Source organism: Apteryx mantelli, chromosome 6 (genome assembly GCF_036417845.1).
Source record: "Apteryx mantelli isolate bAptMan1 chromosome 6, bAptMan1.hap1, whole genome shotgun sequence".
Classification (NCBI taxonomy): Eukaryota; Metazoa; Chordata; class Aves; order Apterygiformes; family Apterygidae; genus Apteryx; species Apteryx mantelli.
In genome coordinates this window covers 18,499,913-18,788,270 of record NC_089983.1, presented here as the reverse complement: position 1 = coordinate 18,788,270, position 288,358 = coordinate 18,499,913, and the positions used below count along the sequence as shown (strand labels likewise).

Below are 288,358 nucleotides of genomic sequence, written 5' to 3'. Positions count from 1 at the left end.
GACATCAGTAAGTATGGCAGTTCCCTGCTGGCTGCTAGAAACAGCTTGGAGAGGAGGGGAGTGTGACAGGTCTCGGTTTTCCTGTAGTTTTTGCAGTACCATGTTTTGTTAAACATTAAAAAGAAGTTAACTGTGGAAAAAAATTCGACTTCCAGCAAATATTTGGGAAGATCCTTTGGAACCTTAACTCTGCCGTAGCCAATATGGCTCTTGATGTCCTACCGTTCCAATTAAGACTCTGACTGTATGACACGTAAGACCAAACTTAAACACTCTGCATGCTTTTTGGTAGCTACTCTGTTTCATTAAGAGTGGTAAACAAACTAGCAAAAAATTTTATTCTTAGATCTGTCATCTTCCTGATTCCTTATGTTTATAGGATTATAAAAGATCCTCTATTTTAAGAAAGATATGAAATGAGAAATCGTTTACATTTGTGACAGTTTTTGATGCCTGTGTATGTATGAGACTGCTTGTCTCTTTCTTTGAACAAATTAAACTAAAAGCCAATTTGTGGTAATGATTCAGCTGAAAAACATGTGCCACCTGGCAGAAGAGCCCATAATCCTGGAAGCATGCTTCTCTGAAAAGCAAGCCTGCAAGACTGATGTTGAGGGCTTGCATATCTTTTTTTCAGATCTAGTTTACTTCATGTCAGAAAGAAAGATTTCCCATGCCTAGAACAAAATTTGTTCTAGGGTCTGACAACCACTCTTTTATGTTCTTTCTTCTCCCCTTCTTCCCTCTTCCTGTATCATTATCTCCCTAAAGATACACAGTCCAAAACATGACATCGTCACAGAGGCGTAACCTTGGATGTCACTTTACTATATTGGGCAGCATGTGGTCAGCATGATTGTTTTGGAAGGCAAAGCACAGGCAAATAAATCATGGTGTGAGGAACATTTATGTAACTATTAGTAATCTGAAAATGTTAGTATAGATTTCCTTCTGTTTCTCCTGATTATGTACCCTTTTATCAAACTTTGAGGGGGGAGAAATCTGTTTTTTCTGAGTGTACCTTGCTTTGTCATCTCTTGGCAACTGAAGACTTTTTTTCTTTGCAAAGACAACTCCTTGGCCTCTCCTATTCACTGTACTGTTTTGAGGTTTCCCACAAGGTAGGCATTATCTCTTTTGTGCTGTGTTCATTTCCTTGGCTCTCATTTTTCTTCAGCCTGTGTAAAAGGGATGAGCTGTTTTTGTTTTGGTCTGTTATTTAGTGGCCCCATTTTAGGGGGTCAGGTTGTTCGATAGGTGCTTATCATCGGACCCAGCTCTAAGTTTGTTGCAACTTTGGCAAGCTTTAACTGCATGCCCTGAGCTATTTTGTGCTGGGCAGGACTAAAGCTGAATATTTTAGGAAAGTATCAGTATTTTAGGGAAGTATCATTTCTGAGGAAGAGGCAAGAGGAGAAAAACATATTATTTGAGAAACTGTGTTACTCTTACAGGGCAAGGCCTTTACATCTGGAGGAAAGACAGCTTCTGCTAGGGATGTGACTTGCTGAAAATCTGTTTAGTTTTGACCAACTGGTAAGTCCTAAGAGTGTGTGATTAGCAGAGCCTGGCTAATGCCCTGAAGGTAACAGTTCCATGTGCAGTGACTGTGATCCAGCCTGGGGCTGAGCGGGATCTTATCTTGTAGCTCTGGCACGTGGCCAGCCAGCTCCTGTCCGAGCACTAGCAAACAAAGCAGGGAGGTTGCCTGCTGCTCTTCGTGTCTCTGCTTCTGGTACCCAGGCACTTGGCTTGAAGAGCAAGCTTTGAATTTAGAACAGACAAGAGCCTCTCTCACCTCCCTCTAACCCCCAGTTGGCTTATTTAAACAGCTGGACAGTTGTTTAGAGCTTATTTTGGGGGAGGTTTTCTGGCAAAAATATTTTCAGGATCCCCCCTTCCACTCACAGCTTCCAGGGAAAACTGAAAACTTTTTTGAGGAGCAAGTGGATGTAAACCCTGTTTTGGCTGTTCCATCAAGCCTGTTTTATCAGGTTGTAATGGTAGCGGGTTAATTGGGAGCATAATGATGGCATCTTTGGACTTTTAGAGACTGTTATAATTCTGGCAGTGGTATGATCAGGCCCAGTTCATTTGTCAAGGTAGTGTTTTATGCATCCCAAATGTTTGGGTGGCAGGTAGGTGTGTGAGAGAGAGAGAGAGAGAGAGAGAAGCATCAGTGTAATCATTAAGATGTTCTGTATGGTTTTTCCCCAGAGTTATTCCAATGTCCTGCCTGCACACAAGAGCACGGAAGAGTAATGAGGCGAGTTTTTGTCAGTAGCTGTCAAATGTAGAAATAAATAACTTCAAGCAATATAACTTTACTCAATTTGTATCTGCTTGTACTGGCCATACCCTGTATTTACATGGTGCCATGGGAAACTATTTTTAAATGTTAAATTTTAAATTAACACACGGTCCTGCAGGCTAAATCTGTTACAAATGATAACATTTCCACTGTAGTTTGTTGTGTAGCACCTCAAGAAAAGCAACTGATTGGAGTGATTTATTTTCATTCCTAGGGAAAAAATAAATGCCATAGAGCCTGTGTGAGTTCTAGAGGAAAAGCAACCAAAGCACTGGGCACACAGTATCTGCAATCATGGAAACAACTGATAAAACATTTCTCATCTTATCGCTTCCTAAATAAGTTTTTGCTATATGATGCGGAAATGCAAGCGTCTCTAGGGTACTCTATCCTACGTGGAAACACTAGTGACAATCTTGGTACAATTTAAGAAGATGGTGTTCTTAGACATTGTGTAAGACTCAGTTAACCGATGAGATTGTTGGAAGGCGCAAAGGCACAGGAATGTGGGGGTTAGGGAGAAAGTGGGATTTGAAATGGGGAGTATGTGGAGTGCCTTACACCCACAGTGGGAAGGGAGATAGGTCCCTAGGCTGTGCTGCTGTGGGAGCACTCCAAGGGGCAGGATCCTCTGCATTTCGTTTCACCCTTATAAGCATGAAGTTAATTGTTACCATATGCACATCTGGGTATAAATATAGGTCATCCTTCCTGACCCTAAAAGCCACATACCAAGTCTTTAGATAGCCAGTAACCACAGGGTATGTACCAATACCTCAGAGCTGGGGGGGCCCTACCTGAGAGACTGGCAATGCCCATGGCTTATGATCATGGAGATCACACAGTTCTCCATGGTGTAGGGCTGAGCTGTGCATGCGTGTCTAGGTCCCAAGCTGATCTGGAGGAAGCAATCTTAATGGACCCTGTGACTCTTTCTCCATCCAGACTAAGATCTGGATCACTTTGTGACCACTCCAGTGGTCACTGTGGCATGAAGCCCCAAGAGTGGGGCCACACTTGAACTAACTATTCACCAGGCACATCTAGCTCATGAGTCTCAGACTGCACATTGCAATGAGCAAACTGGGCTTTGGGAGAGGAGTTAACCTCCATGAAGAGGACCAGTGTGATGTGTTTGTGATGTATGTTGATCATGAGAATTTACTGCAAATATTCACTTGTATTCTTGAAGAAGCAGGCTTATGTACAGGATTATTTCCAGGCTCCCATCTCTCTGATGTCTCTATTCCACCACAGAAAGCTGCAGTGTGTTGCCCTGTGGCCAGCTAGTCTTGTCCAAGGAAGCAAAGAGGTCTGGAGTAAGCAGGTGGTTCCTGGTAATCGAACACGTGACCCACTTGGTCTCTTTTTTTTTCCCTCAGTTCCATATCCTGCCTATCTACCTTATGTTTATTTTCTTTGATATTCCATTTTTTTGAGGGATCAAAGTAAAAATGGTGGTATAAAAAGGAAGCAGTGAGGCCTAATCTAAGTCTCTATCAAAATGATCCTTTAGTTTCTCTCCAATGTTTTTTATCCAGTTTGCGCCAATGGCCAGTAGGTGGCCTGTGTTAAGACACAGGCTGTTCAGTCATGAAGAATATATGGCAGTAGCAATCTAGAGAGGCTTCAGAACATGGTCTTTTACTGTTCCTTGAGTGGCTTCACATGTACTTTGCACAGCAGCACTGACAGAATTAGACTGTAGATACAGTCAGATCACTTTCCCATGCAACATATGTGAAGTTGGTTTGACATCAGCTGAGAAAGGCCCTGAGGGCCGATGAATAACTAGACATCATCAGTGACTAAGCCCTAGCTGAAAGGAGTGATCAGAATCACTTTGGAGCAGTACCACGCACCTCTGTGATTGAAAGCTGGAATCAACAGTATGAGCAGTGGGTGATGGATCCAACCTCAGGAGGAAAAAATACCTCGCTCCATGTGCATTCATTGCACACTGACAAGTGTGCTGGCAAAGCGTGTACTGGAAGTGGGTTCACGTATCTCTCTGCCTTTACTTTTTATTTTTTTAACCGTTTAAGCTGTACTTTTTTGGAGTGTGGTCAGTTTTCCTTAGCTGTATTTCTAATTCAAAAGTAACCATTGACATACCTGTGTAGTTATTAGCTCAAAAAATCAACATGGCCATTGCTAATTTTGCTGCTAAAGTATAGCTTCAGATGTTGATTTTTCCCTTCTTTGTTTCTCAGAATGAAAAGGGTTTTTTTGTGGCTTTTGCATTCCTCAACACTCAAAACCAAAACAGAGCAGAGGGGATCTGTCAGATATCTCCTGTATTTCATGGTACTGTGATGCCAGTGGTGTTCTAAGAACAGGCAGTTCTTTGGGAAGGAAAGCATCATCATATGCCTGTGCTGTCACAGAAGTAGGCTTCTCCTACACAATATTTCCAGAGCCTGATCCTTTGGATGTCTCTCTTCCTTCACAAAAGTCTGCAACTCGCTACTCTGTGGCAGATCAACCTTGTGCCAGGTGGGATCCCCTGAAAACAGAGAACTTTACAACAAGGAGGCACATGGTGATCTCACAAATGGCCTATGTGGCCTCGCTTTCTTCCTAGCATCCCTCTCAATAAGTTCCTGGTATTCCTAAGTGAAATGCATAATTACTTTGCAAATGTTATAGCCCCAATTTTGGAGATAGATTATTTGAGGGAGAGCTGCTGGGTCAGAATTACTCATGAAAAAAAAAAAGTTTAGACTTGCTTCTTATCTCTCTTTTCCCTGTCTTTTCCTACTAGAAAGATGGTCTTTACCCTTATAATGAAGGCAAGTTTCCCACCCGGCTCCCATTGTTTTCAGCTTAGATATTCTTTCATCATCTCCTTACTGGCAGACAGCCTCCAGCTAGGGAGAAACTGCTGAGTTTCTCCAGCCCCTATAAAATTCCTCTTCAGCTTTCAGAATATCAAACACATCTGATACATCAGTCTTGCAGGCTTGATTGCAAGGTGCTGATCTGGCATTTTGGCCTTAGGCATGGGAAGAGGTGCTGGATTACAAAATCTTCAATTATTCTGCTGCCAAAGCTTGTGGATTCTTACCACATTACTGTGACTACCAGATGTTACATGTCCTTCCTGTCAAGCGGTCAGGAGAGTGTGGCAAGCTGTTGCGAACACTTTTCAGGCAGTACATCAGCTCTTTTTAACCCTTCTTCCCCCTCTATTCTAGAAGAATCTAAGTTTAGGCACTCTTGCTTCATTTTCATAAGTCAAAAAAGGCAGCTCTGTCTAATTATGCTTAACACTTCTGTGTGCATAATTGCCAGTGCCCTAGCAGGAGCCAGGTGAGCTGTTTTGCTTCCTCATCTTTTTTGCTTAGGACTTCATTAATGACAGCTGATTGTCCTGTCATCATTTTGCTTGCATGCATAATTTGCAGTTTCTTTCACTGTGAATTGATAACCTTTTCCTGCTCCATTAGGGCTTTTTTTCATTAAACAGGGAGAGATCCTGATGGCTGGGCTAGACTTCCTGCAGTAGATCAGGGAATATGAACACCACATCCTTCAGGCTCTCTTGTTTCACTGCATTTCTGTATAGCTCTCCCACCCTTGCCCCGCATCTGGATGGTACCTTTTTCTGGGGAGGGAGAGGTGACTGAGCTCTGTGTGCAGGGAGGGACCCGTGCAAAGTCTCATAATCACAGGTTAGCTTCAAGCATGGCTAAACCCACTGCAGCAGACGAATGACAGTGCTCGGAGAGCCTGGTTTTGGACCCAGCTTAATAGCAGTTCACCTGGCTGCCAGCTTCCAGCTGAGATGGGTGCCCAGCTACGTAAATAGTCTTCCTCTATTTGTGTGGTTTTAGCAGAACCTTTCTGCTTTTCACTGGAAGATGTCAAAAGAGGAGTGCTGAGACAGTGGTACCAGTCCCTGCTGGGATGCAGGAGCTAAGGGTTGTCATGGAGGCCCTGTGCCTGCCAACTGAGCCATGTACTTGATTGTATCCCACTTTGAATAGTGCAGCAGTAACCAGGAGACTTACTGGGTGAAACGCTTGGTGGACAATGATTATATCTGCTCTAGTGTCTGCCTCCTCTGCAAGTCACATGGAAGCACTCCTTACCACAGGCCCAATTTCACTAGGACTATTTGTTGTAGCAATGAACCTCTTTTTTTCCTGTCAGATGTTTGGACCAGGTCATTTTACTTCCGTGCTTCCTAGCACTGGCTCTGTGTGGACACATTAGCATTTCCTGTCCTCTGCCAAATGCCTTGGAGGGAAGTTTCAGTTCCTCAGATCACTGGACACTCAGGAAGGTGTTCTGAGGAAGTATTGCTACATGCTTTCCCGGTCTCTAATAGATGGCTACTGTCAGAGTCAGGCAACAGAACTAGAAAGACCTTTGGTCTCACCCAGCATGACTATTCTTGCATTCCTGTTCTAAAAAATAGCTACTGGGTTTTGTCATGGTGTTACCTCCAGTTTTCCACAGCACTTTGCCCTGTGTGGGTACATGTCATTTGTCGTCTTTCTAATATGACTGCAGCCAGTGCTGTGATTCTCAGTAAATTTACAAGACCCTAAATGTTTCCTCTTGCTAAACGTTATGACTTATACCTTATGAAAATGCAGTCCCCAGCAGCTTTGCACCTGCCTGGGAAACTACCCCTTGCAGGCAACCCTTGCTACTCTTCTGGCTTTACTCTTCACAAAAACAAGCATTAAAGGTCAGAGCCTTTGACTGAAATCTGCAAGATTTTTTCTTCAGTGAAAGGATGTCTGCTCCCATTCTCCAGCCAGAGCCATTCTGCGCTGTTATCTTCGGTAACTCTATTTGTGCCTGCTCCTCCCTTGAGCCCAGCAACCTGCAGTCAGCACTGGTGGAACAGAGTGGCGGTGCAGAGGTCAGGCGTGGAGTCCTGCTTCCTACTGAGCATACCTCTACAGAGCCTGCAGCCTGGATGTCAGCTAAATTGCTTATCCAGGGGCTAGCGAGCAATCAGCTTTTCTCTAAATGGTTAGCAAAGAGCAACTTTCCACTTGAGGACATCTTAGCTGTTCTGGGATGGGATGAGGTAGGATTTATCCCCATGTGGCAACAGAAATGAAAACTAGCTGAGGTGAGGCAGTGATAAAAGCAAGTGAAGAGTTGGTGGAAGGAATAAGCAAGTGTCACTGAGAAAGGATTGTCATGGCCTTGTTCCATGCTATGTCTGAGCTGAATTAACAGTTCAGTAGTAATGAAAATGGGAGATCTCATTCCCCCTCTTTCTTTCCTGCATTCACTCCCTCCTCTTCTGGTTGCCTATTGCCCTGTTCTCTCTGGCCCTTGCCTGATATTAAGGTAAGTTGATTCAGATCTCTAACTGCACATGCCCTTCTTTTTCCAGGTGAGTTTTATGTTGTTTTAGTGTGGCGGACTGGCTCACTGCAGTCAGACAAGCTCCAAAGCCAGCACAAGGGGAGCAGCAGGAACTTGTGTCCATGAGCAAGGGGTGCGAGAGGAGAGTGGGATCTATGAGCTGTTAATTCAGCTTGAACTGTAATGTGGAACTGTGCCCTGAAAAATCATCAGTGAGGAAGGGAGAGGGATGGGAGGGCTGAGCAGCCCACTGCGTGGGCACAGTGGGAATCCATTTGGATGATTATAATTTATTGTAAGTCCTTAAGAGCCTAGTGCTGAGCAAGGGTCTCAACTCTTCCTTTGGGGAATCAAAGCTACTTAGTAGTTTGCAGGTTTGGGCCTTTATAAGATTTATTTTTGTACCAAACTCTTGTAGGAAGGGAGAGAAGGAGGGGAAATCTAGGACAGGTAGGGAGCTTTAACAAGTATCAACCTCTTGAACTGAAACAAGCTCATCTCTCTGTCTTTATCTCCTGTTCTAAATCTCTGTAACTTCTCCTGTGACCTCTCTGACAGATCCCCAGGAAGTAAGATAAACATTGGGTTTGGTTTGGTTTATTCTGCAGAACAACTACTTGCAAAATCAATATGTTTAGCTTTTTTTTTTTTTTCCCCTTCCCCCTTGCTGAAGCTTGAAGTAGGTCAAGCAGCAGACCAACATTTTGAAGGTACTGGTGAGTGGTGTATTTCAGAGTTAGTCTCTCTCTGGGGTTAATGTTCTTCTCCTGCCTAAAGTGCCCACAGCTTCCTTTTGATAGAAGAAGGAAGTGAATTGTTTGCAGCAGAGAAATGAAACCATTTAGATTTCCTTGAACAAAGACAGTAGGTTTTTCAGTAGAAAGTATATCTAGTACACCCTTCTACAATGCACCGCACCCATTGCACCTAGTTTTATTTTTTCATCTGTCTGCTGGCTTGTGCTTGGGAACCTCAGCCCTTGACTAAGACCCTTTTTTATTAATATTGTACGTTTCCTGCAGTAAGTCTGCGTAAGGCTGAGATGACCTTAATGCAAGTAAATGATAGAATCTGCATTGTATGAAGTTACCATTTTGGATCTCATATGGAGTTGTCAGGTCTATCTGAAGTCACAGGGAAGATAATTTGGTCACAGCAAGACAGCAATATTCATAGTACTTTGTACACATCAGGTCCACCCTTTCCTGTTCAATAAGATTGTCCCACTTAATTTCCCTTGGAAGATCGCAGCCCTAGTGATTGGTTTTACTTTTTGCAGCTCTTTCAGATCTTCTCTATTTATTTAATTTTTGGAATGTTGGCAAATCCCAGTATTTGCCTTTCAGCAACAAAGTCAGTGGACCAAAAATGCGCGCTACTCCTTTTGGGAAGCTTGTTGATCTTCACTAGATGGGGCTGTACTGGTGTTTGATGTGTTGGAGAAGCTTAAGCAGCACTTGTTCTCTGTCACGGCTATAACAAACTACTGTGATGGCTTTCACAGGCAGTCACTGCCTTGGAAAAACAGAGATCGTTCTTTTCTTGTGTGCTATGTGCCACAGTGAGTGTGAAATCAACTTCTAAGAATGCACACAATTGAGGCATGAGGGTGACTGTCCATAGATCATTTAGAAGTGCTCTTAATTGTTAGGGCAGGAGCAGCAGAAGAATTAGATATACACAGTGTTCTATTTCCAATATATATTGCAGTTTTACATACCAAACTGGCTTGCTTGTAAGACTTAGTTCTTGGAACTGAAATCCAGGAGAAACTGGGCAGCTGCCAGTGACATGCACAGGCTGAGAACTGCTGAAATGTTCCTCTCTGTTTCCTGTGAGTGGTCAAGTCAGATATCAGAAGTAATTTGTGGGCTTTCTTCAGCCAAGGTCATAGGAAAGAATTTTAAAGAAAAACAAACCATCAGCTTGTTTTGGAAAATGCAAATTAGAAACCTGCTTTATCACAGCATCTAAGTGGGAGCCATTCACAGACAAAAGCAAAGAAAGCCAGATATGGGAACTGACATTCCAGAGCTTTCACCCTTTACATGTGGCACTGCATCACTGGGGATTATCCACCAGTGTAGCTGCCCTGACAAGCCGAGCAGAGCCATTTCCTTGTCAGGCACCTCACTAGTTCTTTAGAAGAAATCAGAATAGCCCCACTCACATGCCACCCGTTGCGCTCACATATTTATTGTTTTCTTTCTTACAGTGTTTTCTGAATCCAGCTTTTTCTGTCCTTCCACCTTAAACTCTCTTCCACCATCTCTTGTCTTGGTTACTGGCCTCTAAAATCTCCTTCTAATCCAGACAATATGCAGCAGACAATATGAGCTTGCTTTAGTTTGACCGTGGCATTTCTCTTCTCTTTGAATTTCTGCACATCCAAGGTCAAGCTTCTTCCCTTCAATTTCAAGGTCTTTTATGAGTCTATTCATCTTTGGGTTTTGTTCCTATATGCTCTCCTGTGATCCAGCATGGCCCCTCTTTCTATTCTTCCACAGTGTCTATTCTTTTTGTTCTCTTTTTTTTTTCTTCATTGCACCTGCTGTAATACTTTGCCGTCTATCAGATACTTCTGTAGCAGTTTCTTACAACCACCACCATCCAGTAAGATCTGTGTTCTTTCTCAGAGAGGGCAGTTGATTCTATCTTTACCACTTTCAGGGATTTGGAGCCAGTCCAGCATTAAAGTAGAGGGGAGCCAGCATGGATTAAAAAAAAAAAAAAAAAAACTTGGATTTTTGCAAGCTGATCTAATTTATGTGGTTAAGTCTGAGTGGCTTGGAAAAAAACTTACTCTAACTAGTAGCTGAAAGTATTAGAAGCCTCATGGAGGGGCATCTTCAAAACTAGTTTGATTTATATTCAGGTCTGACATTTAGCCAGGCTGAATTGTATTTTTGATGCTTTGGGAATCCACTGATCAAATTCAGTGTCAAAGAGAATCTCATTTTTTAGCTCCATTGGGTCTGAGCCTGTTCCTGCCAGATCTTGCTCATGCCTCAGATTAGGGGTTTTCTAAAACCCTCACATCCTTGATCTGTACCACTTTGCAGAGCTGAGCAGTTTCACCCACTTGACTCAGAGTTGTCATTGCATAGAACCTATTATGGCAGGGTTGGGGATCTGTATTTTTATCTCAGAAAGAAAATAAGCAAGCTCATTATGGATCCAGAATGTTTGGTATGGTCAGAGTAATATTGCTTTCCTTTTATGGAATCTGTAGGAAGACTTTGTATAGTATAGGCAAGGAAAAGAGCTTTCACCCACTCTTACTGTTTATGATGGTTATTATGGCAGGCACAAGGAACAGGCAACCAAGAATGATGTCCCATTGCGATGCACAGTGTATGAACACAGAGCATTTCATTGTCCCAGCTTTACACTATGGTCTAATTACAGCCTGTCATAGTCAACAAACCATTTTTTTCCATAAGAAATAGAAGCCACTCATACTGTGTATTATACAGACTGAAAAGATGCTGTGAAAACTAGGGGGGAGAAAAGCCCATGACTTCTCACTGATGATGAATTTTCATTGGTATGTATAATTCATCTATTCAGTAGAGGGTGGTTATTCCCATAGTGACCTACATGATTTTAATAAAGGGTAGCTATGGACTGTCAACCTTCTTCAGGCTCATACTTAAAGAGTAGCAGATGTTAGACTATCATAAATAATATTCTATGAGCAGTTGAGAGGTGGGGTTTGTTTAGAAATGAGAGAAAACTTTTTTTAAAAAAAAGAAATGAATTCATTCTCATCATTTTTCCTACCTACATTATGTATATTCTAGAAACACAGTCCAACGCTTGTGCAGAACAGTGTGTCAGTGTATGAAGGGACAGTCACAAGGCACCAGATTACCATAGCTTGATGGGTTACCACCCATCAGCTGAGCCACGGAAACTGACTCTGCGTACCTTCTTAGTCCAGCCCAGCAGTGAAGTAAAGCCCTTTAGCTCAAATCACCTAACAGTTGTTAGAATTTGGATTTTAAATAATAAATATGCTTGCCCTGCACAGTCTCAGTGTCCTGACTGTGTATGATCTCCTGCTTCACTATTCTTTATTCTCAGCTCAGTAGTGATCACCAGAGTGCTCCGTGTCCTGGTTTTGCTGCACCTAACTGAGGACTCTTAAACTAACACTGATAACAAAGCCTAGGAAGATGTGAGGGGAAAAAAGGCATCATACTGTTTTATCCCTGAGTTTTACCATGGAAATTCCTATATGAAAGGTTTTGTTCCTGTCTATTGTTGCTAGTTCAATGTTTTTATTAAGATTTTGGGTTGTACTTAATAAGCTGGTATTCTGCAGGGGAACAGATGCTGTTTGTATGTGAGCCGAAAGTGTAAGGAAAAAGTCTGACAGCAAACACTTGATACTAGTGGAATGGCTGGGGATGGCGGAAAGGAAATGGGCAAATGTTAGCATGAAGAGTGTATATGTGCACAGGGTTGCTCTGAAATGCCAAGGTTTTATGTTCATTTGCAACTTGTTTATTACATAAATGAAGTCACTGTGAAGCACTAACACTTGAGCAAAATCAGCTTAGCAAAGCAGTTTCTCTGTAACAACAGCTTTCAGCAAAAGCAAAACAACAAAAAGCTCTGGAAACCCAGATCTCATGCTCATCTTTCCTGTAGCATCTACAGTGTCAGGGGACTTGCTTGTAACTTGGTGTACCAAAAAGATTTGTGCTAAAACTCCATTTCTCAGTCTACTTTATGTGAGGCCAGGCAGGTCAGATATCAACTTGCTCTTCCTGTGGGACTTCATCGAGAGCCCTCTGAAGTCAAGGGGGGGTCTTTGCATTACCATCAGCTTCACAGGCTTTGGAGCAGACTCTAAAGCTTGTATTCAGTCAGCTGAACTCCATCTAAGTTCTAAGCATAACATCTCATCAGTTTCTTATTTCCAAAGGCTGTGAAACAGCCTTATATGAAAGACAAGGCTCAGGGACTTGAGGCTGAATCTACTCCCCAAAGTGTGCAAGGCCAAAGAAACAGACAACCACTGCAGAAACAACAGTGGAGATTCAAGATGTAGCTGCCTCTGCCTAAGCATGTGTTAGACCCCTCTGGAAGGTGGGATCCTGTGATGTTTCTCACCTGATTCAGCACTAAGTAGCTTCAGCAGTGCTAGTGGGATGCCTTGGCCTCTCTGTGACAAATACTTGCAAAGTTTAAGTGCTCACTCCAGTGATTATATGCAAGAAAAGGCCATTGGGGTAGACAGCACTTCAGAAGGGAGTGTCCCACATGTCTGCCTGGAAGCTGGTACTGATAAGCCAAAAAGGAAACAATTTCAGAAATAAATAAATGAAAACCAGGGCTTTTGTGTTCCCTCACAGTGTGACAAGATGATAGCAAAGCTTCCAGAACGGACGTTCAAATTTTGTCTCTTCAGTTATCACCCACCAGTGAAAGACAGGGTGAGGTACCACTTAGATGATGATTGTTGGGTTGGGGTGGGCAAAACGTAGAAGGTGGTGTCAGACTAAATGAACAGCATTCTCCCTCTGCTTCTGAGGAAAGGCAGATGGGAGACTCATGTCCCCTATTTAATTCCTGCAAAACCTATGTAATGCCTTGGTTCTAGGTGAATGTTTCTCTCTTCTCCTTGTTGGGTAAATGGTGTTAGCTTTTTGTGTATGCTTAAACTGACTTTTAATTCATATCTCACTGAAAAGAGGAAGCTGAGGTATCACTTTTAAGCATCTGCTGCTACATTTTTAAAATTATTTTTTAAAGGCAGTAATTTTACACACAGATAAATCCTGCTGAGCAACATTAGGAGAAAGACAATATTTAATGAGAAAGCACAGCCTCTGCAGAAAACAAAGATAGTACAATTACAAATGAAATAAACAATGGTTGTTCTAGATCAGCATCTTTCCTGTTTATTCCTAGTGTCAGGTAAGAAGCACAGGCTGTAATCTGAAAATAACTGAGCAAACTGAAACTCATTGAGAACGTTATGTGAATTTGACCATGTAGTAAGAATGATTTCATCTTTTTTGGATGAGAAGTGTGAAATAGAAGCTGATGAGCATGCAGCTCTCACAACCATATTTTTCAGCATATATGTTGATGGTTTAAGTGCTAATTACTCTTCCACTGAAAAAAAGGAGGAGATTGCTCTGGATGGCCTTTAAAAGGAGTTGCTAGGAAGGTAGTAGTTATTGCTGTAAGTCACATATGATTCGCTTTAGTATAACTTGGAAAGAATGTTGGAGGACATTCTCCCCAAGAAAAGCTTGGAGATTAAAAAGAACCAAAATTAAGTTCTTGAAGAAGATCAAGAAGGTATGGAGGTAGACTTAGCAGTTAAGAAAACTGTCTTGAAAATGAGCTTAGGCAAGAGTATTCAGCCATTTCCAATTACTGCTTAAAGTCAATAGATGAGCCCTTGAAGGTGCTGACAAGTCTGAATAAGTACTTCACATTTCACACATGCAATAAGAGTGTATCTCATTTTTCTCAAACTATAATGAAGGTTTCTTTTTGGCCTCTGTGAAGGGACTTGTATTATTTTTATCACCTCTGAAATCCTGACACCTTTTGTCCGTAAATAATTAATGTTGCACTGATAGCTATAGCATTCCCTCTCCTGAATTAGGAAAATGCTGTAATATTGTTAATTAGACAACAAGACAGTTTAAAGGTTTTTATCCCAGTTTAAAGGTTTTCCTTGCAGCTTAGTCATTTTATCTGATTGTTTCCATTATCCAGGAGTATTGGTGTGGAGACCAAAATATGACCAGGAGGGAGTCAGAAATCAGTGATGATTTTCTCACTAACTTCAGCAGACTCTATTTTCACTCCAGACAGACTTTTAGTAAGAAATGTGTTATAAAGGAGGCCCTTAGCTGAGGTTAGTGAGGCTGCTCTTCTGTGTCCCTAACCACCCGAGAGGCTGACCCTGAAGCCCTGGCTTCGTGCTAGCCACCTCTGGTTAGTGCTCCAGGAAGCTCTACAGGTAGAAGAATTGCGCAGAGATAAAGCTGAACCAAATATACATATAAGCCACACCTCAACACAGCTGTACGCAAGCATACCGTAAGCTGACTGAGGAGAGCTGTGACCATGTGCTGCAGAGCCATCCCCAGCGCTATGAACAGAGCACTGGCTGCAGCCCTGCTCTTGGCCAGGTCTGTTACCACCCTCGGGCTACCAAAACAGTTAAAAGGTGCTTCCTGAAGTGAACTGATAGGGAAGTGACTAGTAGTGAATGGTGTAAAGTATCCATGTTGAATGTTGGGAGCTTGCCTTGGAGAGATTACTCACGCTAAGACTCCTTTCCAGGAATGGGGTATATGAATGATTTTCTCACTTTCTAACCCTGTGAGATTTATACTACTAGCAGGCATGTGGGAACAGAGTGCAGAAACTCAACTGCTTATCCCAGGAAGTGAGGCAGGCCCATGCTGAGACATACCTGAGGGATTTGAGGCTTTAAGGGCCTGATCCTGCTGTTTGATAGATGTCCAGCTCTGTGCTTGTTCTGAGCAACGCAAGGAGGGGAGCAATCCGCTCTAAACTCAGTCTGGCTGGCTGAAAACAGCCAGTCTGTTTTCCTTGGAGGGTTATGTTTTTGTTGCTGCATAAATGAACAATCCCAAACTATCTCATCTGAGGAGGAGGTCGGTGACTGGGATGGCTGGATAATCCTGGCTGAATTCCTGGCCCCTCTGAAGTCTGTCAGAATCTTACTTCTTACAGATTTTGGTGGAACCAAAATTTTATTTCATCTTTCAGCTTCTGCTTCTTTCAAGTCCCCTTGTTGCCTGCTTTCAATGTCCTAATGTCAAGGAGATTAAGACGTTTATTTCTCAGTGTATTTAGTCCTAGTTTAAAGGTTTTCCTTACTGCAACTATTTGGTCTGGTGAGTTTATTTACCTGGGTGTATTTACATCAGTGATGAGGCTCTTGTGTAAATGGTTATTGTGTTTTCTGTTGAATGTAAAATAAAAGAGCTATTGACCCAACAAACATGATGGGAAGAAAAAGAATTGTTCTTTAACTCAAAGAACTTCCTTTTCCCTTGTTCTCATTTCCCCTTTTTGTAGCTTACAGTTGCTGTATTATTTATTTTATTTACATTTGATAGTATATAATTTTAGCACAATTCGTATAAGAAGATTAATTCATCAATGGAAAAACTTTGGCATGCACTGAAGCCAGCGAAGGTCCTTTCCGTGCATCTATTTTGGTTCATTGTCTCTGTATGAAAACAGCTCATGACTGGCAATCCTTACTTTCCTCTCTAATATCAGGCTACCAGGAGAGGGCAGACACACCAAACCTGGCTCTGCACAGGCAGCTAGCTGTAACCCACTGCAAAATGAGCACCAGCATATATGATCCTCCCATTCACAAGCAGGTAAGAAATGTAAATCCACAAAATAGAAAAAGGCAGAGAAGCATAATATCAAATTATCTCACAGCATGTATAATGCCTGTTCACTGAAATTCCCAAAGTAGAAATTTAATGCAAATTTGCTGTGTTTCTGGAAGTGGACGTGAACCAACAACCAAGATCCAAATACCTGTCATTCATAGTGATTTTTAAAAAATGAATCCAATATCACAGCTTGAGCCTCTCTTTAATTGTTTCTAAGTGATATTTCTCTGTTCTGGAGCTGACTTACAAGAAAGCCTGTGCAGGCATCCAAAGAAGATTAATAAAGAAAGTCAGGTGGAGATTTTTTTTTTCTCTGACGGACTCTTGGAGCAATATGGCAAGATGAGTTGGAGCACTACATTGCAGGTGGCTGAGCAGCCAAGCAGACTGTGGGAGTCAGGTTCTGTAACTCGAGTGTCAGTTGATAAAATCAGTAATGGTTTCCTTTCTGCTGTTTCTTGCTGAGTTCCAGCCTGTCAGCCAGTTTGTTGCAGCAGAGCAGAGATCTGGTAAAGGACTTGTCCATCATCCTTGTCACTGCTACAATTAAGGATGGAAAGTGTGTGGTGTAGGAGGCTCGGTCAACCCAGCACACACTTTTAAGTCATTTTCCAGATTTTCTGTATTTGGACTTTTGGCATGCTCTTACTAGGCTTATTTTGCAGCCTACCTGAATGTGTTTTTGGAAGTGCAGATAAGCACTTGCCTGTTTGTGTCCCGGCACATGCTTACAGGAGCTTTGAACATGAAGCCCACAAATGTCAGACTAGAGCTGCTGCATGCTCCTTTTGTGTGCCTTTGAAGTGAACCTTCCTCTTTGTCTATATTCTCCTTATAGTCAAAGTTAGCAGAGATCTGTTGATTGCATTCTGGTATTTATGTTCTGGGAACAAGAGTTTCTGTCAAAACATATCAGTGAATCTCCTTCCAAGAAACTAGGACAGAGTATCCTACAAAAACTGTGTTTGCAGTTATTTTTGACATTCCATATTGCAGTGGTTTATAAGCATATACAACATGTTGCTACAGGATCTTCTACTTCACAAACACAGGATAGTTACTAACACAGCTTTTGTTCTTTCCCTTGCAATCCTAGGCATTAGATTCAAAATAAAGCTATAACTAACAGAGATATTAGGGTAAACTTGAGTAATGAGATAGGCCCCTCTACCTGCTGAAAGGCAAAGACAACCACCTGAATCACCTAGGAGCCTCTGAATACAGTGCCTGCTGTGTCTGTTTTCAGTAACACTTTATCGGTCCTTGCAGAACTTTTGGAAGGGTTGAAAGGATTTCGGAACAGAGCAGTATATCATTCCTTTTCTAGTAAGGTCTTCTAGTAAGGTCATGATGTCCACAGATGTGAAGCAGATAACTGTAGAAATAAAAGGTCACCTGTGGTTTAGGGAGACTATTCAACGTGGAGGCCTGCTTAACTCACTATTCTGTGGTGGTTTCTGGTTTACACTGGTATTTTGTAGGCAGGTAGGAATGAACTGTCTGAGTTCTGCTCCTGCCTAATGCGAGCTCACTGTAAAAGGGAAATGGTGCATTGGTATTAGTAGAGTACTTACCCCAAACTTAGTACTTCACAGCCCAATCTGCCACTTGTCTGGAGTTACTGTCTCCAGATTGGTGCCGTGTTATGTGACTATAGAGTGTCCAGTTGGCAATGCAGAGAAAATTCTCTTTTGTCTGTCTGCAAAAAACTGTACAGTCGTAATGTTAGAAGTAGAGACATATTCTAGGGTATTCACTTACTCCTCATCTCTCCCCTCCTGTGGGAATTTGAAGGCCTAAGATACAGTCCATAGCAAATTGTAAAGGACATCTGATACAGATTATTTGACCATAAGGCAGGGAGAAAAAAGGTTTTGAGAGGTCCCCAAAGCTGTGGGACCCTGGTTGTGGGCTATATTGAATTGTTTCACTGCCCTTTAGTTATACATCTGTCTTAATTCTGTGATGTGACCCTCTGTTAACACAAGTCCAAATCTAAATAAATAATCGAGTGTCCTGGTTAAATACTTAAATCTTAGAAAATAGATGTTTTGTGGGTTCTTAGGAGCAGCTTTGAAAATTTGGGATCTTGCAGAGCAAGAGAGTACCAGTAAAGTGCAAATCTACTTAATAAGAAAAGTTATTAATACTGTCATGGTTCCAGTGCATTGTGATAGAAAAAAATAATTAGCTTATAGCACAAACAAATGGAAGATCAGGAATGATTAAAATTATAATTAAAGCATGGGCATGACACTGGTATCACAGACATCTCTACAGATTATTTGAATAGTGCATTAAACAGTCATTTCTTGATAATAATTACTGTATTTACAGTAATACAAAGGGAATGCAAGGCAGTTAACAACAGACAGGCTTATGTCTTAAAATATATTTACAGCATTAAAATCCAGAAAGAACAGGTATGGTCTGTGCTGAAAAAAATGGTTAAAGCTACCGTTCAATTTTCAGATACTAGGCTTCAGTATAATAAGCGGCAAGGAAAATGGAAATGGGGAGGATGTTGAGGAAGCATTTTAAAAGGAGGATTTGCTATGGAGAGTTCAGAGCAGAATGGTTTTGATTACATTACTGTACTAGATAAAGTGAAGCTGGGGGGAATCATAATTATAAACTTCTATAATCCATGAGAAACAATTTAAAGATAAGGTGATAGAATATTATTAGCGATTTCTGGCAAAATTTTCCTATTTGTGGTCACTATTAGTTGCATTCTTTGGATCTAATTAAAAAAAAAAAGGCAAGAGCTCTTTTCTAGCACATCAAAGGAAAGTGAAAAAAATGAGATTTTTTTTCTCTCAAATGCTAAACTCCCTTACCAAGTGGATTTTTTTTTTTTTTTTGAGAAATAAAGGGACTTCAGAATTGGACTACAAATGTAGTAGTAGCCCTGAGAAACTTCAAGAAGTCCTAGAAAAGAATAAGGAGTGCCATCATGTGCCATGCCACACTCAGTGATACTGAGAGAAGATAATCAGGTGCTTTATTTTCATTTTCTCTTTTAAGGATAAATAGACAACACTCAAAGATATGGAAACCAAGAAGAGTTAAGCTGATCAAATAAAAATTCAGAATTAATTTGTGGAAATCCTTGCCACAAAATATCACTATGTCAAAGTGGTTGGAAGGATGCAGAAGAGATTTTAAAGTGAAGTTCTTACTCCTTGCAATTCAGCTGTATCAGCTTCACAGTGTGACTGCCTCTTCTAGAATAGGTTTAAGAATTTTCTATTTGGTATTTTTCTGGAATAAACTGTTACCTTTTCTTTTTTGTTTTATTCCAAGCACCTGTTACTGCTCACTTAGAATTTTGAGCTGTTAGTCTTCTCTGCGATGAAAGTTCCCATACTCCAGTTAATGATTTAAAAAAAAAGTAGAAATTAAATATGCAGATCTTTTCATTCACAGGTACAGATCCAACCGATAATGAGGCCGAGATAGTGACATTTCATTGTTTGTTTGGAAAAATCATGTCTCTGCTCTTCTAGTCTCCTCAGACTCTTCACAGTTTCTAATTTAAGCTCTTCTAAGGCTCCTCTGAGAGCCTCTGAAAACAGCTGAAAGCTTGAATTACAGAGCAGAAGTTTGAAATCAGCAGCCCAGTCTAAAAGTGCACGTGCCCTCTGAGGTTGATTCAGCCAGTGCTGGCAAGCGTGGAGCACGGCCAGGGCTGGTCCACCTCACTAGTCACAGGAATAAATTTAGTACAGTATTTACTGCGTGTCTCTCATTAGCAAGGAACACAGTGAATGAGCTGCTTTGTGCTGAGCCCTATCCAACAATAACACCAGCATGTCGTGATCTGCCATGTAGCAGCAACCTGAAGTGCCTTGTTGGTACCGCAGAAGCCTAAACTTCTTAATTTTTGGTGTAGCAAGCAGTGCTTTGGGAAGACAGCATGCTGGGAAAGGCTGTAGGGCCAGGTTTGAATCTTTGTTATACAAATATAATACTGATTGTGGTAGAATTACCCCAAGCGAGAACTGCAGGGACACACTAGAATCTGGAGAATTTTTTGGCCGTGTTTCCAGACACAACTCTTAAAAAACATAGCTTACAGGCCCTTTGCCTTCAAGGTATCTTGCACACAAAGTTATCAGAAAAATACTGGGCATACAGAGGACAAAGGCAAGGAACCTTACAGAAATTCCTTAAAAAGGCTTGTACTCCTGTAAATGTTTGGCTTGTGCCTTTAGAAGGCAGACCTTACCTGGAAAAAAAAACAACTTATCATGGAGTCCAGATGTTTTTAATACCATTGAAATCTTGTAGTCAAAAGTTTTAAAGACTAAAGCAACAGAAAAAATAGGTACAGTTCGTTACACAGAAAATGGGGAAAACTCAGCATGAAAGAGCTGCCAGAAGAGTGTTGCTCTCCTCTGTAGAATAGCAGTGAAAGAAAATACAGGCAGGAGGAATCTTCAATTAAGACAGTATAAGGAAGCAAATATTTGAGGAATGGGTAAATCAGCTAGATAAGGATAGAATAAATGTGATTCAAAGACCAATTTCTTGTTATAGTATGTTTCAAACATCAGAGCACAGGCTACATTTGATGATGGACTCTACAGTACAAAGTTGGAAAAGAGGCAGTAGCTTTCTTTAAAGCTCACTGAAAGATAAATAAATCACAAAGGTTATTGTATCATACTGTCAGTGCGGTTTTTAATAAGTAGGTACAATAATTTTAGGCGTGAACAAAGTATAAGAAATGTCTGCCCCCAAGGACTGTTATTTTCTCAACAAATGTGCTGGCAGTGAAAGTCAGAGACATAAATATAATAGGATGGGAAATGATGTGCTGGGGAAAAGGAATTTGTGATGCTGTTAAAACTGCCCAGTACAGAGAAGCAGATCCCAGTGGAAAAACTTCATGGGGAAAAAACCCCACGTTCTACATACAGCAATGAAAATGGGATATAAGGGTTAAAGCTGTGTCTCGGTATATTGGTACAAAACATTAGACTTGCACAGCATTAGAAATATGCTTATAACAGTCTCTGCAGTGCTGGGGCAGGGGCCCAGCTAAGCCCCACTTGCACTTACGCTTCACTGTCCCCACAGGGTACAGCTAAGTCCCACTTGCATACCTGAGGACCTGTTGAGAAAGCCTTCGCTTTTACTGGTGGGTATTTAATGCTCATCATGCCATTGAAACCAGTGCTGCGGCTGGGGTGAATAAAAGATCCACCATCTCATTTTCAAGCCAAGTGCGATGATTCAGAAGATGTTTTGCCCAAGTAAGGACTGCAGGATTAGAAGCATTAATATTTATAGAGTGGTAATCTTCCTCTCTCAAAGGTTAGAAAATGTCCCTATTAGAAATATGAGTACCAGTAGAGGGGTTTTTTTAGTGGATTACCAAAGGAAGAATAACATTTGTGTCTCTGTAAGGGAAAGTAAACATAGGGAAATGGAGAAATGTCTGAAGTAAAGAAGGATAAATGTGGAAGTTCAAAATTTCACACTTAGATTCAAAAGATTAGGTGTAAGTGGAAGAATAAATTAAATATACAACTTGAATTTTAAAGTATTCCTAGTGACTTAGGAACAGGCCAACAAAGTAAGTGCAGTCTAATTACAGACTGTAGAGGGCACTCCATGTATCTTACTCACAGGGTACACAGTAGTTTCCAATCTCAAAAGAAGTTTGCTCCTGACTTACCAATCAGAATCCTAAGTTCTCTTGCTTATTAGTGTTCTCCATTTCTGTAGGTATTTTAGTTAGTTTTTAATTTGTATTCTTTTATACCTGAGCTTTGCTTCTGGAAGGGGGAGATTTGTGGAGACTGGTCTTTTTTTTTTTTCTTAACACTTTGGGAGAGAGGTGCTAGATTCTGTAGAAGTCATGTGGTGTCAGGTGCATGTACGAGAAGGTACCACAACTGCAAATGAACAGGTTGGACACTGCCGTTATTTTTTATTTTAGGGCTAGTTTGTAGAACCACACATTGGCAGGCATTTAAGCATGTGAGCTTAATACTTAAAGTTTGAGTAAAAAAACTCCTCTGTCTATCCTTTAGACAAGAAAATAACTGTGGTTACTGTAGTAACCATGATCTCATCTGCCAGCAGACACTGACTTCTATCTACATAGTTAGTACTGCAGTTTTGCAATGTTGCACATGTATGATTGTAGAAAACAGGGCATGAGTGGCCTTTTCAAAGTCATCTAGGCTACCCCTCTGCCCCAGGGCATGACTGGATTTACCTTAACCAGGCAGGTGTTTGTCTAACTTGTTTTTAAAATCTCCAATGATGGAGAAGGGAATGTTTGTCTTAGTCACAGCTGTTGCCTGTTTTATAGCCTGAAGCCTAAAATGAATGGCATTTCTGTAGGATTTTTATATTCGCTGGTGTAATTGTAGCTTATGCCTCTAGTTCTTTAATAGAATGTGCTAATGACCAACCATTTGGATACTGATATTTGTCTTCTTCCTTTTAATGTTGTGGGTATCAGAATATAATAATGTAATACTTAGGAGGTAGTTAAAAGCAGAGATGGCCTCTGACTTTGCATGGCTGGAGAACACCTGGGCAGGCTCAAAATAAGCATTTTTCTAGCTAGTCTATTGGGATGTATTCTTTATTTGTAAAATTGACTCTCTCCCAAGTTTGAAAATTCTCTGAATTATAGCCAACATTACTGTGAATAACTACAGTGAATTATTGTAGATATCAAGCCTACAGATAAAAATACATATTGCTTTACATTTGCTGTTTCTTGGAAAATAAATCTATGCTTATGTTGACACCACCCTGTTGATACTGCCATGGTAGCTGTATGCAGTCATTGACAGTTCTTACTGGAGACATAGTTAAGACACTGTTGAAATCTATGAAGTGTCAAGCCCATAGTGACATTGTAATGCTGAAAGACAGTACTCAGCATAGCAATGCTGCTCACTTCCAGGAAAGCCAGTGCTTTTCTGATCAGCTCCAAGAACTGGAAGCCTAAGTCTCTGATGCTCATTTTGAACACAGCAATTTCCTGTTTAGCATTAGACTCTTGCCTTGGAATAAGAAGCTCAGGAAAAACTCCATATGCTGCATATAATTGTTGTCATCTGGGAAACGTTTTGGGATGATGAAACTTTATGAACTCATGCTCATAAACTCACTTCAGCTAATCTGTGGGAGCTCTTGTCTTCCTGTCTCTGCCTGACCATCTCACTTTAAGGTACAGGCCTGGACTCATTTTGATAACTCTATCGACAATGCCTATTTTTTGAGCTTTGACTAGTCCCTGAGGCTAGTCATTATGACTGGGGGTCATAGGTTATGACAGTTATATTATCTGACCCCTTCAAAGATACACAGATGAGTTAGTTGTTTATGATGATAGCTGTGTCCTCGCCTCTCACTAGCTCATGGCGATCAGTAATCCTGCATACACATGTCACTGTGTGTGGGGTTGTCATCTGCAAGCACTCAGAAAACTTTCTGTCACAGCCTCAGTGTCTGCAGTGATGACAGGAGGATATTTCTAGCCTGCTTGGATTAGTGCAGTCTGATCAAATATACTGTTTAACTATTGCTCTTTAGTTAATTGCTTGCCTCATTGTTCACCGGCAGCAGTCATACGCTTCTCTCATGAGCTACCTATTACTTGGGGAAATGCCAGTATATAGACTATACAGGATTTCATTTCAAGCCACTACAAAGGAAGATCCAGTCTGCGTTGCTGGGAAGTGAGAGACCTTTGTGGCTACTTTAACTGGGAAATTGTGTGGAGACCTGGTTCTTTGGAATTAACATCTTCATGCATTGCCTTATTTATTTTCATATTTTGCATGTCTTTAATTTGAAGGCATAGCAATGTGTGTAAATTAAAAATAATCCTCATAGTATATCTGAATCCATTAATACAACTGCAAACAAGATTTCCATCTGCTGTTACAGATACCCTTTCCTCTTGTGCTGTTACATGCCTCTGAAATTCCTCTCCTTCTCTAGGCTTGGATTCAAGTAAACAATTTTCCAGATTTTGCTGTCAAATTTCTTGCTTAGGGCTCAGTGGTCTGGAACTCCAAAATCTGGCCACACATTTTCTGAGATAGACACGTCACTTTTATTCTTTTGGTTCTGCTAGAAAGTATCAAACTGTTCTTGTTAGTGACACAGTTACTTCATTTTGGCTTTTAAAAATGCTGTCATCAGTAAATAATAATCTGAGCTAATACCAGGTTGTGAGAATATCTAGGTCTTGAAGGAGAAAGAAATGGTCATCTAAGTTACTGTTGACTAGAAGCTCTAACACGTTCATTAGATGAAGCAAGTCAGAGGCCACAACATCTGAAGAAGAAAGGAGGACTGTTGTTTTAACCAAGTTGACATCCTCAGCATGAGTGATTCACTCATTTTTTTGAAGAGGTTAGCTTTCTCTTACTGGCATGTTTTATTTTCTCCTAAGGCATTCCCAATTTCCAGACATAATAGCAAGCAAACTAGTAACAGCAGAAGAAATAACATTTCACCGAAAGCCATCCTGTCCTGCGGCTTATGTTGCTTTGTTTGTCAGTTTGTTCTTGTGTGTCCTCTTTTCACACCTCAGTCTTAATAGTCGCTCATTCTGACAGCCCCAAGGAACAGGTCTGATGCAGATGCCTCCCTATCACATCCTGCAGTGGGACAGATATAAGGATATTCTTTAGCTCCCTTGCAGGACTTTTATACCTCATACTTTGCTCCATTCTCTACTCCTCCATGAGCAGGCTATTTACAAAAGCTTTTGCAGCCTTTCTGCTTTTAATATATTAACAAAAAGTATTATTTGTCTTACTTTATTAACTTACAGCTCGTAAAGCTCTTTCTTGGTTTTGCTAATTTCCACTTCAGATTTTTCCCAGAGATGTTGTGTTCTGTTTGCTTTGTCTGGGCGTGTGTTTTCTTTTCCTGAATGACAGGTATAAAGTTCAAATCAATGCGTGAACCTTGCCATTTGACCCCAATGTTCGTCTCTCACCTGCTTCCTGTTCTTGTCCATCCACTCAATTCTCTTTTTTGTATAAAAATATGAACACCTTTAAGGCTTGTTATAATTTCTTATGCAGCCTCCCTGCTGAGTTTAAGGATTTTAATGGTTTCATGGACGCCACTAAGAACTTTCTTCCTAACCTCTAAAAACAGCTTCTTCTCAAGTCTTGCCTATTGGATTCCTTACTGAAATATGTGGTAAATTTTATCGTCAGAATCTGAGGTAATTCCTCCTTTAAGATATGGAAATTTAATCATGTCTTGGTGAGTGTAATTTGGTGGCTCAACACAGTTTCTTCATAAACCCATGTCTGCATGTCAAGCTGAAAGTTGGGTGAGAACTAGGTGTTGCAGGTGATGGTTGCCAGAACCCAGAGAGACAAGGGGCATGGCCAGGAGGTGTCAAAATGCAATTCACTCATGAAAGGGCAAATGGGGAAAACAGCTGAAATGGGCATATGTCCTGGGAGATGTCCAGACCTCTGTAACAGAGAAGAAGGGGTGGGTGTGGGGAGAGAACCAGGCAGCAAGGCACGAGTCAGGCGCCAAAGGCACAAATCAGCAACCTGGCCAAGAAGGTCAAGAACCAGGAAAGGGACACGAAGTCACAGGCGCAAAGCCCTTCAGCCCAGACCTGAGCAACTGCTCCCAGCAGACAGATCAGTGGCATAGCCCTGCTGTTACACCTTTGCCTTGCTGAGGTTCATCTCCTGAACCCGAAGGGGCCAGCTAGGGGAGCACAAAGCTTGGCCCACTGAAACCTCCCTCCCATGCTCTGTGAGCCCTTCAGGGGAAAAGGTTCCCATCCACAGAGCAAATTCCCTCAGTTTGGTCATGTGACAAGATCACCAAGCTTAATTTAATTTTTGACTAGTCAAGATTTGAATTATTTGATCAGTGCAAGTCTCCAGAGGCAAAAAGTCATTATTTCCTCTACCCACTGTATTTGACTTTGATAAAAACTGATTTGTTATCACTGAGGTAAATGCATCAGCTGACCAGAGTTTTTGGTTTGAGTGTTGTGTTTTTAAATGATAATAGGGCTATGTGAACACAGAACACCTTTTTGTTAAAGGTGCCTCCTACTTACTGAAGTGTTACATAGGAGTAAATTGTCCCTAGATAGTTTTAGCTGGGAATATTTTGGTAATACACAGTGCAACAGCTTATTAAAATGGAACAGGCAAACAAAAATAATAATGATGAAAAGGATTCTTGATTCAAAAAGATACTGTTTGCCTTACATCATTGACATTTGTGTCAATACCATATTGGTGGTAATCAAATTTCTCATTGTCTGCTGCAGTGTAACCAACTCCTCAGGTATAAAACTTCATTAATCATAGGGCTGTGCTCTCTGTGTCTGTGTTGTTAGGAAGATAAATTAGATGGCTCTTTAAAGATCTGCTGAAAAAGAGGAAGACATGCACTGACTGTAGATAGAAGAGAATAAGTAAAATCTACTCCTAGATCTTTTTCCTGAATGTTACCTCTGTGCTAAGCCAAAGAATGGTTCAGAGGTTGTAATTTTATTAGCTATTCTGCATCATTTTATATCATGGTTTTCATTTTAGAGCAGATTAAAGTGTATTTCTATGTTTAAGGCAACAAGGTGAGTTTCCATAACCCTGCAGCTTGTACAAGTTGTACAAGCTTGTACATTTTCACCAGCTTAAAATGGGAGTAAAAATACTAAATTTCATAGTTGTTTCTCAGTACTGATAGAAATTAGTGTGCAATCAGCAGACTCTGGAGACTTAGGTCTGTCACAGCTCTGCCACAGACCTCCTGCATGATGTTGGGCAAGTCACTTAATTTTGCTTCACCTCGTTTTCCCCTCTCTGAAATGGAGATAACAGTACCCCCTACATCCGAATGGCACCAGGGGGTAATACAGTGTTAATAATCCTGTGTTAATGTTTATGAGATAGATCAAAAGAATGAACTCGGGGCCAAGTTTTTTAGATATTCAGTTTTCTGATGATCAGCTAAATGCTGACAACTAGGAAGACATGCTGTAAGGTTGCGCTGCATACTGCATGCGCCACGTCAGGATGTTTTATGGCTCTGTACTCACCAGTCTGCCTTCGGTACCTGGCTTCGTCTGCAGACGTTGCTGTGTGTCCTTGGAAATGCCGCTCACCATGTGTGCAGTCAGCAGGCTTGTCTGTAAATAAACTTGCAGTTTAGCTGCAGTTTGGATTATATGCCTGAGGAATCTTTTCCAGGGTCCTTGCTTCCCAGTAATCCCCCTGCAATTTTCTAGAGCCTGTTCTTATTCCTAGAGCCTGTTCTTCTCATTTCAGTGACTCACTTCCACATAATTTGCCCTTTCTTCATCCCCAGATGTTGTGTGGGTTATCTGACGTGGCTGTACATCTGAGGAGGTGTTTTCAGGTACTATAGCACTTAAATGGGTGGGAGCTATGTGAGGGATTGGTTTTATGTAAAAAAATAATCATAATCACCTTCAGTTTCTTCAGTTGTAAAGTGATGACAGTATTTCTTACCTTCTGACATAAAGATCTGGGTTATAAAAATGCCAAGTGTTATTATTTCGCATAATATCATAGGGTACAGTTCTGTATGACAGTTTAGTAATCTTTGGTTGTCCATAGCAACTTGAAGGCACTGAAATATTGGCCTGCAAATATGTGTGGGTTTGAAATGCTGCTGCTACTGCAGTCTGCTAGGAAAAGGCTATCTGCTTTGTCTCTGCTGTTGACATTCCCTTCATTGCTCCTGACCACCCTTCAGAGATTACTGCTCTTCTTAGCACAGCAATTTTTACCGGACTGCTATCATCATCCTTAGAACGTGTGAGTTGTGTATGTATGGTGAGAGAGAAACTGGCACCACGGCAACATGCACAAGGAAGTCCTAACCAGAGTTAGGCCCCGTCTTGCAAAGAGGTCTCTCTCTGTCAGTGCCGTACGTCCACCACTGCAGAGCTTGTGACAGAGTTGGAGCCTTCCCTGAAGGCTGCTGCATTCACTGTTGTTGGGTGTGTTGTATAAAGTAGATTTTGTTCTATTTGAAAGCAGGAAAGAACACAAGAGAGACCAGGTCACACAAGCGTCTTTCAGCCTCACACATAGCATCAGCTATGGTGGCAGTTGTGACTAAAGTAATCATTCAGGGAGTTTATTAGTGTGCGTCTCCACACTATTTGAGAGGAAAGGGGGGAAGACAGCGTGCTTACATGACTATCCATTTCAGTGTCTGTGCAGCTGGGTACACACACAATAGATGCTTTAAAGGCAATTTGCAAAAGCTTTTAAAGTGCATGGCTTTCTGCTGTTTTCTCCTGGTTAACGTTGTATGATGAAGGGCTGCAAGACATTGGCAGAGCAGGTTTCAGGTGTATGAAGCCTGGCAAAGCCAATTTGTTTGTTTGCCTTGAGAAGGTGAGCGGCAGACCTGGTGAGTCAGTGTCAGATCTGTGCGTGTTTATCCCCACTCCTCAGCCACAACACTGTGAACACAACACTGTGTACTTGGGGCTGCGCTTTGGACTCCGGAGGTTGGAGAGGAGCCCTGGCATTCCCTGCTGCCGGCATTGTATTTCCTGGCAGAGTCCCATACTCAACATCTCTGTCCCAGGTGTTGGGGAAGGATTTCAGTTTCAGGGATTTGGGGACAAAGCATTATGGATGCAGCTGTGTTCCATGTTTTCAGGTGGGACACAGAATTTCTCCTGTTTCTCCCTCTCGGGCTGCAGTCTTGGCATTAGCCCTTTTCTCTGTGCCATGGCTAACAAGTGGAAGGCAGGGCAGGATCCCAGGCCGTAGCTGAGTCATTTGCCCAAAGTCACAGGTGTGTGATATGACTCAACATCCAAGGGGCTCCCCCTGTGCTGTGCATGTCTTAAAAATCAAATTAACACATCTGGTCACCCAAACCCATTACTGATCTTGTCAAACGTTGTGCCCCTCATGTGCCATATAATATGCATGTGCCAGGCAGATACTGTGTGCTCTGTCTTGGTGCAGGATGTGTTCAGGCACATGTTGTGACAGCCCTAAAACGGCCACAGATGTGGGTGATTCATTCACTACCTGTCACTCCCTCACTTCCTATTAGACCACTCTGCTGGGAGCCAGAGCCCAAACTGACTGTTGAGCTTTGCAAAGCCATTTTTTCAATGTTAGAGTATGAAAACATTTTTAGCAGCTTTTGTGCTTTTCGCAGCACCCAGTCCCTTAGTCTTGGGTGTCCTCCAAAACTGGAGAAACTTCAAAAGCCCCCAACACTAACCTTGGGGGAATGTAGGTGGGGCTGTGATCTCCAGGCAACATCAGCCTGGGAGTCTTTCAGCTCCAGTGACCAATTTGTGTTTTCAAGGCTTGACTTTGCAAAAAGAGAATTACGGACTGGCGGCTTCAGTCTTTTAATCCCTATTTGTACCAGTAATCCTTTTTCTGTGAGTAGACCCTATTCATGCAAATAGTGCTCTTGGCTTCAGTGGAGTGTCTCCAACCTGCCTGTATTTAATGTAAACTGAGATTACTTTTGGCATCTATGGAATCCTAAAAAACTAAAACAGCGGAGTGGGATCCAAGGCAACAGGCTTTATAGACCCAGAAGGTCACATTGGAGTTTACATTCACTGCTGGCGAGTAAAGGGGGTCACCAGCACAGGCACAGCAGATGAATTTGCCTATCTGACTGCAGAATAAACACTGTGTGTGGGGTAAATATTAAAGGAATTAATGTAGCAGGAGTGGAAAGGGAGGAAGGCTCCTTTGTCAAACGCAGAGTCAAAGGATGTCTGTTTATCTGATATCTCCCCATAGCAGACACTGCTTATTGGCAGGTTTTGGAAGTCGAGAGAAAGCTTTAAGCTGAAAGGCCAACACATACAGAAGACAAAGAAGTGCTCTTCTGGCTTTTTGAGTTTCGTGTAATTGTGACCATTGCTAATTTTCATAGAGTGATGGTTTAACAGTTGTGTGCCTGTAATTGCAGAGTCTGATTCACCTGGGAAATGGTTGTTGGCGCCTAACGAGCACTGAGGTGCGCATCCCGCGAGTGTGCTCGCAGCCAGGGCAACTGCAGGATGCAGCACAGCCGCGGGGCGAGAGCTGTCAGCCACGGCCGCGCGGGGGGAGCTCTGCTCCTTGCAGGAGAACTGCCCTCTGGATGTCCAGGCTGGTTTAATTATTGGTCTTGGAAACTGCCTTAGTGTTTAGTGGCTGTTCCTTCAAATGAGTAAGCAGGTTTAACCTGTTGGGGGCTGGCTTCAGTTGTGCGTCGTGCCACATAGCGCAGGTGTGTGTAGAAGGGGGGAGTCAGGCCCCAGGGGACCGCGATGCTGCGCACAAGCTGGCAACATGCATGCAAAATTACCAGGTTAGTCCTTCTTGATGATGGAGCCTGGGGAAGCTTCACTGGTAGTATTCTGACAATTTATGTCAGACTGCTTTTGGAGGTTTTGTTTTTACCCCACTTGCCCAGTCATTGCCTGTGCTCTTCCCTTTCACTGCTGGCAGGGCGAATACAGCCCAGGTGTCCCCATCCGAATGTTCGCAGCTTGCTGGCCTCCTCTGGGCAGTGCCGAACGGCCACAGCCTGCGATAGGAGAGTTGAAAACTACACATTTTGTCCCATGGAGAACTCCAATACTTTGACACTTATTTTCCTCAGAACAGGGACAAAGACACAGCAAAGATATAGCATAGTAATTTTCCTCTTTAAGAAAGGTTGTGACTTTGAAGTGCTGAAGCTGTGTTTCCCAGGTGAGCCTGTCAGAGAGGTGCCCCTGCCCGAGCAGTGGCAGTGCCCCGTGGGAACGGCGGTTTGGTGCCCTGTACTACTGGTTCTGCTCCATGGCCCAGACTTCAAGCAGGGCTACGTCTCCCGTGCTGCATCCCGGCCGCGGAAATCACAGGAGGCCCTGCGGCTGCTGAGCCTGAGAGAAGCCAATGCTTCTGTCATGGGATGAAAAGCCGAGTGAGGGAGCGTGGCCCAGGCAGGAGGATGGGGGCATGAAATAATTAAACTGTAATTCCTCTGAGGCACTCTGGCAACTCAGGTAGCTACACATAATGTCAAGCTGAACCAAAACCAAAACTGGTTTTATTCCATTTGACCAATGGAAGCAGTTCGATGAAACTCACACAGGCCTGAAATGGCTTTGTCACATCTTTTCTCATGCTTTTGGTGCAAATTAACATTTCACAATGTTAGGTCTCCAATTTAAAGAAAACAAGTGTTTCATACAAGCAGCCACTGACAGTTGCAGTTGTTTGACACACCTCTAGCAATGGGGTTCCTACCATGGTTACACCTGGTGCCAGTGGGATCAGGGGAGTGATGTTTGATAGAGAGCCCAGGGCTATTTATAAAGCCTTTAACTCGGTCTCTGATTTACACACCAGATTTCTCTGTGCAAAATCAACCCTATGAAATCAGAGGGCAGCTATCAAACTGATGTTCTGAGTGTCTTATACTTCTCCGTTCAGGTGTTTGGCAATCTGTTCCTGATAAGTACTCCCAAGAAAAGAATTTGCGTAAATACGATGACAGAACGGAGTGGTTTGTGTGACATAAGCTTGATGTGAGCTGTCTGCATCCTTCCCTGGTGCATCATTTGGCTGAAAAGAGACAACACTTACTGCTAATTACATGTCTCCCTGCTACCTGCTAATTAAGGAGAGCTGCAAAGTTGAGATTTGTGTTATGTGGGCAGTGACCATTAGATTCAGTTCAGAACAGACACAATATCCAGCTTAGCGCTCAGTGACTCAATGGGATGTTCACAAAACTTTGGCATAGTGAGGCCCTGCTATAGCCAGTGAAGAGAAAGAACTTCTTCCAGAAGGCGATTCAGTGGATAAATTCTGCTGCTGCTCTAAATCAGCTTCTGGATCAGCCTGCCCCATCCACTGACTGTATAGAAAGCAGTGGAGCAGACTAGCCTCACCAGGCTGAAGTTAGCTGTTGTGAACACCCACTTTTCTCACAGACTAGTTGTAAGAATAGAGGATATTGAATTTCAGGCTGGATCCTGCACTATACAAATTAATGTCAGAAACGCCCTGATTGCAGAGGTGGAAGATAAAGGTTTTATAAAGCGAGAGAACCCAGAATGGCCAATTCAACAGGGAAAGGAGAACAAGCTTTCCATGATATTTTCTTTTACCTTCTTCAGGATTTACTGAAACTCCTGTTCAGAAATACATCAGTATTTACAGGGATACATATATGTAAATGTGACAGTTCCAAACTCCTGGAAAGTGAACAAACTGTGATAAGAAAAACCATTCCTTCTTATCTGGCTGGAAGAGAAACCTTGTCATGTTGGCACAGATGCATTTTAGAAAAATAAACAGCAGAGAAGAGTCATGAGTTTGCGATTCTGCAGGCTGACATAAAAGCCATCACCAGAAGGAGTTCTCCCAGGCGGCAGGTTTAGGAGAACCCAGGGGGGAGTTGTTGGTGTGGATCCTGGCACTGTGAATTTAGTGGGGCTTCCTGTGGGTGAGCATCAGTGTGAGCGGCTGTGCAGAGAGAGGGCTGAAGAGAGGAGCACTGGGTGCAATTATCATGGAGCTGGGCTAAGAGCCAAGACTCCTGTGTGCTGGCCTCGCTGTGCCACAGTCCCACTGACTTTGGGGCCATCGTCTGCCTGTGCTTTCGCCCCATTGGGAAAGGTGGGGGTAGTGATACTTGCCTTCATAAAAACATGAAGGACCTTTGTGCAGGGTTGCTGTGAGGTATAAACAAAATCCATGATCCTAGTAACATGTTCTTTGTGTTGCTTGGTATTCCCTGTGCATTGCAGATGGGCAGGATGAGGAGCAGCAAAGAGATGAAAGAAAAAGCTTCTTGTGCACTGAAGAGAAAGCGCAGACTGAATTATGGTTTTCCAAGTCTTAGTTATGGTCACACTGTGCTCCGGGAGCAATGCAGAAGGGACAAATGGCCCTCACTTGGACTGAATTGCAAGGGAACCACAGATGAAAAGCACAGAGTAAGGAACATGTATTACTATTATTTCTCTTTGTTATGCTGGATTGACCATTATTTCATGTTGTTAGCTAGGCTGACATATTTCGTGAGGATTTTTCTTAAAATAGCATGAATGTGTTGAAAAGTTTCATTATAGTTCTAACACAGGTCCAGCTTTTAAAAACAGAAAGGCAACAACAAGCTTTTGAAAGTAACATCTAGTTAAAGCTTGGCATAAATGAATGTTTGCAGAATTCTTACTGAATCATGATATAAAAATGAGCTTGAATATGGAAAAGCTGAACAAATATACTCACAATGTGTGTATTATTTGTCTTCTTTTACTTGACATTTGATGATGCTCAGGATCTAACTTATTTGGGGGATTATTGAACCCTGTTACTGTGGCATTCCTATCTCTTAGTTCTGTATCACAGCAACTGAAGCTCAGCTCAGGAGAGACTGATGACTAAATGGATGTGTAGATAATGAGAGGCTTATGTGCCTCCTAATGATCCTACAGGAAGTAAACAAGCTGGACAAAATGGAAGACTTTCCATGGACACACATATGTGCCAATAAGTACTCAGGCACACTGTGTGTGCATGAGACCATGTGGGAGGGAGAGGTAGATTGACTTTACCCAGACCTGTAAAATGCTTTGAAGATATCACAATAAAATACTTGCATCAGGGAATGAAATACCATTCCTACTTATGACAGTGGTGAAATTATTTCATTAGTTTGATATTTACTTCCTTTGGAAAGAAATAGCAGACATTGCGGTACAATTGGGGAAATCTAGATTTTACTCCCAAGTCTAGCAAGTCCCAAACTGAGAAAGTACTCACTTTTCTTATTGCCTTAATTTCTCCTCATCTGTTAACCAAGTATGATATCCATTAACTTACAATCATTTCAGGAGGTCGGATTAATGTACCATTGATAACATACCTGAATTTTATCCAATGGGAGGTCCTACATAAGTATAAAATATTACTAGTTTCATCAGTATTGTGAGATAAGTAGGTTGTTTTCTATAGTTTTGTTTTAATATGTCTAATGATATTTCAACACTTTATGAAACATCCAGTCTAAACATGAAATGAGGAAGAAGATGTTCAAAAGAAAAACAATGCAAGGAGAGAACCTGTAATGTAACTTGCCCGAAAAGCTCCCTCTCTTTACCAGCAGTGCAGGAAAAATCAGAGAACCCAGCATGATGTGAAATACTGCTGTAGAAGGAGTAAGACAAAACATTGACAGTAAATGTGTATTGGCTTTAATCTCTCACCACTGAAGTCCAGGAGACAGAAGCAAGCCAATAGGTGAAAGACTTTGTTGACACAAAAGTCTTCATCAGAGGAAATCAACCAGCACAGCAAGAACTATATTCTAGGCTTGCAGTCACCTGCCCAGCAAAGGGTCTACCAGTTAACCGTCATCTGGAGTCTTCTACCAGTGTCCTCACAGAGACTTGGCTGCCACTTTTTTTCACTATTGTCATTGATATTACTTGGTCCTTAATTATTTAGTCATCTCAGGGATTCAAGAGGACCAATTTCCAAACTTGAAATAAGGCAATTAAGATTTTTCTTGCCATCAATTTCAGCCACTGGAGTAGATGGCTAGGGGGGTTATTCTGGCATGGCTGGGTGGCATTTTTAAGAACCAGCTCCCACTGGAATTCAAGATGCCAGACATAACCCTCAGATTGTATCAGGTGGAGGTCAATCTCTGCATATACTAAAGATGACTTATATAAAAATAAAACAATTGGACTGATGCTCTTTTATTTCTTTATGAATTACAAAAGAAGCTTAACATATTTGTAATACAAAATAATTTTCTTATACACTAAGATTTCAGTGTTCTCTCTGTACTGAAAGTCTAGCTTGACTGGACTTAATGAAATTATGGTGTGAATAGATAATAGAACTGAAAATTGAACAATCCAGAGGAATTTTTGTCCCCCTGCTTAATATAAAAAATTTTATTTATGTTTGTTTTTTAAACCAAATTCCAGTAATTAATGAACTCTTTGGAGAAAATGTATTTTATTAAGTCTTCTGCAATACCATGCTTTCAGTCAGGGTGGGAGAGCTTGCAGTAAACATGAGACTCTTAGAAATGCTTTAAATACAACCTCAACAAGAAGAAATGTACCTGGCAGCACTAGTATCTTTATGGTTAAAAAAGGCTTAAAAAAATAGCTCAACCATAAAATAATCAAAATTTTTAGCTCTCCTTTGTACATCAGAAGGTAACAGAAAGGAAACAGAATGGCTCATTAAGTGACATGAAGTATCTGCTATTTTAATACTGTTAAAGCTTTTTATTGGTCAAGGAGATCCAGCAGAATAGAAACAATGGTTATTTCATGGTAATAAAAGTTTTGCAATTGTGAAAATTCACCAAACTGACAAATCCCTTTAAATAAAAGCAGTGAAAGCATCTGATGCTGTAGGCAAACCTTCTCCACACCAGTGCCAGTGAGGAATCAAGCTCCTCTTTTGCTAAAGTGAAACTGTATTCACTGAAACATCTGATGTGGTTTTTAAATCAAGTCTGTATAAAATCCATTTTGAATATGTGGTACCTGCTCCACCTGCATTGCCTTTCCTGGAGGACTTCTAGGGATTGAAGCGAGAACTGAATCAGGCCTCTTAAGGTTAACTTAGTGGTAGGCGGAAAATGCCAGGAGGGCATGATCACCCTCCTAGTTTGCAGCGGATGACGTGAGGCTTGTAACCTGATATCCTGTTGCACAGCTTTCCTGACAGAGGAGTTTCTGTGCAATCAGAAGGAGCTGGAGTGCTCTTTTCCCTGGTTATGCAATGTCAGAGAAGCTCAGCTGTATTACCCTCCTGAGCGCGTGCCTCTAAAACAGGCATGAATTTAAAGCGCAACACCTATTTCCGAAGAGCTCACAGTGTGGATGGCTCTGTGCTGAGCAGCCCTGTAGGGATTATTCAGGAGCATGTGTTCCTGAATTGTCAGTCATCACTAACTCCAAGAGCAGGGAAGCCCTGGGAAGCTTTCACTCTACTCCGTTTATTTTTCCATTCCCTCCCACACCCTAACACAGCACAAAACAACAATGTAGAGTGCAGTAAAATGGCTCCTACAAACATGGTATCATTGTGAGTAAGAACTTGTATTTTCTGTTTTAAAATATCCCAAACTAGATTTGGTTTGTTTCAAACAGTACCTTCGCAGAGGTGCTAATCAGAAAGTACTGCTTACAGTAGCTGTTTGAGTTCACATATGCTGAGGGATTTCAGAAGGAACTGTTTCCTTAGTTATCCCATCTGGACAGAAATGTTGATTTTATAGGTGGTCCGAAATCAAAGTGGAAATGTTAAAGCTGTGATGCAAAACCTCTTTGTGTTGCCACTGGCCCATAAAGCATCAAACCTGCCAGTGCAGCACATTTCGAGAAAACGTTTTTCATATGCTGTCCCTGTTTGGCCCAGGTGGATGTTTTTTGGGTCTTTTCCTGCACCTGGTCTCCTAAACAGTACTGATAAAGCGCAGCTTATGGAAATCTGCAGCAACTATTATGTGCTCATTAGTGACTGACACAAAGCTTTGCACATCAGAATATACCTACAGGTGCCACAGGGAAAAAGGAAGAAGAGAAAGAAAAATGTGTTGTACACTGAGGTAAACAGCTTTATTCCCTCCCTCTGAAGGAGGCTGAATTAGTCATTTATGAAGCACTTTGCCATGATGAGATTTATTTAGTCCGCTTAGAGTTTGTTTTTTTGCTGTTAATGCAGGGTTAAACAGCTAAGACTGTATCTACATGCTCTGCTGCAGATATGAGCTTGCTCTGTGCCCCGAGCTATAAGCCACATCACCAGCAGCACTGTGGCTTTGTTTGCACAGCACGGAGGGTAGGGCTAATAGTCCCACAGGTACTCATCACAGCACCGCACCCCCCTTTTTCCACCAGGTATTACAGCCCCTTCTGACTTGTTAGCAAAGCTGCAGACACAGTCACTCCCTAACCTGAATGCAGTGATCACACGTGCAGTCGTGCTGGGAGGTCAGAAGGGAGGCGTGATGACTAGTTGGGGGCAGGGTAGGGGTCATGATGTCTTCATCCAGCTCTGTGGCAATGAGAACAAAGTGTGGTTCATCTGCCGAGGGAGCAGACTTGGGGGAAGATGACCTTTTTTTCTTCTTTAACACACCCTATTGTTTATATTAAGATTTGAGAAAGGTAGAAGTCCATGTTGTCAAGACCTCCAGCAAACTTTCAGCAAAAAGTGGACACTGCTACAGGAGAAAAGAAAAACAAGAAAAAAAAACAAATCCCCATTAAAAAAAAGAAAATGTAAAACAAATAAATGAAATCTTCAAAACCTCCTTCCTAGAGATGAAAACCCTATTTTTTCTTTTGTAGGTCAGCACTACATGATGCAAGACTAACACTGAACTTCCAGCGCATTTGCCTCTGTGAAGCCAGCTGGCAGACAGCGTGATGTGGTTTGTCTGCATACCTCCTCTGGGCACTGAAGAAGAGGTGAACAGTAAAAATCCTTCCTGGGATAGAAAGAGATAAGAGATCCTCCTGGTCTCAAGAGCCCGTGTGGCTGCCATGGGGGTGCCATGGGACAAATTCAGGGGTTAGCCTGCAGGAATTGCCCCTCACAGAGGCAGAACCTGCAGAAATAGAAGGCATTTGTGAAGCCTTTTGAAATGTTACCTCCCTTGGCTAAAACAGATAGAAAAGGGCTCACCTTGCTGATATTTTAAAGGTTTCTGAGCCACTTCAGACAGCTTTCTAGTGCTGACTGCCCTGTGCTGAGCCACACGTGTGCGAAACAAGTGACTCATCTCACTGCAGGGGAAATACAGAGGGTCTATGCAAACTTCTGTGCCCCACTTGAACTACCTTTTTCCTCTGATTTTCAGTATTTATCTCTTATGTTGGCCAATCAACCATGACAGCAGGGCTAATTTAAGGGATCACCCCACATTTTTGTTGGTATAAAGCTACTGCTGCTGGTATATCTGGTTTCTGCTATAAAAAGGAGTTACTGTCCTTAGGTGACAGTGATTCTAGTGTCCCTCTGAACACAGGTGGGTTATTCTGACATAGCTACAGTGTGAAAGTGCTAATCCCCCCAATTGCACTAGTTAAACCTTTTAAGTAAAGACCAGTCTGATGAAGAGCAAGGCTGTCAGGTCTGGTTTTTGCTCTAGGACTAACTGGAGACCTGAGAAGCAGCAATTGTGAGTGTTAGTGAGCTTTGAGCCACCAAAACTCTGAGACTTGTTGTGAACAGTCCTTTGGATCCCTAACTGAAAAGATGAGGAGGCACTGGCTCCTGTGCTCCTATCTGTAAGGGGCAAATTTAAACCCAAATTCCACTGCTCCAAGTGTAAAATCACAGCAGAGCAGGAAAGTTACCCTAGAATTTTCCCACATCAGGGATTTAATGTCAGTCATCCTGTTGATTTGTGTGGGATTATTTGAAAAAGGGAAGCAAAGAAGTTCTGTAAACGTCTTGCAGAACTGGGACTTCAGGTGAGAACATATGCTAAAATATGTGGAGACCAGGAAGAATAGGCTATGTTAGCACTCAGGCCATGCATGGGGCTCCTTCAGAAAGAATGCTGCAAATTCAGAATGTGTACTTTGCAAAAATACATTTTTTTCCTTTGGTACATTATACCGTCAACTTCAAGCAGTGCCCTGGTACTGAGTGTTGCAGTCAGCTCTCCTCCCTGCTTCAGACACCATGCAGGTACACTGTACTGAAGCAGGGGGGAGAGCGAACAGCCCATGTCTATCGTCCCGAGCTGAGAGCAGGACTAAAGGCATGATATTACCCCCTGCCCCCCAGCAGAGTGGGGATCCCCACTGCATCTGTCCCACTGACTTTTGGCTGAAGTTCCTTTCAAGCCTGTGTGGCTTCCCCTGGAGTTATTCTTATTTCTTTTGGGGAAATCCTGACCCAGGTGGCTGAAGGCGTTATGCTCCAGTGATGCTGAGGGCACCAAGCCACTGCTTTCCAGAATGCCAGACTGGGCTGCCAGCTTGTTAAATGGGCACGTTTCAGTGAGCAGAAGTGTCGACACTGTTAAAAAATAGCTGACTGACCTGTAGCTTTATTTAGGAGCTTGGCAGATGTATGGTACTGGCCTGGTAGGGCTTGGTTAAAGGTGGCATTTTGGGCTTCTGTGTATTTTTAATCTCTGTGTACAGTAAAATATTAAACATTAGCTCATGCTCTCATTGGCAGATTTCTTGCAGGAGGATCTACTCTGGAACTCCGACAGCACTAAATGAACACTGAGCAACTGAATGAAAAGGGGGAGTTTGGACTAATTCCTCTGCTGGCGTAACTCCATTAAAGCCAGAGAGTGAAATTCCAGCCCTGTTGAGATGTGTGGGATTTTTGACAGATTTGAGACTGCTGAGAACTCTTAACAATTCAACCCTGATTTTGCTTGGGAGTGAAACCTCTCTGTGGGTCTGAGCCTATAAACCCTTATATCTTGTGCACAAGAAAAATGTACTGCAGACAGCAAATGAGCTTGGAAATGGATTTAACTTCATCAGTGGAACCCTTGCTGTAGACATTTATTGCAGGCTAAATTTGGCTTGCGTGGTAAGACATTGGCACATGGACATTCAAATGCTTCAGTGATGGAAAGTTGGCTGCAGCCACACAGTTTATTAGAGATGTCGCCTGTTGCTCCTGTGAACTAGGAGCAAAGTAAGCAAAGTTTTGGTGCTATCTCTGTGTTACCCACTCGTGCAGTCAGTGCTCAGCAACATTTTTTTTTGAGACCAGGTTATTGCAGGGGCCATATATGCTGACAGTGCATCTCTCTCTTCTCTCTTCCCATGGCATACTGCTGTCACGGCTTCTGGGCTTCTGTTTTAGGCCTACCTGTTGTTACAGGGTATTGGGGAGTCTTCTTATTGGAGCTCTTGTGCCTGAAGATACATCTGCACTAATCCCATCGGTGCTCCTCCTGTTTGTGGAGGACTGACTACACCTCCAGCAAGGAGCTCAGAAAACTGGTGCTTCCATTCCCCAGAGATGCGACTTGACAGTCAGATGCTTCTAAGGATAAAAAAGAATCAGGAAAGAAGACACTAGAAAAAACAAAATAAATTAATAATAATTCTGGTTTCTTTATACGTTATAAAGAAGTAAGGGAGAAAAAAATGTTTGCAGGTCACCTTCAGAGGAAATAGGCATCATTCAATCGCTGCTGAATAATATCAAGGTCACTCTCAGGGAATGGCAATTGGAATGACAGTGAAAAAAAATATAAGCAAGATTTTAAATGTCTATTAAACAGAGCAAAATTGTTCATCAGAGGAGGGACAGATACTGTAAACACTGTCTTAAAATGATTCAGGAAGGAAAGTGGATCTCCTTGATAATAAAAGAGAAGTTGGCCAGTTCTGTTTTTCCAGCTCAGTCCGAGCCCCTTTATGGATACTGAGTGAGTTTGTGACCTTGCCTCCTTGTGCTCCATGCATCAAGCTTACTGGAACTCTGTGTCTCTTTTGCACTTGAGAAGAGAGAGAGGAAATATTTCCTTAACTTAGTAAAATAAATCCACCTCCTTCTGTGCTTAGTCGTGGTCACTGCACTCCCTATTGCAGCCTGGTGATTGTGCTGGGTGATTAGCACCAGGAGCCCTGGACATGGTGTGTGGCTGGGAAGCGATAACACTCACTGATATGCATGTAGCCTGGTGCCTATTTGCAAGTATGCTGACTCCAGCAGCCAAGTGGCTTGGTAGCCATGATCTGGCATCCTTTGCGCCTCCCTGGGCTGCTGCGTTAAACTGAAACTTGCCTTCCTGGACAGATGTTCACCTGAAACTATCCTGCTACTGGCATGTGACTGGAAGCATGTCCTTGCAGCAGTTCAGTCACTCTGCTCTTATGACTTCTTTTCTGTCCGAGGCTTGCTCTGAGGTGAGTATTCTTTTTTTAACTGTTTATCCTTCCAAAATGAGGGAGTCTCCTGGAAAATGAGATGTGCTGTATGAACCACCTTCCCATTTTTCTCCCCCTCTAATAAGTCAACACACAAGAGCTGGGAGTAGCTGCGGAGCTTTTCCATAAGGTTGCTCTCAGTTTGGGAGAGCAGCGTCTGTCCTCCCCCAGGCTTCCTAGTTAATAAGTCATCTTTTGTTCTGGTAATGCCAAATGATTCGGAACAGGGTCCTCTTGTGCATGGTGCTGAACACACAGGGTACAAGATGATCCTCTCCTAATGGGTCTACATAGATGGGACAGACAAAAGGCGGAGAGGAAGGCTGAAAAGCCCCATCTGTGTGGAATTTTTGCCATTTCTACTGATAAAAACATTTTCATTAACCTTTGCCCGAGATGCTCTCATTCCTGAAAAAAGTTTGGTTTGAACTCTTTCCCAAGCGACTAAATTAAAGCCATTCACGTACTGGCATACAACTGGTCACACTGAAGGTTTTAACTTTACCAGATTAAATTCATAGCAGGGCTTCTGAAAAAACAGCCAGGGACAGACTCGGAAGCAGTGCTGGAAACCCAGGGAGTTTGGAGTGAAAAGCCAGTCGGGGCAGAGGCCGCCGAGTGAGCCTGTCGCGCCCTCCATCCGCAGTGTCTGAGATTTGGGACAGAAGGGGACTAAGCTCTTGGGGCCTCAAGCAAACTTTCCTGCGGCTCCCCCGGCCCTCCTCCCCGGTTCCTGCTAGCAGCACCTCTTTCTCAGCACGGCTGCCTAAAGGTAAGGGCACCCAAGGCTGGTCGGAGCAGCGCTGCAGGGGGGCAGCGGCACGGCCGCCACCTCCGGGCTGCTGCTTCTGCGAGCGGACGGGAGCCCAGCCAACCTGCTCGGCTCTGGAGAGCAGCAGCGCGGCGCGCACCGGGGGAAAAGCGGGGCGGGGCCGAGCCGCGCCGGCGGCGGGCGGAAGGGGCGGGGCGGAAGGGGCGGCCCCGCCCGGCGGCCCGGGGCAGAGGACGGGGGCGCGCGGCGCAGCCAATGGGCGCGCGGCGGCGGCACGCGCCCGCCCGTTGCCCACTCGCGGGGCTCCGCGTTGGCCGGGCGGTGCCGCGCGGCCCCGCCCCGCCTCGCGGCCCCGCCCTCCCGCGCGGCTATAAAGCAGCGGCGCAGAGCACATGCTTGTTTCAGCGCTGCGCAGCGCGGAGCCGGCGGTGCCGGGCTGTGTCGAGCCATACCGGGCAGCCGCCCGTGGTGGTGGGGGGCGGCGGGGCTGGGTGTGCCGCGCCGTACCGTACCGTGCTGTGCCGTCCCGGGAGCCGCGCCCCCGCCCGTGTCCCCGGCCCCGCTCCCGCGTGAGGGCCGCCGGCGCCCCTCGCCCGGCCCAGCGCCGCTGCCGCCTCCCCGCGGGATGCGGGCTCGGCCCGCCCCGGCGCCCCCGCCCCCGGCCGCAGCATGAGCGTGGCCAGCGAAACGTGCCTCTTTATAAAAGACATAAAACCCGGACTGAAAAACTTAAATGTCGTCTTTATTGTGCTGGAGATCGGTAAGTGCGGCCCGCCCCTCCCCCCTCCCCGCGCCGCCCCGCGGGCGCGCGCGGGCGGGGGGAGCCGGCGGGGGGGGGCGGGGGGGCCGCGCCGGGCCTGGCCTGACCTGACCTGGCCTGGCCTGACCTGACCTGAGCGGGCTTCTCGCGCAGGGCGAGTCACCAAAACCAAGGACGGGCACGAGGTGCGCTCCTGCAAGGTGGCGGACAAGACGGGCAGCATCACCATCTCCGTGTGGGACGAGATCGGCGGCCTCATCCAGCCGGGGGACATCATCCGCCTCACCAAGGGGTGCGTACGGGGCCGGCGCTGCGGCCGCCGCCGCCGGGCCGCTCCGAGGGCGGCAGCTGCCGCGTCCGCGCGGCGCCTGGCTGACACGGCGGCGCCCGAGGCCGCTTGCCAGCCCACCCCGCGGCGTGCCTGGCACGAATATACACGCTAGCAGGGTTTGGGGGGTTTTGGTGGGGTTTTTTTTGGTAATGAGCTGGTATTTAAGAGGCTTATTCTGGCTTGAAAAAAAGCTCCCTGGGAAAACACTCGTTCTGGGGAGAAATGCAACAGTCATCTTGATCTGTAAGCCAAATGAGGAAATCGAGATCATGGTCTTATTTTTACAGGCAATTCTTTATTCTAGTAGTCAGCCCTTAAAGGAAGGAGAGAATGATTAATGTTTCTAACACAGAAAAGTTGCTTTTCATTGCAGTGCATTTAACAGAAATGACAAGAACCTTTCCAAATTCACTGTAGAAATTCACGCTAGTGCTACGCTGTAAAATACATTACTTTGGTTAGGTGAAATTAATTCATCTCAGGGAGTGCTGTTTTAGTTTTTAAAAAAACGTTACTCTGTTTCTTGGCTGTGAGGAAGACATAATGTTAGCTTAAAATACAGGGAATTTAAAAATCCTTTTCCATGTTGCTTAGATTGTCAGCAGCAAAGTGACAGTCACTTTTATTTGGGTTCTTTATACCAGTCAAGTTGCATTTAGAAATCCGTTATACCAGTATTTTGGTCTCCAGCACTCCAGGAGAGCCTGGAGCAGCAATGTATATAAAAGGTCCTTCTAATTTGTCTTTATCAAAAAGTAGGTAAAAGTTTATTCAATGGAGCTAAGAACTGAGCTATACTAGTTGTTCTTTGTTTTTTTGAGTTGAGTTTCTGGGTTTGGAATGAAATTGGATGACCACTGCCACCAAAACTACAGCTGCTTCCACCTATGCAAATGTAGTTTTTCACAGAATAGATTGACTCCTCAGCAGAGGTGGTTTTGGGGAATCCTGCCTGCCTGGAGAGCACGTGGAGCACTGGGGTGATGAAATGCATAGGATTAAACCAGAGCATTGGGCCAACACAAAGCGTTGCACACAGATGACGCTGAAACAAATTAAAAGTGATACTGTTCAGCAGTATTACTATACTCTGTTCTGAGACTGGTTTACTGTAGCTGCTGTGTTATTTCAGTACAGCAGCTGGGAGGGTCAGTGCATTCCTTAATGTGAAAAAGTGAGACTGTTTGGCTTGTATGAATCAGAGCTGTGAACTGGCATCAGTATTATTTGTGGATGGCTAAATCACCCTCATTTACACGAATTGCATACTTGCTCTAGGACTGTGTAATAAAATGGCAGAAACTAAATATATCCTAGTTTGGCTCTCATCTTAAAGAATGCGCTCGCACTGGCATACAAGGTTCTCTGAACACTAACTTATTTCTGTCCTAGTATTTTCTTTTTCAATTTTATACTTAAATAGGATTAAGCTGAGTGCATGACACTGCCATTGTATAGGTAAATTTCACCTACGTAGGCTAATCCTGACCCTTTTTCCTGTGCAGGATGCTCACTGTTGTAAATAACTAAAGCTTAGCTAGGCCCCACGTGCAGACCTGCCTTCTGCTGAATTTCAAGATCTGGATGTGTTCCTCTTCAGAAGCAGACACTGTTGTGTATTTGTGTGATTGGCCAATTCATTCATTTACAGAAAGTTGCTGCTGTTAATATTTCTAAATACAAGTTCTTGAGTTTAATGTTTTACAATCAGTACCCTTTTGGGGCAAAGGAACAGACATTTGTGTAAGTGGGGTAACTGTGCTGGATTTCTATGAGGTTCTCAATCCTGTGATTTACTGGGTCTCATCCCAGTAAATGTATCTTTGGTTTATTTCTTTTGCCTGCTGGTGGTAGTTTTGCTTTGCACTCTGCAACAAGACTGTCCAACTAGCTGGATATTAAAGTTAGGCATAGATGGGATCTTCTTTAAAGTAAAAGGTGGCAGTATTAAGTGAAGCGCATTGATGCTGCTTCTAGGTGGATAACTCCTGAGATGGTAAAGCCACTATAACTGTAGATACTGTAGTATATGTGCTGAAATGCAGAAAAGGTTGTCATTGTAATCCTGTTTAGCAGACCTGAGTCCTCCCTGGTGCCTGTCTGTTCTGGGCTCTATGTAAGGCAGGACCGTTCACAGTAGATAAGGAAAGGGGAGGAGGAATGCTGGTTATCTGCTTCCAGAGATAGACCTGGAGCATAAGGAAGTGGTGACTTGTCCAGATTATCTGTGACTTCTGGGAGTGCAATTGGTGGGCCTTCTTCCTTAGCTGGAAGACCAGCACCTCTTGTTCCTGTTAGCTTCCTTGTGCTGCACCTGGGTTTCTGATCTGCATTTTTTGTAACATTTTCTTCACATACGTTGTGCTCCTCATTGAAAGGAACAACTCTACTAGAGGTTTTGCCTAACTCAGATTCCAGTGCCTGAAGTCAAGTGCCACTATAAAAAAAAAAAAAGCAGAGCGCAGTCATGGACTGCCTCATAAGTGACTGTTTCCCCAGTTCAAAAATGATTTCATTACATTGCTGCATGTCACTTAGAACATGACCGTCAAATTTTGCTGAGGCCTTTTTTAAAAGAGAATCTAGTAAAGACCTATACTAAAAATTAAACACTTTCTCATATAGATAATGCTGCTGAATGTGTATATTCTCCAATGAGCAAGGGTAATTTTTCCTGGCTTCTTTCTAGCTCCTGCCAAAAGTGTAGAAGGCTGCAGAAATGAGTTGTCAGTGAGTGGTAACATGGATATTGCTCTTGACTGTTCCTGCAGAAGAAAGGCATTTTGCCAAAAGGGCTGTTCCAGCCAGGGAAAGAGTGTCAAATCTCAAAGTAATTGGCTGTTTTCCTGGAATTCCCAGATGAGTTAACATAGCTTCCAATACTTTTTGCTGGAAGTATAAAAAATGGGGATCTGTAAACTTCTAGTGCAGTAAAAAGTGTGTAGAACACACTTGGGATCTGTGAGTTTTTTTGTTTGACCATTCATACTGATATGGAATACTTTTTAATCCTTGAAGACAGCATGTTTCTTCAGTCTCTTGCAGCAGTAATATTTCTCGTTAACTAAGGAAGACTGCTTTGTCTGTCCTTTTTGGCCAGGTATGCATCTCTGTGGAAAGGATGCCTGACACTTTACACAGGACGAGGAGGCGAGCTGCATAAAATTGGGGAGTAAGTATTGCGTGATTGTACTTGTGGTATGTCCTATCCTCATCAGAGCATTGTGGTAAGTATAAGATATGATGGCTCTTCCTAAATAGAAGTTAGGGCACCAAAAATGTCTTGATTGGTCATGGATAGATACAGTACAGGCAACTGCATTGTACACACTTTGCGCTGGTAATGAGCTCCAGCCCACTTGGGAGGGACCTTTCTAAGTGTGTATATGGATAAATAGCCTCCATCATGACACAGACCTGGGTTTTTCCTAGAGGGGGGAAAGTGTATAAAATGACAAGGGCCTTAATCTGCATTGATGACTCAGTTTGAACAACTCCTTTATTTTGGTGGAAGCCCTGTGTGTATCATGCTTGAGAGGAACAGTGCAAAGAAGGAAGGTGGATGGAACCTGGATGAATGTTATCTAAACAGGAGCAAGCCTCTTAAAACCTTCTTTAAACTGTCCACAAAGTGAGGAGGTGACCCTTAGTAAGGAAGAGTTGGAACAAACCTTCAGTAATGCACTTCACAAGCAATAGGAAAACCAGAAAAGAACTTCCACTGTGACAATGTGGCAAAAACCATTGTAGTCGGGGGAGTAGGTCTGTGGGGTGGCCATCTCTTCTTGGATGGCTCAAAAATGCTTCATGCTCAGCTGGATTTTGAGAGTAATGCCTTGCAGATTTTCTTTGCTAAGTCATTGCCTCAGAAGTGTCATGCAGTGGGTTTACTCTCCAACAGGTTGGATTGAGGTGAGTCCTCATCTAGATCCTCCCTTACAGCAGGGAGTGGGAGCTGCATTTTTGCTTAATGAGTCCAGGCTGTTTCATGATACAAATCTTTCTTCCTCTCTGCCTTAATGTGGTTAGTCAGTGGGCTTGTTGTTTAAGAGTCCCCTTAAATGGAAAAGGATGCCTTGAATTTCATTCCCTGTTTTGGACTCCTCTGTGCTGTTATGTTAATGAGGCACTCTATAGCATGGGAGCGTATTTCAGTTTTCCCTAGGGATCTAATGCAGCCCCAGTCTGGGAGCAGGCTGGGTGACTCTGGGCCTCAGGTGACCTTGTGAGTTGGTGCTGGACAAGATTGTGCAGGTGAAAGAGGGGAAGGAGAGCCCTTCACTTCTCTATTCTTTCAGCCATTTTCCTTCCTAGGGTAAATGCCTGCTTGACTGAACCCTCACCAGGAAGAAGTGTCAGCTTCACCCCCAAGACTGAAGGGATCTAAAAGCTAACAAAGCCTTTTAATACCTATAGATAATCTCCAAAGAACTGGAATCTGGATTAGTGACTTCTTGGTAGTGGGATATTCCAGAATATATGCTCTTGAGCTGTGGAGTTAAGAAATCTTTTGTTAAAAATGACTTTAAAGCTTCCTCATAATCTTAATTTCTCCTCAGATTCTGCATGGTATACTCAGAAGTGCCAAACTTCAGTGAGCCCAACTCGGAACACCTGGGGCAGAACAAACTGGTATGTTAAACTTGTCTGAGGCATCTGGTATAGTGTTCTTTGGTCTGAATACTTAACACTAGTCTATGATAAGACATGTGACTCTCTTGGAAAAATAGACTTCAAGAGATTTGTAGATAAAAATGACAGTATTTAGAGTAGTAAATAAATTTCATGTCTAGCCACTATAGGAACACAGGAAAAATTCAGTCTCTTTCTGTAAAACTGCAAAGCTTCTCTCTGATCCATGTTTGTTTTTTTGTTTTTTTTTTTACATTTCCTCTGAAGGCACAGGGTGAACAGAATAATAGTTCTGCATCAAGTAATATGAGTTCTTGTACTTTCGGGCCACTGGGTAAGTTTTTTTCTTTTGTGGAAGTGAAAGGATGAGAAACACTTAATCCTTAATGGGAATAAAAAAAATCTGATCTTAAGGACTTCTCTACTCTAGAGCAAAACTCTACTATGCTCTAAAAGATTAACTGGGACCTGAAATTGCAAGCATATAACCATGATCGTTTCATGGTTAATGGTAATGGCTTCAGGATTTGTTCCCAGAAGAGGAAGAGGTCAGACTGTCCAAGGTGCCTGCCTCGTGTAAAGGGACTTTGCTAATCCTAAATTGTTTTGGTGCTTTGAAAAGTTCTTGCAGCGCTTGAAATTCTGCTTGTAGAGTGAGGTATCAGGCTTCACTTTATTTTTTAACCACCTGAAACCATGGCTTTAAAAGTGACTTACCTTTAGTCTTGCTAATTATCATGGCTTTCCTCCTGGGGTAACTCTCAAACAGAAGCAGTGGTAATTTAAATTCTAAAGTCTGACTTGACTTCATGGTTTTGTGACATGCTGTGTTTAAGCAATGAGACTTAAATAAGAAAATGGTTCAAAGACTTGAGTGGGTGTGAGAGGGAACCTTAGTTATGGCCTGCCTACATGATGCCCAGACTCAAAGCCTGCTGTTGTGTAGCTAAGCTCTGCTGGTGGATGACAGCAAGCTGATGTCTAACTTAGAGTTAAAAAGGTCCATGTCACTTTAATTCAATGACTGTCTGCTTCCTCTTTAGCAAAATGATTATCATTTCTCTTATTTTACTTCTCTTATGAGCCCCTTCTGTTCCTTTGAGAATAAGTGCTTCTGAGCAAAGAAGGGCAGTGCTTTGAGGCCAGTCTTTCCTTATGCCAGGGCGAGGCGAGCAGTCTTTCAGCCCAGTTGGTGGGTAGCCACCTCCTTGATGTCCTTGCATTGGGTGGTGGACAACCTTTTCCCTGAGAGTGTGCATGCCTTCTGAAACTTGCTTTTCTCTTCCTGCTTTTTGTGTAGTTCTTAAAGGCAATGATTTCCTCTTCTCTCTCCCTTCCCTCCCCTTGCTTCCTGTTGTCGTTTCTGCCTTTTCAGCTACCGGCATGACATCAGCAGTGATGCTTACAAGGCTTGAGCTCATGAGAGCTTAGTGCTAGCTGAGTCACTTTTGTGGCTGGACTTCACAAAAGACTGCTTTCTTTCTCTGCCTGTGTGTCTGGTAGTGAGGAAGGGCACAATGGGCAGCCTGCTTTCCTTGTGCTCATTCCTCTTTGATTACTGCTGCCCTGCTGTGTCTCTGGAACATCTTGGTGTGCAAGCCAGTGCATGTGTCTGAAAGTGCCAGTCTGGTTTCATTAGACTCCTGTCTCTTTCCTGCTCAAAGGATCAGCATGCAACTCCCTGTGGCCCTTTTTGCTTTAGTTGACAGTGGGGGAGATTATTTTTGGAGGGGAAAAAGGTAAGCTGTAATTTGGAGTCTTGAAAAGCCAGAGGGGCTTTTCCTCCTTGTTCTAATGAGCAGGGTTTGCTAGTTGCTGCATAGTCCGTGTGACCCCCATTGCCAAACTTGTATGGGGGAGCAGTGATTTCAGTCAATGGAACTTGTGATGACCTTTCTCCTGTCTTTTTAGGAAATGGTTTGCAAACTGGACCTGAATCAAGTGGATTCCCATTTGCGTATAATCATGGCCACTCTTATGCAGGTAGCGGGAGAGGCAATGGACGAGGACCTGTAAATCCAGCAACAGCTAATAGTGTTCAGCCTCCTCTCCCTACTGTCAGTAATGGGAGGGACCCACGCAGAGCCTTTAAAAGATGACTATGCCAAATGTGGTTCTACAGCTTGCTTAAACTCTACACTCTACTTGAACACTTATTGCACTTTTATTTATGGTTAACTGTGAACCAGTTTGTCCTTTATTATTGTTTTTTACCTTTTGGTCTACAGAGCAAACTTGATGTGACCTCTTGTTTTGTTTGCGGAGGCACAGTGATTCTTTCCCATAAGTTAAAGGGGCAGAGGGAGAAAGTGGATAAAAGAAAGGATAACAGTTTGAAGAGTCTCAATTAAAACTCAGCGCCCTTTGGTAAATGGAAGAAATTTGGTTACATGTATGTATTTTTCCTGTTTCTATTGGTCAGCCATATAGCCTTAAAAGGTCTGTAATGTCCTATGCGCACACATATGACTTCCATTAGAGTTAATGGAAGTTGATAGTTTTAGAAGGGAAGTGAAAGAGGGGCAAAGGTGTCCTTATGAATTAGGTGTCCTTGAAATGAAAATAGCTTGTAAAAGCAATAAGTATAAGGAAATGACCAGTGCCAGCACCTAGTGGTGTCTCTTGTATCAGTGAATGGGCAACTCAGATGAAAGCTGAAGTTATGGTGAGTGTCTTGAAGCTTGAATTCTGATTTCAGAAAGGTGTATGCTGTTTCTTGGACTAGAATACTTAAAGAAAATCTCTCCGTAATATACCATCTCATTGTCAAGGAAAGCCACATTGATTTTTTTTTTTTTTTTTTTTTGCTTTGGGTAGAGGCTTGGATATTCATTCTTGCTCTGCATGCAGTAATAGGAGGATTTAAATTAAAAGATGTTGGAGAATAAGCTGTTAGTAGCTAGTTCTGCTGTAAAAGCCCAAAATTACTTTACAGGACTTTGAATCTCCAGGAAGGAACGAGTTTCAAGAACTGTTTTCAAACACTGTTCTGAATCTTATTGAGACTGCCTACTTCTCCTTCCTTTATTCACTTTTCCAAATCAATTATGTATTAGAACAAGCTGTATGTGTTGATTGCAAAGGCACTGGCTGAGCACATGGCTGCACTTTCAATGCTGCTAAGCTTTCCTTCCTCTGTTTTATATGAATTATCCCTTAAAGAACTTACAAAACGCCATCTCCCCTGAGCAAAATAACTGCAGTTTTATTTTTGAGATTACAAATGCCTTGATTCTAGATAATAGAGTCCAGTGCCACACTTCAGATCAGGCTCAAAAACAGTTTGGAAGCTATGAGGAGACATACTGGGTTCATCTGTTTCTTAAAGCTGACCTCTCAAATAAAAGTTGCACTAAATCTTCTCAAAAACAAATCTAACTTTCTTTCTGTCAAGCCATAAAGATTTCATGGCAAAAGGCTACTTCTGAAATGCAAGTTTTTTTTGTGGTCATTCATGTTAATTGAATCTACTCTTAAGTTACTGATGTTTACAAGTTATTTTACATTTGGTATTTCTGTTTTTGATACTCTGGTATCATGATGATTTGTTGAAAATTGCCTTTAATTGGTGAAGATTCCTTGTTCAGTCTGAAATAGTGAGCTTTCTTTTAAAAGCAAGCAGCAGCAACAAGAACTTTCTGAAAGGAGGTTTGGAGAGGCCTGTGTGCCAAGACACCTGAAGGCTGTTTGCCTCTTATCTGGTGAAGTGCTACCCTGATACCTACTTTTAGCTGAAACTGGCAAAGTTTGTCTTGAACAAAAAATAGCATGAAGTGGAACACCTCATGAGGTCACCCACTGGCGCTGTTAAGGAAGAACAGTGCTAACTGGTAAACCATAAAACATGCAATGAGTTTTGGAGAAATGGTATAAGGAGGTGATGTGTAACTCAGGGACTTTAAACTGCCTACTTATTTAAAGGAAAAAAAAGTCATGTACAGAGTCTGGATGCAGGGAACAGTTTTTTGTAGTGTATATTAAGATTTTTGATGTGCTTGTGAGAAGACGACCAAGAGGACTTCTAAACCTGTAAAGTATAAATGATGTGTTCTAAAGGTAAATGAGGTATGGTATGAGAGCCCTGCTTTCCAATAGTAACTGTAAAGGTATTAAAAGAATGGTGCAAGTGATAGGATAGTGGGGACTTTGTGTTCATCAGGATTTATCAGTCATGGGTCTCAAATTCTGGTGATCTCAACTTCTCTACAACATAAATGAGGTTGAAGCAGTGGGGAACTCTGCTTCAGTGTGTATGGAGGCACCTGATTGCAGCTCTATGCATTTGAGCTTTATTAAACTTTAATAAACAGAAAACCTCTTCACAAATACAGAATATAAAGTGAAATGATTACTGCTGATAAACAGCACAAGATTTAAATGTTTGCTGCCAAGTGAATGATCTACAGTTGGGAGGAAAAAAGCAAGAAGGCTGGTCTTCATGTTTTCAAGGTTAGTAGTGTTTCTGCCTTCCTATTTCTTCTGTGAAACTGTTTCTGTTTATTAATAAATTTTTACTTCTTTGCAGGGGAAATCTGTGCCCTGAAAAGTCGCATGGACTTAAAGTAAATGTTATCATTGTAGCTTTTGAAGGCCCTCTGATCTTCCAGTGAATCTAAGACAAGAAATTTGTTTCCCTCAGAGCTATCACTGTCATGATAGTGAGGTCTCATCTTGCAAAGGCATCTGGGAGCCTGCCTTACGTCTCTTTGGAGCATACCACCTTGGTGACCAGAGTCTCTACAAAAGTTTCTTGGTCATTATGTAAACAAGCGGTTGCCATGCATTACTCTGACACTATAATCCAGTTCATGGGGACCCAGTGCTTAAGTCAGGGAATGTCTTTTACAGAATATCCTGAAAAGACATTTGTAAGGTAAGACTGTTAGTGTAGTCTTATTCTAGATAATGCAAGTTGGTAAGTGAAGAATTCTGGGAGGGGTTCACTTGTCCAGATACAAACTGCACAACTTTGAAATGCAAGTGAGCAGTCACAATACACTTGAGTCATCAGACCCAGCTCTCGTCACATCTTGGTTCTCCTTTTGCCCACCACAAGCACTAATATTGCAGACTTCAGCAATACGGCAGTGGAGTGAGTTTTGCTGTATGTCTACTGAAGTCCTTCATGTTTTACTTCTGCCCTTTCTCGGCATGAATCTTTCCCTGTGAATTCCAAAAGCAGATCTAAGTCTTGCTCTAAAATAGCAATCCTGTAGTTAAACACTGTCTTAACCTGGAATGTGTGCTAGGACCATGCATGTACACCTACAGTAAAAATGGGAAGGTACGGTAGGTAGCAAACATAAATGGTGGACCAAGGCTTGTGATTTATAATTACTGCTTTCATAACTCATTTAAGTAGCTTTGGTCTTAAAAATGTGGCTGTTGGCAGCCATGTGTACTCAAATGGTGTTATTCTGCAACACAAATTCCAGCAGGAGTATATGCATCTAGTGGGTTTTGTGCAAAGCTAAGGACTTTATGAAACATCTTTTCTACCTCAGTGCGGTCTCTGCATAGATGGCACCCTTAGCAGCATGTTGCAAAGATGTCAAATAGTCACACGCTGTTAAGGCATGCATTGCTCACAGACCAGAGGAATGTTCAGTAGAAAAATATTGTTCTGTGTACCTTATCAGTGTCCTTAAATTTTTGCATAGGGCCTTAATAGCTGTGTTTAGGTAATGACCTGGCCATGTTATGTTGCTCTCTGCAGCTAATGTCCAAAAACAAAGGATGATTATCCATTTTATAAGGCAGTTTTCATCAGCTTCTAAAGTGCCTTTTTAGACCTGAGAATTAGTAGAAGCAAAGAATTTTCATTTGTTTCTGGAAATGTTACCCTGGGCAGCTTAGTAGTTCACATATTACAAGTTGCCTGGTTGTTTCTGTGCTTCTCGGATGTCTGTAGGTTTGCCATTCCAGACATACTGCTTTTTTCTTACCCTTGAGCCAAGCAGTTCTCTGCAGTGCTGCGTGGAGTCTCTGGCAGTGTTTTAGAGGGGGCCTCAGTGTGGTGCAGTGCTTTTTCCCTGCAGGTCTTCCAAGTGGCTGGCTTTTGGAATTGACTTGAGGAGTTTCTTCCCTTAGTATAGCCCCAGTGTAGGTTACCTAGGTGATTAAAGGGCTTGGACTCCCTGTCCCCACTATGATGAGGCTCTGCTGATGATTGTGCTGGTGCTGGTTGTTTTGATGCTGTGCATAATCCAGATGCTCCCCCCGGCTGTCCTGTTTTGCAGGGTGAGCCTGGCCCTCTTTGCCGGGGAATGTAGGGATGCAACGAGACCCAGGCCAGCCTTGACAGGGTGCCCTGCTCGGAGTGGCCTGGAGCCTCCCTGCCCAGGGACAGGCTGTGTGCCCAGCACCAGCAATACCAGGCAGCTCCATAGGCCCTCTTAAATGGCAAGGGGGCAACAACTGGGCTGTGCTAAAGTAACTATGGCCTGGGGCATGCCCCCATCGTGTGGGGATGGGGAGAGGAGTGGCTAGGGCTGAGCAGGCAGCGCTTCTCCAGTAACCCCCCATCCTTCAGCATCTAACGAAACTGCAGAGACCACCTCCAGGAAGGGCCTGGATGTGATTGTAAAGATAGCATAAGAGTGCCTGCAGGACCAAGTGCTGGTGGAGCTACTGCTGACATTGAGATGAGTGAGGGGTTTTCAGCAAGGTCTGAAGACTATCTGAGTCATGCCAGGCTGGTGGTCCCTGCATGGCCCCTGCTGCTCAGAGCTGCTGCATTTGTTTGCCAGCGAGCAGAGGTGTGTGTCCCCCACCAGAACAGCAATCTCAGGTGTTGGGGAAGCAGGCAGGCCCTGTGTTTGTGTGCTCTGACATCCTGCCTCGGGGGGAGTTCACCTCTCTCAGTTATTTGAACAGTTCAGTTGCTACTGATAATTCTGAATGTAGTGTTTGCCCCATCTTGTGTGAGGGGAAGACAGCCGTTATTTGGGACTACAGAGCGGAGAGAGCCCAGACCCTCCAGGAGGAGTGTGCCTGGCTGATTCAGCAGTCTTTCTGGTGTGCTTTTGTTTGCTTCAGAAAATTAGGGAGATTAGAGCTAGTTGTAGGGGGGAAACTTCGAGGAAACTTTGCTTCATTTAAAAAAAGAGTTCCCTCTGGAAGACACATGCCAAACCAAGTCAGGGCAATTGCCTGAAAACTAGGGTTGACATTCGCAGCAAATCTCTTCAAAAATTCATTCAGAGGTGCACTTTCTGACCTTAATCATGTACTAGTTCCTTTATTCTCAGTCTCAGAGAATTTTAAATTGTTATAGCCCTTTGTGAATATTATGTTTTTAACCTATTCTAGGTTATACACCTAGAATTTAACCTATTCTAGGTGATAGACATTTGTGTGTGTGTATGTATATACAAGACATGGTGTCTTGTAATTGAGATGAAAAAAATTATTCCCAAATCAGCTGCCTACTAAATTGCTGAGAATGGAGTTCAAAGGGATTAGAAACTAGATTTGGAAATGACTAAGGGGACTATTTAAGGACTTCATTTAGCTATTTTCTTTAAGTTGCTGATCCTTTTTTCAAGGAGAAATTAACACAGTAATAAGGTCTTCACCTAAACCAAGCTGCCATCCCCCAGCTGATAAACACTGTCCTGATTTGTAAGCTTCCACAGGAGCAAGATTAGGGAAGGAGAAAAACATCAGGATTTATCAGAGCTGAGAAAATAATTTTTTTCTCTGCTGTAAATATAACTTCAGAGCTAAATGCTTCCTTCCTATATGAGTTTATGTGGAATGATATCCACTGTGTAGAATGGAAAATCCAAAGCAGTGCAGTCACTCTGGGGCTGACTAGCTACTATGTATTAGATCAGTTGGCAAATAAAGGACAAAACTGGCTTAAAGTATCATTAACTGAGACCTTCTGAAAACATGAGTGTAGCTGTATGCTGCCAAGTGTCACAGCAGGGCCTTATACCAAGCTGTCTTGAAGTTCATGGCCAGTGAGTGAAATAGTCTTATAAAAATACTATTTTGGCAATTTGGAACCACTTTGCAGTTGTAGTTCTAATCCCAGCTCTGCTTAGACCACGTGGTGATGGTGTCCAAGGGCACCCGCTGATTATAAGCATATTCTGGACTGGATCCTGGGCAGGCAGTAATGTCTTATCTGTAAAACCAGAATAGTACCTGAGGTGGCAGGGCACATCTATTGGAAGCTGAATTCAAAATTTATGAAGAACTTTAATGCTGTGTTGAAGTCACTGAAAGACTTGAACCCCCCCCCCCCCCCGCACACACACACAACCAGTGTGTATATTTTTCTTTCTAAATCAAGAGAAAATGTACAAATACATATTCTTAAGGTTAGGCATTTGGGTGTGCTATTTTCTCCAGAGGTGCTGAGCGCCACAGTTCTTGTTTGCCCACAGCTGCAGGTGTGCTGTGCTTTATCGGCCGGGCTGCCCTTGCTGAGCTGTGTAAACGCGGGGCTGGCAGTGCTCAGGCCTCCGGCTCCTGGCACGTTTGCTGCGGGCTGCGAGGTGGAGGAGCCCGCTGCATGCGTGGGGCTGGCGGGCAGGCTGCTGACGGCCACGGGGCCGCGGCCAAGAAGTGGCTGCTCTTGGCCGCTGCTGACGGCGCGGGGGCCGCGGGAGAGCTCGCTGCTCCCCAGGCCCTCCCAGCCTCCAGCAGGCATCACTTTGAGTTTGCGCTTCAGTGGTGCAGCTCCAGCTCTCGCAGTGCCGGTTTCTTGTACGGGGTCTGTGGACACCAGGGTGTCCCTGCAGTCGGTAGGACAAGGCTGTCCCTACCATGCAGCGCTGGTTCACGGTGCCTCTTGCTGCGTCGATGGAAAGCAGTGGCTTGGTACACAGCAACACCATCTGCTGGCTGGCTGCAGGGCATGGCGATGCCATCCGGCAGCCTAGAAACTAGTGCTACCAAGACCTTTAGGTGGCTTCATTTTCTAGTGTGTAATGAAAAGGCAAAAATTCTGCCAGGCAGAAAGCGCAACTATTAGAAATTAATCTATTTTGTCTAGTACTCGTGTTTCAGTCTGGTTCTTTTGCTGCGTTCAAACCAGGACAGGTGCAGGAGCCATCCTCTGAGGTGCATTCATGCTTGCTTGGAAAACAAAGGTAGCTGGAAAATGCTGCGGAAATACCTCTAGCCATAAGGATAGTAGAGCCTTGGAGTACCTTGGTGGTAGCTTGTGGAGTCCTCTTCGTGGGCAGTTTTTAAAAACAGTTGGACAAATATCTGTCAGGAATGGCTGGGGGGGGGGGAGTTGACTCTGTTGTGGGGCAACTATGGAGATTTATCCTGTTTCCCTCATTATTTTCTGATTTATGCATTAGCTTAATTTTGTACTTTCCTCCTTCCTTGGTTGATTAATACTAAATTTAATTTTCTGTAATCAACTTGAGCATGTATCTTGGAGAGATGAGGTTTAGTCTGATTGCAGTAAAAATCTAGCTATCCTGTTTTGCTTGAATAAAGCAAAACTATTTTTATCTCTAAATTATGCAATATTTTCATGGAGCTCTGCAGCCTACTTATTTAACCTTTGAATGGAGTGCTCTATTTTTTTCAGATCACCTAATGCAAACTTTGTAAATGGGTTTTTTAATTATGAGAAACCCAGCTGCATGTCATCAACCAATTATTAGCAAGGCAGAGAAGGATAACCAATACTGCTGTCAGACTTCAACTGAATATGAAAAATGTCAAGAACAGAAGTTGCCAAGAAAATAACTTTAAACACCAGGTGCTGGAGGAACAAATTAATGACTTATTTTTAGAAAAAGTGAACTGAGGCCTGATGCAGACATTTCTACATACAGCAACAGCACTTGGCTATGCAACAAGTCTGATAAAAGCAACAGAACCTTCTCTTTTAAAAAAAGAAAAAAGTGTGGGGGAGAAAAAGATGAGATTTTTTGTTGTTGTTTTTTTAAGTCCTAAGTAGGGAGAGAAGGAGAGCTTGAGCTACTCTGTGCCCTTTGTATGATTACAGTGAGCTGCTCTTGTTCTGTTGCTCATCAGATTTGTCTATGATGTGGTTTAGGATGACCTTAAAGTATGAAACACCTCTGTAAAAGCCACTCTTGAAAGCCCTTCCCCAGTACTTGCAGTCGAGTTCCATTTTGGCTGTGCTTTACTGATGACAGGGCCCATTGCTAGGGACAGTGAGTCTAAATGCTCTTGCTGAGCTTATTTTCCTCACTAGTGCGGGGAGTCAGAAGTAATTTCTAGAGGAAGCAGAACCCAAAACATAAATAAGTCAGTATCACAAAGCCAATAAAAAGGATGTGTCAACTTTGGAAAATTGCTGCAATAAACTTCCTGTAGCTTCTTTAGCAAAGTGGATTTGCAGAAGCCTGTGCAACTTCATCACGTTTTAGCTGAAAATTTAAGTTGCAAAAATCTGTCTTCCTAGTGTATGCAAATAGCTGGAAACTTCATTTGGAAAAAAAGAGGTGCATTGATAATGGTTACTTTATGGGAAGTCTAATGACCATGAAACAATTAGGAACCAGTAGTAAATCTGTAATTACCTTGTGTTTTTGTGGATGTACTTCAGCAGTCTGTTTTCACCAGGTGAATTTTGCATTTTTGTGGGTGGTATGAGAAAATAGATCCTTCTAGGGCCTCAAGTGTTTTGATGTCAGAAGGTGGTAAATTGCAATTGTTACCACAGGTTACTTTTTCAGTCCAGGTGTTGGAGTGGCCCCCTAGGAATTTAAATTAAGGGATTCGAATGGTGTGTGCAGCCTGTGATCAGAGGTAGTGGCCTCTCAGAGGATCCTGGCTGTCATTAGGGTGCTCTGTCAGTGAGGCATGGGAAGAGGTGTCCTGGGGACTGTATTTTTAGTATTGCAGGTGTTTCCTGTTCCTCCAGAAATAAGTGATTCACTTTGGCCCAGGATATGTGAACTTTTTTTCTCTTGTGGTTCTGCTGTTGTTTCAGGTAAACTTGAAAGATCTCTGCTGTGCAGTTCTGTCTTTTCTCTGACTGCTCCCTCTTTTATCTATCCTAACAAGGTTTTCGCTAAAAGCAATGGAGAGTGCTCACCTTCTGTCCTGCATAAGTTTCCTCAGCCTATTATTCATCTTCTGGTTTGATTATGTACACTGCTGCTTATGCCAATACTCAATTTCTTTAATATAATTCTGATTTGTCTCTAGCATGTTATTACTCATTTGATGTTTGACATGTCTATCTCTATTACTTTGGCTTGTTCCAGCTCATTTTTGTATAACCAAAGTAATTCACAGGCCTGCCCAGTTAGATCCCCGCCCCCCCCTTTTTTTTTTGTCCCAAGGTATGTATGACATTGCCTGCCCTCCAGTATAACAGCCAATCCTTCTGCAATCCCATTGATTGAATCCTTTGAGGCTGGAGAACGCATTTCATGCATCATTGTAACAAGTTGTTCACAGCTCCCTGTGCACTGGGCTTCAAATTCAGCCTTTCAAAAGACTTTGATAAAGAAAAAAGGATAATTTTTTTTCCTGACTGCTGCAAATGAAAAAGCTTTTCACTTGGGAGTAGTGGGTCATATTTATGGAAATGCAGAGAGCACTTGCAATATTTATAGTCACTACAGAAGCGATTGAATCTAACTTTTATTGATATGTGTTTACATGCCCACAAAAATCTTATTGCATAGTAGTTCAGAGAACTTTATTTAGATTTAGTATTTTGAAGTAATTTTTTAGTGCTTCTTTATTATCCATGGAGTGCAAGATTCAATATTTCAAGTAAGACTGTCACCAAACAGCCGGAGTTTTTTAAAAGATTTTTATTTTACATAAAGATAAATGTTGAAGACGCATTTTTCAGAGGCACCATCTGTTCCATGTTGACCTTAATTTTCTGGATGAGTGCTTTTCTTCAAACGTTTTAAGTCTTGTCTACATTTCATTTGGTTGGGAGTGTTTAGGTTAGTTTGTTGAACAGGAAATCAGATATTCAGAATGCAAACACACCATTACATTGCAAATTATTCCCTTTGTATAATTTAGCAAACTGCTTTGTAAATATTCTGCAGACTTCCTGGGGTATATCTGCTTCTCTGACATCTGGCAGCTCAGCCCTTTGTGGAATTGTATTTCTTTTGAATGTCAGTGTGATGACTTGCATTGTAAGATGGGGTATAAAACACCAAACTAGAACTATGGGTGTCTAGTCACAGCAACAGTGTATAATGTTTTAATCCCTTTTAACATTTGAGGGATAAAGATAGGGTACGGATTTGTTGGTTGTCTTCATGGCCTTAGAAGGATTTGCTGTTCAGGGTGTCTAAGCAATAATACTTGATTCTATTAAAGGGAGGTCACTAAAATAGTTGTATGTCTAGATATGCATCATTTCCACAGGGCAATATTATCAGCACCTCCCTTTCTTACTTTGATTTATTTTTGCTCTCATGTCTTCAGTTAAAATAGACCTATAGATGAATTTTGTCTTCCTTTGCTTCCAGCCTTGCTTTGCGGCTTGTCTGACAAGTTCCATTAAATGTTTTGTTATTGATGCAGGTTGCCAAAACTGAGCTCCTGAATCCTCGTGTTACCCTGCCTTTACCTGTGGAGACAGGTGCAATGTCCTCATCCAAGTTCTTCAGCTCTTTGCTAGCTTGTCCCGCGTATTTATGCCCTGCCTCAGACTTGATGATTTCCTTCTCCATTCTCTGAGATTTGTCCTTTTTTCTCAAGCCCCAAAGTTAAACTTTTCAGCTGGGTTGCACTCTTCTGCGTGAACTACTACAGACTCATCCTTTTCCTCAGCAGTCTCCTCCCTCTTTTCCCCAGTCTGTCTGAAACATGGCTGCTGAGCCATTTTCTTTTCCAGTTATGCTGAATGTATCCCTTTCTGTCTGAACTCTTGTGGCTCTACCAGTTCAGCTTTTACGCTGCCATCTTCAAGGGCTTCCCAGACTCTGCATGTCTCTCTGATACTTCTGTCTTGTATCAGCTTCATGGTCGTGGCCCCTTGCACAATCCTAAGCTCACCCACCTGTTTGTCAGTCTCACACAAGCTTCTCCGCACCATTTGTCAGACTCTTCCTGCCAGAAGACTGTGTCTAAGACCCATCACTGTGGTGTCTGCTGATGCTGTACCATCTGCTAGAAGATGATGTTTTTAAAGTAGTGTATTATGCAATATGATTGCATCACTCTCCCTGTATCTGAGGTATCTCATGAGTCATTTTAGACTGTTTGGGGCAGGGAGTATGTTCAGTACTGTCTTGTACAATTCAGACACAATGCGGTGTGTTGCAATGCAAAATAAAACTACATAGTAACTGAAGTTATGTATCATGTATTGGCTGTATTGATATATAGTCAATTTGCTATTATGGACCAGTATTAGTCCTATAATTTTAGTGAAAATACATTCTCTTTGCAGGGACAATTTGTTTGTGGCTTTGGATTGCAAGGGGAATTGTAATCCTACTGGTACATTTCTTTTCATAACATAGTAGATCCTTTCAGCCCTCTTGTGCTGTAATATTTTTAGCCTAATGCAGAAGTGATTTTCTGACTTTATTTCCAAATTCATATTATGAAAAAAACCTAATGATGTGTTAGAAAAAGTGATACTTTTTTTCTGATTCAAGAAAATCAGGGAGTGGTATGCTGTAAGAATTATACTGCTTTGAATAAAACCAACTGATTTCTTTTTTGATCTACTGTAAATGTGCCTAGTAAAGTCCCTTTCAGTGAAATGCCAAGATGTGGGGAAATACAGCTGAATAACAAAATACATGTTTAAATCAAGGTTACAATATTTCTTAATACCAGAGCATAGAATCTGTCTCACCTTGTAACTTACCTCCAGAGGGACCCTGTGAAGGTGATAACTGGCATTTGTGTTACCAGACTTGGGTTGGAAATATCTATAGCTACAAGCGTTTTTGAGGGCAGGGAATGGATAGTGTGGCTGGTGGAAGAGTAGCTTGCATTAGTAGTTGTTCACCTCTCAGAATATCATTTAGTACTCTGCTTTGGGGTATTTAGAGTGTTCCTCCAAGTCCTTGGTTATTCACATGATATATACCACCATGGTGGTCTCAGCTCCAGAAGCCCTAGACAGAGGTGGATGGGGTGAGCAAAGGTGGAGGAAGAGCCATAGTACAGACCTTGAGCAGTGAGTGTATATGCCTAAGGCCTAGCCTTTCGCTGAAACACATCTGTGCTGCGGCCTTTGTAGTGTCATCAGGCTGATCGCTTGTGTGCTTAAGGGAAGCTCAAGGCAGTCAGTGAAATCAGGCTCGTGATGTATGTGGGGTCTTGATGCCACGTGGGTCTAGAACATCTCCTCTATTTGCGGTCTCAGAAACCCCAGGGATTTTCACCACACTGTGTGCCCTTGTTTCAGTGTCATGTAAACCTGCCTGTCCTGTAATTGAAGCCTGCAGAGTATGCCGTGCCTCCTCGTAGCTGCCAGGGCCGTGGGAGAGCCAGCGCTAAGGACGGCCGGTCCCTAACCTTGGAGCCCAGGCCCCCAGAGCTGCAGGAGTGCGAGCCTGGAGCAGAGGAGGCAGCGGGTCTCTGCCTGCCCTTCCTCCTGGCTGTGCAAAGGGGAGCCCTGCTCTCTTCTGGGAAACAGGCAGGTGAGTCTCTGATTTTAACTCCAGGCTAGATCGAACTATTTTAAAATGGATTTTTCTTCTAATCAGTGCAATAAATAAATCTAGAGTGATCAATTTTTTCTCTTTGTGATCTCTAGCTTCTGTGTTTATATCTCTGTATGCAAGGACAGGAGTGATTAGTATTGGAGAAAACTAAGTCCGCTCTCCCCCAGCACAGAAACAAATGATTTTTCTGCTCTTATAAAAAGCATTGAGGAGTCTTGCAAATGGAAAATGAGAATGGTTTTGGTCATTTTAGTTTCAGTTTGAGGTGGTGGTTTATAAAATAAGTCAAATTATGCTTTTGTAAATGAGTGAGGAATAACTCTGCAGGAAGGAGAACTACAATATCAGAATTGTCCCTTGCACCTTTAGGACTGGCTCTTTCAAAAGGCACAGTGTTTGGCCTAACTGTTGGAAGGTCAGCTTTTAATTATTATTTTAAATAATCTCAGTTTAATTTTATTTTTTTTAATCTAGTCAGCGGTGACAGAAGCAACTATTAAAGAAACACATTAAGAGCCTGACTCTTCCGGAGAGCATGGAATCATTTCTGTCCTGACAGAGTTCAGCAGTCAGATAAGGGCTAAAGAAATATAGCTGTGGGCTCCCAGCAGCATTTATGACTTCAAAACTAGGATGTTCCTCTTCTCTCTGGCATAGCTCGAAATCTGGGACCTATCAAAAAGTTAGACTTCTGTGTTTCACCAACGTAAGTAAACATTTGGAGTTTGAACAGTGATTTAGCTAATAACGGAGAGCTTGCTGCCATCTTGCCCTTTGTCTGACTGTGTCTGGACAGTTTGCAGATGGGGATCTGTACCATTAGTATGCGGTGGAGGGGAGAGGATGGGCGCCGGGACGTGGAGTCAGCTGCCTGTGGTCAGCCATTTGGCAAAATCGGGGAAATAGAGAACATTTGCCTTGCACATTGCTGACAAAATGCTCCACTGAGTTTCAGCTACAGCTTGTCAAGTATTTTCACAATGTTACCATCCACCTCCTTTCCCCTTCTTGTGACTGTATAACATCCCTGTGGGAGAGAGCAAGTGCTTGCATTGTACTTAGCTGAATTAGTAGGCAGGGGGTTTGTTGATCTATCAAGTGCACTTGATATGGAAATCTTGGTCAAGAAAGTGAGCACACGTGTGAGGCATTGCAGAGTGTTAAGTACCCTGAGAGCATGAAACCTGCTTTAGCAGCTATGTACCCCTGCCCATTTTGCTATCTTGGATGTTCAGAGGCTGAACACCCAGTTCAAGGGTCCCGAACAAAACTTGAACAAGCCAAGACTGATCCAGAACTTGAAGTAAGAGAGCAATGGTGGGATAAGTGAATGAACAACAGCTACATCCTTTTCAAAATAGACCTAAAAACAGTAATCTTTTTTCACTTCAGCAGAAAAATGTTTAGTTTTACAAAATAAAGATATACTTTTCCATGCATATGCCTTTCCACAATTTTTTAAGAAAACACATAATTTTAGTAGCATCATTGCAGTGTGAGTGCATTAAAATAGCTTGGTGTACTTTCGTCATATTTCTGTGGTTAGTTCCAGTTACGGTTCATACAAATAATTCTTTTGAGATAAAATAACTAATGTCTATAGGACATAAAGAAGGTATTCTGCATAGACTACCCTTGCTTTGATATGGACATATCTGCACAGCAAGAATAAGTATATTGAAGATGACCAAAAGTATTCTGACCTGCTGGGTTGCAAGTCAAATGTGAAGTAATTCTAAAACTATTTGCAAGACTATAGCTTTATTTCTTGAACTGGAAAGGGAGGGTTACAAGCCAAATGCCTTATCCATGTGAATACCTGAACCACCATGACATGACACTAGCTATAACAAACATTATAAATCTATGGGGCCGTGGGAGGAATCTGCTTTCCACTGATGCATAGGATAGGTCACTAAAAATAACAAAAGCAACCCCATCCACCAAAACCTCCAAACCTGGCATTACCCTCCCAGGCATTTGTGTTCAGCTTTCCTGCATTGCTAGTGCTTTTCTTTTTGTATTGTGATGAAACCCAACACTGTGTTGCAGATTTGAGTTTTTTTAGGAAGACTGCTGTGCAGTCCGTCTTACATATGGAAGCTGATGTTGAAACATCTTGCACAAAAATAACAGGTCAAATGGGGAAGTGATATAGGTGTTGCTTTTGTCTGCCAGTGTGAAATAGGTGTTAAATAATGAGAGGTTTTCTGTATTGCCTGAGTTCTGTACGTATCACTAGGCGTAACCACAACATTATAGGTAAGGAAAATGAATTGTTAGGTAAGTGGGTATTTGAAGGTGATCAGTGAAAGTGCTCATTGGGAGGTTATTCAGGGTTGTAGAGAAAGGAAGCGCAAGCTAATTTTTTCTTTGTTTCTCCTGGTCTGCAGCAAGAAAGGAGCCTGACACCTCTATTGATCCAGCTGCAGCCCTGCCAGCTACTTTATGGCACCACTGATGAAAAAAATGATCCCTTTAACCATAATTTGCTATATAATGCTGATTGCCCAGGTCTCACCTGTATGCCATCAAAACTCCACTTTGGTAGAGAGGCCGTGCCTCCGCAAGGGCTGCGCAGCCCTCCTGCTGGGATGGTGCAGTGCACGTGCCAGGGCTCCGGGTCCCGGTTTAGGAGGTGGTGCTTGCGGGGATCCCCGATGTGGGCACTAGTGCTGTTGCTCCGAGGTGCCTACCCAAGATGGGCAGGGAGCTGGGGCAGCAGGGACGCCCCCTCTCCCTGGGCTGGTTCACTCTCACTTGCGTTATGGCCCAGCCTGATGCCTGAGCTCTCGTGCTTTCCCCCCTCTTGGCCTAGCCAGCTCTTTATCTGGAAACCTAGAGGCTCTGTTTGCTCCTTGTTTCCTCCTTTTGTGTATTTGTTTTCCCTAGACGTACAAGCACACATCGCAGTTTAGGCTGTTGGCTTTGTAAAAGTTCATTTGCATCTTCTGTTTTCTTTTTTTTTTTTCCTTCTGTAACTTGTACCCTTTGCCATCAGGTGGCATATTTCTCCTGAACTACACAGAGTGTTTCTATGGCATGTCCTTCAGTCATGAGTGTTTTTTTTTTAAACCTCTGTTAACAAAATATTTGACAAACTTTTAAAAATCTTTCTGTTGCTGAAACACTTTGAGCTAGATGAAGAGCAGGTGTTCATGTTGGTAAAATAGCAAGAACAGAGAGTAAAGAAAAAATTCGTATACTCAGGGCATTTACTTTTTTTTAATACAGATAGAGGTGGACAGATTTGTTTGCCTAGTAGCAGTAGTAGTAGAAAATGACCTTCGACTACTGTTTGTTAAAATCCAAACTTCAAAATAACTGCCTGATGTTTGGAAGAGAGTGGCCAAAGAAATAGCAAGGTTGGTTTCCTGTGCTTCTGAGAAGTGTTCTCAAATTCACTTCTCACAGGGAAGAATTAAAATTGATATTTTGTTTGAATGTATAGTTTTTATAAAGCACCCTCCACTGCAAGAAAATTGCCACAAACACACCATGCTCAAAAGCCAAATATAATTTTTCCTTATTAAAGTATGATGCTCATTCCATGTAGTCTCTGGATTATAACTAATTCATGTAGCTACATCTAATTATTGACTTAGCTACATGTGAGAAGGAGCTTATTTTTAGTGAGATTTCTAGATTGGTGGAAATGAATGGATTCTCCAAATGGTATGTCCTTTGGTCCAGAATTATTCCCTATGATTTGGCTATTGTAGTGATATATGTTTTTCTTTCTCAAATGTAACACAAGATATAACGTGTGGTAACTTGACTGCTAAGGAGCAAAGAATGCTGTTTAAGAGGAGGCTTGGAGCAGCTATTTGTTTTGCTGGGATTCCCAGTTATAAGAAACTTTCAGTGCAGACAATAGAGACATTGATGCTTGGATAGCAGTGATATGGCTGAGGGCAGCAATAAAGTCAGTGCTTGGAGATACCTAATAAATTTGGGCCCCTGAGGAGATGCACTGTGTCTCCTTTGTGTACTAAAAAAATCTAAAATAGTGTACAGATCCTGTGTACAGACCCCAAATGATACTGCTAATTCACTGCATAAGTGACTCTGATCTAGAGCAAGTTGGTGCTGCTGTGCTCTAAGTCACTTCCTTCCTTGCTTGAAGGTGTTAGATCTTAGGGTTATTTAACCAAATTTTGAAAGAGAAAAGGACACCCCATTTTGCTGGTCTCAGTGAAAGCAAAGAGCAATACTCTGTCACTATAACACTGGTGTTATAACTTGAGCCAAATTTAGTCCCAAATGTTATTTCTTGGTTCATTGAAATGCAGTTATATAGTTTCCCCACTTGATTATGGAAATAATAACCAGATGGCAAGTAAAGAATATTATGCTTTATATACCTTCTTGTTTTTCTTCCAAGATAAAACAAAGTGAAGATCTTTTGATTAGCAAATGCAATAAAATGTGACTGATTTATTTGAGAGTTGTTTTTTTGCCAAGCACATAGCTATAACAAAAGTACTGTTTGTTATGACATTGTACTGAGTCACTTGTTGATGCTATTTGAGGGAGAGAATTTAGCTAAAGAAACTGGAACAGGGTGTTCATCTTATTTCAGTACTTGTAATCCTGAGTCATCTCTGAGAGCTGATGAAATACAGTAACTCGCATTTTAGACAGCGCTTCTCTTAACATAATTTTAGGATGCTGTAATTTGATAGAGGGTGGAAAAATACGCAAAGCTGATTTTGCGCAGGGAGGTTTATTTCAGTTGTCACTCTCTGTTGAAGGACTCTTCTTAAACTTTGTACATCTGTGACGCTTTACTACATCTTTAAATGTCATGTAGTTAGGTTGAAACGAGAGTCTAAATGTGTGTAGCAGAGAACTATGCAGGCATCTGGACTCTGAAGACACTCAAGTATGTGGTTTCTGGCTATTTCCCACTTGCAGTCAGGCTGTGGAGACCATTTAGATTGCTTCTTGGTTGAGTACACTGGTTGCTTCATGGTTTGTTTACACTGCAGAAATAGGAAGGCCAGAGGCATTGGAGTGTGTATGTGAAGTACTGAAGCAAAAGGAAGATTATTTCTCATGTCAGAGGTTGAATTAAAATTTTAAGTGAAATTTTGGATATAATTTTATTCAAGCCTGTTAATCTGTGGGAATGTAATTATTGAGGTGGCTGTCAGATTAGTATGAACCATCAAATGTGTATTATTTATTTGCTATATGAATTTATTAATAATAGTAAGATCCTGAAGTTGAGAGTATTTTCTCTTAGGAGCACAAAGACCTTTAAAAATAATTTGTATGGATCACTTCAGCTTTACTTCAGGGTAGCAGGCAGCAAATCTTTAAAAGCACACTACTTACGGGCAGAAAATAAAGCATATTGACTCTATTTAAAGCTGTGGGAAGAATTTATGTAGGATGTAATTATTAGATTTGGATTTTGACCAAGATAGCTTTAAGTGATGGGAAAAAATACAGTGGGAACAGAGGTTGTAAGGATGTACTTTCTCTAATTTGGATACATGCATGTTCAGTAGTGCAATTATTGTTCTTGGTGCCAAGATGAGAAGTTGACTGAGAAAACAAAATGATGTCCCCCATCGTACACAGCCATTGGTTTTCTTTTGGCATCCTTTGCATCCAGCATAACTGGGCTTTGCCTGTGAGCACTTCACATCTTGCATTTGTTGTACAGCAGTTTGCCTGTCCAAAGATTTCTCCTTGTACCCCTTGCATCCTGACATGACCAAGAAATGTGTGCGAACCAGGCAACGGAATGGTTAAGGAGGCTCCTTCACCACTTAATAGGAAAGTACAATGAATAGAAGGAATGTAGGTAAAACCATACATTTAAATTATCTGCAGTCAAGCAGTGAAATGCATTCATCCCTCCTGGCACTGTTGCTAATTTATATTTAAAGCAATATGAATTTCATGAACATTTTAAAAAATCATATTTTAAATTCAATTTGCTGTCAACTCATTTGATGTTTTGTGTAAAGTCATTTCCCATAAACAGATTATTGAATATCTAAAGACTTGTCTTATACATAATTTTTAGAAATAAATAATATTATAATAAAGATGAGCATCTGGCCCTCATGTGAGTCAGTAAACGCTTTCTGGATTACTGATGTTCTTTGGTGCTTTCCTTATCACACTTGAGGGAGTGTCCCAGGCAAGTGACATGTGAGAAACGTTCAATAATAATATTGTTTTCCAGGCTACAATAGGTTGTTCAGCAATTAACTAGTGATATATGAAGAAAGACAGCGGTTTTTTTTCCATATATCAAAAAGAGTTGGAAGAAAATGGATTAAAATACGTCAGATTTGACAGACCTTCCAAATAGGGCTCATGCAAAGTTTAATGGACTGGGTAATATTAATAGACATCAGTTGAAAAAATATGACATATTTGTTAAAAACTGTTGAAGAAATAACTTTTTTTGGCATGGAATACTTACTGGTGCTTGGAGATTGTTGTTATCTGGAAGATGCTGTGCTGTGTAAAACTGAACATCAAAACTGGTACAAAACTGTTTCCTTTGCACAAGGAATTAAATCGGTCTCTGGATCTTACCTGTGTCTCTTCTAAGTCCTGGGTAATGTGCCTTGGGTGTGTGCATATAACATATGAGTTGGTGGCATATAGCATATGCTTGGGCTGTCTCAAAGATTAAATGAATTCCTAGGTCTAGTGGATCAGTCCAGTAAAGTTGAAATAAAACATTAATTTTTTTTCTAAGAAGCTCTGTTGTGGAAGTGGGCTTCTCCCTCTATCTTTGAAAACTTCCACAGGAAAAAAGATCTTTTTTTTGCTTTTGGAGAATGTAGTTTCAGAATTTTGAATCATTTGCATTTTAGTCCTTTATGATGCATCAATATATAACATAATCATTGAAATAGTCTCTGTTATTTTCAAAATCATTCTGGGCAACTGTACCTTGTATTGAGTACAAATGAATTGTACTTTTGGCTTTCTCCAGCAAACTCTCTCCTAATTGATACTGTATTGAAGCAGTTTTACACTTTAATAAAATTCAAAGCTAAACTTTGAAATCCCAAACCCTCAAATTTTTCTAGACCCATACTTTTTTCCAGCTGATTGATTGCCCTGGAAGGATTTGTGCATTGTTTAAATTAGGAAGGAAAGCTCCACCTAATTGCCAAGTGTCAAAATGTCACAAAAAGTAGAATTTCTGAGTTTCAGGCAAATCAGCTGAAGTCACTGAAGCATTTCTGAAAATTCCTCCCTAAATTTTATTTCTTCTTTTGGCTGAACTTGTGCATAGTATAGCCTAACTCAGGACAGCCAACCTTTCACTCCCATTTTGCATGTTTTCTTCTACTTGTTAAAGACCTTGGGGCTGTGTGGAAATCTCTGGAAGAAATTTTTTGGAAGGACATGAACCAGCAGGGACTTTGGGGCCGGGACTGAGACAAGCCCTCTGCCCTCTCCGGTTTCTCCAATGTTCATTGCCCACGTCTTGTGGTACTCAGGGATGTGAAGACTTTGGTACATGACTTGGGCAAAAATGTTGGCCAGTCTTTCCCCTTCTAGGTGATGTTTCTGCTCTGATGCTCTGGCACCCACGGGCTGAGCCCTCCTCTTGAGCCGAAGATTTTGAGGTCGGATCTCCCTGCTGCAAGCCCACGGGCTGAGCTGACGGCAGCAACACTTGTGTTTATATTTAGCCTCTGACAGCTACACGTGTTTCAATATATTGTTAATGAGGTTAGAAAAGATTTGGGAGCTGAAGAGAAGATGTGAGGTTTGCAGGCAAGGAGATCAAAGCAGACCCATGTGATAGTAATCTGAGAGAAAGGTGAGTCCTAGCATGGATGTGAGGCTTTGACAAGAAGCTGAAGGAAAACTCTGTTACTGCAGAAGGTGGAGAAGTGGTGTTTAGATACTGAAAGGAGAAAATAGCAGCTCAGCCCTCCATTCTGCTCTGCATGTTTTATGGTTGTTGGGGCAAACTCTCAGCTGGTGCAGGCTGGCTCTATTTCCTCATCTTAAATGGAACTGATCAGACTTAATGGAAATGGGACCTAATGTGTGTCTCTGAAAAATAGATTTGCTATGAGGAGCTGGAAGGTACTGTACAAGGTTGGGGTATTTATGCAGTAGCGCTTTCCCCTTCTGATTCCCTGTGTCACTTTTATGAAGAAAATTAAATGAATCCCTGAGCATCATAGATGCTTGGACCACATCTGAAAATTGACACCATTGTCTTGATTTGATTCTTTGAGGGGGGAAAAAAAAAAAAAAAAGAGCTAGTAGGAGGTGGAGTATGGGCCAGGCAGAATGGGGAAAATGAGAATAAAATCAGCTTTCCCAAGTGAATACACAGCTTTGAAGGAGTAGGAGTCTAATATGTTCTGGTAATGCTGAAGCCTGTGAGTTGAAAGTGTTATAATATGAACCAAATCCACAATACCCACAGCAGGAAGCTCAGAGCATTATAGTGGAATTAACACCTATTTCTGTGGTAAACAGTTGGGGCATTCTGAATAGCAGCTAAATCATCTGGGAAAAGCCTAACCACAAATACTGTATTTCTTCTGAACTCTTGTTCTGAAAGTGTTTGACATCTGCTTTCCCACTCTGGGGAAGTACACAAGAAGAGCATCCCAGCGCCGGCCTGAGAGGTAGGATTCACGTCCGTCTTAGTCATGCCAGCTCTTGCTTGAGTGGTAAGGGTTGTTGAGATGCCTCCTGCACAGGTAGCTGTGCCCTGAGGCTGATGAGTGGTGGCCTAATGTGAAGAAGAAATATTATCCTTTGTTTATTGGTATGCCTTGTGCTAATTCTCCATGGTGGTCAGTGTTCGTAGCTGCAACTGGCATTTGGAGAATTCACCACAGATATCACCACCTGGGATGGTCTCCCAAAATATTCATTGCTATTTGCTGCGCACAGAGACCAGATGATGCTGGAGAAAAGTATTATATAATGTAGTGTTTGTGATGATACTGGTGTCTGAGAGAGCGCAGTGACAGACACCTGGGGCTTGCTTGCTGTACAAGCGGGCAGACAAAGTGACTCCGCACGGCGGGATGCCCGTGCTGTCTGCGACCGGTGCAAGGGATGGATGTTCATTTGCTGCAGGCTCAATGACCTGGGCGTAAGCTGGGTAAGAGTTTCCTATGCAGTAAGAATAAATTAAATTGAAGAAATCTTCTTTGAACACTTGAAAAACATAGAAGAATGAAAGTTAATTTTAGATGGAGGAAGTACTCTGCCAACTGTTCATGATGAATAATTCAGAAATGCTTCAGCAAGAGGTGAGCCACTGCGCACGTGGAGGTGGCGTGGGACACTTCCCTGCAAAGTGCAGCTTCTCGCAGAGGGGAGGCTCCCCATTGCTGCTGCAGGTTCATCAGCCATGACAGACTTGAAACCCCTGCTGCCTGGGGCTGGGGGGATGTGTAGGCAGGCATAAGTGTATTGTCAGGTCAGCTGCACACTAGTGTCTGGCAACAGCTTGTAAAATGTAAGATGCTGGAAGTACAATGATGAGTTTCCTTGTTAAGGATCATTGCTAAATTTCTATATCAAGTTTCTTGCTCTAAAACAATGGTTTTGTCTTGTCGATAGGTGGTGCAAGTTTGCAATCTAGAAAATCTAGAGCATTTTTTCAAAGATTGGAGTACACAAGTGTTAGGCTAATACTGGGATCACAGAAGAAAAAAAATGGAATACTAAAAGCTGAATTATATCTATAACAACTCTCAACAGTCTGGGCAATTCCAAAAACCAGAGGGTGTGTAATGTCATGCATGTTACTTCTACACGTGATGTGATGCTGCTTCTGGGGTTGTGCCCAGTAGACGGCTTTTAAGACATCTGTTTAAAGAGCCGGCAAGGATGGGGTACTCCAGCAATGTGACTCAATTCTGAAGAGTAACCACCAGTCTGGTGAGATTCCTGGGTCTGCTCACATAGCTCCTTCCAGCCTTGCTAGTGCAGCAGAGCTCGTGGGGGAACTGTGCTAACTCGGAATGAACTTCTGGAGAGAAAAGACTGCTGGGAGAACAGCAAAGCAACTGAACTCTTAATCTCCATGTTCTGTGTGGCATTAAGTGGTTATGACAGAAAGTGAAAACCCTCCTGATGCTGAGCAGAAGTGACAAAGCCTCTCGTGTCTGGTGTCAGCTGCAGCAGCTATGACTGGTTAAAAAAAAAAAAATTGAGACCTAAACAGAGCTGGAAGTCTAACAAGTCCTTGGATAGTTAATATGCAATTGCACAGTTTGCTGACCAGGCTGTAGAAGTGTCCTTTAAGGCTTGCAGATGAGCTCTGTTAAAGGCCTGGGAAATCTGGCATTAATCAGAGAGGCAGAGTTGCAGCAGTCTGCAGAAGCATGAGGTGAGGAGCTCTGTCATACTGTTTCCAGTACTTAACTGTGAGGTGGTCGAGTCTGCCTTTATTGCTTGGAAAAAAATTGATTCAGCTGTCTCTTTGAAACAGGTTTCTGTAGATAGCTGTTTGCAGGTCTATCCAACAGAAGAAATTAATGCTCATGTCCTCCAGTGCTTAATGGAAGGAGACTAAGAAGTCCATGAGAGAGAGGTGCAGTCTGTGTGCAGGTATGTTTTCTACAAGGGTACATTTCCATGCTCTCGACCTGGCAGCGATCCTGGTCAGAGCAGTTCAAAGAATGATGATCCCTCTTAGCTGCAGCTTTCAAGGTTTTTATCTGTGTCTTTTTCATATTGAAACAAAACCAAACTTTTTGGACTGTTTTCATCAAAATGGAAACATCTGATTTGGGAGTACAAATACTGGGTGTATTTTTAATGCAGTACAAGTTTTGCTTCTGTTTGTCCTGATGCTTAAGGCTGTTAATGTAACTGCTGGAGATTCAGGTCCCCCATGCCAGTAGCTGTGGCACTGACCTGCAAAACCAAGCATCTTTCTTCCTAGACTCTGTACATCCTCCCTTCCTGCTTTCCCAGGGCAGGTTTCAACTGCAAGCTGTATATCTCCAAGCTGAAATGTTTTCTGGAAAAACAGTACACTTTGGGAAAACATTGTTTGGTTAAAAACACCTCACCCAGCAAGAATGCTACTGAGGATACGAGTAGTGGAGGTACTGGGTTTTAGACAGCTTTTCTAATATGCTGTCACTTCTGCTATGTTTGCTGATTAATCAAGGCTTCTGCCAGATGGGATAGATGAGGGAAGTTAGGTGAACGAGGGAGATTATGCTCTGGTATTTCTACCGTTCGTGCTCTCTCTCCCCTTCCCAGCTGTCTCCCCTTGCACAGCACAGTTTGGAGCAGAGTGACAGCTTTTTCCTGCTGCTGAAGACAAACCATGGAAAAAAGTTGTAGTGATCCCTATTCACCACAGCTGATGAGCAGACCTTGCCTTTGTGTTAATTTTTTCTCAGCTTCTCTGTCTAGTGGGCAAGTTCTGCTCCTACCCAAAGGGCAGACCTCTCTGTCGAGTGGGGTGGGTCACTTCGCTTCAAAGCATTCAATTCTCCCATCTGTGAATTAGGGGATGATAACACTTGATAGTGAAACCGTGTGCATTTGAGATCAATGGGTGAAAACACTGCATTAAGATCTCTTGCTAATAATCCTTGATTAATGCAGTTAAATGTTATTGTTAAAGGCTGTTGCTGGACAGGATTAAGGAAGAAAGACCTATGAGAAGCAAGATTGGTTGTGAGTTGTCTTCCTGTATCTTTTAATCTCTCATGTGGTGCAGCCTGATGTTTTCATGCCTTCCTTTTGAAATGGCAGATAAAAATATGTTGCTGCTGTCTGGAACCTTTAATCTTCAAATGAAAATAAGTTTTTCTTGCAGAAGAGGGCTACTTTTTCAGATGCTTTCAGAAATGCTGATGTTGTGCCTTGGTTGATCTGGCTAACTAAAAATGAGATCCTGTCAGTCAAACCATTATTTTAATGGTAATGGCAAAAATGCAAAGTGCAGTTCTAGTAAATCAGTGTAAGAGAGAAATATGTCCCATTTCCTCTGTCTACTTTACTCAGGAAGAACTGAGGCTTTTATTTTGAGTTTTGATATTCACAGACCTTCCTGTTATGAATTTTATTCTTTTAATTCCTGTTGACTGCCCAGATGATCAATGCAAGTTTATTCAAGGTGTTTCATTACTTGCCCAAAGGCCGGGAAGGTTACCATGAGGTCTCTGCTCGAGTTTGCAGGAGCTGCTGGAAGGAATTGCCAGCTAGGTTAAGTTCAGCTGAGTTCAAGAGTCATATTCTTTCCTCTTTGCACTGCCTGGTATTGGCCTATTAGGAGCACTTGCTTTTAGCAGATATGACATTTTGCTCCCCATAAAAAAGGGCAGAACTGAACCTGTAGGCACAGGTGTCCTATTCTGCCACGGATTCCCCAAGCTGTGCGTTCACAAGGGGGTGTTTGCTGTCCTAAATGATAGGAAAGTTGACAGTTGCCCCCAGATGCTGAATGGCTCTGAGAAATCCTGTGGCAGCCTTTTGGACAATGGGACTGAAATCAGAGCACAGGAATAGGTGTGTAGAGATGGTATTGTTGGTTTTGGGTCTACGCGAAGAGGTCAACATGCAGGCTGCCCTAATTTCCCTGTACAACTGGTGGAGAAAAAAGCACCTCCTTGTTGGTGGTGGATGGCTCAGAGCAGCAAAGCTCTAAGTTGTCGTCTGGAGAAGCCCATCTCACTGGCTATGTCCGACAAAGAGGGTGCCTGACTTGGGCCCCTCAGTCATGCACGTAAAGACTGGGATTATTTTTACTCCCTCCTTTATACCCTTTGTGTGTATTTGGCTTTTTATAATCCATTTCTGCACCGAATAGACTGGTTGTTTTAGTGAAACCTATTCTGAGTATAGAGTCTGATTTTAAAATGTTCACTTGAAATGCTTATAAAGATACTTGATGGTCAAGATTGTATAAATGTGCAACTCTGGGGTGCTGTCAACTCTGTCCCTTGCTGACAAGCCTATTTTCAACAAAGACATAACACAAAGCAAAACCTCTATTAAATATCGAATTTCTCAAAAGTTGGTACAAAGACTCTAGTGCCTTAATGATTAATTAGACTCCAAATTGCAAATATTACCACCTAGCAGCAAAAACTAATTATATGCAAATAGTGAATTAACTCAGCCAGTCAAAACACCTCAAAGCAGCAAAAGGATTTTTTTAGTGTTTCTCTCACCCCTCCCCACCCAAACTGAGGACCAGAGCCTGATCTTCCTCAAAACTGCCTGCTATAGAGAGAATCTTTGACATCCTCCTATTTTCCGTTAGGTATCAGTCTTTGTTACTGGAACTGTTCCAAATTTCTAGCCTACAGATTGCAGTGTCCCTCTGCTTCTGTCTGCCACAGAGCTTGTTCCCCTGCTGGCTCCTGTTATCTCTGGCTCTGTCATTCTTGTCTCTCCCTTAGTTTTGAAATAATGCTCTTTTGTTCTGTCTATATTCACATTCTTGCATCCCATAGTCCAATAAAACTTCCTGCTGCTCCCCTGGTTCTTTGGTCTTATCCCTTCTTTCCGTTTTTGTCTTAAACTTTCTCATGCACCCCGTTTCTCCTGCCCATCTACAAGCCCATTGCAACTGTGATCTAAACATTCTAGCCTGAAAAGATGTAACTGGGGTGATTTAATAGCAGACCTGGATGTGTCAGGATGGGCTACTGCATGCCCAGTACTCTTTCCCAAATGCTGTAAAATCCAGCCTTCGTTAGAGGTTACCTGTTGCGTAGATGTCCTTCGACATGTGCACAGTGCTGCTGCTCTCCTTCAGACGGCCCTACTTCCGTCCCTCTTGCTGCGCCAGCACTGCGAGGGGTCGGGGATCCGTGACAAAGAGCAGACATAGATCTTGTGTGCGTTTATGGCAGAGCCTGTTGCCTTCCCAAGGTGGAAGCCTCAAAGAAAATCTCCAGTGTTCTTGCGCCCCTAATTACAGTCTCATGACTTAATCATAAGCTGCCTTTTGCTCAGGTCTGTTTGTAACATTTTCTTCTTTTCTGCTTTTGACTCATGGGCTTTCCCTTTAATGTAGCAGCTGTTCAGTTCCTGGGTGAGTGATGGCATTGAAATACCTGCAGACAAGTAGAGTATCTTTCAAATTCCTTTTGAAATACACCTGGAAACTGCAAATTCAGTTCTAAGATGGAAAACTCAACTCTGCGCCGCCTGAGGGAACAAACCAGGCATGAGTTTCCTGCACAAGTATGCAAATGGAACATATATAAAACAAGCCCTCTATGTTTAAACATCTTTGTGTTTCACAGTACAGTTCTGTGCTTTTACTAGAAGTCTCATGATAGTCAGTATTTTCCTTAAGGCTCAAGCTACCAGAGTCTTGTGATAATGTGAGGCTGCTTTCATTTAAAAAAAAAAAAAAAAAAAGGCAAGCATGAGAGCACTTGACATGGTGATGCTACCAGCTTGTAAACCACAAGACAAAAATATATAGCCCCACATTTTAAAACGTTGGGGCTTTAGAGTGCATGTTTTTATTTTTTTGGCAGGAAACCTGGGTTTCCTCCAAAGTAATAATTTGGAGGTGCTAATTTATGTGGTAATTTTGGTGTGTTATTCAGTTGGCAACTATTCACAGCCAACTTTTATTTTTAAGGTGGCATCTGAAAGAATTTGTCTTCCCCTGGCTTTGCTTCTTTGAGATATCCCTCTGTGAAGAACGTCATTTACTTGATTTTGAAGTCTTTTTGTTTTGTATGTCTTTCACATTACAACATCTGTGCTCTGATTAGGCAGCACAAAAGCAAGAGACCTGTTGCAGTCATTTCCCCCTTCCAATGATGTGAGCATCCAAAGAACAAATGAAAATCTTGAGCACCTCTCGTGCTCTGTCAGATCCCTTCCCAGACTTGATTTTTTGATAGGGAGAAAAGAGAATGTGCCCAAGTGGGGAAGGAAACAAACAAACCCAGTACATAAGAGCTCTAAGGTAAGATGACCAATGCATAAAATAAGCACCCTTTTTTTCCCACAGATCCTGCAGCAAAGCTGGGCAGCTCAGCCTTGTATTTCTAGGGAAAAAACAAGATTTACATTAAAAAAAATTCTTGTGCATTGTTAAAAAACATGAAAATTTGGTTACAAAAGTGTCATATACAGCTTACCTTTGTTATCTGTCTAATGAAAACTAGAGCAAATCTATGGGCAAAGTTAAAGGCTAAGGCCTAGCAGAAATTTGGCAATGAGTTTGGGAACCTCAAAACCTTGAGAACAGTGTATTTGATTCATGCTGTCATGTAGTGATGAAGAATCTCTGCAATAACCTTCTTGACCCTTCACTGCATGTGATACATTTGTCATTCTACTGCATATTGTGAATTCACCTGGCTCGGATTTATGCACATATAAACATTATAATGAGAAAGAATTACTGCTGCCACCAGTGGATGTATCTGGATGGTTGCCAGGAAGTTCCCTGATTGCTGGGGTGATGCCAGCCTTTATGAAAAATGAATATTCTTTTAAATCATAAAATTGTTTTTGATTGAGGGGGAATTATGAATAGCTGCAGTGTCTGTGATGGCCAAATAAGCTTATTGTGAAATTGGTGCTCAGTGCTCAGATTGGCAAACTGCTTGGACGCTGCTGAGGTTTTGGGACCTGATTTTCTGTGTGCAGAGTGCTGCCGGTTGGGACGGTGCTTGCGTGAAGGGTGTCTGGCCCCCAGAGAGGCTCTACCGGTACCTCACAGCTGACTGTGGCTACCTGTAACCTGGCTGAACCCCTCTGCTCCAGCTGGGACTCCTCCTAAGCTGGTTCCTGCTGCAAACAAAGGAGTAGAAAAAAAACTTTGGTCTGGAGGATGCCTAGAAATGTTCTGTATTTTTTTTTTGTCTGGTCCTGACGCCTTCTGTCTTTACCACATGTAAGCCTAACTTGGTCTGGTTTCCTTAGTTTGGTTTCTTTTCTTAGGCTATGCTCACTTTGCCCTCCTGTGGCTGACGGTGGGTGTTCAGGAGGTCTGTATGGTGCCTGACATGGGCTGATCCTAGTACATCAGCATCCTCCAGGGCTCGAGTTGCCCACAAATCCAACTCTTCTACTTGGGATAACTCCTTGATGGTCACGTTCAATATTTAGTACTTGCTTTTAAAGGTAAGCACAAATGTCGTATCAGCCCTATTTGATGAAGAGTTATGAAGTCGTGATAGTATTGTCTATATTGTTCTGAACATCACTGATTGGAATAGATAATACATTAAATTAGTTCAGGATTTATTTCCGCATCTTGAAATATATCTGAGTTCTTATAAGGAGAAGCTCAGTGCCAGTTCTTTCTTCTTTGAACCAGAGTAATTATAGCTGTAGACAAAATAATTCACAGTAACAAAAGCTTCCTTGGTCAGAGACAATGCATTCAAAGTCAGTTCTTGAAATATGTGTAGTTCTACCCTGAACTAAGGAAGTCCATGTTGTCATGGATGTGGTGAGAAATGGCTCCTTAGCCCTGTGGGTTGTCCCTATCCTGATGGTGGCAAGGTGAAGCATGGTGTGGCGGGAACAGACATGAGATGGTGTGTTCCCAGCAGCGGTGGCATGACGGAGGCTCTCAGCTGTGAGCAGCTGACCTGGCCAGCCATGGTGACACTGTCTCCTGCTTGCTGCCACTGAGTGACTGGTTCTGCACGGTGGTGTCAGACTGGAGAAACCAGGAGTGTTACCTGCAAGAGCGGGAAATGGTTTCCAGATGTATAACTGCTGCATTTCAGGGTGGTTTACTCATTGGAAGTGGGAAGATTTTTTGCATCAGCAGGTAGGATTTTTAATGCGAAGATGATAATGTCATGTTTTAATGGTGATCAAGAGGAAATTAGTGAAATAACAGAAGCTGATCTTTGTATCTGACGGAAGTGTGCTGAGCAGGTACTCATTGTATTTCCAGTTTCAGCATGATTCAAGGATATCATTGAGATATTTTGTTTCTTAGGTGGGGAAATGAAAGGACAGAATGAACATGTCTGAAGAAACATGTCTTTAAAATACTGTAAATTAGTTATTAACTGGTACTTCATTTAAGATAGCTTAAGCAGCTTAGGCCAGGTAAAATTTCCATTTCCTGGTAGATTTGTATTTCCATAGAAATCTTTTAACTGTTCATTATGTTTGTGAAGGTGAAAAAAAGGGTAAAGGACAGCAAATTTGGGATGTATGAATTCCAACACTTGAAAATAAATTAAAAGTGAACCCTAAGATAAATGCAATAAACTAAAGTAAGCCAACTGCTAATGCAAGAAAATATTAAATATTAAAGCAAGTAAAAGCTCTTATTTTCACTGCTATGCACATGCTGGTACCCTTGTTAAACTGATTTCATTCAGTACCACGTGCTTGTTTCTCTCTGACTACGGTGCCAAACAAGGGTGGCAACTTCCAAGGCAGAAGTCTGCCTTTTAGATGTCCAAAGTTAGGAGAGTAATCCCACCACATATGTCATATTCTCCTTAATAATAGCATAAAATCATTAGTGTGTCCTTTTGTTCTCATATTTTTGAGCTTTAATTACTGTTCCAGGCATCTGCTATTGGCTGTGCATCCTCATGGCAAAATTTCTGAAATACTTGTGTTCTTGCAGTTTGAATTCTGGGTAAAGTTGGGAATTTCCATTCACAGCTTACCCAAAATGATGTGTTTATGAGGCATTTTGTATAAAATATTTAAAGTTTGGGGCAAAATTAATTTTTCTTGTTCTTTTATATTTGTAGCTAACCACAACTACTTGTCCTTCCTACAGGTATATGCCTGCAGCATACTTGTTCTATTGCTAAGCTACAAAACAGTCATCATTGTATTTCTTGGAAAATGACAGTTACAAAATCTCTCCATTTAAGGCTGTATTCTGTATTTCTTTTTTGCATGTCTTTAATGAAGAGAGTGTTGTGGGTTCTGGGCCACAAGCTTTGTGCAGCCATTTCTTGGTTGCAGCATTAATGACTGCATGTGCCTTAACTAAAGATGGGTGCTGTGCATTGGCAGGTATGTCCCTGCCTGCTGCCATGAAATTTCCAAAGCAGGACTGGGGACTGAATGTGATTATAATGAAAGTCAAAACATAATTCTGAATGCGGAAGGAGGTGTAGGAGTGTAAACTGTGTTTGATGTGGTAAAATCTTCAAGAGCTGTGTAGTTCTCGGCCTGAAGTTCTGCACCATTTGAAGTTTTCCAGAGTTGGAACTTTGGATTTGCTTTAATGTAAAAAATATTTATTTTTATATTACAAAGAAAATAATGGCATAGAAAAAAAGATAGGAAAAGTATTCACAAAATACCAGGATTAGGACTGTGAAAAATTGCATAGAAAATTTCTTTCAGGTCCACATTGCAGAGCCAAAGTGGCATGAGTTCTCAGATGTGACAAGCAATCACTGGTTCCTCTTAAACTCTACAGGAGCTGCTGAGTACTCAGTGTGAGTTTGAAAATGAGGCCACTGATTTAGGCTTCAGCATAAGGATTTAATAGCCCAATCTGAGGCATCCACTTCAGAAAGTTTTGGCTGGATTCACATAAACCCTTCAAGCCAGGTTATATCATTTAGTATTTCCTGTGGCCAGTCAGAGACTTAATTCTGAAAGCGTTTTTACATTTCTAACACAGAGATTGTTCATAGTTCTGGGAAGAGGGATATGTTTTTAAGCAGTGTTGCTCTGAGTGCTGGTCAACCTCTCAGGAACTTGCTGGACATTGTGACTCCTGCACATGGAGCATAGCAGTGAGCTGACCAGATCCTTGATGGTGACGGGGATGTGGCCACTCGGCAGTGTGCCCTCTCCTCGTGCTCCTGCAGCAGTGCTCGGCTGGAGCATCGGCAGGGGACCTGGGGGCTCAGTGTTGCCACAGATCTTCAGGGCATCTAGTCCCACCACCTCATCCAGCTATATGTGTGTCATTTCTGGCAGGGATTTGTCCAGCCTGTTCCTACCAGTATCCTACCAGTGACAGATTCCCTGGCCTCCCCAAGCAACCTCGTTAGTGCTTCTTGGCCATCACTGTTAAAGGCATTCCCCCACCCCTTCTGATGGTCAGCCTAACTCTCTTTGTTGACGTATTAGTTCATTACTTTTTCCCCTTCCTCAGGTAGACAGAGACTAGATTATTCCTTCCTGGTTTTGGGAAGTCCTTCTCGTATCTCACAGCTCTTAACCTTTTTTCAGTCTTCTTTGTGCAGGAGGTTGGAAAAATTCTGATAGGTTTATCGTGTCATGTTTTCTATTTCTTTGACATTCTTGGCTCTTCAGTTGGCCCATAGCTTTCTAAATGCAGTGTTTCAGCTGAGGTCTAAGGACTGCTGGGGTGATTGTTACTGTTACTCCACGGGGATTTCTTATAGATACCACATTTTATGATGCATGTCTTTTTTTCAGTGCCATAACTTCTCTTATTAATTTTATGTTTCCTTACAAACATCCTAGATACTTTCTTGCACTACTGTTGCCTTGTCTTTCCCCACTCATACAGGTGCTTATTCCTAAGTAAGTGTAGGCCATGGCATTTGGCTTCACTGGATTACGTTTTTAAGACTGTTCTAATTTGTCAAGATCATGTTCATTCTAGTTCTGTCTTCAAACTTTCTTAAAGCTTTTGTTACCTACAGAATTAGTAAGCATGTTCTTTTTCATCATCCAAATTATTTATGAAAATGTTAGTGACCCAAGACAGATCATCATGAAAAATATCCTTTCAGTCTGACAGTGCACTACGGATAACTACTCTCTGAGGACAGTCTTGAACTTTTGCACTCCTTTTCTTTTTTTCTGATTATGTCTGTAAAGACAGTGTCCAAAAAGCCTTGATGAAGGCAAAGTATGTATCATTGCTCTTCTTTTCTTTTCTTAAACAAAAAGGGACTACAAGACAATCATGGATATTCATGGATGTAGGGTCCTGTCCTACTAGCTGATCCCTTTAAGGTGGGGGCAAACTCTCTATACCTGACAGACAGAACAAGGTGGAAGAAACAGGTACAGGGGATTTTCCTGTCCACATTTCTGTCCCTGTGAGTTCTCTGGGATTTGGATGATAAAGGCTAAGACAGAAGAAAATATTTTCATGTTTGTCAGAATGTATGCAAGTCTGTTTCTTTTGGTTTCTTAGGTATTTCTGTACCACATCATGACCAGACTGTCTTTACAAATATCCAAGGCACTAACGTGAACACGCACTTGTGTTACCCTGGCAGTCTCAACCTATTAAACAAGGCCAGGGTCCTTGGGAACTCAGCACCATGCTAGCACTTTTAATTGCTTTCAGACAGAATTTGAAATGTAGCCAGAAAATGCACAACCTCTGAAAGTTGCTGTCTCAGCAGGGTAGTATTAAAAAGAGATTTAATGAGGGGAATGCTGCCACTGGATAGAAAGCCCTGGAAGAACCATTGCCAGAGTGCTGGTCATTTTTTATCATTTGTGTCCCATGTAGTAAGGTGGGCCTCTGCCCCAAGCAGCTTGTGGTCAAATTGAAATGTGGGCAAAAGGCTTGGGAGAAGATGAGCTGGCGGGAAGGGGAGCCTGGTTACCTGCCCAGTGCTGTCCCCTTGGGTGGCTTGAGCCTCTGGATCCCTCCCCTTTGGAGGGGCCTGGGTGGTGGGAGCGAGCCCCAGAGAGGCTGGCATCTTCGCGACACAGCAGGCCATGCTGGGATTGCTTACTCTGGTGGTGAAGTTTGAAGGGTGAACTATTCGGACTGCCTGCAGCCCCCATGGTCGATGGGGTGGAGACGGCAAAAGTCAGCTAAGGAGCCTCCGGGAACCACTTAAGGGCACAGGGCTGTGGGGGCTGAGCTCCCACTGCCCACACATCTGCCTGTCCTGGTTGCTGCTTGCTCTTGCAGCCCCTTTTCAGCACTGTTGATGGCCCGCTTATCCTTTACAAGCTGCTGCAGTCCTGACTCTGAGAGGGGGTTTGGTATTTTGCCTTTTGTGTTCATCCTGATCTTAATGTAAATTGCAATGATTTGGTAAACTGCATCACCTTTTCGCAGTTTAGTTCTCTCCATCATCACTTCTGCTGGCACAGCCTTTTGGATCATTGCTGTCTCACCCTCTGTTTTTTAATTTGTATGTATTCAGGAATGGAGAAGGAGCCTGTCAGGGCTCAAAGGGAGGCCTGCAAAGACAGGTGCCCTGTCTCCAGGGCTTGGGGGAAGCTGGAGGAAACAGCTCGTGGGGCTACAAGAGACTGGCCGGTTGCTGGGACAGAGTCTTTCCAATGCCCTCATGGATATAGAGGCAAATGCTCCGAAACTGGAGGATCGGTAAGCTCAAAAATATGCATTTCTAACAAATTCTAACAATAGTTGCGTAGAGGTTTCTCTGCATGTCATGCAGATTGCTGTCAAGGCATCCCTTTCCAGAATGCCACACCTTTAACTCTGCCCTGTGGAAGGTAAAACAAAACAAAACCCCTCTTATTTTATTTATTCGTTAACAAAAAGAAAGACAAAGGACCCCCCCCCCACCACACCCTGTTACTGCAGCAGGGAGCTCTGCCTCTCCCCGTGGGACCGGGGCTCAGCCAGGGCTCTCCCCACAGGGCTGCCACTGTCTGGCCATGGCCGTGCTGCTGGGAGCTGTGCTTTTCATCATTCAGGCCGTGCAGAGGATAGAGGCTTTCAGTCTGCAGCGCTGTCAGCCTGTTTTGCTGGCACTAAATTTCCTTCATGAAAAAGCAGCCTGACAGCTTCAATGTGTGCGTCTATGACTTATGTACAGATGATGACCTTGACACTGCAGTATGGGAAGCTTTTATCTGAGGGGAGTAGCTGTTTCTCAGTCTCTCTCTGTCTTGTACACACACTTCAAATCAAGATAATTGCATTTTTTATATAATACATCATTTAAAGGCTTCCTAAATGTAGTGCACATTTCCAATATAAGCCTCTGATTCCCAGCAGTGTCCATGCTTTCAGTAGTTATGCATAAGGGACAGACCAATGGATATTCGCTGCTTGTACACTCACCAGGGCAGAGGAGGAGGAGAAACTGAAATGTTGGCTGTCCTGGGAGCGTGGACGTGCAAACTATAAGAGAGGGTGTGGGATCAGCCATGGCAGCTCTGAGGTGCTGTTTGCCGGCAAAATAACTGTACTGTGACTTTATACTGCTCAACATGCAACAGTAATCTTAGAAAAGATGCACAGACTGGGTATGCTGTGATTTTGAGTGCAAGATCTGTGGAATGAAGATGTTGCCTTTATGTGAACAAAAAGTGATTCATGTTAAACTTTGCAATTCCAAAAAATTGCTATACTGAAGTCTTAGTGGCCTGAGCTGTCCCTAGCACGTAGCACAGATGTACTCTCAGCTGGGGTGAAACTTTGCTGTTGCTCTGTTTTAAACCCATGGTCCCCATTGGGTAAGTGACCTTGAAGATCTGTAACAGGAGAGGAAAGAGAAATCCTGTGAACCGATCCCCACCTATAAGCAGAAGAGAAAATTTAGAGAATGAACTTTAATATGTCCTTGGATTTTGTCTGTGCTATGTAGCATCCCACATAAGTTTGTGGTGAATCTTATCACAGTGACAAATTCCAATCACTGCAGCTGTCTTCCTTTCTTATCTGCTGGGGGCTGCCTTGCTTTGTTCCAAGCAGGTCAGCAGACCGTAATAGTTCAGTAGTTGTTGCTTAGACAACTCGAAAGTACAGGCTGAGGAAGGGAAAAAAAAAAAAAAAAAAAGTGCTGCTAATTATTACAAGTGTGAGATAACTCCAGTGCTGTAATAAGAAGAGACTTAATGCCATAAAAATTTTTGTCACCTAACGGAAGACATTAAGTGTAAATAATATTCCATTTGGTAAGATGTGTTCTACTGAAAAGTGACTCCCAACTACACACTTTTTCCTGAAGCAGATACTTTCTCCCACTTTGGTAAGGTGCTTTGCTTGGGAGGCATGTGGTCTGTTGATAGTATGTGGTGAGGCATGTTAAGCAGTCTGCACCATTTTCTTATTTGAATTGATAGTCATAAAACTCAGGCGCTTTCTTTCATGGGGGGAGAAGGCACAGCTATGAATTAAAAGTACCTGCATATGTCAGGAATACAAAGAATGTTGATTGTTAAGAGTTTCATCTTACAAGGTGCTGAACTTACAAGCTAAACTGGAGAGTAAAGCTGGTTACTTCATCTCCTGAGGCATTTGAGTCACCTTTGTGCTATTGGAGGGCAGCTTTTCAGTTGAACTGGAGTACAATAGTGGAACTAGCAATAATAATAATTCTTACTTTTGTGTTGTTTCAGTAAGTGGTGCTAAGGAACTGTTCCTGAGTTCTCTCTCCTGTACTTTCAGGTCGAGTTAGATGAATCTGACATTCACAGCCTGTTAATCACCAGAACCCCAGGTAAAAATAACTGGATACTTTAAGTGCTGTAAGATTTTTCTACTGACACTTAATAACACCCTGGATGCTTTTCTTAGCTTTTGTACTGTGTGTGCATTGTAGTAGTTCGATCATTACAGCATAAAGGTGTCTTCAATTGCATTGAGATGGAGTAGGAAATGGGGTGGATGTTTGAAGTTGTAACAATAGCTCTGCAACTTTTTGTTATGTTAGGCAATTTTGTTCAAAGCCATTTTATTCTGTTTATTGTGAATGGGGAAAAATATTATCCTTGAAAGTGCAGTGTTTCAAACATACAAAAAGGAGCTGTGTTGTAAGGAGCATTATGGACCTCAGTGTATCATACCACTCTTTTGCAGGGTAGGACAGATGACAAATTTTCTTTGTTTAGTCTTAGATTCTGTTCCTGTTCTGATGTCAGTGAAACAGAGTCACATTCACTTGATATTTTCACTTTGAGTAGCTGTTCTCATAGCAAGAAGAAAAATGTGTTTTAGAATTGGCAAATTTTAGATGGTAGAAGTGTTATAAATAGAAGGATTACAATGGCAAGGAGAGGAGGATGGTCTTTAAGGTTGTTTAATGAAATACCCATTTTGATACTTAAACCAAAAGTTGCAGTCTTCTAGTGCTTTGTATGCCAGAGCTACGAGAGGTATGCAGTGCCAAGTCATCACTGAAAGCAACAAGGGTTTGTGAAGTTTTGGCATAACATTGCAGTATGGCACAACAGTAACAACCAAAAACAGGAGAGAGAGATTGAAGACCCAAAGACTCAGCTCCTCTAGACTCTCACAAGAGGTATGTTAATATCCATATAGTCAGTGCATGTATCTGCAGAACTGAGAGAAAGAGTGTAAATGGAGGTGGTTTAACTGCTTCTACCTTGTGCTACTGGGAACAGTATTCTGGCTTGGCGGCTGGGCACATCACAGATATCCGTGGAGTGGGGAGAGCCAGTTGAAGAGCATAGCTAGGGGAAGACAGCACCAGTGGCTGGACACCACTGATCTTCTACTTTGAGCTCTGGTACCTCATACAATATCAAAGCCTAAGAGCACTGGGAATCCTTGACAGTGGGAAAGAGTAGGTGTTTCAACCCCTGGCTCTGTTTAAGAGGAGAATTCATGTTGCAACTGTTTTTTCCCTTCTCTAAATCATGAAAATGAGAGACTTGGTGAGTGCTTCCAGAAAGCTGCTTAACACTGTTGATCTGTGGAAACCAAAGCTCTCTGGCATACTGATGGAGGGAATCAGTAGTGTCTCCTGTGGGAATCTCTGGCAGCCTATCTCAGGGACCACCACCTCCTGACTGCCATTTTGCATCTCATCATCCACACATTTTTCAGCTCCTCAGTTTAATTTCTGCCATGTATATCTAGGGTATTCTTGTCTCTAATTAAAATACAGCTAACCAAGATAAAAGAGCTAGGCTCTGTGGCCTGCCTTCTATGGAGCAGCTAAAAAAGCCCAATGACTGTAACGTTATAAGATTCTCCAATATTACCTAGTGTTACAGGGCATTAGTTATCAGGGAATATTCTAGTGTTATAGATGTTATAAGCCTCTGCCAGCATTTGGCAGCTGCAAAAGTACTGCTCAAATTGAGAGGGATTGTGAGTAAAACACTGGTCTGAGCTCCCACCTGAAAATTTAGGAAAATTAAACCACACTACTTGGTGCTTAGTAAGCTAATTTTCCTCACTTCCAAACGTGAATCAATTGGTTTAACAAATAATACTTTATTAAAGGCAAATAAAATCTTGAGTGAAGAGCAAATAAGTAACATAAAATGCAGTTACTTCTAAAGTACTCTGTTTCATAGTCCCATTCAAGGCATCTAAGTGGCTTCTCCTTCCAGCAGCAAAACCTCACAGTTTGGGGGTGTCAGGTCTTGGTTTCTGGCTCTAGTCCTGCAAAGAAGTGAGGCCTGGTTCAGGTTGCTGGGATGCTGCTGTGGGTGATGCTTCTGCTCCACCAGTCGCTCTCCTTGCTGCACTGGCTCACTGTTCGCCTGCATACTGTCCTGCTGTGCCTGCTGTTCCCCACTGCTCTTAGACCTGGCAGCCCTACAGCTAACTGCTGCAACTTTGCTATTTGTTCTTTATTTCAGCTTTCTGCTTAGAGCTCTTGTAGGATTCAGGACTAATGCAATCCTCTTGAGTACTCAGACCCTGAAGTGTGTTGTTCCGATTTCCAACTTGCAGGGCAAACACATTCTCCCATTTGACAGCCTTCAGGAGATCATTGAACAAACTCTACTTCCCATCTCCTTTCCTAGGCTAGAATGACTGAAGCCTGAGGCTGGGAGCTGTTGTCTTGGAGGGTGACCTCAAGCTACAGGGCACACGGAGGCACAGTTCAGCACCCTGGCTTCCATAGAGGATTATAATCACCAACTTTTCTTTGCATTGCAATTTGCCTCCTTTTTAAGGAAAATGCTTTCCAATGATGGTAGAACACCATGTGTAAAATAAACACATTTCACCCCTCTCCGTTAGTCCTTTTAGTCCCTTTCATTTTCTTCTCCTTTTCTCTCCACCAGCTGCCAAGGGAGCACTACTCCTTTCCAGGCTCCCTTCCCTCTGCAGTCCTTTCAGGATGGGAGTGGCAGAAAGAGGTAGATTTCCCAATGAGTCTCCAGCAGCAGGCTTATATTTGGGTTAACAAGCAACCTGTTTGACTTCAGTATGTTTGAGGTTCACCCCACACAGTCAAGACAAAACCTTGCCATGAACGGGGCCTTGCCAAAGCTACTGTCTGCTTTTTTAGGGCCAGGATTTCATCTTCAGGCTTTGCTGCTCCATAGCAGAGAGACAGCAGAGCCCATGTCCCAGGGATGGTCCAGCAGAGTTGGAGATGGATGATTTTGCTAGACCCAGAAAGCCCCAGGATAAAAAGAATTTCCTTTAAGCAAGGAGTTCAACACAAGGAAAACCAGCAGGGCTTGGGATGCCGCTGGGCACAAAGATCCTGCTGCTGTTCCCCTAGCTGGTACAGCCGCCTTCTGCCCACGTGATCACAGAGACCAGATGCTTGGCTTTCACTTCTCCACTGATACAGCGTTTTTTTGCCTGAAACCCACAGAGTATGCGTAAATGCAGATCTTTTCCTTCATCTGGTGGGAGATCCTGCCACCTCGAGTGCTCAGCAGTGTGGGCAAAGGTTGCCTGATCAGACAGACCCTTGTGCTGTTTGAGAATGACAGAGTTGGAGAAATTCTTGATCTTATGACCTTTTTGGGTCTCTTTATTAGGAGCCACTTCCTAATGGATAGCTTCACTTACTGCTGTCAAAGTGTTTGGCCAGCACCCCCGGGTGAGAGCTGACCTGTGATCTAAAACCCTAGAGAATACTGCAGGTCTTGTCCACATGTTGTTTATTGCATTCCTTATGTTGGACTGCAGAACAGAAATTCATTCCTGGCTGTGCAAACTCTGCTGTGGTTGTACTTGTTTTAGTTCTAGGGAATGCATAAATTGGAGGGAGAGATTTACAAGTGAGGCATGTCTTTGAATCACAGAGCACTCCTGTATTAATAGGTTTAGGTTTTAATACTGCTATGACAGTTTGCTGAAAAACAGATGTATACATCCTCACAAACACTGATACATGAAAATTTCCCTCTGAGCTATGGGAAGAGGCTGATTTATTTTTACTCTACATTCAGGCCCTTCAACAGCATGATTGGCAGAACTAGCCACAGGTGATGTCACAGGGTCCATGGCTAACAAGCAGGAAAGAAAATCAATGTTTTCACAGCCATGTAATGCCCTATTTATTTGTATAATACATTTAAAGTTTGAAACTGTACTTAGCTTTTCTCAACTCCCTTGATCTATCTCACAGCTGTGGTAGATGGTTCTCTCAGCTGCTGTTGCTGCCTCTCTAATCTGCTCTTTGCATTTGTAGGTGTTTCTTTTCTGCTGGTTGTAGTCTGTTTGACATGTCCAGCTGTGAAAGTTAAACTGGATTGTTTAGAACTTGTGGTGAGGTTTCTGCACTGGTATAAAGGATATATGTATATTCTGTACTCTATATTCATTGGTCACTTGCCGTGTGTGTGCAAAACTGTGTGTCTTAAAAGGTCTTATAAGCACTAAGTTATTAAATACCAATGTTACTCTAATGTATTTTGAACCTGTTTTTCAGTGGGTATGAACTGCTGTAGCATTGGTATCAGTGGAGCTATACATGTTGTCAGAGAAAATGTTAGAGCTATGTAGTTCCTGGAGCTTTGTGATGACCTGGATTGACCACACCTGTTCGTGATGGTTAGTGTTTTCACCTGTATGTCTGCATTGTGAGGGCTGTGCCCAGATTTCCTGAGGCTCAGGCTGTCCCTGGAGACAAATGCCCTAGGGTGCTTGCGTGCAGGCAAGGTCAAGGTGTGCGCTGCCTGCTGGCAGTGTGCAGGCTGCTGTGGAGGGGAAGCAGGGGTGGGGTGCGGAGTGTGCCGTGCTGCGAGCAGCACCGTGGCCGCCGCTGTTGGCGCTGGCGTGCTGCTCACCCTGAGCAGCGATGCTGGCCCCCTGACGTGGCCCTGACACTGGGCCCACGAGTAAACTGCATGTGAACCTCGTCTGGCTTGAGTCACGCTCTCTCCTTCTCCATGCCGGTCTTTAGCAGAGGATCTGCTCCATCTCAGCTCTTGGGTTCTGTATTTTGTTTTGTGCGTGCGAATTACAATGGTCTTTGATGTTCATGAGCAGGTTTAAAACTTGGCTTCTTTGCTTTGCTTCCTGTCTTCAGGAAGACAACTACCAAAGCCCAGCCAGGCTGCCATTTTGTCTTTTGGCCTGAAAAAGCTGGCACAAAAGAAAAGCTGCCTTGCTTTGCCTCCTGGGCTCTGGCTGACAGACACCTGTTACTGGAGCGGCAGCAGGCGAGCGGCAAGTGCTTTGCTGGAGCTGTGACGCCCGTAACCAGCTGTTCATCTTCTCTAAATGGGGCAGGAAATCACCCAGAGGAGCAATGGCTCTCCCTGAGGCAGCAGTGGACGTGGATTTATGGGGCTACAGCAGACATAATCAACCTACTTAGCTTTCCCAAAGCAGGAAGTGAAGCTCTCCTGTGAGAACAGAGCTGCTTCACCCTTAAGCAAAATAAATCTGGCTCCTGGGGAGACTGTACCAGAGGGGAGCCGAAAGCTGGGTGTAGTGCTGCTTAGGTTGCAGGGAGCTTATTTACTTGTTCGTGGAGCAGAATCTGCTTTGGATGCTCTGGGCTTTGTTGGCATGTGCCATTGAACAGTCTGTCTTACGCCTTCGGAAACAGCTTTCTAATAGGTATTTACCTGCTTTAGGGAAAAATAGTACCTATCCTTTCTTTCTCACTACCTCAGGCTCTAAATTAGTGCTAGTTTTACTGAAATAGTGTGCTGCTTTTGCCTGACAGGTGACCTGTTCCAGCAGTGCTCCCCGAGTTAGACAGTGGTGCTCGCATACAGCCAGCGCCGTTGAACTGAGGGGCCGATGGGAGGACGCACTAAAACCTATGGCAAACACCGTGCAAGTGAGCTGCCCGTACCTAAGCAGTGCCTTTCTTGATTCCGGCTTTTCCTCCGTTTGAGTCGCTCCGAGAGCAGGGCAGGCTGAACGGTGAGGGCCTAGCGGCGAGCACTGCTCAGGCAAGGATGTGTGTGTAGCAGGGGGCCTCGGGAGACAGGTCTTTTCCTTCACCCCTCGTGAGACTTGGGCACCCATGAACTGTTCGAAGAGCAGTACAGGCTGTGTCTCTGGTTGTCTGGATGCTTGCTTATCGCTGTGAGACAAGTGCCTGGAGGCAATTCTCCAAGGGAAAACTTGTTGTTGTTTCCCCTATTTACTGTTTGCTGTGGTGGTATCTGAGAGCCCCAGTCACGGTTCAGAGCCCCGCTGATTATGAGTGAGGCTGTCATGAAAGAGGACAGTTCCTCAGTGGCAGGCTGAAGTTTGGCATTTTTCTCAAGTTTTGTGGAAAAATACATTGGCTTCTAAATGAATGACAGAGCTGCTGGTATTTATGGCCAACATGAGTGATATAATTTCTCTCAGTGTTTTAGTTCAGAATTTGAGCAGCTGAAGCTTGAACTCTTTGAAGAGGAGCTTGTAAGCCAAACTCTGAAAGTGTTACTACATTTAGACAGCGCATCTGAGTGGCAATTTCTGGCTTTTTTACGCTATGCCTCTGGTTTTAAAAATACTGAGATAAAAACCTGGTTTGAAAAGGTGTGAAAATCATCTTCAGGAAGTGAAAATTTCTCTATAAACTGGAAGATCTAGTAAGAGTTTGTTTGGTGCAGGGTAAGGAAGTTAGCAAAATCCTGTGGAAACTTCTATTGTTTTCAGCCAAGTGTGACCTTTTTGTACCCCTCTAATTTAATTTAATTTTTATTTTTTTAATCAGAAGAAGTTCCTTGGGAGTTACTGTAGATCTACTTCAAAATCTCTTTCTAAATCACTGTGTTTTTTTGCTTGTCTATATCATGCTGAGAAGAAGCTTAGACCACAGGAAGCCCCACTAATTTCAAGGAACTATTCAGCTTTAGTAAGGCTGATTAGCTGAGAGTATTAGGTGAGAGTTTTTGCAAAACTGAAAGTGTCAATTATTACTAAATTTTACATTGATTTTACTGATTGTCACATTTTTGACAACTGTTTTTATTGCTGAATATTCATGTTGTTCCTTCTTTTGCTGCCTCCTATTTTTACAGGGGAATAATTCATTACCTTGCCAATAGAAAACAATTAAAAGTGTTGTTTCTTTCATCACTGCATGATAGTGAAGTAACAAAATGGTCTCTCAAACCCAAAGTTTTTGCCAAGTTCTAAGGAGGGGAAGCAATATTGTATATAGCTGAGCTGGCATAAGAAATGTCTCATTCGTTATCTACTACAATGTGATTGAAATCTCCCTGTAAGTTACTGTATTAGATATGCTTATACATTCCTCCCCCAAAATTGCGTGCTGTAGGAAAAGAGTACCACCGCAAGCGAAGGCTGCATAGTAATACTTAAACTTGTAGGCAGTGCTGTACTTATCTGGTTGAGAGTCAGCTTTTTATGATAAAGGCATTGGTGTTTGTTTAATGTGTCCCTTATCAAATCCTAAAGCTAATATATGAGTTAGTCCTCCATGAAGATGAACAGGAAGTGTTTGAATGAAAATTAAGATGTTATGTATCGTATTCCTCAGAACAGTATCCAAGTGCTTTACCTTGAATCCAAAGAAGTGTCTTGTAGATGTATATTCAATCTGTGTTCAGAGAAAGATGTCTTAAAAGCAAGTTTATGTAGTGAAAGTGTTTGGGGAAGTTGTGGCAAACAGGGGAATCTGAATTTGAAGTCAATACAAAGTGTGTTGAAGTCTATTAGAATCCATCCACTCACCCTGAGGTACGCCAGGGGTCAGGCTCTTAGTCCTGCAGGTAGTTAGGAGACTTGCTGTCTTTTGAAGACACTCAGATAAGGCTTCTGTATTCCTACAGACAGGAATTCTGTAATCACAACCTAGTTGTACAAGGGGAGTCCGTGATCTTTTCTGTTACACAGTGTAAAGCATAGGTGACACCACTGGCTTCAGTGCATTCATTCCAAAATTGCATCCATTTATATAAGAATGGAATAAAGCTCCCCATACCTACCTCTCACTAAGTTTAACCATTGATGGTTTTGTTTCTGAAAATGGCACCTTGAGTATCTTATGTATAAATTCAATAAGGTTTGAACACAAGCAGAAGCATGAAGACTCTTACTAAATGATGGGGATAGATGCAAGTAAGTGGATGATGCAACAAATGATTCTGGGATGTCACTGCAGCTGAAAGTTGGGAGGAAAAAAAAAATATTGTTAGGTGGGCGCAAAAGTTAAAATGGGTTAGTAAAAGCCTGGCAAAAAACAATCTCATAATGCAAATCATAGTAAAATCATAGTGAAGGACACTGGATAGTGGTAAAAAAGATGGAAAGCAAGCAAGAAAGTTAGAAGGCAACAGCTATGACAATCCAGCCAGGAAAAGGAAAAACAACAAATAATTTCTGTGCTAAATCCAGTTAAGAATGAAACTACTGTGTATTAAAAATATCAGGTTTTTCCTTGTCAGGCAGTATTCATATAGCACATAAAGCTGAACATGAAAATTTGAAAATATCACTATGCTATGTAAAGAGGACTATTTTGCAAAAGACAACTTATAGCAGTCAGGAAAAAAGGACAATTTCTTACTAAGGGCAAGATTTAACTATTGATATAAGAACATAGGGACTCTTAATACTGGTGATAATGAACCTTTTGAGTTCTTCAGGTTCTTGCCTGTCTTACCACATGCTTGGTCAAGTCAAATGCTGGAAGGAAGCTGAGTAGCTGTAATTTGCTGAGTGCATTAGTTGGAGAAAAGGAGATTCTATTTCCTGTCAAATATTTTTTTCAACTAATGCTTTTTTTGCAATATTTGGCCAGCTGCATAGTTGAGCAAAAATACTATTTGGGGAAAGATGGCAGAACTCACTGAATAATATATAATAACCTTGAAGACTAAAATATCTTCCTCACAGTGGGGATATGGAAATAACCTGAAGCTTTCATCCTCACCTACACAAAACAATGGTTTTGTGTAAGCTTCTTAAACTCCAGGGATCTCAGGAATGTCAGATAAACATCTCGCCACTTCCTCCACCTCAAGATCCTGCTGTCATCTGGAGGGCATAGCCATGGCAGGAGAGCTGCTGCAGGTGACTAACCAGACCGAGCTTTACACAGTGCCCCAGTGGACAGGCTCCCATGCGGTGGAGGGGTAAGCACACAACTTGCTGCTGACTCCACAGGCACTTTTCACACCACCTTGCCCAGAGGATTTGGGCTGGAAGAGAAACACTGCAGAGTTCAGCTGATCCCTCCTTTACTCTCACACTGGAGCCTTGTACAAAGAAAATAGAGTAGGCACCAAGTACTGTGTTGTAGTGTAATGATTAAGATTTATAGAGACAAAATATAAAACTGCTCCAGTAGCTCCAGTAGGATTGCATCAAAGAATTTTGTCACACTTTCCATTATAATGAACAAAACAGATGAGTTCTTAGCAGGCAATTTTTTTTCCAATTTCAGTATTTACTACAGGTAAAACAGTTTCCCAGTCTTTTTCCTTTAATTTTATAATCGGTGGATCTGAGTTTTCTCTGGTATGTTGGGGGAGGTTTGGCATTAATAGAGCAACAGTGGAACAAGACCCCTTACAACTTCATTGCTCATGCAGGCAAAACTCTCTGGCTGAGTTGCCAGGTAGTATTTTACAGGCAGAGGTGATCTCACCCTGTCTTGAGCTGACCAGGCCTCATGTGGATGCAGTTAATTCAGTGCCCAGTTTGACCTAATATGAGACATGGCATGTTAGCTTGGGGTAACGCTTGTCATTTAACATGTCTTCCAGTTGGCTTGAAGCATGGGCAGAGTGAGCTTGTGTCTGTTTCAGTGTGAACATTGCCTCTGTCTGAAAAATATTGTGCAAAACACCATGTGAAAGTCTTGTGAAATCCTTATAAAGTGATACTCTGTAATACAAAATTACTGCTATTAGACCTGCAGTTTGAGTAACTCATATATATAACCAAGAACCACCAAGGCAAGATCTCGTCCCTGATTTTCACAAAACACATTTGGCTTTTGTTTAATACCCACCTGAATCCGCCCCTGCCAGCATGTATTTTGACTGCTGTTACATCAGTCAGAAGAGGACTGCCTGTGTATGAGTTTATCAGAACTGATTCGGAATACTGTGATGCTGTAGGCACTCTGAGAAATGTCAGGAGGAAAACTTTTGAGGAACTTTGCCTGTATTAGTTTATGAAATGAGTTGTAGATCTTTGAAATTAATGGGACTTGGGTGCCAAATATCTTTTTTAGGCTTTGGCAGCTTAATCCTTGTATTACTAAGGATAGATATATAAATGTGAATGTATATACATTTCACACATGCATATATATGTGTGTGTATATATATATGTGTGTGTGTATAAATATGTGCATGTGTAAGATACATATGTATCTGTGTAGAGCTGTATAACATAGAAGCCGTACAACTCCTAAGTTTCCAGTGTCATCCATGTGTCTCATTACACCTCCCCCTTCCTCTCTTTTATAGTGTGAGACCTTCTTTTCAGGCACTGAACTTCCTTCGGTGGCTGCTCAGGCTCACTCGTGCTTCCCACCTGCTTCATTAGCAGCTGAGCTGTATCTCTTCTGAGGGCTGTGCCATAAGTCTCTAGCTCCAGTTATTTCCTCATGTAAGAAAGGCACTGTAATTTGACAGCAGCAGACATGTAGGTAAGGAGAGGCTTTCATTCTGGAGTCTTAATCCAGTTTTTTCTTCCATTGGCTACAATGCCCTTCACCATTTTGTCCCTAAATTTTCCACTTTGGTCTAGAAGTTGATAAAAGTATGGCAGGTATATAAAAAAAAACAACACTCATTAATCAGTACCCTAGGAGCCATTACTAGGAATAAATAATAGAGCTTTTCATATTGGGAGGGAGTTACATAGTGAACTTGGGAGTCTATGGAAAAGTGCAAGAAAATGTCAGGAAATCATCTAGGAAATGTTAGGAGGAGAGCAAGAGGAAGCTGGTTCTAATTTCAAAGAAATGTGATTGAGAACTGAAATCATACAGGTCTGTGCCCACATCATGCAAAATCTGGCCTGTTCTGTGTGAAATTAAAGGCACAACTGAACACACAAACTGAGGAAAGCCAGGCAGAACAAGCAGTTTCTCTGTAGATATGTAAGAATGGAGCAACTCTCAAGGGAGGCCAAACCCAACGGAAAAGTGGCCCAGCCAGCATTGCTGCCTCATAGCTTAATATAGCAGACTTCTTGGGAAAACTAGATGGTGAGTCCCAGGGAAGGAGGAGAGCTGGGTTTACTTTCCTGAAAGCCTGTTTGCAGTATCAAAGAAATCCCACTGGTTCTGTTCTAACAACCATCAGGATTCAGTGATCTAGCAGTGAAATCCGGCTGTTTGAGGTATATTCCTCAGAGCTAATAGGTGCTTCTCAGTGCTTCTGTCCTGCGCTTTCCTTGTTGACAGGTTGTCTGTACTCAGTAGGGGATTAGTTTAAATGTCTGGACAAGAGGAGACTACATCCTGTTATTAGTAGCTTCTACCTCCTGCCCCTCCACAGGCTTTTTTGATGCAAGTAGGCATGGCAAATCAGTGATGTTGTGTGAGCCTGTGCTGGAGAACAGGATTCAGCCCCAAATTCTTTTCTTTATAAATGCTGCAGCACTGGTTACCTGCTCCCAGTGTGGGCTACTGCAGGATCAGCTGAGTTATTTTGACGTATGTGGACAAGATGTTGCTTTTGATTCTTCTTGTCTAACTTCTCTCCTTCGAAACAAAGGAGAAAAAAAAAAAAAGCATTGACAACACTGTGCAATAAAACTCACTTTTAGACCTAAATCCTGGGCACTGCATCTGAAATACAAATTGGCAGATAGGGAGAAGAATAAATAAATACTGCACTCTTTCCTCACTGTTTTTGTATCTTATGTCAAAGCTGTCTCATATTCTTATCTGATTCCTTACTCCCATTTCCATCCTTTGGAGCCCTAGACCTTATTGACTCTTATTTTTTTTTTCCCCCCTCTGTTTTGTTGCTGGCTTTTAATTCTATCCCATCCTCAACTTCAAGGTCTTTGTATCCATTTTGTGCACTCTGCCAGTGCTTCTTTCTCAATAAGAACTTCTTTCTCAGTTCCCTTCTCTCCTTTCTCCCAGCTCCTCACTCTTTCTGTTGTCAGCTTCCCTCACACACTTCATCTCTCAGGCATGTGCACATCCCCCTTTTCCATTTTTTATCCACATTGTCCTATTCATTTTCTCTTCCCACACACTTCTGTCTTAAGTCCCTCCACACCCAGCCGAATGTTTACTATCATATCATTGAGAAGTAATGGGAATTGATTTAAAAAACCCCTATGTGATGGATTTATAGGATCCTGTCAATCTCTTTCCTTTTACTAAAGGAATTTACAACAATTCCAAAATCCATAATAACTTTTCCAGGTTCTCACCTTATTTGAAACTGTTATATACAATATATCTATATCTACATATTATGTATATATGTTTTAGAGCTACTGCATAACATCACCTTGTTTTAATTGAGGTTTTCATGCTGTTAAACCTAAAATAAAAATGCATACTTCCATGTACTGCAGGCTTATCTTTTATTTGAAGGGGTGTACAATGGCATGCGGAGGATGCAGTCATTCTTCTAAAGAGCTTACTCCTGGACATGCAATCAGAAAATCCCTTCTTGTCAAATTCATACAGGGCCTGTTTACACAGATCTTTCATGACATATCACTTCCTAATATTTTCAGTCATAACCTACTTGCTAATTTCAGTCTCCACTAATCAGGAATGGTAAAATGGTAAGCCTCCTAGGAAAATGAGGGGTGTTTGAAAGATGTCACATACCGCATATAGCTTCACTGTGTTCCTGTGGAAATAGCAATTGACTCTGCAAATGTAGACAACTTCTGTGTGTTCATAGTTTGCTTACCACCAGTCAGACATTCTCGCTGTCCTCCTTAACACAGCTCCGTGAGGGACATAGAGTTTTAAGGTTTCAGGCACTGGGCGGCTGGTTAATGCAGCTCATGTTGTTGCCCTCATGGGGCTCATTTGCCTACAGGCATGTCAGAAGGAACAAGTAATATAAGGGTATATATAACTGTAGTTGGCAGTGTACTGAAAAGATGCTGAAGTTAACTTTAAATGAATAGCTTAGGACATCAGAAGCTAAGTAGCTGAGAAATAAGATAAATTAGCTTGAATGGAACTTTGTGTTTCTGTAGTTAGTCTGTGCCTGGTACTTGAACTAAATGAGATATGTGTATGTGGTCTGCAGTGTATATATCCCCCTGTGTACTATTTGATCCTAACACTGCCTTGCACATATTTAGTATCCAGCACAGCCCACATCACTCATTTTTATGCTACTTTTTCTACCTGATGGGAGGGAGTAAAGGAGACAGATTCTTCAGTCTAAGAGTGGAATTAATGGCATAGGACATTGCAATGACCTTCTGCTTCCTGTGTTCAGAAATTTGAATTTAGTTGTTTTTTTTCTTTTCTTTTCTAAATCTTTAGAGAGGAGTGACAAGCCTGTAGATTGATTGCTATTATGTTGGGTGGTGTTTGGTTGTGTGTCTGTCACAAGCCTGAGCCTGGGTTTGCTGTTTTGTACTGACAAGGCAGGAGGGAACCTTCGTGAGAGAAGTATCCTTTGTGTTGGTGCAAATTTGGGGTTGGTTTATCTGTTAGTGACTATGTTGCAGAGGTTGATATTAGGGCCTGGGAGCATCAAGAGACACAAGCTTCTTCTGTCTCTTCATTCTGGTTTGTGGCTGTTGACTAAAAGTGGGTATCCTTGGTTTTGCTAATCTTCTTTTCTAATTCTGCTCATGTAACAAACGTTATGGGTTTCCTGAGTGCTTCACACAAGTGCACAGCAGATTGTGTTGTAAGGGAAATGTAGGAAACAGCCACAAAAAAATCATATAATCTCCTGTGATAAACTGGTGTGATCATCTGGTGAGATATTCCAAGGAGCTGTATGGCTAAGTTGTTCCAAAACCAGGTTCGTTCTTAAGGAAGTAAAGAGAATCACAATTATTACTGATTTAGCTATAGTTTATTTTGAGCTGAATATTTCAGCTATGCTCTCTGAGAGAAGAAATGCTGGAGAATTCAAAGCTGTTGACAGGCAGAGTAGCAATGTTAGTGTGCAACCTTGCAGCTACCAAGTATAATATGGTTTCTAGTTTGGATCAATTGCAGCTGTCAGACTCCAATTTACTAACCGTGTTGAGAAGCACATGTGTTTTCTTTCAGAAGGTCAGTATCATTTAAGGTTATTAAAAGTGAGGAAAACTGTTACACCTTTACAAGGAAAACATTGCCGTGGAATCTGTAGGAGCTGTAAAACTACGGTGAATAACAAATGTCTTGTACTTCATGCAGTGCTCAGCTCAGTCTCCAAAGGAGAAAATAATGGAGGCCTCTTCTTTCTGACTGCATGTTCAAATGAAGGAGTCAAAGCTGTTACACCAGAGCTATGTATTAGCTAAAATATTTCAGGAACTGTGCAATGATCATAATTACAAAAAAGTCCTCCAGAGAGAAATATGACTCATAGTTTATGTTCTCTTTAGTGTTGCTATGGAAAAAGAGGTTAGTGCCAATGGTCATACAGTAATATTAATCTCTGATCTGAAAGAAAAATAAATAACAATCTCGAGCTTAACCCAAAGCAGATTTATTCTCAGTAACCACAATGCTCTCCATTAAAAGGGATAACCATGTAAGAAAAACTGAAGATGACATCAATTATCAGTTCTCAACATGCAGTTAGAGTTCCTTATTTGAATTAGTATGTACTTCAGACTCAGGCATGTGACTTGGAGGAGTGAGAGGAAGGGAAAAATAGCATATTGATCAAAAAGAAGGCAGAAAATATAAGCCACCGCCAGAAGCTAATTAAAACTTCTTTAGGCATACTCTCAAACTCAGCTTGGGGTTGATACTGGTTCTAGAGCAGATTCTGAAACAAAGCCCTGGCAACAGTCAAAGTGCTGGAAAGTGGTTATTCCACTTTTTCCATTGTTTGGGAATGCGATGGGATGGCTGTGATCAGAGAGTAGAAGATACTTCTGTGCTGAGTCAGCACCCCTCCAGGCTGTCTTGGCAGCTGTTTCCTAAGAGTTGTTTAGTTGCCTAGGCAAAATCCTAATCAGGATGGGGGCCAAACAGCTGCATACTTACTTTGGTCTGGTGGTGAGTGTTTTTCTTTGCATAGAGGAGAGCAAGGCAACTACCTGACATCTTCCTCTTGACACCCAGAGTGAGTATGCTTGGCTTAGCAGTTTACAGCAAAACTTTTCTACCTGCACACTCAACTTTGTTATTAGAAATTTCAGCTACATTTGCTCCATTGTATGCAATTACTGACAGTAAAGACCCTGGAGTCAGAACTTAGCTTGAAATTTTGCTAATGATGCATCCTGCAAAGCAGAATAGAGCTTGCCTTTCTCCAGCAATGTTGCATCTGCAATGCTGATGGCAGTAAAACTTTTTATTCTGTTGATGAGCTAAGCAGATTGGATTAGGGAGCTATACAGAGAGATCTCATGTCCTAGGTCTACAGACACAGCTCTTGCTGATTGTCACAGAAGTTGTATGTACAGCTCCAAAACCTTATATGGCTCAAATAGTCCTTTGAGTCAGCAGAAGACTTTTCACTGACTTTCAGGGTTGGACAGGTCCCTTGGTGAACAGTTGGCACTCTAACAAATTGTCATTACTTCAGTAATTCTTCTGAGCTTAGCTTTCTTTAAAATGTCGTCAATCAATCAGTCAGGTAACTCTTTGGCATTACAGCCTATAATGAAAAATGGCTTTAATTGCATCAGTGTAAAGGGCATACAGGTATATTTTAACCTCTGATACCTTATCCTTTTTCCTTTCTTCTGTCTCTTTAAGCATCAAACATATTTTAGTCAGGCCCCTATCAGTGCTTTCACTCTGCTCTCTTATTTGGCAATAAAATGATACAGAAACCCTGTATCTGCATAAACCTTTTCACAGAAGAGTCTGCTCATGGATTAGCACATAAGGGTCAACAGGAGGCTCCTTGCCCTTTTCCCCTAAAAGCGGACAGAAATGTCAGCCGTTTTTCCAGCATTGAAAATAGAAGTATCAGCAGCCACCGAGTGCCGCTAGTTTAAACATTTATGCCATACGGACTTTATCACACCCTCTTTCTTTGTGCAAAACTCCTGTTGATTTCCATGGAGGTCAAACTCTGAATCTGTGCAGTAGCTAACAGGTCATGTCTTCTGAGGAATAATGATATGTATGCAGTTAACAGACACTATACCCTTTACGTCATGTTATACTGTCAAGAAGGGTAAACATACAGTTTTTAAAAAAGTAATTATGTAGACAAACCTGTCACCGCAAGAATGAAGTACCCATGTGTATGCTTGACATCTGTCAGCCTGACAAGATCCAGGCACATGCTTCAGATTTTGAAAGAATGTTGTGCTGCCACTGCCAGTCTTTCTCCTCCCCAAGACAGTAAGAATTGCAGACTTATATTTTCAGTTAGGACACAAAAATGGGAGGGGGGGGTGGGGGGAAAAGGCTGAAGAGCAGCTCAGAAACCTGAGCTTAGTTCTTACTCTGATTCGGAAGTTAGCACAAAAGTAGACATTTGCAAGCTTGAGTAAACATTTTTGTCTCTTACAAAGCATGTTTTCTTATGTTTGTTAGGACTACCGGCCGGCTCATCCTTGTAAATGTGTGACCTTACAGGAGAAAAGGTTTAATTTTAGTCTTACAACTGATCCCTGTGTACACAGTGTGTCCCGAAGTATAATTTGAATTATTCTCAGAGATGCTTAGTGCCTGCATTGCCTATGGTTGTACTGGATAGCATTCTAATGCTCTTAAAACGCTGAGCATATGATTCATTTCAGCATCTATAAAACTGGATAAAGTGTGTCTAGGGGTATTGTTTGAATGAAAGCTTAGGAGGACAAACAAAGCAGGCATATCTGAAGTGAAATGTAAACATGATGTTGGGTTCCCTGGTTAGCATTTCATGGCTGCAGGAAGTTGACAGCTCTTACATAAAGGTTAAAACATGTATGCTTTGGTCTGTCAGTTAAATTAAGTCTCCTAAAGACTATGTGGCACTCTAGAAGACGTGAGTTTATCTGTCTGAATAAACAGAATATACAATTCGATACAATTATACTTTTAGGACTATTTAAAGTGATAGAAAGATGCTGCAGTCCAATAAAAAATGCAGATGGAGCCAGCAGATTTTGCAGACTGCCTGACTACATACATTCAGATGTGTTAGAGGCCTGACAAGTGCCTGGAAAGCAAAGCCTGAGACCGGGTGTTGGGATTTCCAAATAACAGCAGAGGATGAGAAAGAAAATGTAATACGTACAATGGGGACATGAACTGGAGTAATAAATGTTTGACCTTTAAATTTAATCTCTACCAGCTTCTAAAACCACTTCTCTCAAAGACTGACATGACTGTGTTTTATGTTATGTTTTTATTTGTCATATTTGTAGTTAGTTACAAGTAAAAATGATCAAAATCCATTGTAGTTAATACAAAATAAAAATATAGCTGCACGAGTTATGCCATTTTTCTTACAAACAATATCTCCTATATGATACTACATTCTTAAGAGCTTAACTCTTAATAGTACTTGCTTACACTAAGCTCTAACTGACTGATTTCCAGTGTGATTTACTGGTTATAGATATTACTCCTGCGGAGTAATGTCTGTTAATCATTTCTTAATGGTATTTTTGCTGTAGCTTTTATTTACTCTATAATTTGTGATTCTAAATACAACTTGAAAGATGCAATCTTTTAGCACAATGTTAAGTATCAGTAGAATTATAACATATATGTCTATACTTATATATAAAAAAAAAACCCTACTGCATAAACAAGGATGCAAAGTAGCTGTTGTTTGTGCTTCCCTTTCTTCCCTCCCCCTTACCTTTGTAAGTGACTGGAATGAACATTCACAGGGAACAAAAACCTCTCATTTTCCATGAATTTTGAAAACTGACAGATGTGTAATTTTGAGAGCATGTAGGTGGTTTTGATGCAAGTTATTAGCAGAGAATCAAATCCTGTGACTTTGCAGGCTCATCCTTATGTAAACTCATCCTTGCCATGAAATTCAATCCATAGCACATTTTTCCCTTTAGATATGCCTAAATGAGTATTTTCACCTTTTTAAAAAAATTGTCTTTGCATCCCTGTAATTATATATTCTTCTGTGTAGATATAGCTTCATATATGAGAAAATCTGTAAAAAGACAAATTATGCTACTTTCAAAATACTCTGAGATACAAAGTTGTGCGGGTGCAAAGTTTGATACTATGTTGCTATAAGGAGTAAGAATGAATGAATTAGTGTTATCTGAGTATATATGCTTTTAAGCTGGAAGTACAGATTTAATATTGTAGGCCTTTTTTAACATTTCATAGCATTTCATACTTCTTTCAGACTGTCTCCATGTTTCTATCAAATTCCTTCATTTTTTTTGCCAATTTCCCTTCCATTAAAGGTACAGTAGCTGATTACACATTCCTGCTAGTCAGTAATATATCTCCATAACTCTGGTAATTACAAAAATCATCCTTCCAGTTCCATATAAACACAGTTGTTTCTTCTAAGTGAATATCAAGAGACTGCTGGCAAAATCTTACCCTCATTGAAATCAATGGGACCAACTTTTCAGTCTCACTCTCTAAATACTCTGCTCTTCTAATCTTACAGCATAGCGCCCCAAACAAACAATACATGTATATGTAGTTGCTGAATCTGTTAGTATACTCAGAGCATAGCAAGGCAACCTAAATTAAAGTGTTCTCTTTGGTATTTCTACATTTACATACAAAACTGCTCACAGTGCTATGAAATACTGCAATAGGAAGAAAGAAAAGAGAACAAAAATCTTTGTTTTCTGACTACTCTCCATATATTTCCCTGACTTAACTATAAGAAAGTCAGCTTACCAGCTTACTTCTACTAGACATGCTAGTCTCCTATGCCAGCTGACAGCATCTCTAAATTAAACAACACCAGTGAATTGGCCTAAAATACGCAGTTGGAGTGGAGCACGTTGCAGCCCGTGTCATTGAATTGTTCACTCTGCATGCCAATACAATGCAGTAAATTATCGTTGCAGAGAAAACAATGGAAGAAACTGAATCACTGCTAACGTGTGGCAGAAATATACACCGGTTATTCACTTAACTAAACTGTGTGTATTTGGAACATAAAGGAAGGCTGAGATTTATTATGCTGTTTGGTCTATCTGGAGAACAGCTGCTTGGGTTGTTTCTTCATCAGATTGTTCTGTCTCACCACTGACAGGTTCGTTTCTCTCCTCATACACTTTGTGGCTAGAAACTTCTAGAGGCATTCCATACTCATCATCATCTTCAACGATTGACAGCTCAATGTTGCTGTTTATCCTGGCTTTCCCTTCCATTCTGACTTCCTTCTCCAAAGAATCAGCTATTGCTTTGCTCTCTTCAGTTAGAGATGTGGTTGGTGTCATATCTGAATGCATGTCAGAGAACGACATTTCCTCATCATTCTCGGCTTGCTCGTTGCTTGTAGTTTCTGTTGGTCTGTCCTCAGTTTCAGCAGTGCTTTCTCCTTCCTGGACTTTCTTCGCATTAAGTGTGAGGGGAGATGCTTTGAGAGACGAACTCTTTGAAGAGGAGGACTTCTGATGATGTACAGTAAGGGATTTCCTAATCTTTTCTCTCCGTTCAGGTGAGACAATCTTCGTGCTGATCTTGTTCATTTTCTTCTCAATGTTTTGGCGGGAAAATGCTTTCTTGAGGCTGTCTACCTTCTTGAGGCTGGACCTTTTAATTTTCTCAGCTCTTGATTCTTCTATTTTCTCCTCTGCGCTGTCATCCACATCACCTTCCTCATGAGGCATTTCATCATCTGAAGACAGCTCCACTGTATGCAAGGTTTCCTCCAGCGTTTTGTTCTCATCCACAGGCTCTTCTTTTCCTTCTGTAACACTGGGAATAGGCTCCTTTGCAAAAACACTGGCAGGGATCTCATTTTCCTCCTGAAAGAATTGACAATATTTGAGTTTCATAGTTCACAGGACACAAATTTAATAAACAAAGCACAACCCTGAACAATTACTTTTTTTTTTTTAAACAATGAGATGAAGGATGCTGAACGTTTTTTGTTGTTTCAGTATATTTAACCAGTAACAAGCCACTCAAAGCCCACTGAACCATTATCTGGTATAGTTTAAGACTAATGAGCTGCCAACTGTGAGATTTCTCTTTCAGAGTGACTTGGAATGTATACAGAATGGAAAGCCTGTTCTTTGTCATTTAAATTAGATACAGTTATTAAAGAGTTTGGCTGTAAAATTGTAAATTTATCCCCAGGGAGATGGGATGGTACTGTGGCTAAGGCATGGCTAAAGAGGTCTTATTACCCATATCCTGCATAGACCTGAAGAAGTCACATAACCTCCCAGAGCTTTCAGTTTCTCTAGCCAAAGGTTGGGAATATTAATTCCCCACAGAGATGCTGGCTACATCTGAGGTGTACCTTAGAAGGAGAATGCAGTTAGCATTTTCACCCTATTTCAGAAAAATATATGTTGTTGTTAAAACTGTTGCTGGTACTGAGAAGACTGAACTCTCAACTGGAAGTCAGTGAAGCTTCCTGGTTCTCACCAGGCTTAGCATGGTACAAAGCATGACCCAGTATTTTTACTTCTGCTTTGTATGATCATAGTGGTCCGAATGTTACTTTGAGGAGTTGAGGGAGCCATGTTTTACCATCTTGATGCATGAGGATAAGATTTCGACATGCACTTTTCACTCTTTGCCTCTGCCCACTTCCTTTGGATGGCAGATGCCATCACTGGAATGACCATAGGTCTGTGGGGAGGACCTGAGTGAGGGTAAGTGTCATCAGGAGTGAGGCTGGCCAAAAGCACCAGAGCTGGTGTGGGTGTGCCTTAAACATGGCTTGAAATCCTCTGTGCTACAGCAATAACTCCCATCCATGCCAGTGAGAACACCATCTCTTCTCTGTGGGAAGATTACAGGTGCAGTCTGGGAAAAATCTCTGTAGACTTTGGTCTCCTGTAGATTTTGCTGTATGTAAGCTATGTAGTCCATGATGTTTACAGAGTACGTGCTGGCTAGAGCACAGAAAAAAATTCTTTTTGCATTGGTAAATACTAAAAATATGGACAACGCAAATCTGTGAAATATCAAAGAAAAAAGGTTGTGGCATATAAGCAGACTTTATACCACATAGAGAATATTAGTAGTCACTTCCAGTTAAAAGGAAAACGATCGCCTTTTAGAAAGAAAACCAAGAAAGGGCAGGGAAAAGAAGTAATCCAGCAGGTGTCTGAAAACAAAGCGGGCTGAACGGGGGAAAGAGCTACAACTCATAATGAAGGACCTCTGTGACTACCGAGCACAGCGGCTGTGCAGCTAGCTCCCAGGAGGTGAGGCACACCACCGTGAGCGCTCTGCTCGGCACGAGGCTTGGCAGGTGTTTGCCCATACAAAGGCAAGGCTCTGCGAACACCCTCTCCTGTTCCTTTCAGAATTATTACTCATGTCATAGCTGCATATTCTGCACTTACTACTTATTTTATGACTTTCAGGCAGACCTAGCGTGTGTAATATCACTTAGTGTTCAGATTGCAAAGTTTTTGTTTTTGTTTCAGAATTTATCTTTAAATATGAGAAAGCAGTAAGTGCTGAGCAAAATGGTTGTAATAGTCTCAGATCTGTCCCCAGTGGGCCTATGTGTAACGGTTAAGGGTAAAAAAGGCCACACTTGCTTCTAAATTTATGCTCGTTATTTCAGGACTGAGCATACAGTTGTGATCACTGAAGAGAACAGTGTCTTGGGTTAAATTTGCTGTCAGGACTGTGTAAGGATGTCTTTATGAATGAGCAGGCGATACCACATTGTACTTTGTACATGGTTGTTTTAAAAATTAGTAGAGACTACCTTGCAGTGCTTCTGGAACTCAAGGATATTCGTGTGGACAGGCAGAATAATTTAGTGCCAATGGGATTTAAGTGTGTTGCTGAATATCCCTCAAGGATATAAAATGAAATGTATCAAAAAATTAATGCCCAGATGTTTGTGCATGCTTTTGCTTCTACGGTTTCTACACACCTTCATGGACGAGCAGCCTCAGTCAGATACACTCACACAGATGAAGCTTTCAAAACCCTGTACTGGCAGTGGAGGTTCGAGGCAAGCGCCCTCTCTTCTAAGTAAGAGCTCATCTCCCTACACGCATTATGTATAAAGATGTCCTGCTGCAACTATCGGCAACAGTGACCAAAATAACAACAACAAAAAAATCTTGCACCAGAATTGAGAGAAAATAGCTCTGACTGGAGTACAAATATTTATATTTTCTCTCCACTGCAGTTAATGAAATATGGATTACATGAATGGGTGCAGTGTTAAATTATTCCTCAGAGCATGAGAACTCGGTATAAAACATAATTTGTCTTGTGTAGTCTTTCCAAACTTAGATGATCACATACAGCTTATATATTTCAACATTCAGGTTTAAGTGCTTAAATAGAATAAGAAGATTGTTTTAATGAACAAAGATGGGTTGTAACTTTACAAGTATTTAATGTAGGAAAGCAGTGTCATATGAGATTGATCACAATGCAGTATGATCCAGAAACAGGCAAGTATGGCTTGTTTCAAGGTCAGTTTAGTGCTGTGTCTACAGTATTCATGTTAAATTGAAAGTTTAACATGACTGAAAGTACTGAAGTCTCTAGAAAAACATGGATACACATTTTATTTAAATTTTTAGCAAAATTTGTGACCGAGTAGAAGGAATACTGTCATACTGGCCGTATTTATTTAAAAAAAGCCCTGTCTGCATAATAATGAGCTAATGATTCAATTAAAAGCAGACGCTAGATGGTCTTTGGCTATCAGATAGGACTGGCATTCAGGAAATCACATCTCTACTTAAACTTCCTGTATGGCCTTGGGAAACACCAGCTTCTGGGCACCTATTACCCTGCTTGTAAAGTGGGAATTGTATACTTTCACAGGAACTATTAAAATGCAAATTAAAATAAATTAAGTACAATGGTCTGGGAATACAAAGGTGATGTAATAGGAACACTCTGTGGCTGAACAGCCTTTTCTATGTCAAATATAGTTACTGATAACATGTTTTAAGTGGGCTATTGGTAACTTTTCAGTCTAGCAAGTTTATATAATACTTATGTTTGTTTTGATACATTTTTAAAAGTCTGGTATTTTGCTTAGGAAGACTAGAACAAAACACTTAGCATGCCAGCTGTTACAAGCTCTATGCTATTTCCCATGCAAAAAAATGTAGAACTTTAATCTTTTCTTCTTGATCTAATCTAAAATTCTGAGAAAGGAGCAATGTCTTTTTATTCTCTACATTTGAGTTCAAAAATGGCACTTGCATTTTCTCAGATGAGTTTGACTGCTCATAACTGGATAAATAAATAACTAGCTCCTCTGAATTTTATTTTTCATATAGGATCCAAGTACAATGGTGCAAGTATTCTGTATGCAAAAACTCCTGTTAAAACTAGTAATATTTGCAAAGTTGAGTGCCTTCCAAATGGCTTTGATCTGCGATTCTTGAACTTTTTATAGGTCATAATCTTGTCCATATCTTTTACTGTAAAGAAAGACAAGATCCATACCAGTGTACTACAAAACCAAACAGCCCAAGTGAATAAGCAACTGCAAAGTCTTTAGTGATGCTCACTGAGGTAGTTAATTTACTCAGGACTGCTGAACCTCTGATGCTGCATAAGGGAAGTTAGTGTGTTTTGGTTTGGATTTTCTACAGTACTACAAGTAATAAGAGGCCATGGCCTTCAGGGAGGGGAGATGGCATTTTTCTATGCCTACAGCAGCCCAGGCTCCTCCTTTGTAGATGCTGTTATATGCCTAAATAATTAATCATCTAAAATTTGCTTTGCTCCATGAAATAGGGATTTCTGTCAAAAGAAGATAAGTGCTTTTAAGAGCAGCTATAGCTCCATGTACTTTCCTTCATGAAATACATGCTCTTCAGGCCCAGATTTCCCAAACGAGGAGGCAGAAGGAAAGGCAGCAGGCTGGGACTGCAGGCAAGGGAAGGAGATTGCTGCCCACCCCCTGGCCGGCCCTGCGCAGACTGGGACGCCGGGGCCTGTGGTGTGGTTTCAGCTGCACAGGCCTGCTGAGCGCCTGCAGCACAGCTGGATCGCGTTCTGAGAGCCATGTGAAATATTTTTGTCATTAATCACTACAACAGTATTCTCCCTGGAAGGCTCCAGGGGGAAATTCAGTAGTTAGATAATAGCATTATCAGCACGTAATCCTACTTCCTTAACTTGCTCATTTTTGATTTTGAAGGTGCTTTTTCAAAAGGTTATTATGCTGACCCAAACCACAAGATACAACCAAATAGTAATTTCCTGTACCTGCCTCTTGCTTGCTTCATTTCAGGATCAAGTATTTACCTACAGTGGCATCTGGAAGGGGCTTCAGTGTCACTGGGCTTGACCCCAAGCTGCATTTCAAAATGGTTTATCTATCCTATCCACTTGTAAACAAGACATTTTATTGAAAAATTAGGTTTAGTCTTTTTTTTATCTTGTATTTTGCTTCTGCAGCTAAAACAAAAACAACTCTCCCCAAACCGGGTCATGCGGTGAGAACAGAACAGAGGGGAACAATGCCAAAGCTTAATAAGGATTTAAAAACAGTCACTTCAGTGTTTTGTTAAATTGCTGTGTCACTTATGGCATTTGTAATAACTTTTGCATCCTCAAATGCTTGGATGTAGCACCATTAAAATATGTCACCAATTAAAGAAATATATGCAAAGGAGGAACAATGCAGAAAATCTAGGGAGGGAAGACAAAGTATTTTTATGGAAAATATGTAAATAGCTGAACTTCTGTAAACGCGGTTCATTCTCAGTGCGTACGCTGAGGGAAAGCTGATCCTGGCAAGTCACAGCAGTTTCATAAAATGCAAAGCTCGAGTTCAGGCATGTGTTTTGGCTGTGCCTAGTGCTCCCATGAAATATCAGGGAGTTTGAGATACACAGTGAATGCAGAATTAAATCACAAATGTATATTTTAATTTTCACACTGAGTTGTTTTCTGTAGCTGGAAAAGTATGTCTTAATGAGAAACATGAGGTGTGGAGTTAGTTGTTTGGGTTTTTTTTTTCCTGTAGAAGAGAAATTTCTAAACCAAAGACAAATTTCATATATCCAAAATTCTCTTTGTTTTTAAACAAATCTGGCATCAAGATGGCTTCATTGCTCTGGCTTCTCCTTCCTGGAATTGTTTTTTGCGGGGCTCGTGCTCAGTGCTGTGCCTAACTCCAGGCAGCTCTTTCCTCTGTACGACTGATTGCCTTATGAAGGCGCTGGCCGCGCCGACTCGCGGGCCTTCCCCTCTCCGTGTGCGGGGCCTGTGAGCGCGCACCGAGCCGCCCCGGTGACGGGCACGCGGGCCGCGCTCCTCCGCCGGCCCGGCTGGGAGGCGGTGGGGCCCTGCCACCCTCCGCTGCCCCGCTGGAAAATCCCAGCTCCTCCGCCCGCCAGCGCTGGCCGCTGCGCGCTCCTCCCACGCGCCGGGAAACTCTCCTAGGACTCTGCTTTTCCAGATATCCGTGTTTCTTTTCAGCAGCAGGCTAGCAATAGGGACGGCTGAAGTGCACAACGTTGCCTTTACTGAACTGCACCGCAGGGTTTCTCTTCTAAGCCCTGTATCTGCATCAGCCTCGCACCGTTACCTCCATCTCCCCTAGGGCAACACGCTTCTCGGTGACAGATGGGAACGTGGCCAGCTAAATCCTTGTACAGGAGCTGAAAAACAGACCTCCTGCCCGGAGGTCTCCTCCTTGGCGAAGGACTGTGCAGCCGCTGGGGACCCGAGCTGTCATTCTGCAAAACGGGCCTGTGTCGTTCACTGTGTTTCTGTGTATTGTAGGACCTAGTATTAAGGGAGGGCCCAGACTGAAGTCATAGGTTTAAGTAGGTCTTAACTTAATAGAATTTCTTAGTTTCGGGAAACAAGCAAACCCAGCCTTCTCCTATTCGGATGCTGCTTTATCCTCCAAATCCTTCTCTGTGACTTTTACCATTACTTTTACGTAATGCCCACAAATCACTGCCACTAGGCAGTAATGCGTTTTGCTAACTGAGGCAACTTTAACCACCCAGCACACATACAGCTGTGTTTTATTCTTCCTCTATGCATCAGACCTTCTTAAAATACTAAATTTTGGTGCTTTTTCTGAAGGGAGACACTGTATTTTTTACATATCATTGTAAGGCCTTAATTCTAATGCTTGGAGGTAGCAGAAGTGACATAAAATTATCTTCACCCAGGTCAAGCTGGTGCACCCTCCCCCGGGAAGCATTTGAAATCTATATCCAGAATTGGAGGCTTGAGCCAACTGTTGGATGATGGGTCCTAGGAGATGGCAATGCTTTGAATTACAGGAACAGATCTTACGTTACCTGGACTTCCCAAGGTAATTTATGTCTTTTAATTTATCCAGTTCCTGCAATAGTTTCCACATTCCTTTTGGGGTGGAAACTACCGTGCTCTATCCAAGCCGTGACTCTTCCTCTCTTGGCTTTAGGAGAGTAAACTGTAATTTAGTGAGAACAATGTGCGGGGAAGTGGGGGTTTCCTTTTGTGGGGGAAGTGCCTGGGAACTAACCAGCCCTGCCAGGTTTTTAAGTTGAGTACTGCTTTTTTGTGGGGGGGGGGGGGGGAACCGCCAGGGCGTAGGGCGAACAACCACTGAAGTTAACACGAAACCAACCGATTTAGCATGAGAAGTTAGTGACGTGTCCAAGCTGTGCCTGCTCAAGCCCAGTGTTTTCCTCTTCCTCCCAAAACAAGTGAGTTGTGGAAGGTTTTTTGTTTTTGTTTGTTTTTTTGAGATGCAGAAGCCACGTCCCCTATTTAGTTAAGGCTCCCGCCGTGCTCCGTCCGCATCATGGCTTAAAAAGGGGAAAATATGCGGGCAGGAGAGCGGGCGGCGTTTGGGCCGGTTGCAGCAGGGCGCGGGTGGGCGGCGCGGCGCTGCGCGGGGCGCACTCACCTGGAAGATGGGCACCCTGAAGGGGTCGCGGCGCTGCGCGGGGCGCACTCACCTGGAAGATGGGCACCCTGAAGCGGTCGCGGCGCTGCGCGGGGCGCACTCACCTGGAAGATGGGCACCCTGAAGGGGTCGCGGCGCTGCGCGGGGCGCACTCACCTGGAAGATGGGCACCCTGAAGCGGTCGCGGCGCTGCGCGGGGCGCACTCACCTGGAAGATGAGCACCTTGAAGCGGTCGCGGCGCAGCAGCTGCGCGTGGTGCTGCTCCAGGCGGCGCACCTGCGCGCACTGCCGCTCCAGGCGGTCGCGCACGGCGCGGGTGTGCGCGCACACCTTGCGCGACTTCTCCAGCAGCTTCTCCACGGCCGCCCCCGTGGCGCCGTGGCTGCGGCACAGCTTGCCCAGGTCGCCCTGGATGCCGCGCACCGCCCCCTCCAGCCCCCGCTGCCGCTGCTCCATCTGCCGCTGCTGCCCCTCCACCGCCTCCAGCATCGACACCAGCTTCTCCAGCAGCGCCAGCACCGTCACGGCGCTCACCGGGCCGCCGCCCGCCGCGCCGCCCGCACCGGCGCCCGCCGCCTCCCCCATGGCCGCCCCGGCCCGGCCCGCCGCGCCGCCGCTCTTAAGGGCTGCGCCCGCGGGCCGCCCCGGCGCGGCCGCCCCGGCCCCGGCTCCGCCCGCCCGGCCCCGCTGCCCCGGCCCCGGCTCTGCCCGCCCGGCCCCGCTGCCCCGGCCCCGGCTCTGCCCGCCCGGCCCCGCTGCCCCGGCTCCGGCTCCGCCCGCCCTGCCCCGGCCCCGCTGCCCCGGCTCCGCCCGCCCGGCCCCGCCGCCTGCCTGCCTGCCTGCCTGCCTGCCTGCCTTCTTTCCTTCCCTCCCCCCTCCGCACGGTGGGTTCCCTCGGGCCAAGCGTCCCCCTCCGTTACTGTCCCGTCCTCAGGCGGGCGCAGGCGTCCCGGCGTGCGGCGGCCGGTTTCCCCGCGCCCGGAAGGCGACGGCGGAGCGCTGCGCGGGCTCAGCCTCTGCGGCGGTCGCGGGGGCCTCGCCACGGGCGACGCAGCACGTCGGGCCGTGTTTTGGCGTTTTTCGTTTTGGCGTTTTTCCGTCTGTGGCAGAGCACCGGCCTGCCTCGTGCCGTCTCTGCCACCACCCTGGACAGGGAGGCTGGGTGAGGCGTGCGCTCGCGGCAGCGCGCGGCCGGGCCCCTCGGAGGGCTGGTGCCGCGGGGGCTGCAGCGCGTGCTGGCGGAGCAGCCATGTGGCGAGCGAGCAAGGGGCAGGCGAACTGGGTGTCCCCACGGCCCTGGCATCTCCCAGCAGTTCCTCGTCGTGTTGCTAAAGCTGACACCAGCGGCAGGGCTGTGTTTCGGTAATCCAGCGTCACGGCTAGCCCTGCAGGCACAGCAGCACGGGCAAGAGCTAGTGAGGAAGCCACCAGGAGTAATTCCAGCACTCGGCCCGTTCTTGTGTGTGTTTCACTCCCAGCGTATCCTGCTGCCTTAACAAATGGAGACTAGGCAGGCTTCTTGTTTTATATTTCAGTCAAACTGGATTTCTGTGCTTATTTTTACCACTAGTGAATTCTTGCCTTACTTGCAATCTATAGCCAACGCAGAGGGCTGCACTTGGAGCTGCTTGCAGGCTTTTGCAGCCTCTGTCTGAACATGAGCCTGGCACCAGGGCTGGAATTTGGACTATTTGTGCACAGCACAAAGTTTTCAAGTGGTGCTGTGTGAGGCCCTAACTGAAAACGCCTGTGCTTTGGGAGCACACAGACCGTTAGTAGTCAGAAATGTCAGGATGTTTGGGACGTGAGTCATCTCTGGTGGCTGGAAACTTTCTCTGACCTATGCAGGGAACGTCACGTTCTTCCCAAGGTGGAGCCCCGAGCCTGTCCGCTGCCCTTACAGGGGGAGCCCAGCTGCTTATGTTTCAAATTAATTCACTTTGAAATGTTTTTAAGCCTGTTTGCTAATGAAATGTATTTCTGGCTTTAAAATACTGCCTTTTGAAGGTCTTGCAGACTGGTCTTACACACAAGTCTAGCTCACAACTGGATTGCTCCAAAGTCTGTGGCCAGACTCTCTAACCAGACCTCTAACTAACCTTAGCAGAAATCTTTCAGGTGAAAATGTGCCAGGATTGGACAAGCTAAGCTGGAAAAGACAGTGCATAGGCGGTGAGGTGTTGGTGGAACACATAGATCCTACTTGCAGCCCTACTTTTTGGTCGTACTGTGCCCAAACATGTAACAGCGGAAGGCAGGTGGAAGAATGAGGCTTTCAGGAAATCTGTATAATGCAAATCACTTTATTACAAGACTATATACGCAAATCAGAGAAATCAGCCCAGCACCAGGGCTGTGTTAAACAGAGCTCTGGAGCTTTTCTACAGCAAATGCTGCAAGAAGGCTTATGCCTTTAATTCTCTCTGTGGGCAGTCTTTATTCCCAAGACTGGGAGCTGGTCCTACGATCCACACTATACAGAGGCACACGGAAGCCTAGTAGGCCTGACTGAGCAGTTTTCCAGTTAAGGTGAAAACAATGTAATACACAAAGAGATAATGATTGGAGAGATTGGATGAAACTCAATAAAAAAAAAGGATGGTAAAAATAGATGCTAGTTATTTTAAAAGCTAATGGATTCTTGCCTCATTAGGTTATTTATGGCATTTTAGCGCAATTTAATGATCATTGACTGCATTGTTTGGCTGACAAATATGTCTGAAAAGCAGCCTTCTTCTAACCATCAGTAGATGGCAGGAGGGTACCACTAAATCCAGTTGGGGATGGGAGCAAACTGCAGAGTTTTTTCCAGCAGAATTCTTGGAAAATATGGCTTATAGGGTACTAGACATTCATGCTGATGCCTGGAGAAAGTTATTTATGATTATAGATCTGAGTTAAACCCTTTCACTGTACAGCTTCCTGCTTATTCTGAAGAAGTTAAAATAAATATTAAAACAGTCTAATGTTGGTTGGAGTGCTTGCTCGGGGGAAGGAGTACCTAGAGATATGATTCATCATGCGTGTTGTGGAGATTAATTGGGTATTCTAATTGTGCTAAATGGATTCTCAGCATTTCTTCTGTGAAAAATTGTAGTGTTGGAAAAGCATCTGGAGGAACAGCGATAAACTGGGTGTGGTTATAGAGATCAGATATTTTCAGGCTTTCAGTAAGATTGCACCAAAAAGAGCTACTTGACAGGAAGAAATGCTAATCTGTTTATTTAGAATAATATGTAACTGCTCCCAGGTCTGATTCAAAGCTGTTATCGTCAGGGAAAATACTCCTATGAACTTTAGTGGACTTCAGTTGATCATCCATATGCTGATGTTTTCAAGCACAGTAAATTTCTTTTTATCTTCTATACTTGACATTTGCCTGGTAACAGGACTTCCTGCTGCAACGCAGATGTTTTTGTTTGTAATTTCTAATACTTGGGTATATACAATGCCTTTGTGATTTTCTCACATCCTGTAGATAAAAACATGTGGAATATTTGTAGTCTGAATGGCTGTGATCCTTCCTTTTTTTTTCTTATGCAGAAAACAAAATATTTTAATAATATTGCAACAAAATGAATAAAAATTAATGGCATAAGAATAATGCAAATGACTTATCCTTTCCAGTCACCAAATGTTCAAACCCCTGATATTCTGCAGTGTTACTGTTATTACCTGATTTTTTGTTGCTGTTTTCTTTCAGATTGCAACTTCTCTCTCTCAAGTCATGAGAGCTTGAAAAATGTATTTGGTGAGTAAATTCACTTAAAAAAAAATCACCAAGTCTGCCAGAGCTGACAACAAGGAAAGTATGCTGAGACGGTAAAATATGCAGGCTCAGAGGGGAGTGGACATATTTTAAAGGGAGAGATCGAAGCAAAACTGTTCTGTTCTTGCTCTCTCTCCCTGGCTGGCTAAAGGAAGCTACCTGATATACAGTTGCTAAGACATTCATATTTTTAAAGGGTTGCCATGATTCGCCTGTGTTGATACACGATCCTACCCAGTTTTCTTTTGTTCTCTCTCTCTCTCTGTTTCTGGCTGGGACCTCGGTGCGGCCTGGGAGAAGTCCTTTTTGCCGGGGGCGGTGGCAGGGGCTGCAGGGAACTGGGGGATGTGGCAGGATGCGGGGCAGGATGGCAGGAGCTGTCGCTCTCCCCGTAGCTGCCTTCAGCGAAAATCCCCAGGAGCGGCCAGCCCAGTGCTCCATCCCATCTCCGTGCCGGCTCCAGCTCTTCCTCTGCCTGTTTTCCTGTGGAAGGAACAACCCAACCCCAACCAGGCCTGGCTGTGTCTCTTTCACAAAAATAAATTTATTCAAAATTTATTTTTTCTTCAGTTTTGATGAACTGCAGAGAAGTCTCAGCCTGGTCGTGGTCCCCATTGCAGGACAGACATGCTCTCCAGCCCATCTTTGGTTTGCACTTTGGAGACTGTCTTCCTGAGGGGAAAATCCTTTCTGCATCGACCTTCTCGACAGTGCATTGCACCTCTATGTGATGGAGAAGGTAGATACTGTGTCTTCGTAACGTGAACAAATAGCATTTCCTGACTTCTGTTTTGAACCTTCTGTAAAGATTCTGCAAATTTTTGAGTTTTTAAAACTTCGAGCCCTATATACATCCCAAGGAAGCCTGCAAAGCCCCATTGCAGCCAGGTCCAAATACAAAGTATGGTTTCCTGGTTTCTCCTGTGCCATAGTAAAGCAAATGCAGGGACAGCAGTTTTCAGTTAGCTGCCAGGCCCATCATCACCCACCCACAGGGTTTCCACAGGGTCCCGATGGCTCATGAGCTCTTGAGTTGCCTTCGTGCTCCCCACCGTTCCCAGCAAAAGGGGTTGTTGGCTGGGAGGAAGGTCTGCAGGGAAGGTGATAGGAGCTCACCGGGGATAAAGTGGCTCCCCAATGGTACCTCTTCCAGCCAGATGCTAAATTCCAGCTGTTGATTTTGACACCAGCCGTCAGTTTTGATAATATGTCGCATTCGTAACAAAGCTGTCAAGTTGGCTGAGTTGCCTGATATTTGAAGAATCAGATAATTTTTATGCACTTCGTTGTTTTTTTTTTTAGTTTTATTGATTAGTTTGGAAGGGTAGCGGAGGAGTTTTTTTGCCAAGTTGCAGTGCAGGTTTTACTGGTGAGAAACTTCAGAGAGGAAAACATTTTACATTTGCTTAAAAAGAAGCAGCATTAAACAGATTAAATTTATCAGGATCATCTGATGTAAGTCAAGAGTTCTTTTCATGCAAAATCAATGTGTGTGAATTATATGGACAGAAATTTGAGGTTAACTCACTCATTAGTCACATGATGCTCAGGATAATAAATGTTTTATGCCAGAGCATTACTGATAATTTATTAGGCATGGAGTAATAGGTAAAACAATATGACAGGAAAGGAAAGAGAGGGGAGTTAATTGGCGAAAGAAGAGCTGTAGGGACTGCACGTATCATCCTCAGCTTATTGAATTTCATGTCAAAGCTTCCATTGACTTTAAAGGTATCGTATGAGGCCATCTAACTGGAAACTCAAGAGTGCCAGTAGGCAGGGAGGTGGTGGATGAAGTGAGCCATGGAGAGCGTGCCACAGGAGCCCAACGAGGAAGGGAGGAGGCCTCCAAGGTGGCTGGTGTCCACTTCCAGATGGGGCCAGAGGAGGGAGAAAGCATGACTAGAGGAGGAGAAAAGAGAATGCGCACAGTAATGTCAGAAGTAACGCTGCTTTTATTGAAACAGGGACCAGAGGGTTAAGGAGTGGCCCCAAATCGTTGTTACTGTGACTCTTGATTTGTGTTGGGCTGTTACCTGGCATCCTGGGGAGGGGGTCCCCACACTGTGCAGGATTTTGGTTGGGGAAGAGATAGCCAGTGTAGTGCCGAGGCCAGAGGAAATGGCTCGGCACTGCATTGCTCCTGCAATGGGTGTTTCACTTTGCTGCCGGTGGCTTCTTCCAATAAACTAGCATTGCCTTGCCCACCAGGGACATCACTTATGAACCAGTACCTTTCCTTTTGCTTTACTGACCGGACAAGCAGAGAAAAATGATCAGCCCTGGTCCGAAGAGTTTTTGAGGTACAGCGTTTGAACTCAGCCCTAATTAAATATAACTACCTGTTTTTCAGCCTTCCTGTATGGTGGCCAGCTGAGCCATCCAGGTGTGTCTGTAGCTAACAAGTGACTGAGCGACTCTTGGAGAGGAGCAAAACAAATGAAAGGTGGTTTCCTCTTGCCGGAGGGGATTCTCTGAAGGCTAACCCTGCGTCCCACTAATAGAGTCCCTCCTGCCGGTCTGCTCCTTCTGTTTCAGTGAAATCCATAAGTATGTGGTACCAGTGAAATCTCTGCTTTTCAGTCACATTTGATTGAAATTGGCCAAAAGCTTCTGGGGAGATGGAGGCCAGACAGGCCAATTCATTAAACACACATTGTAACTGAGTGAATCTTGTGTTATTAGGCAACCAGGCTAAAAATACTGATGGGGTTTGTCTCAACAGAAGCCATTTTCCCTCTGGGTTGTAGGCTGTTCCTTCGAGTGGTGCCACACCGAATCTGTCCCTCCAGTTGGAGTGCTCACAGCTAGAGCGATCATTTGAAGAGCTCAGCAGGGAAACTCACATATCACCTGCTTGTTTGAAGGCTGATTCCAACCACCGCTATCAGCTTGCGCTTTCAGCAACACTAAAGGTACAAAATGAAAAGGTATTTTTTCCCCTCTTCACACAAAAAGTCAGGTTTTATTCTGGTTCGTTTCAATTTGTCCCTGAAGAGGAGGCATTAAGTGAGGTACAGAAAAATAGGCTGAAATTAGTCTGTCAATCCTTAACACTGCCTTTTGATTTTTTTTTAAATAACACTTTATGTATGTTATGAGCCAGTTTCACTGGCAGCCTCCTATTTGTGTGGCACTATAAAACGGTTATAGAAGAAAGTTAACAGATTAGAGAAATGGTGACTGATTTACGTCTTTGCATTTGGCACTAAGCAACCACTTTGGATTAGAACAGATACCCCAACCATGATGATCATTAACTGGTTCTCTGCGAGCTCTGCCTGCACGGTGATGTCTTATTTGGTCTATAAAAATTGATTATTAATGCAGGCAGAAAAGGGCTATTACTTCAGTTCTACTCAACACATTCAGGATTGTTGCAGGAATGGCCACGAAAGTGATGCAGAGGAGGGGTCCCCAACAGTGCCTGCCTTCTTGGATGCCTCTCAGCCAGGTCTTCCTTGCTCTGTTGTGAATTGGAGTTATATTCAGGCAGAGCCATGTGGCTCTGCAGCTAAGAGAGGCCATACACACAGGTGCTGCTTGCACTGCTGGACTCCCCAGTCTCCCTCCAGGACTTTTCTCTCTCACAGTGAGACCAAAGAGTCTGCTTGCTTCAGAGTAAGTCAGGTCAAAATGACAAACTATTTCTCCAGGAGTACATTTTGTCTCCAGTTCTCTGGTATGCGCTTTGTGACGTTGCAGCCAGGATTCTTGAGTTCCAGCCATGCCTAGCATGAAAAGCGCAATTAATTTGCCAGTGGTGGAAATATCCCAACAATGTCGAGGCCATGAATCTTAGAGCATTTGGGCAATATATTGTGTTTGGTTGTATTCCTCTCTGTGAATGACAGGTGGAACCTGTGCACGTCTTATGACTGCGGGTGGCTCTGGTGTGTATCATGCCTTTGCTCATGATTGGACAGCATCTCTGACAGCTGGGTCTAATGCTGTTTGCCAAGCCTAATTTCTGTGGTCTTTCGGGGACAGCGATAGATGCCAGTAAATGGGGTGGTTTATGGATGGCCTCCATCAAGGAAGCCTTTCCTTTAACGATAATTGTTAGTATTTATATTTGAGAAGGTAACAGCATTTCAGTAGGACATTGGTAATTCAGAGGAAGCATTTTGTGTGTAGGAGCATGCTCTGGGCTAGCAGTATTGAGCTCAGAGCTCCACAGAGGCTGACAGAGGTGAGGGGAAGGGGTCGCCAGTCACCAGTGGGCGGCAGCAGCACCAGAGAGCATGGGCAGACAAACAGCACCAGAGACCAACTGAATTCATCTCTGCAGCTGACTTTGAGAGGGAAATTTCAGGGGGAGAAATTAAGTCTGTGTCTGCTTTTGGAACCTCTATGAGCAACAAGCACTCAAGGAAAGGGGACAGTGTGAGCCCATGTAACAGGCTTTCAGGAGTGCTGCAAAGAGAGGTGGGGAATGTGGGACAGGAACAGGCCGTAAGTAGGTCAGAAGAAGTCTCTTGTGACTTCACAGCTGCTAGGGTGAGGGAGACAACTGGGGAGGCTGCACGCGCAACGATGTGTATGCAGAATATTTAGCATGAGGTGAGCAAGTGGAAAACTCTCATCAGTGTATGAGATGGCTTCAGATCTGGGCAGTGCGTGGGCTGCGAGACTTCTGGTGGGAGAAGGAGTTGATGCAAACAGAGCTGTGAAAGGCTGATTGACAGGTGCCATTTTTGGAGAGAAGCTTCAGACATGCCAGAGAAGCCGCCAAGCAAGATGCAGCAGAAGGTGCACTTGTGGCATGAACCTTTGGAAAGTGAGAGAGCCTGCAGGGAAGCACTGCTGGCAGAGGCTCCCGGCAGGGATAACCACCCCTGTTCGTACTGCTTGGTCTCTGGGGCATGCAAGGGAGCAGCACATTGTATGTTCCCTGCAAAGGTCCTTTTCTGACCAACTACCATCCAGTCCACTTTCTGATGGAGGCAGGCGATGAGGGCCCATGTCTTAGCTGGCTACTTAGTGCAAGAAAGAGTAACAGTCTTTGGAGAACGAATATATGAGAGTGGGAAATTTGGAGAGTCACTACTGGGAGAAATTTTAATATTTGGGGAACGAGAAAGATGAGGATGTCTGAGAGGAAATGTATCATAATAAAAGAACATGAAGCTGCAATTTTGCTCTCTTGTGCAAATGGTATCCAGTGGAACTTAATATGCAACGGAGAAATCCACTTCCACTTTATCGGCCAGACTAAATCATGTTATGCACAGGAGACTTCCTTTTGCTGTGTGCCAAATAGTAATAATTCTGTGCAGACTTGTAGACAAGTAAAAAAATAAGCCACATAAAAATGCCATATGTGCCAAGCATTTTCTGTGTATTTCCTCAGACATTTGAGGAGCACAATAATAAACTACATTACTTCTTTGAAAAGCAAATTAAGTTTATGTGAAAGGGGAAAAGAATAGTTTCCTTAGCTTATGATAAAGGAGAATATTTCACCCCCCCAGCTGGACTTTCAGCAGCTTGGACAAAAGTGAGGTCAGGACACCAGCAGATACAAATTGAACAGCATATGGCGAGTCAACCGGACTTGCCAATTTATTGCATCCGTCTAGAGAATACGTGGAGCAGTGTGCAGGATAAACAAGTCCATTAATATCAGAATAATGGAGATATGGAGGTGATATTAAAAAGACATGAAAAATTGCTGAATCTGTGGCATGGATCATGATTACCTACTGGAAACTAACTTTTCTTTCGGAGCAGAGAGCCCACTTGATCCTCTCAACATCCTTCACCTGTTAGACTTCTGTGGTGGCTGTGAGGATCTGTAAGGTTACCTGTGACCAGGGGACCAGAGTTTGAGGGATTTTTGTTGTTGTTGTTTTTGGAAAAAGTCCTTTCCAATGTAAGGATGTGTTTTTTGAAATATGATTAAAAAGCTCACTGATATTTTTAATTTCTTCCAAAGGTGCCAGGTTCTTTTGAAGAAAATGCCATTTTTTTTAGTTTCAGATTGGAAATTGTACACGAAAACAGAACTATTTTCCCCTTTCATTTTTGATATTTCTGGAAAAATGGGAGGAGGATTTCAGAGAAAGGCAGAGATACCCCATCTGTTTCCTCCACCAAAAGAGAGTAAAAACCAGAATGCTTTTAGAATTTGAAGCTGAGTACACATGGAGGCATTGTAGGATGCTTTTTATTATAATGTATTTTCAATGATTTACTATCTTTTGAAATTTCTTGAGGAATGTTTAACAAAAGAACCTTTTTGGAGTGGACCAGGAAGACAGTCTGCTTCTGGGCAGACTGGCAGGGTGCTCCCGTGTTGCTATATGGAATATTGCTTGAGGTGGTGCCTCTTCCAAACAGAGGGAAGTTTTTTACTGTAAATAAGGGACTATGATCAGTATTATACTAAAAAGGAATTTGCCCTTATTTGGCATGTTCCTCAGGGTTGTCATTATTGATAAAAAGCTGAAAGAAGAGATTTTCCTACTTTATAATCAAACTGTTTGGAAGAAGATGATAATGAAATCACATTTAATGAAAGCAAATAGAACATTAATTATGTGAAAAGCAGGTGAATTTAAGAGCTCTATTTTGTGCAGATAATTGCAGAGTCTCTGGTATCTTTCAGTCTGCAGCCATGCTACCATTCGTATCCCTTGAATCTTTTATGTGGGATGAGCTATAATGGATCTGGAATCCAGAGACTGTCTTCTCCTCTGTTGCTGAGGCATCTGTCATGTTGTGTCATGCTACTTCGTGCTGTTCAAATGACATTGCAGGAGATAACAGTGCAATGCAAAGCAAAGCGTTATAAATATGACATGGCATGTCCAAAACAATACTTGCTTTTAGTAGATCAGTTATCCTTTAAAAGCTAGTATTTAGATTTGTCCTTAGATAATTCAATAGCTCCCATCTCTGGTAGGAATGATGTCAACCTGAGTTACTGTTTCTGATGAACAGTGATGATGGGACAAGATGGCATGAAAAGGATGAAAGAACAGACTCTGGATGCACATCCCAGAGCTCTTTTTCAGGTACCTGGTCCAGGCGAGGCTCATGGGGCTAAGCACAGTCACAGTGTAAGAACTAGGCAAACAGGGTCTGTTGCGGACCAGCTGGCCTCGGTGATAGCCTTGGTACCCATTTCAGTACTCTTGCCTTTTCCTTTTCTTAAAGCTTTTTATTTAGCCTCAGGTCACAGAATCACAGAATGATTGAGGTTGGAAGGGACCTCTGGAGATCATCTAGTCCAACCCCCCTGCTCAAGCAGGTCAGTACTAGTGTGATCGTGTTAAGGTAAGGGAAGAAGAAGAAGAAAAAAATCACATGTTAAGTTCATAGGTGTGGAAGGTTTTGTGAAATGGGTAAAAGAGGAATTCTGGAAATCAAATGATTAAAAAACAAGCAGGGATTTGAAGCTGGACCAGCCTTCAGCTGATGTAAGCTGGCAAAGCTCCACTGAGAAGCTAGCCTTTCTGCTTCCCTGGATACCTGATAATTGGAAAGCCTTTGAGAAGTAGTGATAGTGCGTCCCACGTCTCCGGAGTTACTACTTCTTCATGAAGAAATATTTTGAAAACTGTTTGTTCTTGTGCTTGAAAAACAAAGTGAAAACAGAAATCTAGGCTGGCACAGATTTGGGGTATTTGACACTGTCTTCTCTCCCCCTCTCTCTCATTCTCTTTCCTTCCTGACGTCCCCCTGGCTGTCTTATATGTGCCCTATACGCACTGCTAACTGTCTGTTCTTGATGGTAATTATATTCAGCGACTGAAAATATTTATTAATTTACTTATATGAAAAAGTTGTGTATTTTTCAGTGTCCCCATTGAGGTTAGGAAAAAAAAAGGAGGTTAAATCAGGTACTGAGCATCCATGCTGTATAGTATTAATACCTTATTTACTGTTGCACAGCTATTAAAAGTTTTTATTCAAAATTATTGAATAAGCAGAAAGTCATCTACCTAGGACAAGGCTAAAATGTCAAGCTGCAAATGAGTTTGTTTACTCAGTGAGCACAGAGGAATTTAGCACCACTCTTCTGTGTGCTGTCATAGTCTAGGTTACAGATGGTGAACCCTTATTCAAATCAAAGCCATGAATGCAATGAACTTGTTTTTTAACCTAAGCACAGTTCACTAGGAGTTATTTACATGCATTGGCTACAGATTTGAACCCATGATACTGTTCAGTGTTTCAGATAACCGCTTGCTTGTGCCCTGCAGCAGTTTGTAACTCACTCCAGTGCTGCGTTCCTCCTCCAGTTTTGATCAGACAGAATTTCCCATTGCTAACTCCAGACTTACTGAAGGGCTGCAACAGCTCTGAAGCAAGCATATGTATTTCTGTGCAAAGTTTTGGGTTTTTTTTTATAATTTTAAGTCATGGATCTTAGACTGGTGAGACCTGATTTCATCCACAGGCTCTCTACAGTGTTGCCAGGCTTCATGGAGGTCTCCTGAGCAATAACAGCAATCGAGGGTGGCATGTGTGTAAAGAAAATGCTTACTCTTACTGTGAGAATGGGTGGTAAAGTGGCTGCACTGAGTGCCGTGTGCCACTAACGACTCTTTGCTAAAGTGAGTTTTGTTTTGCATATGTCAAATGTGTTTGAACCAAAGCTTGGACGAATTTTATGTTCTCTTCAGTGGCAGAATCAGTGTTGTAGTGAAAATGGTGGGAGAGCCTTCTTCTGCACTGGTTTCTTGCTGTGGCTCAAATCTGGATCCTGTTCATGAGCAGATCAGTCCTGAGATCTCTGCTCATGCTGCCAGTGCAAAGACCAATTAATCCTTGTCAGATGTGGGTATTCTAAGGAGGAAACCGCTGCACTAGGAACTGGTCTGGACCTGCAAAACCATTTCATGTCTGTCACCAAGGAACTGTCAAAGAATAATGAGCTTGTCGCTACTATGCAACTGAGATGAATGTGAAACAGTGACCTAGATGTGTAAGACTCCATCCCATAACGAGTCCTCTGAACCAACCAGCTGCTGTGCCATTGCTTTTCAACTTGCTCTTGCCCTGATTGCACACCCACACTGTGCTGCTTGAAAAATGTCACAAAAATTTCTCATAAGTGAAATATAAATCAATGGCAAATGTACCTATGCCTGTCTGTACAGTGCCAGCTGTAGCTCGGTCCCCAGATCCCATGGCTTCCCATGTGAATGGCCTGTCGTACTGTTGACTTGTTTATTCTGCTCATCGGTGCTTGGGAGGGGAAGAGCGGGGGCGCGTGGCTGTCTGGGGGCACATGAGGGGTACGTGGGCCTGTGCTCTATCCTGTAGCTTTCCTCTGTGTAGGATTTTTTGGCAGTGCAGACCTTCTACTGAAGGGACATCTTCCTTCCAAAAAACCAAACCAAACCATTTTCCCTTTTGAATCTTCTGATAGCATTGCAAATTGCTGAAAGAAAGGTTGAGCAAATCCATCTTCGTCTGGGGAAGGCTTTTTTTCCTAGCTCGTTTTTTTCACAGAATTTCACTTTCTAGCTTCTTCATTGTTTGCCAGGAGCAGTAGCCACAAATCCAATACCGAAAGGGAACAGCAGGACCATGGAAGGAGAAAACTGTGACCAAAGAAATAGAGCCTCAGACTTGTTAATTGTTTTTTGTTTTGTTTTGTTTTGTTTTTTGCAGATAAACTCCATTTTATAACACTCGTAGAGACAAAAATAAGATGTAATTGAAGTTGTGCTTTAGTAAAATGTGTTTTTAAAAAGTAGCAAATTAAAAAAAAAAAAAAAAGCCTAATTTCTGGCTGTTAGACATGTTTGCCCAACCTCAGAGGTTCGCTAGTAACTCTAGTAATGTTTAGTAATGTCTAGTAATGTCTACTACTAAGTATCATAGGAATTATTTTGCAGTGTATTGCTTTGCAGTGCTACAGAGGTTTGTTTGTTTGTTTGTTGTTTTCTGAATGATCTCTAGGCATCTGAAGATACTGCAGTGGGTTAAGGCAAGTGAGATGCTATAGTGTTATTCTAGATGTTATTTAGATTTTAATTCTCACGCACAGAAAGCAAAAGAGCCGGCTGTTGTAAATTACCTAAATGTAACTCCAAGAAGTAATATAAATGGAAATACCTGCCTGTTTAGCTGACTAAAACAAATAGCTTCCTTGTGATGAAAAATATCATTCAAGGGACTCCGAAAAATATCTTCTGCTGTTGGAGAACCCAGCTGACCAGGAAATTTAAAGAAAAAAACAGCAAGCTAAATTCTGCATCTAAAACATGCATCTCTCTTTTTACATCCCCTGTTTTTCTTAAATGCTGATAAACTTTTTTCCTCAGTGTGTCATCATATCAGTCTACAATTTTGTTTAGCGCAGTAGAACATAATTCAAGGCAGCACAATCTAAAGAGGCAGCATGCTTTAAAGATTTTTCTTTGCAGATTCGACATTATTGGGTCAGACAGCAGGTAGCTTCCTTCTGCAGAGTCAGTGTGGCTCAAGAGGACAGGCAAACAGGTAAATGTCACTCTCCACCTGAATCGTCTCTAGGTCATTTGCTGTATAAAAATGGAGTGATTTAAAAATAAATAAATAGATAAAGCCTCCGGCCAGGTTGGGCTCAAGATATTTGCTGTAGGGATGATGCAGGAGGTTTGCAGTGAGTTGCAAGGTAATTTGAGAACTTAAGATCCAGATTAAAAAGAAAATAATCAAATTTTCTCCACTGAATAGGTTCAGCAAATATTTCCATGTCTTCTCCATTACTAAATATGGTAATATTTAGATAATTAGAGTTGAATGTAGGAGCATATGAAATGTCAGGTTGTAGGAGGTTAAAGAAGTCTTTGAAGTCCAGCTTCCCGAATAATTTTCCTCTTGCAAAAATTTGATTGCCTTTAAAATAACCCTGTTTAGAATGCATTTACAGATCGTTATCTTGCTAGCTTACATCCTGTAATGAAATCTGGCCTGCTGTCATTCAGAGCCTGGTCCTGCGGGTTCAGCATCATCATCGCTCGCACGTTGCTGTGGTATCGTAGCTCCATCTCACTTCCATTTCCTGACACCAACCATTTCCCTTCCTTAGTTTCTCCTTTTAAAGGACGACCAAATCGTTTCAAGTATTGAAATCCCTGTCTCACTGAGATTGTTCTCGACTGGTTGATTTCCTTTGCTTTACAACTCCTCATTAATTAGGAAAAGGTTAATTCTGTACCTTCTAGTACTTTCTGTCTTAGTTTTGTCTGAGATATTATTCAGATTCCAGGTATCTTTCTCCCTTTTTCCTCCCCTTCATGTAAAAATGGCTTTTTAGGGTTAGTCTGCTTCTGATGTCAATATTTTTGTCTGGTGCCTTGTATGTCTCCATTTAAAAGCATCTTGCTAGCATCACTTTTTGTGAAATCCTTCTAATTATTTTTTAGGTTTGAAGGATTTCTGCTTTTTAAGGGAAAACAACAACACCTTCTGGGTTCTTTTCAGTTACATTAAAATGGATGGGAATTTCAAAACATGGTGGGAGGAAAGGTTTTGCAATCAGCAGTGTTAAGTATCTCGAGGAGCTAGCTGGAGTCCCTTGACACTTTCTTTGTAGTTAGTGGAGAATGGCGGTCATCTTCACAGGCATTTCAGAGCCTAATTTAAAGTGATTTGAGTCACCTTTTAAAGAAATCTCTCCTTTGATTACAGAGAGAGACTACTAGGTAAGAACAGATGTTTAAAATCTATTGTGTGCCCTCCTAAGAAAATTCAAAGTTAAAAATAACATTTTAGAAAATGTCAAAAGAAAACCTTTTTCAAAATATTTATTTCACCATTCGGGTTTTTGTTCCCCCACCAAAAGTATTAATCAAATTCAGCATGATTTTGCCAGTTGACTGAGTCAGTCTGTACTGGCAGTGGTCATCAAAGGTTATTCAGTCTATAATGTCACCAAATTATGCTGAGTATGTCCAGCTAAGTCAAGGCCCTAACGTGCTTTTCTTTCACAAATATTTGCCCTTGTTTAATTTTCTGTGTGCCAGCAGTGCAAGGGAGTGCCATGGCTCAATCAGTAGCGGTGCTTTGGTAGGGGAAAGCCACCAAATCCTGGCTGGTGTCATCCTGCGTCATGACCAATGCATCAATCAAAGCTTGGTCTCAGGGAGGACCTCGTGTTGGGTATTTGCTCTTTGTAAGTGATATTCAGTGAGTCGCTTCTGCCTTCCTGCTGCTCCCCTTCAGGAAATGACTAGAAAAAGGAGTGCATGAAAGTGGCAGGTTCTACACAAACAGTCCCGTCTGCACCAGACCGTCACTCTGGCTTCTTTGCTCATTTAATGTGTCCCAGGGTGAAAAAGCTCTTGAATGACGCACAGTTATGAATTCTGTTAAATCTTGAACTACTGCCTTTGTGAGCCCAACTGGGGAGAACTTGGTCCGAATTTATATCCCTGTAGTCTGTGTTTGAGACTATCATAATGGGGTCTCTGATTTGGTACAGGGTGGTGTTTTTTATTTTGGTCAAGGATAGTATTGTGTGATGTTATTACTACTACACTGTGTTATGATTAATATGTTTTATCATCAGAGACTGTCAATATGTACCAGAAAAAAAAAAAAAAAACTTCCTCTAGAAACATTCACAAAATAAGTACACAGAGCAGCCAAAGGACATAGGGATCTGGAAGGGCATGTCCTGTTGGCGGGAGGAATATATCTAGCACTTACAGGGGCTTCACAGGTTCTGATATGTAACAGGAAGGCACTACTGTTTTCATTAATGTGGATGAATATTTGTGAAGCTCTGGAAAGGTAATGTAGGGCACCTGTGCAGTAGGCTAGACATACAAACACATCATGCATCCATTGACCTGACCTTTCGTATTCTCATAATCTAAAATTTAATGCGCACAAAGCTCCGCCAGCCTTGTAGTTCTGGCATGAGTGAGATAAGGACAGAGACAAGAGGTTCCTACACTGTATTTCTATTTTGGAAGAAGAGGGTTGAGAGTACTTCAACTTTGCTGCTGAACACCTGTTTTTGAGACCTCTTAGTATTTCATAGTTTTGGGGTTTTCTTTTTTAACTTTATTCAAATCCTAATGGATGGTAATATTGACATGGAGCAATTTTAATGCTGAACTTGCAAACAGCAACATTTGCAAAGACATCCTTCCAAATCACTTTTTTAGAGTTCATTGATAGAGGACAGGATAGAGGTGCACAGAGGAGTCATGAAGAATTGGGAGGAATGGGAAAGGCTTTAGAGAAACCTGTTAATCTGAAATTTGAGCTAATTAAAAAGGAAGAGGTGACCTCTAGGTGACCCTGCTTGAGCAGGGGGGTTGGACTAGATGATCTCCAGAGGTCCCTTCCAACCTCAGTGATTCTGTGATTCTGTGATTCTGTGAAGAGGCAAGAGAACTGCTGGCAGGAGCAGCAGGTGCAGAAGGGAAAAGTTCCTACTCTAATGAATCCCAGGTTACAGATGAACAGAAGTTGTCAGGAGGACATGAGAGAGAGAAGGAGAGGGAAGACAGATCATTTGACTTGCTATTACTGCCCTGTAGCCATATGGGTGATCCTGTGTGCACACAGCCTCCACAGAAGTCTCCAGGCTTGCCTTTCCTGGGACCCAGCACAGTGGATGGAAGAGGGCCTGATGTGACTGCCTTAGCCGTAACCCGTAAGCATTAGTTACAGGAGGCCCATGATGCGTTCCTCTCTGCTGGTGACTGGTTGGGGTGGGTATGCCAAAAGCTGGTGCTGCAAGCACACTTTGTCCTTCCTGCCCTGCACCGCAGACAGCCCTGCTTATACCTGGCACAGGAGTGAGGCCAAGGTGTGTAATGTAGCAGTGGAACAAATCCATGGTGCATCTTAAAATCAGAGAGGCTAATACGTGCTGTATGATGAGAAAGCTGTGGAGCCAAGACCTATCTGAAGCCACCAGGGCTGCTGTTCTGGGTTGTCCTACACACAAGAGGTGCATCTTCGACCTTTCCCAGTGACTTCTGAGAGCTGGCACCTGGGGAGGTTGTGCGGCAGGATATTGAAGGTAAGAGGGAGGTGACAAGGGGGCAGATGTGTATTTTAGCAGCTGTTGGGATGATGTGGTGGTGTCAAAGGTCTGTGGCTGACTGTGCCTCAAGGCCTTCTTGGGCTCTTTGGGTGCACCTCCTGTCCAGGGCTAGTCTCTGGCTGCATGCAGAGTCACAACATGTCGTAATATGCAGGCTGGACGTGACCTTCCTTCAGCCTCACGGACAGACTGCTCTTCGTTCTCGGCTGCTCCTCGCACCACTCTTTGCAGAAAGTACAATGTTTGCAGGGGAAGAGTATGCAAGAGGAGCATCACTGTATGCTTCCCTATTCTTACCATCTTCTGTAGGCACCTGCTATTGTCCAAAGTCAGAGGCAAGATACTGGGCTGGCTGGACCTTTGGTATGACCTGGTGTAGCTGTTCCCATGTTCTTATTACAGCCTCTGGTGTATCAGCTGAGATGAGCTCAGCAGGTGAGACTCGTGTCCAGATCAGGCAACTGTGTTCCCTGTGGGAGAAACAACAATGGGGATTTGTAGCCAGGCTTTTAAAAGCAAAGTGCCATTTGGTACAGTAAGTGCTTTTAAAAGATAATATTGTTGAAACAACAGAGGTGTATAAGTTTGCTTCTTTTCCTCTGGGGATTACTTTTTCCAGCTTAAGAAGCGCAGGACCGATGCATCAGGATCTCCTGCAGACATGACCCCATCCCCATGGACCTCTCTGAGTAACATGTCATTAATTGTTGCTCACTCACTTCTCCTGAAACGAGTTCTTCACTCCTAGGTGTTTGGGTTTGGTTTTGACTTTCAGGCTTCCAGCTTTGACAAAACAAGTCTTGTCAGCCTCATGGATACAGGATGTAAAATACTCGAAACTAAATGTTTTCCCAGTAGACTTTCAAGCTTGTGTCAGACTGTCCTTGTCTGAGTCTGCCATTTGCCACAACCTGCTTCTCTGAATGGAGGGTTAAGAAAAACAGAGATGATGGACCCCATCCCTGCCCTCATTTTAACCTGAGGGCTACGGACACCAGCAGTCACTTGACTTGTTTGTGCTCCTCTTTTCCAAGCCTGCTCTTTGTACAGTCCTTGGTTTGCAGGTATTTGTGCCATGAGTGGTGGAGGACACGTAGGTGTGAGGCTGGACTTGGGTTTAGGATTGAGCTCTGAGAAGCAAAGCCCAGTGACAGTGGGTGCTTGCCAGGATCGTGAGCCTGGGGTGGTGAAAGGGGCTGGGATATGAACCAGCTGACATGGGCCTGAGAGGCAAGGGGTTTAATTTATTTGGATTATTTTCAACCACTTTCATCATTTTTGTCACTTTTCTTCATGATACCTTAGTGGTGGTAATTTCAGTACTGTCTGGTGCAGAGGGGTGTGAAGTAAGGGGGAGAGGTGTGAACTGAGACCTCTGCCCATTTGTTGTGGAGGGGACAGGGGACGACGTATGTGAGTTACGAAAGACCCAGCCACCTTCTGCTGTCCTGCCTTGTGCCAGCTTTGCCCCACCCGCCGTGGCGAAGCAGAGCCCCACCGGGCTGCAGCGGCTGGCGGCGCGCCCTCCAGCTCCGCGCCACGCTGTCCTGTGGTGCGCCTGTCTTCTGTGACACATTCAGTGGCAACAGCTAATTTTGTTTTTAATACAGGTGGGGTGTCCGTCATGTTGACAGTGCCACATGGGCCCGGCTCCCCCGAGTCGCGGTGGCAGGCGGGGAGCCCGCGGGGCCGGCGAGCGGCAGCAGCGTGATGGGGCTCTCGGCAGGGCTCCCCCGCGCGCAGCAGCTGGCGCGGCGCAGGCCTCCCTCGGCACCAGCCGCTTCGTTTAATGAGTTTGTTGCTGCTCCGTTAATGAATGAGTGGCTCTGATTTCATTTTTCCCCTGTACTGGTTTTCCAGACCTCTTCTTGAGAAAGCGAACCAAATTCAGATGAAGGCAATATTACAGTATTCTAGATAAAGTTACTTCAATCTTTTTAATTTTCTTTTAATCAGACCAAGTCTCTGAAGGCATCAGAATCAATACCTTTTGCATGTACAGTGCTACTGCATTGAAACTATTTGCCCTTGTTTCTAACATAGTCAGACATCTTCCTAAAAGACATTGCTATTCATGGCTGAGCAGCATCACATATTGCCAGGGAGAATTAGGATTTCAAGGAGGAGACAGCTTTTTGTAGTTAAAAACTGACAAACAAACACAAAATGGTGCAAAAACCAAACCCAAACCATTTATACTTCTTTTAATGTATTTTCCATAGATTTCTGAAAGGTCTTTTGTGGAAAGAGCAACAGCCAGAGACCGGCTTCCTGAGCTGCAAACGTCAGCGAACAAACTGCAGTAAAATGTTTCAGTCTTTCGGAAAGTGGGAACATTTTCCTCCCCATCACTGGAGAAGCACACGCCAACACAGGCAAGATACAGAGGAACAAACTGCTGAGCTAGTCTGCAATGCAAGGACTCAAACTATAGTCCGTGGGAGCCAAGGGTCTGATAGGCAAGGGGATTAGTCTGCTTATCTGTTTTTCTGGCTTTCGGTTAGGATTTAGTTAAGAATTTCCTGCATCTGCATCAGCAAGAAGAAGTGGCAGTTCCAGGCATTCAAAAAGGTCAGCAACAGGCCAAAGATGTTTAAGCATACACATCGAGACTTTTAATGTGTTGAAAATGTATAGGATGGAATCAGCTTCTGAAAATAGTTCCTTGGCATCAAAAAAGTATCAGAGAAACTTCTAGCTGAGATGCCCTCAATGTGTGTGTCTGTGTGTCTGTGTGTACACACACATATATATACATATGTATATGTGTATATTTGTGTGTGTGTGTGTGTATATATATGTGTGTGTACATATATATATGTAAAGCTCCTGCTGGCTCCGGTGCAGCAGGGCCTTGCTGGCTACCTGCTCAGGGCCTGCACTGTGCCCTTTTGGTTTTTTTAGTCCCTGCTGGCTTTCCAGTGTTTTGCCCCCCCAGAAGGCCTCTGATAGGCGGCTACTTGGAGATGTTATTCCTCTGCAGGCAGAAAGAGCCCCTCAGATTAACAGTCTGTCTAAAAGCTAAAAAGAAAAAAAATCATTTAAAACATCACATTAAAATGCCACTCCACATCTGAAAGAATCCATTAAAACTTTTTATAGTGCTTTTCGTATTTGTTTCCTGTTTTACATTTTGTTCTGGATTCAGGTACTCCTAGCTTATAATTCTCTTTTATAATAAACATTTTAATCTTAGTTAGAACTGTGCTACAAGGAACTATTTGCTTTTCAGAAGGAAACATGGGGCTTTTGCCTAGAATAGAACTTTTCTGTTTGGACCCGCTATTTCCACAATACTACAGATTATTTCTCTGCAGTTGGCTCACCCTGGGAAGCTTCGCGCAGGGCTTCGTGCGAGCTTTTGGCTGGACCTGCTGCTGCCGCTGCTGCTTTTGGCCAGGGCTCGTCCCTTGGGGCGAGGAGGGATGGAGGGAAAGGGGGCTCTTAACTCCCTAGAGAGGTTTTGCTGTGGGGGAGCCAAGAGCACTGAGATCTCCAGCCTTTGGCTGGTAGACACCCAAGAGTCAAAATCTTTCGCCTTTCTTAGTTGTTTTATTTTGTTTGTTTGTTTGTTTGTTTTGGAGGGACTGGGGGAAAGGTATACTGCCCTGGAACTGCTTTTGAAAAGCTACTTGATGCCTCCCTTGCACAGAAACCAATGTAGTCTCTCCATGTCCTCACTGCTACTTCGTTCTGTTTCCCTTCAAACCCAGGTGTTTCCTAAATCTTTTTTTTTTTTTTCTGAATACTATTCATTGTGATCATATCTAGAGTTTGACTTGGAGTAGAAACTGGGGATACGTGCTGAGCACTGTCCAGCAGAGAGCAGGATACAGCCCCAATCGAGCTAGACCAGAAGGCCGCACGGGGAGTATCCCGGCCCTGCGTGGGGCTGGGCTCCCGCGCTTGCCCTCGTGGCGATGCCCTGGGGCTGACGGGGTCCTGGGAGCGGACGTGTCCCAGGCTTCATGTGGCCTGTCCTTGTCACTGGCCTTTCTGCCTAAATGAAAAAACTTGCCTGCTTTACTGCAGAATAAGTTACAAAATGTCCCATGGGTGAGGGATGTTAAAGCTTCAAAGATTTAGCAGTAGTAGAGCCAGTTCTTTGCCTTCTTCTTGGGACTGCTGGCACAGACAGGGTCCCAAAACAGTGGCTCAAGCTTGCTTGATAAAAGTAAGATAAATGTAGATAAAGTCTGCATAAGCGACTCCTACTGCACATGTTCCCACCAGCCTTCTGGCCTCGGGTCCAGACTAGACTTAGTCTTCTTGCATTGGCATTGCTTTGCTCAAATGTGTCCTTTAAAAAAAAAGACCTTTCATCTGTTTGTCCTTTTTTTCTGGAAGAAATTTGGACTCATCAGAAAAGACACAAGTCCTTTAGTCGCTTTGCCTGCGTAGCACAAGTCCGTGGCTGAGCGCATGGAAGCCAGCGTGTGTCCTGCACCCCACCTAGCTCCTCACCTCTGATTTGGCTCAGGAGAGGTGCTCGCTCATTCACTCGAGGAGTGTGAGGCAATCTGCTGTAGTTGCAGCTTTAACCCTGGGCCTCTTCTAAATGAAACCTGCTAGTCATGCCACATTATGTAAGGAGGATTTGTGATGCCAACTGTTAAGTTGTTGCTGAGAAAATAATTTTGTTTAAGGCCTCAAATTTAGACTTGAGTCAAGTGTCCAAATAGGAAAATGCCAGAAGCTTATCTGGTTAGTCACAAGTGACCCAAGGGAATATGTTGTGCAATGTATTACGGCTTCCTTGCCTTTCATTTTCTTTCTTTGTGTGTGTGCAGTGAATTTAAAGCACATCAGATAAAACTCCACTCAGTGGTAACCTGTAGTTTCTGCCTACAAGAGCTGACAGTACATTATTTAACGCTTTACCTTGTCTCAATTCCACTGCTCTACTCCTTAAACATATATGTTTTTTGAAAGTTAAATATTTGCTTTGAAGCCTTTGTCTATGGGTCAGTAGACTGACTAGGACAACGTAGCCATCTGGACAGGGATTTCTTAGAAGTAATAAGGACTAAGGGTTTAACACTGGCTTTCTGCAATGGAGGCAAGGAGAGTCCATGCCCCTTCCTGCAAGGGCCACCCCGAGGTAGGAACGATGGTTCTTTAGATGCTGACACTGCTGCCCTTACATCTGATTTTCAGGTGTCTTCCTCACCCCAGTGAAGCTATGGCTTTGCATGTGGTTATGCATGGATGTACAGATGGACACACACGCACACACACACACACACACGCACGCATGCATGCACACTTCAAATGCTGGAGAAAGCGGGCGCCTTTCAGCAAGCCACATTGGTGCTTTCCCATCGTGCTGCTCCTTGTACGGCTCCTCGTCTTGCTTTATTTTCTTTGCTTTCTACCCACTGGAGGTGCCTTCCTGCCCTTTCTCTGGCTGCTTGGTGTAGACACACCTGAGTCTTGTGAACTGAGGTCAGACTTCAGGAATGCAACTAATGTGCTCTGTGCATCCACACCATGTCTCTAAAAACCTTTTCATTGTGTTTCGTGTTGCCCGGGAGGATAATTACTTCAAAGAGCAGCCCTGTTGCCTGGCATTGCCGTTTATTTCATTACCGTTGTGTTTGCCAAGCCAGCCATCTTTGCCAAAAGCAGAATCAAGGTTGCTGGCAGTCCTGGATGGCTTGCATGTTCAACCTCTCTGCTGGCTGTGATGCTAATTTTCCTTGATTGCAAACCATGTATTCATCTTTTGTAAATTAGCTGTGCCTACAGACACGGCATAATGGCTTTAAAACACAGGACACAGCCTGTGGTCGCCTCTCCACAGGCTGTCAAAGGGAGGACTCACGAATACGGTGAGAATATTTACTTGCCACTTTTTTGGCCCGTGAAAGCTGCTGGCTGGTGTTGACGGTTGGCAAAAGGCAGGCAGGAGCATCGCTCCAGATAGCTCCTTGGCAAGCAGCGCGTCACGGGGAGGAGGCGCAGCAATGGCAGTGGACGGACGCGGGAATGCATGCAGAATACAAAGGGTTTTTTTTTTTGTAACGCCACCTCGTAATGAGAGTGGAGATGAGAGCTGACAGCTTTTGGCCATAGGGTCCTCCTTGGGCTCCCGAAAGAGTCGAGCAGCCTCAGGATACCCTCAGGGCGTTCTTAATATAATCCTATTTTCCCCTTCTAATCTTGAGTTTATTGAAACAAACTATGTCTGCATTTTTTTTAAGTCGTCAGTGCAAAATGCTGAGCAAGCAGTAATTTAGTCACAACCTGACGGGACATTCATGCTCCCATTGACCTGCATTTGAATAGCCATCATAATCATAACAGGGCACCAAGCTTTTGATTGCTTCTTGAAATCAGACATTAGTTTAATGGCCAAGGATTATTATTATTATTTTTTTAAGATCCTTAAAATTGGACACCCCGTTCCCTTCACCCCTCAAAAAAAGAGAATTAGTGAAGTGTGGACCTATTAACCAAAGGCTGAGCAGCATTGCCAGGAATGGGAGACATGGGCAGGACAGATACAGCGTGGCTTTTTACATATGTGTTTGGAACGAGCCTACTGTAAGTGATGATATAGCTGTTGCTAAGCAGCAAGTGATGATTGTTATAAGCAATATTCAGTTCTTAAAGGTACATTTGCAAGGAGTTGTCTTTTGTGTGCATGCAGTTAATTTGCAGATGTATGGATTTGTATTAGTTAATGTAATAAAAGTTTGAAATGCTCCAGTGCAGGGTTAACATGGAATGCAATGTGTCATGAAGATATTGCATGGCATAAACATTCAGCCCTCCCCTTTAATTAATTGGAATTTAAAGCTGGGATATCTTACTCACCAAAATAAATTAACAGTAAATCAGGTTACAGAATAAATTAACAAATTAAATCGGGTTAGTTGAAAAGTTTAAAAGAAAGACTGTCTCTGAGCTGCTCACATTGCAAATGTAGTTAGAAAGTCTTGAGCTGGAAGGGAGGGCTCACATATTAAAAAAAGCTGTTCAGGCTCTGCTTAAAAGTGACTGATTTTCAGTCTTTATCATCAAAGACTGTGATGCCACTGTCCTGCTCTAAACATGGATTAAAACTCAGCCGTGCTGTAACACCCACTGAAGTCAAAGCAATCACCAAAGGAAGTATTCGCCTGCTTGTTTTACTCTATTTTTACGAACAGTTGTCCCAGATTTGCCGGGAATGACACGCTTGTCGCAGACTGTCACGAACCCTTGTCCCTGCTTTCTTTCCTCCCCTTTTCTCGCTTTTCTCAGCCAGACGGGATGGGATGGGGCGGGAGCCGCTTCCCTCCTCGTCCGGGAGCCCCGGCGGCGCCTCCAGGCCGCGGCATTTCCCCCGGCTCTTCGGGCATCTCGTGCACGCGCGTGCGCCCGCTCCTGCTCCCGCTCAGCCTCTTTCTCCGCAAATACAGGTGAAGATAATGCTCAGCTGCCAGGAGGGGGGAAAAAAGGGAGTCTTTATAAGGCATTTTAACTGTATTACTTTCAGGTGGTTGCTACATCTTTTCTAATTAAAATAAAATCATCTTAGGACTCCTGAAATGAATATTTGGTATAATAGATTCAGAAAGTGATGAAAATGTTTTCATTAAATAGTGAGAGAGGGAGAGAGACCTCGCAAGGCAGAACATTTTATCTCAAGTCTCTAATAACATTAATAAATTAACTCTTTAATCTTTGTCACGTTTATGACTTGATGGCAGCCCTCACAGACGTGGCAGAGCAGCGGGACCCGCGGGCTCCTTCACCGGGGCCGCAGCAGGTTCATCCCGGGAGTTTGATCCAGCGGAAACCCCGCGGCGCTGCACCCCGCTGGCGGGGGCCGAGCCCGGCCCCTCGCGGGGCGGCCGCGCACGGTGGCATGGCGCTGAACCGCGTCCCCTGCAGCCCGACGGCCGCCCGCCTGCTCCGAGGCAATAGCGAGGCCGAAGGAGGCGGTGGCGCGGGAGGAGGAAACGCGTGGGCGCTGCGGCCGGGAGGCCCCACCAGCAGGCACGGCCGGCCGAGGCGCCGCGCGGGCGAGATGCCGCAAGCTCCCGTTGCGCCCAGCCGTGCCGTGCTGCCCGCGCTGCCCGCGCTGCGCTGCGCTGCGAGCCCCAACGGGCTGCGCTGGCCGAGAGGAACCGCTCGGCGCGCGTTGTTCGGCCGCGGGGCGGGCGCTCCCGCTGCATACCCGGAGCCGTAGCTGCCAAGAGCAACCTCTGTTGGTGCAGGATCATGCAGTTGTGGTTGCACAGTAAGACAGACACAGCTAGGCACTGAATTGAGCCTTTCTTTTTTTTTTTTCCCCCCACACTACCAGCAATCTGGCATTTTCTAATCTTTGCGTCCTTGACTATAAAAGCTAATTAATGCTCTTTTAATGCAGGGTTTTTTGCATTTGATCTCCTAGGGCTCTTGTTTTTAATGCTGGGTGCAAGTGCAACCTTTTCCCTCTGTTGACAGGGTTTGGACTCAGCAAATCCATGACTGCAGCTCGCTCGCACGTCGAGGAGGGCTGGCACGGTGGGCGGCGGGACGCAGCGGGCTGCTGGCCCGGCGGAGAGGGCGGCGGGAGCCGGCTTCCTGCGGTGAGTCCCCCAGCGGCGGCTGGTCGCTCCAGGCCACGCGGCCGCTTCGGGCCGTCCCTCCTGCCTCCGCTTCCCTGCCTGCCCCGGCGTGCCCGCAGGGAGCGTTGGGGACAGGGACACTGCTGCCGAGAGCCGCAGCTCTTCTGCGGTTGAAAACTCAACCACAGCCGAGCAGGACGAAGCAAAGGTGCCTCTCCAGGCTGGAGCTCTGAGGGCAGCTAACGGAGGCGTCAGGGACATTTTATACCCGGCCAGGTTGGGGCCTCAAAGGCAGGGGCTGCAGTTAGCTTTTCCAATAGCAACATTCAAGACAAAACCCTTCTGAAGAAGGGCTGGATCATGAGCCCATAGCGTTTGCGGTCTGGAGACACAGGCGCCTTCCTCTTCACGGGAAAATAGCCCTCCCCCGCCCAGCGCAATTTTCCTTCTATAAATGACTTGGGGTGGGGGGGTCTATTGTGCCCAAAAGAAAGAAATCAACATAGTACAGATGGTATTTCATACATATTTGGTTCAGTGTCATCTGCTGTGAACATAAATACCAGCTCCAACTTCACTGTTGTAAATGATAAGCTGAAGCATCTTTGGTTGTTTTTTTCAGTCAAATGCCAGTAACAAAATGAAAAATCACCATTAAACCCCTCCTTTATTTGCATATTTTTGATGCTGTCAAAGACGACAACACTAATGTAGCATAAGGAGAATTTTTAAATAGAAGCATTACATTTTAAAACCCTAATAAAGATAAAAGCAAAATAAACACTGGAATTTGAATTTAAAGGATGAGGAGAGCAAGATTATTCTGTGCTGGTAAAGTAACGAAGGTACTGGCTGGTAACAATTTTTAATAGCACATTAATGCAGAATTACTTTGGAATATCTACAAAAGTAGCGATGACATCCACATAAACACCAAATGAATTCCAAATGATCAGTATTATCATAAAGAGCACCAAATGAATTAATAATGATGGAACACTTTTAAACTAAAAATGTTGTCGTCCCTAATCTGTTGTCTTTTTTATGCACTGCTTGATTCATTTTTATCCAACTATGACCCTTGCTTTCATTTGTCATTTTTAAAAAAATATTTCTGCACAAGTGGTCTGCTTATTCACTGCGTGAAGCCGGACTTGGACTAGCCCAGCTTCATAGCAGTTCTGTGTTGGCATCGCAGAGTTTAGGAGATGCAAGACAGCTGGATGTGAGACATAGCGCTAGGAAAATGACTATGACTAATAATAACCATGATAATAACCATTTCTACTTGATGGTCCCACATGTGCATAGACCTCAGGGCACCCTTTAACAGTGTTTAATAAACCAAATGACTCGCTTTACAGGCGACACAATACGTCTCCCCACCGTGAGGAAGCCCACCAGGAGAGGACGCCCGGACCGCGGTGGCTGGGAGCAGGCAAGCGCCGGCACGGGGCCCGAGGGAGGGTTTGGGGGTGCCCAGGACCCCTCGGGCGCGGCGGGGACGGCGGCCAGCCCCAGCGCCGCGCTCCCCTTGGCCGTGCCGCCTATCAGCAGGCAAAGGGCGTCTGGGGGCACAAGGCTCCCTCCGTCCTGCGGCCGAGCAAGCAGCGCCAGGCCTGGTGCAGCTCGGACTGCGCGCCGCGCTGCGGCAGCCGCCCGGCCAGCATTCGCTGTTGCCGCTTGTGTCGACCCACTGCTTGCGTAGAGTTTACTTCTTAGAGAACGATTACTGACCACAATCCTCTATGATGTGGCATAGCATAAAGAAAGCCAAACGAGGATAAACTCTCTTTTGCACTGGACTCGCTGTCAGCGCGAGAGTGCAGAGCTGTCAAGACGCTGGCATCACTCTTCTTTTTAAATCAGGCGGGTGGAAAAGCCAAGTTCCCACAAGCCTTCGCGGTGCAAGAGCAGGGTGTGGGCTGGGGGCTGATTTGGCACTGGACTGAAAAATGCTAAAAACACATAGCCGTTGCTGTACGAGGGTGGCCGGGGCCTTTGCTCGCTGCCAGGTGCAGCGGCAGGGCGCCGGCCCACCGCACGTGCTCTGCTTCTGTGACAGCAGCAACATATAATTATATTACAGATTAACTTGCAAATGCTGGTAGAGATGTACGCGACAGGAGAAAAATCAGTGTCATCTTCTCTGGTGTCTTGTAGAGGGTCCCTCCAGCAGGCTCTGCATCTGTCAGGATCAGTGCCCTGGGAGCACTGATCATTTTTATTAACCATTAAACGAGAAGATTCTTTTTATTTGAAAATGTAAAACGTGCAGGAAGCACTATCTACAGCCTCTAATTCAGGTCCCATTAAACTGCTTTTCTTTACCTCTCGGCTCTTCCATACTCTGCTGAAAGCTCCTTGCCATAAAAACCGGCATTGCCCCGGTTCCACATCAGACACTAATGTTCCCTCCTGCGCATTTGCATTTAGAAGCAGGAATTTATACTGAATAATTGTACTTCATTTACAAGTGACCTGATGTAAAGCAAGACCCTTTCAAAAGCTTCTCTCACAGCAATTTTATGAGGTGTTACTACATTTTGTTAACATTTTTCACCTTTAAATCGTTTTTATTTCGTGTTTGGGTGATGAAAGGTTAAAGTGCTTTGACCTGAGAAAAATGAGCCAGAGGATGGCAGTAGCTCGAGGTCGGGTGGGCAGTTATTGGTTTTGGTGAGTTGTTTTATGAAATACCGTTCCTGCTGCCCTCACCCTCGGCCCCTTGCTCCTGCCATGCTCTGGTTTGGGTGCTTCTGGCGTGCCATCAGCACAGGCATTGAGTGACTCCTACTGCCCAGAAAAAATCAGAGGAACTCATAAGGGAAGAGATAAGTGAAATCAAGATGAAAAAGGTTTGTATCGGGGGGGGGGGGGGGGCGTGCGCTTCCTAAACTGATCAAAGCAGTACTTTTACTTTTTATTTACAAGCTATGGCTAATGCCATCTATTTAGCATTATAGAACAGATTCCTCACATGTTTTTTTATTATGCAGTCTTGGCTGCTTCTGTGCGAGACTGCGGAATATTTTACTGCTTTGTGGCTCACATTCAATATGGCAAAAAAAAAAAAAGAAGTTGATAAAAATCCTGCTTTTTTTTTAAATGGATCTTTTTGTTTTCAACAACCCTCCTGCTGTGACAAAACTGTTAATTAAACTGAAACTAAAACAAATTAAATGCACCTAATATACAAAAAGCATTTGAATCCAGAATGTCATACTGAAGACTCGTTGCCATAAGAGCCTCGAGGCAAGGCTGTGTTTGACACTTATCTCCTTCCATGTCCTTAAAGGCTTATTTTAGTGGAATGAGTCTGCAGATCGCCACTTTACCAGCTAATATCCCATAATTGCTGCTGCTTACGTGCTGGGCAAAACCCCCAGAGCCTTTGCTTCCCCAGCAAAGACATTTAACAGGCCTCATCAGCTAGGTTGTGGCCCATCCAGTCCGTAAATATAGGTAAAATATTAATGACAATGAAAAGGCTTTAAAGACCTAATTGTAACAGCCCAGAGTATCTCCAACTCCCTTTAAGTCCAGTTCAAGTTACCGATGACTCTGGAGGGGAAAAAAGCCCCAACACCACAAAACTTGGTCTTTCCAGGCTCTAGTTTACCTTATGAACGCGCAGGGACTGACGCCTCTAAATACCTCGCAGCCACCCGAGCAGCCTCTCCCCGCAGCCACATACCTATGAGTAACGCGGGGGCATGGTGGCCAAAGTGGGCGCATGCTTTGATGTGCGGTAATGAACTTTTTGCTTTTAATTCTGGGTTGCAACTTCCATCTGAACGCAAAACTCCCAGCTACAGAGAAGCTGCATGCATAATAAGGGGTGAAAGCAAGGATGTGGAGCGAGATGTGTCTGATGTTGGATGAGAGAAAAGCTAGCCTTTAATCATTTTGTTTTCAAAGAGGCTTTAGAGAGCTCTTTGAAGATGAGGCTTTTTGAGAGCTGCTTCTGGAAAATAGGAGGCAGCAGTGTATTGCACTCACCTTCTGCCCAGCTTCACCCCCGCCCCTGATTGATTAACCTACGTATGGTAGCTATCATTTTATTCTTTGGTATCTTTGGCTCACAGCAATCTAGTTGGGCATCTGGCAAGGTTCTGCAAGGCTGATGATTGGATCTTGAGCTGCCCAGACAGAGGTGATGCTGACTGAGAGGCTCTGACGTCTACGGGCGCAAGGAAGGCCAGCCCAAGCGTATTTTTATTTGAGGTAATGATGGTTCCTCGTTGTGGCGAGGGAGGAAGCTAACCAGAACAGTGGCTAAAACAGGATGTCCCATCTCCTTTGCTAGTGAGCTGATGGGGGCAGATAATGTAATGATGTGACTTGTGTCTGGCTGCAAAGGAACAATAATGAACATCTGCTTTTGTTACCAGTGACACTTTGATTTAAGGAAAACCATCATGACAGAGAGACCCAGAAACTGTCCTCCAGAGCAGACTTTAGGGTGGGAGAAGGCAACAGAGACAAATGTCACTAGACCTGCCCTCACATTACCTGATAATTATGTGTCTTGCTTCTGTAAATGGTGAGAGCAGGCGCTGCAGTGCCCAGCAGAGCAGGCTTGGCCTCCTGCATCTGGGGGATTGGATGGGTCGCAAATTTGAGCTTTGCCTCCTATTTCATTCATAACAACTGCTGTGCCTAAGAAATCAATTTTTCTCTTGCTCCCAGTCTCTTCCAGCTTAAACAAGACCCCTGAATAGTCAGCTCCGATTGGCAGCTTTGACCCATGTATCTCCAGGCAATCAAATTGTGGATTTGTTCTCCATAAACACCAGCCAGCACAGTGCCTTTTTTGGTAATGCACTTCACAGTTTCACTACGAGTCTGCAACACTTGCTTACTTTGGCTGCCTTGCCCATGTACATGAAACCCCGCTCTCACTGCAGCCATGGGACTGAGCTGGTATGAAAGGCTCACGAGGGCGGCGGGCTGCACTCGCAGTGGGCTGAAAGCTTGCTTATCTTTTCTTGTAGCACCAGGGTCAGGATGCTCTTGTAGTAAGCAGGCCACACAAAAAAAGCACCCCCCACTCCCTATCCCACAAAAAATAATGAGCACAATATCTATTTGTAATGGGCCTTGTTTAGCTGGGTGAGAGAGCACTGAAACGTGGCCAAACTGCAAAGCATCAGCACGCCTTCACGATGCTGAGCAAGGACCTGGGCTTCGCATCGCTGCGTGGCCCGGTCCCCACCGACGGCTTCACCCCTGGCCAGATTATCATGTGCCAAACCCTCCTCCCTTCATTTTGTGAAATTTTAACCTGCCCCAAGATGTTCTTTAGTGCTGCCTAAAGAAACAGAATTTTCTGTTCTTTCAGAAAAGAAAAAAAAGCAAAACAAAATCCAGTTCTCCCAAACTGTATTCGGTATAAAAGTTCTGCATATGTTTTATGCAGCAATATCTCCACTGCTTTCAGTACAACCCCAAGATGCTATTATTCTCCAAGCTGCAGGCCCCTACTAGCATGTTGAAGGTAAAATTTTAAAGGCACAAAGAGATCTTTGATGTTCAATGAGAATTGTCCTCTGTGCATTAAAAACAAAACTACTTTCCCCTTTCTGCCCTCGAGTCTGTAGCATGTACTTAAACCCTGGCCTTGTTTTCAGAGGTGTGAAGGGTTTGTGACAGGCACAGCAGCTGGGGATGCAGCTAATAACACCTCTAAAATTTAGGCTATTTATGGATGTAAATATAGCTCTACATGGTAAGTGATATGCAAATAACTTTTTAAAAAGTTTGAAGATGATTGATAGTGCATTGGACTCCTGGTTTCACTGCTGTGCTGTGCTATTCTAGACGAGATCAGGTCAGGCCAGGCCTTGCCAATTTTAATTAGGTTTATTGCTACAGCTACATAGCTGTGCATATATGTTAACATTTGATCTCTATATCTAATATAAGTGACTGAAATAAAGTTTCCAGATGTGAGTCCCAGTGAAGGCTTTGACATTTGGATTCTGCTCCAAATCTGTGTTCTTGGCAGTGGTTAGAAATGGACACCTCGCTCGGACAAACACCAAACGCAGAGGGTGGCGCCTGGCAGAGCTACTTGTCTGCTGCCTCCAGTCTCATCTTCAGTCTCGTTCTGAAGAGCTCCTCTGAACCCCTCGTTGCCATCACTGCCCTGTGTTTAGCCGATGGAGGAGTCCTAAGAGGGGTATTATAGCACCACTTAGGTACTAGTTCTATTAATGAAACCTGCAAAGTCTCCTCTGAAGCTCTCTTGTGCCTCTCAAACCTGTGGAGCCGGGCTCTGCCACACCTGGCTTCTCCTCCTACAAGGCAGGGCTGTACTGTCGCCGCTGAGCCCCTGGGAAGAGCCACAGCCTGACAGAAACAGCAAGGAATGTTTTTGACTCCTACAATGGGAAAGGATTTTACAGTGATTTTTCTTCCCCCCCCCCCCAGTTTTGAGCCTGACGGTGTCCCCACCGCTCTAAGGGGCCAGGTTCACACCTGCTCACTGTCATCCTGCTGCTCACTCCTACCCAATGTGATTATCCGCTTTCTAATTTTAAAATAAGCATCGACAGAGATGGGGAAGATCAGTGATGAGTAGGGAATGGCAAAACAACCTCCCCTCTACCTCGCCCCCCCCCCCCAACCCACACCTTTTGGAAGCAGATGGTTTCTGAAGGGCCAGCAGCCCAGCAACTGGAGACGCTGCCAGTCATTCAGCCGAAACCTGCACTCCTTCATCTGCCCCACTGACTGCAAAAGCACCGCGCTCCCACACACCCATCAATCAGCACAGACCAGGTGCCTGCAAGCAGCTCTTGCCAATCTTCTTTTATTACCTTTAAAAAGCCAAGAAACCCGGAACAAGACAAAAACTGAGACCATGTGAACATCATGCAATGGATTCACTTTAAAGCAGGCTTGGGGGCGGGAGTGGGGAAAAAAACAAAAAGCATGTTAGAGTAGTAATATGACTTCACCCATGTCTAAAGGCCAGGTTTGATGGCCCGTCACTGGTGGGACTGGTGGCGACTGCTGTGAGTGAGCAGGCCGATGCGGAAGGCAGGACATAGAAACACACATGGTTCACCACCATGGGCAACCCCCTTTCTCACTGTGACCCAAACGTAATTTGCTGTGTGGTGACAACAGTGACAAATAATCCTGACTTTTGTCATCAGTAGTTTCTGCTTAGGCAAAGTCCCTTTGGAAAGGAGCAGCACAATGAACAGTTGCAAGGTTTTTTTTTTTTAGTTCAGTTATGTTATTTAGTGTGACCACTACTGCAGCAGTCAATTAGTGGAGTGGATGTTATCCAACATGAGTGAAGTTATCACACTCTGCCTTTCAGTGTAGCTCTGTTGTCTTCAAAATTCATAGCACAAACCAGAATAATATTATCTTCTCAAAGAATGTGTTTTGGAGACTTTCAGCTACCATGGAAATAAATAGCTTAGCATCTTGTCTATCATGTGGATGTGACAAAACACATGCCCTTATTTTCTGACGTGTAGCCAACACTGGAGTTCCATTACATTTAATGGAGTTGGGTCACCCATAAAGTTATTCATAAGGTATTTTGTGAGTGTTTTTCACCTTCTCTTTGAAAAAATAAATTATATCAGCATGTTCATGAGGTACAAATGGTGCTGGCATTTCAGCTGTTATTATGTTATTAACTTTTTTAACCTAATAATTTTCAATCAACAAAAAGAAGCAATTTTCATTCACTCCAGTGCCCAGGAATTGAAGATTCTGCAACGTGTTCGCTTACAGTTCACCTTGACAGTTACCTAATTCCCTCCCAAATTGAAACATTACCCCCTGGCACTCCCATGGCAGTTATTGAGAATTTCCATTTTCTCTTCAGTTATGATTTAATTTAGAAAGCAAAGATTTCCTAAGCTATGGGGGAGTAAAGATAGATGATATGGGAGAAGAAGGCTGATGAAATGTAGTTGACTCCGGATCTGAAATATTTTATCCCTCCTCAATGTAGGTTAAATTATTCTTCACCTTTCCCACATCCATAATTGTCGCTGATCTTGGACCAACTCAAAACCCTACTACTGAGTTCAGTAGACTCAAAATTGCCACTAGAACTGGAAAAAGAAAAAAAAAGAGATTTGTTAGTGTCCATGTACAACATCCCAAGAGTATACACAGCTATGAGATACAGCAAATTTAAGAAAGCCAATTTTTTTTTCTCATCACTGAGTATTTATTATATATAACAAATACATGAAAAAGAAAAAACTATATTGTGTGATATAAATAGTTTATTTACATTACAGAAAAACATCAAGACAATGTATACTATTTCAAATATATCCATACATAATCAAATATAGCTGTAGTACATGTTCTCATTGGTGTAGATTACCACAAATGCAAGGCAACATGTGTAGATCTTGTCTTAATCTTTTGTCTATAATACTGTATTTTGTAGTCCAAGCTCTCTGCTGTTAGTTTTGCCATTGTGGAAACATGCGCTCTTTAAATTAACCTTGTCGATGCTCTTGTTGTGTTGTCTGAACTGTAGTGCCCTGTGTTTTGTTTCTGTCTGTGGATTCTGTTGCTCCTGGGACATTTCCTAGAAAAAAGAGTTGCAAGAGTACACAGTTCTTAACATGTCTCTGCTTAATAAATGGTGCGGGGAGTAAGGGGAGGATGGGAATGCTACAGAGGGATCTTTGTGGCACTCATCAGATTTCCTCTTCAATGAAACAAGAAGAAGACCTGGCTAATGTCAAGGATACTTTGCCTCACTGTTTATTGTCAGGAAGAAACGTATTGTAAACAAAAAAATGGCAGGAGAAATTTAAGATCGTATGGTTAAACACTTCTATGACAAAAAAATGTCTTAATGGTGAGCAGTGGTGACTTTGCTGTGTTGCAACAGCCCCTGCTGCACCACATTTCCTAGCTGTAATTCAAGTCATTTTTAAATAAAAGGATTATTTTCAGCAAGTTGCAGGTGGGAGATGCAGGATGATCTCACACTCACCTGCTAGGCATCCTCGCGCTGTGAGCTATGTACCAAGTGGACCCAGGCAGGCTCGAGTAGTAAATGTTTCTATGGCCTGACCTGCCAAAGAGCTAAGCAGCTACGATCCCTATTAGTTTCCATGGAAATGGGCCGCACTTGGGTCATTAGCGAGCGTGCGGCTGCCGGCACCGCACTACGCTCCTCGGTCACATGGAGCTTCTTTCTTTCAGAAAGAAATCGCCCTGGAAAGGCAGAATCTTATCTTCCCTTGGAAGGCTGCAAAAGCAAAGCTCTTTTGCCTCAGGACAAGGCCTTACGGTGCCCCTCAACGGGGCATGTTTCAAGCTTTTACCTGAAGCTGGATCAGCTATAGGGGCTGCTCAGAAGTGTTTCCCACTAATGGAAAGATAATAGCATGTTTTTGGTTTCCTCCCATGAAAAGGCACCTTTAGTCTGAAAGCATGGAGAAGTTTAGCCTGGGGTGAAGGTTGGAGGAAGTTATAAACAACTGAAAGCCAGGGGAGTTACAGCCAAAATTGTCAGGTAAGCAGAGCTACAGCAGGGTGACCAATATCCTCTAAAAAATGTTTGCACTTCTTGCGCTTGTGGTATTAGTAGGAAAATAGCGAGCTACAGAAGGACAGCTAGCAATAAAAACAGCCCTTTCCCAGGGTCACCGAGTTCAGCTTTTGCACAGGACGAGGAACAAGCTATTCCCAATACAGCCATGTGTCTGTCCTCTTTCCTCAGCTGGCGCACAGTGAGGGTTTTGTCCTGGGCACACTTCGTGTTGTCCTCTGCATGGGCAGCAGCACAAGAAAGACTAAAATACCCTCTTAGTGCAGCATGATAGAAAGCCCTATAATATGCCAAAACCAATATAGACACAGAAAAAAAAAATCCCTTTGTATTGTGATAACTTCTTTGTTACGCAAGGGCTTGCACCAAGCCTTGTTTACGTGGCACCCTGTGAAATCCTGCGGTTATGGGTAGTGTGGATCCTGCCCTCTCTTACTGCACTGAGAGCACACAGCTCGGTGCCAAATGCTGCTCTAACAGCAAAATACAGTGAGATAAAATTTTAGTCCCCCTTTAAAATCAGAAAGGCCAAGGTTTTTTTTCCTTGTTGAATGGAAATGATGCTAAAGTGTTGTGATGCCAAGTGAAAGGCTAAATAAGAGCAACAGCATAAGGATTTAGGAAGTGTTTCAAAGTGCTAAAATATGATTATGTAATTGTCCAACAAAATACGGGTCAGATTTGTCCTGACTTGTCTCACTTTCAAGCTGCTGGGACCACCCCCTCTTGGGAAATAACAGTATAGCTGAGCTCTATATTCTGCCTCGTTCCTTTCTTGGAAGCAGTGAAGGAGGCTGCTGTTGTTACTGCAGGAAAAATAAGCCTGCATCTCCAGGGCTCGCTGAGGTTACGGCAAAGCTTTCATTATGAAACTAATGCAGACTTTAGCTAGTTGGTGATTTCATGACAAACTCATTATTCACTGCACGTTCCTAAAAAGGCGATCAAACTTTCTGAGTGAGCCAAGGAACTGTTGTTAGCAAACACAGGGCTGATTCATTGAGCCACACGTCATGTGCACGCTGACAGCCCCCCAGCACAGCCTGTCCCTGAGCAGCCTCTTGTGCCCGCTGAACGAGGGAGATGACGATTACACACTGGGACCTCGCAGCGCACCGCATGGGAGAGCACTGAGATCTCGCAAGGCTGAGAGACAGCACTGCTAAATCCTGGTGTAGCAGCAGTCAGCAAAATATGATGACCAGGGCATCAGGGGTTCCCGACAAGTCCCAAATGATAGTTAAACTGCTTGTAAGAAGAGATTAGCAAAAGCACAAGCAAACCCCATGTGAGGTCCAGCCTCAACTCTACAGCTAAACTGCAGGTCCGCGCTGCAAGACTAGGAAGAGTTTGGGCACAGCAGCACACGGCCTCTCTGCTTGGACTGCATCCTCAGCAGACACTGGTCTTGGGCTGTGCACACAGAGAAGAAACATTGAAAAAAAAAAAAAAAAAAAGAAAACGAAAAGAAAGGGCTTACATATCCATGTCAGGCACACCAAGCACTGATCAGAGCAGTTAGGGGTCAGTTATAGCCTGTGTGCCTAGCAATCGGGGTCTTCATCACGTCCCTAGCTAGGAGGGAGGCAGCATGAGGCTTCGGGAAGGTGAGCACAGCCCTGCTCTTCCCCAGGGCCAAGCCCTGAGCCTGGCAAACTGAGCAAAGCAGGGCTGGGGAAACAGAGGCCTGGGGGCAAGGGGGCGCTCAGCTGTGAAGCCAGAGCTTATGTGTACCGGGGCAAAATTGGATGGATTTAGTAAGATGCATGGAGATGCTTGGTGAAGAAGGATGAACAGGATGGTCAGTGGTCCCCAGGGATGCAGCCAGGCTATTTTCCAGAATGACAGATACAGATGTTCCCGCTGGAAGCAAGGAAATGTGTATCATCTGACAGGCACATTCCCAAAACTGACATTGAGAGTAGCTGTATGTTCACTTATTCCAAGCTCTACAGAAGTTCATTTAAATGTAGAGCTTACACCAATTAAGATTATGAAAAAGTATCTGCTAACCAAAAATACCCTTTTTTTGATGCCCTAATACACTATGCTACCAACTGATGGAATCAAAGATATACAAAGGAAAGGTCCCAGGGCCAAGGCTCCTCAAGTACTTACACGACGACTGCTTAAATGCAATGCTACAGGATTAACAAACATCTATGTTGGGTCTGAAGTGCGTCTGGGCTTCTTAAGAGGGCTGTTGGGATTTAACCAGCTTTTCAGACTTAGTCATCTGCTAAAATTGAGTGACAGCTTTTCCTTGGTCCTTAACTCTTTAATCAAAAGTTCTTTGTAATGCTCTGTGTGGGGGACGGATTCATTTATGAACACAGCAGTTACATCAGTTTAAACTAGGTCCTGGAGCACAGGCTGCCTGCCCTCCATCAATTGAAGCTGGCTCCCTAGCTTGAGTTACATACAACGATGTGATTCACAGCAGGTAAAAACACATTATGCATTCAATTTTTATCATGTTATTTTTTCACATAAATAAGCTGCTGTGACTAAATATAATGGAAGCACTAAAAAAGTGCAAAGTCATAAAGAAAACTGCTGAGAGTCATTATTACACTAGGCCATACCTTTATTATTTACCATCCTCCTTCACCTATATCATTGCTTCTCTTTTGCCTTATCTCTAAGCTAAAAGTCCCCTGGTGCAGGGAGTGTGCCTCACCACGCGTGTGCCTCACAGTGCTCTAACTCCTTCCCTCCCTACCGCTGTGGCTCTGGTTCCCTGCTCCTCCACCCCAGGGCTTATTCTCATTGCTTCCCTTCTGCTGGCACCAGTGATCTGTAGCAAGGTGGTCAAGCTCATTAAGGAACCGAGCCAGGCAAAAACAAGTCATCCGTTTTCTTGGTTGAGTTTTCAGCTGAATCTGTCCTCTGATCGGGTTCATTGTGTGGCTACACAAATGTTACTGCTGGCCTAAAGCATCGGCAGGAACAAGTGACCAGGAGCCAAGGGAAAGGGCAAGGGCAGGCTGCCCCTTTCAGTGAATTTGTTCAGATTAACGTGTCTGCAGAACAACGGCCCTGAAAGTGCTCAGCAGCTGCTGCTAAGATCTTTTGAGCTGTGCAGGACACCATGTATATTTGCACTATTACAGGTATGATTTTAATAGCAAGAACAGTATGATAACTAAATGATTTACAATGGTATCCCTGTGTGGCTCAAATGCAGGGTTTGGACACAGTGCACAAAATTCATCTCATAAATCAATTAAGTGAAGCTGCACTGAAATCAGCAGCAAAGAATCTGGCTGCATCGGCCTCTGACTGAGTCAAGTTTCCCTTCTTTCTGCTACAAATCTTATGGGGGGGGTTGGTATATTCAAGAGTTCAAGGCACAGAGTTCCAACCAGCAGAGTCAGGTTCTCCAAAGCAGAAGACTTCAAAATACTCAATTACTTATGCATAAGCCCTCTCTTGTCACATGGATTTCTCTTAGGCCACTTATGTGTATACTTTTGCAAATGTATCTGTAACCATCACACGAGGATGGTGGATGTTCTGCAGTAATTATGTGCACTACAGAAAAAAGTCAAAAATCATAAATTAACTTGGTTACAAAGTGTGAGGGAAAAGGTAACATCTATGTAAGAAAACAGTGTGATGGGTAATTTACATTAGCATACCAGAGATCTTAAAGTATATCTGTTGAGCAAGAAGGATTCATTCAGGGGCTACTGTCTTCATTCTTCAATATAAAGTACTTTGCTTCACTGCATGAAGCTGACAAACTAGAGTCACTTGGAGAAATGATATGGAGGTTTTCTTTTTCCCCCATTATCAGTTACTATACTATTTCATTTTTCTTAATGCACGTTATGTTTTTGGTCATTTGAATTATTTCTGTGAATACCACCACAAGGTAATTTAATGCCTCTTTTGGCATCTACTATTCAGGCCAGACTTGTTCAGTTGGCCAGAAAGCAACTAAGTTTCATCATATGATTTTGCTTTTTGTGTTTAGGCCAGAGAAGGATTTATGATTTTTTTTCTCTTTTCCAGGAGCGAATGCTACACTTGTTCTCCAGCCAGATAGTGCAATGTAGGCACTGAAATATCCTAGAGATTTTATTTTCTACAGAGGTACAATACCTGGTTTTTATTTTCTCAAGTTTTTAAAAGAAATTTATTTCTAAAAGAACGATTTATCAGTGCAGCTGGCTGAGTGAGTTTAGCCCTGTGATTTCTGAGAGAAGCCTGAAGAAGCTGGAATTCAGAACTCGCCCTGAACCCTTCCAGAGATAATAAAAGCAGTTTAGTGGGGGAGTAGAGTGGCACTTGTAGGAGGGGAAGGACTGCATTTATCCCTCTCATTTTCAACTACCTTGGGGATGTCATTTCCATTCTAATAAATCTTTCCTACTCATTAAAAAAAAAAAAATACATGGCTATGTGTGCCATCATCTAGTGAAGAACTTACTTAAACATGTAGGGTACCTTTGAACATGTATACAAGCCTAATGAAATCATTTAATCAATGGGATTGCAAACAGGCTTAAAAGTTTGTAGGCTTTGCCTGATTAGGACTATGGGACTAGGCCCTTGAGGAAACGAGATGAAGATATGATTAGTTTTATTAAGTAAGTGTTGATCCAGCTGCTGTATTTATATTCCCCTTATTTATATGAACAATATTTGTCCAAGCATCTGAATACAGAATAGGAAACTTCATTTGCTGTAGGTATTGTTGCCACCTAAGTTTGATTAAGCTGTAAGTGAAAATACAGTTATAATAATCAAGCAGCACTGGCTAGTGGGACCAGACAATACTTTCTCTTTTTTGTGAATTAAACAGTATTTGTTATCAGCAGTGTCACTGCAGAAATCTGTGTAATCAATTCATAAAGCAAGAAAAACAAGAGCCCTTTCTTTTTCTATTGCAAAATAACAGAGATACTGACCTTGTAATACAGAGGACTACAACACAGATGATAGCAATCTGGATAGTTCCAATCACAGCTGCTATTAAGACATACTGAAATCGTACCGGACCTGGAACCACATATAAAACGCTGTAGTCCTTTTTTTCACAGTGTTGTCCAGTATAGCCAGCATCACATCTGAAATGAAAAACATTTGTTCCAGTTACTTTATAACTACTGTTTTTGAAGAACAGTGAAACAAATTATATCTGGAGAATTAGTGGCCTAAGTCTGTGCTTATGCGCTTTTTTGCAGGATACCCCCCAGACAAGCACTAGCAAGAGCACCCATGCCTGGAGACCTCTTGGGCTCAGCACGCAGAACGGGGCAGGTCTGAGCCTGGCCTGGTGCTACCCCAGTCCGTTCCTCTGCACAGGGAAACGCGAGCAAGAACTATGCTAGCTGCCAGTAATACATCTCTTGAGCAGCATGGGATCACCTGGATTCAGAGAAATCCCTTTTCTTCCCAGAAGGCTAGGCAGGGGCCACCGCTGGTGGCTTTACCCCAGTGCAGCAGAGACTCCAAGGGCCTTGCCTCTGCCGTTATGGTCCTCTGTACCAGAGCAATGTCACATAGCCCAAGGCTGTGGAAAAGCAGCTAGAGCAAAATGTATTATTTCAAAAGTGGGCAACAGGGTCGTGGCAACGACACTGAGATACTCCCTGGAGATGCTCGGAGGACTAGACCTGTACTGTGATAAGACTCATCCAGCATCAAGTTGAACTACTTGTATGTTGGATAAAAATCCATTTAGCATTCTGTATAACATATTTTAGATTTCTCCCTTTCTTTGGGGAGGTGGGGGAGGGTGAAAAGCTGTCTAGTTGTAGTTCCTTATGCAGATTACCTCCAAGGAGGTGATAAGCAATCATCCAAATTCCATATGTAATGTGATTAGGTGTTCCTGCAAGTAGATACATCATTTACATTTTGTCTGGTTGCTATAAAAAAACCCTCTGTTGATCCTGCATCCCTCCATCACAGTGCTGCCTGCTGCACTGCTCACTGCTTCCCATTCCTGAGGTCCAACATCTCCCCTTTGTGATTTCCACTCCCAGGGAACGGAGAGCAGTTTCCCCATGTTAGCTGTTGCCTTGTTTCTGCTAAAAAGGCCAAGCAGTAAGAAGCTAAAATCAAGGCCTTTCAGGTCAATAGCAGTAGCAACCGTAAGAGACTTAGCCAGATTGTCTGGACCTTCTCCCAGGAGTGTTGGTGGCATCACAGCCTTTGAGCTTCCATCCTTCTCCTCCATTTTATTCCTACACCTGTTTGCTGTAAGAGCAGTTTGAGGAAAGGACATTGTCCAGCTGAATGAAAAACCTAACATGCAGCAGGTAGAAAGAGCAGAATGGGCCCTGGCTATTTCTGGAAGCTAGGAGAAGTGTGTTTGAGGCTCTGTCCTTCGTACCAGGCCCTGGGGGAATAGTCTGGCCCTTATCTCTGCTTTCCCAGTCCAGTGTCTTAGGAAAATGCCGCTTCATGCATAATAATCCTTTTCTTTGCCACTGGGCCAGTGACAGGACTTCAGAAGTAATATCCTAACCTCTGCAGTGAGGCATTCACTGCTGAAACACACGCTTTCACCGTTATTCCTTCTCCCTGCCCTAATCTCCTCTGAAGTCCCACTGGGCACAGCCGGGGAGGAAGCGGCTTTCACCAGCTCTTTGCCCTACAAGCGTCACTCATTTCATGGTGGGGGAAATATCGCTAGGTGGCACCTCACTGCTTCAGGCTGAGGAGGCTACCTATTTGTTGTCTTTGCACTTTGTGAGGTGTTTTCAGAAATATTTAAATATAACTGCAGGTTACTGAGTGTTTTTATAATCAGTTAACATTGTGCATAATTCAGTACAGTTTTGCCACATAAAATGGGGACTTTGTTGAATAATTTAAGTCTAATGGGTTTTACAGCACAAAGGGCCATGGTTACCATTATTTTCCATAGTACATCTAGATTAAGCATTTTTTGTAAGTCATCATTTTCATGGGTTTAGCTTTCCCTCCTTGGCAGGAAAAGGGTTACCTGCAAGACGGTTCCAGCATATTAGTCGAGTGCTCACACTTCCCATGCATGCAGAAGCCATTGTAGTGTTCTGGACAAGGGATGTAGATCCCTCTCGCACTCTCCTCCAGTTTATTTGCATTCTCTGTGAAGACAGGTGAAAAGAACATTAACCTGACAAAGCAGTATAAGGGGAAGAGACAGAAAGAACTCAATTTTTAAAAGAGAGGAAAATCAAAGGAGCAAAATGTGAAAGATCTAATGTATGTGAAGAAAGAGTAAGATTTTGCACCTTAAAACAGGTGCTCAGGCAAGAAAAAAATAATCCAGTGTAGATGCAAAGCTTTGTAAGGTTTTCTGTCATTCTTTTGCATATCTAATTCCTGTCAAGTTATTGCAAATGAGGCACCAGAAAAAACTAATTTGACTATTCAAAAACTGATTACAGAATAGCACATGAAAAATGCCTAATCATTTCCGTTATCCTATACAGACTGGCTCTTCATACTCAGGCGAGGCAAGGAAGACTCTGAACATTTGCATGTAATATACCATTACAATACATTCACTGATTCAATACAATATGTTCACAAAGATAATTTTGTGGCTAAACTAGAGGAGCAGGAGTCAGGAGCTGCAGTTCGTTCACAGTGCTGCACACTTCCTCCGTGCCTCGGGGCACACCTGCGTCCCCGAGCGTTGGCCCCATCCCGTGGCAGGGGCTGACGGAAACTTCCTGGGAACTTTTAAGCCACCTTGATGGTGTAGGCCTATTTCTGTGGCCGTTAAATAGTCACCGAGATTGTAAATCCTGGAAAATATTTCCCTCCACGTAGCCAGGAAAATGGAGGCTTCATTTTATTTTGAAACAGGGATGTGTTTAGCATTTACAGATTGGGCTGAAATGCATAGCGCTATTGGCAGTAAACGCACGTGAATTCTGTGGGACACCAAGCTGTTAGTCACCCTTGGTAAATCCATTCAGAGCCCTCGACCTGGGTTAGGGATTTTGGAACTCACGTCTCCTCAGTTTTTTTCCCCATGCTTATAATTCTGTTTACCATGCAGACTGTCAGCCTGCCCGGTATCAGAGGTGGGGAGCGGCGAGAGGCGCCACACGCCGTCTCGCCCGCTCAGGGGAAGGCCAGAGCCCAGCACGACCTGTGTGCAAGGAGCTGGTTTTGAGCTAGCGTCCTCAGGAGACGTGGGAGGCAGACAAGTCACGCCAGAGGGCCGGAAGAAAACTGCTGTCCTGTCTCAGCCACACAGGTTTGTTGAAAGATGGGAAAGCCTCAGTCAGGCAACCAAAGTGATGGGAGAACCTGACATCTCGGAGCTGCTGAGTCGAGGAAATGCAGGCTGTTCTTAAGTAAGGCTCATTTCTGAGTCATCTTTCTTTGAAAACAAGGTGAGTGTCAAAGTTGTTCTAACATCCCATTTCAGAATGAAACAGTCATTTGTTTGGGTTTGAAATGTAAGTTAGCATGTATTCCTCTCTTATTTGAGAGAAGTCATAATCTAAATAAAATGTTTCATAATTACTAAAACCAAACTCTTCGATTTAACCAATATTTATGACACTAAAAACAGTAAAAAAATTCACTTGGTACACTTTTTTTTTTTTTTTTGAATTTCTCACCAGGTGGAACAGAACTTTCTTTTTTTATTAATCCTGAGGATTTTTTTTCAGGCCAAAGGTATAAAACCCCATGGCTCTGGTTGAGTCATGCTCATCTATGACCATGTTCCTTTCGGAGACCTCTTAAGACACGTTCTGACTGGTTCTGTTGACTTTTCTGAATATCACAGTGTGAAGCCTTCTCTGTTCCAGTCTGATATGTACCAGTATTATCTAGCTATGATTAATTAAAAAAAAAAGTTTCATGATAGATATTTGAGGAAAGAGTGTGCACAGAAGTAAGATGAAGGATTTGCATCTTCCAGATGAAGTCCCTGAATTTTATAAAACAATTGCAATTTATGTTCTGTCTCTAAGGCAGTTTTGCCAGCAGTAGGCATGCTTAGGTATTATCCTACCATTGGGAAAAGCGCGTGTGGCAGAGCCAAGATTCAGATTCTCATAATGAAATTCTTTCCTGTCACCACTGCCCACGGAGAGTTCTACGGGTCTCAAAAAACTTACACTAATAAAGTTGTTTCCGTTGTCCTTATGTTAAAATAGATAGGGACAAGCTCCCAGAAAACAAGAATGAGAGGACAGTCTGTACCTCTTGAGATCACAAACTTCTCTTTCATCTTTAGGACTTTCAGGACATTTCAGGATGATGTACTAAATTCTCTTCTTTGAGACGGATGAAGAAAATAGGGATGAAGAGATGGAAGGAAGTATTACTGGACTTATTTTGTGGACCTAGATCTGTTTTCTCTTAAGCTCAGGAAAAAATTTGCAGCAGCCATGAAACCATGGCCTACAAAGTCATAAACTGAATAATGCTCCACGTGCACATGAATAGCACTTGCTTTGCTAAGATATTTCAGTCTTTTTTTATTATACAGAGGAAATTTTATTTCTGTGCTTCCATTAGATACCCCAGTCTGTAGATACACGGAGAGGTACAAACTGACACTGAACGAAGCCGCGTTAGCCTACTTGACAACTTGCCACAGTCAGGTTTCTGTGAGGCTACTTCTACCTTAGTGACTGTTCCACTGAACATCTCTCTCCTGGTTCTCGGCTTGTGCCACCGCTGGGACAGCTGTGTGAGGTAGCCAGGACGGCTGCTGGTGACACTGCGGCGTAGAAGTGGGCATCGCGGTGCAGTGATGATTCCTGCGCTTGGGGCTGGTGGCTGCCTCTTGGAAGACAGAGACAGGAGGGGCTGACAGGAGACGTTACCAACTCCCCAGAGAATGTCTCTAGGAATACCTGCTGCTGGGAAGGGGTGGGAGCAGATGGTCCGTTTGGTCTGGCGCTAAACATTGCTGGCTACCTTTTCGCCTGAGGGTGAGGCACTGGCTACCGGCATGTGATATAGAGGGTTAACATCCAGCCAGGACTCTACATATGTTCCCTTTTTGCACCTGGAAAACTTACTGGAACAGGAAAAAGAGGATATACAACATATGCCAGTGATCAATGGACTTGCCCAGTGCACACAGGTAAATCTTGATGTGCTCAGGACTTTTTGGACTGCATACACATGCAGCAATCATGCTGTGTATCCTGCCCGATGGTTTCTGGATGTGTTGGACCTCTATGTTCTGCATTAATAATATTTCTGTCCTGAAAACTGCAGAAAGAAATATGGGATCCTTATAAATATGCATTTTTTCTACCGTGGAAAAAATCATGCAGTTTCCTTCAAATCTTCCTTTACGGGGTGGGAGTTTGCTCCCTTTCAGAAGAATAAGGAAGTACTGTGCGCACATGCATTTGTGTGTGTTGTCTTCGACCTTCCACGTATTGGGGCCTTCTGAGGTAGCAGGACTATCTCTGCAATGCCTGTGTGCCATCACCAACTAACGTCAGAATCCCTCCTCTCTCGGGTTAGTCTGCAGCATTACTAAAAGAGTAAGATAACACTTGGTTTCTTTTTTTTAAAAGGCAGACTGCAAAATGGTGAGAGAAGTTATCATCATTAAAGCAGACTAACCAGCTAGGCCTTGACAGGAGTACCAGCACCTCTCCCATAGCTCTCCACTGTGTCTAGGCAGCAGGCCTGGAACAGAAGCAATGACTTTTCTTCCTTCTGCAATCATGTGGGTAGAAACTGTGTTTTCCCGCACCAAGGAGAGAGTCTCTAGCATACTGTTAAGTAAATCTAGGATCCTGAAGAACTTGTAATTACACCTGGAAGTGTAATGTTATGATGGAAAATATTTCACTGAATCAAAAATGAAATGGCCCAAGATCTACTAACTCTTCACAGAATTTACTAGCACTTCATGTAAGAACACTTACAATCTGGCAAGGAGGAAACCATGACATTTAGACATGAATTGTCTGCTGCCCCTCATTTTGACCAACGACTCCTCTAAACCAGTTAGGAATTGAGCATAAACGCAAAGAGGTAGAAAACTTTTTTGCTTGATCTGCCATTTTGGTTGTTCAAAAGACAGAACGCAGTAAAAGCATACTTTAGTTCAGACTAAATTCTGGCACATTTTGAATTCACCCCAAGTACCTCCCCTACCTCGAAACAGGTTATTTCTTTCACTAACCAAACAACTCTGCAGACTGAAAATAGAGACCCAAACACCAAGATAAGCTTTAAAAGTTCTCTCATGATGAACTGACTGCTTCCATTTCTGAAAGAAATACCACTGAACATTTTTCAGTAATATGGTCATCCATGAGACAGTAACTAACTGTCACAAATGCCTCACAGAGTTTACATCATTGAATAATAACTATGAAACAAGACCCATAAATCAAAGCCATTTTCTATAAAGAGAAGAAATGGAGAAAACCATGTTTAAATTATGAATGAAATAAAAAGACCTTTACAAAGTTCAAGAAATTAAAACTGAGCACTAGGCACGAACTGAAATAAATCAAGATTTCCCTCGTTACTATAATTTTGGATTATTCATAAATTCAATATTGGAGGTGATCCTCACTAATCAGATTATGGTATCGCTAAACTAAGGACCCCCTCTGTGAAGCCAATCTTATGCCTAAAAAGAGGAAAGCTTAAATATAGTTACCCATTTTCTTCCAAGCACAGTAGATCAGTATTCACAGAGAAACTATATAAACTAAATTCAAAGCTAGTCAAGTTTCAGTAATGTTAAATTTAGTAGCTCCTCTTCAAATATTAGACTTATTGCATTGTTACTGATGACTATGTGTGAAAGCTTTATTTTCACCAAAAAGACAAATCCGTACCTTTTTCTGATGGCTAAAAGTTGACACAGAGATAAAACAGAAACTCTAAAGCCTAAAGACAAAAACTGGACTGACAGGGTCAGTCTTTCCTATCTCTGAACAAATGTAAATCCTGACACATTTCTCAATGTGCTTTCCCTTTTTATTTTAAAAAGACACCCTCCAGATCAACCTTATTCAGAAACTTTTTTCTTGAAGCATTTTTCTGCTAGAGAATGTCAGTTTGATGAAGCCATCATTTTTTGCATTTTTGCAACTTTTTTTGCATTTCTTTATCCTAACATGACATTTCATATTGTACATATCTTTTGTTACTGCCAGAACATGACATGATAGTCTATAATGTAAGATATACTAGTCAAAACAGATCATTTTGAAATGCAGTGAGGCCAGATTCTACTTTGTGTAGACTGAAGCAGCTTATCTTCTTGTGCACCGGAGCAGTCTCCTAGTTGAAGACTTGCTCTCCAGCCTCTCTGTTGTGGCTCCTGAGACAACCAGCCCTATCACTGGGCTACATAAATTGGGTGCTGAGAGTTAGCTAGCGTGACCAATCTCCCACTCCTCTTTGACTCTTTAAATGAGAAAATCAGGATGTTGGTTTCTTTTGCTCTCAGAAGAAATGATATTGGGGTGCCTTGCACCAGTAGAGGATTCAGTACTACCAGTTCTGAGTGAGAGAAGGCCTGTTTTGCCACTGGGAGTTAGATGCTTGAATCCTGGAGAGGGGTGAGGTTGTAAGGCCTCCTCTTTTTATTCTCCATGCATTTTAGGGAAGTCAACATGTTTCTGTCTGGCTCTGGAGTCCATGACTGGGAATGAGTCAATGCTGTAATAATAGATTGCTGATTTCAGTGATCTTGCTTTTAATGATGGATTATCTTCTGAAGCGTTAAATAAATTAAATTATATAAATCTATCTTGTCTAAATTCCTTAACATATATGGCTGTCCCTGTCCTCCGTTAAAAAAGTGAAAGAATTATTTAAAATGTATTTTGCATTCTTTTTACTTTAATTTCTAGTTTAGCTATATGTCTTTGCTTCAAAGATTTTTGAAACTGAATGCATATCATTAGGATTCCCATGCAAATTTTTCAGTGAAGGCTGAAGTTCAAAAGAATAAACAGTCTGTCCAGCCACAGGACCTGACTTTGTAAGTGATGAACACAATGCAGCCAAATGCTTCCCTCTGCAGCCCTAATAGGTCTCCAACTCCCATCTGAAGTAGCTTGGAGCTTCTGTTACACAACTGAAAATTTTGAGTAGCTCCACTGACAAATGAATAAAGCCATTAGTGCCCTTGATGAGGATTATATGAAGTATTGCCTGGAGTACCCAGAAAATTTCTTCCAGACATAAGTTCCTGTAATTTATTTTGGATGAAATAGATAAAAATCTAGACAAAAATAGGATTCGTACATCCAAGAATTGACTGCCAGGCTCTTCACAATCAATCCTGCAGTGTTAATAATTCTGTTGTTCTTAAGTTTGAATCAGTGAAACTTTCTAGGTGATTCAGGCAAGCAAAGCAGGAGGCCACAGCCTGTAAATTTTCATGTTAGCATTTTTACTGATCTACAGGATATAATGCTGGCGCTTATAAAATTAATAACTGATAGGCTATTAACTGATAGGCTTAATAACTGATAGGCTTATGAAAATAATAACTGATAACAAAACGCTTCCGCTCTGCATGATAGAGACTTGGTGAGGCAACTCTTAGTTGAAATTATGCAAGCATCCAATGTAGTGCTTCAGTGAGGTGAAAATATATCATATACACACATCTGTTGGTAGGCCAAAAGGGTGTGTAAGAAAGTCAGCCATCTGTTATTTCACTCGAGCATTTATTCTAAAGGAAGCAAAGAAAAGTCTATCTATCTGATTTGGAGCAGCACCTAAATAAAGAGAAATAGCTCCCAGAAAGATGAGAATATTTCAGGGCACCTGTTTGTGAGAGAGCTCCAGGACAATCCTTCAGTTCATAGCACTGCATTACTAGGAACACATCAAGGATGGGAGGAATTTTGGAGGAGAGCAATGAGACTACTATAAGGCAAGAGGGAAGTTTAAATTATGAAGTTTATGAAGTTTAAGTGTTAAAATAAAGGTCCAGAGAGTACCAGCCTGAGGAAAAAAGATATGGGATGCCATACGTTTTGTGAAAGAGCTACAGTGATTAATTGGCAGTGAGAGTCTGAATATCATTGATGAGCCTAGGGAGAGTCTATGTAACTCCTCTTCAGTCTTTGCAGAGTCAGCAATTGCTGCTCTTTTGGGGGAAAAAGGAGCTTCTTCAGCCCAGCAATGTTTGCAATGTCTGCAGAAATTCAAAGAGCCCTCTGCAAAATCAGGAGGAATTAAATAGTAATGGTGTCCTTTCAGATTATTTACCTCTAAAAGTGTAGAATGGCTTTAGTTGGTTTTCTGGTGCCTCCCCTCTCTCTAGTAGTATGCAACAGGAACTGAGGTCCCACAGCAACTTATGAGGGTGAAGTCCTTAGGTAGGCTTCCTACTTATTTCTAATGAAAAACTATGCTGATAAATCCCAACTCAATACTGGCTCTGAAGATTTCTCCTGAGTCTTTGTTCAACACATCCAGACATCCTGCCCTTGACAAATGCTGCCACTTGACAAACTACCTTCTACCAGCACAGGCCTACCTTGTCATTAACAGCTGCTTCTATCTGACCTTTTAATTATCTTGACACAGGATGTGCCATTCTTTTAAGACCTTGTTAACATATTGACTCTTGATCTTGCAAATATAGCATCTCTTTACAATGCAGAGAATGTGCCCAAGCAACCTGCCTAAAAATTACTCTTTCAGTAGGTGTTGGACTGAAAATTTAGGAGGAACTGCTTGCTGCCACTCAAGAGGGAGTTCACCAGCCCACTCTCCCTGAAAGCTAGTTGAAGTAAGACACCATAATGTCAGTTGAAAATGTCTGGCACCAGTAAGTTACAGCCTGTAAGCATGAATTTTGAGCTAGTTTTTCCATACATACAGTATTAAAAATACCACCCCCATATTAGCTACTTTACCAAGAAGAAAAAAGAAATTGAACCTTATGAATTACATTACATTCGCATCTTTTCTCAGGCACAAAATAAGCTTGCTCAACACAGCAGTCATTTATTAATTTTAAATGTCCCTATGCAAATGAGTTTCCTGGAATAAGATAACATCCACTTTCCTTTTTGAAAATAATCTAGTGCTTTTTATGTTTGAGATGACAGCAAGATGTCCTATACACTTGGAAAAAAAAAGTATTGCACTCTGTCTCTTGCAGCAGTGTATCGTAATTATTCAGCCTGCTGCCATAATTAATAATAGAAACTAATGAATTAAGACACTAATAATCCCCAGATGTTCAGAGAACAAAATACTTTAAGCTTGTCAGCATATATATGTGGGCTATGCTATATATGTTAAAGTTCTCTCTGAATTTTTGAAATCCAAATGTACTTATATTTACAAAGTCTGTGAATGTATCTTCATTATTTGAGAAGATTGCTTGAAATTAGGCAACTTGTTAATCTTTTTTCCCGTACATAACAAGACTACTTGTCTATTCAAAACTAAGTGTAACTTTTTGTCTTACCCTTCTTTGTTTTTTCGCTGGTCATAGTCTGTCCGTAGTCATTGGCTAAGCACAGGTGCCTTCCCCTGCAGACTGTATAGACCCCTAACACCTGAGGCCCGTACATAGAAGAGTAGGTGCTACTAGGTAGCTACTGCAATACAGGATGCAATATAATCCAAAAGCAGCACAGCAATACAAGTAGACACCAGTAACCATTGCTCACATGACTGAAAGAGAACAGCCAGCAATATTAGCCAGGCTGAAAGAGAACAGAAAAAATGCCACGTAGGCTGAAGTGTTTCTCCAAACCAGCATTTTCTCAATGTTCAGGTGCTCGCATTGGAAGACTCACAATACCTCGCTGAGGCTACCATTTCGTCCACGGAGTTAAAGGTCAGAACAGACTGTTGACTCACTTTGCCTGACCTCCTCTACCTCCTCACCATCACGTTTCATCCATTTACCCCTAACAAGGCCTTTGGTAAAAGCAGCGGTCGTCGTTGTTTAAAGCAGATCTTTCAAAAATACAGCCACATTTGATTTGAGGACATCAAGAGATGACAAATCGACCTCGTCTTTCAGCAGTTTCGCAGAGTGGTTAATCCCTGCGTGTTAAAGGTGCTTGCCTGCTTTTTAGTTAGACACGATGTGGCCTCAGCTTCTAGCCACTGGTGCCTGTTACACTTTTGACTGCTAAATTAAAAAGGTCTTCAGCTCCCCTTATTGTCTCTCTGTTAACTGTAATCAAGGCACCTCTCAATACTTTTGTGGATAAACTACAGGGATTGGGCTTTTTAAGGCTATCACCGTAAGGGTGTTATCTCCAGGCCTGGAATTATTTTTACGGCTGTGATTTAATGATGTGGGGCCCTACTGTGGATTTATCAAAGCTCTGGGTAAAGGGGGCCTTACAGTTTGTGCTTTCTTCTTTTGTTCCAGGATTGAATAAATCTCCATGAACTCCATTCCTAGAATAGATTAAATCCTTCTTTGTGCTAACTCAGCTATTCTCTGGTTTTTGGCACGCAGTTGATGTTCCTTTCACTCTGATCCCCTATATAAGAGAAGTGCTAGTGGCCCCGTCGGAGCTGCTTTCCCCCTGTTCAGAAACCAGCCATACAGGGAGTTCCTGTAAAGGAATAAAGTAGTAGTCTTTCTCTTGTGTATGATCTCCTCAGGCAGCTCATGACAGAGCCCTTAGAGGATGAGTGAATCTTCTTATTATTGTAATTCCATGTTGAAAAAGAGTTGGTGTCAGTTTAGAGATTTGTAAGGTTCTCTCCAATTAGGCTGGGTGCCTGAAGGCAGAGACAAGACTACTGTATCTACCACACGTGGCACAGCACGAGCAGAGCCGATTTCACCACTTCTGTGAGAAATTCCCCTCAATGGCTAAAAGGGTGGTTCACTTTCCATGCCAATGATAGAGGTGTTTGAAAATTCACAGCGGGACCAAGTCCTCCCCTCTAAAAAGAACAGAGCTATGGTTGAGAGCTGCAATTTACTCTTTAATACCAAATTAAACAGCGATGGAAATATCATCCAAATATGTGGATGTTAGAGGCAGAAGATGCTTCTTCCCGTGACAAAACCACGTCTCCTTCACAGTGAACAAAGGAGGCATGGACCTGTAGAATGAGGCAGAGGGTGGCTAGGAGGGATAATTATCTAGGAAGCAGGTAACACCATATCCTCCACTTTCAGCCCCATCTCCGGAGGCCCAAGCCAGTGCGTCTGCAGAAAGAGGTTCTTTGGCGCTCTGCATCTAGCAGAGGCAGCGTCTGGGCTGGGCGGCAGCGTATTGGTTTTGGAGGGCTGTCTCGTGCAGCACTTACCAACATATTTAACACCAAAACCAAACAACAGTTATTCCGAAGTGTTCCTAGTCTAACATGCAGTGATACAGCAATATTAGTTAACATAGTTAAGTAGTAATTAAGGAACAAAACTTGCAAAACTTGACCCAGTGGTATCCTGCTGTTTCTACTTTGTGTACTCCTATCCAATTTCTATATCAAAGCTGCCTTGCTACTGCAGAATTCAGAGAGCAGCTTATTTATATGTAGATGCCGCTATATGACATTTTGAAATGCCATACATTTGCATATGAAGGTTCCACTTTATTTTCTCTTTGAGTAAACAGAGTCTGCTCTGACTCCAGAGCAATGTTTTAACTAAAGCAGTACTTTCTGAGAAAGACCTTCCTTAAAATTCTTTAAAAAACCTAAAACAACCATTATAACTTAGCAGCCTAGGCTATCGGTAATGTTTGTGGGCATGTATTTTGATTTACAGCTGCACCTTTGATACCAAGCAGAGCAGGGAGAGCAAAACTGCGAGACCTTAAGATTCCATATAAAATGGTTAGAGATAATCCGCAATATAAATCGATATTTGCAAATAGACCTCAGACATACGACGGAAGCTTGTGGTCATCCTAAAAAAAGGCTATGGGTCACATTCATTATAACTATGAAGATGGTATTGATTTTTGTCACTGATCTTCCACCGAAAATAAGTGCAAGAGCTTATTCCAAGAGCTGTTTGGGGACCCCGAAACTGCAAATCCAAAACTAAACTGAAACCTTACATAACACTGTGAAAGCCAAGTGGACATTATATATTCAGCTTTTTCTTCAAAGAAAGATAAGGCTGAAGCAGATGGCATGTGGGCAAAGTTTCAACCTGAATACATTGCCTTCTAAAAACCAATAGTGCTAGGAAAATATCTAAATTTCATTTCACAAGGCAGATGAACCTGCTACCTGTACATTAAAGGAGCCGCCCTTCTATCGCCTGACCTGGGCCCTTGAGCTGCACGTTACAAAGGAGCTGGGATAGCTTCAAACAGTAATGTTTTTACTGAAAAACAAAAATATCAACATCCTTCACATACAAACTAGTATGAATATTATGAATTATGAATACACAGACTGAGCCTCGGCTTCACACACGTTTGCACTGTGATACACTGCCAAGGGTATAAGCTGAAGGAAACGGTATTTCCTTGTCACCACGAAGCGTGGAAGTGTTGATATCACTAAAAGTGGAGCGCAGAGTAACCAGAAATCAGCTGCCAGTTCTGCCATAAATCGGCCCTGCTCTACGGGAGTGAGCAGATCTCCTCCAGCCCGCCGAGGCTCGGCCCGGCTGCCCTGCAGGCAAACACCGGGGTAGTGATGAAGCACCCCCTCGAGCGACCCTTCGCAGCCTGCTGACCTGGAGAAGATGGCAGAAGGTGACTTCCTAACAGCAGCAACAGGGAGGTTCCTTCAGGGAGAACAACGCCCACGTAGTCACTTTTAACCACGCTGCAATTTTGTTCTTTGTAGCTTATGGAGTTTCATCCATCTGCCATGTGGTTTCTAAAGGACTTCATTTCCTCCCTCCCCCAGATTGGTAGATAGCATCAAATATGACAAATTAGATGAGGTGCCAGAAAGCTGATAAATACTTTTGATATGACCCTAAAAATAGTGAAGGGATATTTGTACCCTTCTGACACTTTTCTAGCAGTAGATGGATATGTATGACCTAAGTTTTAAGATGGGCGTCAAGAATATTGATGTGTGGAGGGAGTAAGATCATTTTGCTGGCACTGCCACAGGGGACAGTTTGCATGATTAACGATGTTTCCTGCATTTCTTGCTCTCAGAAGAAGTGTGAGCATGGGGTGGGGGGGTGGTTTTTTTTTTTTATCTCATGGGCTTTTGGTGCCTACGGGATAAAAAGGAATGTGGTTGCAAAGGCAACCACAGCTTTGACCACCTAGGATATGCTCTCTCCTCCTTGAGGGTGATGAAATGGCAGCAAAAAGGTGCCCAGTGGGACTGTGCTTGGCTGACTGGCATGGGTCTCATGCCACAGCAGATGTGACCTTGCCTTCCACCCGTGACTTCTGAACTGCTCTGAAGGACTATATGCAAGGCACAGAGAGCTGGAAGAAAAAGGGGAATTAAATTGTCTGAGGACGTATTTCATAAACACAGTGAGGTAAAATGCATAGCATGGATCCAAAGGAAGAAAATGACCCATTGCATAAGAGTTATAAACAATGCTTTCAGTGCAGATTTGTTCCGAAGGACTAGTAAACAAAAGAACATTTTAGTGCCCTAAGTTATAGCTTTGCAATTGTCTCCAGGCTGATATGTGCTCCATACGTGGCTGAGTCCAGAGTGTTTCCTAGGTGCACACCCTGCAAACTCAATTTAGGATTTCCTACCCATCTCTCGAATGTGCAAGTCAAACTCCATTTGTCCCTCTCCTCTCCAACCCCTTCAATAATGCAGATTCCAAAGGCCTCAGATTCACACATAGGATCCAAATGTCCTCAAGTTTTACCCTCACTGGCACCTCAGAAAGGGGCTGGCAGGAATGTTAATATTGATGCAACTGGTGGCTCTTCCAGGTCTTAAGGACTATGCTGGTAACAATTGCTGTGGACTAACAAAGCATATTTTTCTCTTTGTATGGAGATGTGCTTATCATCTGCATTTACCTGATTATATTCATGGGAACACATACATACGTAGCAAGAATCTGCATTTTCCATCAATCTTTGCTCTGTCTCTTCAGCTATGTGAGTGGTTTTCACTGACAGAAAGATTGGGCAATCAATGAAACAAAACAGGAGCTTCATTTTGAGAAAGTGCTACAAATAAAAGCATACCCTAATCCAATTACTAGGCTGTCCCCTAATTTCCAGTAGGAACTCCAGGTCTGAATGGATTGTTTTCTGCTGAGATCAATGAATGGCATAAAGCAGTATTTGAAAAGGTCTCACACTTATTTTTAGGCTTGCCAGCATGATGTTACAAGAATTTACTGTCTGGTTGCACACTTCACACAAACTCAAAAAATTACAATTGAAAGAGAATATGAATGGCAAAACTGTCACCGAGTTTTGATTGCAAGCAAAAAAATGGAAAGGTTAGCTGAAGTATGTGACAGAATGGACAAATAGGTCAGAGATGCCATTTTGGCCACAAGGTGTTTTCTTCAATCCTTCTGACAGCCTGAAGGTTTCACAGCCCTAGTTATGCACTAACTTTATGTTCAGTTTTGATTACTTGTAGTGGTCTTTTGTTTTTTTTTTTTTTTGGGGGGGGGTGCATGTCAGTAAGGGGCTGCCAAGCTTGAGTGTGACACCCATGCAGCCCCTTCCTGCCTTTTTCTTTCAGGTAGCACCTGTGTTTGTAAAACTCTGCCACCTAAGAGAATTAATCCAGGAAACTGAAGAAAGAGCAGCAGAATCTGGGGGAAGTATGGATAAGAAAACACAAGACTGAAGTAAAAATATATATTCCCTATATATGGAACTCAAAGACAGAAAAATTGTATAGGATTGTTTCAACTGGCATCAGAGGGCACTGAAACATTGCAGCATGCTCAGCATTGACAGAAATGTTGAGGAACTCCCTTGAAAGCAGGTGCACAAGAGGCTGCCGGCAGCACGGCGTCCTGGGGGTCTGGCTGCTGCGGGACCCCAAGTCTCTGGCTGCAATCGCAAGTAAAGACAGCGCAGCGACGGGGACAAGCAACGCATCCTCCGGGGCCACCTGCCTGTGGGGAGGGCTGAAACTATTGGTCCATTGGTCATCTGAGAGGGGATGAAGGATGGTTTTTGGTCGGCTCCCAAGGGAAATGCCACAGCAATACGGAAGTGCCACAGTCAGCTCATGGAGAGACCCGCCAGTTCAGAGCTGCAGGTTTTGAGCAGTGAGCAGCATGAGAGCCACCGGCGAGAGTGGACGAGACGCGGGGTTGTCTTGGCACATACGGACAGGCCTGCTAAAGCATGAGAGATGAAGCCCACCGTAAGGGCTGGCCAAGAAACGCCCCAGCGGGGACAGAGCCCTGGGAAGGGGCTTGGCGTGCAGCAACACCAGCGCGCGTGAAAAAGCCTGCTGCCACAAGGGAGGATAGCAGGTATTGGCACCCTGCCTGAAGCACGTGCCTGGCAAACCCCCTGCGCCACCCTTGCTTATTTTAGCTACCAGAGCTTGACCCTAAATGGCCCATGAGTAGTCACTCAGAGGTATGTCCAACGTTGACTAAAAAGCTTGTTTTCAGCGATGCTTTTCACTGCTTTTGTTCAGGTTATTTAGCAAAGAAAAGTAAATACATTTTATTGGCATGTTGCAAAACTGTGGTCACTCCGCCGTACAAATGAAAGCATTGCACTTTCTGAGGGATGAATGCTACTCAGTTTGCTAGCCTCTGTTTTTATTCACGTGTCTCCTGAGAGCTGCTTTATAAAGCTGTGACAGTTATGGATCCATATGGATCTACAGCTTTGCTTTCTCTATCTGCTCTGTTCTATTGTTAAAATCTGTCTTTTGTGGTGGCTAAGAGCTTCAGTTTTTAGCAGACTATAATTTAGAAGTTTCAGCTAAGCAATGATTAGCTCAATATGCTTCCTTTTCCATGCACTTATTATTCCCAATTTTAAGTATAGAAGAAAATGTTAAAACAATATAAAATGCTACTGCAGCAAAAACTGTTATAATTTTTTACCTATTTTACCAAAGACACACCTTGTTTCTCATCTGCTTTGAAACTGTGCAATGACAAGACAAAGTTGAAATCTTCTCTTCAGAAAGCCCGTATCTCCCCCCTCCGGCTACATGTCAATGCGTTTTAGTTTGACACAACACACAGCACAGAGCTCACCCTGCTATTTCTTTCCATAAAGACTAGAGTAGTTTCTGTACATCACAGAGGTGCTGAAATTCATCAGTGGTCACAAAACCCATTTTGAAGCATAGCCAGAAAGTCTATTAAGAACGTCTTTTTTATAAATGAATACCTGCACTTACTATTTTTATGCGCACACATGCATCATTATTGTCTTATGTAACTGCCACAGAAGTGAGCTGTGGCGATAGCATCTGTGTAAATAAAGGGATCACTACTTTATCTCAGCACTCATTCTTAACACTAATATTCAAAGTGGGAGAAGCTGAATGGAAAAGAAAGGGCAATTTCTGGAGATGGAAAATTTAATAAGAATAAAAATGGATGAAAAAGCTGTATGGAGAAATCACGAAGCCATTAAATTCAATGGCAATGCTCCCACTAGCTTTAATGAGGCCAGAATTTTACCTACTGCCTCTTTAAATCTTATTCACTCTTATAACAGTATTTTAAACCAAACAGCTGACATCCTTCTGCCCAGCCAAGGCCCTTTAAATCACTGAAATGCAGGATGGAAAAAAAAAATTTGCAGTGCCAGATGTGTCTAAAAACAGTCACAGTTCTTGTTGAGGCAAGCTGCAGAAAATGTTTAGCTGATATGCTGGCTGACAAAATGCTAATAGTTTATCAGTTTCAATATTATGGACTAATAACAAGCCCTTCCATAACTACTTCATTTGCAGAGCACAGAGACAGGCTAGACTTATGTTACTTGATTTTAGAATGATATTTTTATTTAATCCTTTCCCATCACAGCTAGATAGAAGTACACTTCCAATATTAAATGAAATTGTAAATGAAATACCCTGGGGAGGAGGTGTTCTTCATGTACACTTGACACAGCTTTAAAGCACAGACAAAATAGAAGAGGGAGATTAAAATAATGAGGAAGGTTTTAATTTTTTTTCTTCTTGAAATATATTTCACTATTATGTAATGCTGCCAAAAATGGATAAGGCTGGTCATTGCAGCAGCAGGCAAAGAAGTGCGTTCCAATTCAGTGCTGATAAAATTACAAAATGCACTGCCACTGATCATATAATAGCACATTTTGCTTACAGCAATGAATACACTAAACTGATGCATGTTTCTTTAAGAAATAAGAAAAGAACAGGTATGTTGCATTGCTGAAATCATTAGTGCGAGATACAGCTTTTAGCAGATATATAGGAAGAAAAGGAGTGGAACCAATCAAAAGTGAAATCACCAAAATGAAGACCATGTGGCAAGATATTTGTCCGTATGTTCTCTACTGAAATCTATTCAACTGGGCAAAAATTGCTTCTTTCCTCCATATAGTCTAATTCTTAAGGTCTATTAAAAATAAACAAATGTACCAATTTCTTCTTTTCTTCCCCAAGCATATTTCTTTTCATTCCACCAGATGCATTTATAATTCCTGAATCTAGGTTAAAGTCTTATTTATCTTAGGCTCAGGTTGCCACTCTACATGTCTGCATGATCAGATTATCTTGTGTTTGTGTTGTAATTCGACAAGATGATGTTTCCATCAGTTCCAAGTAGCAATTTTCCTTAGTGTAAAACTAATTTATTTCAACTGTCACATGCTTTCATCTCCTAATATTCTGATATCTAACATTTCAAGAAGAATGCCAAAATATCCCATGAAACAAAATTTTGAAGAAATTCATTTTATGAATATTTCAAAATATTTATTTTCATTTCAGACTAGATCAAACACAAATAGTAAAATGCTGATGTTTCCTGAAAATGGATATTCCAAAACATGATTCTAACTTTAATTTTCAGATCCTTGGGAAGACTCTGTAATTCCTAGTAGCATATTTTCAGAAACAAGACCTAAAATAGAGCTGCTAGACATAAAAATATACTGTGGTGCTCCTTAATATCCATTAACTAATTCAAACTAGTGTTGTGGATGGCAGACAGCTGCTGTGCACCATCTTGAACAGCATCCTGCCAGGACAACCCATGAGCTAAGCAAAGCGACTGAAAGCAGGAGGAAGGCCAGAACCAAGGGTTAGCAAAATTCCTCCCTGATTCCAGAGAACAGAACTAATTTTCCCAGCCTATTCCTTGGGAAAGGTTAACAGAGGCTTATCTCAGATACTTCTTTTCATTTTGTGGTGGGAAGGGCACAGTGGGAATGGTCCAGAAGGGAGAGAAGATGTCATCAGAGGGAAATGCCTTCACCAGGAAAAGAAGATGGGGAAAGGCCAAATAACGCGTGTATCCACAGTCTTTATGGAATGCGAACGACGTGCCGATATCTAGACCGACGTCTGAAACAACGCCTCAGCTGAAATGGAGACTGAAACCCAGTCATCATAACAGGACACCAAGCGTTCAGAGTGAGGCATGCCACCGCCCTGCATCACAGTAAGTATCAGACATGTCTACAGACACTTTGAGCAGTTCTAGGACCACTTCTGTCCTTCCTGTTTTCCAGGAGAACTGGACTGTAGGGTTTTTTTAAACACCAAAGGGAAAAATATCTAATCTTCTGCAGCTTGTGGTATGAAGAGGGATTGTGTCTGTCTGCAGTAAATTTAAGTATGGATCTGGGAAAGCCAAATTGCGGCCATTGTGGCCAGATTCCTCCTGCATTGTTAGCTGGAGTTAATACAGAGTTCTGTTATTTAACGCTGATATAGCTTAAAGGAGGGACCTGCAAGAAGGGGGTATCTTGTATAAGAGGTGGCAAAGACACAGTATTAACTAGATGCCACACTGTGATTTACTTGGATATAAAATAACCTTTTCCTTGATAGCAGTAAAACTTTTCAGAAGGCACAGATACTCCATGAGGCCAAGCATTACGGTGTATCTTGCAAATTCCATGTATACGCGGCAGTTTTATAGTGGTTGTAGGTCATGTTGCTGTTTCTTCATTTCCATATGCCTCTTGAAAACAAAGGCTTGGAAAAAGAAATTCTGGGAGCATAATAGCTAGCGTGACTGGGGACAATGAAACTGTTTTTCTGAGGGTCCCATCCTGCATTAATTGTTTCTGGGTAACCCTTACCTGGTCCTATTTAGAAAAAAAGATATCCGGCTAAAGACAACTTGAGAAATCAAGAACATTTCAAGTTGTGCCAAGGTGAGCTGAGTTTTTGGAACCGCGTTTTTATGTGTAAGAAGAAAAGTCTACTTTTTCTGCAAGCTCTTCCCCTCTTTGAGCTTATTCACCCTTCTGAGCAATACACAGATACCGGTCAAAAGCAGAGGACAAAAAGATTAGTGGGTATTTAAAGGTTCTGATTTGCTTAAGAATATGGATTTCTACATTCCAAATAAGATCAAATATATATAAATGTTACATGATGTTTTTATGGACTGGGACTCAAACAGAAGCGTCTGTAGGAACGCTTATGTGCTCTTAGGTCTGCTCATCTGTATTGCAAATACCTTTTCTGTGTTTACCCATAACTGTTAACAGAGCGTAAAGTCACAGAGGACTGGTTACGTGATACTATAAGGAGAACGCAACGACTAAGATACAGTAACGGGAAAGTAGAAAAAGTGGAAACCAGTGTTTGTAGCAAGATTTATGAATCCTGCACAGTTGTAATGTAAACCCCAGAGGGGAAAAAATACTTGCATTACCAATTCTGTTCCCCACCCCCAAATCTTGATGAAATGTGACCCCTTAATTCATTTCCAGGACTTAAACATTTGAGGCAAGCTACTTACACTGTAATAGCCTGGGCCAACTTGTATTTATTAGGCTGCCCATGCCAATATTGGTGTTACAGGTTGGTGCTTGCTTTTTCTTTTTATTTCCTACAGATCAAATTCTTATCCCGGACATGCTGCATTTTCAGATTAGTGTGCTTGTGCAGAAAGCAAACAGCTTTCATTACAGTGCTCATTGCAACATTACTGAATTTGTTTATTATGGAAAGAAAGCATAAACCAGTTCTGTGACTTTCTGTTCACATTCATCAGTGACAAAATTAAGGGCTAAGCTTTAAAGGCACAAAGGGAAATGCTACTTGAGCCCCATAAGGCTGGGTAAAGAGATGTCTAGCAGTTCACCTGAGAACTAATTTTTAATGCTAACAATTACTGGTTCCATGTGCATGACACTGGGAAGTCCTAAGTGCTGAAAAGACACAGTTCCTCTCATTATAAAACAAAAAACCAAAACCTCCCAAAACAGGGCACATTTTACCAAGCTTGTCATACGCAATTCAAAGTTACAGAAAAACTCATATTTTGTGAGGTATCCTCTTGAGGCTGGCAGATTAAATGAGCAATATTTCTCACTCCCCATGGCTTATTTTTAAAATCTCCAAAAGCCTATTTTCATTTTACACGCTCCTCAGGAAAAGACCATTAGGAGCGAGCGTTGTTAAAACACGTTGTGGAGCTGGAGTGCTCCAGCTTCCTTCCTGGCAGAGGACTTGTTTGTGAAGCCATTATGCGACCTCTACCTCAGTAGGCCTGTTTCCTCTTACAAAAGAGTTGTGTAGATTTAAGTAAGATGGAGCCAAGCAGTATCTAAAGATACTTAAGTGTTCTACATAAAAAAACACTATATACAACTATTACTCGTCTTGAAATATCCTACAGCTCCCTGCAGCTCCCATATCTGGAAAATTCCAATGATGTCCCAGTTTTCCACATTTTTAAAAGAAAGCATCCAGCTCTCCTGATGACACAGAAAGATGCAGGAGTGGGGGGACCTTCTGCACTCCACCTTTTGAAAGCCAGGAAGTTAAACTACAGAAAGAAGCAGCTGCAATCTTTCATTTAAAAAAGCTCCCAGGCCAAGTGAAGGTTTGGGGACCAAGTGCGTAGGTGTGCTACTCACACTTCAGTTCCAAAGCAGCAGACGGTAAGATTTATTAACCTACCAGCTGGCCTCTACCTTCACTCTTTTATTTTCTTCAGGTTATGAACAACAGTGGAGGAGCTGAAAGGCAGTAAATGGGCTAGAGACCACTGTGCTATCAGAACATGAAGATCTTTCTCTAACCTTCAAAAACCATTCAAGAGAGCCCCTGAATAGGAGTAGTGTTCTGGTATGTGTTTTATAGCACTACATAAATTAAACGAAACTACAGCAAAGTTGTTATGTCCTAGAAAAGGCTATACTACTTTCCATGACAGTAAATGTTTGCTTGATTTTTAAAGCCTTCAGATTCCATGCAAACAGTTGAGACATTTGCTCTGCAGAAACTCCCTATTCTGTCATCCATCCAAAATGTAATCTAATTTCCACATAAGGCAAAGGAAGCATTGGGTCCGTGGAAAATCATCAGCATCTAGTAATTGATTCTTCACTGGATATGAATCTGGAATTGTTACTTGAAAAATATCAAAACAGCAACTTTTTTAGAATGCCAGATATATTCAGGTATGGCGATAATCAAACAGTGATTAACCAAAAAAACCCAATTTAGTAAATGTTATTTTACATTCAGATTCATATGCCTAGAAGCCTGAGTACACCACTTGATCATCTGATCTGACCTATGTCTCAGAGGCCCCAATTTGAGTGTTCTGTCTTCAGCTTTCAGCCATTAACTTTGTTACCTTTTTTCCAGATAAACTAGTAACTGCTGTCGTCTGCCTTTGAAAATACTTCTATATTATAAACAAAACCCCTCTCAAAGATACTGCTCCCTATTCCAGAGATCCATGCTGCATTTTCTGTTTGTAGATACACACTTTTCCATTTGGCTCTTTTAAAGCGCATTTTGCCTGAAAAGGCCAAAGGGATCCCAAATGTTCGGAGTGACTCTGGCGTCACTGTTATTGCCTAAGTTCTCATTCTTTGCATCACCTGAAAATTTTGCTGTTGGCATTTTTATATTTACCTCAAAATTCCTGAAGACAAAACTGAGTTCAGGTACAAAACTAACATGATGGTTCCCCTTAGTCAGATAAGATTGTAATACAAATAATAGAAAGCATCAGTAACGTAAGCTCATTCTAAGGAGGGCTATCATCACTTGTAGTAGACCTGTGTCAAGACAGGTAACTCAAGATCATGTCACCAGAAAACCTTTCCTCCAAGATTGAATTTATGATCTCGTCCTTGAGCTCCTCTATCAGACTATATGCCAACACCCCTTCTGCATTTGCTCTCCATTTGTCGGGAAACAAGGAAACACATTTTCCCTTGCTTCTTCCTGCCACATACCTGGGCAACTGTCACTTCAGATTATTCTCTGCCCTTAGTTTGCTGTTCTGTTCATTTGCTTAGTGTCTTGTCTCCTCACACCATACAGATTGTATCAATCTATGAATTTGCTTTCTGGTTATACTGGTGGCTCCAGCCTCCATCTTCTCAGTGGATTACCATACCTCTTGTATGGCTGTTCTTGTTGTGACAGCCCCTCATTATAGACTGAATGAAGCTTTCCCCAATGCTAATCATTTGCTAAAAGATCAACTCTGTTTTACTTTTAGGAAATTTTTTCTATCAGGATTAGGTAGGCAAGACAGGACTAAAATGCCTTCTCCACCTGATTCTATTGTGAAATTATTTTATATGTTGGGACCAGCTCTGTTCTTACATTGTCTTGATTTTATATGCCTTAGACTTCAGTCATATGTAGACACCTACATTTCTGAATGATCTTAAAGGACACATGTGGCACGGTATGTTCACATCTCCCAGAGGGAGATGGCCTGATTGCTTTCCTCAAGTCACAGGCCAAAAGAAAGAAAATTCTATGGCTTGAGATACAACCTATATTGGCATTTTTGTTTGTTTTGTAGAGGACTTCTGTTGCCTTTTGTGGACTTCTACTGTGAATAAACCCTATGCAAAATTTAATAAAAACTTGTACTTGTAAAAGTAACCAATAATTAAATCAACATTTAAAAGCTTTCTATTTTTAAGAAATGTATCATTTACATTGTATTTGTACTCTTAAATGCCAGGAATGTGTGTGCATAAATGTGTGAGTGCATGTGGAAGTCTTAGCTAAACAGCATTCACCCAGTCTTGCAGCTGTTAAAATATTATTTTTTTTTCAATTTTAAGTGATTTGATGGAAAAGCAGAGACATTTTCTAAACAATGTATTTGTTTAGTGTGACAACCTCTGACTTGGAGTCTGTGAAATTGAAAGCCAAGGAAATCTGCATATGCAAAGATGCAATTTTCCTAGCGTTTTTATAAAGCTGCGGATGAGAAATGGTTTCTCTCTATTTATGATGGAAGCACGGTGTTCAGCTCTATGTCTCACTTGCTAATTCCTTTAAGAAGAAAAGAAAGCCTGGTTCACAAAGGCAGAGTAAAACTACTTGATAGTTTATATCCCAGAACTAAGCTGTAGGGCTTTACTGTTTTTCACCAGTTTAGGAAATGGCTGACATGGTAGGAGATACAAAATTAAATTTAAAGGGACAATGTCAAGTGGTTTAGACTCAAAATTTGACCTACTTTGAAAATGTTACAATCTGGAGAAGGAATCTCCTCTGAATTCCTAATACGTATATTATTCCTGAAATTAAAAAGAAATAGTCATTGTTTATATGCAAATTCAGTGCCACTGTTGTTCTGCTTCTTGGGTCCTATTGAGGGACAGCTACAGTCAGTGAAGATGATTTTGACTGAATTCAGTGGGCCCTGGATCAAGCCTGTGAAGAAAGGACTGCATCATATACCAGTGCTTCCTACATGTTTTGGATGACCAAACATGTAAGTGATCATCAGTGGAGCACTGTCAATTCTCAGCGTTTTCTTTAATAAGAATGGTTTGTTCTCCCATTCAAAGGGATTATAAGTTAATGATGCAGAGTGTCTTGCTTTGGTAAAGTTTTAAGATATTCTTTTTTTTCATATATAAATATTGTGCTATATTTATTTTGAAAAAGGCATGGTCAAAGACTCTTCTTTATCCTTGGAGTGGAAGATATGTGGCAGTTCTTGTGGTCTTCTTCCCAGGCTTGGCCCAGCCAAGGGAAGATCATGCACTGACACAGGTGGATTTTGCCCTGTTTGGTGAATCATTCAGTTTGCTTCGGTAACACAGCTATCTGCCAGATTATACTTCCAAGCACTTGACGTATACCTAGGAACCCAGGCCCAGTGACATGAAAGAGCCTGGAAAAGAGCTGAGAGTGTGGACTAGACTTGAAATCCCAGGGGAAACCAGTGGGGAGAGCAGGCAACAGCTTCCCCTGCCACAGGTGACGGGCAAACACAGCTTTTTGTGCTCCTTTGAGTGTCCCAAACGCAGCTACACTGGCCCAGCAAGGCCACCTTGCTGCGAGCCAGCTGAGAAGCAGTGATGGCGTGAGGGACAGAGGCCACATCACTGTCTGCGAGTGGGAGCCTCCAAACCCATCGGGACTGCAAAAGGCATTATTTGAGGCTGCTGTCATGTGAGAACTTGCTGCTAGCAAGGAATCCAAGAATATGGATCAAACCGACCATTTGTGGATGTGTATTTTTCACCAAGGGAGACTATCATGGCTGAAACCTACTCAATGTCTTTTTCCCCTTTTCATCAGCTTCACTGTGTGGCTGGTGTTCAGCTTCTGAGACTTGATCTAATCAATGATTATATGGGGAGTTTTGTCTGGCTTGGAAGATCATATTATTGAATAGCTCTATCAAATTTGTCAGTGTCTTTACTGACAATTTTCATGAATATATAACACTGAAATATGGCTCATCCATACTGACTTATTCTTTATAGTGCTCAAAATGGCTTGGAAAAAAAAATCTCTGTAATTCACTAATGAAAAAGGATAAAATCAGTAAGGGGTATAATTGCTACTATCCAGATCTTAAGAAGGGATTATAAGTATTGAAGAATAAAAATAAATAGGCAAATGAATAAACAAGATGAAAACTCCTTGATTGCCTAGACTCTGAAAGTACTATACTATGCAAAAATGCCACCAAAACTGCAAACTTTTTTACATATATAATGGAAAAATTCCAAAAAACATCAGTTGCAGGGCTTTCATCTCAGATACTACAATCTAAAACATGTATTACACTTAAAGTGTTTAAAAATGTTCTTTCACAGAAATTGTGAGATGAAGTACATTTCTATTGGATTTGATGGAAAAATCCCAGTCATTCATTCATTGACTAAAACTAGATCTTATTTTACAAACTTGATAAACACCAACAATCTGATAGAAAGAGTGAAAAATCCCCTGAAGTCTGGCAAATACTTTGGTGTTTCAGAAAAATGAGAGATGCCAGGGTTGTGCAAATGCAGACAGACAGACACGCAGGCGCACGGAGATGCTGTGCTAACGCTTATTGCATATGCAGTCATGGCAACAGCGGCCTGGTACGCTGGGAGACGTGGACATTGTCGGGGAATGGCCACCTCCTGCAAGCTCATTCTTCCTGCATTCATTTTGTGGAAAACAGGCCATTTCATTTTCATGCGTCTTTGAGACTACTTGGGCATTTCCAGTATTAGAATAAATCTTGCCTGCATAAAATAAGAGTCCTTAAAAAAAAAGTAAACTTTAATGTGAAGATTAATGCTCCAAAGGAATGAATACTCTCAGTTTTGCAAACTGAAAGATTCATGCATTTATTAATAAGGATCAATGGGCCTGAAAGAAGACAGGAGGGAGCAAAGACACTGATTGAACAGACAGTATTAATAGTTCAGTATGAAAAAAATCAGATGAGTGTTAGGGACTTGTGGCTATTCTCAAAGCTGCTGCCCTTCTGGGACCCCACAGATGAGTGTGCAGGGGTGTTTATGGAAAAACCTGTACCATTTAGTTACCACAGTCTTTACAAAGAGCATTTGGCACTGCTGGATTAGGATAATTGACAACATCAGTTATGACCACTGCTATTTTCTCCCTTGGGAAAGTCAGTTCATTTGAGTCAGTGTTTTTAAAAGCACATAGTGCTCTCGGGCTCAGCGATTCTTAGTGGCATTAGTACTAGAACAAAGGTATTCTCTGGAAACGCTCTGGTTTGGAGATACTACTTCAGAAGCACAATGATTTTTTTCATACAAAGCTCTCTATAGCCAGGGCAGCATTTCCCTTCCAAGGAGATATTAAGGTGAGAAAAAAGAAATATATACAATGTTCCTCTAACAATCATAATCAAACAGTTCTGCACTTCAGCGAACATGAGGATGGCATGGAGCTTCCTGTTTGGCAAATGCTGAAGTCTGAATGTCCACTGAGCCTCAGTTTTACATTGCTGTCTTCCATTTGACTAACAACTTACTAAAGGCTGGAGTTGTTAGAGCTTTTTTTCTCCTCAGTGGTTGCTTTTCCCTAGGGTTACCCAGAGGGGATATGCCACAAACATGTGGGGAAACTGGAGGCATGCAGATTGCTCTACATGAACTTGCCAGATTTCAAGCTACATGCAGTTACCATATGTAAATATCAAAAAGTAGGCAAGAATAAGATTTAAGTGCACAAAAAGAAGCTGCATCGTCAGCTGGTGGAAACTAGTGTGGTTCAGGTTAAATCAATGGATGATATGAGATGAACTCAGCCTAGGGTATACAGTCTCACTCACTGCCCTCGAGAACCCCAAAGTCCTTCAGAGTTTGAATCGTAACAGGAGCCTCTAGGAATTAGTTTTTAAGGTATAATGTCCTTCTGTACTAAACAGACACTTACTAGGTAAGACTGATGATTCAGGATGCTTACATTTCTCCCATGGATCTAGGCGACTTAGGTGCCTTGTGCCTTGGGGCTGGGTAATGTTGGGACCGCTTTAATTAAGAAAGCAATGGCTTTTCTTCTTGGCCAGCACTTTCAGCTCCACAGGCCCCCATCACTTTCTCTCCCTGTACCATCTGTTCCCTTACTCCTTCAGACCACTTGGCACTTCCTGAAGTTTGGAGACCATCTCCATTACAGACTCATTCATTTGCATCTTACCTCTGCCCTTCTCCTTGCAGAACAACCCAATTTCTTCTTGTGTTCCCTGCTCAACTTCTAACCTCTGACAACTCTTTGCTGCAGTCGATTTTCTTCTCAGAACCGCTGCCCACTGTCTCTCCCTTCTAGCGTGGGCAGAAATCTCACATCCTTCCTGACCAAGAGCTGTTCTCTTCCTCCTGCCTACTTATGATCTGAAGGTGCCTTCTGTGCTCCTCTTCCTTCACGACCCATGCCTTTGCTTTCTCTCGTATGCTCTTTTCCCTTGTCATTACTGTTATTTCCCACTCCTCCCTAATCCTCAGCCTGTCCTTCCTCCCTTTTTGTTACCACTCATTTCCTTCTTAAATGTGCTGTCTCCTCACTCTAGGTGATGTGGTTCACTGCCATCCTACAGCTAAACTACCAGACAGTAGCAGTGTATGTACGATATGTTGCACAACATTTAAAAAGGGGCTGCAGCCCTTATTTTTGACTTAGAGACTCCAGCGCTCTCCTCAGTTCTATAGCAAGGAAGATAAAGGATTTAACACAACACTGTTACTTGCCCTTATTTCTAATTAAAAAAAAAATCATTTTGGTCTACTTTGCTGTGTCTCTTACCTGCCACAAGATACAACCTCAGCCCTTCCAGCTTTTTAAGAAAAATGACTGCTGCCTCCCAGGAAAAAGCTAAGGGTAACCAAAGGTTTTGGGGAAAGAAATTGAAGACTTTTCTTTCTTGGCATGAGTCTCTCTTCACTCATGGAAGGGCTCCTTGTCAATGGGAAATATCTGGACCATGACACATCTTTGCTCCTTTGAAAATTAATCTAGGCATTCACTTTCTATAGAAAAGTCCAGCCATGCTGTTTTCATTCTACAGTTACCCCCTATCGCTACCACTCCTCTGGTTCACTCAGCCATAATTTTTTCATATCTATATGCTTTAATCATCATGCATCATTTTTAAGTAGGAACAGAACAATCATTTTCTAACTCTTGGGTATTCTATCAACGCAGAGATGTTAAGCACAAAGCACCCTCACAACAGATGACCAGCTGAATTAACCAATGCCAAAGCATTCTTACTGTAAGAAATGTTAAGACCTGCCACGCAATCAGCTGGATTTCACCTAAACCATGCAGCAAGCTCCTCAGGTAAATCCAGTGATTCACAGCTAAAAAGTACTCTCTCTAAATACCTATTTTCAAAATACAAAAATATCACAAACTTAAGCCATGCATACATCATCTGATGCATTTTCACAATACCTTCTCAAATGCTTGAATTCTCAGTTTATGCTGTGAATATTTGCACACGTGTGCACACAAACACACACACACACTTATTCTTAAATCAATGGTCCTAGATAAAGGGTGTAAAAAAAATCCCAAAAGAAAATTCAGTAAAGAAAACCTCACTAGCATTCACAAGTTTTTAATTTTAAATGCCATATAGGACTATTCAGCCGTTATATTTTACTGTAGCTTCTAAATAAATTAAAGCCATTTATCACTTTAAAAAAACATTTTAAGAACCTTATTAACTTTATAGTCAAACACAGACAGGTAATATTATCTATTATGGCAACGTTTCATAGTGCCACAGCTGTGCTGCACTGTGCTTTGTATTTTCACTTTCTTATGTCTGTATATCTCTCAAAAATATGCAAACCTTTATGCACTGCAATTCAATAACTTTAATATCCCCTAATTCCGGCAATTAGTTTACAACATTTATTATTTCCACTATCAAAACAAGTGTTTTATGTCCAGAATATCTGTACATTGATAAAAACAGAAGAGGCCAATTGTTAAGAAGAAGGATCATTTCTAGCTAAAGAAACAGCAATGAGAACACAATGTGCTTTTCTATAGTAAATATACAAAAGCATATTAGAAGATGAGGACATCTCATCTTAGCAAACAGAAGAGAAAAGTGACTTACATAGTTTTGGCAAATTGTGATTCTCACAGAAAAGGAACCGTACCTGCATAATCTGTTCTTGCGTAATGCCCATCTTCAGATTTTGTAGTTGTTGTTGTATTATCTGTGTTAAAAGAAATATGTTGAATTGCTTTGGGAGTCCTGTATTAGATGCAGAATATAGCCTAGTTGCCACTGCCAGGCAAACACAGCTTTGCTTCCACGCACAGCATCACTGCTGGCTGAAAGGCTCCCTTGGGCCTGACAGGTGAAAACAGCAGGATCAAGCTTTCTGGAATGAAACACGAAACCTCGTCCATTAAGAAAACACTTTTTTCTGACAATATGTGATAACGGATTGCAGCTAGGATAAATACACCAGTATAAAGAAGGAGTTGTGATTTCTGCTCTATTTGAAGTAATTGGGGAGTTTTAATATGCACCCTGAAATGAACTGTCAGGTACGGTGGTTAACTTTAAAGACATAGTAATAAAGTAGAACGTCTTTAATACAAAGGTATAGTACGGCCTTGTAAGTAGATGTACTGAGGATTTATAGGTCAGAAGCTAAGGGGAAAAAAGCTATTAAGAGTCTGAGCCTCAATAGACTCAGATTTTCTTCATTTTTATTTTAGAACAAAATAGAGTTTTTAAAGTCAACTCGAGTTACACATGTGATATAGCAGTCTATGAGCTGCGCACTGAGGAACACGGCATTCATGGAGAAACACAGCAAATCTTAAGCTGGCATCAATGTAATTCCCTTCTTAGGAGGGCAGGGTACCTTTGGCATCACGGATCCAGCCAAGGTTGCATGGGAAACAAGCACCAGTACAGCTCTGGGGAGCGATTCTTTGGCCTCCAAAGATTGCTTTGTGCTGCTCCGGTTGAGGGATGGAGAAAAGACCCATTCTGGGTGGCAAAATGTATCTACAGGGGCTCTCGGGCCATTCTTCCGCAACTCCTACATGGAGGGTGAACCTGGGCAAAGCTCTGAGTAAGGTGCTCTTGACACAATATAAGGAGCCTGATTCTGATTCCAGTCCACGGCTGGATAGTGCCCTGCCACTGTGTGCAAGGTGTGGGAAGAGTTACAAACACTGCTTTTCATGCCTGGCTTGGTATCTCTACCGTGGAGGGCTCTGCCCCCTCTCTCAGTCTGCATTCTGCAATGTAAATTACAAGATCTAATGGAAATGTAAGAAGTGCCAAATAAGAAGCCAGCTCCAGTTCCTTTCTTTCTGAACAAAAATTGAAAACATTCTTTGAAATGAGTTTTGTTATGAGCGTTACCTTGACATCGACCCAAAGACATGACTTCAATTTTCTCCTGTTTCTGGCATGATGCCTCTTTGATTTGACATGCATTATCATAAGATTTCCCGTCGGAAGCACAAAGAGGATTGAAGTTGGTTTGAGAACAGTCAATGTTGCACACACACCTGAAAAGACAAAAAAAAGGCTAATATGAGAAAGTTTTTTCATGATATCATAAATAAATCTCAAAAATAAAAGTGTTTTTGTTTCCTTTTTGTACAATGCAAATCAGAATGGAATTGGAAAATTCTGTCAAAAGGTCATTTGTATTTCCGGATGGAAATGAAATACTGGGAGAGGGGGCAGACAGAAAAGAAAAGTGAGCAAAAGGAAAGATAAAATGAGAATTATACATGGAAAACTAAATCATATCATTATCAAATGTAGTTTTCTATAAACCGAAGAACATCCAAGCAGATCTGTAGATATTGCCCTGTTGAAATCAAAGAAGCCACAAAATTTGCCTCTGTTGAGGTGCTGCCCACCATATGTAACACTGCATAAGTGTGGTTTTGTATTGATTTATGATTTAATCCTGATAATAATTACGGTAGCTATAGACACTCTGGACGTAAAAGTCCGATGCTGAAGACACATCTCATGCTACTGGAATAAAACCACCTGCTGAAACTGAGATTGACACTAATGTTGCAATTGTATTCTTTTCCGTGCCTAGAAGTGGTGCGATTATTCCCCTGCACCTGTATATGATGCAGGGAGCACGTATATTAAAATGGAGGAATGCTGCTTTCAGGGGTGCACAGGCATTTTCTAAAGCACTTAATAATGCAGCAGCCTAAAAGCCTTGCCCACTTGTCTCTGTGAAGCCAGGTAAACAGGCCTGTGCTGAGCTCCCGGTTAGCTGCTACCGTTCCCTGAGCCAGTGACATCAAAGCTTGCTTGAGCTGCCCTGCTGCCATGTACATTTTCTGTTTCCTTGTGCCCAGCCTCTCTGGCTCCAGCTCTCCTTAATCTCTTCATTTCCAGAGCCTTACTTTTGCCTCCTTTTCCAGCCCAAGAAATGCTGACCCTGGCCACAAGCTGCTCACAGGAACAGCCGCATTTCAGAGGGAAACAGAGCACTCAAGGAATCTCTTTCGTGAAACAGGGGCTGAAGGAGTAACTTATCCACACGAGGGTGCAAGTGACAGACTGGAAAGACGTCGATAACCAAACCTTAGGCCCAGGATTCAGGAAGAGACCAGGCTAGGCAAGGAGAACCGGGGCTACACCTGTACTAGCAGAGAGTACACCCCAACAGGAGTGCGTCGTCAGACAGACTGTTTTTTTCAGAGCACCCGATTCAAACACTGCATGTGTCTCAGGGTGTTTGATGTCAGACCAGCCCCAGACCAGAGCTAAAGCCTCTAGCAGTGGCAGCGCACTAGGAATCCAGCTAGTGAGCTCCCAGGCTGCTCCCTGGTGTGAACCAAAAGCACGTGAGCACGGCTGGGGATTTGTGTCAAAAGTGTGCTCCTGGTCTGAACTAACATGCTAACGTGGACACATCTTGAGCTGGGCAAGCCTCACCGTTGTTCAGAAGATGGAGAGGCTTAATTACTGCCACCAACACCAGGCGGCAGCTTTCTTCTCTAGGTTTCTCCTATTTCGTTACCATGTCAGACACCCTTGGGCAACAGCAAGGAAAAGGCGTGCTCATCTTCAGCCCTCCAACCATCCCGTATAACAGACAGCTCGGCCTCAGCAATGCTCACATTAACACCAATGCGATTCTGCGCGGGGACAATGCCAGAGGTCTAACCTGGCAGCTGCCGCAGCTCTTCTGAGCGTGTAATTGTGCACATGCTGTTATCTAAACTCTTCCTGGCTCTTTCTGACATTTAAGGCAAAGCAATGCTACTGATTCTCTATCTCCAGCCCACTGGTTGTGCCTGAACCTCACAGTGCCTACTCCACAGCTCACGCTTTTGAAAGTTAAGTAATGAAAATGCCAGGCTGCTAGCCTCTCTGCTTGATATAAGAAAGTGTTTAAAAGTCAGTTCACCTCCCATTCACATCAGACATTTGGACACCTTTGACCACTGGAAGTGTAGAGGGATATATGCAATAGAAAAGCTTTGGGGGAAAGAGCTTGGAAAGAGAGGAAGCATAGGAAGTTAGCACAGCTCAGCTTTCTCCATCATTCCCTTTGGCCTCTGACCTCAGCAAATATGCCTAGCATAATGAAAATCAATGGAACCAATACTCATCTTCTTTTAGACTTACTTTCCTTTGGGTAAATCTGTTTTCCCCAGCTAGTCACAAAATATAGAAAACTTCAGCTCCAAGTGAGGCCAAAGGTGGAAAGTTGTGGTTATAAATTAAATTAAATGGTTTTATAACTAGTAGAAAAAAAGAGTCTGGCTCCCTATGTAACAATTTCCACCACAATATAAGAAAAAAACCAGCCAATTTTCTAAGAACTTTCTTATCAGTGTAATAAGAACGTTCTTGTTCCACTGAAATACTAACCTTTGTCATTTCTTACACTAGCCATTTCTAACTTCCTACCTTAGTCAATTCTAACTTGCTTTAGCAGGAAACATTTAATGCTCAAGTAATCAGAATTTTTTCCATGCAGCTCTACCATTTGCATTTCAGATGGGACACAATCAGCCATATGCTCCTTTTTATAATAAAACAGCTCAGAAACAGCTTCAATTCTCAACATTTTGCTACAAAAAATGAGTGCAGGTTAATATACATTATGTCTCAAGTCAAGAGAAAATCAAGTCAATGAAAAAAATTAAACCAAAAGGGTACTTTTTGGGGAAGTCTAAACAACTTTGGAAGCAATTTAAAAAATGCCTAGAGAACCCAGGAACCTATGTTCAGAGTAATGCCAGTTAGAACCTATTTCAAGAGACATATTTTTAAAGGTGTTTAGATGCTTAAAGATGCAAGTAAACACTTTGTGGGAGATTTCTGAAATTCTCATAGACCTATCTCCTGCTGATTTCAAAGACCATTTCAGAGCCTATTAGGCATTTATTTGCACCTTTTGATATCTTTGAAAAAAGTCTCTAAAAGACTTTTCTAACCTCCCACAGCAACAGAGAAAAGAACAAAGCTTTTCTAAATCTCGTGCTAAAATCTTCATTGTGAGACCAGTCTTTCCTTCCAGGCGGGAACTCTGTAGCTGCACAGTACTTGGAGAAGATGCACCATAGGAGTACAGGGAATCGCATGCTACTTCTACTGATGTCAGATTGCTCACATGTAAGAGAGAATAGAAAGGGACAATCTATAATACCATATGTTAGAGTCTTATAGGATCTCCAGCATGAAGCCCAATTTTCAGGGCTGACTAGATGGGTGGTGAGAAAGTGCTGCAGGATTTCCTTGCTGCAAAGGATCAGCACGTCTTCCCACCTCAGAAGACATGGTTTCTAGCTTGCATCTGCAGTTTCTTACTGTTTGTGCACTTATATACTTAAATTCTATTTAAGGCTGCACAGTTAAATCAACATTAAATATATGTCAGGAAATGCTAAAGGTAAGATTTCGTCAGGAAGATTAACATATCTGGGTTGCTGACTGTTTAATTTATAGTGTCCATCTCATCAGAGAAAATGACAGCATATTCAAACTGACATTTTTTCCAAGCAGAGGGACAAGTAGTGTGCCTTTAAACCATGCCCCAAAGTCAAGAATAATAGTTTACAGAAAAAAGGTGGGGCATTTACTCCAAACGTGCATGTCTGGGCACACATCATCCTTGAGCAGGATCCACAGCATCCTGTTATTAGGTTACATAATAAATAAAAAATGAATGGCAGTTAACATATTGAATTAAATGAAAGATCTTATAGCCATAGGTAAACATACTTTCACTTCTTGAAGCATTATAAAATGCAAAAGTTGGACAGTCTTCCATTAAAGAAACAGACTCAAACTGTTCAAGGCTTCAGACACTGTAAGACGCAGGAGTTGCCTACCCTGAAGTGGGTCCAGGCCCTGACATTTGTGTCCAGAAGTCCTGTCCTGCTCCTATTTATTACCCACTGTAAACGCTTCCCCTCTCAGGCACTTATCGGCGACATTTGTTAATTTTCAAGCTCTAGTCTGGTCAATTTTTGGTTCTTTCACAAATAAGAAAATGAGATGGGGCTGATCGCGTCCAGGTGCTGGCTGTGGAAGCCCGCAGGCTGTCCCTCGCTGCGGCGAGCGGGAGGCACGCGCACCGCTGGTGCGGAGCTGGCCGAACGGCTGGGCGTCTCATTGCAGGCCACGCCAACAGAGCGCTTGCCTGTTCCCCGAGGCACTTCAGCACGTCTCTAATTTTAAGTAATTTGATCATTTGACCATTTTATCATCCTGGCTATGACTTCCAATTATAGTTATATCAATAAATCTATTTGTTTCTGTATTCCTAAGTATAGCATTGAAGAAAGCTTGGCAATATAAAGGCTGACTGTGCTTTCCTCAGGCTCAAGAAGCTGTGAGAAGGTCAATGAGATCTCCTAGGGGTCACAGGATGAATCTGTACCCAAGAGCATATACAAAATACACGTGCAAGGTTTAAATATGTCTTCTGCAGTAAGAAAAGCAGCTTTAAAAGCATCTGTGAGAGATGAGTGCTTCCAAGACGTCAGCCAATATCCTGCAGCTCCCCTGAGAAAGGAAGAAATACTGAATGCTGTCCCACGGGCTCATCGCATCTTTCAAGTAATGGGCTCATATGTTAATTGATTAAAATTTGGGCTGTCACTGTAAACAATCATTAAAGGAGGCTCACTTTCTTATGCCTGTTCTTCCAGGTCATTATGATAGTCTCTGATGAATTCCACTTCTATTATGACTGAAATCTTGGAGGAGCTGAACACCCCGCAATTCACTTAGTCACTTTAGTGAGCACAAAAGTTAAAAAACAAAACAAACTAAAAAGACTGTCCAACCAGCAACCTGAGCACCTCCTCAGAGCATTTTGAACTGCTGTAGGCACATCCTGCGACACAGCTTTGTTACGTTGCTAGACCATCTGATGAGAACATGAAGTCAATGCAGACCTGAATGGTGTCTATATACATAGCTGATATGAGCTAACATGGTGGAGAAACCCCCTGGGCTGCCTATGTGAGGGCGGACAGACCTGAACTACTATTGCTCCTAGCCTGTGGCAGATAAGATGCTGACAGGCACCTTCCTTTGTATCTACACCACACAACTTACTCCTAGGGTGCAAGCCATGTGCTTCCATCTCTGAGCTCCTCTCAAGGCAACCCCTGTAATAAACATATTAAACAACACAGCAGAACTCATAAACTACATGTGCATTTTGGGAATGGCTGTCAGACTAATTTCACCTGTGTAACATGATTCTCGCCTTCCCAGGGAGATGAGAGACTAGAGCAGAACTAGACCAGCGCAGACTAGGTCTTGACCATGAGCAGAAGCTGCCCGGACCTCAGTGAGGTCTGCATCCCAGCAGTAACAGCAACACACTGCACTGGGCTGTCTGGCCACGGTGGTGCAGCTGCTTGGCTTTCTGGTCAATAGGTCTCTAAAAAAATTAATGGGGTCAGTAAACTAGCTGTGGGTTAGTGCACTGGTGAGTGCACAGTCTCCTAGCTCCTGCTCTATGCAAATAAGATGTGGTATTATCTTCTGAGCAGGAGAGTGACTTTTCCTGAAGAGGGAATGCCACTGAAAAAAGGATTCAAGGCAACGAAGGATTGTCCCTGGAGGGAAGAACAGCATTTTAAGGAGCTGTTTCAATAAAAAGAGAGAATGGGTCTTTGCCCAAAAAGTGTAGAAGAATGCTACAGTTGTATTTCCTTAATTCATGAATATAGTAATTATGATATCATTAGCGACACAGAGATGATAAAATGAACCCCACTCCATGCTATATCTCTACTGCTAAGACAACTTTTCAGTCTTTGTTTTTATAATCTTTAAAAATTACTAAGCAATATATCTGTGTGTAGCACAAGGAAGGCTTCACATGTAGCTCTGATGGGAAGGAAGCAAGATAAGTAAGACAATGCTTCTAAAAGACTGGTTTTATTAGGAACAGACGCAGGGACACTTTTGTCAGAACGAGAGGGCAATGGCAGTTCTTCCCTATTCAACATATTTTAATTAGCCTGCTGCAGTTTGGAAACCTGAGAGCATTGTTGGTACTACCTCTGTTTATTAAAGATTCATATTCCGACTTTGCTGGCCATGGGTCATTTGCTTTTTGGAATCAGAACAACAGGAAATTCTGTCTCAGATATCTGCAAAAAGTACTTAATGAAATGACTAATGTCTTCAGCCAAGCGTCTAGTTGATTACCAAGGTCCAACCAGCAGAACGGCAATAAATCTGCCACAAAGAGAATTGTTAGTCAAGAATAAAGGCATAAAACCAAACAGACAGGGATGTAGGAGCTAAAAATGTGAAAATGCAAATGTAGTGTTATTTTTACTAGTCAAAGCTCTGATATTTGAGTGCATATGCTAATTTGGTCAACTGTGAGATCCCACCATGTCTCAGTGAACACTATTTTGCAGTGAAGTGATGTTTCATTCTGCAATCATTTTAAACATGTCGTATATTTTCTCCAGGCAAAAGAAAAAAGGCAACGAAGAAATGACGTTTGGCTGTATAAAAAAACCCAAAGCTTTTTCCATAAAACAGAGCAGAAATAAAACCATAGTTGTTGTACATTTAGCATATTTCTACCAGAAAGATTTCTTATTTTCCTCTGTTCTGTAAAAACAGTAAACCCAAAACTCAAATTTCTGTTTGGGTGTCAATACTGTCATCTCCAAGCACCCTCGCCTCCTAATGGGATGTTAAATGTCCATTTAAAGCTGACTTGGCAGTACATGCCTGCATAAAGAGACTAGCAATCATCCCCAAATGCCTTCTCCATCACTGGCTTTCCTGCAAGGTTTTTCTTTTTGGTACATGGGGCATCTTTGTTGAAATTACTAGCAGGCAAGTTGAAAAGAAGCCAGGGTTAATATTATGCCTCAACATTTGAACATGCATTGTACGGTGGTTCAGCTGGGTGTCTGGAGGCAGGTAGGAGTGCTCATTTACCCAAGCAGCTTTGGGCATGTTCAATATGTCTCAACACAGAAGCATGCAGAGATGCTTGAACTAGCTCTGAGCAGGGATTGGCAAGGTTAAGTAGGCTGGGCAGATCACTAGGCTAGCACAGATGTGCTGCCTCTGGTAGCTCAGCTAGCCCAGTCAAACTGCCTCTGTGTGGCATTGCACTGGGACTTGTTCAAACATGCTAGCTGCTATACCCCCGTAACGAGAGTGGTGGCATGTCACCTTTGCTACCAACCTGAGCACCATATTAGTCATCCCCCAAACCACCTGTGCATGTAGGCAGTGCAGCCGGATGCCTTCGGGTGCATTGCATGCACATCAGCTTCCAGTCGTAAAAGCAACATGTAATTACCAGCGTCTTTCTGTGACCCTCAGCACATTTACAAGTGCAGCATTAAATTAGTTTTACAGTAATCTCATACAGCCCTATATTAGTAATGATTTAGTACCATTACACCCATTTTACAGAGAGGCAAATTTTCGTGCGAAGTCCTGGAGCATTCTCTAAAGACTGCAGGAGTCACTATGCACTTTTGGCAACTTGGCCAAGCTCCTGTAGTGGTCTCTGCAGCGTATGGAGCACAGCCAAGAAGATGGCACCAAAACCTTGCTCCAGCCAGGAGACAAAATGGCCTGGCAGTATTGCCTGGTTTTGCAGACAGACTGAACAACATGTACATATATATATATACATATATATACATAAAACTGAATATAAAAAATATATTCATAATACACACAGACCATTTTTCTTACACTTTCTATGAATCATACCCTAAGACTTGCCTGTGCTTGCCAGGAGATTTCAGTCCTATCACCTCACTCTTAAGAACATCATCAAAAGCTTAAAGAACAGAGATGCTGTGTGCTTTCTTCAAAACAAACTTTGCTTTATTTTTGAGGCTGATGCAAAACTTCAGCTGCAGTGCAGAACAATAAACTATACATATTTTATAATGGCAGCACAAAAATAGCATGCGATATTTCTTTCCTGGGTCTGCAAGTGCTTTGCTTTTGCTTTAAGATCATAAGAGAAGACAAAACATGGCTTATTTTGAGTGCCTTTCATTCAATTTTATTTATTTATTTATTTATTTATTTATTTATTTTTCCTTTTTGTCCTTTGCTGCTCAGCTTCTGCACTAAGAGCTCTAGCACGTCTACTTTTCACAGAGGCTTCTCTGGGATATTTTACCTATTTCCACTGTTCAAATGTTTATCTTCACCACGAGTGAAAGGAGAAAAGCTTGATTCCCTCAGGGTGAAGCAATGTTTCTGCATGGCATTTCAATAGCATACTGTTATTCAAACAATTAGAAATCACAGAGACCATGCAAAGAATTATCAGCATACTGCATAGAGATTTTTATTATTATGTAGTGCATAATGAAAATGATTTGAAGGACCCCAAAGCATCATAACAGAAGGAAGCGCTGAATAATCAGGTGATTTTTTTTTTTTGACTGCAAGAGACCAAAATGCTGTTTACCGGACATATGTCAAGCTAAAATGCACTAAAGTGGTGAATATATTTATTGCTGCCCTTCCTTGCATACCAAATGCAACATAATATGCGAGTATAACTAGAGCCAGGAGCTAGGGTAATAATTGTACAGCTGCCACGCTGCTGCTATTCAATAGCAGGGAGTGACTGGCAATGCTTAAAAAATGTACGGATTTTTCAGTGCACATTTGTTATGACAGCTCACAAAGGTTATTTCAAAATGGTTTAATGAACTACTTCCGAGGCACCTAACTTTCCTGGAGTGAGGAGAGCCACCCGGAGGCGGCTCCTCCACGGGCTGGGCCAGGCTGCTTCAGGTGAGCAGCTGGTCCCACGCTCCACCGTTTCCAGAGGCTTCAGCCTGGTGAGTACAGCTAGTGAGAGCGGCTGCTTTCACCTACTGTGCAAGACACTGGAAGTTGACCCCTAATTCTCCCTTCATTCTTTTCATAACTTTTTTTACTAAGTTTTCCACAAAAAAAACCATGACAAATTTCACCTTTGCTTCCCTCTTCCAATTTGAAGCACCAATTGTAAAATGACCTTCATCTGGCTTCTGGATGTCTCTGGTGCCCTCAGCCGTATCTTGGATTGTATGCTACCATCTTTAGGGCAAAATAAATGTCTCATTTTGTATTTTTCTTAAATATCACTCCCCTTTAAAAGGAACTAAGTTGTGTAAGACAGTCTTTGCTAGCCTGGGTGCTTTATACCCTGACAGAGAAACTAGAGAACTACGAGGTTGGTGAGTGGGTTTGAAAAGCAATGGAAAAATCCTAATTGTGTGACTAGTAAGAAGAAAATTCTAATTCTGTTCACATGCCAGTTCAAGCGTCTGCAGGTATCTAATGCGCGAAGTTTATTTAAAGCACACAGAATAAAATAAATGCATTTTTATGGTTTGCCAACACCCTGCAACCCTCGCACCTCTGCAGCCTGTGCTAAAACAAAGCTTTGCGGAGTGTTTCTCTCCCTCTGTAAGCGTCCGAGGCTGACCTCCATGAACGCTGTGTGCCTCAGCCTGCTGATACCGTTCGCTCCAATCAGGAAAGCACCCAAACAACGAGAGCTGCTCCAGGGCGGCACAGCGCTTCCCCCCGGCACGCTGCGGAGCCGGCGGCCAGCGAGGGAGCCCGCCCAGAGCTCGCGAGTGCCGTGGCACCAGCTGTGGTGGGACCAACAGCAAATTTCTGATTTGTACTTCCACATAACAACTTTGTTAACTAAACCTGAAGGTACTGCTGGAAGTGGAAAGCAGGCTCTGATTTACTAGGGAGGCTAACGGGATAACGGCTGCCTGCTCGGAGAGGGCAGCGCTCACGCACTGCAGGCGTGGGCAGCGCTGCTGCACCAGCCCTTGCGCCCTGCGCGGTCGCCGCATCCGCCGCCAGTGGGGCAGCCAAGGCGTAGCAGTGACCTGCCCTACAGCAGTGAGAAGAAAACCCTGGTAAAGCCATGCCTCCTTGTAAAGACTTCCTTCGCATATGTGCAAAATTTGAGCAACGTTCATCCTGAACTGACCAGGCAGGAACGTCCGAATTGCTGCATGTTCCCGGCTACCCTGCTTTGTGGTCTATCTTAAACTACAGAACAAACTCCAGTCTAGCTCCTGAACGAAATTTTAGGAGATACTCCAGGCCTTCCTTCAGGCTTTGCACCACTTGCACGGATGGAAATAACACAAGACAACTTCAGGTCACACCGTACAGTGGCTGAAATAAGATTTTGGTGCAGCCCACGGGCATTAGACTGGGACATACACAACCCTGAGCAAATCGCTTCACATGAGCATGAAGGAGACAGAGCTAGCAACCCTCTTTCAAAGGGCTTTCAAGGGCTTTCACATTCGTGGGTGAGAAGTGCTGCACAAAGCTAAGCACTGTTCCTGGATGGGGACTGCTACCTCGTCTCTTGCTGTCACCCAGGGAGCACAGTGGCTGCCTGGCTTTGACAGTAAGTACCAACGGAAAATACTAATGCCGGAAAAACAAAGACAAAGGAATGAATGCAATGTGCTGTCTCAAGGACAAGTTCTAACACGATGAAAAGTAACCCTCTTCAGGTCTGAGGAACGGATCAGCAGAAACCCATTTGCACCTCACGAAAGGGATGCGACACAGGTATTGTCTCCTGACCTCTCCTGACCGTGACGGGCTGCCTAAGGAGCACCCACTTCCTTCGGCACAAGAGCGTCTAGTTGCTAAACGGGAAGGCTGAAAGACAGCAATTAAATCTTTATGTCTGGGCACATCCCCCACAGGCTTTTAGCTGTGATTTGCTTTCTGCAGAAACGCCTGTGTTCTGCAAGCACCTCTGGGAAGGGGATGGGGCACTGAAAGGGCCTCCCTGAGGGTCGGCGGGCAGGAGATGGACGTGCTTGGGAAGGGACACCTGCTACCCCACCGCTGCAGTGGGTTGCAGGGAGTAGAGGTCAGCCATACTCTTTTGTTCATATTGAGTTTTTGTCAGGCTCATATTTAATGCATGGGATGTATTTTTAATGGCTCAGATGTGTGAACAAATTGTGGCCTTGATGTTCCAGCATGGGTGTGTGAAGGAGCCTCTGACCTTCTCTGATGGATATAGTTTTAATTTAGTAGTTAACGTAAAGTAGGATGGAAGAGATGAAACATTCTATTAAGACATTTGATAATAAATTGGAAGTGCTTTCCTAGTGCTTTACATAGTTATTCTCTCTGCTGATCTATTTAGCTAACACATGTAATTCTGAACTACAAAGTTGTATTCCTGCTTTCGTAAACATGCTTACATAAAACTCAATAACAACACAGTCTATTTATTGCTAAAATGCTAGTAGGAAATTGGAAAAGGTATAAATACGATTCATTGCTGGTGATCTCCTGCCCCCTGAAGGCACTGTAAGGCTCCAAATCTTGCTCAGTTCACAGCATCATAAAACTGAAGCAATAAATGTCACTCCTTTCTTGATTGCACATTAGACCAATCGGCTTTTTATTGTGACTAAATAGGCTGTCATGAAGGCACCAGTCAGTTTACTAGTAGGGTACAACTTTGGCTAAATGTGGGGCTGGGGTGTGAGGGAAGCTTCCTTTCATATAACAAAAAAAAGGGAAAAGAAAACAGAAAAAAAAGTGCAAAAAATGCATTGCTATCCATGGTCTCTGTACTTGTTCCTTCATGCTGTAATGCCCTGATGTATACAGACGATTATGTGTCAATGCACATTAATATTTGATGGGCATTATCATATTATCCTTTATGTGCACTTTCACAATCTTGTGAGACCGGGTTCTCCCAGACATGGACTTACATAACAGAGTGGTGGCTTCGACTTTGAGCATCTGCGCACAGCTCTGCCCTTACGAGGCCAAAAGGGATCCTTTTGTGTACGTTACACAAAACAGCAGGAGCCGGGCACAGTTTTTTCAACCCCCTGTATTACATCAACAGTACAAAACAGACTGCCAAAACCATTCCTTCAAATGCAAATCAAGGTGTGCATTCAGAATGCTCTCACATTTTGCTACCTAGAACTGAAAACCACAGTCACAGCCTGTGACAGAGGAGTAAAAAAACCCAAAAAACAGAAAAAAAAAACCCCAGGTTCATTAGCTCTCCTGTTAAACTGGGCACAAAATGGATGCTCTCTGCCACGTTGTCATGTAGGCTACCAATTGATCTGTGCATGGAAAATTAACCAAAGTACTGAAGGACATTGCTGTTTTCTCACACAATGCTCAGCCACATACATGCCCCCTTTTAATAAGCACAGATCAGCTGCCTTTTTAATGCAGTCCACCTCCAAAAACTCCATGCCAGCAGGACTGCTACCCTAGGCACTCTCCAGCTGCCCCCAGTATATGCTTAATTCAACTGGTACATGCCCGGTGTGCAGCTGCAGCCTTCAATCCAGGCAGCGCGAAGGCACGTAGGAAGGACATCCCTGCCGGCTACTGCATGGGCCTGCCCAGCCCTGCCGCCTCCCTGCCCCCGGGGGCAGCCGCTGCGCCTCCCTGCTCTGTCCCCCCTCGCAGCCCCCGACCCTTCGACCCTCCTCCCCTTCTCCCTCCGTTCCCTCTTCCCTCTCTGCCTATTGCATTCACGTGCCACCCATTTTCCCTTGCCCTTTCCTCAAGAATCGCTTGACCCTCCACATTTTTCCTCTGTTCTGCAGTAGCTCTGGCAATGAAAGACACCCTCCGGCAGCTGTTGCCGGCGTGGTTAAAGAAGTCACCAGCCCCAGCTGTTCGTCCTTAGGCATCAGCCAGAGGTGACCACTCCCAAGGCAGAGACACTTGGAAGAAACATGTGAACATGTCCAGGCTATTGCGGTAAAAAGTAAAACAGAATAGCTTGAAATGAGCTTTCGGTTTTCTCCCACCTTCCACGGTCCTCCACCCTTTCCCACTCCACCCCTTCAGCTTTCTCTGCCAGAACTCCCATCCCCCTGCTGCCTCCGTGTCTCCTGTCCACGCTCCGTATGCTGAGCGCAGGGATGCCTACACCCTCACCATGTAAACCTAACAGGAAAATCTGGCCATTTTGACAATCTGGCCGCTTGTAAAATTACTGCAGCATTATTTATTTATGTATTTATTTAAGGCTAACGTAAGACTAACAACTGTAAAGACAAATGACAGCTATACATGTCTCATAAGCTTTTTCCCCTTAAATTTCAGAAGAATTTGTGCTTTGCTACTATAGGAGAATAGCACCATGATAAGACAAGAAAACCAGAAAAAAATCTCATCAGCTATTTTTGGCTTTTCACAAATCAATATTTCCTCTGTAGCAATTCAAGCAGTCAGTAAGCCAAATCCTGCTTTTATCATCGCAATTTCCAAGTTACTCCTTTGCACTCTGTGAATGACTCTGCATTTACACTCTGTTAGAGTCTGTTCTTCCTTCTGCTAGCTTACGGCTCCACCGGCTACTGTGAAGTTACTCCACACTTACGATTTTGGGAAAGAATTTCTGTTTCACTGAAGCCAGCGGAATAACTGTCATTAACTTCCATAAGCTGGAAGTTTATCTTCTGAAACTGAAAGCCAAGTTTGGACCAGCATCTGTAAGGAGGCGAGGCGCACAAGGGAAAAACCTATAAGCTTTATAGGTAGGATTACATTCCCTGGACACATGGTGAATTTTGCTATAATGGTAGTTTTGGTTTTTTTTAAACACCAAAATTAGAGATTCTGGCTTTTGGATAAGAGATCTATCATATAAGGTCCCTAAAACACCTACTTGGCTGAATAATACAGATGGTATACAATATGGTTTTGCATTTGTCTAAGAACATTTAAAGCCATAATATATAGTCCACATACCAGACTTCCTCGACGTATAGAGAAAATAAATACACTCAGTTTCTTTGGGGTAGGCTGAATTATTTACCAGAGCATTCCAAAGTGTACTGGTAATAAAGCACTATGAAGTAAAAGTAACTCTAGACAGTCTTGGCTTATGTTAAAAACAGTTTGGGGGTTTTTTTGAGAATGTTATTAGAAAATAAATCCTGAGAATCTGGAAAGGCAGGAGTTTGTCAAATGAACATAAGCCTCTAAAGGACTGCACTGACTCAATGGATGGAAAAGTTAAATTCTCCAAAGCACCAACCTAAGGGAGTAAGGAACGAAAGTCTCGTTTCAAAAGTAAACAGGGTATTTTGGCACAAAAGAGGATGGAGGACGCAAAGATGGTAAGATTTTTTTTTTTTTAATTTACCTGAGTGGGTGAAGGGCTGTTTTTCAGTAAAATCAAATAAAATATATAGAGAGTAAAACAATTTCACCACGTGTGAAGACAAGCCATCATTTTTCCAAGCATTAATTCTTTCTGGCCAAGCCTCTTGGGCACGCTAAGCAGAAATACACTCTGCTCACTCCTGTCTCCTGCTCCTTGGGGAGACGGGACCTTAGCGATTCTTAAAGAAATGTTTTCTGAAGATGAAGATAACTTCTTGCTCCTATATCTTTCCCTTGCTCTTTCTGAGGACTCATTGCTGAGAAAAGGGAAAACCAAATATTTTTGGCTTGACCTAAGGCCCTTTTTAAGTCAGTGGGAATCTTTCTCTGGACATGGTTGGGCACTAAATCACTTTTTTACTTGGGTTAGCTTTAAGTTTAATCTGCCTGCTGAAAGATTCCTAAATAGCTCAGCAGCTTGCTAGCAAGAAACCTGACAGGAACCGTGAACTTCACGCAACGCCCAGCTGGGGACCTTATTTTCTGGCACTTACACGCTGTCTAGAGAGCGCTTGCCAACAGGCCCGAAGCCTTCCCCTACACCGCAGCTGCTGCAACTTTGTTCGTGCTTGCGACGTGAACGCCAATTCCAGCTACAACGCCACTGAAACAGCAGCGCTGACACGGCTCTTTCCCCCGCGGCCACCGCGACTCCAGAGAAACTGCCATTTTGTGCTTTGCTCGTTTGCCGCTTTTGTGCCTGCCTGCTCACGCGGTACGTCTCTCCGCAGCCCCAGCGCGGGAGCAGACCTGCGGCCAGGCCCCCTCGTCCCTCCAGCTCTCGCGCCCCGCACTCCTCCTCCTCCTCGTCCTCCTCCTCCGAGCCCTTCTGGCCGACCAGCCGCCTGCGAAAGCCACTGGCTCGCCGTCACTGCCCTCGCCCTTCCTCTGAGCAGGCCTTACAATTACTACATAGTCTATAGATAAACATAATCTTGCCTTTTCTGTTCTAGATTATTTGACTTTCACTGCAAATCTGTCACTGACTGAAGTTTTCAGTTAAACCTTGCTGCTTAGGCTATTTTTTCACAATATTGTTGACTCAGCCCATTGCATGGTATCTCTAAAGCTAGCAGTTACACTGAAAAAGTGAGCTGCTTTCCTGCTATTTCAAAATGTTTTAACCACAAAACATGTACCAAAAAAAAATGTTTACAGTTAACAGAGCCAGAATTGGGCTAATTTCTAGGAAATAGTGGAGGCAGCTCTATTATTAGGACTGGGCTAAGATCAGGGTGTGAGCTGCTTGGTCATCTCATGTCAAATACTAGAGAGTCTGTGAGCTGTAGTCCCTTTACTTTCCTCTCTAAATCCTTTCCTGGACTATTATGAAACAGGACTCCTATATTGCTTAGACCCTTGGTCACAGGAAGACCTACGCAGCAGCAGCTTCATTGTGCACCCTAGGTAAGATCTCAAGCTAAGCAGAAATTTAAGTCTTCTCAGACTTGCAATTTTTAATTATTAACTACCGTTTCTGTGTTTATTTGAACCGTGAGCCCAATGGGTATGTTCAAGTGTTACATGTAGCCATGAATGAAGAGCTACTTTTTCTCTGAAGAGAAAGAAAAAGCAGCAGAAAACTGCAAGATAACTGCCTGGCTACTGTATAACGCACAGGACATCGCAGATATTAAAGCAGCTAGGTGTTTCTGTATCTGGAACAAGTAGGTCACTCTTAGTTATTATACACACTGCTGAACATGAAGCAGCCAATACCCGTGTAATGTATGTGAGCTTTCAAACTACCTTTTAGTACTTTATAGTAGTACATCATCTTGTTTGCAGATGCTCTGGCTGAGAGCAACTGATTGAAGCGGGAAGGGACCCAAAGCTGACTGACCTAATTGCTATGTGGATTGAGAAGCTGGCAAAATCATTAGTTTCTTTTATATGTTTTCTCTCTATACTATAATAAAGATAAATATTGATTGCTTGCTCAATATTGATTTTAGGGGTAGCTGCTGATGGCAGCTGCATGATTTGTGCAAATATCTTTCTTGTATAATATAGCTCATTTGCATGAGAATGCAGTTTCACTGTTCTCATGTGCTGTGGATTGTTCATTATAGTATTTATACTATAAAATATACAGATTGTTACCTTATAGAAGCATTTACACTATATGTATATACATATCAGCGATTAGCAATAAAATATGAAATAAAGGCCTGAAACTGTTTATCTTCTTAGTACATTTTGTGTGTGTTTGTTTGTGCTGGGTAACTGGAGTTTATTGTCCCAGCCATGCGGAAAGAAGGACAAGACGCAAGGGACGTGCTTTAATTATGCTGCAACTTTACTAACTCACTTGGGAATACCGCCTCGCTGCATCATGCGGTGAGATCAATGCCCTTTCTTTAATCATGCTCACCTCTTTCGGAGGGTTGCCATCAATCCTTCCCTTCCTGGTCTGCCATCAAACACTGCTGGTAAATTGCTGCCCTCCTCTGATATGAGGGTGAAGGAACGGGGATTTGAGGGATTCCTGCACTGAGGGATTTCCTTCCTGCTGACCTAGACCCTGAACATGCTGACCCCCTTGATGCAAGCCTGGATGCCTTCCTCTGCATCCCCCGCTTTAGTCCATCAGAGACACAGTGTCCCCACAGAAGGACTGTCAGCATCACCTCCTAGCTGAACTTGCCCAGGGGATGCTTGTGCCCTTGGGAGAAATGTAAAATGCCTCTCTGGCATAGGCCAGGCCAGCGAGGAGGCAGCACCTCCCCCTGAAACCTCGAGGAGCGGGGAAGGGTCATGGAGAGGAGCCACGGGCAGAGACGGCCTCTGACTCAGCCAGGCCGCGGGAACGCATTCTCTGCCGAGCGCTTCCTGCGCCTCCGCGCGTCTTTGCCACAGCTTGCAAACTGCAACTTATTCTGAGCAATTCCACACCTTAGGACTCTGCCGCTGGCTGACCTTCTGATTTTGATTAACTCTACAAGTCAGAGGTTTACTTTAACTCCTGTCCTCTCCTCTCGAGGTTTTCCAAAAGGAAATTCTACAGAAGCGTTTTTCTTATTATCTCTCTTCACTTAACTGGACACATCATAGACTTCTAAAATAGCTGCCCCGTATCTACCCAAACCATGGCTTGTCCAGTGTAGAGAGTGCTCCTATTTCCTCGGTGGCTTCTAAGGAAGAGATTCATACCGGCATCTAGATTTTTGACGTGGTTATGCACTGACACTAAGCCACTTTACCAGATGAGCAGGCACTCCCTTTGGTGAGCGCTATTTATACAGTGAGTGAGTATTTCATAGATGCTTTCTGGAAGATCTTAGAGATATGCCACTGTTCACAATGTTACGCTTCATTCTTCATTTCCTTTTAAGTATATCTCTCGGGGTGTTACGTTGAGTAGCCCTGTCTTACAAAATCAATTATTCCTTAGCAAGCTCAGAAATAAAACCCAAAGTAAGCAACACCAAATGTCTGATTTACCAATAGATTGCAATCCAGTGCTAAAGAGCATAGCCACTGCCCTGCTTTAAATATTCATGAAGCCCACTGGTGCAAAGTGCATTAAAGGTGGGAATAATGCCAGTAATACACGATCCTCTTAGCGACAAGAAGCTTTCACGTATTAAAGTAGCAAGATGTTAAAGACTTTCAACTGAATAGTCTTTGTTTTTAACCTAGAGAAAGAGATTCACTAATGGAATGCCAAATTGCATTCACTCTTGTGATATTAGACCGTGGAATGGGATAATAATATGTGTGTGCTTTACCATGTCTCAGAAAACCTGTTATTACAGTGGGTTCTTTTCTGCCTTTTCTTTGTACTTTCCAGAAAACGTTCACAGACATATTTTACCCCTCTGAGTAGTCTTTTACGTGGCTAATCCCAGGAGTCTAGCCATTAATAGTTTGGTTTTATGCAAATACAACAATTCAAAAATAATGGTGACACAGTACAATAGCACAATTTAGCTGAGTGACAACTGGCAATGAATGACAAAAAAAAAAAAAAAAGAGTTAAACCAGAGACAAGGGACTGCAAAATAACAGACTGTGGCAATGCAGAATAATGTTAATTGTCCCTTTAAATCATCAGCAGACCAGCCACATCTGCTATCACACCTGTGTTCTCTTCTCTGATCTACTCCGACACCCTAGAAATATTAGGCAAACAGCCAGCCTCATCTCTGCAGCTCTCTGTGATCTGTCTCTGCTACCAGCTTGCTTCCCTCTTACTTAGACAGGATCAAGCACCAACCCCGGGCTCCCAAACCGCCCCTGACTGACAGGAGACACTGCAAGTTCTGGGCTAATTACCCCATAATAACAGATCCCAGCGCGGCTAGTAACCGCCAACCTGATTTGGATGCCACAAACCCGTCAGTGAGATAACCAAAGCAGCCCTGCTTCCATCTGAAATTAGATAAGCATAAAAATATCGACCAAATAATAAACTGAAATTTACTCTCCCACTTAATCTAAGGACGTTTTCTGCACACCAAATCTTGGCACGGGGAGGGAGGAAGTAGTGTATCAGGAATATGACTATTTGGTGCCAAACACTGAAATTCAATTAAAGTACATTTGAGAGAGGGATCTAGGCTCCCCATACATAGTCTGCTTTTATTCTAGAAATAAGAATAACAAAGAGCTAACACCCAGAAGGCTCATTTTTTAGAAATAAATTTATCCAAAACTAATCAGGGGGGCAGGAACAAGAAAACAGAGCTCTGTTACGGCACATGAAGTTGTTTACTTCAAAGCAGACCTTTAACAGGCTTTACATGGTCTTTTCACTTCTGCTTGGAAATCTGCTTTACTGCCTTTTAACAGTTCTCTGGTGTCATCTTCCTAGTAACCGCCCTGCCCTGCTTCCCGCCCGGAAGAGCGTCTTCCCCTGCAGAACGACTGCCTGGCAAGAAGGACGGAGAACTTCAGCTCCTGCGCTTATCATGCTGCTCTGGATAAGCCAAGCTGTTTCAAAGGGAAGGAATTAGATAGTGGGAAAGCTGTAGTGGGAACACCACTGGGGTAAGTTGGATCAGGCTATTTTATCAGGCTATTTCTGGAAAGAATAAACACTCTTCCTTGGTGCTTATGATTAAAAGCATTATCTTACAGCTAATTTTATTCTTCGCCCTTCTCTTCTCCTTCCTTCCAATTTGGAAGTGCACCTCATTATCAAAACATGAGCACTAGACTGTGAATTTTGAGATATTAATATTACTGTGGTTTTGTTTTTAAACTGCACCACCCAAGCCCTCCTGCATAACCTTATGGTCAAGGAGACAATGAAGATTCTGACTCTAAGAGTAATTTCCTTAACCTAAGTCAAAATTAAGCAATTTCTTCTAAGCAAATCTCACTGCATTATTGCAAACATATAACCTGTTTTTCAACAGCACCATTTCATTTATGACCAGAGCCAAAGCCAGCTCTTTTTTGGTTTGTTTATTTGATACTTTTTAAAGACTAGAATCAGAGGTTATTAAAAGCTTGGCAAGACAAAACCAAAACGAGCGCAAATTGATGACCATGTCCGTAACCTTCTTCACTGAATAGGAGAAATGTTCATAATTTCATGCCTGACCAGCCGTGCGTGGACGCCCTGCCTGGATGAGGTCGGCTGCCTGACACTGGGCCCAATTATCTTTTTCCCGTTCATTCATTCATTCATTCACTGCTCTCGACTCTGCTGTTGAGCTCCCTCACTGGAGAACCCGCGAAGCCCCCACCGCAATCCCGGCTCCCTCGTCGCCAGGCGCCCCACGGGATCGCTGCACCGCGGGGAGGAGACAAGATTGTCGAGTCCCTGGGCCACGTCCCTGGGCGTCTCCGGGAGCCCCGGGGCCCGGCCACCCCGACGGCGATCCCCCCTTCCTCGGGTTCGCCCACACTGCGTCTTCTCCTCTTCCTGCAGCACCCCCGAGCCACAGAGCACCCCACGGCAAGGCAGGTGCCCACCTCGCCTTGCCGTGGGCCTGGAAGGCCTGGCACACCATTTTTTACCGCGTGGCTCTCACGACAGCAGTGGCGTCGGGAGCAGGCAGCAGCTGCTCCGCGTCTGTTATCCAAGCTGCAGTTTGGGCAATACTGAGTTTACTGACTTCTCATGGCCCAGTCTCTGCAACCATCTCTTATTTATCACTAGCCCATGGTTTCAGAAGCATTATTCAGACCGACATTTCTAATGTTTGCATGATTATTTTGTTGTACCTCTAAATTTGTATTAATTAGATAGCAATATGAGGCTTGGTATAAAGGCAATATTAAAAGTAGAGCTGTGTGACTAGCTTCTTTTCTGATCTGTTGGCTGTTCCAAACTCACAACAAAATGATTAGTTTTGGGTTGACTTAATATGAAATGTTTTCATAGTTTCTAGGCAAACTGAAAAGTTAAAAAAAATATTCTGAGTACATGGAAGTATTTCCCTTCAGTTTATGTGGTTAAGGTTTAAAATAAAAGTAAAATTTAATATTTTTTAAAGCTTAAAAAATTCTCTTCAGAAAATGTCAGAAAATGTACACTTGAATTATTTCAAACATTTGACAGCTAGGTCTTCTTATTCAACTCAGGCAACTTTGAGAAAGGCAAGGCTTTTCAACATTTCTAATGCCAAATGTAACATGAAATGCTGATAACAATAATGACAGGGTTTAACCAGAAAACCCTTTCTAGGTCAATTATTTTTCCCAATTCTACTTTTATCAAAGAATAAAGCTGTAAAACCTTCAGATGGAATAACGTAAGTTATAACAGCAACAAAATGGATAACTCTGTGTTTCTAGACTTTACTAAATTGTGCATGTCTCAAGATTATAAAACAGACTTTTATACATTTTTACAGACTAATAACCACCTCAATCATTGTGTGATGAATCTCTGGGTGCAGAAAATTCGATATCTAATATTTTTAATGCTTTCTGAACCACAGTATCTTCAAATAATAGGACATTCATTAAAATAAAAGAGTAGACCAAATTACTGTACCAAACATCCTCTGCATCTTCATCACACTCTGCCCCAAACTGGCAAATGTCACAGGTCGATGTCTCTTTTTGATTGGTTTCACCTGAGCCTTCATTGACTGTTTGATGGAAAGCAGAAAAATACACATTAGTAAACACCAGACTGTAGCAAAGCACTTCTCTCTCTAGAAAAATCCATTCCCCGTGTTAGTTTAATGCATTGTTCACCAAGCCGATGCTTGGCCAACAGACAGTATTTCTGAACGGGACCAACACAGAGATTTCCTTGTTGGTCTGTGATAAATTTCTTGAATTATGGTGTTAAAGGGAAAACTGGGGAAAACCTCTTTCTGTTCTTTATCCATTTAAACAATGTCTCCGGGAAGCTGCAACTTTGGAAGGGCGGGTCAGCACTAAGCCTCGCTGCTTTGTTTCCTGGGAAAATAATTGAGGTGTATTGATAGTATCACATGCTGCTTTGTGTCCTTTACAGGTGAAGGCCTTGAGAGGGACCCAAAGGGATGTTTTCCTGGGAAATGTTTTGAAATTACCTGTCGTGTGGTGCAATCTAGTCTGCTCCAAAGGCAAAACATTTTTCTCTTTAAAAGTATTGCAAAGAGCCCCAAGGACTAGTTATCTCTGGCAAGTAAGATTTAGTGCTGTCCAGAGAAGGGGATGATCTCCAGTATAGGCAGGGAAATCTATCCAGACCTCCTTTCATTTCTGAAGCACCATTTTTCTCCACAGACCCCTGCAGCACAAGGTTTTCCAAAGTTTCTAAGCAATGCAGGAGCTTTCTAAGCAAGACAAAGCACTATGGAGCAGCTATGTTCATCCAAGACTGGCAGACTGGAAGACGGAGGGGAGGAGCAGCAAAGCCATGAGGGGAGCTATGTGAGCCGGCTGTCAGCGAGAAGCAGGGAAGAGGCGGTGACGCAGCTTTTAGCACAGGCCAGCAGCCTGGGTAAATACCGACAGTCCCTGATCGGCTTTGCCAGCCAACGCTGCTCTACGTTGCTCCCAATCTGCTTCTAGAAACTACACAAAATAAGGCAGCCCCACTGATGCTGTAATCATGCCTTCAGGCGTGGTCCAGACATAACCTTAGAGAACTGGGAACATTTCACCTAAATTCTACATCTAAGGTCAAATTTGAAACCCAGGAAAGTCAACACTAGTCTCTGCAATTTTGTAAGGTTTGTACCTGACCCTTAAATGTTGTCAACAGCAGGAGGGGACTGAGAGGAAAACAAGAATATGGATTTAAGAGCACTGGGAAATCATTTTGACAACTGGCTACTGAATGAGAGAATGAGACCACTAAGGTAGGCACCCAGAAAAGGGGATTTGCTAAAAGATCCAAAAGAAACACTATCTACATTTATACAACAGTATATAAGCACCTTGTGATACATTTGATAGGTGCCTTCTAGCAAGACATACTACGTAGCAATATCCTTCTGCCGGTTACAGAATAATTAAACCACCCCAGACATTAAGTAACAACTCTGATGGATGTTGTTATCTGCATAAACATTCTCTGCAGTGTTATCCTTTCTTTTTTTTTCTTCTTTCATGTGGATTCAGAAGCGTGGTGCAAGTTTACTGCATGGGAGATATTTTGGTTCCCGTCTGCCAAAGCACGTGGATGCAGCCAAGCATGCAGGCAGCCCCCCGACACTGGCGGGACTCATTACGTGCCTCAGGTCGCGCCTCTGCAGCCAGGGGCTGTCAGCTCTGCTGTTACTGCAGCCTTCTCGGTTTTAGTGCCTCGGCTTTGAATAAGCTGCTCTGTTATTTCTGATGAAAGGAGAAGAGGCCCCAGCTTTTGCAAAGCTTTTGGAAGAGAAAGGGGTTTTGCCCCTAAAGAAGACAGTGTGACCCCTATCTCTGTTTTACAGCAAACCTCCTTTGTTACCCCGGACAAATTATTTAACCTCTGTCACATTCCCCGCCTTGTAAAATGGGAATAATATCACTTTCTACCATCACAGAATATGAAAACAAGTACATTAAGACTGTGATATGCTTAGATACTACATTAATATGGACCACGGAAATACCTAAGGTAGACAGCTTGTCTCGCAAGTTTTTTTGTTCAATTTAATAAAATCCAAAGACCTGCTGGTATGCTTAGCTATGAGCTATGCTGCAGCAACTCCTCATCAGAGCACTGCTGGAATTTAGATGATACTAAAATGGAAATTTTCACCTACAATAAGCTTTCTGATGATCCTAAAAGAAAAAAAGACAGTTTCCCCCTATTTGTAGAAGTGTTAGTTTGTTCATCTGTATATCCATAAAGTTCATGTACAAAAAAGATGGAGAAACAGAAAACACGCCCTGGATTTTTGCTCTGCTGCATTGCCAGGTTTCACAGGGAAGTGCTGAGGTGTGTTTTATATGTTTCCTTCAAACTTCAGAGGAATTCCTTTGCTCGTTTTTAAGAGCCGATGTACCAGGGCGAGAGGGGTGTGCACATGCTGCTGCCTCGCACCATGAGCACCTCAGTGGGCCACAGGCGCGATCCTGCACCCGCAACACCGGGGAGCCCAAGCTGCTCCTCCCCACTTGTCCGCAGCTGCATTCAGGCCTGGGCTTTTAACCGAGTTTCTTTTTTTATAGAAATGACTGTCTCTGAGGAGGCAACTTTGGCAGCCAGTCTTGGCAGAGGATTTCCAGTGGTTAAGATATTTGACAGGACACATGATGTAGATTTATCTCAGTTCCGCATGGCCACCACGTCACACTGCTCCGCTGTGTCACAGTCTCCCCATCTGTAGGAGAACAGAGTATGTGGCAGATACTCTGGGAGCCGACTGAGCGACTGTACGCCAAGTACAACGGCGCCAGTGGGCAGAAGGCTTTTGACAACAGCTGAGTGCTCCTTACCTAACAGCCAATCTTCTAGGAATATGGCAATTGTTCCAGTCCAGGAGGGTGAGAACATATTCTTTAAGGAAAAGAGCTATCTTCTTTTCTTTTCCTTATTCTGCACATCACTACCCTTGTATTTCCTTTTAATAAAAGTATGTGCCTAATTTTTTTTCTCCCTGTAATGTTTCTATCTGTAACACTCCAGCAGGTGTGGTTGGAACAGGGACTTCACACGATTTCACACCGCAAGCTAAGTAAAGCAGCTGCATAAGTCATTAAAAGAAGTCATTTGAAAGGTTTAGCACTTGGAAGAGAAGTAGCTGCTTTAGAGAGGAACATCCACACTAAGGCACAATGCACTTATTTCTACTAGAAAATAACACGTAATTCTCTTTTTTTTTTTCTGAAAAAGCTCTGCATTTAGCATTCCATAATCAATTTGTACATTGTCATTATATATCCAAGCATCATGCTGTATCTTGATTAAAAACCAGCTGTTTATCTCCTTCTTTTCATTTTCCTAATTTCTATAACTACAGAGATCATTATTCTTTACATTTCCTCCAGGTGTGTTTCCCTCCCTATACAAGCACAAGCACTGGCACATGCACCCACACATATGGACTGACACACGCAGAGGCCTGTTTTCTCTGTGTCGTGCAGGTAAGTGCCTTGATGGATCTGGATGTCTTAGAAGGAGTTATTTTCCCTATATTTCCTGCTGCTTTTTAGGTTCAGAACTAATGTAGTTTCTAATGTGACTCTTTTTTTCTTTCCTTGCTGTGCTTGCTGATTTGCACTTGCCTTCATATCTCAACTGAAAAAAAGTTACAGGGAATAATCTAGGCTCTGTATTCCTCTTACTAAAACACAAGGAATTAGAGTCTCTTTTTTTCATGCATGTTACATAGTTCTCATATTAGCAACTGTTGAGGTTTAACACCAGGACCCTGTATTAATGTAGCAGGGCTCCAGGGAGGCTAATCACTGAAGCCCATTGCTTATTACTCACGCAATTGAGAAATGTTAACCTGCAAATTCCTATTTGTATTAACAAGATTAGCAGCTTCCAGAGTTCAAGGAAACGTGCTGACATGGGTTAGAAGGTGCCTAACATTATCTGAAAGTCACTTCAGAGACTATCTCAATCTCCTAAATGATATAAATTCTTTAGCTTGGAAGGCATTACACATGATTTACAGAGTCAATGGACTGTGGTAACTACAACAACTCCCGTTTTAATCATTTGTTCCCTTTCTGGCATTTTCACTGCAGTCTGATCAGATAGTTTTGATTTCAAAAATATCCGTATTGCTTGAAAGCCACAGAAGAGAGAAACCTTTTTTTTTTTTTTTTTTTTTGAGAGAGACTGTTTCTGCAGCTGAGAAACTAGTTTGCAAGTATCATCAGTACATTGGTCTGACTCCGCTTATCTCCTATAGTATCAGGAGAAACTAGAAGCCTCAAACTGCCCCCAAGTAAAAGCTTTTACTTTCTTCTTACTTTTCAACCAGAGTCTTCTGTAGGTGCTACAACCCTGACAAATCACACTGTGACTTTATACACACAGCTTCCTAAACCTCATACCCTACTAGGAGTTGTTTACTGGTGGCTTAGCTATTTTAACAAACAGACACCAAAATACTTGTGCTTGAGCTTCTAGATAGCCTTCGTTCAGTGCCTTCCCAAGAAGTTCAAAGAATGTCAAAGGTGAGATGAAAATAAACTCTTGGCAAGTTCCAGAAAAGCAGCTGAAATGGGATTGTTAGCAACTCTGTCATCGGTGGGCAGATTATTTAAATAGTCATAACCATTGCCAGTGCTGTGACATATCTGAACTGACTGCCCATGAAACCAGACTGTGTTTTGCAGGGTTTATATTACTTTAGGGCCCATCTTGGGTGCCTTCACATTGCAATTCTCAGCCTAGCGCGGGAAAAGTTTAGTGGGCTGAGTTCAGTGTAATGCAAATATGTAACAGGATTTTCAGGGTGGCACTAGATGTATCCAGCCAGCTCAGACTGCTGATAAAATGTACTCTTATCTTCTTGCTAAAGACCACATAGATATACCCTGGCACTGCTTTGATGCCAGTCAGATTCAATTTGCAGTGTTTTTCAGCTCTCATACTTTTATTGTGAATCTCAGGTTATATTTTTCTTAAAATCACAGCTGCTGGATTATCTCAATATAAAAGAATATCAGCTTCTATGTGTATTTATTTTGAAAGGCATGTCTAAGCTATATGGCTGTGGAAAAAAAGTTTGGCAGGAAGATAAATACCACAAACTATCAAGTTTATCATTTTTAAAATCTAATTATTTTTATAGGCCTGAGTCAAGATTTTTCAGTCCTGGGCAATGCTGAGCATATGTCAAACTGGGAAAAAACAGTTCTGAAACAGAGCTCACTCTTGTCAAATGCGTTGTGCTAAAGGCTCCAATTCTACCATAGATACAGTACAATTAGTATAAGAGAACAGGGTCTAAGATGTGCCTTAAGTTCAGTAAATAACTAGCATAAAAATTTCTTCACATTATTACTGAGTACTGTTGCTGTCTCTAGTGCCACCTTTACTTTTTACCTCCTTTCTTGGTTTCTTTCATGCCTTCCCTCCCATCCTCTTTTGGCTTCTTTCCTTCCCCCAACATCCCCATTTTTTCAATTTCCTTTAAAGTAAGGAAACTAAGCCATAACCTTGAGGAGTTTTGATAAACAGCTGCAAAGAGCATTCAAGGAAAAGCAAAGAGACAAACCCCAAGCCCCTCACCAGCTGTCTTTTCTGAGCTCAAGAGGAAAATGTCTTTTGGCTAATACCAGGAACTAAAGGATTCAACAGCCATTTTCAGGTATCCTACACTAGCAAAAACAAGTGCACGGGCAGAGTTCGCACATCTCCGACAGCACCTTCTCTCGCAGACCCTCTGGCTCCCTGGTAGCACAAGATGAAATGGAGTTTGATTCACTGTTTTATTACTGTTTATTATCAGGGTTGTGGTACGTACCTGGGGAGCCTCAGCGTTGACCCAATTTGGGATGATCCTGAACAAACACATCTTTGGCTTTTCCTATTATTTATGTGTCTGTCTGTGCTCAGTGCTTTGAGCAAAGGAGTGTGATTAAATAGTGTGAGAATTAGAGATGTACAATTTTCACTTCACCTCCTCTTTACTGAGTAATAAAAAAGTGGCTGAGGTGTGTGTGTATATATATAGGTGTGTATATGCGTGTGTGTGTATTTATATTTATATGCATGCTGTTTTCAGGTAATATTAAGAGCACTGTGGAATTCTTCCATTTTATCCTAATATAAGGCCAACCACGGGCGCAGCTCTGGTAGCTCTTCTAAAGAGATGCCACTTGTTGTGAGGGAAGCAGCGGGCTCATGGAAAGTTTGCGGCTCTCAGTTTGCACAGCTCAGTTTCTTAGAAACAGACTTTTTCAAGGTGTCACCTAGTCCAGGGACTGGAAGCCTCCACTGGAGAGGCAGCGTAGCCTTGACAGCCTCTGAACCTCATTTATCATGGTGAAATGCGGATAGGATGGGAATGGTTTTACAGTAACAGAATTGCTCCTCTGCATCTATCCAGTTGCAGTTCTCTGCTTTCAGTGGGGGCAACTGGAGATCTCTCAGAGCACCTGGGTCTGAAGTCAGGACATGAACCTCTACAGACCTCTGCAGGGTCTTGTCTATATTCATACAGCTGTAGCCAGGAGGGAATGGATTCAATTCTTATTCAAAGTTTATTTATTCTAAATAAACACTATTTGCTTGTTTCTGTCTCATGCATATCCCTGCTGCTCCCACAGTGCATTTGATAAAAAATTAAATACGATTAGTCGAGGCCAGTTTCTCCCAGCAAATATCTCTAATGGCATTTCAAAAGGAATGGCTCATTGAATAAAATCCTATTGTAAGCTTTCTGAATGCTGACATGAAACAGCTGTGATTATTGCACCCTTGTGCAGTCCCCCTACAAAATTTGATGTTTGCCTGGTGTATGTGGGATGCCAACATCTCAGATTTATGAAGGAGTAAGATGACCAGCTTTGACAGAATTTGCCAGCTTGAGGAAGAGGAGGTTCATTTAATTTTGCCAAGAGCTTCCTCTCATAAACAGCTTTGAGCAAAAAGCCAAATAGCACGTGGGGACCATTCATCTTTCCCCTGCATTAATTTAATTTTAAAGAGAAATCACTTCCTTGCAGGAGAATTTTCAAGGAATAGATACAGCTGTTGTAAACATGCCTGTGATGCTGCCCAGGCTTTTGTGGCATCAGTCCCTGCTGTCGTGTATTTCAATATGCCCAACAGTGCGAACAAAACAACCAAGTGGACATGCCCGCAGCTGCATGGATGCAAGATGAGGGGCCACCAATCAAGGCTGTTAATTACAGGGCCTGGAAAGAGATTATTGTTGTGCTAATTCCAAGGAACCAGAAGATTTTTTTAGGATCAAGGAGAAACAGAAAAAGATCACATCTGATTCCTCCCTCAGGTAGACTGCCTACACAAATCATTAAGCCACAATGCTGTGTGGAGGGAGATGGGAAGTTGCCTTTCAGGAAAGTACCCGACATCATAGCACTTCTCTTATTGTCAGAAAAACGGCCACCAGAGGTTACTCTTAAGGAGAGTCAAGTGTGGGCTTTTTGTGGCCAGCTGGCCTGGAGCGCCAGAACAGAGGGAAACAGGCCAGATTACAAATCCTCTTTATCACTTCTGCTGACTGCCAAGGTGGGCCTGAAACATCCTTTTCCTGCAGAACTGCAAACAGCCCTGTTATCTGTGGTCTCTGCTGACAAGCAGGGATTAGTCCTTGCACCCCTCATCTTCCTCTTGTATGTCTGGGGAAGAGCTGGATCCAGTACTGTCTGAAACCAGAGCTTGCCATTTGATATGTTATGCTTGATGTACTAAACACCTGATGCAAAGATAAAGTGGTAGACAGAACATATGTACTATATTAAACCTTGCTTTTATAGCAAATTCTATCAAGCAAATACTGCATCAGATATAGGCTCAACAGGAGAAATATGAATAAGCAGTGCCTTCCTCAGCAGGAACTGCTGGATGTAAACCAGAGTAGTTACCTGGCTGTGTTTTCCTGCTGTCAAGAACTTGCAACCTACCTGAGATCCTAAGCACTTCTACTCATTCTAGGCTGAGAGTAACTTTGATCATTGAATTTAGAGAAATTCAATGAAAACAATAAAGAAGGATATAATCCATGATTTCACAAAGCCTAAAATAAGGAAGACCAAAACGGGTGATGTGACTTTCCAGGGCTTTCAGCACTGAAAGGGTGCTTTTGCCAGCTTCCAGCCTGGTGGAAAGATTAACAGGACACTTGAATTTGAACCCTTGTAGCTACTCATCTTTCAAGAAACAGAGTGAAAGACACAAAGATAAAACCTAAAAGAGCTGTCTAGCATCCACTTGGTGACTACTTTAGTTTTAAGGTCTTTGTCACTCCGCTATTGATTTAAGTCTGTGTATCCTTTTGAATATTAGTATGGCTAGCAAGACAGCAACATCATACATAAAAATGTTCTTTATTCCAGAACAGATGAAACTCCCAGTGGTAAAAGAAGATTTAGGTATCTCTGAAGATTTCTTATCGCTGTGCAACATAACTCTCTAATGGTTCAGTGCCTTGGAGGGTCATCTGAGATCACTTATCACATAAATCAAATAGGTGGCAGGCTATAAGAGTGGAAGCCTATAGCAATTTCATGTCTTTGCTCGCAGACATCAAATCTATCTTTTGGGCAGACTATAGAGGAGATAATACGCCACTCCATTTAAGCCACTGAAGAAACCCAAATCTGGGTATTAACCAATTTTAGGAGACTGCTCCTAGTCTCGACTGCACCACAATTATCCTCGGAAATGACTGGTTTTAAATCCCAAAACGCAGACTGCAGACACTAGTCCTGGTTCTAATTTACACTAAGGCTTCTGTAAATCACTCTGGCAATGTAAGGGAGTGTCAGAGCGAGGGAAAGTACAATTTACCTTATGTCCCATTTACATAATCAGTGTGGTGTAAAGTGGCTCTACTGTAAAATGAGCTGGGTCCACATTTTGCTGAATGCAACAGAAGTGCCGTTTTTTCCTCACGCTCCACTTTTCTTCCATTTTACACTATTTTCTGCTTATTTCTATGGTGCTAATGCAGGTTACACATGTGCAAATGAGAGCAGGAGCTGGCCTGGAGTTCAGAAGTTGAGAAGATGCGGGACAAGCTCATACTCTGTAATGGGGTCTCAGAAGGACGTGGTTCAGTCTGATTTCCATAGCACGATAGGTGCCAAAACTGGCAATCAAAAACCACATTCAGCAAGCCTGTCCCTTCCTGGCAAGGAGCCACGGTAGATGTCTCCTTATCTGCCTGCTCCTGCAGCAGCTGAGACATCAACCCTGTGTGCAAAGGCAATCCTCACTCCCCCTTCACAGTTCCCGCCCGGGATAATTTAATATTTCCATACTGTCACTCCCTGAGTCATAATTATCACCTCTGAGCTGGATTCTCTTAATTTGCACAGACTAGGGCTTGACACAAGCTCATCCCTAAGTTTGCTTGTCTGTTTGTAAGCGAGAATTTCCATTTAAGAAAAAAGAAGAAAATCCAGCTCAGAGCTAACCGTAAAAGTATCCCTCCCGACACGTGTAAAGGTACAGCAGTCTTCCCAAGTCTGCAGATAGGTAGCACTAGTGCCTCTGCTGTAGCTCAGGATACACGGGAGAGCAGGCCCTTAAGGTACTTGCTAGAAGCTAATACAATATTTGCCAGAAGCTAATGTAAGGATGACTGTAAAGTTTCTAAGTCCTGAATGAGAAGACACAACATTTATGCAACATAGATCCTATCTTTTATATAGCCCTGTTCTTCAATAAACACAAATACATATTACACCAGTTAACTATGTGAAAATGTCCAGCAGCATGACATCCTTTCAGGACAAAAGGGGAAAAAACATCAGAAGCTTGTTTTTCCTTTGTATATCCATTATTATTAGTGGCAAGTTGAGGCAAGTGAGAATAGCACCATTACTGGTTTATTGTACTCCTTTTTGATGTTGTGTCCGCAGTACAACAATCATCAAAAATACTGGCAGCATGGCTGGTAATCCTAGCAGAAAGGCAAGGGCCTAATGAGCGGCACAGCCTCTCCTAGAAGAGCGACAAAGATTTCGGAGAAGGAGCCTCACTGGGCCTTGTCTGTGGATAAATTGTGGTTTCCGTTTTCGTACAGTGTCAGACAGAATTTACATGACAGTATACGGAAAAAAATTCCCAGATCTCTGCTAACAGGACAAACAGTGCGAGTGTGACAGGTCGAACTCAACCTTGATATAAGCAGCAGAGAGCAGCGGGTTTGAATACATTTACACCAGAACAGTGTTGCCCCTCTGAGAATAATTTTACATATGTGTTTATAATATAAAGTGAGCCATATGGCATGAAAGGTTTAAACATTTAATTTCACTTTGTTTTAATGCATTGTATATACAGAAAATTGGAAGCCCAGCAGGAAAATGCCAGATTTCATTTTCACTTAGTAGTGATTAACCTTTACGGGATCACTCAGAGTTTTGCCACCTTCAAAGCCACGCAGGCCGGGGGGGATGCTGAAAGCCCCGATTTTTCCCTCTGGCCGAGGTGCGGCACGCGGCCGAGCTCTCCGAGGGCCGGAGGTCCCTGCGCTACCCAGCGCTTGGGCTCGCGACGCAGCGTTCCCGCGCCGCTCCGGCAGCAGAAGCGCGTGGCCTGGACGGCAACGCACCTTCCCCTGTGCCAGGGGCCTGACAGGTATGAAAAGCGCAGAAGTGACTGCGGGGATTTAACGATCTGGACAGCCTTTCCTCGCCACCCTCCCTCTGCAACCCTGCTTCTTTGCATTGCTCAGGCGGGCCCCTCTGAAGCAGCTTTGTACGGGCAGACAACTGCAAAGCAAAGAGCGGATACATATCGCACTTTGCAAATACACTCTCATTAATATTGATTCACACACACAAACACTTTAGCTATATCACTGATTGCATTACCATTGCAGAAGTGTAATTAACAAATTAAAAGGGAGGCCTGTGATTCAGCTTAATTTGGGGAAAATCTTTACTTAAAAACTGACTCTGATGTTTGAGGATCTTTCCTCCTTCATTTTTAATGCCTTGGACATGCTTTAAGAGAAAGGCTTTTATCAAAATAAACATGTCCTGAGTATGCTGCAATATTGGCATATACAGGCACTTAAAGAGCATCAACAAGACAAAAAACAAACAAATGAGAAAAAACCTGGCAGATGCTAAACCAGGTACTAGATTGCAAATGAAGGTGTATCATCAGCAAAAGAGAAAGGAGGGAAATGCCAGTCAGAAGCTGCTCCAACTGGTTTGACACTGCCAGCTTATTCATGAAAAACTTCTGAAGAGCAACACAGAACTCACACGTAACCAAACCATGAGAAAGTAAATGCCATATATACTTGCAGAGGAGGGAAGGTAGAAAATCTCCTACATTTGCTGCCCTTCTAGACGATTATGTGATAAAATAAATCAGCTCCAGTAATTATAGCAATGTTTGCAAGAGTCCAAACTCCTGAGCAGAAGTTTTGACTGGTATTCTTATCAAAAATCAGCTGAGCACACCTGCAGGAATAGCTATAAAATGATATCAATTTCCCCTCCCATCTCCTACTGAAAACACCTTTCAGGTGATCTAATACTATGAGAAACCATAATCATTAAGGACTGATCATGCTAATATAATTTTCTGGATGGCTTATTAACCTACTAAGACATGTTTTTCTCTATTTCCCTTCATTAGCGACAGCAATAATTAGGTAAGGACAGAGTAGCAAAATTGATCATATGCTACTGCCCAAGGGGACAGAGAATGTATCATGGACATTTAGCATAATGTTCTCCAAACTCTAGATGCATTAATTATATTTAGTAACACAGCTATTTTCTGCCTTTGATAAAAGGAATACATTAATGTAGATATTGTATAACAGAGGCTTATTTTTTTCCAGTTTCAAAATTGAATTTTTTTAAAAGTTTGTTATACAAAATGAACTGAGACAAGAAAACACAACTGTCTCAAATACCTGCTGAGAACATGTCCTTTTCTTTTTTCAGTATTGACTATCAGTCTCCTCATGAAAGCAGCACTTAAAAACCAGAACGGACAAAGAGCTTTGGCTATGAAACAGAAAGGCATGTTACACTGTAACCTTCCGGACTATAATCCAAAAGGACAACTTCCTAACTTATTTGGGGCAAATTGCAGACTCGCACCTCCCTCCACCCTGCTGCCAACCCTGATCACTAGAACAGGGTATTTATAGCTTACACGTAGGTGGCACTATGCAGAATATATATATTTACACATGTGTATACATATATAAATTTTATACATTTATAAAAAAGATTGAATTGAGGGGGAAGCTCCTGTGAGCAGAAGATTGACAAAGGAGACAGCGGGATGATGAATTTTTGTATGATTTTTTGCATTCCAGTGACTGACTTTCCCTGAGCTCTCACTCAGTGCAAGCAGGAGGCAGCTTCTGGAGATAAAAGCATTGCAGAGAGCTGAAAAGAGTTGACATTACAAACTTGGCTCTACCATGTCACGCTGCACAAGCAGAGAAAGGGAGGAGCTGCCAAAGCAAAAGCCAGAGATAATACGAAAAGCGTAAAACCAACATATTGACCTTATTTAAGTCCAAACAGCTTAAAGCTAGGATATTTAACACAAAAACATTGAAAACATTCTTTATTCCACACACAACTGATGTTTTCTTTAAATATGCAATTGACTTGATATCTGCAATCCCCCTTCTTCAGATGCAAAATCCAAAATAATGATTATATCAGTCATTGCTTAATACATTCAACTGTGGCCCTGATTTTCATGCATGAATGGTCATTTACATATCGTTACCCATAATGCTGCACACTTAGATTTTTCTTCCTAAATAGACTAATACATTTAAAGTAGTCATTTTAAAACAAAAATGTTTTAAAAGGGGGCTTTCGTTTCTTTTTATCTTATCTATGCTCTTAGCAACTAATAGACCGGAATATTAAAATGGAAAATTCTTGGTGTGTGTGACAACTATTACAGTGAGAAGATCTTACAGAAGAGGCAATTATCAAGGGATTTTTTCTTAACTTTGGAAACACAGATAAAGCTGAACAGAAAAGCCAAAGCAAACCAACCAGAAGCAAACCAGTAATTATAGTATGTTCTGCTATTTTCCTAACTCAAGTCCTTGTTGGGGGCAAAACAAGTTCCATGTTAGGAAAATCACTGCGGACATGAGGTGCAGTTAGAAGCTTTGCATGAATAAATTACTTTTTTCAATTAATATTGCCCATGACCACAGTAGAGGAAGGATTTTTCCTCCCCCTGCTACTTTTAAAATAATTTTCTGCTATGTTTAATTAGGAAATTTCTCTACAGAAGGGAATGTGATAGAAGATTAATTCTCTATTTTCTCACCCACTGTGTCAGTACACTCAAGTGGACACTCTAAACCCCAGTTAAATACGATGAGGATGATCAAGCATGGAGCTCCTTTCAAGAGGTCGCGTCCACATACTGTAGATCTCATTTCAAAACAATAGAAACAAACCAGAAAATGGTATCTCTCTCCAGCGCAGCGCCACAGAGGAATGATTATAAGTGCTTCACTGTGTGAGGGTTCACCATCCTAGCTGTGAGGGTTCACTACCACAGCTAATGATACCGAACACTGGAAAATGAGAAATAGGATTTCCAGAAGCACTGATGTTTTGGGTCTTTTTCTCCTGTTCATTACTAATAATTTTTCCTCTAGCAGTCACATTCTATTTTACATCTTTTATGCCAAGTATGAAACAGCAATTAAACAATAAATAATGAAATGTTTGCTAGCAAGCAATGTAGTAAAGGTTTTTTTTTTTAAGAGGGAATAGACAAAGGGCACAAAGTGTATTTGTTTTTAATGAACACTGCAGGGAATGGGCTACTTACCCTCAGGACTTCAAATTCTATGAATGGACTACTGCTGTCAATGCTGAGTGAATATCGGGTTAATGTTTTTTTAAATTGAAATCCAAGTCAAAGTAAGAACAGTTATTTAGGGGAAACTCAGACTTACAAAACACGGGGACATGTAAGACTCCATCCTTTGACAGAAAGGATAAGCCATTTTCCCCTAAGTTTTAGGTATGAGTGACTAAACATCAAAAAAGAAAATGCTTGAACCATTCCAAGGAGAAAACTAGCACATGAAGACCAGTAGAGCTCTTGGTGTCTACTTGCTCGTTGGTTATCTATGACCAAATTGTTTTAATATGATGGAAGTTGTCTTTACCTACCTCCTGGAGACAGTAAAGGTCAAAATCGGACAACTGCTAGAAAAATCTATAATGCAGAAGAAACTGCACTCCTCACTTTATTCTGGGCTTTGAAAAAAGAAATCAACATTTTGGCTAGTTCAATGCCTATCTATTGTCTCCACTTTTGACATGTTTATGAGACACTGTTATCCCACTCTGCTTGATGCTGGTGAGGTTTCAGGCAGTGAAATGCTCCGGCAGCCACCTTAGCAAAATCCAAAGGAGAACCACAAGAATGACAAGATTTAGAAAACATGACTTTTGTGGTGAGCTTAGAGGAATGGAAATTTTTTAGTTTGGAAAAGAGAAGACTGAAAGGAGACTAGTCATCTGATATAAAAAAAGAACCTTAAAAAGACTGCTATAAAAAGAAGGATAATCAATTGTCCTCCACATCCACCTTTTTTCAGACAAGAAATAATTGATTTAATTTACAGCAAAAAAGAATAAAGTCAGATATTAAGAAGAAAATCTTTCCAGCTTCTAAGAATTATTATATACTGGAACAGGCTACACAGGAATGGTGCTTGTGTGCTCAGAAGTTGCTTTTGAGACTGGCTTATGCACATCTCACCAAGGGATGGTCTAACTGTAGCTGATCCTACCAGACTTGCGAAAGATGGATTAGATGATCAGTTGAAGTCACTTCCAGAAATGTGTGTCTCTATGATCCCTTTTCTGCAGGTGGGGCGATGTCTCAGCTCCATACTATGTTTGACTCAGTCTTCACTTGTAAAAATCCCCACTGAGACCAAGGAACATTTTTTGGTAATGCAATTAAAATGTCTGCATGTTGGCCAGGTGTGTGATGTCTGCCCATGTACGGGGCCAGTATGTATTTTAGTATAACCTACAAAAGTTCCTGACTCCTGAAAAATTAGAGGTTTTGGCTATGCCTAGGACCTAGTGGACAAGACACCACCTCTTCTTATGCTCCTAAAGAAGCAGCGGAGCTGACTGCTTCCTTTTCCTCCCCCAGAAGAGAATTTCCTTTCTTTTAGACAGGCTGGTAGAAAATGTCTGCTCCAGTTGACCAACTTTTTGTTCAACTATGATAAAACACTTCTTTTTAGAGAGAAGGTACAGATCTCATTCAAGGGAAAATGAAAATTTTTGTTAAATGGGTTGCAAAATCTATGTTAGCACAGGTAATAGACTGCATTTCCCAGAGAGGTTGCCACCGGCAAAGGGCATGATGGACACCAGGGAGGACCTGGAGACTATCCGTGCCCAGAGAGCTCCGTGTGTACCTCATGCTAAACCTGATGCTACCCGTCACAGACCACACTGGGGCGTGTGCCTCGTACAAGCGCAGAAGGTGGCCAAGGGAACGACTCCTCCTCGCGCTCGCTGGCTGGGAAATCTACGGACTGCAAAGCAGTCGCTATCTGTCTTGGGGAGCCCTACATTCAACTAGAGCTGGCTGTGACTGCCTACATGTATGTCAGGAGCCTGCCCAGCCCATGCAACCAGCACGAGTCACGCGGTGGAGAGAGCTTGCAGCCACCTTTGTTCTCCGGCCCCTGGAGCTCTGCTTTCTGCGCTGCAGCTGCCGGAGGCGCAGCACAAAATCTGTCCCCTCTGTTTCCTTTTCCAAGGAGTGAACAGCCCTTTTACAGCAAAGCCAGTCTTCAAAGGTTCCTTGGCCTCTGGTGTTTCCAGCTAGCACCCATGCGACATAGCTGCCTAGGTGCACACAGGTTTTTTTTTCCCCCTTTTCCTTTGTGACTAGTGGGGCCCAGGGCAGAATTACAGTTTATTTGCAAAGTGATAGCATAGCCTTTCAGAAAGGATATATAAAATGATGAATCAGAGGTTCAAACATATCCATCTGTCACATCCGATAAGCATGCATGTGCCATGTGAATGCCTGGTCACTGCTGTAATTAGCTATTAAAGCTGAATGGGAGATTTCCAGCCAGTAATGTATGAAAGGCATGAATATTTTAATGATGCATAGTACAATTAAAAATACTACATACAATGCTTCTGAGCACCTTTAGGTTTTCTCTTTATTTAGCTTTGGGGGAAATCAACTTCTTTAACCTTATTAGAGCAAGGGGAAATGGGCAGCTGAATAAATCTCAGCAAGGCAATCTCTTTTTTAAGATGCAACTTTTCCTTCCAAAAAAATCTTGGATAATGACAGGAAAATAGTCTGCAGTGCATTTGGATGGGAAAAAAAAAAAGACCATAATAATAAAAGTGTCCCATGTGACTGCTGGGAAAAAAGAAGGGTCTGATTCAGGTCCTGTTGTAATCAATGGGCCTCTCTCCATTACCTCTGCTAACAATCACATTAAACCCTTTATGTCTGGTTAAGCAGATGCAGTACACGGATAAGCAAGGCAGCCTAGTCATTCACATGGCAGCTGAGCATCAGGTAAGTCACCTGAACTCACTGTGATGCAGTAAATCTGTACTGGTACAAACACTGTTTCAGCAGAGAGCAAAACCCTTATGTTTTCCCCCTAGACATGACAGAGAAGAAGGGAATTGGAGAAAAAAGCACAGAGAAGGCCAGGCCCTATAAATGTAACTAAGCAATATGAATGTAAACATAACAAAGCAATCCAACCCCATATGTACGTACATAAAATACACATACCTAAAAAAAGAACGTGGCCCAGTGTGGTGGGGACAAGTCTTGATGTATCAAGACTTATTATCATGTATTAAGTATTTGTAATAGGAGAGGCAGTGTTCCTTCTGCTAAAAATGCTGTGTAAATTAGGGTCCAGAAAAACCTCTGGGATAAATCCTGCCCTGCATGTGCCAGTCTAAAATGCAAGAAATGATATGACATCAGAAGTGAAGCACAGAAACACAGTAGGGGAGGAGGAAATACATCCTAGCTCACAGACGGTAAGTCAGGTATCAGCTGATGTCAGAGGGGTGCCCACCTGACTTCAGTGGAGCAGAGCTGATTCCTAACAGGTTGGGGCTAAGCCCTGGATGTTTACCTGGAAAATTACTTGAGAAAAGTAAGTTACCATACGGTGGATGTGGGTATGTTTCTTTGCAAAAGCCTTTTCAGAACTGGAGAAATGTAAACATCACCTAATCTAACCACTGCTTTCATATACCTTATTTTACACTAAGTTGCTATAAACTATCCCTTTAGCATTCTGTTGTAATTACATGCAATAAAAGGAACAACTGGGTAATTACCTCAGATTCTGCAATAATATTTCCACATTGGAATGTAAGTACAACATGCATAGCTTATGCCCGTGTTTTAATCACGGGAAGAATAGAAGACTACTCATTTATGGGAAAAACACACATTAAAAAGCTCTCTGCCAGTTATGGGTGGTTCAGGGCTGTCATAATTTACACTGGGTGCCTGGCTTTGTTTAGAAGTCTGTTCACAGCAATGGAAGATTTTAAAAACAACCATTTGTTTTTCTAAAGAGTGTTTATCCTCTTTGGGAGCCTGACACCTCTGAAGTATGCAAAGGAGAGGTTAAAAAAGACCGTTTACATGTGGAGAGAAAATGAACCGCAGCCCACTGCAAGGAAGAGCTCAGAATAGCCAGCGCACAGCTCCCTGTGTGCTGCAAACAACAGACAAATAACAGAGGAAAGGGCTTTCTGAATCAGGGCCCTGGGCTTACCATTGCCTCCCATTAAAAGGCACAGCAGGAGGGTCTGATTCCTCTTACTGCTTTTGGGTAACAATTCCAAATGTTTTGGGGGAAGGTGGCATTGAATTATCTTTATTTTAAGTTCAGAGGGTTCTGTTCCATGATGAAGGATTTTCTGTCTTTCATAAGCTTTTGCGCTTCATTTAAGTGCTAAATAAAGCACAAATATCCCATGGGAGTAAACTTTACTCTCTACCTGTCAGAATAATTTCCTACCTGAATTAACCTGTGAATACATTTGAAAAAAAACAGAAATATCTTCCTGTGGCACGATTATTTGCCTCCCTTATTTTCCAAACATTTTTATCCTGCTTTTCCATTTTGGGTGTGAATGGAACCATGCTAACGGAGTGATGGATGGGGTGAAGAATAAACACCAGCTTTGATTTTGTGTAGCATATGTGATCTCATTTACACAAACCCCCACAGGCATGATTTTTCGCTTAACAGTACTCACATGGGCTCCGAGGCCAACCCCACTGTGCCTGCCTAATTTCTTATCACCTGCATATCTTGCAGATATAGTTGCAGTGAATTCTTTTCATGGGAATTTTACATTCTACTTTCTCAATAAAAAGGTGCTTATTTTGTATCAGGAAGGGCTAACCAAAGCTCCCACAACTCTGACTAGTTCCGGCAGGAGGAGGAACTTTGAGGACAAGCCTCCACATACCTCACAACGACAAGCTTCACAGAGTAAAAATGAAAAAGAGAAAGCAAAAATGTTGGTTAAATAACAACACTTGAAATACAGATAGTAAAAAATGACAAGGGGATAACAGTAAACAGATACAATTCATTCTGGCTTCATTCGGGGAATCAGGAACTGTTTCCAGTCCCTTTCTGTTCGGCGGGTCTGTTCCTCCTCACAGTTCTCAGCAGACCAGCACCAACTCTGCCTTCCTCCCGGGGAGAGTCTCGGCAGCCCAGACAGAGATGATTAATCAAAATGACCTGAATCTCAAACCCATCATCTGATAAGGTTTCTTTCAGTTTAACAAAATTTGGCATCTGTGTCACATCTTTCATTCCAGGATTTCAAAAAAAACTTCCAGTGCCGGCTATTTTTACCTCTGTTTTACAGACAGGGAAATTACTGCCGCAGAGATGAAACAGTCTGAAGTGCAACAGGAAGGCGATGGCAAACTCCTGTAGTGAACACTGACTGCTAGTGTCTCAGCCCTCTGCTCTCAACTCCAGGCAGCATCACCTTTCTAATTACATTGGCAAAACAAAATAGAAAGAATTAGAGGTAGTTACTAATTTTGTTTTATTCCTTCAAGCTTCTTGTTAGCCTGAAGGTCCCTGTAGGACATGTTCAAGCACTACAGAACAGCTTTTACTTTGCTGCGTCAAATCTGGACAGGACACAAAATCTCAGCTATCCAAACCTGAGCTGACTGCCCATTTCTGGGTACATCCATAGATATATGATGTTTGCAAATGGTCTTGCTTTTTAGTAGAGTGGAACTATGCCCTCCAACATTTTGGTCAAAGCATCAATAGCATAATGAAACGTGTGAAGTTAAGCGCTTGCAGATAGACTGCAGAAGCCTGGGAGAGGCTTCTGGCAGCAGGGGCAAACAGGAGCCAGCTGAGAGGGCTCCAGCTGCACCAAAGAACCTGCACATACACCTACCAGATGCTCTTTTTTAGGTGCATGTTACCGCTTTACTAATGAAATCAGAAATTGTCTCTTATAGCCTTACCATCATAGATGGTTTAATCAAAGGGCTAATGAAGCAAGCAGGGAAAAACCAGCCATGCACAGCATTAGTTCCAGAAAGATGCTTTATAGGAATAAAACCCTCCAGTGCCATGACGGTCATTAAGCTGGCCTGCAAAATTGGCAGCCCGGCTTTGCCAGCTCCAGGGCCTGTTCCAGGTGCTAAGCCTGCGAGGAAGCGCAAGTCCCCGTTAGCATATCCAAAACACAGCCTGCAGCAGGGCACTAAACACGGTTCCCTTTTCTATCAAGAAATCTTGTATTTATCACTCTTAAATCCCACACTGCATTTTCTTTGCTTCGCACTTCCTGTCTGGCTCTGGGTTCGTTTCCCACCCCGTTTCCAGCCCCCGGCCCGTGCTGAGGGCAACGCAGCACCCGCCAGAGGGTTTGGATCTACGTGTAGCCAAGGACGGCCGGTGATGGTTCTTCTCAAAGACTTGCAAAGTCCCACGGATGCACTTATTTCTTAGCTTGATTAGAATTCCTGAAATGTGATTATTTTATGGGCATGTCTCACTAACATCTGAGCAACTTCAAGGTCTTACGCTGTACCTGCCTATCTACTTTGTTAATGCAGCTGTTTTGATAACAGTATTTGTGGCTAAAACAAAATCCACACACTTTGCATTCCCTAAACAGTAAAAGAATTTTCAGAGGATAAAATATAATTGGTCAGTTCATCAAGCATGATTGATCCCTCTGCATTTCCTGATAATTACACTCAAGAACTGTGTGCATTAGACATTCCCTGCCATCTCAAGTAGTGTCTGGGGTCTTGTGATGCGGGTTACTAAAATATCCCCTGCAGTATGTGACCTATAAGGCATACACACATATTCTGCTTAAGTACACTCGGTTTTGCTCTTGGCTTTGTATCTGAACAACCCTCTCCCCCCGCCTTTTTTTTCCTGGTTTACAGTATACTGATGCTGAAGAAGAAAATGTCTGTCCTACAATGCTAGGTCACTCTGCTTTGGTTTGGAGAATTTGACAAAGAGGGGAATGAAATTATAATTACAGAACACTGAAAGCATGACATGAGTTTTTACAGTGTTAAAAACGAATAAGAATGCATACATGTGTACTTCTGTACATACACTCATACATTACACATAGATCTATCAGGCAACAGCCATTCTTTGAGATGTTTTTCTGGCATAGGAAACTAAGGCTATTCTTCAACAAAAAAATTTATTCAAGACTTCTTTCATGCTTTTCTTCCATTAATAAAAAAATGGAGAAATATAAATAGTTTCAGGATATGTCAGCTGGACAATAGCATGCATAAACCAGAAATAAAAAAAGTCTAAAATCACCAGGTCAACAAAAGTTTTGCTTTAGCATGAAAGTCAGCTAAATGTAGAACACAACTTCTGAAGTAACTGAATTTCAAAATGGCAGTGGCAATTTCCAAAACTATTTTTTTCCCAAAAAATCTGGAGGAAAAATGTTTCTATTTATACCTTGACAAAATGAAAATTTAAAAGTCCCATAAAGTTGTTATACCACACTAGCATTATTTAGAACAAGTAAAAAACATTCAGCACTGTTTTCTCTATTAGCATCTACGTTCTTTTCTTATTTATTTATTGCCCTTTAAAAAAGATATTTACAAATAGAAGTCCATATTTAAACTTGATTGAAGATTTTTTTCCTTTACAGAGCATCTGTTTTTCCTCAAGAATATTTTTTTAACTATTACTTTTTATTTATAACATAAATAGCTTAACAGAAGAGGCTCAGTATGGCTATCAGAGAATTTCATCTCGGCATTTGGTCATGTGCATCTACGGGAGAGGTCTGTATCTTTCCCTCTGTTTCATACAGCACCACCTATACTTACTCATGGTCACTATCTCTGCTGACAGGCCCCAAATTTTGTTTATCTTGCTCTGAACTGAATCCTATTCAAATATAGGATCTGATGCAGAAAAATATTACTTCTTATTAAACAGTAATAACTTTAACTTTTACTTTGAATCACACCATTTCTGATCCTTCTAAAACACGACAACCTAAGCACATGTGTAAATACCTTCCTGAAACATTTCTGCTCTTTCAGCATGCCAACGGCGCACCTCGTTTACGAATGCTTCTCTAATATTTGGTTCAGAACTATTTCAGAAAAGCAACAAGGCCATTAAGGAGTTGAAAAGCTGTTATAATCATCTGCAAAAACCCTTGCCAGGTCATGAACACCATCTCTTTGTGAGATATTCCTCCTCCTTCCTACCACTATCCACATTTCAGTTCTAAATGGCCAAACCAGCTGAACTCTAAATCGCATCACAGGTATCATTAACAAATGGAAAAACGATAGAGGTCCTTTTAGGAGACATTCAATTTCCTATAGTCTATGCAAAAAACATGCATTCACATCCTTTCTTTTCACTACTTTAGCTTGAGATTCCAGAGGCTTGATCATAGTTCAGTGATTTATTCCTGAGGAGTCTTTGATCACATTGTTTCATTTTTTATTTATCTTTTGCAATGGGCATCATACCAGTAGACATTCTCCACCATCTACATAATATTTCAGCATACTGTTCACTGCTGCACAGTGTGCAAAAGGCCAAACCTTCTTAATATTCCCCCTCTCCGTGCTGCTCTTGCTGAGCAACCGCCAGCCTCCCTGTCTGCTCGCGCTCTTCAGCAGGAGTCCATAAAACAGCTCTGGAATTTTGAATAGGCCTCAAGACACCAGCGCTTCTGCCTTAATTGCTTCTACAAATTTTAAACAGCAGTATCGCTTCTTACTTTGGAGGTAGATGGGAGTGAACCACAACCTCCACCGACTACTCAGAACAAAATATTTGCTGGAGATTTATTTTTTTCAAATCTCTTAAGTATACCTATAATTCATACCAATTTTGTACACTGCCTGCACAGAACAGGCTCAAAGAGCGAAGATGCCTTCATGCAATTGCTCTTATATTTTTGTTCTCTCTAACTATTCTTACACACACATGCACTTAAGCTGGGCTTGGGATTTTAAGTGCTGAAACTATTGTTTCTAAGACTAGGCAGTCATTTTTAAGTTTTGAAGGTAGCTCCACTATTACCTGATGAAGCATCTGCCAAAAAGACTCAAAAGAGAAAAAAGACGCAAGGCACAGTGTCAGCTAAAGGGATGGCAGGCGAGTATGTGCCAGATAACGCAACTGTCACACAAGGGCTAAGCACTATGGATCCCACACCAAACAGCTCGTCCCCTAAAGGGGGCAAAACTGGAGGTGACCCTTGAGCCCTACGACATTTATTCTGACAGGACGACTAGCAGGCCTGAAATGTAGCTAACCAGTTCTCACTTGCATGCCACCTGCTCTCAAGTCATGTCACAAGCCAGAGCAGAAGTTCACAATAGCATCCCAGAAACACCTATTCCCACTCAAATGTCAAACGTCAGGGCCAGTCAGGTGAGCCCTGACCTGACGGCAGGTAAGGAAAGGGGTTCCTTAGCACAGGAGAGCAGTGGTTTTGTGATGCTGAATGCAGTGGAAGGAGACAGATGATGGTTTTGATGGCCAGTCACAGTGTTTTACTGGTTCTTAATGTATTCATCTTTTTGGCTCCTAGTTTTCTATTTCAGTGTATCTGGTAGTTATATGGCCCCACTGAGCATCATAAAATATCTGTATCTATCTACATGGAAGATTTGCTAGAGAGAGAGCATCACTGCCCACATTTTACACAAAGCACCTAAAGCAAAGGGGTGATGTTGAGATTGCATGACGCGGGGGTACCGCAGCGTTTTGGTGCCCCCATTCTCTGGACTTGGCCTTGCCACACTACGGCTTCTTTCTGGAACCGTACACCTGGATTTCCTCCCCTCACAGACAGCAAGGGTAGGGGCTCAGACTATGCTGTAATGCCACCCTTATACAGGGACAGGACATGGCTGCCATACACACCCAGACCAGTGGTTTAAAAATTGGTAGTTGGACACTGGCCCTCTCAGCAAAGGCTTGGAGAGCAAGACAGCAAACACAACTTGGCAATATTCTAGGCTGACGTTCTCACTGCCGACCAGCTTTCCTCTCAAAGATCAGCGTCTCAGGCAGGATCAGAAAGCTCGCTGGAAGACAGGGCTTGTGGGGATGTAGTAGCGTAGACATTTCACAGACAGGTAAGAAGAAATTACTATGGCAACACTACACTACTTGATTAGAAGTGGAAGAGCTCTTTTCAGGAGAGTGGCATGTTGTATAAGGTTTAATGCAAATTTATCTGCATGGCTATGGTTGGAGAATACCTGAGAGAAGTAGGTGGGTGTGTAGATAACTAGAAAATTGGCCCACACAGTTAGAGCACATACACACAGCAGGGTATAAAAGGGCAAAGAATATCAGGGACGCCGTCATCAGGTTCAGGAGGAGCAATGCTAGCTGCTGCCAGATTTGTGCCTTGCCCATCTAAATACCACCACGTATCTTCACCTTTTAAAGCTACCAACTTACTACATTCAACTATGAAGCTCATTTCCACAAATTTCATATTTCCACGGCAATCCAGGGTACCGCCAGCAACGTAACAGTTTTATAGCAAATATATCCAGGCCTATTGTGGCAGTGCTGTCAGGGCAGCAGTTCTGCATGCTTTCAATACAAGTGACTACTAAGAGGGCCAAGACCACGTGTTTATTACAGTATTCAAAAAAATAACCCCAACTATGACACAGTCTTCAGCATTTCAAGAGGTTAGGCACATACTTGAGTAAATGAGCCTTGTGGGCTTAATCTGAACTATTTGTAGAAATGAAGAAGGGTGGATTCTACATTTTCTTGGGTAAGGAAGGAAAGTCATCACATTAATGAAAGGGGTTTGGCTGAGTGAATAAAATCTGGCTGCCTCTGTGTATTTTGGAACATGATCTGAAATCAGATTTGCAGTCATGCTGCCAGAAGATTGAAGAGCTTGGTTGGTTGTTTTTCAAACCACTGACGTTTTCCCCTCTCTCCCTGCCTGCTCCAGGCTCACCAGAAAGCAGAGTGACGGATGGGAGGTTTCCCTGCTCCAGAAACCCCGTGCCCTGGATCAGGTTGTGGCCGATCACTAGGCAGGGGTGATGGGATCTTACTGGGATTTTAATCTTTCTTTGAGAGATCAGACAACATTTCTACCTACATTTTATGAAGCAGGCAGCCCTTCTGCAGGGCGCTGCTCAGGGCTGAGGCTGGAGGGCGCACGGTGGCAGCAGGCTCCATGGTGCAACGTCCCCTGGAAACGGAGGAGCCCCTTGAGGGCGGCACGCCTGTCACCCCTGCCAGGGCAACCCCGCGTGGGCCCTATGCGCTACAGTACAACTCGTGCCAAGGGCCTCTAACTAGCTCCAGATTCAGCGTGAAGTCATTATCGTCCCGCTCCTTGGGCCATGATGGCTACACCTGAAGATACTCTCAAGACATTTACAATCTGTGTCTCAGCCAGCCTTATAATACTACCTGTAGACTGACAGTTCTCAGCAAGGCAGGACTTTATATTGTTTGTGACCCTCCAGCGTAACGGCACTGCCTGAAAACGCCTCTCACCTTCGAGCAGGCAGAAGATTTGCTGGGATCCATGTGAGCTGTCTGAAAGGTACGTGGCTTGGAAACATTAAATACTGAACAGGTTACGTCCCTCTGAAGAGGGGCCACAGATTTGTGGTAGAAATAGGTAAGAAAACTTCTGCAGTCTGTGCACATGACTCTGAAAACGTTTTTGGATGAAAAGTATTTTTAAGTAATGGCCCTCTGGAGAGACTGTCAGAATAAGGGCGCTGTTGGAGAGCTCAAGCTCTCTGCTCTCAGCCTCCCAAAGAGCTTCCTTGTCTTTGGTCAACTTAGGATCAAGGCACAGATGCCAGGAAAAGCAGTCCTAAGACTGGCATTACTTGTACTGATGCAATCTGCCTGGGCCTCACAAGAAAAATTCAAGGAGAAAAATAGAGAATTATCTGAAGGGAAAATAATCCTGAATTTACACTTGGGCAAACCACAAAGCTTCCAATTTTATTATTCCTCTCCCTAGGCAAATCTTTTCTTTCCTCTTTCACTTTCACCCTTGAATTCTCTGTTTACTTACTCGGGATGTGGGCAGATTTTGACTCTCACAGTAGATATTGCTCAGAGAACAATAAACAGATGATCTTCTCCTTCAGTTGCCTGAAACTTTCCTTGATGTTTTATTTCAAGCACATACAGCAGGCTTGCAGTGCACATAGTATGACTTGAAAAGAACTACAGGTCGAAGTATCTCACAGCAGAATATTACTGTGGATTTAGTGCTAATTCCAGATTTATTCCTTTCCTAATTCCTGTATCACATATTCTTATCTACACAGATAAAGCCTCTTGAAGTGCACTTTCTTTGATGCATGGATGGAAGACTTCTACCAAAAAATGTAAGATTTGCTTAGAAAACAATCACCACTATATTTAGACCACAGTCCACTCCCGAGTCCCCTGAGAGATTTCAGTGCAAAGAAGCAGAGGCTCCCCCTGGCTGAATACAAAAGCTGTATTTCATATGAACCAGTAGTCTACCGGGGCAATATATTTTAACTTCTTGCAGTATTTTGTGGATGGTCATGGTCTCTAGCAACATACGGTCTCTCAAAACAAATGAGCAACACCATTACCAGCACAGTATTTGCACACTGCGTAACTAACTCCCTGACTGCCTCGGAGTATCAGTATCCCTGACGGGCGTACTATTGATCGGCAGTCAGATTAGGCTAGCTCCTTGGCTCCGGAAGATATGCAGTCTTTCTCAGGCACCCTTGTAGAATATGGCTGCGTCAAAAGTGTACTCTGCCTAAGTTGGCAGGAGCTCTTCAAGCCAAATCACAATGGTGTAAGGCACAGATCTTTTGATGTCAACTCCTGTATGATTTCACAGTTGGCAACAAAGAAAACTTACATTTATAGGAGACAGCAACTTTCAGCCAGGGGGATTTCAAAGCACTTTATGAACTATCATTCAAAACAAATAATGCTGAATGAAGACATTTCTGGGTTGAAACATAGAAAATATTGAACAGAACTACTCAGCAGCTCAGGGTAAAAGGTGAAGAATACTCCATCCAACTGAATGTGTGCAATGCAATTTTAGTTAGGCAGGATGCAATTACAAAAGCTGGAGTCTGGCCAAGCCACCAAGGTTAACTACTCTACTTTTTCAAAAAGTATCATGGGATTTTTTTAATGACCATAAGTTAATGATGTTGTGTCTGAAAGGCAGCACCTCTCACCTTACAGTGGCCTTTACAATCATTTAATAGCAGCAGCTTGATATTAGATCCAGTGAGAGAATCCCAAACTGCCATTCCCACTGTCTCAAAAATGTGTTTCTCTTAGGAAAATGGGACTGGAAGGGATCAAGTGGGTCACTGGGTCTAGTTCCCTAGAATCACAAGAAAGATCACACATATGACATCATTGATACAGAGTCTAGAAAGTTCGATACACCTCCCAGATGCACTTCAAAACTACAAAACACCATCAGGAAACCTAGCACTTTCATACAAAAGCAGCTTCACAGCACTGTGAGAAATACACCTTAGGAGCATCCTTTAACACATTAAAGTATAAAACGTATTATGAACTTCATGGTAACTTGCAATACATATATTCCTGGACTATGAAAAAGAAGGATCTAAGATTAAATACACAATTACCACATTGGACTGCTATAAACTATAGTAGGAATAGATATGCGGATTACTTCAAGAATAAAGGGACTCTGGCAAATATATCAACCTATTCTTTATTAATCCATCAAAACAGAGATATAATTAATTATCTAGTGGTAACAACATAGCCCTGAGCAACAGAGTGAACAATCTCTTGCAAGTCAAATATGACTATTAGAAAATCATACATGGCTTGCACAGTTTAATATGGACATTAACACAACATGTTCTGTATGTTCTTGGTGTGAATTGTCATATCCTCAGATATGAATTTTGGGTATATATCTTTAGCTGAAAAAGTGTGACAAATGAATCATATACTATTTGTATTTTATTTTATTTTATTTGCTCTGCATGCCTTTGCTTGGATTTATCTTGGCCAATCCACTTCTTTTAAACCAACACTTTTAGTCTGTTCACTCAGACAAGTGGTGACCTGCGTTTTTAATTGTTTGTCAGACAAACAAATCATTATAAATAAAATGCAGAATTTAATTTTGGTAACAAATGGTACTTAAAAAAGAGGAAAGGAAAAGCTAGAAATCCCAAAGGCCTGTATAATGTTCCATTATGATCCTGAATATTTCTTATGCAGAGTAAAGCATCAGATATTACTAGATGGTCAACTTATGCAACAGAATCACTATTGAATATAAAAACTGTATGTGTCACTAAGCCTTAGAAACTTAGGGTTTGAGCTACCAAAATCAACAGTGTTTTTTATGTCAATCTCTGTGTGCTTTGGTCCTCACTTACTAGAATATAACACCTTCCCACCCCCAGAATGCCATTTGCACAGTGTCATGCACCTTTGAGTGTTGATATGATTAGGTAAATGAGATATGATGACTGACCTTTTAGAAAGTTTTGTATTATGCTTTTCTTATGCAGGATATTAGATGAAGAGATCACAACAATCCCTGGTAGCTTAGCCTCAGAAAATTCTAGTACTCTATCAAATAAACAGAGTCAAAATAAATCAGGCTCTGAGAAGTCGGGGCAAATTCTCAGGTGACATAAATCAGGGAGTTCCACTGCCAGCTATGGAGATCTCAACGCTGTCAACTGAACTGAGAGCCTAACCTATAGAATCCATTTTGTGTTAATTCATTAACTGTTAAGCAAACCACACAATAGTTTCACTGTTACTTTTAACACTTAGCACACTATACAGTCACTTGCCAACAGTTATTTTTTCTTGGTTCCAACATCAAACTTGCAGTCCTAATTAGAACTTAACAGGACTTACATTCACATTAAATTTGCAAGAAATTTCAGGTTTCGACACAGTTTAGGTCACTGGCAGATCATTTTTTGAGTTCTGACTTGTTTAATCACTTACAGGTGAAATAGTAAACCTGATCTTTGCTCTTACGTTAGTTGGAAGTGAGCATACATTTGTGAATATCTATCAAGAATTTTTCATCTAGGAATTAATTTCCTGTAGATGAAAAAGCTATCTTTTGGTCTAATACTCTGATCTTTATTTGATTAAAAGGATTCATTCTGATTTATTTCACTGTGATATTGCATAAGATCACAGTGCCCTGTTTGTGTCATGAGATCTCTTCTGAGGTCACTTCTTGGTCTTCCTTTAAGTCCCCCACCTCTAAAGTACCACTGTGGGCACACAGTTAAATTCGCTTACAGTCTTGAAATATGTAAAGATGCTTAAGTATTCAGGAAATGCAGCCCAGTAACATGCAAAGGTCTCTTCTGTAATCAGAACCAAGAATCTAACACCTGATGTTAATATTAATCAAAAATGGCTCATGAATTTAAGTTTCTGTTGAAAACAGAGGGACGTGCATATTCTCTTAGTTTGGATAAAACCTTTGATGCCTGAAACATTTTTCAGCTAGATGGGACCAAACAGAAATGGAAAGAGACTGAAGAAAATGTAGTTGTTAGGGCTGCCTTTTCTCTCAGCGAGGAGGGTTTTACAGCCACACATTTGGACAAGGAAAAAAAAACATTTTTGTATCTGGGTATGAGTGCGTAACTGGTCCAATTTCCCAGCACATGAAAAAGGAACTCACAAAAGACCTCGGGTGAAACTCTCTGCTGCACAGATTGCTTCCTTACGTTGTTGGTTCAACCTGCTAGCTCTCCAAAAAGACAATTTTAGGCCTGGGAGATGAAATGGATCATGTTCAGGCTTTGTCCATTAAAAGCAGTATACACACACAGCCTTCTTCAGACAGTTGGCTCTGAATGCTCAAGTCCAAACTTGAACCCAGCAACCAAAGCAGTGCAGACACAAGTAATGTGATTGCTCAATGGATGTCTAGATGAAAAATGAAAGCATAAGAAAACAAATTTGATTGAAAAATTATCATTTTTCTTCAATTAAAAATGGCTTGCAATGCAAAAATTTCTGCTTTAAACACATTTTTTCAGATTTTTTCATGAAAGAACTCACAGTTCTTTTCTTACTTAGGTGACCATAACCACACATTTTTAGAATGGTTTCAGGCTTATTGCAAATAACTGACATTTTCTTTTTTTTAATGAAACCCCTTCCATTACAGCATATTTATTCTTCTGCAGTGTAAAGAATAAGTGAACAGGCATAAGCAGCAATTCAGTTGGCATTTTTCTTACATAAGAAATATCTGGGATCCAGTTCTGTGCTATGTATTTTCCTAGTACGGTAATGCCAATAGGACTTGCACTTGTGTATATCTACAGAAAATTAAGATGTAAAAGTATTTAGTCTTAAAAGATAATAATTACAGAACTCTAATTAGAGAAGGGCAGAAGAATAAAGGTCCCTTTATTCACAAACTGTAAAATTATCTGGGGGTGGCTTTGAATCCATCTTCCTTAGGAACTTTGCCTGCCTTTCCCACAGTAGCTTCCTTTCTCATAAAAGCCTAATACTTAAACAGTTTTTCTGTGACCAAGGCATTGGAGGAACAAAACAAAAATGAAAACAATAACAGCTGTCACAGTATCAGTGTAACTTCATGTGTGAACAATGCCGTTGTTCCCTTCTTCTCTTTATTCCTCAGCAGCAGCATCTCACGTTTCTGGACCCTTGCTAGCTGAGCTTTCTAGGAATCACAGACTGGTGTGCTTCTGACTGCAACTGAAAGATTTTTTTTTTCTTTTTTACTTTTGGCATGAAAGCAGATGATCTAAACACTGTAGTGGTTTTGGCAGGACAGGTTTTAAACCTCACAGCAAACAAAATATTTTTGTCACTTGCCATTTGTTTCAGACACGTTTCCGGGATTCTCGTGGCCCTTCCCCTCGCATCACGGTACAGTCATTTGAAGGTGATGTACGCATGCAATGTATTCTTGTGTGTAAAGGGAGAACAATATGGCAAAATGTCAACGTAGCTTCATAGATACGAAGCGCATGAAAAAAGAACTGTTAGTCCATCTGTTAAACAGACATTTAGAGGCCATCTTCTAGGAAGATAACCATATTCCAGAAAGGGAACAAATTCCAAAGACTTCACTTTGCCAAGAGTGAAGAGACAACCTGCCCCAACGCACAGCTGATCAGAACTTTTTTGGAGCTCTTGTTGTCTTGCACCACATAACACACTTCTACCCCCTCCATTTCTTCCTTGTAGAAGAAATCTATCTCATTTGGGATTTCATTGCTTTCCACGCAATCCGACAGCCTAGCTCTCTAATGTTCCAGACACAGACATTGCTCTTTGCCAGTCCATATTAGATAAAAAACCTTTTAAATCAGTGTTTTGATCAGCCCCTCCGGAACTTTTCCTCTGCTCCTTTCCTGCATTTGCCTATCTGGGAGCCTCCTGCTCCTCTGTCCCTCTCTCCCTGTGCAGTGTCGCTTTGTCATTCCCTACTCACATCTCTGGCTCTTACAAATATGTTAAACCATACATCCACAGTTTTGTTCTGGACAAAGCCCTTTCCTAGAAGACCTACAAAGCCAGTAATCCCTCCTTACACCTCTCCTGGAGAGCTACTGATGTGAATCAAACTCAAAAAGAGAAAGTGAAACATAGTCAACAGTGCACTGAGAGAGACATTATTTCACTAAAGTGTCGCCATGAACCATTTTTAAAGCTTTGTTTGTATTTTGCAGCCTTTATGTAATGATCCTCTCCACTTATTCACCTTTCTGCTTTTAGAATTTAAACTTCCTGGGTCGTTTTTTTCAGTGAAAAGGAGCTTTGCACAGTGTGGATATTATCACAACAAATAGTCTATTTCTACTCCAGTGTATTATAGTCTATTGATAATAAATAAAGACTATAGTCCACAAGACTACATATAATAAAATAGTCTTGTAATATATTCATCTGATCAGTAGATAGGCACGGATCTTTTCTAGGTGGTCTTAGAGAGTGTGTTTTCTTTAACTCTGAATTGGGATTTGTATAACAATGTAAGTTTAGATCCACAGACATATTAGACACCAGGATTTTAATGGGAGTTTAACAGTCTGATGCATTACTTGATTTCCAAATGCAGTCAGTGCCAGCCCATCATTAGAAATCAAGGCAATAACAATGGCCCCAGGGAATGCTTCCCCCTGGACCCTAATAATCACTATTGGCCCTTAAATTTCACGCTAAAGTGCAAGTTCATTCAACGTTTTGCTCTTTTTTGTTATGGCTTAAAGAAAATGACTGAGGGTAATTTCATACACAAATGTACAAGAGATTTGCTTCCAGATTTGGTGCTCATTTGGTGTGAAGAAGGTAATTTAAAAGCTCTTTTATTTAGAAAATCTAAACGTAAGAAACTTTGGCCTTTGTTTATCGAGATTCAGAATCAGGTCTAGAGAGCAATAATAGTTCAGGTCACAAACCATAAAGAGATGTAAGCCCCACTAATTTCATGCTCCTTTAATCTGCTTTCATCGACTGCGTGGATTTTGTAAAAGCACTCAAAAATTAAATGTTACCATTTAGTAAAAGCATTGACTGATTTCTAAAGGGTTAGCTTGCAGCACTGCTGAAAACATTAGTGACACAGCAAATAATCCAGTGCTATGAGCCTCCCAGCACTACATGATTTTTATTCTATCAACATAAATATTACTGGATGAAAGTAATTCTGTTCTCTTAATAAAGGGAGAGAAAAAAGCTTGGCCTGGATGTTGATCTGCTTATGATGAGGTTATAAATAAACTTTTACTCAGAGCCTAAAAGACAAACCAGTTTGGATATGCTTGAATATCATATTCATTAACATAGATTGTATTTACACAAATAGAAAAAAAGACAGTAGTGAACAAGGCCATTGATTTCAATGTAACAAGCAACGCAGAGCAATTGAATGCTGTTAAGCAACAATGTGAGCAATATTGCTTTTACCAGCTTTATAACAAATTTTTCAACATGTATTTTCTTCATTTCTATGATCATTGTTATCATGAATAATTGCATTAAGAGTGCTGCTTCATCAAATTAACTTACAACTGCAATAACCTTTCATGAAGATTTTTAGGATAATATTTGCCATGAATATACAGAGAGCTGAGTTCTGAAGCTTAGCACAAATGAAAACACATTGCGTACAGCTGGATCCTAGCACCGTGCAGCATAGTTACAAAGTGCATTAATGTAAAACAAGGCTGGTGCCATCCAGGTCATTAACTATCATCGGTTTCTTGACTAGAAAAACGAATAACATCTCCATCCTTCCACCTCAACTGAGCATAATGCTGGAAAAGGCCAATCCTGTGCCTTCCCTCCTCAGAGGTGGCTGAGACAGGAGAATAACTTGCCGCTAGCCAAAGCGGTGGATGGACTCTAACAGTTTTACTAGATGTTATCCGGGCACAAATCCTCCCCATAAAGTCAATGAGAAGGTCATTTCCAGCACCCACAACTTCCAGTGATATCCTGGAATCCAGATTTTAGACTTGAATGTAGGTGGGACAGCAAAGATCAAAACTTCCCCTAATCATGAGAAGCACTATGGGTCTAGCAACACCACAGGAGTATTTAGACAGTCATGGGACGACTGTGAGTCATCTGGCTATGATGTAACTGTGAAAAAGGAAAACAAAACCTTAGGATTTCTCAGATAACATACTTTCATCACCAGGAGAAACAGAGAAGTATTAACACCATTATCTGAGTAGCATACTCAGTTCTGGTTAGCCATGCTCAAGAAATCATAATTTCTTAATCCAACTGCTTGAAAACAATGGCTATGAACAAGAGGAAATGGAGAAATTATTATATGAGACTATGGCCTGTTTGACTGAAAACAGAGGTTGAGAAGAGATACGATGGCTATCATGGGATATTGTGGGAGTGGAGAGAGAGAAGATGTATCAGGAAGTAAAAAGGACTGGAATCAATGAGCCATCTCTGGCAGTGCTGTATTTAACTACTCAGTTTGCTCCCATCACAGAAGATTTGGAAGATCATGCAGGCCAGCTTATTTCCCGATAGGAGATCCACACCCAGGAAATCTCATGAGATTCAATTTTTCTTTTTCAATTTTTACATTAAGCTTATCACCTCTCTGGAAAAAATTACAGCATTTTTGTAAGGTTTTAAAAGCTTGCTATAGAATTCTCCTAAGCAGATTAAAAAAAGAGAAAGAGAGAAGAAAATGCACATGGAAATATTATTCCCTGCTGAAATCAATGAATATTGTTTTTGATAACATTAAACAAGATTTTTCATGTCCCCATCCTGCCCCCTGAAGGGGGCCAGTGAAATTCTAACATTATGAACTCAACTGAAAGTCTGCTTTGGTTACTGCACTACCACTGCAACAATGAGAGCCACACTGGGTTACTGCTTTCAATGGAATGGAAGGTGTTTAATAACTGTAGCTCAAAGATTGCTATTAAAACTAGTAGTATGTTTGTTTTGATTGCTTCAGTGTTCAGAACAGATGGGCTCGTGATTTTATCACAATCCCAGTATGGCTGAAACTCACTGGAAAAAGAAATCACGTTTCCACAACTGCTGAAATGTATTTTGTATCTTTTACAAAAGGAAAGCAGGGGAGGTGAGCAAAAGCACTACATGTACTTGAGCAAAGCATAAAATGTGAAAACGTGTAAGTCAGATCAAAGAGCTTATTACTTGATGGCTGGTTTGAAACTACATAAGGCCAACTTTTCTATACTGTCTAGAGACCTGTTGTTCATAACCTCAGGCTATCAGCAGTGTGATGCTTGTAACAAAGTACTATGTGCATATCAGTACTTGATGAACTGAATGAATAAATGTTAAATCCCAAAGCAAGATGTTCCCTGTGATCTCTGTTAAAAGTCTGCAACCCTTTAAAACAAGAGTCTTAGCATCATAATCTCCATGGCATCTCAATCATCATGAGAAATGAGTTAATTTTCCATACACAGTGTTCTGCCAAGCAAAATTATTTTTCCTAATACTTATTATGTAACTGTTCCATTGGAATGGTGACACTTGAGCTCACATCGCATGTACCCAGCTTAGCCAGATTACATGTCTTCTGCTAATTGGAGCAGTTTTCTGTTCAGGTTCCATCCTTTTGTCTCCTCAACTTCTTTGTACTCTCTCAATCAAAGCATTGTTAGAGGTAATGATAAGCAGCTCCTTCATTACTTGTGCACTATTGGAACAACTGCCTTGTACGGAGGGAACCTGCTGTTTATTTCCTGAAGTGCATTAATGCAAAAATCCTTTATCAAGGTTCATATTTAAAGAAAAAGAGAACAGAACAACTGCATTCAGGGGCCTGGTCCACTATTAAAAGACTTCTGTTGACTCAGACATTTGGACTAAATCCCTGAATCCGTACTTCCACAGCTTATTTATCTCCATTTTTAAAACAGGCTTAATTTAGAGGCCTTTACATGCTTCCACTCTTTGTAGTTACCTTGGATGACTCTAAACTGGGTGACCGTGGGATAAAATATGTTAATACCCAGCATTGTTGAGAAGAGTGAGATTGAAAAGCATTAAGAATAGTGGCTGCAGAGCAAAGACTTAGCAAACAATGAGAGGACTTCAGATTTGATGAGGGACGATCCAGGAATTGTGAGGCTGGCTTAAAAATGGGGCTCTTTATTTTTTCCCTAGGTTTCCAGGATGCATTGTCAGCTTGCTTTCTACCACTGAGGGGCAAGAGAATTTCTTTAAAAACAGCTAGACAAAGAAAGCCAAGGTCTTCAACAAATCTCATGTAGAAGATCCTGAGCTTGTGTTTAAATTCAAAATATTACACAAGGCATGATAAAGTCACAAAACTTGGCAACAAGTGGCACCTATTGCTACACGCAATCGGGATAGAAGCCATCTTTCCAAAGCTCGTAAAGCATTTATAGCTCTCTTGACAATATATACCTACTGCTGAACCCATTAAGCCAATATGAGTCTCCCCAGTGCTTTTAATGAGCTCTGGACTAGGTCTCTAGAGACGGGCAATATCTGAGACATACAAGAGAAAAACAGCTGTGCTCAGACAGAGGTTTTCTTAGCACCCCAGAGGTGAGGGAACTGGCAAATGGCTTGATTTTCCTGACATGGACCCAGAAGTAAGCCTGTACTTGGACATGACCAATCAGGCCAAAGTAGAGAAAGCAAGATGTGATCTGATTCTGGTATAAATCAAGAGGAGACAATATGAGGCCTAAGAGGAGCAAAGAAAAGATGGAAACAGAAAACCACAATTAATTATCTCCTTGGTATCCTGGTTAACAACAGACACTTCCAAACTAAGGGTTATTAGGATGCAGTCTTGCAAATAACATAGCAACACTGAACAAAGTATTAAAACATCCAGTAAAGAGTTCGAGATTAACAAGATGTTTACAAATGATTTTTAGGAGGTGATTGACTAATTTTGGACTTTGGTTTGGTGTATTTACCTTCTTATATTCAAATATATCCCTACTTTGTAATATTTACATATCTCAGGTTTGTAGCTTCACACAGTACTGCTATAAAAATGCTGATTTACTATTTATGCAGACAGTACACATTTGTACTGTGCCGCAAATGCAATTTACTGAGCTGTTTTATTTCTTCTTTTGTAGTTCTGTGTGATTAATTCTTTTGATTTTCCTTTATTTATTTTGCTTAATAAACTTTCATGCATTTTGCTCAACAAATAATACAAAGTTTGGTTCTAGTCAAAAATATATAATTTCTAAAAGGGAAAAAATGTCTGTCTTATCACTCTTTAGGTTTATCTCTTGGCCTAAATATTACCCCTCTAGGCTATGAGAATTACTGTGTTGAACACTCATAAAATGCCATCCTTAATATATGAACTGCATTATTGTCCGTCCAGCGTTGGTTGTGATCAGTTGCAAGAAAAAGAGAACTGCTACATACACAAACCGATACGGGTCAAACTGATTTATGGACTGATATTTCACAAATGAACAAGGCTCCACAGGAACAAGAGGCAGCGGTGATGTGGTGGGATGTTGTTACAATTTGTTCTTTGTGTTATGGTACCACCTAGGAGGATGGATCAGGGTTCATTTGTGCCAGGCACTGTACAAACAGGTATGTTCTAGCTGCTGCAATTATAGTCTATTTTCCTGGATACAACTGATATACAGTAATTCTTATGGGATACGTAAATTGACTTTAGTTCAGATCAAAGTATATTTCCCCACCCATCACATCCCATGGGTGACAGACACACCACAAAGTCCTTGAGCAGGAAAAACACTCCTTGGTTACATATGAACCTCCTGAAAACAGCATGGAGAAGGATGAAACTTTCTCTGCAGCACTTGCATGGGAGACCAAGCCAGGAGAAACTACCCCTTCGCCTCGCCCAGATTACAGCTTTCTGCCTGGGAGCAGAGGGGTTTGTCCTTAACTTTGTCTCCCCAGGGGGGCTGCCAGCAGAGATGAATCACGAGGTGCATGCAAACACTTCTTACACCTTTAGGCACCCTAACTTTGGCACCTACTGTTTCCAAGATCCCTATATATCAATGGGGTGGGAGGAGACGGGGGAACGAGGGTCTTATGGAGCGTATCTCAGACCAAGAGCCTAATTTCGGTGCCCTGGGGTGGGGAGTGTCCCTGGCAGCACCTGCCTCTCTCTCGCTGCTGACCACGCGGGGAACCGCAGGGGCGACGCTTCCCCAGGCAGGTGCCTCCGCTCACGCACAGCGGGACAACATGAATGCCTCCCTCTGCCCTGCCCTGAGTGATGGAAGTGGGCATCACAACAGTTCATCTCCCTTTGGGAGGCAGTAAAAGCGTACTAAAAGCAACACATTATCAAGGAAGGAGCAGGTAAGGAGCTGTGATTTGTGTGCTTCTTGGGTTTTGGTTAACAATACACCTCCCTTTCAGAAGGCAAAATGTAACTTTGCCATAATTACTATGACTATGTGAAAATGTACATATATACCAGTGCTTATTGTGATAACAAACCAATAATATCTCTTAATAAATAATTTTTTATCATGGAGTAGCATTAATAACCACAAACACATTCTACTTAACTGTAGGAAATGCTTAGAAACCAAAATCCAGGTACCAAGAATGACGTTTCTGAAAGCACCAGTCTGGGGGCAGAGTTAAGGATGTTTTCTTACACACATCTGGTGATTTGCATTTTCTCTGTTATCAGCTCATTTAGTCAGGGTCAGATTTATGAGGGGTGAATCTGCTCTTTCAAAGATTCTTCTCTGATCTCAGGAAAACTATTATACTTAGCTATTTCTCAGTTGCTTATTTGTAAAATGGGAATAATGGTACTCTTCCGATAAAGGAACTAACCTTCATCCCAAGAAGACATACCACTCTGACTACTAACCCTGTAATATTCTTCTTCAAGCCATAATAATGCTGACATTTTACTAGTGTTTCGCTCTTCCCCTCTCAGAATTGTTAGAGCTAAAAACCAATGCTTCATACCATGTACTGAAATGCCAAGGAAAAGAGAATGATATAAATATACAGATATGAAACAGCATCTAAAAATGATGATTTTGATCTTTCAAAAGACAAATCACTAATCTCTGGCTCTAATGAGATATGGGATGATAAAGGTCATGCTGAGTAAAGGACTAAGCTAACGGATCAGCCCAAAAGTTTCAGAACTGATATTGCTGCTCTTGTCCCAATGGAAAAAAAAAAGTGATCCTTTGTACATATTGCAGCAGAATATTACAGACACATTAAAGAGACTTATTAACTGTGTTTAATGCAGGACAATTCTAAACCCACCCAAGGGTGTGCAGGCTGAAGCATGGTACTATGGAATTTTAAACACTGCAAAACCGTTCCATTTATTCTTTCAAAATACACATTAAGTCTGAAATTGGTAAAAGCTCTCTCACCTCTGCACATCTTCTCAGACTGGGGGTATCCAGCAGGAGTTGCTAGGGACTGTGAAAAGACCTTTGGTCACCATAAACTTGAATTAGCTGCCGACTTGAATAAGAAATGCAGAGTAACACAGCTTTATTCAATTTGGGACTTGCTGGTTTAGGGGTTGATTTAAATCTGATACAGTAGGGTGACCAAAAGTAAGAGTACCTCAGCACGTCGTTATCATAATGCTCAACTTATGCCTTTCATCCTCAATATTTTTAGCATTTCACCCTGTCACTCCTATTGGACTGACAACTGGTGTTTACCGGTAAAATTATTGCAAGTGTTACCTCGGCAGAGATCTGCAAAGAATGGATCTTTCTTTTTTTCTTTTGGTTTTCTTTTTTTTAGTGTTTCCTTTGTTAAAGTGAGCTGGGTGGGGAGTTCTGCCTTGTAAAACTCATCCCTTATTGCTTTCTGTACAGTGAGGACAATGAAGTTAAGGTCCGTGATCTCTCAGACTGACTTAGATATAAGGAATTGCTGGATACTTTCTACTTAGTCTCCATTGAACTTGTTTGTCCATTGCCTTTTCCGCCTTTGATAAGAGCTAATATCTTAACACTAACTAAGCATAAAATCTGAGAAAACAACCTTTTTTCTTTGGAGACTTTACCCCTGTATGTCCCTGACTGTACCTATGCTGTAAGGTGTAGCTGAAAAAGTGGCACGCTCTCCACCTTTCCTTTAGAAGAATGTGGTGTTTTTATCCACTTAAAGCTTCTTCTGTGTTAAATTTGCAATTACGCTCCTATATAAGGATCAGTTAGCAATACAATAATCGTCTTCAGCAGACTGCACAGACAAAGACCAAGTGAAGCTAGTCTGCAAATTAGAGAAGGCAGGGAGAGGAGGAAGGGCAGAAGAGAAAATGAGGGTATATTTTTGGTGAAGCTGTGAAAGGAGGCAGTTTTACTGTTTTGTTTAGTTTGCTGCCCAAGTGAGCTCATTATTGTATATAATATTTTGGGGAGACTGATTAATTGCAAAGGGACCTAGAATGAACATTGTTATTGTCATTTAATTCTAAATAAATACACGATCATACAAACTGTATCTAAAGAGAATAAAAAAATCTTTTGCTCCCCTCAGCAATAAGCAAAATAATAAATAGACTGTGTTAATAAAGGAAAAAATGGGATGGAGTCTAGCAGAGCTTTTAGGTCACTGACTCCATTCATAGAAGGGGGAAAGAAAGGAGGGTAAGGCACAATCTAACCTAATTACAGCTTTGTAAAAATTATTTTCAAGCCATTAACTGAGATTTGGCCTACTTAGATTATAAACTTTGGGGGCATAAGACTTGTTCTCTTCTGTGCCGTATGTCTTGCAAAACAGGGGCCTCATCTCTGATCAGAGCTCCTAGGCTCTGCCATAGTAACATGAAGGTAACCAAACCTGTGCCACCCGTGTGCCAGAGGCTATGCCCACTGCTGTAGCACATCTGTGAAGCTTTCACTTGACAATAACAGCAAGACAGAAGTGGTTTGAGATTTATGAAGTATAGTACAAAGGATTAAACTGTTTAGTTATGACCCAATCCTTTCATGAAATCCCAGTATTTCTGGTGTTAGAAGAGGTAACCATCTTTTCCACTTGGAGACCATTATGAGTCAGGCAGCCAGGCGGGGAAGAGCTTTTCCCCAAGAGCTGATTGTCTACACATACAGTGTCACCCAGAATTAGTCATCCAGAATCTCGGTCAATGTGATAAGACTGGAAAAGTTGCAAAGTTTATGCCAGGGGGAGGACGGGGAACCTCTTGCGGAAAGATCCCAACTATTTTTTGGGCTGAAAGTGCTATTCACTGAGGATGAATACATTATTTTTGATTTTCTGTTTCTTCCAGATCAACTGTCTTCATAACTTGCCATATACAGAGTACCATTTATTGTCATAATTCTACTGTGCAATATATCTGCTGCTTTTGTGCAGGCCTCAAGTATTGATGCCAAGAAAATGCACAAAGGTTTTCATGGAATGGGGGTGGAAGAACTGGGAAGGAATCTTGCCCAGCTCTATGATTGCACAGATTATATTGAAAATATAAATGCACCTTAAAGATTCTGAAACCAAAGGGGAATAAAAGAATTCAAATACATTATTTTATAACATGCTGATATGGAAGTCATATTCCTGATTTTGAAATGTGCCATGAGGCAAGGAACAGTGTAGAAATTCTGTGTTCTTAAATAGCCCGCAACTTCTAGCATCACAGTGATTACATTTCAATTGCAGGTGAAGAAGTTCCATAGTGTAATTTATAAGTCATCTTAAATCTGTGGAAAACTCTGCTATATTACAGGTAAAAGTGCCTCACTTCTTTATAGCAATCATCAGATGTCAGAAGATGTATAAGTGCTTGGTTCTGCTGGTATTCAGTCTCATGCATAGATTTGAAAAACTTGTGCAGAAGATTTGGTCAGGAGCATTATTTTTTAATTAAGAGAGGAAAAAAATCTTTAGAAAGCATCTTAAACTGACAAGGTGAGGTGTGTGGAATGACCTAAGACAGACAGGCACTGATTTAAAGCCATTGAGGTAATTCCAGAAGTAATTAGATCTTTGGACAACAAAGTGATGAAACAGGACAAATGACCTTTTCTCATTCCCACACTACCAGCTTATTTTTCTGATTTGTTTCACTCTCCAGGAACAGTATTTCTTTTAAACACTAGCAGAAGGAAAGATGGTTACAGCACTGAGCTGGGATGCAGAATATCTGGATTCAGCGCCTGGCTCTTCTGCAGATTTCCAATATGACCTTGGGCACATCCATTAATCTCTTGCATCTCAGTTCTTTAGCAGTAAAATGGAAGGATAGCTACTACATTTTGCTTGCCCACTGCCTGTCTTCTCTACAAAGACTGTAAGCATTTTTTTGAGCAGAGAGTTTCCTGGTATAACCATGTATACAAATTTAACAGAGGCCTGTAGGTCAAACATTGTGATAAAAGCCAAGAGTTGGCAGGCCATCACAAGAGGCCTAAGACAGACTATTTGGAAGCACTCCCCTCTCTCCACATAGATTGCAGGCAGCCGTACTAACTGCACCCTCTCTCTTTGCTTCCTGCCCCTTTGCCCAGGGACAGCAGCACTCCTCCAGCTTGCCGAAGATGCATACCACCAGACTGTCCTCCACCCAATGCAGACCTGGAGCAGTAGTACTGCCTCCACCTGAGCCCTGCCTCGCCAGGTAGGAAATGCAGCCATCTACTTGCCTGCACCCTTGGGACAAGGACCTCTAGGTCCTCACTGTGCTGCTTCTGCTACCCGCTTGGCCAGCTGCTCCACACAGGCTATGCCAGGAGGAGGTGGCCAACATTGTAGATAATCCGGTTGGTGGTGCTTTTGAGAGGTGATTCCCAGGCTGTTGGCTGAAGAATCCTATCCTTGGGTGCTGAGATAACAGAAAACAACCATCTTAAAAACTTGAGGCCAAATTATCTCTCTTATAGAGGTTCTGTTCAATTCCAGTGCCACTTGGGACTGAAACACTTGGATGTGTACCAAAGATGAGCATTATCCTCAACCGAGACCACCTGCTTCAGTGCAGTTCCCTGTTCCTCCCAACTATGCCCTCATGATAGCCAAGACTATTTCAACTCCTAGAAACTTCAGCTCCTTTAAAAGGGTAGATAAAACAGCATTACGTGTTTAAGAACTCTCACTGGAAAAAAACATCCCAGCTACAACTTCAAAAGAGTTCCTAACAGAGACCTCACAGAATAAAAATGTCTTACATGGTCCACACAACATAACAGCTCCATTTAAAATATTTGAAATGGAGAATTTGCCAATGTTTCTGAGTGGAGAAGGCAGGTAGAGTTTAGGCCTCAGCTATATCAATGGAGTTTTGCTATAGACTTTAAGGAAGCCAGGATTTCACCTGGAAAATTGATTCACCGAAAATAACACATACACTTAGAATTGAAGATACTTTCAAATATTGTACATTTGCAGCAAACTCACATGATAACTTTCATATTAGATACAGTATCTGATAATTACAGATTGCCCTTACAAAGTTGTTGTGAAAATCTACCATCTTTGGCATCTAATCACCACCTTGCTGTGTCAGTGAGAGAACAAATATATAAATATGCACCCAGACACTGACATACACATTCTGTCTGTATATAATATGCAGAGATACCTATGTGCGTATGCATACATATCATTACACACCCACACATGATCACATTTCAACATAAAGATGAATGTCAGAGTTGGTTTAGCATCAGAATAAACATCTAACTTGATACATTTTCATAAGACCTCTGTGAATTTGATATAATTACATTTCTGAGGATGTGTTTTGCAAACTTGCCAGATAATGCCAGAAGCACAGCTTTGAGTTGACTGCATTCTTACTCCCACCAGTGTCCTTGCTATGACAGTTTTGATACAAACAGTGTGTATTAGATCATTAGTACTGAGACAACCCTCTCTCCCTGCCATGCTTTTGAAGCTCAGTCTGATGAATGGTAACTTGCAGCTTCTATGTTCGGCTTGACCAATATATCAGAAAGCTTAGCTCATGTAATGGCATCTGGATTACCTCTGACCATTTCTAAGGTGTTCCCTCTCGGCAGAAACAAAACAAAAAAGCCATAACATGCCTACAATCGATCAAGGTATAATTTTCTAGAGACGTACAGAAGGTCATTTATTGACTAACAAGGCAGCCAATTATCCAGGGTCCATTAAGTAGCATGAGCACTCAAATCTCCACCTGTTATCTGTAAGATTTCTCCGTGCTCCATGTGGACCAGAGAGCATGCGTACAACTCTGTGCATGTGCTTTCCAATTCCCCTTAAAAAGCAGGAAGATATTTGTTTAACTTAGGGAAATGTGCAAAGAATAATGAGTCAAAGATTTCTGTGCACTAAATAGAAATGAGGACTTTTTTTTAAACACTTGGCAAAACATTGCAAAATGCAAAACTTAGAGCATCTCTTCCTTTGCATGAAACAGCCTGGAAAAGGTGACAGTAATTACAACCAGAAGTTGTCCAACAACGCAGCTTTACATTGTGAACCATCCTTTTACTAATCAAGTCACTGCATTGATCACCTCTCCTTGGATGCTTTCCCTTTTACCCTGGGGCCTTTGCAGTGCTTTCAGGAGGGGTGATAGTTTGAGCTTTTGCAACTCCATTATGGCAAGGCACTGAATTTGATTTGGGACAGAAGAAGGAGGCCCCGCACCACACAATATAAATATCTACAAATACAGAAAACATTTAATGATTTTTGTAGTTAAACTTGCCCTCCAGAGATCCTATGTCATTTCTATCGCTGTTAGAGAAGCACAGTATCTTTTAGTTTGATTTTTTAATTGTCTTTGTCAGTCTCTGCACCATGTCTATAACTTTTGAATCAGATTTGAAAAGAATACTAATTTCCTACAAGTCTCATGAGAATAACAGGCTTCATTCAGAAGAGATACCCAAACTGGAACTCCAGCTGATGGAGAAGCTGTAGTAGAAGCTGTGCTATATTCGAAACATTAAAGAAACTGTACAGGTGAGAGATGTTGTGATTCAAAATGACAGGAACTGGCTTCATAAGTTTTTCTGCTTATGAAAGCATTTCAAAATCTGCATTTTGGCTGCTTTGGCAAAATAACAAGCAAAAAAGAGAGCCTCTTTACATCCCCATTTATGGACTTCTGTTATTTTTCATTTTTGTTTTAGATAAAATGCTGGCATAAACCAGCACTTCTCTGTTGACTTTGCAATTACAGGTATGCTTACATTGGCTACAGAATGACCCTGCTGATCCTCCTTGTCATTTTTTCCTGACTTGCTCCTGTGCAGTCTCTACTGTGAGTACAGCAATGATGATGTGCTACCTCTGAATCAGCAACTGATTCTAAAAGAGTTATTCCAACTTTAATTAAAAAGACAATTATTACATTCACATTTGAAATTCACTCTTTTTTTTAAAAGTTTTTCAGCTATGCTAATAAAATTGGAAAAACTGTGCTGGAAAAATTCTAATGATAGCACTGTATATTTTAGTTTCAAGACACACTAACTTTAGAACAAGTAATGTGGCATTTTAATTATGTTTTTTCTATTTATGTATTTCCTAGGTGGTACAAGACCCCTTTAATGAAAGCATGTTTTGGAGTAGTTTCAACATCCCGCATTATTGCAAGTTTTTGAATGTGCCAGAAGCTTATCAGCTAAAACATGTTAATTTCTCTAATGGGGTAATGAAGTCTAAATGCTTTCAGGAAGACATTGCTATGATAATGGGTCTACTTAAAACACAACATTAGGAGAACCTTGATTACAGGTTGCTCAGTAGTTTTTGACTTCCGAAGGAACCAGAGTTTGTTCCATACCTAATTTATTGCTAGAGCTGATGGGAAGCTCATTTCCATATACTTAGTCAGTCACCTTTGATAACATAAGCAAAGGGACAGCTGGTTCTTTGAAAAAATGCACTAATACAACTGCATGACCCAGACTGGTTTCCATCGGGGAATAAGAATGTAGCAGACTTTGAAGTCAGGTGTGTCTCACACCTTGGCATTTGTCACCAGGTATTAACTTAGCAAGGACAGTGATTGCAATATTCAAATCACATTTACACAGCTCTAAGGGAAAAATAGGAAAGAGATTCACATGCTAGAGGCAGCTAAAGAGAAAGACAAGCTGACAGCTTAGTGAAGGGGGCAACAATAATATATAGACAGTTCTACATACAAATCAATGCAATTTGCTCACAGCAGCATCACAGAGGTGGCTTTTCGAGACCAACTTAGAGACGCAAAGGCTGTGAGGAGGAACTGAGCAAGGCTGAGCCACGTGTAGCGACACATGTGGAAGGTGAGATGGGAGCAGATGGACAGTCAAAATGAAGTGACAGCACAAATTTGATGAGAGAAGGTAAAGGAAGGGAAGAGTTATGTAAAGCCACAAAGAGGGTGTGCCTACTAAGGAAGCCGCCTAGCCAGTGTCTATACTGATCGTTGGAACAGACTGTCTCTTCATTTCTATTTGTGCAATGCCTAGTGACTGGAAGACTCCCCCGACAGAGCCTAAAGATGTTTGTGCGTTCTAAAATGGGAGCTCCTCTTAGTTTTATAAACCTGTTCACCTCCTAAGATTTAAAACTTATCAACTACAGTTTCTGAGTGAGAAACCGAGCATTTCACCTTCAACACACACACATAGCCCTCAATTCTAGCCTTTAATTCTCCCATGTTTTGGTCCCCAAAAGAAGCAGGATAACCTGGCACTATCTCTGATCATTAAAGCACAGAAATAGAACAGTGGTATCTGCTTTGCTTCCCCTGGCCAAAATTTTCACCTGGCTCTGGCAATACTTGTGGTGGGCTCTCCATACGACTGTGGTGAGAGAAATCACTGCGTGCTATAGTTAGCACAAAACCACACTAGTGTCTTCAAGCACTGTTCTTGAACAAAAAGATGGGCTTGTTTGCTCCATCCAGTGCAACAGACCTTTCTGACTTGACTACAAGTGCTTCTCTGCATAGTTTCCTGCTCCTTCCCTTTATTTTCTGTTCTCTCACTCTGTCCCTCTGACACACTTACACAAAACAATATCTAGCAAAGCCCCTTGCAGCTTAAATTCCTGAGGGACCCTCATGTGCCTTTGCTTCCGGGGCTGAGGGACACCTGCTTTTTGCTCTGCTCCACACAGGGCGCATCCGTTGCCTCTCTCCACACTGCATTACAGCAGTGGTTGCAGCCAGCATCAGTGACGCTTGGCTGAACCATGGCGACACTCCACGCTAAGACCCATGTGCTTTCTTGACTAAACGCGGCACTGCAAGCTTTGTGTACAACACATGGAAGGCCCTTCAGAGCCTAAATATCACATGGTAAAAGATTTAAAACACTTCCTGAGAAAGGACACCACAATGTTAGTTAGCAGTGGTGTTCTTCAGGTCACTGTCACAACTGTAAAATGTCTTGTGCAGATACATGCTGTATTTTACCATCTTGCAGGCTCAGTATAAGGCTTTTTCACATGCCTGCACATCCATTGTAGAGGCAGCTACTGGCTGCTTTGCACCCTGTTTAGCCATTGCTGGCTAGCCTGATCGCATACGGACTCTCTGTTGTTTCTGCAGGTATCCTGCCAGCCACAGGATCAGGCCATAACTGACTAGATTGGTCAAGCCTGGAATGAGTGAGTTTGTTACTGAACAAGAGAAAGGTATGTGGTATTTAAAGCAAATTCTTGTCAAACACCACTTTACCTATAAGTTAGCAAGCTCATACCAAAGATTAGATAAAAATCTGCTAAAAAAGAGATACTTCTCTACTTCCCAGCGCACCACACCAAGTTCTAACCTCAGATATCACATCCAATTTCCATTATAAAAAAATCAAGAAAGTCTGACCCTGTACTATAGATACATTCTTTGAAAGGAAAAGAGCTTGATATTTGTCTTGATGAGTTCAATCGAAATGATGCTCTCCCTAGTTTTGGAAACAAATGGCTCTGTAAGTCCAGCAGTATCGAGCTCAGCATGATCTAGGTGAGCTAAATACTCTACCTTGGTATTTGCATTTTCTCTTTTATCAAAACAAATAGAAATAAACTCATTAAATGCAGTGTTTCTGGAATTAATTCAGCAGTCATTACCAATCACCTTTAATTGGATTAGCTATAATTACAACAAAATAATTCCTTGAAATCATAAGAAGTTACAGTTAAAGTACCTTTCTGATATGGATATGAATGTGAGGCAAATATGTAAGAGATGAGAAACACTTCAGAGGTAAATTTTAAAATCCCCACAATCTTACTTTCATTGAAATCATCTTTGTATTGCTTGCTTCTGTTGCCAGTGATTCTGTCTTGTATTCAGACTTGACAGACCCCAATTAGCTGAAACAATGATTCATGGCTGCTCCTCTACCATCTGACCTGGCCCACACTGCAGTGACTGCTGCCAGCTGGTGAGGGCCTACAGGAGTTTGATGGCCATCGTGACTTTCCTTTCCTCAAGTGTCAGTCTGTTCCTCGTGTTAATCAGCTCATCCTGATGAGGAGGATCAAAGCCATGCCTACATTTTCAAAATGCACATTTTCCTTGGCAAAGCACGACATGACTTTTAAGAGCTGATTCCTCTAAAATCTCAGTTTTCCTGGCAAAACAGGTCCCTTCAAAACATTTCAAATCAGGCATCCACAAAGCATTTGCCATGCAGGCCTGGCCCAGTCCTGCAGTGTAGACAGTAGTGTGATTTTTGGCATGAGTTTCAATATAAGTCAGACTCAGCTTTCGGGAGGGATTATTTTACAGCAAAGAGTACCATGGATTAAATATGCCTCTTGAGTTAGGCTGTCCCTCTGCTTACATTCTTCAACCTGGCTCCACTAATTTCAGACAACATCAGCTGAGGATCTGGGGCACTGTGTGTATGAACTGGACAGTCTCTTGTGCTGCACATGATTTTACAGCTTCAGGAGTCATCTAGGTTTCTCTGCTCATATTCTGAGATGAAATCAAATGTCACGTAAGGAAGAAATCAAACAAAAAGGGGGTGATGACCTGTGGGCATAGATGACCCTAGACAAATGGAATAAATTTGCTGGAAATACAGGGCTATCATCCAAGACCTTTTCTTCTTAAAATAAAATTACATGGCACATTTGCAGGAGTTCTGACATGACTATTACTAAGACCAGTCACAACTTCACATTTAATACAAGCCGTAAAAATAGCACATATGACTCACATAAGCATGCCATATCACATACATGTAACACTGTTGCAAGTTATATTTTCTGCTATATATGTGAAAATACTGCCTTCCCTTCCACTCTTTCCAGCTCTCATGAACAAAAGTACAGCAGGAGTTAGTTAGGCTGAGCAATCTGAAAACTAATTTTGAAATAAATGAAGCCAAATTACCTACTCTGAAGTATAAAACACTAAACAAAGTTCTCTGCAAAAAAGAGGGACTTGAACCAGGTGCTATATTTTAAAAAATACTCATAAATTATGCACATTTTATGCAACCTGACTTTATCTAAGGCTCTAGTGTTTCTGCTTAATTAATCCCTTAAACAGAAATGTTTCTCTAGGGCTTTCAACAGCATCTCTTCTTCTTCCGCCATTGCTAATACATATAACTCTGATCTGATCTATCTCCAGCTCTCATTTTCCACAGTGGTTTCAGGACTGGCATGTGGAACATTCCATGCACTTAAAAAGCAAATTCTTCTGTCAGGAAGAGAGAAGTTAGACTGACAACCTAGATGCCGGAGGACCACCGCTTAACAGTACGACAGCTACAGTGTCAGACATACAGGTTTACGTATCCTGGCCAGCCCTGTTGACATCCTTCTTGCGAACTTGGGCCAGGTACTACTGAACACAGTGGAGTCCTTTCCCTGATACCAGCCAACTGGGGATCAGGCAACTGCTTTTGGGAGGCAAAATTCAGCCTCTTGCACCTCCCAAGTCACACAGCCAACCAAACCGACAGCTAGTGCCAGCGCAATGTAATTGCGGCTCAGAAATTTTCCATGGAGAAGTGGGGCTGTGACCATCAGGCCAGCTCTAAGGTTCTTCTTCTGCCACCCCCTCACCAAACAAACCTAGTCGTGGCTGCCCTGTTTTGGCTCTTCCTTGAGAGAGTTTGGCCCCTGGCTGGGCCCTGTGCTGAGCACCCCAGCAGAGGATGGAGCCGATGAACACGTGAGCACTTTTCTGCTGGGCCAGTGTACTGAGAGAGCCTGGCCAGGGGCTGGGAAACAGCAAGGCCAGCAAAACGCAGGGCAGGACCTTGGGAGCCCACAGTGAGATGAGCTTAGACTGCTGTGTTTGACAAAACAGTGGAATCAATATGTAAAGGAGAAGGAGGGTAGAGAAAGAGCAATTAGAAAAGAGCTTTACAGCATTACACACTTTCCTCAGTTTCTTTTTAAGGTCCACTGGCGATAATAGCATAAATATTCATGGAGCTCATATATTTAGCATCTTCCTTCTAGAAATTGCATCACCCAACTCATTTTACTTACAGTGTGTATATTGCTTAAAAATACAGCCTCTGACTTGATGCTCAGACATTAGACAGACATTAAGTATGTTAATATTGCAGTTGTAATTACATGGTTTTTTCTTCTAATTTTGGAAAGATAATTCTTTGGAATAATTATACAGAGTATAACTAAGTTCTATAAAATGTTTGAGTCACCAAGAATCACATCTGCACTCTAGCAGAAAAGACTGTTGAAATTGTGAACTTTTTTTTCCTGCTAATTACTAGAGCTGGGAAAAGCAAAAGGGTTCTGTTGGTCTAGGCCTTTTAGGAGAAACATACAGTGTCTCTTTGGAAGATTCTGTAAGGATTTCCTCTAATGGAAATAGTATAGCTTCTATGAAAAGTTTCTGACTTAAAATTTGCTTAATATTTTCTGATTCACAATTAAAATAGCATTTTATATTTCTCCAGTAACCTTCATGCTTGAAAGAGCATAAAGCCAAACAACAAACAACAACATCATTCAAATCCTATCAGCTTTCCACCCAGCACTCCTTTGTAGAGTCAGGGACTACTTGCAGGAGAAAGCGCAATCCACAATACACAGACAACTTCAGTTTGTAGTACGGTTACTGCATAATAGGGTACCAAACTACTCCCAAAAGAACTGAAGAAGAAAATTACACACAACTGAAACTGCCATTTAAATGTCAGACCTGCAGAATTTTAACTCTGAAGCCGTTTATTTCACAGCAACCAAGAACCCTTGAATAAACAAACAAATGAAAAACAAATGGAACTTTCTGATACTCAAAAGAGGTGATTTTAAACTCTAAAGATCTACCACTTTAACAAATTCATCATCAGAAGAAGAAGAATGAGAGTTCAAGCGGAGCTGCTGTTCCTTCCTCTCCTCCTTCCTCACCCAGTTCTAACACAGACTGATCTCAGCTGCTCGGGGTCTCTATTGGTGCTGCTCGCATGATACCCACGGATTTGGAATCCTTTAGTCATTTACATTATTTAAATAACAATACATATGTATAATCTTCCTTCCTCCTGTAACTGTTCTGCTTTGAGAATCAATTAATTCCATTTGTTACCTCCTGATGTATTATTTCTTCTCTACAAGGTGGAATCCCTTTAGAATTCCTGTCTCCCCTTGACTACAGATCATTTCCTTGGCTTTTGACTCATCAGAGTCTCTTCCTGGGGATTTTAGAGCATTTTAATGATTGCCTATTTTAATAATACAGGTTTTCATAATCTGTGCCGAGCACTGGTTTTCAAAAGAAAAAAAAAATCCTGCCTTCTATGGATTTAAAAATAAACAGATCCATCATTTTGATACTTTTTAAAAATGCAAGTAACCCAATTTTGTATATGGTATGTTCATATATTACTTGCTACGTACACAAACACACAAGCTCTCACACTGACGCAGTTCTTCCCTCCTTCTGTTAGTGGTCTAAGTAATAGCCACAAAGCATCCCCATCTTTTTATATTTAAAGAAAGAATCAGGCTGGTAAAGACAGGTGGAGAGATGCCGAAAGAACAAAGCACGAAAAGGATCAGCCTTTTAAGTAACTTTAAACAGAAAGCACCGAGCGCTATTCTTTCAGTTCATAACCTGTCTGCTAAGGGATGGAACAAACCATTGTATCTCATGAGGCTACCTCACAACTTTTATAAGACAGGGATGAATAACATTTAGCATATTCTCAGTTATTTTGTAAGCACTTGACTAAATGGTGTGTCAACACCTGAGTAAGTACTAAGAGGTACATAATTCAGAAATAAAGGCATTTCCTGAGGCATCAAACTTTAGGGATCCAAGTGATTAGGAGAGCAATAAACGGCTAAATACTCCAGTGATTGGGTAGATGGATTAATTTGAGGGAGGACAATTTAGCAATCACATTTCAAGCAGACTACATGACTGGATTCTTTTCTAAAACTGAAGCTTAGGAAGTTTAAATATCCATCCAATGTCACTTGTCCTATCCATTAGCCTATACCAAAACTACTACGGCTTGGAGTGAATGAATGCAAGTAAGTATCTTTCCTATTCTTCTGCTTACATGAACAGCATAGTAACAGCATAGTTTCAGCAGCAGCTTCTACGGATATTTTGATAGTTTAATGAAGACTATGTATGTGAACAGAAAAGACACTTTCCCTTAGCACTCTGCTCCAAATCACTACGACCGCTGAAGTGGTGTTCTGGGGCTGGGGACAAGGCACAGTTAAATGAGAAGCTTTTTCTTTTCTTTCCATTCCTTTGGTATCACTGGCCAAGTGAGGCCACACATTGCAGGATGCGTCTCCTCTTCTGCTGCCTGTGAGATGCTAAGGTGCCTGCAGTGCCAATGACCTGGAAAGGGGAGGCAGGACGACTGAAACGAGGCCGTGGGACATAAGGGAGCCCTTTGTGAACACTAACAAAGTCTGGGCCCCACCAAACTCCCTGAAATACCTGTGGAAACCAGACTCTGAGCATCAATACCCCAGCAGTGACAAACCACCCCTCCTTTACTCAGGCCTGGCTGTGTCATATCACATCAAGAACAACCAAGACCTTTGCACGCTACTAGCTCCAAAGAGTGAATGTTGAATTTCTTCCCTTTCCTTGGTTTGTCCACGACCTTTAAAAGTATTTTTTTTTTTTAACTGTTCGTTGTGGCAGTGTGAAATTAGGTGTAGATCTGAGTTTCCAATTACATCTCTGTAAATACACAAACAGCGCGTAGGTTATCAGAGCTACACAGACACTGAAAGGCTCATGGTAGAGAAGTTATTCAGGAGCAGCTGAGATTCAGCTCTGACCAAGTTTTGTCTTAATAATGATTTCCAAATTAAACCCACCATAAGGCTGCTGCTCAGACTTAAGAGAGAGATCATAGACTTAATGTATCTGGAAACTTTCAAATACTGTCTCAGTTTCCTCCTTTTAGTTATTGATCAATAAAAGCATGAGAGTTCATCTGTTTTGAAGGAAACATTATTAAAAAATATGGAATACTGCAGCCAGTTATGTCAGGTTATGGGAACACACCACAGTCAACCACCTAACAATCAGTAACACTACTTATAAATAAAATCAGTAACTTCACATTAGCATACACACAGCTACATGCACACAAAACAAGGAGATGCTGCTGTGGATAGCTCATGAGAAATCTTTGCTTGGTTTTCAAGAGCTCTCCAAAAACCAAAGTAAGGTTAAAAAAGACCAATGCTGTGAATATGAGAATGCCATTACACAAAGCGGTGAAACACCCTCATCTGGAATACTGTATTCAGCGTCACTCATGACAAGCCCAAAAAGCACAGGGAGGAAATGGACAAGTTGAAATGCTGGGAAAGAAAATGTTCTCAAGCATGCAACAACTTCCATAAAGGGCACGTTTCTTTTACAAGAGAATTGAAACTGAAAGGGGTGGACAGAGGCAAACAGAAAAAGGACTAGCATAGAGAAAGGTCCTGTGTGCCCTGAAGTGTCTTGTGTTCAGCCTTCCAAACACCAGGAAAAGAGAACATTCAGGGAAACTAAGGGAAATATATTTCCTTCCAGCAAAGGGAACACTCTAAAGCTCATTGTCATATTGCCAAATCCCAGAATTTAGGAGTTTTCACAGATGATTCTCACATACAGATAAACACACTTTTTATATGAGAACATTCATTTCACGTTTACACTCACATTTCTGTGCCCAAGCCAAGCTTTCGTTGATAGCTTTTAACAAGCGATTTCCCACTAGGGTAGCTCAAGGATGAAGCTTCTTTCACCTTCTTTGGAAACAGCTGCTACTGGCTATCACCAGTGACATGATTCCAAAATACACTGACCCCTGGTCTGATTCCTTATGAATATTTATAAAGGAACATAAAAATTGTGTGCATGCATTTACGCCCAATAATGTACACAAAATATGTATTAGACTCTCCTGTAACGCTCGTATCTACAAAAGGTTAAACAGCCCTAGGTGACAGAGAGCTATTTAAATGGACCTTTTTATAATGGCAAACAATAATGCATTCTGCTTACCTTCTGACATGGCTTACTTCCAGCCAGCATTAAGGAGAATTACTACCTGATTTTAATACATCTTGGTTCAATTTCATGTAGGCTTATTGTCTTCTAATTATCAACACAATGATTTGATCCACATCCAGACTAAGGCATTGCCCTGACTTCTAACACCAGAGCAACGCATGTGGTGGTGTGCTGATTTCTCAAGCAGTAAGCAGTTTGCTTTTGTCTCACATCCCCAAGGCACAAATAAGCAGATGCTGCATTAAAGCTTGTTTTACAAAACTGCTTCAGTTGTGATATACATTTTTAATACAATATACTGACTGCATTACACTGAAAACTGCCAGGGCCAATAAGCTCATACAAATTCATTAGCAAGGCCAGTTTCTCAATTAAGCCAAGTCAAAGGCTAGATCTAGTTGAAAAGAATTGCCTAGCAGCAGCCGAAACGAGTGAAAAGCTCGATCACGTCTGCCACATTCAAGCACAGCTTAGTTTACATTTCAGTTTTCCAGGTATCAGTTGGGATTGTTTTTCATCAAGGACAAGCTTCACCAACCTTTCTGGTCTTTTTATCAGCAAGGATAACGTGGCTGGTTTGAAAGCTTTAGTTTTTTAGACTATTACTATTCTGAGTGTAAAAACAGTGGTAAGCGGTACAGCATTTCATATACAGAGTGGGTTCTAAATAAGAGGTGCTAGTAGCCAAGTATTTTGGAGCACTCACTGACTTGCTTTCATTCATGGGTAGGTTTTAAAGATCGGAAATTATATCTTGTGTTTTCGAAAGACAAGCCAAAGGAGAAAGCAACGCTTTCACGCTCAGGTTTATTTACATTCCCTACCTATACTCTTCTCCCTCAACTGACAGTGTCAGCTGTGGGATGATAATTGAAGAGCACCTCTGGAGTACTCTAGCTAATCCTCTGCAATGCCTGTAAACTATATGGTGAATCAGGGATTATAACAGCTCTTAAAAGGCACAAATTTCACCCTTCTTTCAAATAGAGGGGACTCTTTGTTTTGCCCTTTGAAGAAACCCAGCTTAGTAGAGGATTATTATTTTAAATATATTTGTATGAAAACAATGAAATTTAAAATTCACCAAAAAAATTATTCTGGCCAACAAAAGACCAAGTTTTACACAAAACATCTGCTGGCTGCCTCTGGTGAAACATTACATTTGTCAAGACTTTATTTTATCCATCGTTGGCATAACTAGCTGCTACTGCTAAGAGCCAAATTACAGCAGCCTTGTGCAACAGATTACCTTAAACCAAGAGAAGTCCTTTAACACAAAAACATTCTCAAGTACTTTTTTTGGATTGCTGTCCTTCAGGAAGTCCTCTGGCACTAAATCTTTCCAGACAATGCAACCACAGTATAGAGGTTGATTTAATGCCTCTGGGGTAGAGTGAGGGGGCAAGAGCTTTCCCCCTCACTACTTGGTCCTTCTTCTGCGCTTCAGTTTATTCCTTCACTTCCTCTCTTGGATATATCCAACACATGTCCCTTGAGCAGAGTTTCCAAATGTCCTTCTGCCTGTAGCAGCAGTATGACTGTTATCAGGCCAGGGTGGCCTGTGACATGTTCTCCCTCTCTTCTTTACATACATATATGCTCATGTGAGTACACTTACATTTGTCTCCACATGATGACAGCATATTAATAACAATTTTTTTCTCATGGAAGGTAATTAAAATGAAGATTCCTGGAACTGTCATCATGTTTAAAAGTCTGGCTAAGTCATCAAGCTGAATCAGTCTAACCCCTTACAGATGAAGCTAAAAGTGACACTAACTCCTAACAAAACAAGAAGAATTTTCATGCTCTACCCCTCTCAGAGACACTGCCATTTGACAAGTGACATGACAAAATGACTTCTCTGTGCCATTAATTTAAGACCAAAATTTACATGGATTTACACTGTGACACTTGTATCATATGTGGTAGCAGCTACTACCACTGTTCAAATAGCTGGGCACTAATTTAACCTGACCTCAGCAACTTGTGCAATCTGACAGCTCCCCGTGCTGTTCACCTGCTGCCAGATCAGTCTGCTGAGGATCTTATGTTCCCTCTACATCCCTTCAAATTAATAACATATGATCAGTTCTACAATGTCATTAAACACAGAAATAACAGACAACTTTCTGAGGCCCTAATCTTGAAATCACAGCACTTTTACAGGAAGGGAGAAAATGTAGATTATATGCCTCATCACCACGTATTACCCAAGACAAATGGGGGAGCACACTGCTAATTATATTGATTGCACAAATAATCTCTTCTAAGAAGAGTCTCTTGAAAAGTCTCATGAAGTAGGAAGAACAGATTGTTTGTATCACCATTTTTCCTGCCCCTAACAATTGTTAAATTCCTTAGTTAGGACAAAGCAAAATCTCTTCTTCCTACAAATTAAGTTGAAAAGGAATGAAGCAGGAAGATCTAAAGATTAAGTTAGCAAAATATGATGATGGTGATTTTCCATGCAACTGTGTGTCTGGGTTTCTTTCCATTTGTTTCTTAACTGGGAAACCTTTTTGTGGTCTATGTTTCTAATTGTTTTTAAATAACTGTAAGGTTCTAGAAAAGGACTTTGGGTATTCTATTTAATGTTTAGATTACTGATAGATTTTCTCAGCATTAGTTCCAGATTAAGAGTATTTTTTTTTGTCTGTCCTGGCCCTGGCTGAGACTGTAACAAAATGCAGAGTCTTCTCAATGTAATTGACCTCTGCAAAACAGACTTAGCTTCAACAGGGACAACCTGACCGCCCAGTGAAACTAGCTTTTTTTCACCAGCACTAGTGCAGGGCAGCAGATGAGATGGAAAGGAGGTGTTTAAAACTCAGGTGGAGGGTAGCTGGGTAGGCACAAAGAAAACAACACAGAAAAATCCTGTTGAAGACTGCTCACCATTGGATCTTGCTTGTTCTAAAGCAGTAACAACAAGTGTCTTAAAAACAAAACCTTTGACTTCTTATGTATTACAGCGAATTCAAAAATAGCTCATGGTACTGTTTTCAAATTTTAAAGGAAAAAAAATCCAAGAAATTCCTCCTGAGCAATATATGGAAAATTTCAGCCAAAATGCACATATTCATCATCTAACTAAAGACATCCAGGGAAGGGTACCTCATACCAGAGGTGCTAGAATGTCCTGCAACCTTCCAACCAGTATCTGTATGCAACATTAACCAGTTCAGATACAGATTTACTGTACTGGTTGGAAAAGTTCCTCTCCATAAAAAATGCTCTCTCTTTTTGAAAACAACATTATTGCTTGCCGCCTATAGATAACTGCTTAGGCATTTGTTCCCTTCACCTTTAGAAGAAAGCTAAAATAATGAGATTGATGGCATCAAATCTGATCTGTCCCGGATTATTATAGCTGGATACAGTGTATCATTTGAATGCTAAATAAAAACCCAAAGAAAATGCCCAAGCGCATTTCTCCAGGACCCACAATATAGGCAAGTTGTGAGCTCCCCCTGCTGACAAAAGGGAACCCTGCTTGGCAAAAGCACAGCTCCAAAATCTCCAATCCATCCCTGCCCCAGCAGGATGACGGTCAATACCACTGTGGGCAGGAAGGAGAGAAAAACCAGAAAGAAAGCAGAAACAGCTTTGCTAGCAAGAATGGAGCCAAACTTGAAAAACAGTCCCAGCGCCTGGGATCTCACGGTTTGACCTTGTACCTTGCTGAGTGCCCTCAGCTCCTTTTGGGAAACATAAGGGAGTCAGACACAAACCATGAGCAATATACGAGGGAACCAGGTCAAAAGAGGGTTTATTATGACTAAGATGACTGTGCATGGTGTCAGCCAGCCTTTTCACTACTGTTCTGTAGGTAGAAGCTCCCAGCCCCACACCTGCACATGGGATGGCTCTGCTGGGCTTTGTCGTAGTCAAGTTAGCTGCTCAGTGTCTCTAGCACTGCTTGTGGGAAAATCCTCACTTGGGCTTTTGAAGATCCCCTTCTTCTGTTTCTGGGGCACCCAAGTGTACGGCAGGATCCTACCCTTGAACTTCTGAGCCACTAAATGTCTGTCCCATGGGGCTGGAGCCGAGGTTTCATTTCCAGCACGAATGTTCTGGTGCATCACCACCCGATCCTGGTGCATCAGGTCAGAGGACAAGAGAAGAGATGCCAAGGAGAAGCGACAGGGCCCTACTCAGGTTCCTCATACAAATCAAGCAGGGACGTCTGTCCTTATTCCATGATGCCACGTGCTACAGGACAGACTGGCCAGTGCTGCAGTGCCAGCATGCGAACTACAGGCGGCACTGCAGGAGGCAGGGGCCAGGTGACAGCACCTCACGCTCACTACAGGAACCCTTAAGGTTCTGCACATACTCAGATCCTCTAAGTCTTGGGAATTGTTAAATGAGGGTGCGGAATGCCCTGCACATTGCTTGAAACAGCTTTCAGAAAGCCAAACAAGAAAGAAAAGACTAACAAAAACTTTTAAAACTATTTGAGAAAATCTGTGCCAAAATCTCCTTAGACATGCATCTATGACTAAGCACGAGAACTAAACTGCTGCTGCTGTAAAGAGGGTGTGCTTTCTGGTCATGGTCTAGATGCACTGATGCAGCAATAAGCACAGCTTAATTGTTGAGAAGCTTACGTATTAATAGCAGAATTTTTGTTCAGAAACATGGGAAAGCCTGTAGGCTTTGGAGCAATAAAATAGAATTGGGGCCGTATGGTGGCTGAACAAAGTCTGTTGAAGAGTGTTATATTTTCTGCCTTTGATAGGGACTTTCCAGAGCTGTCAGCTGAACTGCAGAATTAGAAACCTGACATTGCAGCAGTCAGTTTTTAGAATTCAAGCTGCTCAAATGACTTGTCTCCAGGGAGGAATATCTAGCACGCAGGAATCAATAGCAAAACAGGCAAAGATGCCAATGTATAAGAGTAGCCACCCCAACAAAATGCCCCAGCCAGCCAGTCAGATCTACCTGAAAGGAGTAGAGAGAAAGGATGCTGGAAAAATTTGCTTACTCTTTGAATCTGTACAGGAGAGATACTATACGCTATTTGCTATATTTGTGAATCAGCTTGATTATATTTGGTTCCACATAACAGATTGATCTTCCTTATGTCCTCAGTTCACACTATGCCAGTGCTCCAAGCCACTTACTGAAGAGATTATAAAAGAGCCTATTTTATCATATCTTCACCTCTGAATGCATTACAAGTGACATCACTTAATTTTAGCCAATCTGAACAGCTAATTAGATGTAAACAGATTGAAAAATTGTACACACAGGACAACTCATTTTTCAAAAGGCCACTAATCTAAACAAACCTGAGTCCATCAATTTACTTCAACATTTGTCTAAATAAATTACAGCATAGACTTGTCCTGCATTGGCCTTGTGATTCATGTAACAGGCTCCCTCCTCTTCTGATGAAAATCTCAGGTACAGTACAAAAGAAAAGAATAAGCTATTTGTTTATCAAGGCTCTATTATAACACAGGTGAAGATGCCTCTATCTAACTCATTCTAGTGGAAGACACGCATGAGCCAACACAGTTACTCGTAGCCTTCTCTGGGATCTTCTCTCACACCTCCCAAGCCCATTACATACACTAATACTTCAAAACTGGGAAGGCTCTTTGTAATAATAGATAAAATCAAATTATATTTAATCACAATCAGTGTGTGTTCCAACTTCAGAGCTCTCTGGATGTGAGTTTCCTCTCTGCCCTTGCCCTTTTATGCTAGGAAAATGGGAAGAAAGGCAGATCCCAGATGGATCATCCACAGATAGCCAGTGATCTTCCTTTTCAGGACTTCCTCAATGCATGCACTGGGGGGTACACCAGTAATCAGGCTGGGAATTAGAGCACCACTGTAGTCCAGACACAAGCTCAAATAAGCCAAATCAAGAGCTGTCAAAGTTCTCCAGCTCCAGACAATATAAAGAAGTTTTGACTTGAAATGCAGTGTCATGTGGCCTATTTTTAAATACAGGACAATACAGCAGGGTATTATGCACCAGGTTTTCTACTCTCTGCTGAAGTCTGTATTTCCTCCATTACCTGTATATGTAAAAATACAGAATTAGATGGGAGACTGGAAAAAGAAAGAGAAACTTTTGTGGCTTTTGAAATGAACAAATATATTCACATAATCAATCCCTTTCCAGACTGCTTAGCACAGAAATCCTGTGGGACATAATCTCTGCCTATTTTATGAGTAATCTAATCTACAGAACCTAGAATTAAGGGACCACTCTGAGTATTTATTGCCATCTCCCATGTAACAAAGGCCTTGGGACTTTCAAATTCATCCTTGTTTGAACAGAGCAATTTAGACATAAAAATTGCAAGTGACAGAGAATCCATCACAACTTTTAATCAGTTATTTCAATGTGCTATTGCCTTCATTTACAGATATACCTCTAAATTTTATTCTTAATTTATCTAGCTTTACTGTCCAGCTTGGCATCTTCTTACACCTTTGTCTGTTAGGCTAATGAACTCTCCGTTCCCCATATAAGTACTTCCAGCTTCTCTTCCCCATATAGGTACTTAAAAAATGTGACTTACATGCCCCTTACCTTTCCTTTGATAAAACTAAGTGCATCAAAGCTTTCATTATGAAGCTTGCTTCCCAGGCATTCAGCCACAGCCCGGGCTGTGCACATTTCTCAGTAGCTTTGGAGTTGCAAACACTCCTCCTGGACATACAGTTGCACCTCCAAAGGCAGAGGTAATTTGACATCTTTACCCTGCTTGCAATTCTGCTCCTTAAATAAACAAGGATAAAGGTGGCCTTTTAGCCTGTCGTGTTTGCAGAGGAATCTCACATGTAGCTGATTAACTACCAAAACTCCATTTTTCTCTGTAGCGTCACTGCTTTCCAGGACGGCTCTCTCCATCTTGCTCCTGTTGTTTACTATCTTTGCTCTGTGGTTGTGACTTTACGTTAGGCCACGTTAGAAGGCCCATTATTTCTTGCACCAAATGTACCTAGTAAATCAGATCAGATTGTTTCAATGAACTGTTCATTTCCTATTTCTCCAGTCCTATCAATTGAGAACTTGATCACTGAGGAATTTATGTTCCCATCCAGGCCACTGGTAAAACAAACAAACAAACAAATACATAGCATCAGGCTGATCCCTGAGCTGCCCATCTAATAATGATAAATCCACTTAAAATTATATTGTGAAAGGCAGTTAACTTCACTAATTGTGCACCACGTTAATTTTGCATGATTCCTGTTCCTTAATCATAATGTCATGTAACGATATACCAAATACTTCACCAACATCCAAGCACACTACATCAATATTATTGTCTTTATCACGCCAACTTCTAGCTTCATAAATAACATTTCAATTAGTTGATAAAATCTATTACATCAGCCCATATTGCTCAGCATTAGTTCTCATTTATTTCTTTATTAAGCAAGTCCGGGTCTGCATGTTCTGTTTTACCTCAATCAGTGTCAGATTGACAGGCCTATAAATATCTAGATTTTTTTCCCGTTTTTAATACTGACATACCTACTTTCTCCCAGACCTTTAGAACTTCCCCATGTTCCAAAAATTGCTGAAAACCAACATTAAAGGTCCTCAGCCAGCTCTTTTTAAACTCCTGCCTGCAAGTTATCTGAAGCTGCTGAGGTAAAAAGGGTCCTGCTTCAGAAACTGCTTTTTTCAGGGGTTTTAATAGGCACTGTCACTATCTAACTCCCATGTAGCCAGAGTCAATGAGATCAAGAAGTCCAAAGCATTAAAAAAAAAAATCACAGAAGAGCTCTGACCTCTTCCTCCCCAGATCATAGTATTTTCAAAATACAATTTGGAGTTCTTCCTATTGTTGAACGTATTTGACTTGTGTACAAGTATTCTCCTGAACAATGAGGACTAGGAATATTTTAAGTGTTTGTTTTAAATGAAAACTGAGCATCTTCTATAATACTATTCAAAAGCTTGGGCAATAAGACCTAATATTGAGAGTGTTGTGGCAAAATCTTAAGAACTGGTACTTCTGTACCACAAAATTTTTACTCATCTGTGTCCGATTATGAATTGTTCTGGATTCTTGGTTTTGTAACACATTCATTAAAATTGTCCTATATGTGCATTTATATAAAGCAGACAGCAATCTCAAGTTTACTAAGTGTCTGGGATCCAGTCCTGCCCCTCCTGAAGATAAGTTCCAACCACTTCGAAGACAGCATGCAAAATTTCTGGTTTTACTTCCCACCCTCTGAAAGGCAAGAAAGCCTCTTAGATAAAAGGTAATTTAAGCGTCCAATGAAGAATATATTAAATTTGCCAGATGCAACTGAAGCCTGAAAAGTAAAAGTTAAAGAAAAGCTAGCACATGGACCTTTAGAGAGAGTTGGCTTTATTCATCTCATTTGTTATTTCTTAGATATCATGACAGCATCTTACAAACCCTATGTCATGCCAAAAACAGTCCAAAGCAAGGGCAAAATAAATCAGCTACTTCAATCATAAACCACAGAATATGTAACTAAGAGGTGAACAAGGATCTAAAGAACTTTTGGTCCCTTCAAGATAGCCTCAGGCCCCTCTTGTGGAAGACATCCATATTCAGAATAAACTTTAAAATCAGTGGCATTTAAGCATGTGCTAAACATTAAGCATGTGCTTGAACACATGCTCTTACTAAGAACACATTGTTACTCATGGGGTAAATGTAACAGGGCCATTTGAAAGCTTGACAGAAATATTTTTATTCCCTGTGGGAAAATTCCCTGCATAGGAAAGCAAAATGATGGGCTAGATTCTCCTCTCACTGTCATCAGAGCTACTCTCCAGTGACTCCACAGTTATCAAACAGAAAATTAATCCAGGTTTACAGAGATGCAGCAGACAAATCTAGTCCATTCTGTTTCTCTTTTGCTGTGTTTACAATAACAGACCAATAAATGAGTATTTATGATAAGATGCCCTCTTTTTAATCTGTTTGCTGGAGTATCACAGAATTTGTTTGCTGATTTGATGACTTAGTTATTTATGGATTTACAGATTGCACATGATTAGACAGCATATTTTGGATTTTTTTTTTGCTCAGTTTTGATGTGGGCAAGCATTTTTGATTTTCAAAGCAAAACCAGAGCATCCTTAGTATTTTTTCGATATAGGAGAATATTTCCATTCATGGTCTTCTTCCATAGCTTTGAACTACTTGAGAGAAATGCTGAAAAAAAGTAAGGGATTGGATAATTGAAGGAAGAGGCTATGAATGGAAGCCATTCCTTATTTTTACCTGCAATAGTCTGTGGATTTTTATGGCATCTTCTATTCATTTTCTTGGGTTTTGCATGAATAGCTGAAAATGAGCCTCAAATCATTTACTATTGGTCATCACTTTCCCATATTTCTCAGTGCTGATAGTTTACGTGATGGGAGCTGTGCATTCACATCAAGAACGCAGCAAAGACTTTGGTTGGTCAATACAAGTAAGAGCAGGAATAAAATCCATCATGCTTTATGAGATTTTGTTCTCTAATATCAGAAGTAACAGAAACAGTAAGCAAAACATAGGCAGAACTTAGACAACTAACTCCAAAATCAGCATCTTCAAAACTGATACTTATATACAATCCTGGAGAGCTTCTAGTCCACAGAAGCTCTGGGGAACATCTTGGTCAGACAGAGTTGATTAGTTCAGTGCTTAGCTCAAATGAGAGCCTGACAGGAATCTAAAAGCCAGATACTCCTGTCATTTCTATACCTTCCTATCCAACGTTGGATAGGAATTTCCAGAACCACTACTGCACCCCAGCCAGTGCAGAATGCTAGGAGTGGGTGCCTAAAAGCCGGGCACTTGTGAATGCCCAAGTCCTTCTCATGCAGTTAGGAACATTATCCTTTCCTAATTTTTAAAAGACCATGAAAAGATGTTAACCGCCTTTTTGTGAGCTAAACTTTCCTTACACAGGTCAGATGTGCACCAGTACTGAACCAGAAGCCACATAATCACGTTAGGACAGTGAAGAGCTTGAGCTAATAAACCCAGCCTTTCAAAGAGCTTATTGGTTTGGGCTCAGTGCCATGCTGAGGTTAACAAGGTAAAAACCTGTTTAACAAAGGAGACATATATTTGACCATCCACAGTCAGGTCAATTATTTAAGATTTAAACATTCCCTCCAGAGGTATTTACCCAGTCAGAGCACGTTGCTTATAGTTTATTCCGTACCTTTTGACGCTGCCTTAAATTATACCTCCCAAATGAAATTAGAGTACAAGAAGCTCTCTTTTTGCCATATTGCAGTTGATAATAGTATATGGGGTCAGCAAATACTCTAAACTCACATGACAGAACCTCATATTATCTATAACATCCAGGCAAAAAAAGGACAGGATCTGCAGCCCAAAACACAAATTCCCCTTCTTTAAGTTAAAATAGAACACTCTCATTATTTTTCCCATATCCTGAAAATGGGTGCCTATGTGTGTGTGTGTTAGTATTGCATCTTACACACTGCTTCATTCAAACCAATATACAATCCAGGTTTTATGGAGTATTTTGGCTCAAGTGTTATTGCTTGGATGGTGTTTACAGCAATATTCATTGTGTTCTGCATAGCCCTGCCTATCAATCAACCTTGTAATAAAGCGAAAAGGCAGATTGGTGGAAAAGCAGCAGAGCTGCTGAATTTAACAGTTATTCGTACAAAACCAGCATGGAGACAAGTACAAATGCAATTGGATCAAAGTAGCTGTTTGGCTGTTGAATTAAAAAAAATATATATATATATATATATACAAGAATATACCCAATTATGGCTAAGAATAATAGTTTATTACCATAACTTACAGCATTCCAGTTTGCCTTAAAAATAATTTAGGCTTCAAATTGTTAACTTTTTCCTTGCTATTTTCCTGGGTTAGTATTTCAAGATGACTGTTATAAATAGATTTATAATGTGTGTATGTTTACACACACATCCCTAAGCAGGCAAGAAAGGCAGACCAGAATTCCAAATGTATCATTAGATCTACATGTTGACACCTACAAAGAATTGAAGGACTTCAATTTTCAGAATAAGCTCAAAAGAACAAACAAAAAACTCACTCTCTTCCTTTATTAAAATAAAGGAGAGAAAGGGAGAAAGAAGAAAAAAAAGCAGTCCGAAAAGTTGTTGAGCCTCATGGTGTATCTAACAATGGCAAATTAGGAATAACTTGAAGAACAGTGTAATCTCTCATTTTTTCTGGATTACATATGGGTCTGCTGAGAAACAGTGTGGTTCAAAAGACAGCATTTGGCTCTGATGTGGCTCGGAAATTGCATGTGGTATTCCCAATTCAGCCACTGGAGTACGATGCAACTTTCAGCCTTTCAGACTCTGCTTCATAGATTTTTATTCTCTCTCTCACCATGAAGATGTGCCTCACAGTTTCAGGGTCTACCACAATGGAGTCCTAATCTTATAATTAGAGCCTCTAGATGCTACTGTAAAATAAATGGTGACAATGATATTGATGAATTATGATGTGTTTTTTCATTGTGCTTTAGTCTAAATCATAAAAAAATTAACATAAAAATCAAACTAGGATAAGATCTGTGTACTCAGGGGCCCTATACGATTCCCACTAAAGTCAGTAGGACTTTAATGGAAATTGAATGAGGCTCTGTAACTAATTTGATGTAGGTGCTTATGCACTGCAGTGCTGGGGATCACAGAAGCACCTAGTGAGATAGTCACCCATAGTAAATCAATCAGAATATGAAGGAAAGCCAATCAACAGAGCAAAGAATACAGATAATGCAAGGAGAAAAAAATGTTTAATGTAAAAAGGTAACCAAGGAGAGATGTTCTTAGCACATTAAGAACTATATTAAAATATTGCATCTTGACTTTGTTGCTTCTTGAAGGAAGCTAGGAAACGAGCAAGAATTCATTACCAGGCTGCTCAAGACCAACACATGAATCACCTGGATTCCAAAAAAACTCCATTTGTCTAGAGAACGATGTAGATGAAAACAATTTCTACATTACTTTCTATACAAACTCCTTCACATTTATTCCTTCTCCTTTGTATCTTTCTGGGGTATGGGTTCTTAAATCCATGCCAAACCCCTGATTTCTGCAATCAAAACACAGAAACAGCTTTTGATTCTGCATTTGCAGTCCTCATTCAATGGGAAAATGTCTTCTGCAGTAAGAAATTTCAACACCATTCTTATCCATTTGCCGGATATTCCCAAAAGTGACTGTGCTGAGGGCTTGGTCACCAAATGACATTAAGAATCTCCCATCACTCCATAAATAAGGGGACTTTTGTGTGTTATTGTTGCATAAAACAATATTAAATCAACCTGGAAAGCCCCCAAGATCATTAAGTACTAAGCAGCTGAGACTTCTTTGATTCCAGCATCCCTGAAAGTAAAACAGAAAACTCCAACCCGCAAGTATTAAATTGAGAAGACTTCTCCGCAGTTCTAGGTAGGAATGAGCAGAAGGGAAATGTGGCAGGTAAAACAAGGTCTCTGTTCCTTCTCAAACTACTTTCCTAAGAAAACAAGGATTATGTGACCACACTGTGTGTTTGTGAATATCCGTCCGACCCCTTTCCAGTAATTTCTGAACCATCCACCAATTACAATCTCACTTTAAAAAGACTTGAAGGAAAAGCAAAAATGAAGAGCTGAACAACACTGGCCATGGGAGAAATCACCTAAAAGCAAGAAACTTGCTATGTTCCAAGAACTGGAAAAGCTTTATGTCCTTTACTAGTTTGCAATCTGAGTTAATTCTGTATTAGAGAAGGAGCACTACCCACGTATTCTCCACAGCCCAGATCCTTTTTGATACTGCATGAGGGAAGAGGAGATCGCAGTCACTCCCCAGCCCTACTGAGGTTATTTGGTTGGATTTTGTTTGCTTCATTTAAAACTCTAATGTTAAATTTCTTTCTGCTAGAGCCTTCTAATCCAACATGCCCATGAGACCACACAGCCTGCCAAGGCCCACAGCAATCCCCCAAGCGCCCCTGCACTGCGATCTCCCTCTCTGCCCCAAACCTCCTGAACACACAGACTGCGACAGCCACACAAAGTGAACGTGAAGCTTGACAGAAGGTTTGCCAAGCCCGAGCGATGCGATATAGAACAAACAGTAACGCCAAAGCGTTGCACTAGTCTGCGTCCTGGCAGCACTCCAATGGCAATAAGCGGGACAAATCGGTTTGAGTGCGACTGTTGGCTTCCCAGGGCCCAAGGTACCTCAGGTACCTCGCTGCAGGCATACCCAGCATCTCCCACACATACTGCATTCAGCACGACAACCCTAAAACTCCCTAGCCTCTTTGTGTTCCAAGTTGCTGATTTAGGTAGAGGTATGGCCTGCTTGGAGAGTCACTATTGCTGTAGTTTTGAAAAAAAAAAAGGTGCTGCATTGGCTAGCAGTTTGCTAATCAATGCTAACTGTTTGAAGGGAAACAGAAAGGAAAACTTTCTTAAAAACAGACGATATTACCTAAGACTCAGACTTTTCATAGAGAACTTCCCACTCACGAGTGTTGGAATGGATTTTATGAGAGTTGTAATGACATCCAAAATTTATTACAACTTTTACAAGAAGACCATGTCTGGTAAAGAGTGATGAAGTGACAACATTTACTTGGATGGATTTAGTTTCGCATGGCACATTGATACACTTTTGTACTTTAAGAACACCAGTGGTTGCCTACTAAATCTTGTATAATACAAGGCAGCTTTGTAGACCTTTAAAAACACACACCAACTTGATTCTGTCTGCTTCACAAATCTGCTTCCTTACTATCTGCCTAGTCAGTCCCCAAGGTCCTGTTCTGCTCATCTTTTGTCAACCTCAGCTTTTAAAATGAAATTGTTTGGAAATCATGCTTTCAAACCTCTATGCTCTTTGAGTTTGGAATTCATTACTTTTAGAAAGTGGCCAAGCTTGTCTCCTCCCTGCCATATTTATACCACAAATCTGAAATCTCATCTGTTTTCCTTGGTATAACCAGATGAATTTTATGTGACTTTGCTCATTTGAAAACTGATTTATAGACCATATGTTTGAAAAACCCACTAGAAATATAAATTAAGTTGCATATTTCTGTTAACCACTGAATCAGGAATCTGTCTTTGGTCTAACCCAGTTCAAAAGCAAAATTTAAAAGAACATTAGGAAAATAGTAAAGCTAGGCAAAATTTTTGGAGTGACTAGTGATTTTTTAAGTCTTGTTTTTTGGGAGATGAATCTGAGGCACCTTAAAATCTCCTGATTCCCAGAAAACAGTCTGAGTCCAATATCTGGAAGCGGGGTCCCTTGCAAGTGCCTCAATGCAGATGTTGATTACTAGAAATAACACTTTACCTATATGTTGTACTCTCTGGTATACTTGTAACCAAAGCTGCATGAGGACTGGGTGTTATTTTGCTGTCTAATGGGCCTGCAGTTGAAAAACTTGAATACAGCCAGAACCGATGGCCAGGACCGGCCGTAAGACGGAGCGAAGGCCCAGAGCGGCTGCCGTTTTGCTGGCAGACGCAGCTGGCTCAGCTCCTGGTGGCAGACGGAGCTGAGCAGGGGAGCCCCGTGAGGTCCAGGGCGACGTCCGCACCAAGCGGGCCCCGTCCCAGCTGCTCCCCGCCACGAGGCTCCTCTAGCTTGCCCGGGGCACCAGGCCTCCAGCCCACCGCCTTGCAGGGGGCCGTAGGCAAAAAAGGGTCACTCTGATGGGCAGTCCTCCACAACCACCCCAGCGAGCCCTAGCCCCCCAGGCTTTCCTGCCCCGGGGAAGTCTTCCTCGCTGGCCTCACCACAGGAGCGGCTCCGGAGAGCAATTCTCCCTTCCCTGAGGCACAGCACTGCCCACAACCACCAATTATCCTTCCTCCAGAAGAGCAAGGCACCAAATCTAGCATCAGTATTAAGTAAGCAAACCTGTAAATCACCACACCTAAGAAATCAAAAAAATAAAAAACTCCCAACTTAAATGCAAGTTCACCTGTGTTTTACAGTATCCGCTGTATGTAGCAAAGGGTTTGGACTCTTCATGTTTTCATTTTTGCTGCTGTTCTTACAAAAACACACCATTCTTTTCCTGACTATGACATTTCTTCATATATTTTCAAGAATGCTCTCCACTACCACAAAATATTTGGTTTGAACCCTCTGGTGAGGAGATGCCAAGGGTTTGGTTCATGTTTTAAAAACAAAAGAAATATTATTCTAAACATAAAACAAATGAGTGCAACAGTAACAGTAGATGGAGATAGAGCTCCTAGCACAACTCATGAATAATTCGAAACCCTATTAGAAGCAATACAGCTTTCCAAATTTCCCTAGAAAACAGCATGTCATTATTAGGTTCCAACTTGACTAAAATGCAAAATGTCACTTTTTCAGAAAAAAAAGTGAAACAAAAGACAATATGTAGTGTAACAGCTAAACTGCAAAGCATATCCACTTACAGTCTGAAATTGTGAAAGACAATGTGTGTACACATAGGCATAAAAATATTAAAAGATGGCTCTTACCTCCGTCCCCAGATCCTGAGCCTGCATCTGAAGAGAGAAAAGAATGAAATTTATATTCATGTGCTACAGTATGTCCTGTAAATACGTAAAGCAACACTGTTCAGTTAAATGTATTACAGTGTATCTTATGTTTGATGTTATCCCTGGGTAAATTATAGAGATCTAATCTGAATGTAGTTCACTCAACCCATCTTTCTGATGTCTGAGTTCTTTTTCTTTAAACTCTCTATATAAGACTAAAATAACCTGGGCCCTGGAGTGCTGTAATGTTCTCATAAGCCTCTGTCTCATTTTGTTGTATTGAGACTGATAAAGCAGCTCCAGGAGCTTTGTAGTTAACAGTTGTGTAGTTACTTCACTTGGCCATTACTATATCATCATCATCATCAAACAGTATTTTTAAATACATTTAGTTGATGACAGACCAATTGGAAATTAATGTCATTATACGTACAAAGCACTGACATCTCATCAGAACATAACTAGTTTAAATAAACTACTGAAATTACTATTCAAAGTCTTTAAATAAATGATTAAAATGCCATGCTTCAAGGTTGCTGCTGAGTTTTAAAGCAAAGTATGTTTATTTTTCTCAATTCACTCTAATGTTTTGTTGGATGGAACAAGCAGATTCACAAATTTAGAAAGTGCAACTTCATGAAATCTCCAAGCCAAGAACTTCATCATGAAGCTTTCTAACAAAGGCAAAGTAAAGAAATGCGTGCACACACACAGAGCAACCAAATACCCATGAAGAGAGGTTTCTTTTGGAGGCAAGGGAGGAAGATTGCTTTTTTTTTCCTTTGTGAACGGGTTATCCACTTATCAGCATTGAGAGCCACAGAAAGAGTTTGGAAAGGCTGCTTTGGAATTCAGTTAGCACATAAGTATTAGGGCTAATTTATCGACAATAAGGTCTGGTGGATCTGAACTGGTTTGTAAATGCCATCATTGCTCAAATTAAAAAAGGAAAACCTTTATTTAAATAGATCTGTCAAACCTTTTCTGCCAAAAAAGCCGGATTCAAAATGTTTGACTAGCTAAAAGCAGGAGAGCCCCACCACTCCACTGCATTGGTTTTCTAATTGCTCAAGTCTTAAAATAGTAGATGTACAGAGTCGGACAACACAGAAGAGAGGCAAGAGGGGCTTGGAAAAGAGAACAAAAAAATATACATTTCTTTTCCAAATGACCATCTCCTGTGTACTGCTGATTGATTCCCTGTCCCGATGCTTCTTCCCAGAGCACTACAGAGGAAAGGGGAAAGACGGGCGTCTCCATTACCATAGCCCTGCGTGTGGAAGCACTGGTTCTCCAAGCACGCCAGGTCTCCCCAGGGCCAAGAAAGGGACGTGCTCCTGCTATCGCCCATCTCCTGCAGTGAACTGGCCATAGTCTCCGGCTGTTTGGAGGAAATGGCCCCCCAGGTTTCCCCTCCGTCCTCCCGGACTTTCTCGCCCAGCTCCCTCCCTGTCACGGTCCGCGAGGGCAGCTGGCTGCCGGGTGCTTCGGCAGCCCCGTTTGCCGCTGAAGGTGCTGTGCGCCCTCTCTCCCCCGGCCAACAGAGGGAATCCGATTTACGCGCTTGCTGCCTCCTCGGCCTGGCAGGGGAAGGCTACTCTCTGCGAGCAGCGTTTCCCTCCCTCAGCCTGCGTTCACACACAAGCTCCTTTTTCCTCAACAGCACCAAGGAGGAGGAGGCGCCGTCTGACCGCGCTCAGTGGAGTCAGTGTGCAGGTGCCCCTAACTGGTAAGGGCTTCATCTTTGAGGAGGAAAACGAGGCCAAGTGACCCAGACTTGAGAAAATCTTTTCTTCTTTTCTGTGTCAGAAATCCACACTGTGTTTCAGAGAGAATCCTTCCAACGTGGCCATTGCCGGTAACAAGCAAGTTTAAGAAAAGATGTAGCAATGCAATGAAATTATCCTTTTAATTAAAAAGTTTGAACAAAAAAAGACCAGTTGTTGTGCTGAGAGAATTTACTAAGTCAAAGAATTCCTACGCCACAACAGGTTTTGTCAGCCTGAGCTCCATGTAATACCAATTTATAGACAAAAAAGATTGCAGCATATGTTTTTTTCCTCTTGAAAATTGTCAGGTAAGAGCTTCAGAGAAAAACAAATTTCCAGGGAAAGAACTTTATTTTCTCTTAGGTGTAAGAAACACAAAATTATGGCACTGCACAAAGTTTCTCTAATGCACTTTTTATTGACTCCTCCATCCTCACCTGAAAAAAAATCCACTTTAAGTTTAAAGAATTCTCTCAAGAACAAAGACTTACTCCTTCCATTCTTTTCAAGTTAACTTCACTGCCCAGCTCTAAGTGATACTGAGCACAAAAGAAAAACATCAAGAATTCCTGCACACAAGCAAGTCAGTTTTCCTGTCAGATTTTGCTCATTCACTTTTCTCGCTTTTTCATAAAGCCCACCATGCTCAGAGTTAAGCAAAGATGTCTTAACAGTCAGCTTCAACATACTCTTCCCTGAAATCTTCCAAAAAGTGCAGAAAGAACTACTACACAGATCTGTTAGTTAAGTGTGGTTTGGGCCAAACCCTCAGCTGGTATAAATTGGTGTGGCTCATTGGTCAGTGGAGCTCCACTGAAGTATACCAGCTGGGAATCTGGTCCTAAATACATAAAGAAAAATCTAAGAAACAGAATCATAGGCAATAATACTCCAATTCTATCCCCTCTAGATTATGGAGAGGTTTGTAGTAATCTGCATGCCCATTTACCAGACATCTGCTCATTTAATCTGTTTCCAGTTACTTGCAGTAACAGCATGCAAGTGTACACAGTGCACAGAATGATGAGGAACAAAAGATAAATATTAAAAAAAGAAATCAACTTCTATGCTGCACTCTTTAAAACAGTGTCAAGAGTATACTACATAGCGTAGTATACTGTCAGCCTATACTAGGTTAGTTATTTAAAGGAATGGATAGCAGCAATTTCTCACGCTTAAGACTATACAATATTAACACACGATTAATTCAAAGGAGGATACAAAAGAGCTGTTGCATCTGCAGGCTATTACATTCAGTGGCACAGTAAGTTTTGGAGGCACTCTGAAGTGCATTAGACACACCTGTCGCACACGATCCTTCCGACACCAGGAGTATTTCACTCTGCTGCTTGCAGGCAGCCTGTTTCAAGTAGCACTCATTCTGGTAGGTGTCGCCGTTGGAGCCGCACACGGGCACGTAGTCATTGTTACACTAATGAACAGGGACAAAGAAACAGCAGCATTAATAACACAAACAGGATGGCACCATGTCAGTTTGTTTCCCCCTTCTCATTCCAGTACTAAAACCGGGGATAACAACAGGACGGGAGCTGCTGTCTGCTTCTCTTCATACAACTACCAGTGGGAGGGCAGAGGGAAAATCAAAAAGACAAAAGGGAAAGGAATATAAGCCAGACTCAATGTAGGTTAGGGGCAAAAATGATTTGTATGGGCTAAGTGTTCAATAACTGCCCACAGTGGGGTCTCTTCCTCTGGGAGGAGGAGGACGGGCCATTCCCAGAGATGGACAGCAAGCAAGACACACTGCTCCTCTCATCTGCAATAGCTGTTCACGCGTTTCCCTTGGATGGCTCAACAGGCAAATTACATGAAACAGACACTCTTTTCCCCACCTCCTTCTTCACATACACACACTCATTGCTACGGATACAGTCCTTTGCAAACACAGCAGTGTCCGTCTGTGTGTGTATAATTCTCTATTTAAGTCCTTAGATATAATTAGAACAGCTCAAACAGAGGCTAATTATTTTGAGAGAACTATGATCAAAATCCATTCCTCTTTCGGCAGACGTTTCTGTTCCCAGCAAGCTCTGGCTGGGATACTCCCGAAGGCACAAGCTCTCGCTGCCGCGGTGAGCAGCCAGGAGCTGCAGCCTGGCAGCCCAGCTCGAGTCAGTGCTCTACAGAGGTTACCCAAGTAACATGCTCCTCCTTCAGCCGAAACTTCTGCTCAGCTCTTCTGCAAACTATCAGCTTTCTTTCCTCCACCACTGAAAAACAGCTTCACCTTCTCTTGTTCATTTTAATAAAAATAATTCCATTTTATATTGAAAATTGGGCAACCTACGGGGTGCAGTTATCATAAGATAATCACACTCTGAGGCTGAGAAATACTTGGATGTACCCTGTACATGGTAATTATACTAGGGATATGATTATCTCATGATTACTGTACTCCTGGTATGCCTCATTGTTTAATTATAACAAATGGAATGATCACAATTATTATTTACAAATGCTCACCTCTGCTTAAATCCAAGTAAAAATTAAAAAGAAATCATACTACTTATTTAGCTATCTTATGCCACAAAGTACCTTAGGTGTGTTGACAATGCACAATACTAAATGCAGAACTGAAATTCCAGGGTTATAAATACCAAATATGCTTTGATATGAATGACTACAGAAATGATTAACTACATTAATTGCAGGCCTCCACAGAGAGTGGCTGCCAAGAAATTATTCACAGTTGGTCAGAGTGACATTTTGACTGGGCCAAATCAAATGACATTTTCCTTATGCGTTGTATTTTCTGAAGTTTTGCAGGGCTGTTGCCCACCTCCAGTGTTCTCTTCCTTTAAAACAGGAAAGAAAACCAGCAACAACAGCAATAAAAATCCACTCCTTCCTCATCTAACAAAGAGCTCCTCGATTCAGAGATTTTAAACAGTTAAGAAGCGTTTCTATGCTATTTTCATGATTAGATTCCAAATCTGAGCAATGTTAAAAACAGAAAATGCCAACTTCATTGAGAAGCTCAACAGCAATCGCTGGAGGGTGATATGGAATACTTAACCAGGACAATTAGCACAATTATGTGAATTTTTTAAAGCATGAAGTATCAAATCATGTTTGTTTTATACATTTTGTCTGCTTGACATCTTCGAGACCTTTTGTCAGAGCAATCCGCACAGAATTGGGGCCAAAGTGTCTCAACAGGCTCTGCTACATGTAGAAACAATGTTCAGTCTTGCTCCCGAGCGGCAAATTCTCCACAGGTTTCACCCAGAGCAAGAGAGGACCTTTCACACCATCTCAGCTTCAAATCTGAAAGGCCAAATGGCCCTACATTAACAATATAAAACATCAAGAGTGAAATCCTGATCCAAAGAAATCAGTGACAGATTTGCTGTTAGGTTGGCCGGAACTTCTTCCAAAGATTGACAATTTTAAAATGTATTTGAGAGACATCAGGACTTCATGAAGGACTAATTCTCCTTGCAGATTTTTCCTCCTCTCTCGTGTGGCTCCTGACATACTCAAGCTTGGCTTCAGAGGTGAGGTAGAGGGCACTTCATGATGAGGTATCACTAACTACATACCTACATGTAATGCACCCTTTTCCTTCTCAAACTGCTTATTGCCAGCTGTATTTCCCCGCATCTGCTCCCCTTTCTTTCCACCGCTACCTTCGCACAATGGGTATTCCCATCAGGGAAGAAAGGAGCTAAGAAGCTGCTGATGAGCCACCGGGAACAAAAGCAGTGAAAGCTTGCAGATGGCTCCTGCTTTGGCTTTGAAAGCTGTGCTGAAATCATGGTGGACCTTACTGAGGGAGAGAAAACAAAGCTACTGATAGGAATGCCTACCTGACTTTAATAGCCAGGTAACTTGTGATCTGCTAAGCCCAGATTCTTATACTTCATAACAATAAATCCAGCATTCACAGCCTTTTATTGTCACAAAGTATTTCTATCTAGTACTGGAGTATATTAGACTGTCATAGTTCCCTCAGTCTAGCAATCCATTTTTGTCATTGGTTTAGGACTCAATACATCAAGCCCTGGACGTGAGAATGATTTTCAGTCCCTAACATAGGGTCTGACCAAGCGCTCGGTAAAAGCCATGTCAAAACTCCCACTGAATCCAGAGGCACAGCGCCATACCGTCAAATTCTCCCTTATGCATGTGGGTTTTCAAAATACACCTGTGAAGAAGGGAAATGAACATGCCCCATTCAAAGAAGTATCTGCCAAAGGTTGCCTACCTTAGCACCAGCAGGCTTGAATGCCCACAGACACTCGCAAAGACAAATAGACTTTGCAAGCATCAAGGTCATTTAAAAGAGAGGGTTTATTTTCTAAAGGAAATGACTGACTTGTGTACCTTCTCCTCCTCCTCCTAGTAATGCTGTGGAAGTTTGACCTCTTCCTACTCCTTGGGAGTAGATTAACTACTCCCCAAACTACTTGTTTTAAACTAAGTAGTATGAAAACTTATTCCAGAAATTTAATATAAAGCTGCAAGTTGGCCAAGTCATGTTCCAGTTTCACAAACACTAAAGCATGTGAGGGATTTAACTCACATAAAAACAAGACTCCGCACATAAGAAACACTGAACACTTGCAGTCTTGGTGACTAAAGAGAAGAAACACACAACATGAACTGAAATACCCTACTTTCTTTTCCCTTTCGGACTTTATTAACATGTCCAAAAATAATACAGGCTGCCAGACCTGCGGGTTCAGGTGGGCCTGGATATAGACCCTGCTAATCATCAGAGCCTGCAAAGGCACAAGAAACAAGGCGCAGCTGGCCAGTTGTGAAGTCTCTTCAGCCGCAATTAGCCACTGGCAAGGGGGGCCTGAGGGGCAGGTAGCCAGCTGCCCCGCTCAGAGGCACCGGAGAGCTGTGCTCCTGGCCGCGAGCCTCCCGGCATCGCCCTGCACCTCCTGCTCAGCCGCGGACCCCGGTGCGCAGAAGCGGAGGGGCGCTGGGTCCCGGCGGGAAGCTGGGCTCCGCCACGACGCGCCGACAGCGGCGCTGCGCGGATGGAGGGCTGGGCTCTGCCACGGGAGGGGGACACCCCTCTGCGCTCAGAGAGGGACGTGACGTTCTCTGAGGAAATACGTGCCCCCTTCCACGAGACGGAACGGGCTACCATCTTGCAGTGAAACCAGACAAGAGGGCTGCCCAACATGAAGCCCTCTCCCATCATACACCTATCTGCTATCCAGGGGTGGAGCCCTAACTCAGATGTTTCAGAGCAGTTTGATTTGGCTTGCCTTTTCAAATAATGATAAATTAATTTTTATTATCTCCACTTGGTTAGACATTATGTGTCTGTAATTTGGTTTTAGAAAACATCCAGATCAAAATTCCAGCAGCCCTGCTCCCTGCTTCCACCTCCCCCCATCCCTCAAGACATGGGCTGGCCAGCCCATGACTTTTGAACAGTACGGAGGCAAAATTAGCTTTCAGTCCTTGTCTATTCTCTCAAGCCGCATTAAAGCCCCCGGCAAATTCTGGAGAAAACATAAAAAGTAATTATAGTGATGAGGAGTCTGCTATTGATTTGCTCACAATCACCCCAGAGAGTGTCTCTGAAACGGGGGACCTGAATTCAGACGGAGAACCCCCTTACCTGTGACATAAATTACCTGGCTGCTTCTGCACTACTCAGTCAGCCACAGACGATGCATTAGAAATTAATTTTCTACTCTGGCGGCATATCGTTTTGGCTTGTCACCTTGTCCACTGGTGTTACAAGAGAAGCTAACATCCCCCCAGCTCTGCCTGTATCAAAGCGGATTGATTTGACGACAGAAACCCAGAGCACCAGCACAGCCCTTTGCAGTGCCAGTACAGACTCAGCCCCTGGTACTTTGCCCTGCAAGGTCACAGCCGTATCCACAGCTCCAAGAACACCTGAAATCAAGACAAAGAGCTTTGAATGCTTATGAGGCCTGATCCAACGGCCACTGAAACCAACGAAAAGATTACTGCTGATTTCAGCCCATTTACTACTGATTACTAGCGATCAGGCCCACTAGGGCCCAATTCATTCTTTTGATCACATTTACATATTCATGCACTGACTATCTAATTTCTTTAAATCTGTTTCAAATACCCCCTCATAGAACTGTCCAACTCAGCATATAGATAACATTAATCTCTCAAAGACGAGACAATATATCCCAGAGGGTTTTATTAGGCTTCATTTATCCGAAGTCACCAGGGACTAGCATCCTTGCCTTGGGAAAACATAGCTGCCATCGTCTTCCCTGCCATTAACAAAATCTGGATTTGCTCCTTCCAGGCTACTAGCCCGCTGCCTTAACCAATTGCCAACACCAAACTGGGACCAAAGACAGGAACCTGATATTCTCTGTAGATACTCCAAGATCTCAGTGCTTGTGGCACAACATCTGCCCTAGCCTGCCACCAGACAATGAGGCAAGTCACAAATGCTCCCTCCATTACAGCTTTTTCTTAGGAAAACACACCAACCCTAAATCACTGAGCATGCAGAACCAAGGCAAGTGCTCACTGCTGCTCTGCTCAAAACAATATTTCAACATTGAGATCTGATCGTATGCAAACTAGAAATGGAATAAAAACCACAAATAAATACATGGTCAATATGAACACTCCCTCAACATGGGAAATACGATCACTGCAATAACTGTAGCAAATAGTTGCTTTCTTTTTAAAACAGAAAAACCCTTCTTTATTATAAATTGAGGAATTTTATCACTTAGGGTTATTCTCCTAAGATGCATTTGGCTCTAGAAATACAAATGATACTTGTCATGCTTCAAAGTGAATAGTCTATCACAGCGCAGTAATAAATTAATCATTACAGATGTACACAATCTTGAACTATGCACTATTTGGCCTGTTCTACTGTAAACATTCAAATCAGCGTTTCAAGTTCCACAACTTCACAGATCTGCATTAAAATGCAAGAAACCACAGGGGCATAAATGTATATACAACACGTGCTGGTACATGCTTAAAACCCTTTTAATTTGTTCAGTTTTTATTCAGGTTATTATGTAAAGCACAGCTGTTTTGTGAGTTGGCTAAAACATACTAAATGGAATCCTTCATAATATAAGAACTATAAGAACGCCTGAGGTTTAGGCTTAGCTGCAAGAAGGAGAGAGGAGAAATAAAAAGAGAAGTAAAAACCCTTACTACTCAGTAATAGCCCACTAAAACTATATAAAACCAAAGGAAGTTTATAATTTTGGAACAGGGGGATTTCTTTTTAATCTGACCAGCTGAGCAGATAAACGATCACAAGCATTGTCACTATGCAGCCTTCCTGAAGATATTGCATAAGCACATTACAGATCCATTTCTTTAACTAGATCAGAACTCCGAATGCAGTAAGCCATGATCTGTATCAGAAGTGAATTTAGAAAGGGCTTTAAATCCTTGATAAAAGGGCAGAGAAACAAAATCAGAAATGCACAACCTGAAGCTGCAGACCCAAAGGGACATTTAAAACCATAGCATCTGCATTTTCCCAGAGAAACTTATGTCTTCTTGACACCAGTTGGTTCTCCTGCCAGCTCTTTATATGTGCTGCCAGGTTTTCCCCTCTAACTTCTCTGCATGTAGAGAAATAAATTGCCAAGTGATAGGTTGTAAAGAGATCCTTGATTTGTATTCTCATTAATGAATTAAAGAATGAAATCTCAATCTTCTTACCTTGAACTGACAGACACAAGTCACACTGTCTCCAATCCTTAAACACTCCCCATCAAATTTACAGGTATTGGTGTCGCAGAGAAAGAGATCATTTTCTCTGTCATCATAACCTCAAATGCAAAGAGAAAAAAATGTCAGTCTTGGTCTAGCAAGAGGAACAATATGGGATGATTGCAGTTTAATGCACGCAGCACAATAACCTTGTTGATGAAACAATACGGTCCAGATTTTCTTTTGTCCTTCCCTGTCCTCAGTTTTCCACTTTTTGTCTTGTTTCTCCCTGGGTCTTTCTATTAATCCTTATTCCCCACAACCTCACACGCTTTCTTCTATTTCACAGGCTCCATTTCCTCAAAAGTCACCCCGTAATTATGCTATTTCATTGCCTTGAGTTGGAAATGTCATTAACTTATCCCCATACAATCACAAATCTGTTGGACAAAAGTCCAAATTGGAATTTCTCCAGCCCATGATATAACAAAGCCCCCAATAATAAAGATAAACAGGCTGTGTGTTTTCTGTGATGGTCTGTCTGATTCCAATGAAGACGGATCACCTCTAAGTTAACAGGAGAAGTGCCAGGTTCCTCACAAGCTGCTGAGTGAACCTAGCTCTTTGCCTTCATTTTCTACAGGAAAAACCAACAGATCTGACTGAAGATTCAATTCACAAATGCAAGCAAGAATTTCAGATTTCGGTAGCTGACATCCCACTCCAACAGTGTGTAGCAAGGTATTAAACAAAACAGCTATATTAGACTCAAAACCCATTAAGAATAAAATCTATCGATTTTTTTTAAACATCCTAGTGCTCTAACCATATCGTAACACATTTCAAACGAAGAGTCTACACTGAAAATTCCTCCGTGATCCCAGGGTACTAAGTACGATACACGCATTAGCCCGAATAACGCCGTCTTCCCTGGAATGCTATGACAGCCCAATTTCTGAATTACTTTACGTATCGGAGAGGGACAGCGGGCTGACCTACATATTAAACTCGCTACAAAGGTCAGCCCGACTTCACGGAGGACGGGTCGGGCTCCCCACCCCTCGGCGCTGCCGCCCTCGGTCGCTCTCAACTCGGCGCGCGGAGCAGCCGCGGCTCGCCCGCCTCCCCGCTCGCCCGCACACGCAGCCTCGGCGCGTCCGAGCGCGCCGCGGAGCCGCGACCCGGCGGCGCCCGGCGCCTCCGTCCGCGAGGGCTCGGCGCGCCCGCCCCGCTCGCTCGCCCCGACGCCCGCTGCCACTCGGGCGGGCGGCGGGGCCGGGGCGCTGCTCGGGGCGCGGGCGGGCGGCGGGGCAGCCCCGCGCTGGGCCGCCGCGCAGCGGGGCGGCGGGGCGCGGGCGGCGGCCGGGGCCCGCGGGGCGGGCGCGCAGGGCAGCGGCGGCGCTTACCGGAGCAGTTCCAGCCGGTGGGCGTTTGGCAGTCACTTAAGGAGGTAGGGAAAGCCGCGAGCCGCGCCGGGCGGGCGGCGATGAGCAGCGCCGCCGGCAGCAGCAGCCAGCAGAAGCAGTCGCCCAGCGTCCAGCTGCTGCCGCCGCACTGCCGGGGCGCCGAGGGCTCCCAGAGCACCATGACTTCGCGGCTCAACTCCGCGGCGGCGGCGGCGGGCCCCCGAAGCGGCGCGGTGGCGGGCAGCGGCGGGCGGCGCCGGGGCCGCTGCGCATCCCGGGGGCCGCGGCCGGCGGCGGGTCAGACGGCGGCGGCCGAGCCCGGGCGCGGCGGAGGGGCGAGCGGCGGCGGCGGCGCAGCCCGGCGGGGCGGCGCGGGGGTGCCGGCGGCGGCGGGGCGGGGAGCGGCTGCCATAGGGGCCGGGCGGCGGGGAGCGGGGGGAGGGCGCGGAGGGGCCGCCGCCGCGCAGCCGCCGCCGCCGCCGCCTGCCCCGCTCTGCCGCCCGCATCCCTCTGCGCGGGGGAAGCAGCAGGTCCCCGGCCCGCCGCGTCACGTGGCGCCGCGGCGCCGCCCCCCATTGGCCGAGCGGGATGCAGGCCCGCGGGCGGGGCCGGCGATGCTGCTGCGCCGCGGAGCGCCCGCGCACGGGCGGGCGGCCGGGGGGGGGGGCGGGCTCGGACCGCTCCCGGCGCGGCCCGGAGGGCAGGGGCCGGGGGGCACGGCGCGCCCCTGCGCGCCCCACACATGTGCGCGCACATGCACGTGGCGCGCCTCACCTGCGCAAGCGGGCGCGCAGCCCCCGCGCGCGCGAGCGCAGCCCGGTGCTGCCGGCCCGGGCCGAGGTGCTTGCATTTAATCACGCGCGGATGCGACGTTAGGGACATAAAGCGCGGTGCAGGCTGCTCGGGGCGGGAGGGGACAGGCAGCACCGAGCGGCCGCGAGGGAGGAAGGATCACAGCGGAAACGCAGTGGGGAAGCCGGGGGCACAGGGGGAGCGAGCCCAGCCGCGGCGGGCAACGGCCGGCGGCGTGGCGGGCCGCAGCAGCATCCCGGCGCAGCAGGCGGAGGAAAAATGCACTATCACTGTGCTCAGAGGGCTGCTCTGCCCCTCACCGTCTAACCCGCGCGCGGAGCGCGGCGCGGGGCGCGGGAAGCCCGCAGCCGCCTCCAGCCGGCGCTTTGCCACGGGGCTGCCGGGAGCCGCCTCCCCCCCGCCGCACCCGTCGCCAGCGACCTCTCCCCTGCGCCGCCGCCGCCGCACCGGGGCGGGAGCCGTGGGAGCCGGCGCCGCGGCGGGCAGCGCGGCTCTCCCGCGCTCCGCGGCTCGGGCCGGGGCCCGGCAGCAACCTCCCGCGGCGGGGCCGGGGCCGCCCCGTCGCAGCCGCGCAGGGGAGGCGGCGGCCGCAGCGCCGGGGCGGCTCGGCGCGGCGCGCACGGACGGGCGCGGGGAGGCGGCGCCGCGGACCCGCCCCGCCAACGCCGCCGCCGCGGGCGCGGCTCTGCCCGCGGTGCGTCCGAGCACCGCGCTCCGTTCGCGGGAAGGAGCCATGAGACCGGAAAAAAACCAACAACAAAAAAAGAGAGAAGAGGCACCGGAGCGGTTCGGGCGGCCGGCACCAGCGGGCCGCTTTCTAGGCACGGGAGCGAAATTCTGCACGGAAACGGGCTCCCCGTTTGCCGGGAGCGTCACCCGGCACCGCGGCGCGCCCCAAGGCACCGGCGGGAGCGCGCCCGCGGCAGCGCGGCCCCCGCGGGACCGGGGCTGCTCCCCACACCCGGGTAAAGACCCCAAACCGGCGCCTCGGGCGAGCGCCGCTGCTCCTCCGCGGCAGCGCCAGCCCGGCAACGACTCGGCCGTATGGAAACGAACCGCGCGCGTTAAACTAAACAACAGGAGCAGCCGCTGCAAAGCGTTTAGGCAACATTTACGGGGACGAGACTGGATCTCGCTTGGCGTCTGTCTGCACGGGGCTAGAGAAGGGAAAGCTCTGACCGGAGACGGGACCCCTGCAGGGTTTGCCGGGGACGCCGGGCTGGGCAGCGGGCGCGCCCGGGGAAACCCCCGGCCCCCTGCCGCATCCGCAGACGGAGGGGCACGATTTCCCGAAGGGCCCGAGGCCCTGCAGACCCCCACAGGACTTTGAGGGGGCCCCACTGGAAGTCTGCTTTTCCAAAAATCTGACCGGTCATTTTGACCCTTAAGCTAGAGGTCTAGGACTCTCTCTTTAAAATCACTGACTGACATATTCCATGAAGCCACAGTTTAAGGGGTCTATACAACAGTACTGCTGTGTAATTCAACTCCCTTTTCCATATATCTTTGTTTGAAAATCCCTTCATGGGGGGGGGAAGGGGAGGAAGTGTGTGTAGGAGACAAGGAACATTTGAGGCTCCTACGGTTCCTGTCTAGCTTTCCCCTAAGACAGGTTTTCTTGCATTTGCAGGGAAAAAATATTTCATACACTCAGAACTGTGATTTTCCTTTTTGCCACACACATCTACATCTGCTCCCTACTCTGGCCACCTGCAGCTATCTACACTGACCTTATCTACCTACTTGTAGACCAAAAGCCTTTGCTACAACTGAAAGTAATCACTTTGCACGTTCCAAAATGTGGTAAGACCTGATACAGATATGAACAAATCCGTGCGCCTGCTGTTTCCTGTTCACTAAGCAGGCCCTAAGAAGCACCTAGCAAAAAGGAAATACTATTTTTTACTGCCTACTAGTGGTTGAACTGAATTTTATCCTTCATCTTCCACGGATCTACATAGTTTCTGCCAGCAGAGCATTTGGTCCCAGATCAATTTTTTTCTTTCCCTTTAGCTCTTTATTTCACTTTTTCTTGCCATTCCTTTATTCAATTTCTATTTATTCTCACATTCTATTTTCTCTCTTACCTCTTCCTTTTTGTTTTTAACTTGTTGCTTCTTTCTCATATTCATTATTTGCTACTTACTGAAATG

General features: G+C 42.6%; 3 protein-coding genes across 12 annotated transcripts; 1 reads left to right on the top strand and 2 right to left on the bottom strand.

Moving 5' to 3' along the window:
* The first annotated feature begins 42,387 nt into the window (after positions 1-42,387).
* NABP1 (nucleic acid binding protein 1) lies at positions 42,388-111,459 on the top strand. 9 transcript variants are annotated; one of them, XR_010884541.1, is made up of 9 exons: positions 42,388-42,522; positions 42,676-42,814; positions 45,954-46,025; positions 47,413-47,485; positions 47,753-47,819; positions 83,151-83,335; positions 85,370-85,421; positions 86,066-86,222; positions 111,440-111,459. XR_010884541.1 is itself a non-coding variant. In XM_067298926.1 (8 exons), exons 1-8 carry the CDS (start codon positions 42,432-42,434, stop codon positions 87,705-87,707), a joined length of 684 nt encoding a protein of 227 aa, XP_067155027.1. In that variant the 5' UTR covers positions 42,388-42,431; the 3' UTR covers positions 87,708-87,905. The 9 variants fall into 9 exon arrangements, 3 of the variants coding, with proteins under 3 accessions (XP_067155027.1, XP_067155026.1, XP_067155028.1); XR_010884540.1 differs by lacking the exon at positions 111,440-111,459 and adding an exon at positions 87,703-87,905; XR_010884539.1 differs by lacking the exon at positions 111,440-111,459 and adding an exon at positions 87,629-87,905.
* Positions 102,516-112,750, bottom strand: CAVIN2 (caveolae associated protein 2). The gene is made up of 2 exons (XM_067298620.1): positions 112,373-112,750; positions 102,516-105,100 (listed from the first exon to the last, which is right to left on the bottom strand). The coding sequence occupies exons 1-2, from the start codon at positions 112,748-112,750 to the stop codon at positions 104,306-104,308; spliced, it is 1,173 nt and encodes a 390-aa protein (XP_067154721.1). The 3' UTR covers positions 102,516-104,305.
* Positions 112,751-146,710: 33,960 nt separating this feature from the next.
* TMEFF2 (transmembrane protein with EGF like and two follistatin like domains 2) lies at positions 146,711-285,607 on the bottom strand. Of its 2 annotated transcripts, XM_067298508.1 has the most exons (10): positions 285,393-285,607; positions 283,996-284,105; positions 277,618-277,747; positions 274,526-274,552; positions 205,404-205,500; positions 184,148-184,296; positions 182,919-182,978; positions 155,000-155,123; positions 152,955-153,113; positions 146,711-147,063 (listed from the first exon to the last, which is right to left on the bottom strand). In XM_067298508.1, the coding sequence occupies exons 1-10, from the start codon at positions 285,571-285,573 to the stop codon at positions 146,967-146,969; spliced, it is 1,134 nt and encodes a 377-aa protein (XP_067154609.1). In that variant the 5' UTR covers positions 285,574-285,607; the 3' UTR covers positions 146,711-146,966. The 2 variants fall into 2 exon arrangements, with proteins under 2 accessions (XP_067154609.1, XP_067154610.1); XM_067298509.1 differs by lacking the exon at positions 182,919-182,978.
* Between the last annotated feature and the right edge of the window lie 2,751 nt (positions 285,608-288,358).

What these genes read in the sequence shown, in the direction of transcription:
- NABP1 (XM_067298925.1), top strand. Translation starts at nt 42,432, where the DNA reads ATGAGCGTGGCCAGCGAAACGTGCCTCTTTATAAAAGACATAAAACCC. An exon ending in ATCATCCGCCTCACCAAGGG is followed by an intron (nt 42,815 to 45,953) that starts GTGCGTACGGGG and finishes CTTTTTGGCCAG; the next exon opens with GTATGCATCTCTGTGGAAAG. An exon ending in GCTCCGAAACTGGAGGATCG is followed by an intron (nt 83,336 to 85,369) that starts GTAAGCTCAAAA and finishes CTGTACTTTCAG; the next exon opens with GTCGAGTTAGATGAATCTGA.
- CAVIN2 (XM_067298620.1), bottom strand. Translation starts at nt 112,750, where the DNA reads ATGGGGGAGGCGGCGGGCGCCGGTGCGGGCGGCGCGGCGGGCGGCGGC. An exon ending in TCAAGGTGCTCATCTTCCAG is followed by an intron (nt 105,101 to 112,372) that starts GTGAGTGCGCCC and finishes CAATTCTTTCAG; the next exon opens with GAGGAAAATGAGATCCCTGC.
- TMEFF2 (XM_067298508.1), bottom strand. Translation starts at nt 285,573, where the DNA reads ATGGTGCTCTGGGAGCCCTCGGCGCCCCGGCAGTGCGGCGGCAGCAGC. An exon ending in CTTGTGTCTGTCAGTTCAAG is followed by an intron (nt 277,748 to 283,995) that starts GTAAGAAGATTG and finishes CCTGTTCATTAG; the next exon opens with TGTAACAATGACTACGTGCC. An exon ending in ATGCTGGAACCGTCTTGCAG is followed by an intron (nt 153,114 to 154,999) that starts GTAACCCTTTTC and finishes TTTTCATTTCAG; the next exon opens with ATGTGATGCTGGCTATACTG.